Raw genomic sequence first — 288,358 nt, forward strand, 5'->3', positions numbered from 1 at the left:
GGAGAGGCTGAATAAACTAGGCTTGTACTCGTTAGAGTTTAGAAGAATGAGGGGAGATCTCATTGAGATGTATAAGATGATGAATGGGATGGATAGGATAGAGGTGGAGAGGCTCTTCCCGCTCAGAAAGGACAGTAGGACTAGAGGGCACAGCCTCAAGATAAAAGGGGGGCGGTTTAGAACGGAGTTGAGGAGGAACTTCTTCACTCAAAGGGTGGTGAATCTCTGGAATTCTCTGCCCGTTGAAGTGGTGGAGGCTGCCTCACTAAATATATTTAAGACGTGGGTTGATAGGTTTTTGATAGGCAAGGGGATTAAGGGTTATGGGGAGAGGGCGGGAATGTGGAACTGAGACACGACAGATCAGCCATGATCTTATTGAATGGCGGGGCAGACTCAAGGGGCTAGATGGCCTACTCCTGCTCCTATTTCTTATGTTCTTATTAATTAAGGGCACTTGAGTGAAATAACTTGAGGCACCATAGTTCCAGAAAAAGTCAGGCAACATGAAATATAAAACATACTCCAAACACTGTAAAACCTAGAAAACAACAGCCAAAATATTCCATATGTATCTGACCAACTCCCAAGTTAAAACAGTCTTAACATTTTTCTTTGTTTTTTTTAAAACATTACTGAAATCTTGCTGCCGTTCACGCTGATGGGAGTTTATGGTCCCACTGACTGTGCACCCCACCACAGGTTCCCCAGTGCTGAGGGGTGCCTTCAGTTGGAAACCTCACTTACAATGGCAAGACCAGAAGATCCAGCTGCCAGTGAGTGCGCACTGCCTCCTGCCACCTTGAAACATACCGTGGAGGGGGGTCAGTAGAAAGTCCTATCCCAAATGTTCACATTTATACAGAATAACGGATTAACTTTATAATGCGGGGAGGCACAGGTAGATGGAGTACTACGAGAGAAACATTTGATTGTACCGTAGAGTCTGTAAACATAAGGCAGGGCCGACCTTTCTACCACCTGTAAAACGATTCGTGCTGAAGCCTAGCTACATATTTTCTGAGGCTGGGAAATTATTTTTGTCCAAAATTCTTTTTAATGGGAGTGTTGGCTAATCGGCTTTATTTCCCTGCAACAACGACCACACTTCAATCGTACTGCATTGGTTGTGAAGTGCTACAAAGAACAACAGAGAACAACACAGCACGGGAAACAGGCCCTTCGGCTCAACGAGCCCGCGCTGCCATTTTAACAATGTGCTCTGGGATGTGCTGTGTTTGTGAAAAGAGCCTTATAAAATGTGAGTTTGTTCTTTCCCTAAAAGATCCATACTTCCGGTGAACAGCAGCGAGAGGAATTACACAGGTCACCAATACTCTGTGCTATTGTATTATCAGGGTGCGAGTACAAGAGACGAACAATGTGAGATTGTACTTCCCTTTAAGAACAATCATTTCGCACTTACTAACAATAAGTCTGGTCTCTACTTGAAATAGTGTTTTAACAAATTGGAGACTTAAATTCTTTTAAAAACAAAATTCAAGTAAATCAAGTTTATTTTTAAAATATGTAAACATCAAGTGAAGAAATCTCGTTTGAGATGAAAATAAATCTTGGTTTGGTTTGTCTGATTTGGCAACAGCTCTTGCTTGTATAACTAAAAATACAATGAATTGGTGTTATTTATAGCAGTTGATAAATGCTGTGACAAATAGTCCCAGAAATAACCTGGCAAGCAACATCACAAAAGTTATCCCTTCAACTGTACTGTGCTTCCAAAAAAAAAATGCAAAGTTAAGTTTTAAATTTATTTATTAGTGTTACAAGTAGGCTGACATTAATACTGCGATGGAGTTACTGTGAAAATCCCCCAGTCGCCACACTCTGGCACCTGTTTGGCTACACTGAGGGAGAATATAGCATGGACAATGCACCTAACCAGCATGTCTTTGGGAGGAAACTAGAGTATTCGGAGGAAACCCGTGCAGGTATGGAGAGAATGTGCAGACTCCGCACAGACCGTGACCCAAACTTGGAATCGAACTGTGAGGCAGCAATGCTAACCACTGTGCTAATCGTGGCAAACAGATACCAATAGTGAACTGAGGTCAAATTTCGATTGCACATCAGTCCAACAGCTAGTACATCATGAAAGATGGAATGAATCCCACCTCGTACACATACACAGGAGGAGGCCATTCAGTAATGTCATACCCGTGCTAGCTCTCGACAACACCAATTCCTAAATTATCTGATTCCCTTTTGAAAGTCATGATTGAATCTGCCTCCATCACACTCTCAGGCTGTGTATTCTGGAATTACACCAATCTCTTCCCACAGTCAAATAGCCCATTGATGTGGTCACACCATGTACCCAAGGTGAAAAAGAACTCTGCACTCAAAGGCTGACAGCACCATTTCGGAACAGAACGTAGTTTGTTTTTTCTCCTGCAACTCATTGCAGCCCCACCCCACCCCACCCCACCCCACACCATTCCACCGTCAACCTTCAACCCCACCCCTCCCTGGATAAGATACTTACTCAGCTACTTGAAAGAGGCACTCTGCTGAGGTTAGACACTCCTGCCTCCACAATGCAAAGAACTAGCTGAGGACAGAGACATGGGAGAATCCTCCAATTCTGGGTCTGGTAAACCCCCACCTCCACAAGTATTTAGTTTGGGACATTTTGCTATGGTATAGGTATTATATTAGCGCAGGTTATTGTCGGTGATGGCTTAATTCTTTTCCCTACTGACTGATTTCACTTCCACAATTGTTCTTCTCTCAAAAGCTTTAAAAATATGTTGATGTTAATGATCCATGGTTTGATGCTGCTAACTCACTTCAGGCTTCGGGTGAAGATACATCAATAGGCACAAATTCTTGATAGGTTTATAAAATCATGTGGTCATAGATAAGGTGAATAGCCAGGGTCTTTTCCCCAGGGTGTGGGAATCCAAAACTAGGCGGCATAGGTTTAAGGTGAAATTGGGGAAAGATTTAAAAGGGTACTGAGGGGCAACTTTTTCACACAGAATGTGGTGCGTAAATGGGGTGAGCTGCCGGAGAAGGTAGTAGAGGAAGGTACAACTACAACATTTAAAAGACACTTGGGCAGGAACAAGGATAGGAAAAGTATAGAAGGATATGGGCCAAATGTAGGCAAATGGGACTATTTCGGTTTAGGAAACCTGGTTGGCATGGGCAAGTTGGGCCGAAGGGCCTGTTTCTGCCCTCTTTATCTCTATGACGCTCAATGTTGCAGTATCTGATATCTACCTCCCAAAAGCATCCATTAGGTTGCTGCTCCTTATAGTGAATCCAAAGATTTCTACAGTAACATTGATATTGTTCAAAGGCCCACATCAGAAAGGCGAGGCCAAGAGTTCAAATGTGTGAAAGCATCACAGCTTGGTATGGCTCCTGCTTCAGCCAACACCACAGAAAAATACAAAGGGTCATGAACGAAGTCCAGTCCATTACTCAAGCCAGCCTCCCATCCATTGACTCTGTCTACACTTCCCGCTGCCTCGGAAAAGTAGCCAGCATAACCAAGGACCCCCATGCACCCCAGAAATACCCTCTTCCACCTTCTTCTGTTGGGAAAAAGATACAAAAGTCTGAGGACACAAATTAACTGACTCAAGAACAGCTTCTTCCCTGCTGCCATCGGACTTCTGAATGGACCTACCTTGCATTAACTTGATCTTTCTCTACACCCTAGCTATGACACTACATTCTCTCCTTTCCTTCTCTATGTACAGTATGCTTTGTCTGTTTAGCACACAAGAAACAATATTTTTCACTGTATACTTGACAAAACTAAATCAAATTAAAAACCTCAGCCTCTACAAAGGAGTGCATTTTTTTTGAGCTTTAAAACCTTGCAACACATGAAGGAAAATGTTCACATAACCGTCATTTTTGCTGACGCTGTTCTGCTGCCTTGTCTCTCGCAGTGACAGAGGCAGACAGTTAAAAGTGTTATAAGATTCCAGTCAATGTAAGTATTGTCTCAACAAGCAATTAGGAGCTGGAGCGCAGAGTTAGAGCCTAAGTGGTTTGACAGAACAAAAATTCTAATAAGCCGCAAGCTAAACAGAACTATGTCAGGGTGACTGTCTAAGGCACGTATAAATTGAAAATGATTGGATTTCAGCAACATGATTACACCCAGTACATAATTTACGTACAGAGGATTTTTTTTAAAGTTGAGAAGGAGTGAGAGACAAGGCCGAGAGTGCACGTACCAAATTGGAAAGAAGGGAAATAAGATAATTCCTAACTATTTTAGGCACTTAGTAGGAGAAAGGCAAGACACAAGAGATGAAAGTTTATGCATGGGCAAGGTTTAGAGGGACATGGGCCAAACACAGGTAAATGAGACTAGTTCAGTTCAGGAACCTGGTCAGTATGGGTGAGTTCGATCGAAGGGTCTGTTTCCATGTTGTATGTCTCCATGACTGATTTTTCAGCTGCACTCATCCCATAACCGGAAAATCCCTCCCAAAGCCAACGGACCTTTGCACGGTCTGCCCCCTCGCTCGCTACGATTCCCATGGCGGGTGGGATGGGAACATTCCCCCCGTGACTCTAAGTGTTGCACAGTTTTGAGGCTCTAATCAGTTACGACTGAAGGCTAAGCAAGGAGTCTTGATTTTAACAGCATGAAGCAAAATCAGGCCACAATAACTTGGTTTGCAGCCTGGAACGTTAACATTTATTAGTTTAGGCTGCATTTTCTAAATTATAATTTCAAATTCTTCCATGGAGATATAATGGAAAGCAATGTTAAGTTTGGCAGTTAACTTTCCATTTTCATGTTTTAAAGCCATTAAGCCTCAGAACTGGGCTCCACACCATGGGTGGAATTTTTCAGCTCTTCCCACTGGCAACATCTTCTGGTCCTGCTGAAGGCAATCCCTTGAGATGGGGCGGGTGAGCCATACAAAACATTGGAGACTTTGGCAGGATATACAGATATGTACTTCAGAATTATATGAACAGCACAGGATTCAACCCCAATTCTGCCAGATGTAAACTTGGGACCTGCCTCCTTGCCACTGATTCACGACAGTGCAGAAGGAGGCCATTTGGCCCATCGAGTCTGTCAACTCCCTGAATGAGCATCTTACCCTTTGCAACAGTAACCCCCACCCGTAACCTCCACCTGTAACCTCGTACATTTACCATGGCTAATACCGCTGATGAAAGGTCATCTTCACTCAAAACGTTGGCTTTATTCTCTCTCCACAGAGGCTGTCAGACCTGCTGAGATTTTCTAGCATTTTCTGTTTTTGTTTCAGATTTCAGCACCTGCAAAATTTTGCTTTTAACCCCCTAACCGATACACCTTTTGGACACTGAGGGGCAATTTAACATGGCCAATCCAACTAACCTGCAAATCTTTGGACTGTGGCAGGAAACCACAGCATCCGGAGGAAACCTATGCAAACACGGGGAGAACGTGCAGATAGTCACCCAAGGTCAGAATTGAACCCAAGTCTCTGGTGCTGAGAGGCAGCGGTGCTAACCGCTGTGCCACCGTGCTGCCCCATAGCAAAATCATGGTGTAGGCTGTGGTTTGGCGATTCTCAAATAACCCAGGATTCCACCTGAAAGAGGTACAGAGGAGAAAACTCAGGCCAAATCCTACCTTGGGGAAAAAAATACAACTACAAAGGAGACCTGAAGAAATTGAGGCTGTTTTTATTAGAACGATGCATGGTGATGCAACAGTAAGTGTTTCCATTTGCAAGGATGGAGAATAAATGCTGGCACAAACTGGATGGTTTGAATGGCGTTAGTTTGATTGACAAGTCATTTTCCAGTCATTGTAAGAAAAATCAGATGGGGTGTGAAGCAGCCCAGCAGGCCCCAGCGAGAGTTTGTGGGCCTAAGCCTGGTTTTGGGAGGGGGCCTCCTCTGGATGCAGTGTTGCCCAACTGGGAGGAACCGAAGGAAAGCTACCAGTTAAATGGTCTGGGCAATCTCCACCTCTGGTAAAATATCAGCACTGGCATCAGGAGGCCTTTCAGTGGCAACTAATCGATCACTTATGGGCCTCAACTGGCTCAAAATATCAGTGGAGGTGGGTAGATAACCATTCTCCTGCCCTCACTAGCTCATTCTTGGGGTGGCATAAAATTCCACCCCATATCTATAATCCTAACCTGGGCTGTGCTGTTAATAAAAATGTGTTGCCTAGCTTGACAAATCTAAAAACTAATGCCTTCAAACCAGTTACAGAATTAGGTGGAAAGTGGGCTATATTTTTAAAGCATTCCTCTTGGAATTTACTGGCCAGTGCAATGTTCGGTCCTAAACAAAATAGGAGCCATCCACAATTTTTACAGCAACCTTTAAACATAAGAGTCCCTACCCACGCAAGAAGGAGGCCGTTTGACCCATTGGGATTGCACTGACAGCAATTCCATCCAGGCCCTATCCCTGCTTAGTTACCCTGCTAATCCCGCTAATCTATCAGATCCTGGGCCATTAAGGGTTAATTTAGCATGTCCAATCAACCTAACCTGCACATCTTTGGACTGCGACAGGAAACCCACACAAACACAGGGAGAACGCGCAAACTCCACACACACACACACACACACACACACACACACACACACACACACACACACACACACACACACACACACACAGTGACCTGAGGCTGGAATTGAACCTGGGTCCCCGGAGCTGTGAGGCTGCAGTGCTAACCACTGTGCCACCGTGTCGCAATCTATTACTTGGTAGAGTGACTGAACGGGCCACTTTATTTGCAGAATGGAGGTTCCATAAAGCCATTAATTTTGCCCACTGCAGCGCAAGCCCTGTATGCAAACACCTCTTACCAGTTAAACAATCGACGTCTGAAATATATTGCCACCATTATGTTCAACCTTTAGCTTTGTTTTAGCGTTATTCAAATGAATAAGTAGTTTGGACCATTGCCCATTCACAGTCGTTAAAATATTTTTTCCCATTGTGCAGGAAACGATGGCATCACGAGGGAAGAAAAATATTTACGACCCCATAAAATTTAGTCTCTAATGAAAATTTACATCTAATTTTATAATTTCAATAGAATTTATTAATCTAGCATGCACAGAAAGAGAGTGCATGAGAGGAGATGTGAGGTACAATTGACATCCCACCAACACCGTTCATTACTTGTCACTATATTGCTCAAATGTCACCAGTTACAAATCGTTTTATCTTTATTGCCTCTTTCTGTTCCTCCACAGTTAGTCCGATAGCAACTTGCTGCTTCCCATCAAGCCTATTGCCACTGCTTTTCAAAGGGAACGCTCTGCCTCGTGGATCTAGCTGCTTTGATCTAGGGGTGACATGTTGGCACAGTGGTTAGCACTGCTGCCTCACAGTGCCGGGAACGAGGGTTCAATTCCCAGCTTGGGTCACTGTCTGTGGGGAGTTTGCACCTTCTCCCTGTGTCTGTGTAGGTTTCCTCCAGGTGCGCCGATTTCCTTCCACAGTCCGAAAGACGTGCTGGTTGTAGAATCCCTACAGTGCAGAAGGAGGCCATTCGGCCTATCGAGGCTGCGTCCACCCAGGCCGTATTCCCGTAACCCCACATATTTACCCTGCTAATGCCCTTACAGTAGGGTCAATTTAGCATGGCCAGTTCAACCTAATCCACACATCTCTGGACTGCGGGAGGAAACCGGAGCATCTGGAAGAAACCCGGGCAGATACAACCTCCCACAGTCCAAACATGTGCTGGTTAGGGTGCACTGACCATGCTAAATTCTCCCTCCGTGTACTCGAACAGGCGCCAGAGTCTTGGGACTAGGAGAGTTTCACAGTAACTTCGCTGCAGTGTTAACGTAAACGAGACACTCGTGACACTGATAAATAAACTTAAAACTTATTTTTTTTGAGGGGGGTGCGGTTTAGTGTTCACATAAGGAGAAAGAAATTTCTATACATTGTCCAGCTGCTGCGGCATGTGCAAAAACGAAAAGTCTTCCAGCCAATGAGAAAAGTCAATTCCAAAAGAAAATGCTGGAAAATCTCAGCAGGTCTGACAGCATCTGTGGAGAAAGAGGCAACGTTTTGAGCGTCGAAAGAGGGTCATCCAGACTCAAAACTTTGGCTCTATTCTCTCTCCCCAGATACACTGTCAGACCTACTGAGATTTTCCAGCATTTTCTGTTTTTGTTTCGGATTCCAACATTTGCAGTATTTTGATTTTATCCTAAGTCTTAAGCCTGTTTCTGACCTTCTTGCCTTCAGTTGAAATTCGCCATGCCTGGGAATCACTACTGACAGATTGGGAATTTTCCTGTCTCCATCCTCTCTCCTTTCCCCCTCCTCCCTGGGCACACCCGTCCCCAACCAGAATTCAGGGCAGCTGAAAATAACATCCTTCATATTTATCTTTTTTCAAATAAATCTAGAAACAGAAAATTCAACACTGGCTGCGTCCAAGGGAAAAGCCGATAAAGGTCTGAAGGAATTAAAAGCAATGGGGTGTGTTGATCGGATTAGATAATGAGAGCTCTTGACGCTAGTGTTAATCAGATGGGCAGAATGGCCTAGTTTTCACCACTGCATTTATAGTTTAGCTCAGTTGGCTGGACGGCTGGTTAGAGATGTAAAGCAACAGCAACTGCGGGGGTTCAATTCCTGTGCAGGCTGTGAATATTCGGAATATTTAGAACGGAGTTGAGGAGGAACTTCTTCACTCAAAGGGTGGTGAATCTCTGGAATTCTCTGCCCATTGAAGTGATGGAGGCTATCTTGCTGAATATATTTAAGTCACGGGTGGATAGATTTCTGATAGACAAGGGAATTAAGGGTTATGGGGAGAAAGCGGGAAAGTGGAACTGATCCACTTCAGATCAGCCATGATCTTATTGAATGGCGGGGCAGGCTTGAAGGGCTAGATGGCCTACTCCTGCTCCTATTTCTTATGTTCTTATTCATGATGGCCCTACCTTCTCAACCCGAGGCGTGGCGATCCTTAGGTTAAATTACCATGTAATGACTTCAATCAGGCCATTGAGGTGGGCCTATTGGAGTATGAACTCCCTGATTAAGGATCCAATTGATGGGCCAATCAGGGAGTCTTTGCCATGTACTTAACCGGGTGTGTCAGTTCCTCTGGCACCCCCCCCGGAGGTAGATTGCTAACTGCTGGCACTCTGTGTGCTGCTGTTAGAGTTTGTAAATAAAGGAGTTTTGATGAAGGGACTTCTGCCTTCGAAGGTTTATTACACACCACCAGCCAGTTCTCTCCCCTCACAGGGGAGAATGGGTATCTGGGACTATGGAGACGTTGGGTGAGATTCTCCAGCCTCCCAGCTACGTGTTTCCTGCCAGCAGGGGGTGGCGAATTGCTTGCCAGTGGTGGGAGGTGGCACGTTCTTTGCATGGGATTCTCTGGTCCTGCCGCTGTCAATGAGAATTCCCATTGACCTCACCCACCCTGGCGGGAAACCCGGAGAATCCCTTTAAGTGTGAACGGTTGGAGAATTCCGGCCTTTGTCTCTTAAATAATGTGGCAGTTTTGCGGAAGGCAGTTTTAGATTTGGACATATAACAGTTGAAGGATACATGCACGCACACAATTTGAGGTTCTGCGTATGTACTATAATATACTATATATTATATATATATATATATATATATAATGGGTCCTTTCAGGACAGGGTGCAGCTGTTCCCAATAGGTTTCTGATTTCATTCTATATAGTGAGATTTCCTGCTTTGTTACTGATATCACTAACATAGTGAATGTCTTCTCTTTGGTCCTTCAATCATAAAAAAAGACAAAAAGAAAAAAAGTGCCATCTCAACATCTGTCTGAGTGTCCAGCTGTGGACTGTTCTCTCCTCTCTCGGGAGCAGTGTTTGAGGATGAGGAGGATGGGATGCGAAGGTTTGATTCGGCACAATGCTCAGACAGCACAAACAGAACCGTCCACTTGACATGGTTAACGCAAGCTGCATTTTAGTAACAGCTCTATTTCAGACCGTTATATATTAAATTCTGCACAACCCCTTTTTCTCTAAATTCCGCCTGCGCAAATTATAAAATACATCATTTTGCTCTAACTTCGGATTCACGAAAAGATGATCTGCTATTTAAATATAAAATCTTGTAAGACTAAAATCTCAAACTGTGCAAAATTCAAGAGATGGGCGGCCAGTTCTTGGTCACAAAGGAGTCATTTCCGAGGAGCTCTCCTCCAGTGAGTTTGTCAGGAACATGTGGGTTGAGATGTGGGAGGTGCCTGGAAACACTTCCTCAGCACGTTTCACACCCTCCTCCTCAATATTACCTGACACAGATCTTCCACCTTCCACTGTCTGTGTACCATGCTGTGATGGGGAATGGAAAAAACACGTTGTGTCATTTGTAGATGGTGTTGGTGTCCTCCAGTTTAATAAATGTAGATTTGATGGGTCCGCCCCAGAACGAGCATTTAATTGAACTCCATCCTCTGTGTAAGGCAACGCTGTCACTAACTCAGGCCTCTGAAGTTTGTGCAAGTGCGGCTGTGCAATTTGGCTGGGAACAGCTGACGAGCTACCATTTGGAAGAGAGTATTTTGCACCTTCTGCCAACTCCAATGTTGACGAACTGGCTTCTCGCAATTCGGACGCCTGCAGTTTATCTAGTGGTCCGTTCGAGCTTTGGTTTGTGTCCGAGTGGACGCTTTGGCTAGTGCCGGATGAGGATTCATCAACCCCAATGCCAGAGTCCTTGGAAAGAGGCGTCACCAAGTCCGGTTTCGGCGTGGCGGACCAATTGCCCTGGGCGTTCCATTTATTAACACGACTACAAGCCGCAGGACGGAGACTGTCCAGCTGGCGGCCTCGCTGGATCGGAGTGGGGAACAAGGTGCCTTGAAAGATTCGGTACAAGTACCTAGCGAAGATTGTTATCAAATAAAGAGACAAAGAAAAAACAATTTGAGATATTGCAACAGTCTAGGTGAACAACTGAAATCCTTCCTTACCTACAGATGATTAATTCAGCAATAAAGAACATGCATTGTATTCACTGCCAGACAACATTAAGTAAGATACAATTCACACTTGTCCGGCTAAGTACATCATTGCTCCACAGGGCTGCACAGACATAACTGTGCTCTAAGGATGCACAAACTCTTTGCATGCCGGATAAATCAGCTAATTGATTCTCAACACTCATTTTATGAGAATTTCTGTTTGATCCCTTCCTCCTAAATATGGAGTCCTTTCCATCATAGGATATAGGAGCAGAAGTAGGCCGTTCGGCCCTTGGTGTCCGCTCCGTCATTCGATCATGGCTCATATGCTCCCCATCCCCATTTTCCTGCCTTCTCCCCAGAACCCTTCAGCCCGTCGCCAATGAAAAATGTCTGACTCCTCCTTAAATTTACTCACTGTCCCAGCATCCACTGCATTTTGGGGCAACGAATTCCACAGGTTCACAACCCTTTAGGCACAAAGCCTCTGGCTCTGGTGGCCAGCCCCACAGCCTGTTTCTAATGAGCCTTGCATGGGCTGCTTCTGTCACTGGCAAACCTCTGGAGAGCCTGATACATCCCAAATAAGAGCCCCCAATTCAGATTGGCTAATTGCCTCAGTGGAGTGGGCAGCAAATATTCACCCAACCCCCTCTACCGTGGCAGGAACGCACCGGGGAGCCATGCCAATGAAGCTGCCCCTATTTTCCCCAATTGCCCCACCTTATTCCATATCCACAGGACTACCTGGTATGCTCAGCAAGACCTTGCCGGGTTCCTCCCCTAACTGTGCAATTTTATAATCAGATAACCTAATCACAATGCACGTTTCAGTTACCTCGGTAGTAAGGCTGCCACTGGTGTAAGAACACATATCAGATAGAACTTGGGATCAGCCATCAACCTCTGCATAATCCAGTAGGGATTGGATGGAGGGTAGCAGGTGGGACAGGCTGCGTTGTAACTTAGTGCAACAGTGAAGAAGAGGACGATGCTGAAAGTAATGGAGGCAACATGCATCCAAGTCTGAAACACGAAAGAAAACAAGTTGACCTTTCGGAACACTACTGACGTTACCAAATTATTTCAGTCTCAAGAGAAACAGTGAATCCATGCAAAACCAAACATTTTGATATTTGATAGAACACATAAGAACATAAGAACATAAGAAATAGGAGCAGGAGTAGGCCATCTAGCCCTTCGAGCCTGCCCCGCCATTCAATAAGATCATGGCTGATCTGTCGTGGCTCAGTTCCACTTTCCCGCCCTCTCCCCATAACCCTTAATCCCCTCTCTTATCAAGAACCCATCAACCCGCTTCTTAAAAATATTTAGCGAGGCAGCCTCCACCACTTCAACGGGCAGAGAATTCCAGAGATTCACCACCCTTTGAGTGAAGAAGTTCCTCCTCAACTCCGTTCTAAACCGCCTCCCCTTTATCTTGAGGCTGTGCCCCCTAGTCCTACTGTCTTTTTTGAGCGGGAAGAGTCTCTCCACCTCTATCCTATCCATCCCATTCATCACCTTATACGTCTCAATGAGATCTCCCCTCATTCTTCTAAACTCTAACGAGTACAAGCCCAGTTTATTCAGCCTCTCCTCATAGCTCAATCCCCTCAACTAAGGTATCAGCCTAGTAAACCTCCTCTGCACTCCCTCCAGGGCTAAAATATCCTTGCGCAGGTGCGGCGCCCAAAACTGCACACAGTACTCCAGCTGCGGCCTCACCAATGCCCTATACAGCTGCAGCAAGCCCTCCCTACTTTTATATTCAATCCCCCTCGCTATGAAGGCCAGCATCCCATTCGCCTTCCTGACCACCTGCTGCACCTGCAAGCTGGGTTTTTGCGACTCATGCACAAGGACCCCGCACACGGACAAAAGAGTAATTCTAAATACATAGGCTGTATTTTATAAAAGTCCCCTATAAATATCAATTCTCTTTTTAATTCATTTGTGGGAAATGGGTGTCGCTGGCTGGGCGAGTATTTGTCACCCATTTCTAATTGCCCTTGAGCTGAGTGGCTTACTAGATCATTTCTGAGGGCATTTAAGAGTCAACCACATTGCTGCAGCTCTGGAATCACATGTAGGCCAGACCAGCTAAGGACGGCAGATTTCCTTCTCTAAAGGATGCTACTGCACCAAATGAGTTTTCCTGACAATGGTTTCACGGTCATCGGTAGATTCTTAATTCCAGATACTTTTTTTAATTGAATTCAAATTCCACCATCTGCTGTGGCGGGATTTGAACCTAGGTCCCCAGAACATTAGCTGAGTTTCTGGATTAATAGTCTAGCGATAATACCACTAGGCCATCACCTCCCCTATATACTGCACAGCCTGTGAGCCCAAAGACTCCATTTTCAAACTCACCCTGACTTAAGGTTACACGGGACAGGGAAGCCATACAGCTATGCTGAGCCTGAAAGCTTAACTACAAGCCTTTGCATTATATGAACCATTGAATCTCTAATCTAAGTTTGAATATCCATTATGTTTCAGCGTGTACACCATGGGGCCTATTTTACAATTTTGATTCAAAGTGCTGGGTGGACTTGAAACTGGGAGTGTTTGCGATCCGACTCTGAGATCCGTTCTCTGGTGCCCCCATGCACACTCTGCCTGTAAAAATATCAGCAGTCCGAATCGGCCTGCGGGAGGGGCTTATCGTGCCCGAAACCCTGCAGCTCCGATCTGTGCCTCCAACTGCGCGTGCGCAGAGAAAAAAAAATGATAGAATGAGGCTCCCCTGACACATTCCTCCTGGGGCCGGATAATGCCTCCCCCTGGCCCCCATAGACATTGCCCCCCAACATTACTGACCCACTATACCCCTAGCTCACCCACCACCCAGACCAATCGGGCCCCCCCCCCCCCTCCCCCCCCCCCCCCCCCCCCCCAACCAACTGATCACAGGCAGAGTGGCAGCGAACCCCACTTCCCTTCCCACTGATCTCAAGCCGAGAGCTGTCGGATGCCAGGCACTTACCTCCTCAATAACCCTCACTGATTGAGCGCCGAATGGAAATGCATTTAAATGGCCGTCATACCCGGTCCAGATCGCGGCCATTTTCAGGCCTCGGTAAAAGGGGAACCAGCGCAGAGACAAGTCGGATCACGCTACTCGCCTCACGCTCGACTTTAACGAGTTTTCACGTCCAGAAACAGGCGCAACATGATGGTAAAATTGGGCCTCATTTCCGATATGCTTCTCTGATGCTCCATTTCTTTGTAAATGCAGTGGCTGCTCCATTGCTAAACGCTACAAAACTGAAGCTGTCACTTCAGTTCTGTGAAAGCTTGAGCGCTCCAGAATGATGCATTTGGAATTTCCAAACCCACAACCACCTAGCAGCAGATAGCTGGGAACACCACCACCTGCAAGTTCCCCTCCAAGCCACTCACTATCCTGCCTTGGAAATTTATCACTGTTCCTTTCACTGCCACTGAGTCAAAATCCTGAAACTCCCTCTCTAACAGCACCGTGGGTGTCCCTACACCCTAATGAATGCAGTTCACCCCCCACTTTCTCAAGGGCAATGAGGGATGGGCAATAAATGCCAGTCTAGCCAGAGACACCAACATCCCGTAAATTAATTAAAATAAGGTGGGAGGTAGGAAAGATTGTGACAAAGGTGTGTAAATCATGTGACAGAGGAAGTGTTAATGGCAGCGTGACGTGCTATGGGAGGAGCTCGGAGTGACATTAATAGCAGAATGCGTTAATGGGAAAACAAAGGTCAGTGTTCAGTGAAAGCAAACTCAAGAACGTGTATTATTTGAGGGAAAAAAGGGATCCTGTTTATCTTTGGTGAGCAGTGACCCTCATTTTTCCCTAATGCTGAAGAACGTAATTGAGGTGACCAATAATAAAGCACCTTTATTTGGGTGCACCCTTGTGAAACAAACACTAGAAACATTCAGCAGATCATTGGGTGGCATGGTGGTTAGAACTGCAGGCTCATAATACCAGGGACCTGGGTTTGGTTGGGTCACTGTCTATTTGGAATCTGTACATTCTCCCTGGGTCTGCGTGGGTTTCCTCCCACAGTCCAAAAGACATGATGGTTAGTTGCACTGGCCATGCTAAATTTTCCCCCCCCCCGAACAGGTGCCGGAGTGTGGCAACCAGAGGATTTTCACAATAAGTTCATTGCGGTGTACAGTAAGCCTAGTTGTGACACTAATAAATAAACTTTAACTGAGATCAATGTGGAGACATGCTGAGTGTTTTGGCAGCCTTGTTTTAATTCTGCATTTGCAGTTTTTTTTCCCTTATCCTGTAAAATTATTCCGCTGCAAACTCAGGTAAAATCAGTTGGTTAGCAGCTCAAAGATGGCACAGTCCCGAGTGCTGCAATGTTATTTTTTTCTCCTACAATAATCCCTGATATCCGATTTTCTGTGCATGGAGACTCGCACAAGGGCACCACAGACACACATTCTGCAACATTTGCAAGGAACATCAAAGTGTTTAATTTTAAAGTTTTTAATGTTTATTTAATATAGAAGGTAGGAGCAGGAGGAGGCCATTTGGCCCATCAAGCCTGCTCTGCCACTCATCACGATCATGGCTGTCCGTCCAACTCAACAGCCTAATATATCACATGTAGTCAGGTCACCCTGCAATTAACACCTCCTCAAATAAGCCTATTGTCACAAGAAGGCTTACATTAACACTGCAATGAAGTTACTGTGAAAATCCCCTAGCCACCACACTCTGGCACCTGTTCAGGTACACTGAGGGCGAATTTAGCATGGCCAATGCACCTAATCAGTACCTCTTTCAGACTGTGTGAGGACAGCGAAGCACCCGGAAGAAACCCACGGGGAGAGTGTGCAAACTCCACACAGACAGTGACCCAAGCTGGGTATTGAACCCAGGTCTCTGGCGTTGTGAGGCAAAAGTGCTAATCACTGTGCCACCATGCCACCCCAGCAACATGCAGGTCAAGCCTAAAAGAAGGACAAGAGAAAGAAGAAGTCACCCATTACCCAGGTTTTAGTTTCAATGCACAAGTGCATTAAGATAGTGAATAGGGCCAGAGTGGTGATGGGAGTTCCCCAAGTGAAAACATCAACGTCCGAATCTCGGTAAGCCTGCAACAGAGAAACAACAACACATTTCAAAGCCAGTCATCACTTCTGCTCACACAGGAATAAATTCATTTAAATTTACTTCAGCCAGGAAAGAATAAAAAACATACCAAATATGGAAAGAAGAAGCAGACCAGGCTTTGGTAAAGAGCATCAATCATATTCATCCAGAACATGTATGGCTTGTATTCCTAGAAGAGAGAAGTAATTAAAAGGCTACTTTTATGCAGAATTTGCAATTGTTATTAACACAGCCTCAAAAAACACACGGTAATTTAATTCTCTGTATGGCTGCTTGGTCTGCAGAGAAATCTGTTCTTATTCAGTCCAATTCATGTAACTCGTTCTGGCTTTGCATAGTAAAGACAACTTGAACAGTGGCTGAATGGGTTGCCAGAAGATATGCGGGTTAGATGGATTGGCCACACTAAGTTGTGCCTTAGCATCGGGGGGATTAGCAGGGGAATTTCACAGTAATTTCATTGCAGTGTTAATGTAAGCCTTGTTCATGACTAATAAATAAATAAAGTTTAAATACATGGAGTTAGGACCTGGGTGGGATTGTTGTTGGTGCAGGCTCAATGGGCTGAATGGCCTCCTTTTGCACAGTATGGGATTCTACGATATCTAAACTTTAGCACTATGGGCAGTGACATCGTGGTTAGCGTTGCTGCCTCACAGCACCAGGGACCTGGGTTCGATTCCCAGCTGTCTGTTGGAGTCTGCACATTCTCCCCATGTCTGCATGGGTTTCCTCCGGGTGCTCTGGTTTCTGCCCACAGTCTGAAGTGCTGGCTAGGTGCATTGGCCATGCTAAATTCTCCCTCAGTGCACCTGAACAGGGGCTGGAGTGTGGCGACTTGGGGATTTTCATAGTAACTTCGTTACTTGTGACACTAATGAATAAAATATGGTAGGCAATTTAGATTATATATATTTAACATAAATTGTCCCTGATGGCTTCCAAATGCCAAAAACATTTCAAATTCCTTTTCTCGATATAGTTGAAGGTAATTCTCTAATACCTCTACTACCCTTTCCAATAGTGAGTTCCAATCCCCTGGCTACCCTCTGGGTAAAAAGAAAATTTCCTCATATTCCCTCTAATCATAGAATCCCTACATTGCAGAAAGAGGCCATTCAGGCTACCGAACCTATGCCAATTCTCTCTGGCAGAATATCTTAACCCAAGATCTCCCACCCATCTCCCTATCCCCATGCATTTACTTTGGCTAATCCATCTAACCTACACTTGGGACACTACGGGGCAATTTAGCATGGCTAAATCCACTTAAGCTACACATCTTTGGACGGTGGGAGGAAACTGGAGCACTAAGAAGAAACATACACAGGCATGGAGAAACATGCAAACTCCTCCACACAGTCACCTAAGGCTGGAATTGAACCTGGGTGCTGTGAGGCAGCAGTGTTAACCAATCATCTTTTCTCTTGTGACTACTCTGAAACACGGAAACAAGAGTGGACCATTCAGCCCTCGACTGGTGTTCTGTGATTCAATCAGACCTATCTCATCCAGCAGAAAATCCTTAATTGGAGTGGGTTCCACATGAGTATACACACCACACAGTCCTTGTGCTCGAGTCTGGATGGTATGTGTTGGCCACTGGGTCCTCCAATATCAAACAGCCAGTCAAAGCAATCTTATCCAAACAGATGTGCACTGCTCAGGATCAATTACTGAGAGTGATCTGTATCCAGCAGCCCAGCTAGCACTGCCTCACTTGCAGATATTGACACCTCCTGAGAGCCTGGATGAACATCAAGTAACTCAGCATAAATCAGGGATTGACTGCAATGAGAAAAGCATAAAAACCGGTTTAACTCCAGATATTGAAACTACCTGACCACTCTAGTTTAAGTTTATTTATTAACTGAATGTATTCAAGAGGTGGCTGGATATAGCACTTGGGGAAAATGGGATCAAAGGCTATGGGGAGAAAACAGGATTAGGCTATTGAGTTGGATGATCAGCCATGATCGTAATGAATGGTAGAGCGTTCTTTCTGGTTATATCACAGCTTGATACGGCTCCTGCTCTACCCAAATCCGCAAGCGACTACTAAAGGCCATGAATGTAGCCCAATCCATCACACAAACCAGCCTCCCACCCATTGACACTGTCTACACTTCCCACTGCCTTGTCAAAGCAGCCAGCATAATTAAGGACCCCATGGAACCCGCACATTCTCTCTTCCATCGGGGAAAAAGATACAAAAGTCTGAGGTCATGTACCAACCAACTCAAGAACAGCTTCTTTCCTGCTGCCATCAGACTTTTGAATGGACTTACTTTGCATTAAGTTGATTTTTCTCTATACCCGAGCTATGACTGTAACACTTCATTCTGCACTCTCTCATTTCCTTCTCTATGAACAGTATGTTTTGTCTGTAAAGCATGCAAGGAACAATACTTTCCACTGTATTATAATACACGTGACAGTAATAAATCAGATCAAATCAAAGCAGGTACGAAGGGCCAAATGGCCTCCTTCTGCTGCTATCTTCCATGTTTCTATTACAGTCAAACGTAGGTTTAACATTAACACTACAATGAAGTTAATGTGAAAATCCCCTAGTCGCCACACTCTGGTGCTTGTTTGGGTGCACTGAGGGACAATTTAGCATGGCCAATGTACCTAACCAGCATGTCTATGGAAGGAAACCAAACCCGAGGAAACACACACAGACTCTGGGGGGAATGTGCAGATCCCGCACAGATTCTCTATTTGAGAACCTGGAAAACCTTAGTGCTGAGAAGCATCTATCATTTGGGGAATATAACTAGGCTGCTCCAGGACTGCCTCTTGATGGGTTGGTCACTTTTACATTGACGTAAATATCGCGGTCAAGGGAGTGCTGCATTCCAGGAAAATTCCTCCAGGTAGACATTCAGCATTTTGTTCTTGAAAGGAACATTACCTCAGAATGTTGTCCGCCTTTGTAAAGTTGAGGCAAGGCCACCAAGGTTTCTGCTGAAACATCTTTATCAAGGATTCCAGTGATGAGTTGAGGGATCGATGAAAACAGAAGGTTGAAGAAGATAAGGTACCACTGGTCTATCATTGCCGATCCTGAGAATCCACAGAAGAATTGGTACCAGAACAGAAGGGCAACAAACATCTGAAAACAGAAATAAAGCAAGGTTTGTGCTTGCTGAATTGCATAGTAAAATGCTAACACGGTACAAGTAAATCAGCAAAGTTCTGACCTTCGGGATACTAAGTGTTGGCCACAGCTTCTGAAGTACATGCAGAATTAGAGACCATTAGAAAAGAAACATTGAAACTCAAAGCAGGAGTAGGCCATTCAACTCTTTGAACTTGCTCCACCATTCATTTTAATCATGGTTGGTCATTGAATTCAATATCCTGATCCCCCCTTGCCCCCATATTCCTTGATCCCTTTAGCCCCAAGAGTTATATCTAATTTCTTCTTGAAATCAGACAACAGTTTAGTCTCAACTACATTAGGTGGTAATGAATTCCACACATTCACCATCCTCTGGGTGAAGAAATTTCTCCTCAAGCCAGTTCTAAAAGGTTTTTAAATGTTATTTTTATTCATTAGTCTCACAGGTAAGCTTACATTAACACTGCAACGGATTTACTGCGAAAACCCCCTAGATGCCACACTCCGGTGCCTGTTCGGGTACACTGAGTGACAATTTAGCCAAAGCACCTAACCAGCACGTCTTTCGGACTGTGGGAGGAAACTGGAGCACGTGGAAGAAACCCAAACAGACATGGGGAGAATGTGCAGACTCCGCACAGACAGTGATCCAAGCGGGAATCGAACCCAGGTGAAGCAGCAGTGCTAACCATTGTGCCACCGTGCTGCAGGATGACATTCACATTATGGGTTCAATTCCCCTACAATCTGAAGTAGTTCTTTGGGAGGTGGGTGGCTGGGAGTCCACATCCTTGGCTTAGCTCTAAGTGATATCACGGCACAAGCCATGAATAGGAAATCTCAGGTGAACTGCAGCAAGGACAAAAGCTGAGAAACACTCTCCCTGGTCACCCACTGAAGGAACAAGCTACCCAGATCCCGTTAATCATCTCTCACCTCTGGGTTAATGCAAAAGCAAAGATGGGCCAAATGGCCTCTTCCACACTGTCAGGATTCTATGAAAAGCAACTGAGAATGGGGGGCAGCAGCACATACCCTTCCTCCACTATTGTCAAATTCCTTAGCACAGATTTAACTGCAAGAAGAGTGACCTTTGGAATCACCTACAGCTCGGACATACCGAAACAGTAAGGATTCTACCACTGTGACAAGTATAGAGTCATAGAGGTTTACAGCTTGGAAACAGGCCATTTGGCCCAACTTTCCTATGCTGCCCTTTTTTTCAACCACTAAGCTAATCCCAATTGCCCGCGTACGGCCCATATCCCTCTATACGCATTTTACCCATGTAACTGTCTAAATGCTTTTTAAAAGACAAAATTGCACCCAACTCTACTACTAACTCTGGCAGTTTGTTCCAGTCATCATCACCCTCTGTGTGAAAAGATTGCCCCTCTGGATCCTTTTGTATCTCTCCCTTCTCACCTTAAACCCATGCCCTCTAGTTTTAGACCTCTGCCTTGGGAAAAGGTATTGACTATCTAGCTGATCTATGCCCCTCATTATTTTATAGACCTATACCATTACAAGTTAAATAGTTGTGTTAGGTCAGATATGGATACAAATTAAATCATTTAAAAGTAATCTGAAAATGCAAAATACTAAATAATGACAATAACATGCAGCACTAGCGAGACCCCCATTGGGGCTTTATTTTTAATTATGCCTCTGTGAAGTGTCTGGTGACATTTTTCTATATTAAAGCAGCTATATAAGTGTAAGCCAGCCACAGTCCTAGTGTTATTGTGCAGCTTCACTAGCTTACAGGAGGGAAAAAAAACATGTTTGGTAAGAATGAAAGAGGATGCGAAAAGCCCTGACTCCGTGAGCAAGAGAAGAAATGAAGGTTTACTGCAATGCAACTGTCTGTCTCACAAGAATTCCCATGCAGCTGGCTGGTATCAAGTTATACTGTGGAGTGTGAATGTAGGGATCAATGGCAAAAAGTACTTTGTGCATAGGTGGTTGAAGCTTCTGCTGTAGAGTGGCTCTTTCTGAATGTTAACAGTATGAGGGTACGAGCACCAATGTTCCCTGAATGGGGGAAACATCGAAAAGCAATGTGGCTTCATATACAAAGCTGCTTTAAGGATACACTGGCACTGGAGGGGGTGCAGAGGAGATTCCGGAGTCGAGAGGGTTGGTTTATGAGAAGAAACTTAGTAGACTGGGACTACACTCATTGGAATTCAGAAGGATGAAGGGAGATCTTATAGAAACATAAAAGATTATGAAGGAAATAGATAATATAGAAGCAGTGAGGGTTTTTCCACTGGCAAGTGAAACTAGAACTAGGGGCATGGCCTCAAAAGTACGGGGGAGCCGATTTATGACTGAGTTAAGGAGGAACTTCTTCATCCAAAGGATTGTGAATCTGTGGAATTCTCTGCCCAGTGAAGCAGTTGAGGCTACCTCATTGAATGTTTCTAAGGCATGGATAGACAAATTTTTGAACAGTAAAGGAATTAAGGGTTTTGGTGAGCGGGTGGGTAAGTGGAGCTCAGTCCCCAAAATGATCAGCCATGATTGTACTGAATGGCAGAGCAGGCCTGAGGGGCCAGATGGCCTACTCCTGTTCCTAGTTCTTACATTCTTATTTAATCGCACACGGTAAAATTTCACATTCAGCGCGAGGGTGAGAAATCTGGGTCTAAAACTAGAGTCTTAAAGTTTAACGTAGTTGAAGGCATTAAAGGCCAAAATTACCAAGTTGGCTTAAGTGGAATGGGAAAGTAAGTTAAAAGGTAAGACATTTGGAAAGCAATGGTAGGTATTTAAATTGATATTTCCTAACTCTTAAGAGATACATATTCAATTGAGAAAGGTGTACCATCCGTGACAAACTAGAGAAGGTAAGGGTGTCAAATTGAAAGACAAGATGGATAATGTTGTAAAGATTAGTGATAGCTCAGGATAATTGGGACACTTATAGAAACTTGCAAATAATGATTAAAGAAATAAACTTTAAAAAATGTCTCCATGTTTATTTGTTAGTGTCACAAGTAGGCTTACATTAACACTGCAATAAAGTTACTGTGAAAATCCCCTAGAGGCCACACTCAGGCGCCCGTTCAGGTACACTGAGGGAGAATTTAACATGGCCAATACACCTAACCAGCACAAAAGTGCAGACTCCGCACAGACAGTGACTCAAACTGGGAACTGAACCCGGGTCCCTAGCACCGTGAGGCAGCAGTGCTAACCACTGTGCCACCCACTGTGGAATCTGAATAAAAAATGCGACTAGTAGATAAAAAGGAAGAGAGTAGCTGAAATGATCATTGGTCTCTCAGAGGATGAGACTAGGAAATTTATAATTCGAAACAAGTGACTTTCTCACAATCGTAGGCAAGTAGGTGGGGGTTGTGGGAGAGAGGAACTTAAGACAATCACTGGATAAAAAGTCCTGGGTAAACTAGTGAGACTAAAGGCTGACAAGTTTACTTGATGGCTTGTCTGCATCAGAGTTAACGTTTCTGATCTTTTAAAATTCCTGCCGGTGGACTGGGAAACTGCAAGTGTAACACTACTGCTCAAGAAAGGATGGAGGCGGGGTGGGGGGGAGAGACAGAAAACAGGAAACTATAGGTCAGTTAATTTAATATCTGTCATTGGGAGAACACTAGAATCCATTATTAAGGAGCAGAACATTTAGAAAATCCAACCACAATCAGATGTGTGTTAAAAGGTCTCTAATAAATTTGTCAAATGTGATTTCCCTGTCTGTGTGGAGTTTACACATTCTCCTCGTGTCTGCCGTGCTCTGGATTCCTCCCATAGTCCAATGATGTGCAGGTTGGGTGGGTTGGCCATACTAAACTGCCCCTTAGGTGTCTCAAAATCTGTAGATTAGCTGGATTAACCATGGTGGACGCGTGGGGTTATGGAGATATTCCGGAGAGTCGGTGCAGACTGGATGGACTGAATGGCCTCCTTCTGCATTGTAGGGATGCTATGATTCCTTCAACAAGGAGGTCAGAATTGCACACAGTAACCGAGGTGCGGGCTGAGATTCTCCAATCTTGTCCCTTCCCCGTTGCAAGTGAGAACGGAGAATTTGGCGCTCCAGACAGAACTCCAATCACTTTCAGCGACACCGGAGAATCCCAGCCGCCAACGTGGATGGAGGTTTTTGGCAACGGTCTCACCAATCTTAAAGAAAGCACAAGCTGGAAGGTAACTCGAGGAGCTCTTTCTTCACACTGAGGTTGTTGATTCATGGAACATGTTGCCACATAGTCAGTGGAAGGAAACTTGGATGAACCACTCCAACGTGCAAGCTACAGATTCCAGATTCAACAGCGAGATCAGGAATAAGAGTTTGGCACCAAGTCAGAGTGAAAATGAAAACACAGTGCCTTGCTGCTAAAAGACACAGAAAACTGGGAAAGGTTAGGCTGAGAATTATTAGTCTTGCTGCCTCACATATTCCAGCATTTGTCATTAAGAATACTAAAGCATCAACTCTTCATGGAGCTGACAAGGTAGAGGGCAAATACAAAATAAAAATAGAAAATGCACAGGTTAGAATCATACAATAGAATCCCTATCGTGCAGAAGGAGGCCATTCGGCCCATCGAACCTGCGCCGACAACAATTCCACCCAAGCCCTATCCCTGCAATCTTACCCTGGTAAATTACCATGATAGTAAGGGGCAATTTAAGCATGTACAATCACCCCTAACCTGCATATCTTTGGACAGTGGGAGGAAACCAGAGCACCCGGAGGAAACCCTCACAGACACAGGGAGAACATGCAGATTCTGTACAGAGTGCCACCTGAGGCCGGAACTGAACCTGGGTCCCTGGTGCTGTGAACCACTGTGCCACCCGAGTTTAGGGATAGAGCTTTAGGGATTTCACTGATTATGAAAAAGTTCACCTCCGGTCAGTGCTAGCCAGCCTGCTGTGCAATTCTAATATCTTCTGGCATTTCCCTCGTGGACACAATGATATTCGCGCTGGACAGGTCTATCTGGGTTTAGCTCATTCCCATTAACTGCTGTCGACATTTTGCACACAGGTTGACTGATGAAGTGTGAGAGTTAGTGCGTATCTGAAGCAAAGCACCATGTAACTGTTGAAGCTAAAATTCAGTGTACTCCGTTCAATAATAATAGTGTTGTAATCAAACGCGTACAAATTAGATTTATTTTCCTAATGTGCCTCACAATCTCATCTGTCCGGTAGTATCTCTGACCTCCAAGCATACCTCAGGAGATGCTGCATTCAAGCAAGTGGCCAGTCATAGAATCCCTACAGTACAGAAGGAGGCCATTCAGCCCATCGAGGCTGTGCCAACAACAATCCCCACCCGTGCGCTAATCCTTCTTACACCAGCATCTGCAGTATTTTGCCTCTATTCCGCTAACTTTCATCTTCTGGACATTAAGGGGCAATTTTTTTTTAGACCAATCCACCTAACTTGCACATTTTTTGGGAGTGTGGGGGAAACCAGAGCACCCGGAGGAAACCCACACGGGCAGTTTGCAAACTGCATACAAACTGAGATTGAACCCAGGTCCCTGGTGCTGTGAGGCAGTAGTGCTAACCACTATGCCACCCTTATTGTCTGACAGGGATGTGCTTAAAGCTACAGCTTTACTGACTGGCTGTGAAAACTGACACTTGGGAGCACAATGTCGATGGTTAAGCAACATCTTGGAGCATTTTTTTGATGTCTTGCCAACGCAGCATCAGCATCTGCTTAAAGTAGGTGTAGAAAACAAACTTACTGCATTTTTATAGAAGAAATAGAGCACCATGTTGGCAAGTCTGGAGTAACACCAATGGCCGTGGACCAGCAAGAGTTTCTGTAAGTGCCGAAACCGTGCGATGGCAAAGTCACTTGCCATTACCGCCTGAAACAACACAGTAACATAAATAATTATACATAATTATACATGGGTTCATCTTCATTTACTAAACCTGGATAAAATAATTCATACTGGAGCAGAAGCAACAAATAACAGCAACAACTTTGCACATTGCTAATGTGTTTCACAACAGAAGTTATGTCAAAGCCGGAGTTATTAGGAAGAGTGAAGTCAGTGGGCTGGTTTATAACGAGTGTGGTAAAGAAACATGGAGAGGTGGATGGTTTAGTGTCAATTTGGTACTGGAGGAGCTCATTCGGCCCATTGAGTCTCTGCCAGCTCTGTAGAGCAACCCAGTCCCACTCCCCTTCCCACAGTGCTTTCCCTTCAGTATCCATTCAAGTTTCTTTCAAAATCATTGGATGTCGATAAGGAATTCCAAAATGGAGGGCTTAGGGCCTTTAGGTTTGGAGCAGAGGAATGGAGCGAATGCATAAGAGATTGAAAAGAAAGCAAGAGGAAGATTGTGGAAGTGTGAGGGAAGGGTGAGGCCATGACTGGAATTAAGCCTAAGGGGAAAATGTTGACACGCTGGGAGCTTTAGGAGCCAATGTAGCTCTTTGAGGATAGGATTATGGGTGAGCGGAACTTTTGAGGGATCCATTATGGGTAGCAGGAGTTTGGATGAGATGGTATTCATGAAGGATATGGATTGGCTATTAAAGTATTCCAGTAGCTGAGCTAAACAAAAGCAGTTATGAGAACTTCAGTGAGAACTGGGCTGAGACAGGGGGTTGAGATTTTCCAGCCGTGCTCGTGCCAAGGCTGGAAAATCCTGCCCGAGGTCAACAGACCTTTGCATGGTCTGTGTCCCACCCACTATGGTTCCCAGGTGGGATGGGAAAATTCCACCCAGGATCTACATGATGGACAGGTGATGCACCACTTTGGGTTGAATAGAACACTTGAGCTGACAATCTGGTTCAACCTGAGCCAACGGCCGGGGAGGGCGATGTGGACTGGGTGACAAGAGGACCAAGTGTAAGAGGTAGGCCAAAGATGGCGGCTTCTGTCACCATGTTTAATTTTGCGAAACTGCAGCTCCTCTATAACCGGGTGTCAGATAAGCAGCCTGTCAATACTGAGGCAGGGGAGGGGCAGAGGGAGCTGATGCAGAGACTCAGCCGGATGTCCTCAACATAAACAGGTGGCACAGAGGGTTAGCACTGCTGCCTCACAGCTCCAGGGACTCGGGTTCGATTCCCGGCTTGGGTCATTATCTGTGTGGGTTTTGCACATACTCCCCATGTCTGCGTGGGTTTCATGCAGGTGCTCTGGTTTCCTCCCTCAGTCCAAAGATGTGCAGGTTAGGTGCATTGGCCAAGCTAAATTGCTCCTTTGTGTCCCGGGAAGCGTAGGTTAGAGGGATTAGTTGGGTAAATATGTGGGGTTACGGGGATAGGGCCTGGGTGGGATTGTGGTTGGTGCAGACTCAATGGGCCAAATGGCCTCCTTTTTGCACCGTAGGATTCTATGATTCTATCAGCCTGGTTTGTGCAGAGGAAGGCTTCTCACTAAGGGACAATGGATAGGTGATGAAGAGCAGGAATGAATCCTTTGGGGACTTGAGGATTAATACAGTGCAGTGTTGGGAACACTGGCCCTTGCTATCAAAAACTAGGCATGAGAAGCTCAGAAAGCTCACAGAACTGGAAGAGGTTATCTCAATAAATGGGCAAATTGGTATAGCACAGGTGGTGATTATTTGGCCCATCTATTCTGAGTTGGCTCTTTCAAAAAGCACACTGGCACTTCCCACCAGGTATGGGGCAGTGCGAAGGGAGTGGGATCTAATGTGGGTGGGGCCTGATGGGGCTCTAGGGCTTCTTGAGGGCAACTGGTAGGGATGGGGAGGGTATCTTGCTGCCACTAAGCATTTGGGCTGAGTGATAAGAGGAGAGAGACCAATGATCAGGGCTGGCCATTGGGGGTAGGGGAGGTAGGTATCAGCCTGCTGATGGGGAGAGGGGGGCGGTCGGGGGGGCATGACATTGAGGCGGGCTTGGGGGAGGGGGCCGAAGTTACCTGGGCATATTCGGGGCGGGGGGGGGTGTCAACGGTTGGGCCATGGTGAGGTGGGGGTTTCGACGATGCGGGGTCATGGAGCTGGCTAGCAATCGGGAAGCTGGCAGTGAGGGGCTACTGCGCATGCGCTGATCTTGGTGCTGACAGCTTGGTGCATGCCCAGTAGCCCACTCAGTGCTACGCTGCCAGTCTCCTCAAGTGGGAATAGGCCCCACCCACTGATTTTCAATGTGATTCACTCTGAGGCACTCTGCAGTGCACAAAGTTTGGGAGATTCATTTTGAAACTGAACTTACTCCAGTTTTTACATGAATTCAACACTTAGAATTTTTTTTTGAGAATTGCCCCTATTTTCTCTCTAAAAAAAAAACGATCATGTCAAAAAAGCTGGACACTAGATAGATGAAATTCCCGCTTGTAACAAAATGACTGACGTCCTGACACTGTAACCAGTGGGAAAATATCGTGGTATGCAGCCTGACCTCCTCCACTTAATGAAATCATATTTAAATTCTGACATGTTAATTAAACTGTCAATGGGGGGATGAATGAAGAATGCAGGGCTGTACACAACTTACTTTGATTGTTTCTACCAGGCAAGAATTTTTTTTAGTGAATGAAATGCAGAAATGAAGATTGTGCTGATAAACATCATTCGCTGCGGAAAGCAGAGGCACAGTGGTTGGCACAGCTGCCTCTCAGCGGCAAGGACTCGGGTTCGATTCCCAGCTTGGGTCACTGTCTGTGTGGAGTCTGCACGTTCTTCCTGATTCTGCGTGGGTTTCCTCTGGGTGCTCCAGTTTCCTCTCATAATCTCAAAGGCGCCGGCCAGAGTGTGGCGGCTGGGGGGATTTTCACAGTAACGTCATTGCTGTGTTAATCTAAGCCTACTTGCGACACTAATAAATAAACTTAAAAATTTAACCTATCGCTAAAGATTACCTTAACTTTGTCCTGGTGAATGTTTGGTAAATACAGTGTGGTCTTGAACTACACAGACCAAAAAGATCTAGCTGTGGGCTCATGTGGCTTAACTTGATCTGAGCCAGGGTTACAGAAAGCATTTTTGTTTTATTCTTTCATGGGATGTGATGCATCACTGGCTGGGCCAGTATTTGTCGCCCATCCCTAATTGCCCTTGAACTGAATGGCTTACTAGACCACTTCAAAAGGCATTTAAGAGTAACCGCATTGCTGTGGATCTGGAGCTACATGTAGGCCAAACCAGGTGAGGATGGTAGATTTCATTCCCTAAAGGACATTAATGAACGAGATGGGCTTTTCCAACAATTGATAATGGTTTCATGCTCATCAGTAGATTCTTAATTCCAGATATTTTTTATTGAATTCAAATTCTACCATCTGCTGTGGCGGGATTCGAACCCGGGTCCCCAGAGCATGAGCTGAGTTTCTGGATTAATAGTCTAGTGATAATACCACTAGGCCGCCGCCTCCCTCTTCATTATCTCGGGGTCATACAGGAGCTTGGCCAGCAGCTATGAAAATTGTGCTGTGTTTGATTTGATCATCATGTGTCCCATTGCAAAACAGCATAATGATCCTCACCGTCTGGCCTCACACATGCACCACTGTTAGCCATGCCTTCAGCAGTCTAGGCCCTCAGCTCTTTAATACCCTTCTTAAACCTCTCCGTCACCATCCCCGTCTTTAAAATCTACCCTGCCTGAAAGGTTTTAGTCACCTTCTCTAATAGCTCATGTGGCCCAACATCAGATTTTGTCTGATAACACTCCTGTGAAGGTGTTCGGCTGCTTCACCATGTTAATACTGAGATGAGGAGGAATTTCTTTAGCCAGAGGATGTCAGATCTGTGGAACTCATTGCCACAGAGGGCTGTGGAGACCAGGTCATTGAGTGTCTTTATGCCAGAGGTGGATAGACTCTTGATCAATAAGGGGATCAAGGGTTACGGGGAGAAGGCAGGAGAATGGGGATGAGAATCACATCAGCCAGGATTGACTGGCAGAGCAGACTCGATGGGCTGAATCGCCTAATTTTGCTCCTATACCTTATCTTTAAAGGCATTACGTAGGAACATAGGAATTTGGCGCAGACATAAGCAAATTCAACTCTTTGACTGTGGTCTCATCCTGGTTTCAAATCCACCTCCCCACCTGATCCCAATATCCCTTTAACCCATTATGTAATTGCGAGTTGTTACTTGGGCAAAGGAGTAATTGCTGCCAGTGCATCTGGGACAGTATCCCAGGAATGTGGGTCCAGGGACACGGAGGAAGAAAACTACCAAAGCACCAAGTGAAACAGGAGATTTATACCAGGATTGATGGTTACCTTCACAAAATGTTCTCTCCACTCCACAAATTAAACAGTCTTCCATCAACACAAAACATATTTGAGTTATTGGTGTACTTCAGAGGCAGATTTACAGAAACGGCTACAATGAAATGATTTTGACAATTACCTGCATCCCTTCCTGGCCAGAGATTCCCACTCCAACATCAGCAACCTGGATCATGCTCACATCATTAGCCCCATCTCCTACGGTTAATGAGAAACATAACATGATAATGTGTTTAGTTAACCAGTCACAGTTTTTTTAATTCTTTCATGGGATGTTGACTAAGCCAATATTTATTGCCCATCCTTAATTGCCTTGAGAAGGTGGTGGTGAACTTCCTCCTCAAACCGCGGTAGTCCACTTGGTATGGGTACACCCACAGTGCCGTTAGCAAAGGAGTTCCGGGGTTTTGACTGAGTGACTCTGGAGGATGTTAGAATGGTGAGTGGCTTGGAGGGGAACTTGTAGGTAGTGGTGTTCCCATGTGTCTGCTGCCCTCATCTTTCTAGATGGTAGAAGTTGTGGATTTGGAAGGTACTGTTGAAGGAGGTTTGGCGAGTTAGAATCCAGATAATGTAGAAGGAGGCCACTTGGCCCATTGAGTTCACACCGACTACAATCCCACCCAGGTCCCATCCCAGCAACTCCGTGTACCCTGCTACTCCCCCTGACACTAAGGGGCAATTTAGCATGGCCAATCAACCTAACCCGCACATCTTTGGACTGTGGAAGGAAACTGAAGCACCCAGAGAAAACCCACGCAGACGTGGGGAGAATGTGCAGACTCCACACAGGTGACCTGAGCAGGGAATTGAACCCGTGTCCCTGGCGCTGTGAGGCAGCAGTGCTAGTCACTGTGCCACCATACTGTCCTTAACAGTGGGTCTTGTAGATGGCTCACACCGCTGCCACTGTGGATCAGTGGTGGAGGGAGTGAATGTTGAAAGTGGGGGATGGGTGCCAACCAAGCAGGATGATTTGCTCTGGATGGTGTCAAGCAGTTTGAGTGTTGTTGGAGCTGCAGTTGTCCAAGCAAGTGAAGAGTATTCCATCACACCCCTGACTTGTACCTAGTGGACAGATTTTGGGGAGTCAGGAGGTGAGTTACTTGCTTCAGAATTCCCAATCTCTAACCTGCTCTTGTGGCCACGGTTTTTATATAGTGAGTCCAGTTCAGTTTCTGCTCAATAGTAACTCCCAGGTACTTGATAGTACGGGATTCAGCAATGATAATACCAATGACTATCAAGATGGGTGAACCTTCTCCTGTTGGAGGGAGTTATTGCCTGGCACTTATGTGGTATGAATGTAACTTTCTACTTATCAGTCCAAACCAAAGGTTGTCCAGGTCTTGCTGCATTTGGACACAGACTGCTTCAGTATCTGAGGTGTTACAAACAGCGCTGAATGTTGTACAGACATCATGAACACCCCCACTTCTGACCTTATGATGGAAGGAAGATAATTAATGAAGCAGCCTGTATTTGGGGTGAAGACAACACTCTGACAGACTCCTGCAGTACTGATCTGGGACTGAGGTGATTAAGCTCCAATAACCATATTCCTATCCTACACTAATCCATCTCTCCTCATACATCAGTCCCACCATCCCTGGAATCAGCCTGGTAAACCTTCACTGCATTCCCTTGAGAGCAAGAACATCCTTCCACAGAAAAGGAGACCAAAACTGCGCACAATATTTTAGGTGTGGCCTCGCTAAGGCTCTGTATAATTGCAACACATCCCTGTTCCTGTATGCGAAACCTCTCACAATGAAGGCCAACATACCATTTGCCTTCTTTACCGCCTGTTGCACCTGCATGCTTACCTTCAGTGACTGGCGCACAAGGACACCCAGGTCCTGCTGCACATTCCCCTCTCCCAATTTACAACCATTCAGGTAGTAATCTGTCCTCTTGATTTTGCTTCCAAAGTGAATAACCTCACATTTATCCAAATTATACTGCATCTGCCATTGACTTGCCCATTCACCAAATCTGTCCAGATCCAGTATTTTAACTTAACAGTTCTGAATTCCCTGCAGCCAATGGGTTAATGTGCGAGGTTGGGATATGTGACGCAGCAAAGCTTTTGAGAACTTCTGTTGTTTCTTTCGATGCAATTATTTTGGCAGAAAATTCTGGGCCACTGTGAACACTTTACGTCAGAAAGGTTGGTTCCGTCACTCTCTTCAACTCAATTCCCATCAACTACTAGCAGAAAATGCAACAAGGTCTAGGGGGCCTGTACAGTCAATATAAATGTTCCTGAATGTCCTTGCTGACGCTGGAAGATTTTATTCATGATCGTGTCAGGATGATGCTGTGGATGAAAAACTGCTAAATTGCAAGGACAGGCTGAATAGACAAGCCTTGCATTTTTGAGTTTGGAAGATGAAGGGGTATCTAATAAGGCATTTCAGATGATTAAACGCAGAGTGAAGGCTGATAGATAGGCACCTCATCCCCACCTTCTCAAGGGGCAATTAGGATGGGCAACAAATGCTGGCCTAGCCAGCGATGGCCACATCTCTTAAACAAACTTTAAAAATTGTCTCTGGCGGGAGAGCCCAGGGATAAAATTAAAAGGCTTGGAGGTGGGGAAGGATGGAGGAGTAACATCAGGAAACGTTTCTTCACACAACAGGTTCTGGAAATCTGGAACCTTCTCCCTGAAAATGTTGCCGAGATTGAAAGATGTCCAGACTGAGATTAATAAGGTTTTGGTTTGGCACAGGTATCAAAGGATAGGGTGGTATGGAACCACAGCAGGTAAAGGAGTTAAGCTGCAGAGCCGTAAGGAAAGGGACAGATTGATCTGAAATGTTAACTCTTCCCAGATGGAGGCTGGCCTGCCAAGTATTTCCAGCATTTTACTGCTCGTCTGCCTTGTCTGTTTGGATGTTAATCTCTGTACATATTGCAACCAGACTCATTCGGCAGAGAACAGAATTTCATAGAATCCCTACAGTGCAAAAAGAGGTCATTCGGCCCATTCAGCCTGCAATCCCACCACGGTCCTATGCCTGTAGCCCTGTATACTTACCCTGCTAATCCCCCCAAGTTTTTAGCTTATTGCTACCAAAGACTGGAGAAGCTGCCTGGTGAGTTAATATGTAACAGCATGTGGTTGTGGTTAGGGAGCAGGGAGAGAAATATACTTGCCTATTGCCAAGGTCATGACTTTCAGCTTATCCCGGACCAGTTTAACCACCATGCTCTTTTGCAATGGGGTGGAACGGCAGCACAACACCGAGCGGCACCTCTGGGCCAATGCAAGAAACTTGTCCTCCAGCGTCTTCTCCAACGCAAAGCTCAGAGTCTTTCCGTCGATCACCAGGCTGAAATTGGGCCGCAGAGTGGACGAGGTCACCGAGGTCCTGTCTGACGGGGTGAAGTCAACCGTCGGAGTTTCAGCGACACTGCTACGGCTGTCGGGAGGACTCTTGGATTCAATGTAGCTCAAGCACTGCTCCAGTAAGGCAGTGCAGGCCTCCTGTGTGACAAAGGAAAAATAAATGAGGGGGGAGAAGAACGAACAAATATTGCAGAATGATCAGACACAGGTCAAATATAAGATCAATAATGACAATGATACTTCCCACCCCACATCAGCTTCTGCATTATGTTCAGAATTATTTATATGACTTGTCCTATTTAATGTTCCACCTAGGCGTTTTTCACAACCCAATACAAACTAGAGTTTAACAGTTTCTCCTTTCCTTCCTTTATCTCAGTAGCTTCGGAAGGCTGCAGACGGGCAGAATTGATAGGAACCTACAAACAGATAGGGCTCAAAATTGATACCTCCCTGTACATTCAGGGAAAAGCTATTCAACATCTTAAAGATTTGTTTGTCTTGGATTCTTTAGGGTCTGTGTACAAGAAGAACACAGCTCATTTTATCCTCCATTGTTAGGTATGGGTTAACGGACCTTCCAATCAAGTCTGAATTTGATGCTAATTATTCAATAGAAGTCACTGATATACAAAGGGGCCACAGGTGGTGCTGGGTGTTGTTGGAGAATTGTGTGTGGAGTTGGATCAAAGAAATAAAGCTATTTTATGAAGAAGCAGAACTCGAGTCCCCTTTACAGCAATCGAAAGGCTCAAACACCCATCCTCATGTGTTCAAGCTATTTCTGTTTGTTTTCAATGCTTGCTGGCCATCTTTCTGAGCCAGGGAGCAGTCTATCCAGTGAATCCCTACAGCACAGGAGGAGGCCATTCGGCCCATCAAGTCTGCACTGATTCTCAGAAAGAGTATCTCATCCAGGCTCACCCCCACCCTATACCTGTAATTCCACATATTTATCACGTCTAACACACTTAACCTACACATCCTGGGGACACTAAGGGGCAATTTGGTACCGCCAATGCACCTAACCAGCACATCTTTCGGACTGTGGGAGGAAGCCGGAGCACCCAGAGGAAACCCATGCAGACACGGGGAGAATATGCAAATTCCACATGGTCACCCAAGACCGGAATCAAACCCGGGTCCCTGGCACTGTCAGACAGCAGTGCTAACCACTGTGCCACCCCATAATATACAACCTCTACTCGTTACATTTAGACTGGAGACTATCTTGGACTCTAATTGTAAGCAAAAGCTATTGTCACGCGATTTAGCGCAAAGGTCTTTTCAACACCTGCACATTAATGTTTTTTTAATCAAAAAACATGGATGGCCAATTTTATGCTTTTCAACCGAGTACAGATTTTGTGGACCTGCACTGCTCTCTTTAGTTTCCCTGTCTTCAGGCCAACAATAATCATTTCTTTTGCCCGCTTCTGGATTCCTAACATCTAACGTTTTTCTTGGTGAGTATTTTGATGTACGTGCCAATGGTAAAGGGGAAAAAAAAAATCAAATTTGGTCACTAAGTCTTCCACAAGTGGTTTCACGGTGGTTTTTAGCTCAGTGAGAGCTCTACGAAGGAACAGACTGCATTTATTTATCTACCATCAAAGTCTGCGAGGCTTGAGAAATGTTGCTATGAAATGACACTCAAAGTTTGATTTGATTTATTGTCACATGTATTAGTACATAATGAAAAGTATTGTTTCTTATGCGCTATACAGCCAAAGCATACCGTTCATAGAGAAGGAAAGGAGAGGGTGCAGAATGTAGCGTTGCAGTCATTGCTAGGGTGTAGCAAAAATTCAGCTTAACATGAGGTAGGTCTGTTGGCAGCAGGGAACCTGCACTGATGAAGATTTTGTTTGCTGCAACCTATTATTCACTATGTGCTATCTACATTGGCAATCAATGGGAGTTGGCATTTTGGATCAGATTAAATCTATTAATTTTCTTTAAGTGCATGGTGCTATGTTTTTAGCTCTTGATTATTCACAGGCAGATAGGGAAGAAGGGACCCCTTAATCACAAACAGGTGATTGAAGTTCCCCTCAATACAGTTTCAAATTGGATAGTCGTGTTAGACCATAAGATATAGGAGCAGAATTAGGCCATTCAGCCCACTGAGTCTGCTCTGCCTTTCAATCAGGGCTGATACAATTCTCATCCCCATTCTCCTACCTTCTTCCCATAACCCTTGATCCCCTCATTGATCAAGAACCTATCTATCTCTAACTTAAAGACACTCAATGACCCAGACTACACAGTCCCCTGTGGTAATGAGTTCCCACCCTCTGGCTGTTCATTACTTGCAGCACAGATGCACACACATGTAGGGGATTGTCACAGTAATTTCATTGCAGTGTTAATGTAAGCCTACTTGTGACATAAATTTTATCTTCACATCTATTGCCCTTCAAGACTACAACCAAACATCGTGCAAATTTATTTACTAAATTATAAGTTCTGCATGGATTTTTCACTGATGATTTATTCCCTTCAGATACTGATCCAAGTGGCCCCTCCCAAGATAAGATTTTACTTTATCTGTAAAAATATCTTTTACACTTCAGTGGGGCACAGTGGTTCACACTGCTGCCTCACAGCGCCAGGGACTTGGGTTCAATTCCAGCCTTGGGTGACTGTCTGTGTGGAGTTTGCACGTTACTCCCACGTCTGTGTGGGTTGCCTCCAAGTGCTCTGGTTTCCTCCCACAGTCGAAAGCTGTGTGGGTAAGTTGACTAGCGGGGTAAATATGTGGGGTAACGAGGATAGGGTCTGGATAAGTTGCTCTTTCAGAGATCGGTGCAGAGTTGATGGGCAGAACTGCCTGCTGCTGCTGCACTGAAAGGGTTCCTATAATGATTCTTTAATGAACTGTGACCAAACAGGAATTGACAGAAAAACAACGGCAATTGGGAGAGGGAAATGTGTAGTGAGACCTGGGTTTCCTTGCTGAAGGTAAGCATGCCGGTTGCAGCAGGCAAATGGCATGTTAGTCTTCATTATGAGAGGTTTCGAGTACAGGAGCAAGGATGTGTTGTTGCAATTATACAGGGCCTTGGTGAGGCCACACCTAGAATATTGTGTGCAGTTTTGGTCTCCTTTTCTGAGAAAGGATGTTCTTGCTCTCAAGGGAGTGCAGCGAAGGTTTACAAGCTGATTCCGGGGATGCGGGACTGATGAATGAGGAGAGATGAACTAGTATAGGATTGTTATCGCTGGAGTTTAGATGTATGAGGGGGGTATCTCATAGACACTTATAAAATTCTAACACGACTATACAGGGTAGATGCAGGAAGGATGTTCCTGAAGGTGGAGGAGTCCAGAACCAGGAGTCATAGTCTGAGAATTTAGGACAGAGGTGACGAGACATTTCTTCACCCAGAGAAGGATGAGCCTGTGGAATTCATTACCACAGGAAGTAGTTGATGCCAAAACACTGAATGTATTCAAGAAGCGGCTAGATATAGCACTTGGGGCAAATGGGATCAAAGGTTATGGGGAGAAAGCAGGATTAGGCTAGTGAGTTGGATGGTTGTAATGAATGGCAGAGCAAGCTAAAAGGGCTGAATGGCCTCATCTGCTCCTATCTTCTACATTTCTATGACATGTACTGATGTCCGGAAACTTAATCTTCCCGATAGTCAGGCAATCTTCACCGCACGATCTTTACAATACTGACGTCCCATGAACTTTGGGATTGCAAACTCAAATTAAAGGCCCACGGGGAATCAGGTAAGTTTGCTATTTTTCTCACCTCTTGCCCATTACTGTTTTCTCACAGTGCAGTGAAAACACTGCTATTGCTCTCAGCAGAGATAACTGAAAAAGGAACAGCCACTCTGCCAAAGCGATGCATTTATAATAAATACACCAGACACTTGTGTTCATTTTTTGGCACTGATTTTGGTCGGTAGAAATAGCGGTGCTGTTAACGTAAAAGCTTTCTGGAAAATCCGTTTCGGGGTTTTGTGCTCACCTGAGATTCTGCATTCAAGGTGAGGATCTCCTCGTCGTGCCCCAGGAGTTTGCAGGAGTAAGCAATGTTGATCGCTGTCTCCTGTTTGTCCCCAGTCAGAACCCAAATCTGCAACGCAGCCTTCCGTAAATTTGCTATCGTTTCGGGAACCCCATCCTGCAAGCGGTCTTCGATGCCAGTTGCACCTAAACAGATTGGAGGAGGAGAGAAGTGAGAGCAATGAGATGACCTTGGTGGTGAAATGTGATTGACCTGATTCTGGAATGCTCAAAACTGATCCTTAAACACACACAATAGTGGCAGCGCCAGGTAGTCTATTGAGTTCATACTCCTGGGGAATAAGCGCACAGGAAACGGTCACTCTTTTGAAGCTTCCCTCTCTACTATCCTACACCATTGATATGAAGCCCATCGAAGCTTTTTGTTTTCACTTTGTCAGAGTTACAGGGCGGAATTTTACTATTTTTTCCGGACAGTGTGGCAGCAGGCGGCACCTAAGGTGAACTTTTCCGCTGTATTGTCAGGAACGTAGTGCAGCAAAACTTAATTCAATTAATTATTGTCACAGTATACAGTGAAAAGTACTGCTTCCTGCATGCTATAGAGACAAAGTATACCATTCATAGAGTACGCAGGTGAGAAAGAAAGGAAAGAGTGCAGAATGTAGTGTTACAGTCATAGCTAGGGTGTAGGGCAACTATGTCTTTCTTTAGGTAAGAAGACCAAACTATATACAGTACTCGAGGTACGCCTCACAATGATCTGTACAACTGCAGTAAGACTTCTTCACTTGTTTATGTCAAACCCTGTGTAATAAATGGACAAAGATTAACAATTTGCTTTCTTAAGTGCTTGTTATGCCTGCAAGTGACATATTCCTGACAAACAGTGGAGACGTTCACCTTCAGTGCTAACATCCAGATCTCTCTAAATTCCTATATTCCCCATTCCTCTCAAAACAAAAGCCCTGCTTTCATATTCTCCTTCGAAACTGGCTGGTTCATACTTCCCCGCATTAAACTCCATCTGTCACATTATTGCCCACCCACTTAGCCCGACGATATCCCTTTGCAGCCTCATTGTGCCCTCCTCAATTTTCCAGCTAACCTTATACCAATGGCAAACTTGGGTACATTACAATCAGATGCTTTGCCTAAGTCAGTGATATCTATCGTAAAAAACTGAGGTCTAATGCTGATTCTCCCAGTACACAGCTTGTTCCAAATGGCAAATCAGAAAAAGACCTGTTTTCTGTCAATCCTCGACCCCCATTGATATATTACCCCCAAACCTGTGATGCCAATTACATCCTCTAACAAATCAAACAAAGACCATTTCTCTTTCATAAATTGGTGTTGACTCTACTTAATCATACTATTCTTAAAGTACCCTATTACTATGTTCCTTATAACAGAGGGGTAGAAACCACATATGGGCAATAAATAGTGGGTCTAAATAAGGATTAGGAATTGGTGCAAGCTTGGTGGGCTGAAGAATCTGTTCCTATGCTGTATTGTTCTATAATAATTGATACTGGCATTTGCTGCACTACTGATATCAGGCTAATTGGCTTATATCTCCCTGATGTCCTACTGTCCCTTTCATAAGAACATAAGAACATAAGAAATAGGAGCAGGAGTAGGCCATCTAGCCCTTCGAGCCTGCCCCGCCATTCAATAAGATCATGGCTGATCTGTCGTGGCTCAGTTCCACTTTCCCGCCCTCTCCCCATAACCCTTAATCCCCTCTCTTATCAAGAACCCATCAACCCGCTTCTTAAAAATATTTAGCGAGGCAGCCTCCACCACTTCAACGGGCAGAGAATTCCAGAGATTCACCACCCTTTGAGTGAAGAAGTTCCTCCTCAACTACTTCTTGAAAGGGTTACGGTTTCTACCTTGGGATGGCATGGTGGCAAAGTGGTTAGCACTACTGCCTCACAGCACCAGGGATCCTGGTTTGATTGCCAGCTTGGGTCACTGTCTGTGTGGAGTCTGCACATTCTCCCCATGTCTGCATGGGTTTCCTCCGGGTGCTCCGGTTTCCTCCCACAGTCCAAAAAAATGTGCTGCTTAGTTGCACTGGCCATGCTAAGTTCTCTTTCGGTGTAACCAAATAGGTGTCGGAGTGCAGCGACGAGGGGATTTTCACACTCACTGCATTGCAGCGTTAAGGTAAGCCAGCTTGTGACTAATAAGTAAATAAACTTTACAATCCATGTGGAATGTTCTAGAATCTAGGGAAGGCCTATTGAAGAAATTGGGCGTGTTACTGTAAAACCCTGTTTGTGTGCATGAGTACTGGTGAAATGTTAAATACAGCCACCGATCTATGCAAAACACTGGGCAAGATGTACTAAGATATCCTGCACGCATTCAGACTTGACACAAGCTCTGCTTTATATGTAAAAATAACAGGCCACATCTGACGCACAGAGAGCTGTTGTTTTGCCCGGGTTGGCACTTGCAGTCTTACGCAAAAGACCAGCCGACCTACAGTTCTGACGCAGAGGGGTCAGATCAAATTGTGAATCGCAAGGACAAAGCTTTTGAAATCCTCTAAACCCATGGGTGTATTCCTAACCTTCACCACACTCTCATCCATCTTCTGCTCGTTTTGGGAAGTAGCACGTAGCTTTACAAAAGGTTGAATTTTCCTGCAGGAACCGCTAAATTGCATTATCAATGCAAACTTCTCCATATCACTTACCATCTATATTTATCTTACCACATTTATGATGTGACGATATTTTTAAAAAAAGCTGGTTACAACAAAGAAACAAACTGGGGTGTTAAAGAAGAGAAACTTTTCCCTGAAAGTGCAAATAACTTAGGGTAACTGTATAAACATTGCTATTCCCTTGTTTGGGCAACTACCGATTAAGCTTAAATGTACGTCACAAGCATTATTGCAACCATTTCCTGTCTCAAGCAACATAGTGCAGAAAGAGGCCATTCGGTCTTTCGAGTCTGCACTGTTCCACCCTATCCCCATAACCCCAAGCATTTACCCTAGCTAGTGCCCCTGACGTTAAGCATTTAGCATGACTAATCCACCTAACCCGCACAGCTTTGGAATGTGGGAGGAAACTGGAGCATCCAGAGAAAACCCACGCAGGCACGGGAAAAAAATGTGCAAACTCCACACAAACGGTGATCTAAGCCAGGAATCAAACACGGCTCTCTGGCGCTGTGAGGCAGCAGTGCTAACCACTGTGCCACCATGCCATCAAACAGACAGCTCATGCAGAACACCCACGAGTTCTATGGCAAGTTCTTCTTAAAATACTTGACTTTTCAGGAAAAGTCAATTTTTTTTTACTCATTCGTGGGACATGGGTGTCCCACAATGGCCCGAGGGTAGTTGTGAGTTAAGCACATGGCTCTGGAGTCAAACATAGGCCAGGCCAGGTAAGGACAGCAGATTTCCTTCTGCAAAGGACTTTATTTTTATTTATTAGCCACAAGTAAGTTTATATAAACAGTGCAATGAGGTTACCGTGAAAATCCCCAAGCCGCCACCTTCCGACACCTGTCCGGGTACACTTAGAGAGAATTTAACGTGGTCAATGCACCTAACCAGCACATCCTTCTAACTGTGGGAGTAAACTGGAGCATCTGGAGGAAACCAATGCAGACATGGGGAGAAGGTGCTGAAGGTGCATAGACAGTGACCCAAGCCAGGAATCAAATCCGGATCCCTGGCTCTGTGAGGCAACAGTGTTAACCACCGTGCCACCCTTAGTGAACCACATGGGTTTTTCTGACAATCGACAATGATTTCATGGTCATCAGTAGATTATTAACTCCAGTTTGTTCTTATTGAATTCAAATTCCACCAACTGCCGTGGCGGGATCCGAACTCAGGTCCCCCGAACATCAGCTGAGTTTCTGGTTGTGCAAGTTGAGGGATTCTTGACTGAATCCGCAAATGTTTCTACATATTTTACAGTGGGGATGTACTTCACCCAGAGTATCACTCCATCTGTTTACCCTCATTGCACATTAACCTGTACCACACTTCGAGTTGTCAAGGCCCCTGCTGTTTGTAAAAGTGACACACGATGCAAAAAAAGTTTGAAATCTGTTGTTTTGCAGAACCAACCAAAACAAAAAGTTGCATTTGATTTTTTTGGGGTCACAAAGCTCAGTGATTCACTCCAATCCACCGTCCACCCCAGATGTTATTTTTATGTTTAGCTGTCAGATTGATGCTAATAGCTAGCATCGTGTCACAATTCGTGGGCCAAATGGACTCCTCTCTTGTGCTGCACTGACTCCATATTGCGGCGCACAGTTGTTTGTTTTAGAAACAGGAAAAATGTCAGCTCAGTTCAATAATATGAATCATAGAATCCCTACAGTGCAGGAAGAGGCCATTCAGCCCACTAAGTGTACACCAATTCTCTGACAAGGTCCAGCCCTATCTCACACATTTACCCCGCTAATCCCCCAATCTATACATCTTGGGATGATAAGGGACAATTTAGCATGGCCAATTCACCAACAGGCTATCTTAGCCAGGCTCATTCCCCAGTCCTACCCCCGTAACCCCACCAAAACTGCACATCTTGGAACACTAAGGAACAATTTAGCATAGCCAATCCACTTAACTTTTTTTTTATTCATTACTGGAATGTGGGCTAGATTGGCAAGGCCAGCACTTATTGCCCATCCCTAATTGCCCTTGAACTGAGTGGCTTGCTCAGCCATTTCAAAGGGCAGTTGAGAGTCAACCACATTGCTGTGGCTCTGGAGTCACATGTAGGCCAGACCAGGTAAGGATAGCAGATTTCCTTCCCCTAAAGAACATTAGTGAACCTGACGGGTTTTCTGACAATCGACAATGGTTTCATAATCATCGGTAGGTTCTTAATTCACAGATCTCTTTTTATTGAATTCAAATTCCATCATCTGTCTGGAGCACCTGGAGGAAGCTCACACAAACATGGGGAGAATATGCAAACAGACAGACAGTCACCCGAGGCGGGAATCGAACCCAGGTCCGTGGTGCTGTGAGGCAGCAGTGCCAACCACTGTGCCACCAATCAAATTATATTCCTGCTTTTAAATTTAACGGTTCATGAAAATCAGGCCAATGCCAGAGTCAGCATGAACTTAAATGAAAATTCAGTGACAAAAATGTCCTAAATAATTCGATAAAAAAGATGATCATTACAAATCTATAGGGTCGACTCCAACACTGGAGAGACTGAGTTACACCACAGTACACTCACCTTGTCTGTACTGCTGGTCCACTGACAATGCAGTGTTAATGCAGCTGGGTGCAATATGGTCTTAATGCGCCAGTAAGAATGAATTTCTTGCTGTGTGCTGTGCAAACATCTGCTTTTACCTAATTGATGTAGCTTATTATCCAGAGGTTACCCTTTCCTCCGAAGCGCTATTAATGATAGTCAACTTGGTGGAAAAGCTCCATACGTTACAGCTCCGCCAGAGAGTCAACATTTCAACTATAAGCATGTGATAGTTTTTGCCAACTGCTTGATTTTAGGACCCAATGCATCACGGCACAGAAGTGTTTATCTAAGGCCTTTGATACCACCCAAGGGTTAGTCCATACCTAACAACTGAAGGTCAGTCTCCAGCTGCACGGCTGACTGGAACAGCAATTCGTCCCTATTTTCAACAGAAGACTCTGCCTCCAAATGGACTTCCAGCCACCGTGCATATTCCTCCTTGCGCAAGACCTGAAATAATGACATTAAAAAAGTTTATTTATTAGTGTCACAATACATTAACAGTGCAATGAAGTTACTGTGAAAATCCCCTAGTCGCCACACTCTGGCAGCTGTTCGGGAGAATTTAGCACGGCCAATGCATCTAACCAGCATGTCTTTCGGACAGTGGGAGGAAACCGGAGCACCCGGACGAAACCCACGCAGACAACGTGCAGACTCTACACAGACAGTGACCCACGCCGCGAATCAAACCCGGGTCCTTGGTACTGTGAGGCAGCAGCGCTAACCACTGCACCACTGTGCTGCCCGCATTAAATGAAACCTCATGATGATTTACTAATTATTTAAGCTCTTTTCTAAAACAAGGATCACTGGACGCGGCACTCATTAAAGCGGATTATAACTGAGACTTCAAAATAGTACAACTGGCTAGCACATAACAAAACACCAGGAATCAAATATAAAACACATCATTAAAAAAAATCTAAGGGCACTGTTTTTTTGTAGTCCATTTTATGAGATGCGGGCATCGCTGGTAGGCCAGTACTCATTGCCCATCCTTAGCTGCCCCTAATAGTGTGGGAGCAGAGTTTGAAATAATCAGAATGACGTTAAACGCCAACTACACTCCTGCCATTGTGCCACTCCTTAGCCAGGGTGACATACGGGACATCTATGTTTTTTGGCACGTTTTTTGCACAGGTGAGTGCAAATCCCAGTTAAATTGTAATGTCAATGAAACAGAGAAAATAAGAGCAGGAGTAGGCCATTCGGCCCATTTAGCGTGTACTGCACCATTCAGCCCTATGAGCCTGCTCCGCCATTCATTATCACGGCTGATCATCCAACTCAATAGCCTCCGCCCTTTAGCCCCAAGAGCTATATCTAACTCCTTCTTCAAAACATGCAATGTTTTGGCTTCCACTGCTTTTTGTGAAGAGATGGGGAGAGAACAGATTCAACATGGGAACACGGGGAAGTACAGGCCAGAAGCTCAATTCATCCAGTTTTGACCCCAAAAGCTAAGATTGTAGCTGCACTCTGAGAAATAATGATCTAATACTCCCTAAAAATTTCCACATCGTTTGCGTGGACCTCTTTTTTGCCTCGGTTAGAGACGCTTCTGGAAATACACAGGATGCCTTGGGAACTTCACTTAGCAGCGTGTGTGATGTAGAAGGGTAGGACAAGAGTAGTTCTTGGCAATGGACTGACGATATCACAGAATCCCTACAGTGCAGAAGGAGGCCATTCGGCCATCAAGTCTGTATCGGCTATCTAAAATAGCAATTTACCCAGGGTCACCCCCTTGCCCTGTCCCATGCATTTTACCAATGCTAATCTACAACATCTATACATCTTTGGACACTAAGGGGCAATTTAGCATGGCTGATCCTCTAATCTCATAGAATCCTTACAGTACAGAAAGAGGCCATTCAGCCCATCGAGTCCGCACTGATCACAATTCCACCCAGCCCCTATCCTCATAATCCCATGCATTTACCCTAGCTAATCCCCCTGACCCTAAGGGGCAATTTAGCATTGCCAATCTACCTAACCTGCACATCTTGGACTGTGGGAGGAAACCCACGCAAACACAAGGGAGAATGTGCAGACTCCACACAAACAGTGACCCAAGCTGGGAATTGAACCTGGCGCCATGAGACAGCAGTGCTAACCATGCTGCCAGCTTGCCGCCTAGCTTTTCATTCCCGGGGTCATTCCCGTGAACCTTCTCTGGTCTCCTCTCCTGTTCCTCTGTTCCAGCCCCCACCTCGATTCGATCACCTCTTCATGGTCAGGGAGGTGCCTAATCTGTGTAGCTGGAGAATGGCAGTGAACAACTAAGGGGCAATTTAGCATGATCAAGCCACCTAACCTACGCATCTTTTGATGCTAAGGGGCAATTTTGCATGGCTAATCCCCCTAACCTGCACATGTTTGGATTCTTCCCTGATTGAGGGTGGGGGACCTTCACCTCAGCAGCAGAACTCAATCCTTTCAACCATGGTTCAGCTGGTAATGCTCTCTCCTCAAGAGTCAGAAGGCTGTGGTTTCAAGTCCCCCTCTTGGGTCTGGAAGAAAACAATCCTGGCAGACAAGACAATGCCATGTTGAGGGCACGAAGATCCCTTTTTCATATCAAATATCGGCCCTCTCAGTGGGTGTAAAAGATTCCAAGACATCATTGTGAAGAAGAACAGGGAAGGTAACTCTCAATCATCATTAAAAAATCAGATAAGATTGACTGGAATGATGAAGGATGAATTATTAGGAGGGATTACACAAACAAGTTCTGCAAGAAAACAAGAATAACTTGAGGGATGATTTGATCAAAGCTTTTAAAATATTAAGGGGAGTTGACACGGGAGAGATTCAGGAAAAAAATGCCACAGGATGGGGGGTCTAGGATTAGGGGGCATCATCCACAAAGTGGAGCCAGTGGGGGTGATTCACTGGGCCCGTTCACTGCAGATGTAAATCCTGTTACAGCTGCTAACTCTTATAAGAGCTCCATTACGGGATTTGTGCCAGGGAGATCTCAGAATGAGACTGCCCCCCCAACCCCCCACCATTGATGATATCATCGGGGTCAAGCCCAGCAAGGATTTAAGTCGCTTTTGATATGCCTACCCAGCAGAACACCTTACTTTCTGAGCTCGCCGTATGTTCCCCCCCAACACAGTCACATATGTTTTTTGCATGTGCAGACGTCTGCACAGGAAGGTCTAAATCCCATTAAACTGTAACGTTAGTGAATCAGAGAAACTCAGAGCACGAGGCCGTTCAACCCAGTGAGTATGTACCGCACCACTCAGCCCTATGAGCCTGTTCCACCATTTAGTCACATGTATTGAGTCGACGTGATGTTAAGCTTTGGAAATCACTACTGGCTTCCAAAAACGGAAACTAGTCATGATGACCAAGCTGGGGGCGGGGAGTTGAGTATAGCCTCGGGTGGTGAGGGAAAGAACTGGGCACTGCTCCATGGCACCCTGGTAGTGCCAACCTGAACAGTACCAGCCTGGCAGTGCCAGAGTGGGCTTGAATGGACAGCAAAGGCAGGCAATTAAAAATTGGCCATCTCTGCTGTCCATTCAGGTCCACTCTGGCACTCCTTGGCCAGAATTAGAGCATCAGAGATATCTTGGCATCTGTAGATGATTAAATACCATCAGTACATCAGCTTATGTATGCAATTTTCAAAGATGAATTACATAAGAAGATAAGAGCTAGGAGCAGGAGTAGGCCATCTGGCCCCTCGAGCCTGCTCTGCCATTCAATAAGATCATGGTTGATCTCTTCGAAGACTCAGCTCCACTTACCCGCCCACTCACCGTAACCCTTAATTCCTTTACTGTTCAAAAATTTATCTATCCTTGCCTTAAAAACATTCAACGAGGTAGCCTCAATTGCTTCACTGGGCAGGGAATTCCACAGATTCACAACCCTTTGTGTGAAGAAGTTCCTCCTCAACTCAGTTCTAAATCTGTTCAGCCTTATTTTGAGACCGTGCCCCCTAGTTTTAGTTTCACCCGTCAGTGGAAACAACTTCCCTGTTTCTATCTTATCCATTCCCTTCATAACTTTGTTAGGGATATGTGGGTATGATTAGCAAGGCCTGCGTTTGGTGCCTATTCTCGGGGGCCCTCGAGGAGGTGGTGATGGGAAACCTTCTTGATGCGTGGCAGTCTGTGTGGTGAAGGGCCTTGTCTGGTTGGTGGTTCCAAGGGGTCACTTTTTTGGGACATTCCCTTAGGAATCAGTACCTGGGGAAGTGAAGTAACCCATTCATTCTCTGCGGATTGACTCTGGACAGCAGCACGAAACTACACGCAGAAGGAATTTTCCATTACAGAAATCCTCTGGAACCTGAGGCTGTCTTGAGCCAGGTTTCCAAACAAAACATCTTCTTAAAAAATCCTTTCTTCAGTGGCATATTGGGCAGCTCCTTTGAGGGGGGGTGGGTGGTTAGCAAAGGTACTGATTGAAAGGGAAAATGCAATGAATGTATATTCCTTACTCAATTAAAAAAAAAACTACTAATTTAAACTGCTATTTCAGCTCCTTATATTTAATAATTGCATGTCTCCCAATCATTCTTTTCTTTCCCCTTAAATTATGGCTGTCCCCTCAGGCACTTATGAATCTTAATCTCTGCAGTTCCCTCTCTGGTTTTCAGTTGAGCAAAACCAAATGGGAAGAAACAACATATTTTTGAAGTCACTTCACAAGAAACGTTCTTTCTTGTCACCTGGTCACTCCCGGCACCTAAGTCTCCAGGTTTCCGCTAAATTCCCGGCTTCCAATGGGGGTTGCATGCTGGGCACAGAGCTAGGGGTCACCGTGGGAGACCTCGGCCGTGAGTGGGATTATTCGGTGTTGCTGCGGTGAACGGAGCTCTCGCATTAGGGGGCATGGCCTCAAAATAAGGCTGAGCAGATTTAGGACTGAGTTGAGGAGGAACCCCTTCACTCAAAGGGTTGTGAATCTGTGGAATTCCCTGCCCAGTGAAGCAGTTGAGGCTACCTCATTGAATGTTTTTAAGGCAAGGATAGATAAATTTTTGAACAGTAAAGGAATTAAGGGTTATGGTGAGTGGGTGGGTAAGTGGAGCTGATTCCACAAAAAGATCAGCCATGATCTTTCTGAATGGCGGAGCAGGTTCAAGGGGCCAGATGGCTCCTAGTTCTCAAGTTCCTATGTTTTGGCTGAGCCAAATTCTCCGTTCTTACTGGCAGCTGTGGTGCCAAAGCTCCACAGCCATCTGTGGTAGAAAATTCCACAGGCGCAGCCCCCTCTGAGTGAAGACATTTCTCCTCATCTCTATCCTAAATGGCCCACCCCGTATCCAGAGACTGACCCCCACCCCCCACCTTGTTCTAGACTTTCCAACCAGACCAGAGGAAACAACATCCCCATATCCAGTGTCCAGCCCTGGTGGAGTTTTATACATTTCGATAAGATCCCGTCTTCTAAATGCCAATGAATACAGGCCAGCCAACCCAGTCTCTCCTCCTACAACATGACTGGCATGGTGGCACAGTGGTTGGTATTGCTGCCTCACAGCACCAGGGACCTGGTTTCAATTCGGGCCTCAGGCAGGATATTTTGGCCCTGGAGGGAGTGCAGAGGAGGTTTACTAGGCTGATACTGGAGTTGAGGGGGTTGAGCTATGAGGAGAGGCTGAATAAACTAGGCTTGTACTCGTTAGAGTTTAGAAGAATGAGGGGGGATCTCATTGAGACGTATAAGATGATGAATGGGATGGATAGGATAGAGGTGGAAAGACTCTTCCCGCTCAAAAAAGACAGTAGGACTAGGGGGCACAGCCTCAAGATAAAGGGGGGGCGGTTCAGAACGGAGTTGAGGAGGAACTTCTTCACTCAAAGGGTGGTGAATCTCTGGAATTCTCTGCCCGTTGAAGTGGTGGAGGCTGCCTCGCTAAATATTTTTAAGAAGCGGGTTGATGGGTTTTTGATAAGAGAGGGGATTAAGGGTTATGGGGAGAGGGCGGGAAAGTGGAACTGAGCCACGACACATCAGCCATGATCTTATTGAATGGCGGGGCAGGCTCGAAGGGCCAGATGGCCTACTCCTGCTCCTATTTCTTATGTTCTTATGTTCTTATGTCACTGTCTGTGTGGAGTTTGCACATTCTCCCTGTGTCTGTATGGGTTTCCTCCAGATGCTCCAGTTTCCTTTCACAATCCAAAGATGAGAGAGTTAGGTTGATTGGCCGTTCTAAATTGACCCTTATTGTCAGGGGGATTAGCAGGTTAAATATATTGGGTCACGGGGATAGGACCTAAGTGGAATTGTTGTCAGTGCAGACTCGATGGGCTGAATGGCCTCATTGTAGAGATTCTATGACAGTCCCACCATGCCAGGAATCAGTCCAGTGAACCTTTGCTGTGTTCCCACAATGGTAAGAGTATACTTTTTTTTAGCTAAGGAGACCAAAACTGCATCCAAAACTCCAGGTGTGGTCTCACAAAGCCCCTGTACAGCTGGGACAGACAATGGCAAGTCTTTTCTGTGATTCGGCGAATCCCTACAATGCAGAAGAGGCCATTCGAGCCTGCACCGACAACAATCCCACCCAGGCCCTAACCCTGTAACCCCACATATTTACCCTGCTAGTCCCCCGACACTAAAAGGTCAATTTAGCATGGCCAATCCGTCCACCTGACCTGCACATCTTTGGACTGTAGGGGGAAACCTGAGTACCCGGAGGAAACCTACGCAGACACGGGGAGAATGTGCAAACTCCACACAGACAGTGACACGAGCTGGGAGGAGTCCACCGCCTTCAAAGCGACAGCATCAAATGATTCATACCAGAGGGCCAGCGTTTTTGGGGAAGGGAACCCTGCGGTAAAAAACATTTTGTCAGACTCAATAATTCCTTTGCTAAAGATCAGTGGATCAGTAAACGTTTTCTTGGGCGGACAATAGACCAGGGTTGAAGGGTGGAGATGGATACTTCAGGATCAAGTGTGCTCAAGACTGAAAGGGGATCTGATAGAAACTTCTAAAATTCTAACAGGATTAGGCAAGGTAGATTCAGAAAGAATGTTCCCAATGGTGGGGGAGTCCTAAACTAGAGGTCTTCCCACCTGTAGCGGGCAGAACACGGACCATGCAAAGGTCCGTTGATGTTGGATGGGATTTTCTGGTCTTGGGGCGAGCAAAACCGAAATATCATGCCTTACAAGTCATAGTTGGGGGACTGAGGGAAGGAAAAATTACTTCGCCCCAAGAGAGAGGTAAATCTGTGGAATTCATGACCACAGAAAGCAGTTGAGGCCAGAAGAAATTAGATATGGCCCTTGGGACTAAAGGGATCAAGGTATATTGGGGGGGGGGGAAGGAGGGATATTGAGTTTGATGATCAGCCATGATCAAAATGAATGGTGGAGCAGACTCAAAGGGCTGAATGGCCTACTCCTGCTTCTATACCTAGATATCAGACAGTTCATGCACAAGACTTTTTCTCAGCCATTTAAATAGGTGAATAGACTATACATTAGGGAAGACCATACGAAGTTTGTGATGGCTTTATACTTTACATTCTACTGCTTTGTTTAATAGACTGCAAAATTACACAATTAAATTAAATTTCCTGAAAGCAGTGGCAGGTTATGAACATGGGTTAAAGGTAAGTGTGAAAACACCAAGTTGTTGACGCTTCATCGCCGATCTGAACTTGCTGCGAGTACGTCAATTATGAACCTGTCACACAATAAACCAGAACTTTTAAACTAGTGCTCAAGGGTTTTCTAAGTGAATACACACCCGCTTGGCTATACACAGTGTCCGGAGTCCATCTGTGGCGTACTGGTTTAGGTAATTCTGTGTTTTATTCCGGATTTTCCTCGTGCGCTTGCCAGTGGTGTTCTCTTCAGAATTCGAAAAGGGAGGAAAGAGAAAGTTAATTAAGTTTCTGAGCAAAATTACTCTGCACAGTGGCCAAGAAAACATTAGAAAAATGATCCAGTGTTTGGACAGGTCATAGTAGAAGGCTGTTCAACAAAATCATCCCACATGACGGGCTGGCAAGGTGGCACAGTGCTTAGCGCTGCGGCCTCACAGCGCCAGGGACCCAGGTTTGATTCCTGGCTTGGGTCACCGTCTGTGTGGTGTTTGTATGTTCTCCCCGTGTCTGTGTGGGTTTCCTCCAGGTGCTCTGGTTTCTTTCCATACTCCAAAGATGCACAGAATTAATCATTGTAAATTGCCCCTACAGACCCAAGATGTGTAGGTTAGGGGGATTAGTGATGATAATTGCAGAGGGTTATGGGGAGCGAGCCTGGGTAAGATGCTCTTTTGGAGCATTGGTGCAGACTCGATGGGCGGAATGGTCTCCTTCCACACTGTAGGAATTCTATGGCTCTTGACTATCTCACACAATTGAACACATTAAAACACTCAGATAAAGGCAAATTACTGCAGACGCTGGAATCTGAACCAAAAACAGAAAATGCTGGAATATCTCAGCAAGTCCAATAGCTCCTGAGGAGAGGGAATAGAGTAAACAGTCTCCCAATACCAGGTTAAAGTCCAACAGGTTTATTTGGTAGCAAAAGCCACTAGCTTTTAGAGTGCTTGCTGCCCCTTTGCCGGGTGGGCAGTAGTTCCATTCACAAACAGGGCATATAAAGATACGAACACAATTTACAAAATAATGATTGAAATGCGAGTCTTTACAGGTAATCAAGTCTTAAAGGTACAGAAAATCTGAGTAGAGAGAGTGTTAAGCACAGGTTAACGAGGTGTGTATTGTCTCCAGACTGGACAGTTGGTGAGATTTTCTTAGAAAACCTTAGGTCCCACTTAGAAAATCTCATTAACTGTCCTGTCTGGAGACAATACACATCTCTTTAACCTGTGCTTAACACTCTCTCCACTCACATTGTCTGTACCTTTAAGTCTTGATTACCTGTAAAGACTCACATTTCAATCATTATGTTATAAATTGAGTTTGTGTCTTTATATGCTCTGTTTGTGAACAGAACACTCACTCACCTAATGAAGGGGCAGTGCTCCAAAAGTTAGTGGCCTTTGTTACCAAATAAACTTGTTGGACTTTAACCTGGTGCTGTGAGACTTCTCAATGTGTTTACCCCAGTCCAATGCCTGCACCTCCACATCGAGAGAGAATAGAGCCAACGTTTCAAGTCTGGATGAGTATTCACGTTCCTTGCATCCTCTGCATCCTCCAATTGAATTTGGTTCCCTTGCCTCCAGTTTGAGCATTAGTCTAGGGCTTGGGCAATTTCTGACCAACCTCTGCATGTTTGTTCTGCAGAGGTTGCAGTGTGCTTTTAGTGGAGTGTGATCATCTCAGCCACTTTGTCCTCCGATCTCACCTGGGGTCAGTGCTTCACTCCAGCAGCTCTCAATCGAGAAGACAGATCTCACTGAACAAAGAGACGGAATTGCAGTGGGCGTCAAGATGAGAAGCTCACCCCTGCCAGGCCCATGAATTATGGTGCATTCCTATCCATTGTAATTAATGTGGCGGCACCAATACTTCACGCCAGTCCCACATTTGGCATCTCCGACAACACACTGGAGCTTCTTCCCATTTTTCAAACGGCAAATGTTTTCTATTATTTAAAGTGCAGCTGGAAGAGTTGTCGGCACTGACAGGGAGAGAATCCATCAGCCTTTTCAGGAGGAGAACGCAGCCATTTGGAGTGTATCCAATTAGAAGGTAATTTCTCAACTTTTAAGCATTGTCAATATATTTTTCTTTTGAAATTTGGTTTTAATGTTGCTTAGACAGCGTTTGGTTCTGATGTTACAGATATATCTTTACCAGAGGACTTTTATGATCCACTTTATGCTGCACCAGTGCACACTTTTTTGTAACGTTTAAAGTTTATTTATCAGTGTCACAAGTAGGCTTACATTAATACTGCAATGAAGTTACTGTGAAAGCCCCCCCAGTCGCCACACACCAGCGCCTGTTCGGGTAAACTGAGGGAGAATTTAGCATGGCCAATGCACCCAAGTAGCATCAATGCTAAATGTCTTTCAGACTGTGGGAGGAAATCGGAGCATCCAGAGGAAACCCATGCAGACACGGGGAGAATATGCAGGCTCCTCACAGACAGTGACCCAAGCCAGGAATTGAACTCAGCTCCCCGGCGTTGCGAGGCAGCAGTGCTAACCACTGTGCCATCGTGCTGCTCCTTTAATCCGATTACAACAAACAAGCTTGCACTCATGAAGCACCCTTCCCACACTGAAACATCCCAAGCCACTTCACAGGAGGATCATTAAGGTGAAGATGGGCACCTAACCGAGGGAGGAGACAATAGGACTGGTGACTGGGATCTCGCTTAGCGGAATACTAGGAGAGCAATTCATAAGGAGGGTGGCAAAATGAGATTTGGTGGAGATTAGGATGAGGCTTTGGGTCAGAAGAGGTTGATTGGCAGTTATTAACACATCACAGCATTAACAGTACACCTACACCGTTAATACACAGACTTCATTACTAGGGATGGGCACTAAATACTGGCCAATGTCCCCATATTTGAATAAATGAAAAAAACTTTGTGCTTCATTAATGCCAATGCAGTGGCTTCCTGGGAATCACCAGAAAGTGAAGTCTGAGATGATGTTGTGAAGAGTGGTGAAAATCGATCAGCAACTTGTGGGAATTTGCGATTCATGAAATCGGAAGTGCGGGATGAATGTAAAGTTGGTAACAGGGTGGGTTAGGAAACCAGCCGGAGTCCTGCGTCACCTCCATTGGTGATGGCTTGTCACATTCAGTGCCCATCAGGCAGTTACGTGGCCAGCCTTAGGCCACCTTCTTGATGAAGGGCCCTGGGCATGGAGGTCCTGCCCTTTTGAGAGCTGCTGAGCGGTGCAGTACCTGTGTACCACAGACGGGGGAGCTCTGAGCAATACATCGGCGAAGCTTGAAGAACGCAATAGTTCTGATGAAAGATTTTTTGGTAACTGATGTTCTTAGATGGGAGAAGTCAGGAGATCCAAAGGATTTGAGCATTGATTCATTACAGTGGTGTCAGCACAAATGACAATTAGATATTTTTCATGTTATTGTATTGCAAGATGACTAGCCCGCTATCCCCTAGGCTTCTACTCACTTCCATCAACTCTACATAATTACCCTGTTTTATTGCTGACCAGTTCAACTCAGCAGTCTCGCTGAATTCACTCCTTCCTGATTGACTGGCTGCCTGGTAGTCCTTTAGGCACTCATGACCTCTCGCTAATGTGGCCCAACCCAACCACCAAACTGGTTTGAGCTTCTTGCTAATGCAATAAGTACACCACCCACCCAATCACTGCAGAGAACTAAAAAGCACTGCCCTTTTGTTTAAATATCATAAAACCCGACAGCGCAGGAGGAGACCATTCAGCCCATCGAGTTTGCACCAACTCTCCAAAACAGCATCTTATCTAGGCCTGCTTCTCTGCCCTATCCCCATAACCCCACACAGTCACCACAGCTAATCCATCTAACCTGCACATCTTTGGACTGTGGGAGGAAACTGGCGCACCCGGAGGAAACCCACGCAGACACAGAGCACCAGCAGACTCTGCACAGGCAAAATTTGCAGCAAAGGCCAGAATCAAACTTGGATCCCTGGCGCTGCGAGGCAGCAGTGCTAACCACCGTGTGCTCAACGTATGGCTGGGGATTTTCACTTCTGAGTTGGGAACCTTCCCGTCAATTCACTTCCAGGTCTCTTCCTCACACGCCGCGTTCCGAACATGCCCACTCAGATTTTTAAAGGGGCAGTTAAAGGATCAGGGAATTGATGACAGGGAGGGGTTTTCCACTCAATTAAGGACGGTAGAAAGGCTTCCGCGTGCTGGCGGGCCCCTCTGGTGGAGGTGGGAACTGCTGATTCGATTTGTGGTGGAGAAAGAGAAGGTGCCTCAACGTGATAATTGAACCCGCTGGGCAATGCAGTGGGCGAAGTATAAAACATGGGTGAGCGAAGTCACACACTAGAAGGTGCGAACGGTGGGACTTTACTGGACAATACTGCATTCCAACAGCAGGCACACTAAACCTACAACACCACTGGATTGTAGACAGTATGTAATCAAATCTCATGAAGCCATAATCCTGTGGTTAACCACAAATTACTGCACAAAGATGTTGGCCGATCTGTCAAACGACCTGCTCCAGAGCAAAGAATGCACTTGTTACCCAACCCTCTGCAAACATCCACTCTCTCCACCACCAACACTCAGTAGCAGCAGTGTGCACTATCTACAAGATGCACTGCAGCAATTCAGCGAAGATCCTTAGACAGCACCTTCCAAATACACGACCACTTCCATTTCGAAGGACGAGGGCAACAGGCCACATGGGAACGCAAGCTCCCTTCCAAGCCACTCTCCATCCTGACTTGGAAATCTATTGCTGTTCCTTCACAGTCGCTGGGTCAAAATCCTGGAATTCCCTCCCTAACGGCAATATGAGTCAACCCACTCGGACATGGACTGCAGCGCTTCAAGAAGGCAGCTCACCAGCACCTCCTCAAGGGCAACTAGGGGATGGGGCAATAAATGCTGGCCAGCCAGTGATGCCCATGTCCACGAATGAATTGAAAAAATCTTACCCCACCTTTTGGTTCGAGTCTGGCATACTCCTGTCTTCCAACCCCTTGAGAAGACTTAAAACTGGTGCAACACAATCAAATCTAATGCCAATATAATTATTGCACGCAGAGTATGGGTTAGCCACAAAAGAAAAGAAAATTTAGAATGGACTCAGAGGATGTCACGCAATAACCCAATTGAAGTGTTCTGGATGAAGGTGATATGTGAGGTTGAATTAAATGACTGCACATTAGCCCTTCCGTTATTGCTATCATGCCCCACACACTCTCCGTTCCATTGCAAATGAAAGCCATTCGCTATTTAAAAGCCTTATTTATTTTTCACTTTCAGAGCAAATGCCTCGACAGATTTCAAAGAAAGCCTTTAAACAGGTTTGATACTAGGCATTGCAAAAATGTTGTTTCAGTTGGGTAATACACATCTTCAATCGCTGGTGTCAGATACTCCTGCCACAAATGGTTACATTGTTGATATCAACCTCCACCCACCCAGCTCCCCCTCCTGCCCATCGCAGTCAACACTTGGAAAAGGTGGACATCCTTGCACTGGAAGGGACCGGAGTGATTTGTTTTAAATTCATTTTTGTGGGATGTGAACATTGCTGGCTAAACCAGCATTTATTGCCCATGGCTAATTGCCCTTCAGAAGGTGATGGTGACCTGCCTTCTTGAATTTCTGCAGTCCCTGTGGTGTAGGTACACCCACAGCATCTGACAGGCACACCCTGTCAGATAAGTACACCCAAATGGATGGCACAGCGGTTAGCATCACTGCCTCACAGTGCCGGGAATCTGGCTTCGATTCCCAGTTTGGGTCACTGTCTGTGCGGAGTCTGCGCGTTGTCTGCGAGGGTTTCCTCCGGGTGCTCCGTTTTCTTCCCAGAATCTGAAAGACGTGCTGGTTAGGTGCATTGACCATGCTAAATTCTCCCTCAGTGTACCCAAACAGGCAGTGTGGCGACTAGGGGATTTTCAGAGCAACAAAAAGCTGGAAAATCTCAGCAGGTCTGACAGCATCTTTGGCGAGCGAATAGACCCATTGTTTCTTGTCTAGACGACCCTTCCTCAGAGCTCCAGCATCTGCAGTATTTTGCTTTTATATTATGATTGTGACAGTAGCTTCATTTCAGTGTTAATGAAAGCCTGCTTGTGAAACTAATAATAAACTTAAAAAAAAATTTAATGAAGCACAAACAAACAAACCCGTTAATATGTAAATGTAATGCAAATTTAGATGCCTGTTGCTCTAACTGTGGCTTGTATTACGTTACAAATCCTCCGGAGACATCTATTAAAATCCTGAGGGTGTCTTCACGTCGTCACATAAACTGCCGCTCAGCAACCAGGCAACGATCAAATCGCCACTGAGTGCTGCTGTCTGTTTCCCTTCCCCAAGAGGAACATTTGTCATTAAGATTTATACCAGGCAAGGCCGCAAGGTTCTGGAGTCTTACGGCCTCGGCTGAGTTTCTGTAAGGCTGATGTCATGAGTCACACCTACACAGTGCTTTTTACTGTCTGTAAATGCAGGCAAATGGGACTAGTTCAGTTGAGGAAACTTGATCAGCGTGGACGAGTTAACCTGTTTCTGAGCTGTATATCTCCATCACTCGAGGAAGTAGCCTGCACACCAGGGTGTTAATCACTTTGCTAGCCGGGCTCTGGGCCTATATGTCAAATGAATGACTCTTACATTATCGCAGCTAATATACTTCTCGTTTCATGATAACTGTATGGAGCTGCACGATGGCACAGTGGTTAGCACTGTTGCCTCATAGCATCAGGGACCAAGGTTCAATGCCAGCCTCGTGTGGAGTTCACACGTTCTCCCTATGTTTGTGTGGGTTTCCTCCTGGTGCTCCGGTTTCCTCCCACAATCCAAAGGTGTGCGGGTTAGGTTGATTGGACATGCTAAATTGTCCTTTAGCGTCAGGGGATTAACAGGGTAAATACGAGGGGTTGTGGGAATAGGACCTGGGTGGGATTGTGGTCAGGGCAGGCTTAATGGGCCGAATGGTCTCCTTCTGCACTGTAGGATTCAATGAGTCACAGAGGTCAAAGCCAAGGGTCAGGAATTCTTCCCATTGCCACAGAAGAGCAGCTAATGGGCACAATGATCACGAGCAGAATCCTTCGAGCTGGAAAGACGGCGACTTAAGTACTAAGTGAGATAAAAAAGGTCGTGGGACACGCAAGTGAAGTTGAAATTGGACGAGACGTTAAAAAGACCAGTGTAAATTTCCTCTGCTGGTAAGTGATCTGATTAATGGGATTATGTCACATTCCTATGTGCAGCATTTTAACCATTCCGATGACTCGTTTGTTGGGCTAGAACGTAAGGAATGTTGACCATATGGTGAGGAAAACATAGGGAGAGGAACAATCTGATTCAGAATGGAAAAGACTAGCAGGGAAAATGAAGCGCAGTTAGCCAAGTCTGGAGTTATTGAAGTGAATGTACAGACTAGTTGGCCACAGAGAGCCCAAGGGAAAACAAAAGATTTCTGCCACTGCGTTCTTACTTGCTTTGTGTGAGCATAAAGTGTTATTACAGTCAGCTTCTGAAACACAGGTTAAAATCCCCAGGAGTCCCAAGACAGGGTGGGAGTGAGTCCTGGCAGCTTGAATAAAGTGGCAAGACAGCACAAATCTCTCAGCTAAACCAGCAAAGAATCTTCCTGCACGGAGCAGCATCTTTCAAAACCTCCTGGACATGGTGCCGTGACGTGGCACAAGGCTTTGAGGTTTGGCTAAAATTTGGTGTTGCGGGATCAGCTGGTTGGCACTTTGGGTTCCGAAGCCAGGCAACGGTAAGCTCCAGGCAAAATGGCCCCCGCGTTACCAGCGAGCCAAGACCGTTCACAGGGATTAGCCGGTCACAGGCGGCATTGCCCGTCCAGTCAGGGTGCAGGATTTAAAAGTAATGAGTGGTGCCCGGTTCCGGCCTCCGTTCCTGTCACTGACCGTTTTCAGCTGCGCGCGGGACCCTTGGGACGATTTTACCGGTAGCAGCAGCTGATTACAATCCCGCCATCAGAAATGGTGTCCAATTAGAGAGAGCGGCCTACCTCTCAGAGGCCTGGTAAAATTCCAGGTCATGGAATCTAAAATTGTTAACAGTACTCCAAGCACGGTCTAACCAGGGTTTTATCCAAGTTTAACATCCTGCCTTTCTACTTCCCTCCTTCAGAAACTGCCCAACCCGATCTCAAATAGGAATCCCCAATCAGATATCCCATGAGGATCCCCAACTTGATCTCCCATTGGAATCCTCAAATCAGATCATAGAAACATAGATTCATAGAATCTTACAGTTCAGAAGGAGGCCATTTGACCCATCAAGTCTGCACCATCAATGTCAAATCTTTGAGTGAAATACTGTTATAGCAAGCATCTGGAAGAGCAGGGCAGAATGGAGAGAAACATCCACCTTTAACTGCCTACGTGGGTGCTGGAAATCCCTGGCCAATTCACGCTTAAATAAGGGTGAGCACTGATAAACTCTCCATCACTCTCACTGCAAAATCCAGTCTGTACAGTAACAGTCACAGTGATTAGCACTGCTGCCTCACAGTGCCAGGGACACAAGCTCAATTCTCGGCTTGGGTCACTATCTGTGTAGAGTCGGTAGGTTCCCCCCGTGTCTGCATGGGTTTCCTCTGGGTGCTCCAGTTTCCTCCCACAAGTTCGAAAGATGTGCTGGCCATGCTAAATTCTCCCTCAGTGCACCCGATCAGGTGCCAGAGTGTGGCGACTAGGGGAATTTCACAGTAACTTCACTGCAGTGTTAATGTATAGAAAACAGTGCAAGCATGCTGCAAAAAAAAAATTCTGTGCAGCGATTCACCTGAATTCAGTTCCTCGATGCATTATCAATTCCTCTTTTTATTTAAGGTTCTGGCCACTGACGAGCACCATTAACCTTTGCACTTGCAAAAATGCTTGCAATTTCAATTGTAATTGGGAAATTTCACACGGATTAAGGTGACTCGATAACGTGATATTCTAATGTTGTACAACTTAAAGGTACTGAGTGGTTGGAAATATATTCTCTCCTGCCACACGGTGATCTCCTCATAGCAGTTCAGTTAAAATCAGGAGAGGCAAAAATTTATAAGGGCGAGTCTTCTAGTGCTGTATACTGGCAGCCGATTCATAAATTATGTTGACAGAGGCCAATGATCGAGTACCCTAGCTGCCTGCAGAAAGAATGTAGCATTGAGGTGGACGTGGAAGGAGAGGACAGAAGCCTAGTATCATTCCACAAAGGCTCAACAACTATGACCTACATTTATATAGCACCTTTAACATAGAAAAATGCACCAAGGTAACTTGTTAAAGTTATAATCAGGCTGTGATTGGATGGGTTGGATTTCTTTTCTTTGGAATAGGAGAGTTTTAATGGAAGTGTGCGAAGTTACGGGTGGAAGTGCCCAGTTCCCTCAGCAGAGAGATCAGCAATCAGGGAGGGTGGGTTTAAAGTAATTTGCAAAATGATTAGAAGGGAGTCGAGGGTGGCACAATGGATAGCACTGCTGCCTCACAGCTCCAGTGACCCGGGTTCAATTCCGGCCCTGGGTCACTGTCTGTGTGGAGTTTGCACATTCTCGCCGTGTCCGTGTGGGTTTCCTCCGGTACTCTGGTTTCCTCCCACACTCCAAAGATATGCAGGTTAGGTTGATTGGCTGTGCTACATTGCCCCTTAGTGCCAGGAGGATTAACAGGGTAAAAATATGTGGAGTTGTGGAGATGGGGTTTGGGTAGGATTGTCGTTGGTGCAAGCTTGATGGGCCAAATGGCCTCCTTCCGCACATAGGAATTCTATGATTCTATTGTATGAGAGTGGAAATCGTAACAGAAGGGGGCGGGGTGTCTTGAACTCAATCCCTGAAAGCTTGAGTCAAGGCAGAAGCCCTCATCACGTTTACAATGTGCTTGGACCTGCAGCTGAAGTGGGCAGCTCAATGGGACAGTGGTTAGCACTGCTGCCTCACGGTGCCAGGGACCCGGGTTCAATTCCAGCCTTGGGTCACTGTCTGTATGGAGTTTGCACATTCTCTCCGTGTCTGTGTGGGTTTCCTCTAGGTGCTCCTAATTCCTTCCACAGTCCAAAGATGTGCGGGTTAGGTGGATTAATGCGAAATTGTCCCTTAGTGTCCCAAGTTGTGTAGGTAAGGTGGATTAGCGGTTGCAGGGGGGTGCCAGTGGGGCTGAGTAAGGTGCTGAGCCGGTGCAGACCCAATAGGTGGAAGGGCCTCCTTCTGCACTGCAGGGATTCTATGAAGTGCCATAAACTACAGAGGACTGGGCCAAGGGTTCAAACATTGAATTAGGATGGATGGCTCTCTCTTCTTGGCTCCTTTTTTTCTGGCAGGGACACAATGGTCCAAACGGCCTCCTTCTGGACCACGAACACCTCTGATGTTGTGCCAAGCAAATGTCGAGAGAAAGGAAGCAGGTGATAGAAAGGGAGCCCAGAAGCTTGCTCGACAAGATGGATTTTAACAAAGTCTTTGAAGGTGATGAGGGCGGATCACTGAGGAATTTCAGGGCAGGATTCGGGCTGGGGAAAGCAATGCAATATTCAACCAGCTCCTGACCACATCATTCCGAGTGAAGGAAGATTGGGCAGAAGGAATAAATATTCCTCATCTTATCAAAGCCAAATTTTTATCAGCAAACTTTCCACTCAGAAAACAGCAACTTGTAACACTATATTCTGCAATCTCTCCTTTCTTTCTCTCCCATGTACTCTACGAACGGTATGTTTAGTTTTAGTTTATTTATTAATGTCACAAATGGGCTTACATTAACACTGCTATGAAGTTACTGTGAAAATCCCCAGACACTCTGGTGCCTGTTCAAGCATTCTGAGGGAGAATTTAGCATGGCCAATACACCCTAGTGGCTTTTGTTACCAAATAAATCTATTGGATTTTAACCTGGTGTTGTGAGACTTCTTACTGTCTTTACACCCTAACCAGCATGTCTTTCAGACTGTGGGAGAAAACCGGAGTACCCGGAGGAAACACAGGGAGGACGTGCAGACTCTGCCCAGACAGTGACCCAAGCCAGGAATCGAACCCAGGTCCCTGGAGCTGTGAGACAGCAGTGCTAACCATTGTGCCACTATGCCGCCTATATGTTTGGTCTGTATAGTGTGCAAGAAACAATACTTTTTACTGTGTCCCAACCCATGCGACAATAATAAATGAAATCAAATCAATCTGCACAGTAGAAATTGAATAAGGCTTCTGGTCTACAGAGGGTGAGAATTCACTTGTGATTTGGAACAATCTCATCAATTAGTTGGTGATTAGGAATTGAGACAGCTAGCGAGTATCTTGGCAAAAAAAAATAAGAGCTTCAGTCAAAGCTGTTTTTCCCAGCATGAATTCCTTCAGCAAAACTTGTCTCTGCTACATAACAAGGAATGAGTAGGGCAGATGTTACATTGGTCAAATTTCTTTCCTTTAAAAAAAAAGCACCCAACTATTTTCCGCTCAGATACTCTAATTTCCAAAGACCATGCTGAAATTTCTCCTGTCCGGTTTCGGTTATTGTGTGACCTTTATACTCTTCCCACCTCCAGTTCTGAGAAGAGCTTCAGAGATCTTAATCACTGCTCTGTTAAACGTAGTCAGTTATTGCTCAGTCTCTCGCACTCTAGATGCACAGGAATGACTCAACCCATCTCTGAATTTAAGAAACGGTTAGGGCCGAGGTACATCACTGAACATTTCCTGTGGCTGTAACCTCAGTGGTAACGGAGGCCTTTTAATTTTTCAAATCGATGTAATTCCTTTAAGCTAATTGCCTACCAGCACGGTGGCACAGTGGTTAGCACTGCTGCCTCACAGTGCCAGGGTGCCGGGTTCGGTTCCCGGCTGGGGTTATCGTCTCTGTGGAGCTTACACATTCTCTCCGTGTCTCCGTGGATTTCCTCCACCTGCTCTGGTTTCCTCCAAAGATGTGCAGATTAGGTGGATTGCCATGCTGAATTGCCCCTTAGTGTCAGGGGGATTAGCTACGGTAAAGGCATGGGTTATGGGGATCGGGTCTGGGCGGGGTTGTGGTCGGTGCACATACGATGAGCCAACTGGCCTACTTCTGCACTGCAGGGGTTCTATGTGTGATCAGCAGTTGTACCAGCTGGTCTGATGCATCTTCTTTATATTAATGCATTCATTAATTGAGAGACTAAGGGCCAAATTTTCCATCCCGCTTGAATCGGGAATTGTCGCAGACAGGATGGAAAATTTGGCGAACCGTGCAAAGATAATTTGACTTTAGGCAGGAATTTCCAGCTAGCGCAGACAGAAAATCTCATCCTAAATTGGTTAGGATTGAGGGACTAAACTGGTTAGGATTAGACTCACTGGAGTTTAGAAGAGTGAGAGGGGATCTCATAGAAATTTATAAAATTCTAACAGGATTACACAGGGTAGGTTCAGAAAGAATGTTCCTGATGGTGGGGGAGTCCAGAACCAGGGGTCATAGTTTGAGGATAAGGGGTAAACCTTTTAGAGTTGAGGTGAGGAGAAACTTTTTCACGCAGAGGGTGGTGAATGTGTGGAGTTCACAACCAAAGAGACCAAAATGTCTGATTTTAAGAAGAAATTAGATTTAGCTCTTGGGGCTAAAGGGATCAAGGGATATGGGGGGGAAGTGGGGGGGCGGAATCAGGATATTGAGTTTGATAATCAGCCATGATCAAAATGGATGGTGGAGCAGGCTTGAAGGGCTTGTAGTATTGTGTGTGAATGCTTACTACCTGAATTTTGTAAATGAGACATTATGAGAATCATCTTTTTATCCGGTCTGCAGAAAGGGAGAAATTTTTGCATTTATCTAACGCTTTATTTCTTTCTTCAGATGTCTCAATGTCTTGATATGCAAGCAAATAGGGCAACCAATTTACACAAAGACTACTGATACCTGCCATTAGCAGATGAAAACACAGATGATCATATGAACATGTTCCTGGTAGCAGGGAGGAATTAGGTGTAGAACACCAGAAGACCATTCATTGTAGCAATATTAGTTCAGTGGGATCCACAATGGTATGAAAAAGGGGCAACATTGATGCTTAAAATTATGAAGTGTTGTGACAAGATGGACAGAAACAATGGAGAGAGAGAGAGATGCAAAGTTAACATTTCAGGTTGATAAAGCTTTGTCAACACTGGCGAGGGGTCATTGACCTGAAACACTCACACTGTTTCTCTCATCACAGACGCAGCCTGATCTGCTAAACACTTCCTGCGTTCGCTATTTTTAATTTCAAATTTCCTGCATCTGCAGCATTTTGACTTTGTAGGTCGAAAGAGGCGGTTTCCAGTATCCGTGTCCAGAATGAGGGCTGAATGATCAAACGCAAGATGGGCAGAGTTTAAACTTTGTTTGTGTCGCTTCCATTAACACGGCAATGAAGTTACTGTGAAAATCCCCTAGTCACCACACTCAGGTGCCTGTTCGGGTACACTGAGGGAGAGTTTAGCATGGCTTTCTGTGGCAGAGAATTCCACAGGTTCATGACTCCCTTCCTCATCCCAGTCTTACCCCTTATTCTTAGACTGTGACCCTTGGTTCTGGACTTTCCCAACACCAGGAACATTCTTCCTGCACCTAGTCTGTCTAGTTCCATCCGGATTTAATACGTTTCTATAAGATTTCCACTAATTTAAATTCCAGTGAGTACAAGCCCAATCGATCCAGCCTTTCTTCTTATGTCCAGTCCCGCCATTCCGGGAATCAGTCTGGTGAACCTCTGCTCGACTCCCTCAACCGCAAGAACACCCTTCCTCAGACCAGGAGACCAAAAACTGCACACATTCCAGAACTGCACACAACTTGAATCAACCCAATTCTAATTTCCATTCTATTTTGACATCATAACGTATCTTTACTTTAAACATGCGTTGGGCAGCTGTGCTGCCCGGGAACAGCAAGTGCAACACTACAGGCTCGAGGGGCCAAATGGCCTGTTTAGCATTCACACGTACTGCATGGATAGCATTGGCCTTTGCACAAATTGTGATTTTTTTTTCCCTTGGAAGTTACTTGTCATTTGGCATTCCGTAAACCCTTTTTCTAAAGTGCTGATTGTATTTTTAAGAAAACCTCTCTGCTTTTCTGCATTGGACGAGAGAGAGAGGTTTCTGTTCTACTCAGGTCTGTGGAGTTGACTTGGCCAAAAGCTAGATTGCGACAAGTAGTTAGGAGAGTGGTGCATGAAGGGAGGTCACACTCTTGAAATGGGAGCTCAGCACAGGTTAGACGCCTGACGTCCACGCGGTGAGCAAGACCTTCTGCGTTTTGTACTGTGAACGAAGATTCTCAGGAAAGAAAATGTCTGCCTACCTGTGGAGGGTTGGTGAAGGAGGTCCATGATGACAGAATCTGCTCCTTTGGTGTAAACAACAATCTCATCGGTGAACGGGTGCCTCACCACAACAGACATCCGCTTCCTGATGGAATCAAATCCCAAGGTGTGCAAGAGTTCAAAGGTCAACTTTCCCACGTGGGGCAGCTCCACGGTCACTTGCTCTGGCAGTCTCTCGACCAGCGCACAGCTGTAGGCCTTGGCCGCGTAAACAAGCGCGGCCTCGTCCGGACTCTCGGCCTCGTAGCGGAGTTCGCCATCCTTCCCATCGTCGCGTGTCACTCCCGGCTGAAAGAAGCTTTCACTCTTTTCCCTCGGCGGGGACCTGCCAAGCTCTTCCCCCATCTTCAGCAAGGTAACATCGCCTGAAGGAGAGGCTAAGGCACTGGACGAGACTCTGTACAGCGATTTACTTGTGGAAATACTCGATGAGCTGCTGCTGTTGGAGCCCGAAGTCAGGCGGCTGGGGGTAAACCTTTTGATGAAATCTTCCAATGTTTTGACTGGAGACTTCAGCTCAAAGCGGACCCGAACCTTTGGAAAAATAACACAAGTACCGTCAACAGAGAAAACATTGTAACATGTACATGCCAGTCTTTAAAGAGCAGCACGGTGGCACGGTGGTTAGCATTGCTGCCTCACAGTGCTAGGGACCCGGGTTCGATTCCCAGCTTGGGTCACTGTCTGTGTGGAGTAACCATGGGAACGCTTTTTCTCCCTATCATCTGCAAGAAGTTACAAAGAGTTGTGAAACAAACCCAGTCTGCTACACAAACCTGTCCACCGGTAGCATTACTGCCTCACAGTGCCAGGGACCCAGGTTCGATTCCTGACTTGGATCACCATCTATGTGGAGTCTGCATGTTCTCCCCATCCCTGCTTGGGTTTCCTTCAGGTGCTCTGGTTTCCTTCCCTGGTCCGAATGGTGCACCGGGTGCATTAGCCAAGATAACATCTCCCTCAGCGTACCTGAACAGGCGCTGGAGTGTGGCAACTAGGGTACTTTCACACTAACTTCATTGCAATGTGACACTAATAAGAGGGCCTGGGTTGGATGCAGAATGAATGAGTATCACGTACCTTGTGTCGAGGCTGATTTGGAGATGAAACGACCACGGTGTTGCAAACGGTCAGCGCTATAAAGAAGTCAATGATGTCGGATAATTCAGGGGTCAAGTGGCTTAATGGTTGACCATGTTGTCTCAAAACTTCCAGCTGACCAGCACATTCATTCACCTTTTTCAACAGTTGAGGGTCTGGCGTGATGTCTTTTTCCTAGAAATAAGAACATAAGAACGTAAGAAATAGGAGCAGGAGTAGGCCATCTAGCCCTTCGAGCCTGCCCCGCCATTCAATAAGATCATGGCTGATCTGTTGTGGCTCAGTTCCACTTTCCCGCCCTCTCCCCATAACCCTTAATCCCCTCTCTTATCAAGAACCCATCAACCCGCGTCTTAAAAATATTTAGCGAGGCAGCCTCCACCACTTCAACGGGCAGAGAATTCCAGAGATTCACCACCCTTTGAGTGAAGAAGTTCCTCCTCAACTCCGTTCTAAACCGCCTCCCCTTTATCTTGAGGCTGTGCCCCCTAGTCCTACTGTCTTTTTTGAGCGGGAAGAGTCTCTCCACCTCTATCCTATCCATCCCATTCATCATCTTATACGTCTCAATGAGATCTCCCCTCATTCTTCTAAACTCTAACGAGTACAAGCCTAGTTTATTCAGCCTCTCCTCATAGCTCAATCCCCTCAACTCCGGTATCAGCCTAGTAAACCTCCTCTGCACTCCCTCCAGGACCAAAATATCCTTGCGCAGGTGCGGCGCCCAAAACTGCACACAGTACTCCAGCTGCGGCCTCACCAATGCCCTATACAGCTGCAGCAAGACCTCCCTACTTTTATATTCAATCCCCCTCGCTATGAAGGCCAGCATCCCATTCGCCTTCCTGACCACCTGCTGCACCTGCAAGCTGGGTTTTTGCGACTCATGCACAAGGACCCCGAGGTCCCTCTGCACCGTCGCCTGCTGCAGTTTTTCGCCACCTAAGTAATAGTCCTTCCTACTATTCTTCCTACCAAAGTGGACAACTTCACATTTGCCAACATTAAATTCCATTTGCCATTTCCTGGCCCATTCGCCCAGCCTATCTAGATCCTTCTGCAGACTCTCCACACCCTCCGCACAATTTGCCTTTCCCCCAATCTTGGTGTCATCAGCAAATTTCGACACCCTGCACTCGGTTCCCTCCTCCAGATCATCTATATAAATGGTAAATAGCTGAGGCCCCAGCACCGACCCCTGGGGCACCCCACTAGTCACCAACCGCCAATCCGAATAGCACCCATTGACCCCCACTCTCTGCCTCCTATTTGACAACCAATCCTCTATCCACGCTAACACCCTACCCCCAACTCCATGTCCCCTGACCTTCTACAATAACCTCTTGTGAGGTACCTTGTCAAACGCCTTCTGAAAATCCAGAAAGACCACATCCACCGGCTCTCCTCTATCCACTGCCCTAGACACATCCTCATAGAACTCCAGTAAATTTGTCAGACACGACTTCCCTTTAATGAAACCGTGTTGCGTCCGCCCTATCAAGCAATTCCCTTCAAGATGCCTCGCAATTTCCTCCTTAATGACGGATTCTAACATTTTACCTACCACAGACGTTAAACTATCCGGCCTATAATTCCCCGCCTTTTGCCTGGCACCCTTCTTAAACAACGGCGTAACATTAGCCGTTTTCCAATCTTCCGGCACTTCCCCGGAATCCAGCGACGTCTGGAAAATAACCACCAAGGCATCCACTATCACCTCCGCCATTTCTTTCAGAACCCTCGGATGCATTCCATCCGGTCCTGGGGACTTGTCCACAATCAGCCCCTCCAGTCTGTCGAGCACCACCTCTCTAGTAACAGTAATGTCATTAAGACCCTCCATTCCTACCACCTTTCCATCGCTAACACCCGGCAAATTATTCACGTCCTCCTCCGTGAAGACAGAAACAAAAAAGTTATTCAAGACCTTAGCCATATCCCCATCCCCTACCACTAGGTCCCCTTTCTCATCCTCTAAAGGACCAACATTCACCCTAGCCACACTCTGGAAACAAGTTAATATCCGCTCTATACCGATCTTCTCATGGGTTGTATCCCAAAGGCAAGGGAAACAAAGACTGGTGGGTACCTGGCACTGCCAGGGGAGGCGGTGGAAACAGGCACAATAGCATCATTTAAGAGGTATTTGGATGGGTCCATGGACAGGGAGGGAATAGAGGGAAATGGACTGAGTAAGGACAGAAGGTTTTTGTTCTGTTTAGTTATGGCATCACAATCAGCACAGGCTTGGAGGGCCGAAGGGCCTGTTCCTGTGCTGTACCTTTCTCTGTTCTTTCTTTATTAAACTCTCATATCGATCATGCCACACAACTGAAACTGAAAAGGTCAAGTTACCTCACATTTTGCAGCTCATTCAGCCCATCTATGCTTGTATTTGTACTCCATAATGTCAGACTTTTCCCACTGCTCTTCATTTTAATCCTCATCAGCGTATCCTTTTGAAGGATGGTCGTTGGGATGAGGGTTGTGCGACGTGGAGAGGCTGACTGAACTGCACTTATATTCTCTGGGGTTTAGAAGAATGACAGGTGATCCCACTGAAACTCAGGAAATTCTGAGGAGACTCAATAGGGTGGACATCGGTCGGGAGAATGTAAAACATGGGGGACAGGGCTCCAGTTAAGGGGTTGACTATTTGAGATGAGGGGAAAAGGGTTGTGAACGTGTGCAAAACTCTACCACAGAAGGTTGGGAGTGCTTCATCGTTGAATACATTTAACGCTGAGACAGACAGATTGTTTTTTCTGCTGGGAGAATTAAAGGATACGGGACCAGTGGGGGGCGGGGAATGGAATTAAAGTCCCAGACCATCCATGACCATAATGAAGGGTGCAGCAAACTTGACAGACCTATGGGGTGGCACAATAGTTAGCATTGCTGCCTCACAGTGCCAGGGACCTGGGTTCGATTCCCGGCTTGGGTGACTGCCTGTGTGGGGTCTGCACATTCTCTCCGTGGTTGTCCTCCGGGTGCTCTGGTTTCCTCCCATAGTCTGAAAGACATGCTGGTTAGGTGCACTGGCCATGCTAAATTCTCCCTCAGTGTAACCGAACAGGCACCAGAGTGTGGCGACCAGGGAATTTTCACAGTAACTTCATTGCAGTGTTAACGTAAGTCCACGTGTGACATTAATACATGGGACTTAATAGGATTGAGGGTTATAGGTAAGCCTAGTGGGTAGAGATAAGATCAGTGCAACTTGTGGGCCTGTTTCTGCTGTACTTTTTCTGTGATTCTAATTAATAAATGAACTTAAATAGGGTAAATGAGATAAATAATTAGTTGACTTGTTCTGCTGGGGCACTTAAGGGCTAGCTGTTGGAAAGGATACATGGCAAACTCCCTTTAACCTTTTTCAAGTAGTAAGAAGTCTCACAACACCAGGTTAAAGTCCAACAGGTTTATTTGGAATCACGAGCTTTTGGAGCGCTGCTCCTTCATCACGCACCTGATGAAGGGGCAGTGCCCCGAAAGCTCGTGATTCCAAATAAGCCTGTTGGACTTTAACCTGATGTTGTAAGACTTCTTACTGGGCCCACCCCAGTCCAATGCCGGCAACTACACATCATGTTTTTCAAACAGTGCCATGTAGCCACCTGAACAGGCCAACTCGTCCCCAGTTTGTGCAATGCACTGAAAAGATACCACCCCTGACAATGCTGCACTCCCTCAGGGATGGTGCTAAAGATTAACCCGGTTTCTAGGCCAGGTGCTTGACTGTAGCTCGAAGCCACAAGCTGCTGAGTTGGAGGTGTGCTTTAACCTGGAACCCCCCTCCCCTCCAGTGTGGTGTGTGGACTAACCATTGGGCTGCTGAAGGCAGTGTGTTTGGAGAGGATGCTGGCTCTCTTAGCCTCTGCCCGGCTGCCAGTCCTGCGGTGAGATTTGGTGCTTTGCGTGCGGTGAATAATTTTGGCACTCTGGTGACTGGACGTGCTGTCACACCTCGGTATGGTTCCCGATTTGGACGTGCACTCCTCATCTTCTGAATCAGGCTCTTGGTACATCGCCAACCTCTTCGCTGTTCAAGGAATAAACTGTTTGCATTAACTGCGCATAAAACTGTCAAACATATAATCAAACCATTCAACAATGCTGAAGCTAGAATGAAAAATATTTAAAGCTGCCAAATCCCAGTGTGATGCGCTTTCCCTGATCCTCTTTCTGTCCCCCGCTCTCTTCTTTTCCAATGGAAAATACAGTATAGAGCGTATTTCACAACTTCTTTCATCATCATCAGTAACCTGAGCAACACTTTGCAATCTCCACTTGTGACTCAACACTGAAAAAATTGGAAAGAAAATACAAGGCCGCTCCCAGTTGGACACCAACTGCTCCATTAAGGGTCGTTCAGCGAGCCTGTTTGACCCTGGAAATCCACAACCCCATTTGCCTCTCCTCCAGGCCAGCTCCAGGGTCACTGCTGCAGTTCCAGCAGTGGCCACTGCTCCAGGTGGTGCTGCTGGGCCCAAAGAGCCGCTGGCCCTCTCACTGGCTGGCAGCTCTTGGAGGCGGGACATCCTGCAATCAAGAGGGGCAGAGGCCACGCCTGAACAATGGAGTCATGGCTTCCAGGGGAGGCAGAGCTGGACAGAGAGGTGGGCTCACCCCTGACATTCCAGATGGGTGGGTGGGCACCAAATATAGATCGTTCGGCCCATTATGCCTGTACTGTCTCTTTGCTAGGACAATCCTATGAATTCAAAACCCCTGCTTTTTTACCACACTCCTGCAAGTTTATCCTTTTCAAGTGTTTATCCAGTTCCCATTTGAAAGTTAGTACGGAATCATCTTCCACTCTCCTTTCAGGTCATGTCATCCAGATCAGTGCAAATCACTGTCTGAAGAATTCTGATTTCCCCCCTGGACTTTTGTCATTTACTTTAAATCTTTACAACTCTGGTTTGAGACCTTCATGTTGCTCTCAAGGGAGTGCAGCGAAGGTTTACCAGGCTGATCCCGGGGATGGTGGGGCTGATGTACGAAGAGACTCTGACTGGGTTAGGATTGTTTCTGCTGGAGTTCAGACGAATGAGGGGGGAATCTCAGAGATTTGTAAAATTCTAACAGGACTAGACAGGGTAGATGCAGGGAGCGTATTTCTGATGGTGGGGGAGTCCAGAACCAGGGGTCACAATCTCAGGATTTGAGGTAGACCATCTAGGACGGAGATGAGGGGATATTTTTTCACCCTGAGAGTGGTGAACCTGTGGAATTCATTACCACAGGAAGTAGTCGATGCCAAAACATTGAATGTATTCAAGAGACGGTCAGATATAGAACTTGGGGCGAATGGGATTGATGGTTATGGGGAGAAAGCTGGATTAGGCTATTGAGTTGGACAATCAGCCATGATCATGATGAATGGTGGACTAGGCTTGAAGGGCCAAATGGCCTCCTCCTGCTCCAACCTTCTATCTTTCTAAGTACATGGAAACAATTTTTTCCTCATCTACGCCATTAAGACCTCTCATTATTTGGAATACCTCTATGTCATGAACACTTTAGTCATAGGTTAGGGGGGGTCACAGTGGTCAGCACTGCTGCCTCATCACCCCAGGGACCCGGGTTCAATTGCCGGCTTGGGTCACTGTCTGTGCGCAGTTGGCGCGTCCAGTGTCTGCATGAGTTTCCTCCGGGTGCTCCGATTTCCTTCCACAGTCCGAAAGACGTGCTGGTTAGGTGCATCAGCCATGCTAAATCAGGTGCCGGAGTGTGGCAATGAGAGGATTTTCACAGTAACTTCACTGAAGTGTTAATGTAAGCCTCCTTGAGACACTAATAAATAAACTTTAAAACATTAAACTTTAAAGACTATTAGCAGCAGCAAACCTGACTTACCATTCGCATCGTGGGAGTACTCAACCCCAGCCACTGTGCATCTTCGGAACACCATTTTATTTTCCGTCAGCGTGCCTGTTTTGTCAGAGAAAATATACTGGATTTGCCCCAGATCTTCGGTGATGTTTAACGCTCGGCATTGCAGCCGGGAATCCGTCTCTTCGTCATACAGGTCCGTGTCTTGATGGATGAAAAATACTTGGCAAATTTTAATGATCTCAATGGAGACGTAGAGGGAGATTGGAATCAGCACCTGAATTTTAAAAAAAAATTGCAATACAAGAGTAATCATGCTTCCACACAAAGCAATCTCACCGCGAGAATATCGGAAACCCCATTTCCCTATCTCAGCTGTGCTGCTACAGATGGCTGACTGAAGGTTAATTCAAGACAGAGAGCTAAGAACAAAGAACAGTACAGCAGAGGAACAGGCCCTTCGGGCCCTCCAGGCCTGCACCGATCATGATGTCTGCCTAAACTAAAACCGTATGTACTTACAGAGTCCATTTCCTTCCATCCCCATCCCATTCGTGTTTTTATCTAAATGCCCCTTAAAAGCTGCGATCGCACCACCTCCCTGGACAGCGTGTTCCAGGCATTCACCACCCTCTGTATAAAAAACATGCCTCGCACTCTCCTCTAAACTCTTCCCCTACACCCATGGTCCCTAGCACTTGACTTCTCTACCCTAGGAAAGAGCATCTGATTATCTACTCTGTCCATGCCACTCATAATCTTGTAAACCTCCATCAGGTCACCTCTCAATCTCCGTTGTTCCAGTGAGAGCAAACCGAATTTCTCCAAACTCTCCTCGTAGCTAATGCCCTCCAGACCAGGCAACATTCTGGTAAACCTCTTCTGTACCCTTGACAAAGTGACCACTGCCTTCTGGCAGTGTGGCGTCGAGGCAGGTTTGGGGCAGACAGGATAGTTGAGGCTGGCCTGGACAGGCCCGGGAGTTGGGGGTGGGGGGGGTGCAGCGATCCAGCCGTAGGGGTTGCACGGCCAGCAATGCAGGGTTGGCAAGGATGGCCAGTGATCGGGAGGTGACTGCGCACGCGCCGATCACTGCACTGACCGATCGGCACATGCGCAATGGACCACTCAGCGCCACGCTGCCAGCCTCTCCAGCGGGAATGGACCCCGCCCACTGATTTCCCACGTGTATCACATGGAGGCTCTCTGCAGCGCACAGAGTGTGGGAAGTTTATTTTGAAACTTCCACTGAAGAAAACCAATGGGGTTTACTCCAATTTTTACGCGAATTCAACACCTAGAATTGTGTTTCTGAGAATCACTCCCATGAGATTTAAGGAAAACCTTAAAAGGAATATAGCAAACTAGGGAAGTTCAGGGAGAGAAACTCCAGAGCTCTGGGGCCAGACAGCTAAAGGTAAGGTCACCAACGTTGGGCACATTGCAATTCCTATTTGGGTTTGGAAGCTTCATTTTATTAGACAGGATAGCAATTGCCGGTTTCTGAAATAAGGCAAGATACCAGCTCATTAAAATACTCCTCTAGCCATGTCACAGGAACATCCTATATTTTAGCATGTGGAGGTCGCTCACCTGATACCAAATAAACCTGCTGGACTTTAACCTAGTGTTGTGAGACTTCTTACTGTATTTTAACACAAATTGCTGTGCAATTAAAGTGCCCCAGCTGCATTACCTGCAGAACAATGATCATCGTAAAGAATAAATATAATCCTGATAAAGCAGGAGATAAGGAAGTGCCGTCACTGCTGAGGACATCAAATACTGGTCGCTGCTCACCGTACTGAGCAACCCAGAGTCCATGGCCTGCGAAGGGCAACAAGATGGAAAACAATGTTAAGAAAACTGAGGTAAAACAGGTACATTTTCCATTCTGCTCTTTAGGAGTATCAAGTCTGCTCACATTTATAAGTCACCAAGGTTTGTTCCGCAACAGCTTTTCTTAACCCCCAAATTATTCATTTGTGAGATTATAGTTATTAGTAGCCAGGCCAGCATTTTCTGGCCATTCACTGCCGCGAGGATGGAGAATTCAGCGCTCAGTGAAATCTCCGTCCACTGCAGCGGGATTGAAGAATCCCGCCGGCTTGGATGGCTGGAAAATTCTGGCCTTTGTCCATCTCAAACTCTCCTCAACAAGGTGATGATGGAACTTTCTTCTCAAACTGTTGAAGCTTGTCATGTCAAAGCGCGCCCACTACGGTATAATTTGGGGAGGTGCCAAATTTTTGACCCAGTGATGATAAAGAAATGGCAATGCTTTGCCCAAGACACCTCGGTGTATGGCTGGAAGAGGGGTTTTAAGATGATGGTGTTACCATGTGCTTGCTAATCCTGTCCTTTCCTGTGATGGACATTACTGGTTTGAAAAGGGCTTTCGAAGGAACCTTGATGGATTACTGCACTTCGCCCTGGAGGAACAACATCCTGCAGCCAAAGAGATGGTTTGTCATCTTAAGGTACATAAATCCACATGATCTTGAAGACTAAGCACTGCTGCCTCACAGCGCCAAGGACCCGGGTTCGATTCCTGGCTTGGGTCACTGTGTGTGGTGTCTGCATGTTCTTCCCGTATCTGCGTGGGTTTCCTCCGGTTGCTCCAGTTTCCTCCCACAGTCTGAAAGGTATGCTGCTTAGGTGCATTGGCCATGCTTAATTCTCCCTCAGTGTACCCAAACAGGCGCCAGAGTGTGGTGACTAGGGAATTTTCACAGTAGCTTCACTGCAGTGTTAATGTAAGCCTACTCATAACCAATAAATAAACTCTAAATTAAGGAGAATTTGTTAGCCATTTTCTTTGTCAGCCATTTTCTTTGTAAAGGTTTACTCCTGCACATCAAACTTTCAATATCAGTTCTGGCTGGAAATATGATGTAGAAAATGCTCATGTACTAGATACCAAAATTTCTAACTGCATATTTTGTAAGGAATTCCATTGACTAAAAGAGAAACTTCCATCAGCAACTTGTCAGCACTCAGCTTATCAACTGGAGACAATTCCAGTAGTTAATTGGGAGCCAATAAAAACCATAGAATCACTACAGTGCGGAAAGAGGCCATTCGATCCATCAAGTCTACACTGACTCTCCGAAAGAGCATCTTACCCAGGCTCTCCTCTCTGCCCTATCCCCTTAACCCCACGCATTTACCACGGCCAATCCACATAACCTGCACATCTTTGGACTGTGGGAGGAAACCGGAGCGCCCGGAGGAAACCCACGCAGACACGGGGAGAATCCAGTGCTCCGATTCCAACTGTCATTGAAAACTGGGTCTGATACTCGCTGATTTTTCACCCTGGCAATTGTCCATTCCACTCAATCGTTTCCTGATGCTGAAATAAAAGCAAAACACTGAAGATGCTGCAGATCGAAAATAAAAAGGAAGTGGGGAAACCCAGCAGGTCAGCCAACATCTGTGGAGAAAGAAACAGAGCTGACATTTCGGATCTGTATGACTCTTCTCCAGAACATTTCTGAAAAGGGTCAGAGCGGATTTGAAACATTAACTCTATTTCTTTCTCCACAGATACTGCCAGGCCTGCTGGGTTTTTTCCCAGCACTATCTGCTTTCCTGACACTTGGCCGACAAGCTCTTCTCTCCCCTGCAAGTTTCAAACTCTTACTTAATCTGCTTCCCACTTGCTTTGGGACCATCACTTCCTATTCCTTTATCCTGTCTGAATCCTTTCTCCAAGACAGGGGATGTTGCAGTTCCATATTCATCCTTATATTATGGTCTTGACCTCAGTTCCTTACAGGAGGGCCTCTATATCTTAGCTTTACTACAGGAAAGACTAGCTGAAGATGAAGCTGACATTTGTGACAAAGCTTACAATCCCACGTCATTCTGATGCCTTTGATCGCTTGCAATAAATGTTCCGTGGAGCTAGGTGACAACAAGGACACAATCCAACCAATTTCTGGGAAAGGTTCTACATGAGTTGCTCTTATTAATTTGATGGCGGGAACCATATCCAGGAATGGATTGAGAAGGGAGGAGAAGTACAAGTGAGTGAGGAAAGGAGATTCAACCAAGCTTAACAGGTAAGATAGAAGAGGTACACTACAGCCAGAGAGATAGGACAATATCCGAAGAATGGAAAAACGCAAAAGGCCAGAGATTAACTGGGTGCATTATAAAAAAGGGTCTTTTTGCAAAGCCATCGTTGAGCAAGGTTGAGGAGGCAGGGCAGTAGTGCATATAACATGGGTGGCATGGTGGCACAGTGGTTAGCACTCCTGCCTCACTGTGCCAGGGACCTGGGTTCAATTCCCCTCTTGGGTCATTATTTGCGTGGAGCTTGCACATTCTCCTAGCTTCTGTGTCGATTTCCTCCCGATGCTCCAGTTTCCTCCCACACTCCAAAGATGTTATGGTTAGGTTGATTGGCTATGATAAATTGGCCCTTAGTGTCAGGGGGTCGAGCAGGGTAAATACATGGGGCTATGAGGATAGCAGTTGGGTAGAATTGTGGTCGGTGCAGACTCGATGGACTGAATGGCCTCCTCCTGCAGTGTAGTGATTCTATGAACATGGGTTTCAGGAACAACACTTTAGACAGCACCTTCTAAACTCACCATTACTTCCATCTGGAAGGACGAGGGCAGCAGCTACACGGGAACACCACCACCTACAAGTTCCCCTCCAAGCTGCTCACCGTCCTGACTTGGAAATGTATTGCCATGACACAGCAGCTGCTGTGTCAAAGTCTGGAATTTGCTCTCTAATGACATTGTGGGTCAATCCACAGCACATGGACTAGAAGATAGCTCACCACTACCTTCTCAAGGGCAACCAAAGATAGGCAAGAAATACTGGCCTGCCAGCGACACCCATGTCCCATGAATGAATGAAAAACAGACACTTAGTGAACAGTTGTGCACAATTATTCTATAAGTGTGTGTAGTCTTTTTGCTTCTCTTGTCAGGCATGTACGTAAGTCTTTCAACAGCATCCTGGAAGAAAGGCTACAGAGCTTGGTCCGCTAATCAAACTCAAACATGGCAGAACCATCTCATTTGTTAAGAGTCAAAATGGCATCTTATTCCTCCTCCAGTTATTTTCAGTACTGTTCAGCTATGGATCTTTTGGACCCATTCTCGATTCCAACAGGGTTTGACTAATCTGTCAACTCCCTTGCGGTTACCATTGACCAGAAACTCAACTGGACTCACCACATAAACACAGTGGCTAAAAGAGCAGGTCAGAGGCTAAGAATATTGTGGTGAGTAAGTCACCTCCTGATTCCCCAAAGCCTATTCATCATCTACAAGGCACGTGTCGTGAGTGTGATAGAATACTCATCATTACCTGGGTGTAACTCCAACAACACTCAAGAAACTCGACACCATTCAGGACAAAACAGCCCACTTGATTGGCACCACATTTACAAACATCCACTCCCTCCACCACCAATGCTCAATAGCAGTAATTTATACTATCTACAAGATGCACTGTAGCAATTCACAAAGATCCTTAGACATCACCTTCCAAACCCTTGACCACCTCCATCTAGAAGGACAAGGGTAGCAGATACATGGGAACACCACCACCTGCAAGTTCCCCTCCAAGCCACTCACTGTCCTTGACATAGAAATATATCGCCATCCCTTCCCAGTTGCTGTGTCAAAAATCCTGGAATTCCCTCCCTAATCGCTTTGTGGGTTAACCCACAGCACGTAGACTTCAGTGATTCAAGAAGGCAGCTTAACAGCACCTTTTGAAGGGCAGCTAGGGGTGGGCAATAAATATTGGCCAGCCAGCAATGCCCATGTCTCACGAATGAAAAAAAACCCAGTACAACTTATCCAACTTACCGATAGCTGAGAAAAGGCACATTACAAAGAGTATGATCACACACCAGAAGACATCTACATTCATCTGTCTCTCCAGCTTGCTGCGCTTGTAGCGAGGTCCATTATTATTTAACATCGCTTTAGTTTCATGACCTAAAAGGATTGGAGAAACACAGATGAAGTCCAAGAACACTGGACCAGCAGAAGAATCTTGATAGAGAGCACTTGTAATGGAAACAGAGACTGCTGGCATCCACTGACAAATCTATTCCAGAACAGGACAAAGGCTGTCACTATATATCACTAGTAAGCTACTAAAATTGTTCAAACATTTATCATGATGGAAACAGATGCCTTTCAGGTACCTGAGGTCTCAGAATTCAGATATCATCCATAAATGTCATTGCAGTTATCCATCTCAATTAAGGATGTGACTCCTTACAGGGTTTACAAAATATATGCCAAGCATTGATTTCATGGAAAGCTACCTGGCCAGTGCTAAACTTCTTTGGTACAGCGACTGATGTTCATATTCCATTCACAGCCTTCTGTTCGAATGCAACCAATGACAACATTGGATCTGGTGTGGGTGTACCAATGGTAACACACTGCAAGGGTCAGCTGACCCAGTAAACTATGTGACCAATGACAAAATGACATGGTGGTCAGCTGACTCAGTATAAATAAGAAGCTGCTGGGGTTTGTGGGAGTTCGGAATGGCTCAGGGTGAGGCCTCAAGTGTTGGAGTAATGAATTATAAATTAGAGTAAGCTTTGTTTTATTTGTGACAACTGAAGAGTTCTTTCTGGTGGCTGAACATTCTGTACCACCCAGCATTTTCTCCTACCCTCCCCTCACATTGAAGCCCTGGCTTAGTGAAACTCCTGGAGCCTCAAGAAGGGGAACACCCCACTTCTCTTTGCTAGCATGTCCTTCACTGTAAAACCAGAGCTTCGATTTCGCAGCCGACCATTTCTCCATTTACCGCATCTTCTTGACCTCTCTTTAATATCATTTGTGCTAAGACAGTGGATGGGATTTTCTGGCCACGTTCGACCCCACCCCCAAGACTGGAAAATCATGCCCGAGGTCAACAAACCTTTGCATGGTCCTGTTTCCCCGGCTATGATTCCCGTGGTGGGCAAGATGAGAAAATTCCACCACTGTCTTTACGTATATTCATCTCCAGGTTTGCATAACCCTTGCGCACATCAACATCTAAATCTCCTTGGTATTCCGCAGTCTGGAGACCCTTCTGGTTTGAGTTTCACAGCAGGTGACCACAGTAAACACCATTAGCCATCACAATGCCCTCTCTTGTTAGTCTGCCTCTGCCCTTTTAGAACTTGCAACTCCCATTTCCACTATTTACTGTTCCTCCCAAGAATGTTAACAACAAATTTGGATTTGCAGCTTCCTGTTTCTTCACCCCAGTCATTAATCTATTGTAAGATTAATGCTCTGTTGCTTTTGGCTGGCTGTAATGTTTGGATTGGTCCAATTTTAAAACTTATTTATTCGTGTCACAAGCAGGCTCATAATAACACTATAATAAAGTTACTGTGAAAATCCCCTACTCGCTCCAGCGTTTGTTAGGTTACACTGGGGGAAAATTTAGCACGGCCAATGCGCCTAACCATCGTGTCTTTAGAGCTGTGGGAGGAAACTGGGGCACCCAGAGGAAACCCACGCAGACACGAGGAGAATGTGCAAACTCTGCACAGACAGCTGGGAATCGAACTCAGGTCTCTGGTGCTGTGAGGCAGCAGTGCTGACCACTGTACCACCGTGCTGCCGTATAAGAAGTGTGTCTGTTGGTGGGCTTATTGAGTGGCTGGTGCCTGCTGGATACTCAAATGTTACAATAAACTTTTTAAAGATATCAAGTGATCAGCTTGTCATCCCACGTGAGGGCTTAATGATGGGCAGGATTTTCCAGTCCTTCCCACCGTCGGGATTTTTCAGTCTCCCTGGTGCGGTCGGCAAGTAACGCAAATGGCCATTGACTTTGGTGGAACAGAAAGGTCCAGTTTGGAGTATGGGGACTGAATTTACCCTGATGACTTCACACAAAGAAGAAACAGAAGACTAGACTGCACCTTATAGTTTATTTGGGAAGTAATGCTAAAATATTTTGGCCCTTTGCCATCCAAAGTCTGAATTCAGAATAAATACAAGTTTAAAGCTAACTAAATTTAAGTTTAAAAGCAGCAAACCCTGCTGACTTATCAAAGCCAGGATTGTGGCATGAGATGCGACAGTTAAGTTTAAAACACACAAAATCTCTACAGTGCGGAAGGAGGCCATTCGGCCCATCGAGTCAGCACTGATCACAATCCCACCCAGACCCTACTCCCGTATCAGTCCCTGAAATCGGGGAATTCATAGTAAATACACAACCAGGTATGGATATGATCAGCACAACTTGTGGGCTGAAGGGCCTGTTTGTGCTGTAGTGTTCTATGTAACCAGGTTTGGGGCAATTGTGAAAAAGTTAATACCAGTAAATTACAGCAATTTTAACCCATGATGAAACTGGGAGGAGAGGAGGTTGAGAGAGAGAGAGCGAAGGAGAGAAAGGGGCAAAAAAAAAGGGAAGAGGAAAGGAAAAAAGAAAAATGGAATAAAAAAGAGATTATGGGCCAGATTTCCTGGTATTAGAAGCAGCGATGCCCTGAACTTGTGTTGCTGGTATCAGTAATCTCTAAACTGTCTGTGCTTTATATGCTCTGTCTGAGGCCAGAACTCTCCATTCACCTGACGAAGGGACTAACCCGAAAGCTTGTGAGTATATTATCAAATAAATAGGTTGGACTAAAACCTGGTGTTGTCAGACTTTTTGCTGGTATGGGTCAGGGCCCTGAGGAAGGCCTGATGCACCCACGAACCTGCTAACTGCCAATAAGCTTAACCATCTGCTGAGCAGGTCTAAGCTGCTCTGGACTCTTCCTGGTTGTCTGTTATGCTGACTCGGAGACCTGGGCTAGGTATGGGCTACTCACTCAAATGATGTGTTTGAATCAGGGTAGGACACTAACTGAGAAATACCCAAGCTCTTAAGAATATTCTTGTAAAGCCATATAGACACACTCGTACACACACATACCTGCATAGATTACAATTCCCACAACTTCTTCTGTGTTTCTGATCGTACAGCCTCGCAGTAAGAGGTTGTCTTTAGAAAGTCCAGCTCTCTTTTCATTTTTATATACTCTGCAACAAGAGAAAATTCCAATTAGCCAAAGATTTTCTCCCACATGAGCTCTGCCAGTCGCATTAAATACAACTTTAACTGGAGCATTAGAACAATATTTATTCATTCATTCAGGGAACATGGGCATCGCTGGGTGACCAACATTTATTGCCCATCCCTTGGAGGGGCAGTTGAGAGTCAACCATCACTGACTCAGGAGTCACATCTAGGCCAGACCAGGTAAGGATGGCAGATTTCCTTCCCTAAAGGACATGAATGAATCAGATGTGTTTTTCTGACAATCGACAATGGTTTTATGGTCATTAGTAGATTCTTAATTCCAGGTCTTTTATTGTTGAATTCAAATTCCACCATCTGCCATGGCAGGATTCAAAGCCAGGGTCCCCAGAACATTAGCTGAGTTTCTGGATTAATAGACCAGCGATAATACCACTATATCATCGCCTCCCCCTCATTCTGCTATATTACATGGCAGTACATAAGGCATGAATAGTGATTGTGCCATATGACTGCGTGACCGCAAGTTTTTCATTGACACCTATGCATTTGAACCTACCTTTTAAAACCCAATGGAGAATACATTTTGGATTAAGCAGCAGTGGAGAAGGTCCATAAAAGGCAAACAATGTCATTTATATGGCACCTTTAAAACAATACAACTTTCCTCAACACATCACAGGAGCATTATCAACTACTTGGAGAATTGAGAGGTGATCACAGAAATGAAAGTTCACTTGCAACACTTCCAGTCAAAGGTCGAACTGACCACATGCAATCACATGGCAGCAAGTCAATTAAATATGGCCAATCATGTGGTGAAGATGGACAGGGACCTGCCAGCTCCACTGTTAGCTATGAGGAGAGGCTGAATAAACTAGGCTTGTACTCGTTAGAGTTTAGAAGAATGAGGGGAGATCTCATTGAGACGTATAAGATGATGAATGGGATGGATAGGATAGAGGTGGAGAGACTCTTCCCGCTCAAAAAAGACAGTAGGACTAGGGGGCACAGCCTCAAGATAAAGGGGGGGCGGTTTAGAACGGAGTTGAGGAGGAACTTCTTCACTCAAAGGGTGGTGAATCTCTGGAATTCTCTGCCCGTTGAAGTGGTGGAGGCTGCCTCGCTAAATATTTTTAAGAAGCGGGTTGATGGGTTCTTGATAAGAGAGGGGATTAAGGGTTATGGGGAGAGGGCGGGAAAGTGGAACTGAGCCACGACAGATCAGCCATGATCTTATTGAATGGCGGGGCAGGCTCGAAGGGCTAGATGGCCTACTCCTGCTCCTATTTCTTATGTTCTTATGTTCTTATGTTCTCATGGGGTCAAATGTCCAGCCGCCATCTTTGAATGGCACCTGGATAGATATCCACCCCTTGTCACCCAGATGCACCAGGCTGGCTGTTTGTTGGGAGTTCGTAACTCTTGGACTTGCTGGCCATTTATACTGCATCACCTCACAAGAAGATCAAGAGACTTTGCAGCAACTTTAACTGGCTGGAATCTACCATGAAGATTACCAGGACTTCAGGCAGCCTGATCATTTTTCCCAATAGCCAATCACTTCCAGTGTTCAGATGGTGCACTGTTTCAGAGAAAAAAAAATGGATTCTTTAATCTGCCAAAATTGTTCATTGGAATCATCTACAGTGCAGAGAATGAGGGGAGATCTCATTGAGACGTATAAGATGATGAATGGGATGGATAGGATAGAGGTGGAGAGACTCTTCCCGCTCAAAAAAGACAGTAGGACTAGGGGGCACAGCCTCAAGATAAAGGGGAGGCGGTTTAGAACGGAGTTGAGGAGGAACTTCTTCACTCAAAGGGTGGTGAATCTCTGGAATTCTCTGCCCGTTGAAGTGGTGGAGGCTGCCTCGCTAAATATTTTTAAGAAGCGGGTTGATGGGTTTTTGATAAGAGAAGGGATTAAGGGTTATGGGGAGAGGGCGGGAAAGTGGAACTGAGCCACGACAGATCAGCCATGATCTTATTGAATGGCGGGGCAGGCTCGAAGGGCTAGATGGCCTACTCCTGCTCCTATTTCTTATGTTCTTATGTTCTTATTATGTTCATTCGGCCCATGAAGTCTGCACCGACAACAATCCCACCCAGGTCCTATCCCCACAGCATATTTATCCCGCTAATCCTTCTCACTTACGCATCCCAGGACACTAGTGGATAATTTAGCATGGCTAATCAACATGACCTGCACATCTTTCAGACTGTGGGAGGAAACCGGAGCTCCTGGAGGAAACCCATACAGACGCGGGGAGAAAGTGCAAACTCCACACAGACAGCGACCCGGGTCCCTGGAGCTGTGAGGCAGCAGTGCTAACCACTGTGCCACCTGTGTTGTTAGGTTTTGCACTGCAATCAGTGGGTCAGTTTTAGCTACTGTGTCTGAACAAAGATATACAGTACCTTGTCTTGTGTCCGGAGTAACGCAACTCCTCGTTAACTGGCATTTTTGATTAACTGGCACCACCCATTCCCCGAGCATGTTGGATAACAAATATTTTACTGTCCTGTTTCTTTCCCTTCCTGCCAACGTGGACAACTTCACATTTTCCCAATGGCACTCCCCCCACCTGCCAAATGTTTGCTCACTCACTTAACCTATCTAAATTCCTCTGCTGTCTCATTAATTATTGTTGGCACAGTGACCACAAAGCACCAGTGATGGGTTCACTCCCAGTCTTGGGTCACTGTCGAGTTTGCGCATTCTCCCTGCGTATGTGTGGGTTTCCTCCGGGTGCTCCAGTTTCCTCCCACACTCCAAAGATGTGCGGGTTAGGTGGATTAACCATGCCAAATTGCAAGGTAAATATGTGGGGTTATTGGGTGGGATTGCTGTCAGTGCAGGCTTGATGGACTGAATGGTCTCCTTCTGCACTGTAGAGATTCTATGTCCTCTTCACAACTCACTCTCCTACCCATCTTTATGTCACCAACAAATTTAGTTACCATACATTCAGTCACTTTATCCTAACCATTGATTATAGTTTGAAAATAGCTGAAACCCCAGCACTGATTGCTGTTCCACTCCCAATAGCTTCACATTTGCGGGCGGTGGGGTGGGATACAAGGTGTGAAGGTAGCCAGGAGAGGGATGGATGGGTGATTTTGGCAGGAGTCCAAATATTGGTTTCACACCAGTATGAGTTTTTTTCCCCTATCTCTGTACAGACCCCTCAAATCTTCACTTAACCTTCTTCTCTCTGAGAACAGTCCCAACCTCTCCAATCTATCCTCATAACTAAAGTCAACCCGAGAACTATCCTTGTAAATCTCTTCTAAACTCTATCCAATGCGTTCACACCCTTCCTACAATGTGATGCCCAGAAAGGAAGCCTTTACTCCTATAAATTAGATTGAAACCATAAAATATAAATGGTTGAGGAAGTTCATTCCAGTTATAAATTAGACACATACACACACATACAACAAAAAGCGACTGCGAAATCAACTTAACTATTCAAAAACTCTTAATCTTAATCTCTCTTGGAAGAAACGAGGAATGTCACTATATTAACATGGCCAATTACATTGTAAACCAAAATCACACAGGATACATGCTCCAATGAAAACACTGCAATACTTTGCTTTTATATTTCATTGAAGAGTATAATCAAATGCAATTGACGTTATAAAATGTAATTATCCTGGACAAAGTGTCTCTCTCTCTCGATGCAAACGGAAATGATTTCCTGATCGGGAAGTGGTTCGGCTTATCACTGGTATATTATCGAGCTAATAGCAACACTTGGCATTCACACTGACTAAATGACAGAAGGGTTCAGAGAGCTAAGAGCTTTTGACAGAAAGGGTCAAGCTTTACTTCAGTGAATGTCTTGACACTCGACCCTATACTGCAGTAAATAACAGACTGCAGACATAACTATATGGCGCTATATCTCCCACAGTTAGACACATTTGGGTTTTAAAATTTTCATTGGCATGCAGGTTTGAACAAGTTAAGATTTTTTTATTCATTCGGGGGATGTAGGCGTTCCTGGCTAGGTCAGTATTTAGTGCCTAGCTCCGCTACTGACTGAGCTGGCTGGGTCCTAAAGAATAAAGTGGACTGGACTGGTTCTGTGACCGGTGGGGAGGGAAAAACCTACTCGCCTTCATCCTCACCAATCTATCTGATGCAGACTCATCTGTCCTTGACAACATGTGGAAGAATGATCACCATGCAGGTCTATTTGGAGGCAAAGTCCTCTCTTCATCTCCAGAACGTCCTCCATCATGTCATGTGGCACCAGCACTGTGCTAAGTGGAACAGCTTTTGAATAGTTCAAGACAGGGCATCCATGGACAAAACAGCTGAAGTCAGGAGGTGAGAGGAGTGATAGCCCTAATGGCAAGGTAGCATTTGACCAAGTGTGGCATCAAAGAACCCTAGAAAACTGACGTCAATACCCACCACAAAGGAAGATGTTTGTTGGAGCCATTCATCTCAACTCCTGGACATCTCTGCAGGGGGTCCTCAGGATTGCTCTCTGGCTCAATCATTTTCAGCTGATTCATCAATTACAGTTCTTCCCTCATAAAAGGTCAGAAGTGGGGATGTTCGCCAATGATTGCACAATGTTCAGCACCATTCATCACCCCCCAGATACTGAAGCAGTCCACGTTCAAGTGCAACAAGATCTGGACATTATCCAGGTTTGGGCTAACAAGTGGCAAGTATCATTAACGCCACACAAGTGCCGCGCAACAACCATTTTCAAAAGTAGAGAATCCAACCACAATCCCTTCACCGTAAGTGGCATTACCATTATTGAATCCCTCACTGTCAACATCCTGGAGGTTACCAGTGACCAGAGACTGAACTGGTCCTGCCATATAACTACAAGAGCAGGTCAGAGGCTGGGAATTCTGTGGCAAGTAACTCACCTCCTGATTCTCCCCTAAAGCCTATCACCATCTATAAGGAGCAAATCAGGAGTGTGATGGGATACTTGCCTGGATGAGTGTAGCTCCAATAACACACAAGAAGCTCGACACCATCCAGGACAAAGCAGCCCATTTGATGAGCACTCAATCCATCATCTTAAACACCCGGTCCCTCCACCACCCATGCGTAGCAGCTGCAGTGTGCGTATCTACCAGATGCAGTGTGCCAACCCACCAAGGCTCCTTCAGCAGTACCTTCCAAATCCCTACCATCTCAAAGGGCAAAGGCAGCAGATGCAGTGGTACACTACCATCTGCAAGCTCCCCTCTAAGCAACACACCATCCTGACTTGGAAATGGATAGTCATTCCCTCTAACATTCCTCACTGGGTCAGAGTCCTGGAGCTCCTTTCATAACAGCACTGTGAGGGTACCTACAGCAAATGTACCGCAGCAGTTCAAGAAGGCAGCTCACCATCACCTCCTCAAGGGCAATTAGGGATCAGTAATATCACCTAGCCAGTGACACTCACAACCTGATTACGAAGAAGAAAAATTGGTACCGCACTAACTTTCATGGAAATCTTTGTAATGTTCTAAATCAATTAAATGTCATTAAACAATCCGATGGCTTCATAAAATACAATGTTTGATTATCATGAATCTTTAGTTCTCTGTAGTCATTTAATAAAACACTATCACAAAACATTTAAAAGCTGAAGTTTAAACTCCAGATCTACGTTCAATGAGATGAGGATGGAAACCTGACCATTCCCGCACCTCGGCAGACTGTAGACAAAGCAGAATACCGCAATTCACTTAGTGACTGCCAGGAGGCTCCTAAATACTCAAATAGCAAGAAGCACGATTTTTTCACATTACAGTTTGCATTTAACACAAGCAGTGGTCATTCAGAAGCTCCACAGATAAACTAAGTTACAGAGAGTGCACACCAAGTATGTGCATGGATAGGGTGAGAAACAGTTACTCTGTTATCTTTTGATGACTGATCTGTGCTCGACACTTCCAAGAGGAGATTGCCTGAAGATGACAGACACACGTACACACACACTCATGTGCACACATGCACACACACATGCACGTGAACAGACAAACACACATGTATGCACACACACATTAATTTCAGGCCTTAGAGGAACTTCACACCTACACCTAAGTTTTCCTTTTACCATCTGGCATTTTTATCTTAACCCTTCCAACTCATTCTTTACCATAAAGTCCAGGTATCGGATTTGGTACAACCGTAACTCCTTTCCTAGCAGCACTGTGGATGTACCTACACCACGCAGAGGGCAGTGGTTCAAGAAAGCAGCTCACCACCATCTTCCATTCATTCATTAGTTAAAATAAAACTTAAATACGTCTCAATTACCGCAAAATAAAATCACCATTCTCATCTGAGGCAACATTTGGTTTTCGTATTCATGGAATCCCTACGGTGCAGAAAGGCCATTCAGCCCAGGGAGCCTGCACCAACTCTCTGACAGAGTAACTTATTCAGGCCCTCTCCTCCACCCTATCTCCGTAACCCCACGTATTTACCATGGCCAATCCATCTAACCTACTCATCTTTGGACACCAAGGGGCAATTTAGAACGGCCAACGCACCTAACCAGCACATCTTTCGGACTGTGGGAGGAAACTGGAGCACCTGGAGGAAACCCACACAGACAGTGACCCAAGCTGGGAATTGAACCCGGGCTCTTGGCACTGTGAGGCAGCAGTGCTATCCACTGTACCACAGTGCCACCATACCCATTCATGGGTGAGGGGGGTGGGGGGGAGAAAATCAGACTCAGCTCTCAAATCTGATCAGAACCAGACTGGAAGGTGCAGATGACAGATTGGGATGGCTGTGACACCCCACCCTGAAGAATGGCATGGTGGCACAGTGGTTAGCGCTGCTGCCTCAGTGCCTGGGACTCAGATTCAATTCCAGCCTCGGGTCACTGTTTTTGCAGAGTTTGCGCATTTGCCCTGTGTCTGCGTGGGGTTTCCTCTGGTTTCTTCCCACCGTCCAACCATGTGTGGGTTAGGTGAATTGGCCTTGCCAAATTGCCCCTGAGTGTCAGAGGATTAGCAGGGTAAAGATATGGGGCTAACCGGATAGCGGCTGGGTGGGATTGTGGTCGGTGCCAACTCGATGGGCCGAATGGCCTCCTTCTGCACTGAAGGGACTCTATGATTCTATGAATAACGCACCCATCCATCATGACAAACGATCATTCGAATAAGCTGCCAGAAAATACCCAGGGACTGAGGCGCTGTGAGGGAAAGGAGTGAGTCAAAGGGGGAGCGGGGGGGGGGGGGGGTGCGAGTGGGAACCGTGATGTGAACGCAACTGTTCTCAGCAAAACTGCGAGGGAATTAAAAAAAAAACACTTCCTGTCTCAGCCGACGACATTGCCAGACTGGATCACATCAGGTTTTAAAACCCATCTCTGTGAATTCATCAACACCGTGCAGTTAGCCACAAGTTTGAGAGCCAATAAGCAAGGCAAGCAAATCAGATGAAGCAAATATCTGCCTCCACAGGTGAGCAAACATTGCTGAAATTAAGCCAACCATGTATTTACAGTCATTTATTTGCTGTGGTGAATTGCAGACATATTTTAGTGTTTCAAACTGACAGCTTGCCCAGAACTCCTCAACATCAGTGTGTAATATTTCTCTCTCACGTGGAAAACTGACCATCAGAAAAACGAAACTCCTTTGGTGAAAAATACATTTAACTTTTATACTAAATCACAGAACCCCTACAGTGAAGAAGGAGGCTATTCGGCCTATCAAGTCTGTACCGGTCACAATCCCCACCCAGACCCTAACCCTGTATTTACCCTGATACGAACGGCCAACCAACATAACTCGCAGGTCTTTGGAATGTGGGAGTAAACTGGAGCACCCGGAGGGAAACACACGGGGAGAATGTGCAAACACTCCACACAGACCCGAGGTCGGAATTGAACCCGGGTCCTCGGCGCGGTGAGGCAGCAGGGCTAAGCACTGCTAACTGGGGAATGAGTACTCACATTGTTTGACCGTAAAGTCTAGCAATGCTGCAGCTCTTGACGGATTAATATAATTGAGTAATTTAGACAGGATGTAGTCAGGTTTTTACATAAAACAACTGAACTAAATTCAAAACAGCAGAAAGCAAAAAATGGGCAGAAGTCCAAAAATAAGTCCAATGAACATTCTGCACCCGAGGAATTTTTAATGTGCAAATTCTTGAAGTAACGTAATCATTCTGTCAAATGGGCGGGTGAGCGGCAGATGGAATTTAACCCTGAAAAGTGTGAGGTGATGCACTTTGGGAGGAGTAATTTGTAAAATACCATGAAAGGTCTGACACTGGGAAGTTCCAAAGAACAAAGGATATTTGCCATAGATCTCTGAAGGCAGAAAGACAGGCTAAAAGGGCGGTGAAAAAGGCATATGGCACACTCGCCCTTGTCAATCGGGGTAGCAGAGAGGTCAATGATGGAGTTATATAGAACTCTGGTGAGGCTACAGCTGGCAACTGTGTATAGTTCTGGTTGCCACATTATAAGAAGGACATGTGTACGCATTGGAAGGGTTGCAGAGGAGATTCACCTGGATGTTGCCTACGATGGAACATTTAATGCATAAACAGAGGTTGGATAGGCTTGGGTTGTTTTCCCTGGAGCAGAGAAAACTGAGGGGTGACCTGATTGAGGTGTTCAAGATTATGAGGGGCATGAACATGATGGACGGGGAGCAGCTGTTCCCCTTAGTTGAAGGGTCAGTTATGAGGGGACAAGTTAAAAGTGAGGGATGGGAGGTTTACGGGGGATTTGAGGAAAAACATTTTTACCCAGAGGGTGGTGACGGCCTGGAATGCACTGCCTGGGAGGGTGGTGGAGACAGGTTGCCTCACATGCTTTGAAAAGTACCTGGATGAGCATTTGGCACATCATAACATTCAAGGCTATGGGCCAAGTGGGATTAGGTCAGGGCCTTTCATGTGTTGGTGGGGACTCAATGGGCTGAAAGGCCTCTTCTGCACTGTGGTATTCTGTGATTCTGCGATTCTGAGTAGAAAAAGTTAACCCTTTGTTTGGATAGTCCATTAGGTTGTTTTTATTTTTGTTTTAAAGCTGAGTTTTCTAAATGGTGTGCAGCGAACAGTATCACACTTTCTCGGAGTTCTACGAACAATGGTGCACTTTCACGAACGCTTATCCGAATTCTAAAAAGTCACTGTCACTTCCAACGGTGGAAATGATACAACTGGGTGGCTTGCTGAGCTATTTCAGAGGGCAGTTGAGAATCAACCACATTGCTGTGGCTCTGGGGTCACATGTAGGCCGGATCTCCTTCCCGAAAGGACATTAGTCAACCAGATGGGTTTTTCTGACAATCGTGGCGGGATTTTTAATTTTTAATGAGCAAATTCTTGAAGTAACGTAATCATTCTGTCAAATTAATTAAAAAACACATGGGGAGAATGTGCAAACATTCCACACAGACCTGAGGTTGGAATTGAACCCGGGTCCTCGGCATGGTGAGGCAGCAGGGCTAAGCACTGGGGAATGAGTAATCACATTGCGGGATTTGAACCCAGATCCCCAGAACATTAGTTGGGTTTCTGGATTAATAGTCTATTGATAATACCACTAGGCCACTGCCTCTCTGAATTGATTTGGCGACATTAACACCTGCCATCGCCTTCCCACCGATTGGACTTTTAACTTGTTTTTTTCCCCGCAGGCGAGCCTGGCTGGAGACGGCTACGCAAAGACTAAAAAAAGACCTGCAATCTTAACACTCGGCCGAGAGATTCATTCAGGAATAATCAGACTTTGGATTTAAAATTCTGAGGCTTCATCAAATGTACTTTTTTTTGCAGGAGGTCACCTGGCTTGGCAGACTGATCACATGGCACGTGACTACAGTGAATGTGGCACCCTGGAATATACAGGCGCGACTTTTACTGCCCCGCCTGCCATGGGAATCGGAGTGGACAGACCAGGGCAGGATCTTATGGTATCGGGACAAGTGAGGCCATAAAATTCCACCCACATTCTCATGACAATCAGTTGCGAGCTCTTTACAAATAATATAACAATATAAAAATATACAATGTCTGTATAAGAACAGTTTCTTCCCTGCTGCCATCAGACTTTTGAATGGACCTACCTTATACTAAATTGCTCCTTCTCTGCACCCTAGAATGTAACACTACATTCCGCACTCTCCTTCTCTATGTACGGTATGCTTTGTGTAGCGCGCAAGAAACAACACTTTTCACTGTATACTAATATATGAGACAATAATAAATTGAATCAAAACATCAATATAACTTCCAATCTCTAAACTGAGATTAGCCATCAACATTATTATATAAACTGAAACTCTTAAGAGTCTTTTATAGCTTGTTTTACTTTTGTCAAACTATTATTCGCTGTATTGCTTTGGTGATAGGCAAAGCTGTGCTTTTGTCTGGTAGATATGGAGTTCATTGGTGTCAGTGATGGGTTGACACGTTGCACAGGCCACGTTGATCATGTTGTTCCTGGTTTTGGAGGAGTTTGCTTTATGTCACTAATGTGTCACTTGCTAGTGACGTTGCTGTTTCACTGCTGGTTGCTGATGTTGGTAGACTGGTTCGTGATGTTGCTGACACAGTTGATGACCTTTTCTGCTTTTTTCAGCTCTGCTGTAGGGCCCAGAATCACAGAATCTGACAGTGCAGAAGAGGCCCTTCGGCCCATCCAGTACGTACCGACGCACGGAAGGTCCTGACCTCCCCACCTAATCCCACTTGCCAGCGCTTGGCCCACAGCCTTGAATGTTATAGTGTGCCAAGTACTCAGCCAGGTAGTTTTTAAAGGATGTGAGGCACCCCCCCTATCATTCTTTCAGACAGTGCATTCCAGACCATCATCACTCTGAGTAAAAACGTTTTTCCTCAAATCCCCCGTAAAACATAAGAACATAAGAAATAGGAGCAGGAGTAGGCCATCCAGCCCTTCGAGCCTGCCCCGCCATTCAATAAGATCATGGCTGATCTGAAGTGGATCAGTTCCACTTTCCCGCCCTCTCCCCATAACCCTTAATCCCCTCTCTTATCAAAAACCCATCAACCCGCGTCTTAAAAATATTTAGCGAGGCAGCCTCCACCACTTCAACGGGCAGAGAATTCCAGAGATTCACCACCCTTTGAGTGAAGAAGTTCCTCCTCAACTCCGTTCTAAACCGCCCCCCTTTTATCTTGAGGCTGTGCCCCCTAGTCCTACTGTCTTTTTTGAGCGGGAAGAGTCTCTCCACCTCTATCCTATCCATCCCATTCATCATCTTATACGTCTCAATGAGATCTCCCCTCATTCTTCTAAACTCTAACGAGTACAAGCCTAGTTTATTCAGCCGCTCCTCATAGCTCAACCCCCTCAACTCCGGTATCAGCCTAGTAAACCTCCTCTGCACTCCCTCCAAGGCCAAAATATCTTTGCGTAGGTGCGGCGCCCAAAACTGCACACAGTACTCCAGCTGCGGCCTCACCAATGCCCTATACAGCTGCAGCAAGACCTCCCTACTTTTATATTCAATCCCCCTCGCTATAAACCACCCCCCCTCATTTTTTAACTTGTGTCCCCTCGTAACTGACCCTTCAATTAAGGGGAACAACTGCTCCCTATCCATGCCCCTCATAATCTTGAGCAACTCAACCAGGTCGCCCCTCAGTCTTCTCTGCTCCAGGGAAAACAACAAGTCTACCCAACCTCTTTCTTCATAACTTAAATTTCCCATCGCAGGCAACAACCTGGTGAATCTCCTTTGCACCCCGTCCACTGCATTCACGTCCTTCCTATAATGTAGGAACCAGAATAGCACACACTATTCCCGCTGTGGTCTCACCAAAGTTCTACACAATTCCGTCATGACCCCTCTGCTTTTGTAATCTATACCTCGACTGATAAAGACGTGTGCCATATGCCTTTTTCAGCACCCTATTCATGTGCCTTTCAGCCTTCAGAGATCTATGGACAAACACTCCAAGGTCCCCTTGTTCTTTAGAACTTCCCAGTTTCAGACCTTTCATAGTATACTTCCTTGTCAACCTATTCCTTCCAAAGTGCATCACTCACACTTTTCAGGGTTAAATTCCATCTGCCACTTATCCGCCCATTTGACCATCTCGTCTATCGAATACGTACCTTCCTTCTCATTCTCTTCCCAGCTGTGGTCCTAAAGTCTCACCTTCACCCACAACTTTTATTGGGTTCCAGGTTTTTTATGACTGGATTATGTGAAGCGTGTCTCCTTTTCAACAGCTCAGGTAGGGATTTAGCGTGTTTGAGGTGTTGACTTCTTTCTACCTCAGCACCATGTCTCTCGCTCCCTCCACGTGGCCTGGGGAAGTACCCGGCTTGGCAGAATTGCCTGATATGTTCTTCCTTTCCACAGCTCTGCAGGAAATATCATCTCAGCCTCGAGAGGTGTGGATCGGAGTGATAAGACAAGGTTTGGGTCTTCCTTTGCCTCCTAGGGTGCCACATTCATGATCTCACTGCAGTCATGTGCTGAGATATTAATCCAGCAGTGGCGTGGACAGCAGCAAGAAATACACTCAGTGAAGATGCAGCATTTTGAGTATGAGGTGTGGTTTGAAGCATGAACATAGCTAATTTATGGGAACCAGAAGACATTAGAGAATTGCGTGCAACCAATTTAAACCAAACTATTCCAGGAGACAGTAATAATATTATAATCTGACTGCATGCCTCAGATTTAACTGCTATTTAAATTTAGATCTGGGCCTCGGGAAACTCGAATGATTATAAGGAGATAAGGACAGCTATAACACCATAAGAAATAGGAACATGAATAGGCCATTCAGTCTTTCAAGCCTGCTCCATCATTTAATAAGACGATGGCTGATCTGACACTCACTAAGTCTTGCCTGATCTCCGTAACCATTAATTCTCTGACTGATTAAAACCTTTTGATCTCAGCCTGGAAAATGTTCAAGGACTCACCCTCCACGGCTTCCCAGAGTAAAGAATTCCGAACATTTCCCACACTTTGGGAGAAGAAATACTTCCGCAAATCCGTCTTAAATGAGCACCCCCTTATTCTGTTGCTATATCTCTAGTCTGCTACTCCCCCATGAGTGGAAATGTCCTCCCAGTATTTACCTTCTCCAACCGCCTGAAAAACTTTTCTTTCAATCATATCACCTCTCATTCTTCTAAACTCCAAGCAGTCTCCACACCCGGGATCATCCCAGTAAACTTCCTCTGTGCTGTTTCCAATGCTAATATATCTTTCCTTAAATAAGAAGACCATAGAAAGAATTCTTTCTGGTTGTATCACAGCTTGGTTTGGCTCCTACTCTACAAAGGATCATGAACAAAGCCCAATTCATCACGCAAACCAGCCTCCCATCCACTCACACTGTCTACATTTCCCACTGCCTCGGCAAAGCAGCCAACGTAATCAAGAACTCCAAGCACCCTGGACATACTCTCTTCCACCCTTTCCCGTCAGGAAAAAGATACAAAAGTCTGAGGACGCGTATCAACCGACTCAAGAACAGCTTCTTCCCTGCTGCCATCAGACTTTTCAGTGGGCCTACCTCGCATTAAGTTGTTGTTTCTGTACACACCAGCTATGACTGTAACACTACATGCTACACTCTCTCATTTCTTTCTCCATAAACAGCAGGTTTTGGCTGTATAGCACACAAGAAACAAAACTTTTCACTGTATACCAATACATGTGACAATTATAAATCAAATCAAATCTGTACACTGTATTCTAAATGTGATCTCTTTAATATCTTGTACAGTTGCAGCAACACTTCTTTATTTTACACTCCAGCCCCCTTGAAATAAAAGCCAGCATTCTATTTGCCTTCCTGAACACCTTCTGCACCTGTCTGCTACCACGTTTACTTGCTTTACCCTCCCTCGACCCTTCCAGTCTTTTCCCCACCAACTCTTCCAATCTCCTTGTTCCAACATTGCCAGGGTCTCCGATTTCCCCTGCCCCAAAGCGCTCCCCACCCCAGTGCCTCCCTTCTCTCGACTCTACTCCCTGACCATGGCCTAGTGTAGAAGGTCAACTGCCAAGACAGCCAATCTGCCTCTTAAACTAGAGCGAACATTTCGAGTTTAGATGACACTCCGTCAGAGCCCAAGGGTCATCCAGACTCAAAATGTTGGCTCTGTTCTCTCTCCACAAATGCTGTCAGACCTGCTGAGATTTTCCAGCATTTTCTATTTTTGTTTCAGGTCCTAGAATCCGCAGTATTTTGCCTTTACCTCTCAGTCTACCTGGCTGTGTCTGGGAAAAGAAGACTTCAAAAAGAAATACTGTACATTCAACAGGATTTGGACCTCAAGTTAACATCCGGCCCACTGTGTTAGCCAGTCAGACAGTGAATGAACGATCCTTTAGCATCTGGAAGACAGTGTGGAAATGTCTTAAAACGCTGTGTGAGCTGGGTCCTTCTATAATAAGAATCAGAGAATTCCCACAAATGAATAAAAAAAAACATGACCTTGGGGGTGTGGTGACAATATCTCCCTTGTGATCTGAATAGGCCTGTTGCAGGAGGAGGCAATTCGGCCCATCAAGTCAGCACCGACAACAATCCCACCCAGGCCCTATCCTTGTAACGCCATTGTAATCTCCCTGACACTAAGGGGCAATCCCAACCAGACCCGTAATCCCAAGTATTTATCCCACTAATCCCCCTAACCTACACATTTTGGGACACTAAGGGTCAATTTTGCATGGCCGATCTACCTAACCTGCACATTTTTGGACTGTGGGAGGAAACCAGAGAATCCGAAGGAAACGCACACAGACTCCACACAGTGAGTGACCCGAGGCTGGAGTTGAACCCAGGTCCTTGGTGCTGTGAGGCAGCAGCGCTAACCACCGTACCGCTGTGCTGCCCTAGTGTTTGTGTGAGAAATTCCAGAGCTGTTACTGATCAGTTGATCAGAGGAAACAGTAATACTGGAAAATCTAATTGGAAAATTTTTAATTGTACAGCACACGTGAGCTTGAACAGCTATCACTGTTGCCATGGCTAGTTTAATGCTGAAACCTGCCACCTACGGTTGCTAGGGATGGGTGCGGGTGATATGAACTGCAGAGCACATCACGGATGAATTAGCTCATCTGTAAGCAGCCACTTACCTCCAGGCAGCTCTCCTGACTGAATCATTTGAGAATGTCCAAGATTGACATGTTCATGCCCAGGAAGAGGCCAAATCAACCTTTTACCCCTTGTAACTTTCGGTTGACTTTTGAAGCCAATTTCCTTGGATTTTCCATTTGCCGGCGAAGGGGAAAGTGGGACGAAGGTCCACCGATCGGGCTACGTGTTTTTAAAACAGAAGCACAGGCTCGATTGGAAGGGGCTGGGACTGCAATTTCCTGGCACCAGCTGGCATAGTTTGTAACCCATGTCATTTTACAAATGGATGGTAAAGGTGGGTTGGAGACAATCAGTTTCTTCCACAAGCAGCATGAGTACGTTATCTATTGACCACATTTCCCTACAGTTAACTAGACAATAGAGTGCAAAGGGGGCGGGGTAGTGATATTATTGCTAGACTATTAATTGAGAAACTCAGCTAATGGTCTAGGAACCCAGGTTCCAATCCTGGCAGATGATGGGATTAGAATTTAATTTAAAAAGATCTGGAATTAAGAACCTATTGATGACCAGTGAAACCATTGGTGGTTGTCAGAAAAACCCGTCTGGTTCACTAATGTCCTTTAGGAAAGGAGATCTGCCGTCCTCACCTGGCCGACATGTGACTCCAGAGCCAGAGCAACGTGGTTGACTTCCAATTGCCCTCGGGCAACTAGGGATGGGCAATAAATGCTGGCCATTTATTAAAAGCGACGCCCATGTCCCACAAACGAATAAAAAATAAACATGATCTTGGGGGTGTGGTGACAATATCCCCCTTGTGATCTGAACTGGACTTCTCTCACACACGTACTTATTTAACCATTCTGAAGGCAGATCAAACAAAGACACGGTCAGGCTAGGCCTGATAGAAGTTGCTTTATGATACAATGAAAAAGCACATCATTCCAGTTAGTTGCCTTTTAGCAGCGAGCAGGCCAAATGTGCAAGTGCGGCAAGAAGTTTTGTTTCAACTCATTTGGGACGAAAGACAATCAAAATCTCGCATTCTTCCAGTAACCAAACTTTGGTCAAATCCCAAGTCATTGCTTAGCATCCGTGGGGAAAAATAAATAAAGCAGAGATTCGAAACATATTTCATATCGCACACAAGACAAAACTAAAAGCAGCAACAAAAATAATCCGAGGGTTCAAATACCAACAAACTGAAGTGCGTCTGTCCAGCTTTATGGAGCTGCCGCAATTTATTTTTAAAATTATTTCACAATGTGATGCCGCTGGTTAGGTGAGCATTTATTGCCCATCCCTAATTGCCCTGGAGAAGGTGGTATCACCTTCTTGAGCCGCTGCAGTCCCATGTGGTGCAGAATCACTCACAGTGCTGTTAGGGAGGGGCAATGAAGGAATAGGGATATAGTTCCAATTCAGGATGCTGTGGAGCCTGGAGGGATACTTGCAGGTCAGCGGTGGTGTCTGCTGCCCCTGTCCTTCCAGGGGGCAGAGGTCCCAGATTTGGAAGGTGCTGTCGAAGGAACCTCGGTCAGTTGCTGCAATGCTGCTTGTAGATTGGTACACACTGCTGCCACAGTACATAGCTTCCTCCTATTATCTCCTCTGCTGAGTGGAAGTGGCTTTGGAACGTTTGCCCGTGATTACACAGGAACATTTTAAAGTGGGAAAGTAGTGGAAACCTAGGGTATGTAAAACCTACAAACTGGTGAATAATTGTGACTAATTCTGCCCCCAAAAAGGATGCAATAACCAGCAACTGTGAAACTGACATTAATGCAAATAACTAATGGCTATTTGATTTGGTTTATTATTGTCACATGTATTAGTACAAAGTGAAAAGTATTGTTGCTTGCATGCCCTACAGACAAAGCATACCGTTCATAGAGAAGGAAAGGACAGAGTGCAGAACGTAGTGTTACAGTCATAGCTAGGGTGTAGAGAAAGACCAACTTAATGTAAGGTAGGTCCATTCAAAAGTCTGACAGCAGTAGGGAAGAAGCTGTTCTTGAGTCAGTTAGTACGTGACCTCAGACTTTTGTATCTTTTTCCCGATGGCGGAAGGAGGAAGAAAATATATCTGGGATGTGTGGGGTCCTTGATTATGCTGGCTGCTTTTCCAAGGCAGCGGGAAGTGTAGACAGAGTCAATGAATGGGAGGCTGGTTTGCGTGATGGGCTGGCCTTTGTTGACATCCCTTTGTAGTTTCTTACAGGGGTCTTGGTCAGAGAAGGAGCCATACCAGGCTGTGATACATCTGGAAAGGATACTTTCTATGGTGCATCTGTAAAAGTTGGTTATCACTTTGAGCAAGTGACTCTCCATTTTAAAGATGGATGTTTAAGATAGTGAATATTGGAATAACTTCTGGAAGAGTTTTCCTCAATCCCCCGGCTATTTTATGCAGCAAGCACTTCAGCTAAAGCCAACTGTATTGAAACTTGCTTTCTTCTTCATTCACGCTTGCCACAGGAATTCTACTGCCCTGCCCACCACAGAATTGGAGTGGGCAAGGAGGGGTGGATAATGGAAATGTCTGTTGACTTCAAGTGGGATTTTTCAGTCTTGTAAAAGCCCGTAAAATCCCACCCAATCAGTTTTATAGAACCCTGAGGAAGCATTTTCACTGATGCTGACTTCCCCATTCTAACGTTAGCTGGCTACACACATCAGTCATTTTGACCTTAGAATCATAGAATCCACACAGTGCAGAAGGAGGCCATTCAGCCCTTCGAGTCTGCCCTGACTCTCCAACAAGGCATCTTACCCTGGCATCACCACAGCCCTCCCACACCCTATCCCCATACCCCACGCATTTAGAACATAGAAAAACTACAGCACAAACAGGCCCTTCGGCCCACAAGTTGCGCCGATCACATCTATACCTACCAAGCCATAGGACTATCTGTAACTGCCAATGCCATTAGATCCCATATATTCATCCAGAAGTCTTTTAAAAGACCCCAGTGAGTTTGCCTGTACCACCACCGACGGCAGCCAATTCCACTCACTCACCACCCTCTGAGTGAAAACCTTACCCCTAACATCTCCTCTGTACTTGCTTCCCAGCACCTTTAAACCTGTGTCCTCTCGTAGCGACCATTTCAGCCCTGGGAAATAGCCTCCGAGAATCCACCCTATCTATTCCTCTCAACATTTTATAAACCTCTATCAGGTCGCCTCTCAACCTTTGTCTCTCCAGAGAGAAGAGACCTAGCTCCCTCAACCTATCTTCATAAGGCATGCCTCCCAATCCAGGCAACATCCTTGTTAATCTCCTCTGCAACCTCTCAAAAGCTTCCACATCCTTCCTGTAGTGAGGCAACCAGAACTGCACACAGTACTCCAAGTGGGGTCTGACAAGGGTCCTATAAAGTTGCAGCATTACCTCCCGACTCCTAAACTCAATCCCTCAATTAATGAAGGCCAGTACACCATACGCCTTCTTGACCACATCCTCCACCTGCGAGGCCGATTTAAGAGTCCTATGGACCTGGACTCCAAGATCCTTCTGCTCTTCAACCCAGCTAAGACTCCTACCCTTAATCTCCTCTGTACCTACTCCCCAGCACCTTAAACCTGTGTCCTCTTGTAGCAAACATTTCAGCCCTGGGAAAAAGCCACTGAGAATCCACCCAATCTATAACTCTCAACATCATATTTACCTCACTAACCCAACTAACCTACACATCTTTGGACACTAAGGGTCAGTTTAGCATGGCCGATCCACCTAACCTGCACATTCTTGGACTGCGGGAGGAAACCCATGCAGTCACAGGGAGCATGTGCAAACTCATAAGAACTAGGAGCAGGAGTAGGCCATCTAGCCCTTCGAGCCTGCCCCGCCATTCAGTAAGATCATGGCTGATCTGAAGTGGATCAGTTCCACTTTCCCACTTTCTCCCCATAACCCTTAATTCCCCTATCAGAAACCTATCTACCCGTGATTTAATCAGCGAGGCAGCCCCCACCATTTCAACGGGCAGAGAATTCCAGAGACTCACCACCCTTTGAGTGAAAAAGTTCCTCCTCAACTCTGATCTAAACTGCCCCCCGCCCCCTTATTTTGAGGCTGTGCCCACAGATATGTCTCCCAAGGCTGTAATTGAACCCCGGTCTCTGATCCTGTGTTTAAGTTTCAGAATTCTGGGGATTTCTGATTTCCCCCAGTATTATTATTCTATAACATACAAGTGGCAAATTTGGCACACTGGATGTTAAAATGAAACGGGGGCAACATCAATGACTAATATGTTGTCTCATCGACTTATGAACAGGTTTCATTGTAAGATAGTAAGCTGTTGACGCACTCATCACTATTATACAGTACCACTTCAAATGAAAAGAAATATAGAGGCTCTAATGTTAATAAGCAGAGTCCAGAACCCATTAGAAGAGCAATGTTGCACGTACCACAGGCTACACTCTAACGTAACCAGGCTCCAGCAGACAAATAGAGCGAAGGCAGCATCTGTTCTTCCAGTAACTCAAAACACATGTCAGATTAATTTGAGTTAAATCTACTGATATTGGCCTTTTTACAGTCCAAACCTGTCTCTTCTAATGATCTTCCTTTCTAACTGATTGCCTTTACATAACCGACACGTGACTGCTTCTCCATCGCACACGGTTGAGATGAGAATATGTGGTGAGGAACTGCGCAGCAGGTAACTTTCCAAAAATAGGACAGGAAACACACCAACAAAAAAATGCTGTGGATGCTGGGAATCTGAAATAAGTACAGAAAGTGCTGGAAAAACACAGCAGGTCTGGTGGCATCTGCGGAGAGAGAAACAGAGTTAATGTGACCCTTTTTCAGAGCTGTCCTCAGACGCCAGCTCTCTCTCCCCACAGATGGGGGCAGGGGGTGCGTGGCATGGTGGCACAGTGGTCAGCACTGTTGTCTCACAGCATCAGGGACTCGGGTTCAATTCCGGCCTTGGGTGACTGTGCGGAGTTCTCAACGTGTCTACGTGTTTCCTCTGGTTTCCTCCCACTGTCCAAAGATGTGCAGGTTAGGCCGATTGGCCATGCCTAAATTGACCCTTAGTGTCAGGGGGTGTAGCAGAGTAAATAACAGGGCCTGGGTGGGATTATAGTCGATGTAGATTTGATGGGCTGAATGGCCTCTTTCTGCACTGTAGCGATTCTATGATTCTTTGATAGAATCACAGAATCCCCACAGTACAGGAGGCGGCCATTCGGCCCATCGAGTCTGTACCCAACCACAATCCCACCCAGGCCCTATCTCTGTAACCCTTAACTACCTTGCAAATTCTCCGACACTAAGGGGCAATTTAGCATGACCAGTCCACCTAATGTGCACATTTTTGGACTGTGGGGGGAGACTAGAGCGCCTGAAGGAAACCCACACAGACATGGGGAGAATGTGCAAACTCCATACAGACAGTGAACCCAAGGCTGGAATTGAACCCGGGTCCCTGGTGTTGTGAGGCAGCAGTGCTAACCACTGTGCCATCATGCCGCCAGAACTGCTGGGATTTTCCAGCATTTTCTGTTTTTACTTCACCCTCCTTTATTTCCGTAATCTGGCCTCTCTGGGAAGATGACAAGTGCTGCTTTCTTAAGTTTCAAATAGTTTCATTGTTTGCCTCTGCCCCCTGAACCCTGGATCAGTGAATGACTGTGCCATCTATTGTAATGTTGAGCCAGAAGATTGTGGGTTCTGATGGAATGGTCTCAGTCAAACAATTTCAAGCGGTGCCCCAGTTGTAGCATCTACAATGCAGAAGGAGGCCACCCAGCCCATCGAGCCAGCACCAACAACAATCCCACCCAGGCTCCATCCCTGCAAACCCCACACATCTACCCTCCTGGTCCCCCTGACAATAAGGGGCAATTTATCATGGCCAATCAACCTTGCCCTCATATCCTTGGCCTGTGGGAGGAAACTGGAGCACCCAGAGGAAACCCACACAGAGATGGGGAGAATGCGCAGACTCCGCACACGGCGACCAAAGGCCGGATTTGAACCCGGGTCCCTAGCGTTGTGAGGTAGCAGTGCTAACCACTGTGCCACCCAACTGTCATTAACTGTGAACTGGGTGTGAGGAGGGTGGGGGGGAAGAAGGAGTTACTGAAGCAGGGCTCCAGATTCCTTTAAACTCCTTCATAGGATGTAGGTGTTGCTGGCTGGACCAGCATTTATTGTCCGTGCCTAATTGCCCTTGAGAAGGTGTTGGTGGACTCTGAAGGAGTTCCAGGATTTTGCTGTCAGGGCAGTGCTTTTGGGGAGGGATTCCGGGATTTTGACCCAGCGACAGTGAAGGATATTTTTCCAACTCAGGATGGTGAGCAGGTTGCGGGGAGCTTTCAGGTGGTGGTGTTCCCAGGTATCTGCTGCCCTTGTCCTTTTAAGTGCTAGGATGCTGCCGGAACTTGATGGTTTGAATTATAAGGGGAGGCTGGATAGACTGGGACTTTTTTCCCTAGAGCGTAGGAGGCTTAGGTGTGATCTTATAGAGTTCTATAAGATAATGAGGGGCTCGGATCAGCTAGATAGTCAATATTTTTTCCCAAAGGTAGGGGAATCCAAAACTAGAGGGCATAGGTTTCAGGTGCGAGGGGAGGGATACAAATGTGTCCAGAGGGGCAATTTTTTCAGGCAGAGAGTGGCAAGTGTCTGGAACAAGCTGCCAGTTGTAGTAGAGGCAGGTACAATTTTGTCTTTTAAAAAGCATTTCGACAGTTACATGGGTAAGATGGGTATAGAGGGATATGGGCCAAATGCGGGCAATTGGGATTAGCTTTGTGGTTAACAAAAAGGACGGCATGGACAAGTTGGGCTGAAGAGCCTGTTTCCATGCTGTAAACCTCTGTGACTCTATGGTTAATTTCGTGGGTTTGGAAGGTGCTGCCAAAGGAACCTTGGTACCATGGTGCTGCAGTGCACCTTGCAGATGGTGCACTTTGTTGCCAACTAGGGTCAGTGGTGAATGGGGTGCCAATCAAGATGGGCTGCTTTGTTCTGGATGTTGAGCTTTTTGAGCGAGTTTGGAACGGCACTCAGCCAGGTCGGAGAGTTTTCCATCATACTCATGACTTCAACCTTGTAGACTCCGGACAGCCTTTGTGTATAATGTCCAAGGCTAGCTCACCAAGTGCTACTCGCCACTGATCAGGAACAGCACTTCTCAAACTCATTCCGAGAGCAGACCCCATTTTAATGTCCCCATGAGCACAATGAGAAAGGTTGGAGGTATGAGAGATACTGGCGTTCAGCTCTACAGCGGCTGGGGGTGGAATCGGGGTTGCAATTCTTTAAATGCACGTTTCTTTCCAGAAAGACTCTTGCTTTCTCACAGGTTTTTAATGCAGCGAACCTCAGTGTAGTCCGTGCCTTGACCAGCATTCGAAATATAGTAAGAATCTAAAGGGTTCTTGCAGCAGTTCACATCCAATCCGAGCTCTGTGGCAGACATTGCCGTCTCAGAGTTAGCAAATCCCACAGCCCCGAAGGAAAAACAAGTTCAAAACTCAGTAAAAATCAGTAACGCTGGAGTTCCATTTTAAGGTGTACAAAACCAGTACGGACAAGATTTACTGGTACCCTTGATTTGCAAGTTTCACTGTACTTGGAATGTGTGTATGGTGCATGCATGTGGGCATGTGTACGTATGTGTACATGTGCACGTGTGTACGTACGTGTGCACACGAGTACATGTGCATACGTGTACGCGTGTATGCATGTGTACGTGTGTGTGCGTACATGTGCATACCGTGTGTGCATATGTGCATGCGTTTGTGCATACATGCGTACGTGTGCACAACCCACAGTTTGGAAAGTCCTGCTCTTAAATCTTCAATCCCTCACTGCTGGGGCTCACAGCCATAAGGCGGAGTTATATGGGAGTTATTGACACGCCACTGAACTGCAGTCCACCGAGATCAGTGAGGAGGAGGGAAGATGAAAGAAAATTGTACAGCAAAGTACAGGAGAAAAAAGCTTTGATTAAATTAGCAAATGAGCAAACAGATTCTCAGTAATGATTAAATGACACCTTGTTGTTAATCGTAGATCTACACCCCACGATGGTGTTTGTGAAGAGCATATTTGGTAAAAGATTAACCGGAAAGGAATGACCTTTTCATTTCAAACCAAGTGATGGTAAATTATTGTACTGGACCTTCAGAGATCAGGGAGCATTGCAAGGCAGAGATGCATCATGTGATCCATCTGCATGGGATGCAAGCCTGTTAACTGGAGCTAGTTAGAACTATTTCTGTCCATAACAGCCACTCAATGACAGGTCACAGGTAGTCCTGAAATGTGTGGCGTTGTTCATGCAGGGAAGCATCTTTCCGAGATGAGCAAAGTGTCCTGTTGTACAGAACTGTGAAGTACTCACATATATCCTCGAAATCTGTTCAGATCATTGTGTGGCTTTTCGCATTCTATCACACTGTTAAACTTCATGGGGTCAAATTCTGTCTCCTAAACACAAACAATGAAGAAGTTGAGTTAATCACATAGACTTCAGTCTTCACATAACACAAACATATAAATTGACCAAAAGACAAAATAAAAGAATATTCTGCTCACTACATGTCATATCTTGGGCAGGAAGTTAGGTTTTGGGTTGAATCCAGCACGGTGGCACAGTGGTTAGCACTGCTGCCTCACTGTGCCAGTGACCAAGGTTCAATTTTGCACCTTCTGCTTGGATTTCCTCTGGATGCTTCAGTTTCTTCTCACAGTTCGAAGACGTGCAGGTTAGGGGCAGAAAGAGAATCTACAGGGCAACAAAAAAATTATGTGCAAATTTGGAGCATTAGATGTTCTGGCCGGTCAGGATTTGACTGTCGGCAGTGTTTAGTTTAGAAGGGAGTGGACGTCAGACTGAAAGCGGTGTGTGTGTGTGTCTCTCTCTCTCTCTCCCCACTGGTTTTAAGAAATTCTGCGATTTAGCTGAAAGTCCTCCTGCAGCAGAAAACCTGCTGTTGGTGGCTTGACCAGAGATCTCCCTGTTCTGGGAAGCTGCCGTGAGTTCAAACTGTTCTGGGGGGTGTCAAGACAACTACTAGAACTTTCAAGACTGAGGGTTTTCAATTCTCCAACCAAAGGACGTAATTCGAACACTACATGAGCATGAGCCTATATTGTGTTAAGCCTGTTTGAAGGGTCTTGTTAATAGAAAGCTCCTATGTTCATTAAGAGTTATACATTATCGTGGTTGTTTTGGCGTTGTTTGTAATTGATAGAAGTTATTGCCAATATTCTTACTATTAATGTTAACTGTGCTCTTAAATAAACGTTGTTTGATAAAAGCTCCCTAATGGATCATTTGAATCATACTTGAAGTGAAAGCCATCATGCTCATCCTAGCCAAATTCAAGGCGCAAAATGTTATGATCCAAGTGGGCTCCTTTGGAGTTTCTGACCTGAACTATAACAGGATCTTTTAGCAGTGTGGGAAATGGAGGTGGTCACAGATCTGATAGCACCGGAGTTGGGAGCCCCTGGGAGTAGCGGCTTGTAAGATTTGCAAACAGGATGAGTTTTTGAGATTGGTTCCTCGACATGAGCGTACTTATTCTTATGTAGTACCTTTACCTCTCTCCCCTCTCCAGTATGTCTCACCCTCTCAGGGCCTGGTGGGTGGGGAAACTTGAATGAGGGCCGAAGGTGTGACATTAACCACGCTCAGTGCATGGTGATGGATTCAAATTCATGCAAATTGGGTTCATGCCCTTCTTGGGGGCGAACCCGATCGTGCCATCGGAGGGGAAGGGAGGCTGGGAAGATTGCAATCGGAAATCTCACTGGCGTAATTCCCATTTTTGGCCTCTTGTGATATTTAGCGATCATTGCGGAATTTGACCCCACCCCTTAACATGCTTTTGACTCTTTAGAAATGTTGGCAAATATGTTGAAAATGATCAGTTTTGATTTCTGCAAATGACTGTGCTCGAGTTAGTCTGCAGCTAGGGCTTTCAGTTTCAATTATCCAGAACAAAGAATAACAGTACAGGAACAGGCCCTTCAGCCCTCCAAAACTGGACCGATCACATTGTCCTCCCTAGACTAATCATTTATATCACTCTAGTCCCCGTCTGTTCCTGTGCCTATCCAGATAAGTTTTAAATGTCACAAACGTAACTGCCTCAACCACCTCACTTGGCAGTGCATCTGAGGCCCCCACCACCCTCTGTGTAAAAAAAATCTCCACTGAACCTTCCCCCCCTTATCTTGAACTTGTGCCCACTTTGTAATTGTCATTTCTGCCCTGGGAGAAAGCTTCCAACTGTTCACCTTATCCGTACCCCTCATCATTTTATAAGCTTCTATCAGGTTGCCCCTCAGCCTCCGTCTTTCCAGGGAGAACAATCCCAGTTTATTCAATCTCCCCTCATAGCTAATACCCTCCACACAGGGCAACATCCTGATAAACCTTTTCTGTACTTTTTGTACACCTGTCCCAAGATTACATTCAGTTTCTATCTATTGTGAAGGAACAGGAAGTATCAGGTCCAGATTTCAAGATACTGCTTTCAAAGCTCTTGACACTGGAGTTTTTGAACCATGAGCTTTTTTTCCTCAAGAATCTAGACTATTTGCAGCAACGAACACACGTGTGTCTTTCTGCGGTTCACGGAGGCTCATTTTTGTCAAAGCGCATAATTTATCAGATAAAATAAAATCAGCCGAAACCAGAAATGGCTGGAAATACTCAGCTAGTCAGGCAGCAGCGGTGGAGCGAAGCAGGAGTTAACGGGCGGAATTTTCCAGACTTTCCTGTCGGAAGGATCTTCCAGTGCCGCCAAGAACAACCCCTGATGCGGGTTCCCCCATGACTGGTGAGGAATGCAAATAGCCATCAACTTCGGTGGGACTGGAAGATCCCATTGGTGACGAGCTGCCTACACCACAGGATAAACCGCCGCTGCGGCGGGGCTGGAGAATTCCACCCAGGGTTGCTGACGTTTCACCAGATGTTGCTATAAAATGAGATGCTGGGTACATCGGATAACCTATGGCCGAGGATCCCACTCTAGTCAACTGAATTAAGGGAAGGTGGTGGCATAGTGATATTGTCACTGGACTAGTAATCCAGAGACCCAGGATAATGTTCTGCAAACTTGAGGGTTGAATCCTACCATGGCAGATAGATACATTTTTGAACAGTAAAGGAATTAAGGGTTATGGGGAGTGGGCGGGTAAGCGGAGCTGAGTCCACAAAATGATCAGCCATGATCTTATTGAATGGCGGAGCAGGCTCGAGGTGCAGGCCTATTCCTGCTCCTAGATTTTAGATTTTTATGTAGATGGTGCAATTTGAATTCAACAAAAAAAAGGAATCAAAACTCTAATGATGACCATGAAACCGTTGTCAATAGTCATCCTGTCAGGTTCCTTTAGGGAAGGAAATCTGCTGTCCTTATCTGGTCTGGCCTACATGTGACTCCAGATCCACAGCAATGTAGTTGACTCTCAAATGCCCCTCAGTGGCAATTAGGGATGGGCAATAAATGCAGGCCGAGCCAGAGGTGCCCACATCCCCAAAAAACTGAATTCTCAAGTTCAGTAATTGCCTCCAGATAAAATATGCATTTGCAGGCCGATTCTGAATGATAAAGTAGCTCATGCAACATAATGGCACGTACTAGCTCACTGCTCCTACAGCATCTTCCATTGTTCTGACTACAGTGACACGCCACACGGACCACTGCGCTGAGGAATAGTAGGCCTGAATAATAATAGAATGAGAAATCACTTAATAGAAGTGGAATTGAACCAGCCGTATAAATCCTGAGGCTACAAGAGCAGCTCAGAGGCCGGGAATCCTGCGTTGAGTAACTCACCTCCCGACTCCCCAGAGCCGGTCCATCATCTATAACACACGAGTTAGGAGGGTGATGGAATAGTCTTGCCTGGATGAGCACAGCTCCAGCAACACTCAAGATGGTGAACACCATCCAGGGCAATAGCAACCCACCAGATTGGCACTACACCCAGCACCTTAAAAGATTCACCCACTCCACAGCCAATGCAGTGACAGCAGTCTGTAGCTTTTTTAAAAAGATCCACTTTCTTCAACTGCTGCAGTCCATCTAATGAAAGTGCATCCATATATTATTGGGAAGTTCCAAGATTTTGACCCAGCAACAGTGAAGGGATTGCAATATAACTCCAAGTCAGGAGGGAAAATGACAAGTGTTGGTGTTCCCATGCACCTGCTGCCCTTGCCCCTTGAGGTAGTAGAAAAGTTTATTTATTTATTGGCTATAAGTAGGCTTACGTTGATGCAGCAATTCACCAAAGATCCTTGAACACTTTCCAAACTCATGACCTCTTCCATCTAGAAGAACAAGGACAGCAGATAAATGGGAACACCACATCTTTAAGTTCCTCTCCAAGCCACTCACCATCCTGACTTGGAAGTATATCGTGGTTCCTTCACAGTCGCTGGGTCAAAAGCCTGGAATTTCCTCCTTAACAGCATTGAGTCAACACACAAAGTGGACTGCAGCAATTCAAGAAGGCAGCTCACCACCACCTTCTCAAGGAAACTAGCGATGCCCACGTCCCACAAATGAATTAAACAAAAAAAATCAACACTGCAATGAAGTTACTGTGAAAATCCCCTAGTTGCCACACTCCGGCACCTGTTTGGGTACACCGAGGGAGAATTTAGCACGGCCAATGCACCTAACCCTCACATCTTTGGACTGTGGGTGGAAACCAGAGCATCCAGAGGAAACCAATGTAGACACAGGGAGAATGTGCAGACTCTGCACCAACAGTGATCCAAGTCGAGAATCGAACCCAAGTCCCTGGTGCTGTGAGGCAGCAGGGCTAACCACAATGCCACTGTGCCGCCCAGACACTGGGGCTTTAGAAGGCGCTGTCCAAGAATCCTTGGAGGTTCACAGTCGCTGGGTCAAAAATCAGGAAGTCCCTCCCTCACAACATTGTGGGTGTTGTTGGGCACCGCAGAGACGACAGTGGTTCAAAAAGCCAACTCACCATTGCCTTCTCAAGAACAATGAGTAATAGGTACCAAATGCTGAGCTGGTGAGGTGTACTCACCCAATGAACAAAGAGAAAGAAGAACATTGTTATTTTACAGTCTGATTGATTTGCAAAACAAAAAGGATGATTTCATTCTGAGAATTATGAAATGGGACTTAAGGTCATACTGAAGGAACTGAGAAAGTTATTCACGCAGGCACCCACAGAATTCTTCAATCATTCTACTCATTTAGGAAGTGCAGTTATGTGTACACGCACATACTTAATTCCGCTCAATCCTTTGAATAATCTCACTTCCTCAACAAGGTCACCACAGGCACTACTAAAATAAAGCTTAAGTTAGGAAATCAAACAATGTCTTAACAGGATTATTGCAAATATAGAGACAAGTGGAACCCTGGTACACTCATGTTGAAAAACTGTAGAATGCCTATAGCGCGGAAGGAGGCCATTCGGCCCAACTAGTCTGCACCGGCTCTCTGAAAGTGCATCTTACCGAGGCCCACACCAGGCCGATTCCCGCATTCCCACCCATTTACCGTGGCTAATCTACCTAGCTCACACATATTTGGACACTAAGGAGTAACTTAACATGGCCAATCCACCTAACCTACAAATCTTCGAACCAGTGTGCCACTGTGCCAAAGAAAAATCCCTCCATAACATGTGAAAAGCCTAGATCTTTGATTAAGGAGTTGATTTCTAAAACTGACACTTGATGAGAAAACCCCCTCTCTTATAAGAGACCTGAGAAGTTTTAAGTTTATTTATTAGTGTCACAAGTAGGCTTACATTAACACTACAACGCAGTTACTGTGAAAACCCCCTAGTCACCACACTCTGGCATCTGTTTGGATACACTGAGGGAGAATTTAGCCTGGCCAATGCACCTAACCAGCATGTCTTTTGGACTGTGGGAGGAAACCGGAGCACCCGGAGAAAACCCATGCAGACACGGGGAGAATGTGTAGAATCCGCACAGGCAGTGACCCAAGCTGGGAATTGGACTCGGGTCCTTGGCGCTCGAGACAGCCCTCCACAGATGTTATCAGACCTGCTGAGATTTTCCAGCATTTTCTGTTTTTGATTCAGATTCCAGCATCTGCAGTATTTCGCTTTTATCAGAAGTTACGCAACTCTGATTACAATAGTGAAGTGTTGTAGAATGAGAGCACAGGACGGGAATTCATATAATTGTCCTCGTGGGTGCATGAGTTTCCACGAGTGATTTATTCGGTAAACCAATTGCTCACTGAGAAGATTGCATGGGAAATGTCTGAACAGTGACCCAAGGCAGGAATCAAACCTGGGTCCATGGCACTGCCAGGCTGCAGTGCTAACCACTGTGCCACTGTGCTTTTATCCCTGCACGTTTCTAGGACAGTATGATGTTGTTGTTTAGCTGTTGTCCTCAAGGAAGAAGTTAATCAGTGAATAAGCAAAGTTCTGTGATTGCATTTGAACATCTGAGTTGCTGAGTGAACTCAATCCATCACGCCATCCCAACCTGATCAGCTAACTTCTCAAGATCCTGATGTAAGAACATAAGAACATAAGAAATAGGAGCAGGAGTAGGCCATCTGGCCCTTCGAGCCTGCCCCGCCATTCAATAAGATCATGGCTGATCTGTCGTGGCTCAGTTCCACTTTCCGGCCCTCTCCCCATAACCCTTAATCCCCTCTCTTATCAAAAACCCATCAACCCGCTTTTTGAAAATATTTAACGAGGCAGCCTCCACCACTTCAACGGGCAGAGAATTCCAGAGATTCACCACCCTTTGAGTGAAGAAGTTCCTCCTCAACTCCGTTCTAAAACGCCCCCCCTTTATCTTGAGGCTGTGCCCCCTAGTCCTACTGTCTTTTTTGAGCGGGAAGAGTCTCTCTACCTCTATCCTATCCATCCCATTCATCATCTTATACGTCTCAATGAGATCTCCCCTCATTCTTCTAAACTCCAACGAGTACAAGCCTAGTTTATTCAGCCTCTCCTCATAGTTCAACCCCCTCAACTCTGGTATCAGCCTAGTAAACCTCCTCTGCACTCCCTCCAAGGCCAAAATATCTTTGCGCAGGTGCGGCACCCAAAACTGCACACAGTACTCCAGCTGCGGCCTCACCAATGCCCTATACAGCTGCAGCAAGACCTCCCTACTTTTATATTCAATCCCCTTCGCTATGAAGGCCAGCATCCCATTCGCCTTCCTGACCACCTGCTGCACCTGCAAGCTGGGTTTTTGCGACTCATGCACAAGGACCCCGAGGTCCCTCTGCACCGTCGCCTGCTGCAGTTTTTCGCCCCGTAAGTAATAGTCCTTCCTACCATTCTTCCTACCAAAGTGGACCACCTCACACTTGCCAACATTAAATTCCATTGTAAGTGTCCCTACAGTGCAGTAAGTGGCCCATCGAGCCCCGACTTAAATAACTAAACAAGTATTTGCCCGATTCTGCACGTTCTCGCCGTATCTGCTTGGGTTTTCTCCACAGTCTAAAAGATGTGCTGGTTAGGTGCATTGGCCATACTAAATTCTCCCTCAGTGTATCCAAACAGCTGCCAGAATGTGGTGACTAGGGTGTTTTCACAGTAACTTCATTGCAGTGTTAATGTAAGTCTATTTATGACACTAATAAATGTTAAAATGGGAACATCTGCTCATCCAAAGCCACTGTTACCACCTGACTGACTTTCTCGACTTCAAGCTCTGTCGGCATTGAGCAGTAAAGTGTTCAGCTTGAAGATCAGGCTTCTAAAACTCCAGCCCATCTCCCTGACAGATAGCAATATTCTTTGCCTCACTGTAACATGACAGGCTTGAAGCTTGGCTTGGCTCTTACGAACAATGGCCCTTGCATTGCTCAACTGGAGGAGAGGCTCTTGGGTGTCCCTTAGCCTGGTGATTAAAAGGAGGAACTTAATTTCCTACTGCTCCAGCAAATTAGCCGGTTAGGTTTCCTCAAAGGTGTTGTTTAACGTAACGGTGTTCATGTGTTACCACCATCTGCCCCTCTACCACACCTACGTTCGCGGCCAGGCATCCCTAGAGAGGGAGCAGGCGGTATCTACCAGCATTGGCACAGTGGTTAGTGCTGCTGCCTCACAGTGCCAGGGACCCAGGTTCAATTCCAGCCTTGGGTTATTGTCTGTGTGGAGGCGCACACTCTTCCCACGTCTGTGCGGGTTTCTTCTGGGTACCTCGGTTTTCTTCCACAGTCCAAAGTTGTGTGGGTTAGGTTGATTGGCCATGCTAAATCGACACTAGTGTCAGGGAGAGTAATTTTGTGGGGTTATGGAAAAACGGCCTGGGTGAGATTGTGGTCACTGCAGACATGTTGGGCCAAATGGCCTCCTTCTGAACTGTCGGGATTCTACGATTCTCTGTTTGGCGAAGTCTTCCGTGCCCAATGGGCGCTGTGGGGCTTTACTTTCCCCTTTAATCACGTTTCGGTTTAGCGTTTTAAGCTTCATTTGTGATTTGATTTTTGGCTCAGGCAGTACCCCTTAAAGGGACTGCCCCTTTAATTTGTCCCTCAGTTTGTTTGATTTATTTTAATCAAATTAATTTGCCTCAAAATAGGGTAATGGGAATAGTGCATTCCACCACGAGCAAAGTCTCCCAAAAATCCAATGAATTTACAGCACGAATATAAATATAATGTTTTGAGCTGAAATAAAGTTGCTCTTGATGCGTCTATCAACAATTATGTGTCACACATTAAATGGGCGCAGAGATTTTCAAGGCATATTTACTTACGGCTTGGAAAAACTTACCCTCAAGATATTTTCTATTTTTAGTTCTATGCTAAAAATAAGCTGATCTGTTTAAAGAAAAAACTTCCAAGGGTTACCTCATTCCTGTCTGCAGGAACAATCAAAATCGTTCAGGAATAATTCAGGAAGGATAGCAGTCAGCAACTACCTTTCAGGAAACTAAATCAGCTGCAATATTTCCCAAAACAAAACCTCTGAAGCAGCATACTGACACCCTCTCTGAGCTCCGCACAATACAGAAGTTATTGATCTGTATCCAGCTCTGCATCTGCACTCAAATCATCAACCTGCCTTTTCCCCTAAGAGTTGACTAAAGTATTTCAATATTTTCCACTCGTGGAGCAGTTCAAAATGAACGGTTCTGTACTTGTCTGGCTCTCGTTCTTTGGACAATTTCCCACGTTGTGTCAGAAATGGTGCAGTTCTAATATGGGCCTTCAAGTCACTCAGGGAATTATCAAAACCAGCAGAGTTACTGCGCCCAAAGCACAGCATGAGGACTGCAGCGATCCAAGAAGGCAGCTCAACACCACCTTCTCAAGGGCAACTAGAGATGGGCAATAAATGCTGGCCAGCCAGTGACACCCATGTTCCATGAACGAATTAAAAAAATTGAATGTGGGTTGTCAGCATTAACTGGCGATTCACTTGAGTCCCCATAAAAATAGGCAAACTAAAATTGGATTAGGAGGAATATGCTTATGACAAATAACCCTGCAAACAAATATGAAAGCATCTAAAGATCAGTTCCAGTTCTATCCTTAATCAACTGGATTTCCAGAATAGAACATTCTGTGATTTGATTTGATTTATTATTGTCACATGTATTAGCATACAGTGAAAAGTATTGTTTCTTGTGCACTATACAGACAAAGCATACCATTCATGGAGAAGGAAAAAAGAGTGCAGAATGTAGTGTTATACACATAGATAAGGTGTAGAGAAAGATCAACTTAATGCAAGGTAAGTCCATTCAGAAGTCTGATGGCAGCAGGGAAGAAGCTGTTCTTGAGTCAGTTGTTATGTGACCTCAAACTTTTGTTTCTTTTCCCTGGCAGAAGAAGGTGGAAGAGAGTTTGTCCAGGGTGCGTGGGGTCCTTAATTATACTGGCTGCTTTGCAGAGGCAGTGGGAAGCGTAGACAGAGTCAATGGATGGGAGGCTGGTTTGCCTGATGGATTGGGCTACACTCATGACCTTTTGTATTTCTTGTGGTCTTGGGCAGAACAGGAGCCACACCAAACTGTGATAAACCGGAAAGAATGCTTTCTATGGCACATCTGCAAAAGTTGGTGAGAGGCTGACATGCCAAATTTCCTTAGTCTTCTGAGAAAGTAGAGGCATTGGTGGGCTTTCTTAAACCTGCACATCAAACTTGAACAAAAAAAACTTCTTTTGAGCTGTCATTATATATACCTCCCCAGTTCAACCACATCTCCAAATACCATTGTTTCTCTTCCACTACATGAGAGGTTATTGCACTCTCTTTGCTGGTCAGTTTAATCCTTTGTGTACCTCTGTTTCTGAAGGACATGATTCCTCTCATTGAGCCTACAACAGGCCATCTCCTTTATTTCTCAAAGCACATCTCCCTGCCTGCCTTCCCTCCCCTCATCTACATTATATGTACATACACAAGACCCAGAAGCAGACTGGAAACTCCAAACCTCCAACAGCCTCAGGATTCATCTTGTCTCACTTGAATAGGCCACCTTTGGACAAAGGAGGCTAAGGTACAAACTGCAAGGGAACACGGGGAGGAAAGCATGTACCATAAAACTATAGGATTCTTACAGTGCAGAAAGAGGCCATTCGGCCCATCAAGTTTGCACCGACTCTCCAAAAGAGCATACCACAGGCCCACCTCTCTGCCCTGTCTGTAACCCTGCACATTTAGCATGGCTAACTCCCTAATCTACACATCTTTGGACACTAATGGCCAATCCACTTAACCTGCAAATCTTGGGACACTGAGGGGCATTTTAGCATGGCCAATCCACCTAAACTACACATCTTTGGACACTAAGGGGCAATGTATCATGGCAAATCCACCTGGCATACACATACTTGGACTGTAGGAGGAAACCAGAGCACCCAGAGGAAACCTACACAGACACGAGGAGAACATGCAAATTCCACACAGTCATCCAAGGGTGGAACTGAACATGAGTCCCTGGTACAGTGAAGCAGCAGTGCTAACCACTGTGCCACCATTATGCTCACCATCATGCCGCCCCCCCCCCCCCCCCCACCTTATAAATTGGTTACTTTGGAGAAAATATATACTGAGGTCAAAGCTAATCAAAGTAAAGCTTTGTCAGTTGACATTTCAAGCATCCCATACACACTCAGAAGCAAAACTAAATCAATACAGGCTAACGTAGGAATCTGGCCTTCAAAGAGATTTTCTTCTCACGGTCTGAGCTTAGCCTGAGTCACCCATTGATTGCATAATGAATAATACCACGTGATGGATCATATCATCTGGTTAGTTTGGGCCAATTAAAATACCAAACAGAAATGCATTTATAGACACAAAACATAGCGGGCAAGATTTTAGTTTGGAAGATGATGTACAAAAATTAACCTATACAACTGGGAAGCAGTAACAGAAAGAAAACCTGAACAGTTGCCAACAACATTTTTGTCTTAACATTAATCTAACAAATTTCCTTCTGCACCACCATCTATCACCCAAATCTGAAACAGAATCTAAATCAATGGAATGACGTATCCTTGATAAGGAACAAAGAAAATTACTGAACAGGAACAGGTCCTTCAGCCCTCCAAGCCTTCACTGACCATGCCCGACTGAACTAAAACCCTCTTCCCTTCCGGAGACCATATCCCTCTATTCCCATCCTACTCATGTATTTGACAAACAGCCCCGTAATAGTCACCATCATATCTGCTTCCACTATCGCCCTCGACAGTGAGTTCCAGCCACCCACCACCCTCTGTGTAAAAAAACTTGCCTCATACATCTCCTTTAAATCTTGCCCCTCCCACCTTAAATACTATGACCTCTAGTAATTGGCTCTTCCACCCTGGGAAAAAAGCTTCTGACTATCCACTCTGTCCATGCCCCTCAATCTTGTAGACTTCTATCAGGTCGCCCCTCAACCTCCGTCGTTCCAGAGAGAACAAACCAAGTTTCTCCAACCTCTCCGCATAGCTAATGCCCTCCATACCAGTTCATTCCCCTCCATAATAGGTTGGGAAATCTTCTAGACAAAAGCATAGAAGGTTTCTAGATAAGCTACTGCAAACTGGCAGCACTGGCAAGATTCCTTCCATGCTGTGTGTTGTTTCCACCAAAGGAGGTTTCCAAGGATGAGGCTCTGGATGGGAAAAGGGACTAAACGAGAAAGGGAAGGTTTTGAGGACTTCATCTGGAGAGTTGAATCAAGCCTTGAAGTTGCCAATGTTGAAAGCCATTGGGTGGAGTTTTATCGCCTTTGCCGGCCGAGGCTTGTAAGGTTCCACCCGAGGCCAATGGGGAACGCCGTTCTGTGAACCTCACCCACCTTGATTCCGAGACGGGCGTGCCGGTAAAATTCCGGCCATTGATTTCAGGGGTTATTTGGTTTTGATATTTATCCTGTGGCCTGAATTTTCCCACCACCGTTTCCCCCAGTGGTGTCTTTCAGACCCACTGATGCCTACAGTGTTTTGTATGCCCTGTCCGCTCAGCCCCCAGAAGGCAATGGCTTAGTGGTATTATCGCTGCACTGTTAATCCAGAAACTGAGGTAATGTTCTGGGGACAGGGGTTCAAAACCCACCATGGCCGGATGTGGAATTTGAATTCCGTAAAAAAAACCCCAGGAATTAAGTATCTACTGATGACTATGAAACCACAGTCGATTGTCGTTAAGAAGGGTGCCAGGCAAAAGGCGGGGAATTATAGGCCGGTTAGTTTAACGTCTGTGGTAGGTAAAATGTTAGAATCCGTCATTAAGGAGGAAATTGCGAGGCATCTTGAAGGGAATTGCTTGATAGGGCGGACGCAACACGGTTTCATTAAAGGGAAGTCGTGTCTGACAAATTTATTGGAGTTCTATGAGGATGTGTCTAGGGCGGTGGATAGAGGAGAGCCGGTGGATGTGGTCTTTCTGGATTTTCAGAAGGCGTTTGACAAGGTACCTCACAAGAGGTTATTGCAGAAGGTCAGGGGACATGGAGTTGGGGGTAGGGTGTTAGCGTGGATAGAGGATTGGTTGTCAAATAGGAGGCAGAGAGTGGGGGTCAATGGGTGCTATTCGGATTGGCGGTTGGTGACTAGTGGGGTGCCCCAGGGGTCGGTGCTGGGGCCTCAGCTATTTACCATTTATATAGATGATCTGGAGGAGGGAACCGAGTGCAGGGTGTCGAAATTTGCTGATGACACCAAGATTGGGGGAAAGGCAAATTGTGCGGAGGGTGTGGAGAGTCTGCAGAAGGATCTAGATAGGCTGGGCGAATGGGCCAGGAAATGGCAAATGGAATTTAATGTTGGCAAGTGTGAGGTGGTCCACTTTGGTAGGAAGAATGGTAGGAAGGACTATTACTTACGGGGTGAAAAACTGCAGCAGGCAACGGTGCAGAGGGACCTCGGGGTCCTTGTGCATGAGTCGCAAAAACCCAGCTTGCAGGTGCAGCAGGTGGTCAGGAAGGCGAATGGGATGCTGGCCTTCATAGCAAGGGGGATTGAATATAAAAGTAGGGAGGTCTTGCTGCGGCTGTATAGGGCATTGGTGAGGCCGCAGCTGGAGTACTGTGTGCAGTTTTGGGCGCCGCACCTGCGCAAGGATATTTTGGCCCTGGAGGGAGTGCAGAGGAGGTTTACTAGGCTGATACCGGAGTTGAGGGGATTGAGCTATGAGGAGAGGCTGAATAAACTAGGCTTGTACTCGTTAGAGTTTAGAAGAATGAGGGGAGATCTCATTGAGACGTATAAGATGATGAATGGGATGGATAGGATAGAGGTGGAGAGACTCTTCCCGCTCAAAAAAGACAGTAGGACTAGGGGGCACAGCCTCAAGATAAAGGGGGGTGCGGTTTAGAACGGAGTTGAGGAGGAACTTCTTCACTCAAAGGGTGGTGAATCTCTGGAATTCTCTGCCCGTTGAAGTGGTGGAGGCTGCCTCGCTAAATATTTTTAAGAAGCGGGTTGATGGGTTCTTGATAAGAGAGGGGATTAAGGGCTATGGGGAGAGGGCGGGAAAGTGGAACTGAGCCACAACAGATCAGCCATGATCTTACTGAATGGCGGGGCAGGCTCGAAGGGCTAGATGGCCTACTCCTGCTCCTATTTCTTATGTTCTTATGTTCTAAAACCCATTGCTGTGGGTCTGAATTCATATGTAGGCCAGACCAGGTAAGGACGACAGATTTCCTTCCCTGAAGCACAGTGGTGAGCTAGATGTGTTTTTTATGACAATTGACAATGGTTTCATGGTCATTCAGGTTTTTATCCAATTTAAATTTTACCATTGGCTGTGGTGGGATTCGTCCTTTAAGGAAGGAAATCTGCCGTCCTTACCTGATCTGGTCTACATTTGCTGTGACTCCAGACCCACAGCAATATGGTTAACTCTCAACTGCCTGCAGGCAACTAGGAATGGGCAATAGATGCTGGCCAGCCAGTGACGTCCATGTCCCATGAATGAATAAAGAAACCCACCAGGCTGGGGTGGGCTGCCTCCAGCCCATTCACAACAAGGGCTGGAATTCCTAACTCACGTTACCACTCAGTGCGAGAGGCTCTGCCATCTGACTGCAGCAGTTTTGCTAGTGACTGTGCTTTCCGATTTCAGATTCTGCCTCACTGGCTGGGAATCGTCTTGGAATAACAAAATCTGGCATTCATGAGGTTGATCCCAGCTTTCTGACATTCACTTGTGCTTTTTTTTTTAATTAAAAGACACATTGTCACAAGCAGTACATGTCCACTGTCATTATGATGAACCATTTTGAGGAAGTAGGGGGCAATGCTGTGGGAGACGAGCTGGGGGAGTGGGATTGATTGGTGAGGACCTGCAAACAGTCAGCACAGGTATGATGGGCAGAGTGGCCACCCCCACGCCAAGGCGATTCTAGGGCTGTTCAAGCTCTTTGAAAACCACTTACCAGTTCAGTGAAACCCTTGGTGACCTGTCGCTGCTTGAGGTTGGTCTCTCCATCCAGGTTGGCAGTCTCGATGTGGCAAAGTCCATCAGGATCACTGGAGTACAGCAGCAGGATATCAGCTGGAATTATTTCATTGCATCGCAGGCGAACAAAGTCCCCGACTTGAACTTCTTTCCAGTATTTTTCCACATACTTTTTCTCATTCCTTGGAAAAAAAAACGGAATGAATCACAGCAGTCAGTCAACTAAATGCGGTAAGCCTGCATGCATTTTTAGAAGTTCTTAAAATGGTTTATTTTTTTTTTAAATTCATTCATGGGATGCTGGCATCATGATATAGACCAGCATTTCTTGCCCATTCCTAACTGCCCTTGAAAAGGTGGTGGTTGGGCTGCCTTCTTAAGCCATGCAGTGCCTGCAATGTAGGTACACCCATAGTGCTGTTAGTGAGGGATTTCTAGGGACAGTTATATAGAAAAACAGAAACTAGGGACAGGACTAGGCCATTCGGCCCTCCGAGTCTGCTCCGCCATTCAATATGATCATGTTTGACTCTCAATTTCAATGCCATATTCTCGCTTTCTCTCCATAACTTCTGATATCATTAAATCTAAAAAAAAACTTTCTTGAACACATTCAGTAATTTTGCCTCTGCAGCCGTTCTTATGCAGAGAATTCCACAGGTCCACGACCCTTTGAGTGAGGAAATTCTTCCACATCTCAGTCCTAAAAGGTCTGCCCCGTATTGTAGAATCTCTACAGTGCAGGAGGAGGCCATTCAGCCCACTAATCCACCTAGCCTACACATTGTGGGACACTAAGGAGCAATTTAAATAGCCAATCCACCCAACCTGCATATCTTTGGAGTGTGGGAAGAAACTGGAGCACCCGGAGGAAACCCATGTGGACATGGGGAGAATGTGCAAATTCCACACAGACAGTCACCCAAGGCTGGCTGGAATTGAACCCAGGTCCATGGCACTGAGGTCACAGTGATAACCACTGTGCCACCATGATAGGATAGAGGTGGAGAGACTCTTCCCGCTCAAAAAAGACAGTAGGACTAGGGGGCACAGCCTCAAGATAAAAGGGGGGCGGTTTAGAACGGAGTTGAGGAGGAACTTCTTCACTCAAAGGGTGGTGAATCTCTGGAATTCTCTGCCCGTTGAAGTGGTGGAGGCTGCCTCGCTAAATATTTTTAAGACGCGGGTTGATGGGTTTTTGATAAGAGAGGGGATTAAGGGTTATGGGGAGAAAGCGGGAAAGTGGAACTGAGCAGCGACAGATCAGCCATGATCTTATTGAATGGCAGGGCAGGCTCGAAGGGCTAGATGGCCTACTCCTGCTCCAATTTCTTATGTCCTTATGCCCAACCTGTCCACTGGTTCTAAATTCCCCAACCAGAAAAAACATCCTCCCTAAATCTAGTCTGTCCGGCTCTGTTAGAATTTTGTATGTTTCATCCTTCTATACTCTAATGAATACAGGTCCAGTCAAACCAATCCCTTTCCTCATAGGATAGTCCCATCAACCCCAGTTTTGTTGCACTCCCTCTACGGCAATAATATCCCTTCGTAGGTAGGGAGACCAAAACTGCATGCAATACTCCTGCTGTTAGTTACAGTATTATTCCAAGTTGTCTTCTTTGGTTTGAAATAATGTTCTGCAATTTTAAATGCATATTTGAACAAAATTGCCAAAAAGCTCCTTGGTAGCTGGGATTCTCCAGTGCTGCTGAAATTGAATTGAGGTTTGGAGTTTTCTCAAGTTCTCCATCCTCACTTGCAGCAGGGATAAATTCGGAGAATCCTGCCCAATGTGTTAAGAGTTTGGGACTGGAAAACCTGACTGAAAGTCGATGGATGTTTGGCCACTCTCCAAATTTTCCAGTCCCACCTGCCTGCACCGATTCTCACCAGAGGCAGAACCCGGGAAGTGTTTAGAAATAGGGGATCGGGAGATTTCATCTGGCTGGATTTTAAGTTTATTGATTAGTGCCAATATGAAGTCACTGTGAAAATCCCCTAGTCGCCACCCTCCGGCACCTGTTCGGGTACACTGAGGGAGAATTTAGCATGGCCAACGCACCTAACCAGCACATCTTTCGGATTGTGGGAGGAAACCGGAGCACCTGGAGGAATCTCACACACAGACGTGGGAAGAAAGTGCAAAACTCCACACAGAGGGTGACCCAAGCTGGGTCCCTGGCACTGTGAGGCAGCAGTGCTAACCACTGCACCGCCCCACTGAACAGTGTGTCATTAATAATAAAAAATGCAACCTCTCTCTCAATCACAGATGGTATGCTATACATCAGACCTTTCACTCTACAGGAAGGGCTATAATTAATTTTGCTGTTTCATGGGAAGAAGTTATTTGAGGGAAGACAAGTACATGGTTAACCCATCCAGTGGAAAGACCAGTTAACACCCACCAAGTCCCAATTAAAGAGTTTAAACATAATGCAGGGAACACCGAGTGCTTCTGTTTATTTGTCTACGTGAACATCTATGTGACCATGTGAATTAACTCAACTGTAGTTAACCAGTCCAGTTATACCAATTACATCCAGTTTCAAAGTCTGCTGCCACGTCAGTGCTCCCTTGCTGCTGCTAGCAAAACATGTAATATGATGAAAGGCAGCCAGCTACTGCATCTCAGCCAGAACAGCCGCTCCCTCAGCTCAGAGTGTGTGTGTTCCACGGAGAATGATAAGGAGGTGCATTCATGGGGAGCCTGGAAACAAATCGCAGCTCTGTTCGCTCCCGAAAAGGGCAGATGGCAAGAAGCTGTTTCTAGAATCTTTCCCCATTTCATCGCCAGAAAGAGAGCCCAAAATAAACCAGGGAGTGTGGGGAAAGGCAGCGATGCCAGAGAGAGAGAGGGGAAAGGCAGCGGGGCGAGAGAGAGCAGGAAAAGACGGCGGGGCGGTGAGAGGGGAAAGGTGGCCGGGCGAGAGAGAGAAAGGAGAAAGGCAGCGGGGCAAAAGAGTGGGCAGGGAAAGGCGGTGGGACGGGTGAGAGAGAGGGGAAAGGCGGCGGAGTAAGAGAGGGAGAGGGGAAAGGCAGCAGGGTGAGAGAGAGAGAGAGGGAAAGGTGGCTGGGCGAGAGAGGGAGAGGGGAAAGGCAGTGGGGCGAGAGAGAGAGAGAGGAGAGAGAGAGAGGGAAAGGCGGCAGGGTGAGAGAGAGGGTGAGAGAGAGGGTGAGAGAGAGGGTGAGAGAGAGAGAGAGGGGAAAGGCGGCAGAGGGAGGGGGAGACTGGCAGCAGGGGGAGGGGAAAATAGTGATGCACGCCCTCAATGTCCCAGAGCATTCAGAAGCAATTGGTTACTTTAAACGATAGACCCAGCTCTTCAGACCCTGTTTTTCTGAACTGTTGGCCTCACATGCAATCCCGAATGAAACTCAATCCCTCCTGTCCAACCTCAGGAAGAATGAAGCTATTATCTAGATGCTGTTACAAACTCTCCAGTCACCAACTCAGGTTCACAAATTCGCAATCCTATTTGACCCTGAACAAAGTCTCTGAACCCATACCCACTCAGCCAGAGTGAGCGAGTGCCTCTTCTACCTCTGTACCACCCCCGTGCCCAACTCAACCCCCATCTGCTGCCAAAACCTGGATTCATGCTTTAGCCATTTCTAAACTCCACTACTGCAACATTCTTCCAGTCAGCCTCCCTGTGTCCACCATCAAAATTTACAGCATTGCAGGTCATTCAGCCTAACCCCACTCTCTGGCTCTTGGTCCGTTATTTTGTCTGTTGAGGCACTTCAAGTTCATACACAAGTACTTCAGAATTGTTCTGAGGGTTACTGGCTCTGTAAAACATTGATTCATCCAAACATCTGGAGCCTGCCTAGTATTCCATTATGTTATCCTTTCCCATTGTCTGTCAGTTGACCTGCATTTTCTTGCAATCATCAAACATCTCAGCTCAAGAATTCCCATCTTCATCTTTTCAATCCCTTCCTTGTGTGATGTCTTTAAGTAGTATTACAGCCGTCACCATGAATGCCCACTCCCACCCCAGATCAAGGTGGAGCCTCAATTTAACGTCTTCCAAAATACAGCATCGCCAGCGGAGTGGCACTCCCTCAGCCATCTCCAGAAGGGCAGCACTCCCCCAGCCACCTTCAGAAGGGTGGCACTCCCTCAGCCAGCTCCAACAGGATGGCACTCCCTCAATCATCAGTGTACTGAAGTGCTAGTCTAGCTATGAGTTTATGACACTGAAGAGGTGCCTGAATCCATGACCTTTGGACTTACACGGATGTGTGCTACCAGAGTCAAATCTAACACCTAAAAGACAAAGGTCATCGATCTGAAATGCTGGGTGGAATTTTCCGGCCGTCTACACCAGCGGGATTCTCTGGTCCTGCTCTAGCGACGGGAGATTTGGCTGAGCGCCAAATTCTGTGTCCTCACTGGCAGTGGTGGCTGGGCGTGAATGGCCGTTAGCGATGCTTCACCCTCCTCACTTGCTCCCTGAACTGCTGAGTGCCTCCAGCAGTTTCAGTTTTTATTTCAGATGTCCATCATTGATAACATCTTGCCATTGGACAAGTACTGATGGAGTGTAGTTACTGCTGGAATGTAAGAAACATGGCAGCTAATTTGCACACCATGTCCCAGAGAACAGCAAAATAACAATGAGTGGATCACTTTGAGTGGTTTTAGTTGAGGGATACATATTGATTGGAACATCCTTCCTGCACTTCTCTAATAGCACCATATGATTGTTTGCTGAGAGGGAAAAGAGGACTTCATCATCCAAAAGGTAGGTGGGACTCTCTGACCACCCCCCCCCCCATGATGTGCTTTCTAGAAGCAGACACACTCACCTTTGGCCAGCCTGCCAATCTCAGCAGCGTTTTGTGTTCTTCACTTGTCACACTGCTGAGTACCCATCATAGGCTTGGGACAGGGTCACCATCCCACCCAACGGGAAGGGCCAAATGCAGCCAAGTACCTTTTTTTTGTTCATTTATTGGACATGGGTATTGCCGGCTGGGCCAGTATTTATTGCCCATCCCTAGCTGCCCAAGGGCAGTTGAGAGTCAACCACGTTGCTGTGCTTCTGGAGTCACATGTAGGCCAGACCAGGTAAGGACGGCAAATTTCCTTCCCTAGAGCACATCAGTGAACCAGATGGGTTTTACCAACAATTGACAATGGTTTCATGGTCATCAGTAAATTCTTAATTCCAGATATATTTTATTGAATTCAAATTCCACCATCTGCCATGGCGGGATTCAAACGTGGGTAGTCCGATGGCATACTGGTTCGCACTACTGTCTCACAGTGGAGAGACCCGGGTTCAATTCCTGACTTGGGTCACTGTCTGTGTGGAGTCTGCACCTTCTCCCCTTGTCTTTCCTCCGGGTGCTCCGGTTTCCCACGGTCCGAAAGATGCACTGGTTAGGTGCATTGGCCATGCTAAGTTCTCCCTTAGTGTACCCAAACAGGCGCCAGGGTGTGGCAACTAGGGGATTTTCACACTAACTTCATTGCTGTGTTAATGTAAGCTGACTTGTGACACTCATAAATGCATTTTTTTTTTAAAAATTGTTGCACTCCCTCAGGACCAAGCTGCTATCAGTCTTGATTTCTGCACTCAAGTCCTTCGGGGTAGGACTTGAACCCACAACCTTCTGACTCAGAGGTGAAAGTGATACCCACTGAGCCACAGCTAGCACCGCACACGTTATACTCCCTTGGCTTCAATAGGTCCATTACAGCCTGCAGTTAATCGCTGACTTGTGTTTAAAGATTAAAAAGTGATCCCAAGCTCGACTAGCCTTTAAAGATTTGTCAAAGGGATGATAGTCTTTGCGTTTGGCACACACTGTTCTCTAAGCTGAGTAGCGAAGCCAAACTTCTAACACTTTTTATGGCTTCTTGTTTCAACATGGGTTTTAAAGAAAGATGGCGGGATACACATTGTTCATATTAGCAAACCCATCTGGTTCACTGATGGGTTTCAGGGAAGGGAATCTGCTGTCCCTTACCTGGTCTCTGCCCGTTGAAGTGGTGGAGGCTACCTCGCCAAATATACTTAAGTCACGGGTAGATAGGTTTTTGACAGACAAGGGAATTAGGGGTTATGGGGAGAAAGCGGGAAAGTGGAACTGATCCACTTCAGATCAGCCATGATCTTACTGAATGGCGGGGCAGGCTCGAAGGGCTAGATAGCCTACTCCTGCTCCTATTTCTTATGGTCTGGCCTACATGTGACTCCAGAACCACAGCAAAGCGGTAGACTTTCAACTGCCCTCAGACAATTAGGGATGGACAATAAATGGCGCACATGTCCCACAAATGAATAAAAAACAAACACATTAAAGTATGGCTCCACATGTGGTACGATTGAAAGTCCCAATAACTTCTGAAAAATGTCGGGCATTTTCCACCAGAGACAGCTGATATTTATATAGGGCCTTCAACATCATTAAAAGGTCCCGCTCAACAGGGACAGCACAGTGGTTAGCACTGCCCTGCCTCACAGCGCCAGGGAACCGGGTTCGATTTCGGCCTCGGGTCACTGTGTGAAGTTTGCACATTCTCCCCATGTCTGCACGGGTTTCATCTGGGTACTCCAATTTCCTCCCACAGTACAAAGACGTGCAGGTTACGTTGACTGACCATGCTAAATTAGTGTCAGAATAAATTAGCAGGGTAAACGCATGGGATAGGGCATGGGTGGGATTGTTGTCGGTGCAGGCTCAATGGGCTGAATGGCCTCCTTCTGCACTGGGGGTTCTATGAAAATGCCACCGAACCACATAAGGGGGCACTTGGTCAAGTATCTAAGGTTGGTCAAACAGGTAGGTGTTAAGGAGTGTCCCAAAGGAGGAAAGTAGAGAGGCAGAGCGACATAAGAAGGACATTTTAGAGCCTGGTCAACTAAAAGTGTGGCCAATGGTGAAGTAAACTAGGAATTTGATTTGATTTATTATTGTCACATGTATTAACGTATAGTGAAAAGTATAGCTCCTTGTGCTATACAAAGCATACATTCATACAGAAAAAAAGAGATAAGAATGTAGTATTACAGTCAGAATTAGGGTGTAGAGAAAAATCAACTTGGCGCGAGGTAATTCCATTCAAAAGTCTGATGGCAGCAGGGGAAGAAGCTGTTCTTGAGTCAGTTGGTACGTGACCTCAGACTTTTGTATCTTTTTCCTGATGGAAGAAGGTGGAAGAGGGAATGTCCAAAGTGCGTGGGATCCTTAATTATACTGGCTGCTTTGCCAAGGCAGTGGGAAATGTAGGCAGAGTAAATGGATGGGAGGCTGGTTTGTGTGATGGATTGGGCTACATTTATGACCTTTTGTAGTTCCTTGCAGTCTTGGGCAGAGCAGGGGCCATACCAAGCTGTGATACAACCAGGAAGAATGCTTTCTACGGTGCATCAGTAAATCAGTAAAAGTCGTAGCTGACATGTCAAATTTCCTTAGTCTTCTGAGAAAATAGAGGTATTGGTGGGTTTGCTTAACTATAGTGGCGGCAAGGAGGGAAATGTCCCTTCCCCAATATTAGGGAAGACCTGGGAGGGTTGTGGAGCCGGAAGAGCTTACAGAGATCAGAGTGGGCAAGGCATTTGAAAACAAGGATGAGGATCTTAAAATCAAGATGCTGTTTGCCTGGGAGTTAATGGCAGCCAGCAAGCCAAGGGGCAACCAAAATGGAGAAGGTTCATTAGGGAAGGGACCGAACACATCAAGAGGCATCACGTGTTCGCAACTTGTGGGCCGAAGGGTCTGTTTGTGCTGTAGTGTTCTATCATTGGAAGCACACAGGGACAGAGTCGAAGCCTCAGGGCGAACGCGCTGATCTCCAAATACCTCATCAGCTCCACCCTTCAATCACCACCTGCCCTAGATGTGGCACAATCTGCACGGATCACACATTGGATTCCCCAGCCATCTCAAAACCCTCAAACCCGGGGCACTGACTGTCAAAGTGGAGAAGGATCAGGAGGATGTGACTTGCTGCTGGATAAGATATGGGCAGCAGAGTTTTTAACAACCTCAGGTTTACCAGGGTAGAATGGGGGAGAACAGTCAGGAGTACATTAGAATAGTCAAGGATGGGTGAAAATTATGGATTAAAAACATGAACGCCACAAACAAACACTCCATCAAGCAGCAGGGTCCAGACAGAGAAGGAAAGATAAAAATCTTTGTACTTTTAAATCATTTTAATAAACATCACTACATCCTCAATATTAAAATCTTCAAAATTGAAATAAAAAATTTGCTGTGGATAAAAGTAACGTCTGTAAAAATCACAGGTCCCCTTCCTCATTAAGCACTGTGGCCATTAAATCTACAAAACTGTTACAAGACTAAGAGATGTCCTGAAAACCACTGCAGTCTCTGAATGTTAAGACATACAACTACACATTAGCAGTCCTGTGACACTGAATGTATTGAATCGAAACGATTGAGTAAATGGAACACTTTGCCTGTCATGAGGGTGTGCCGTTATTACATTACGCAACTTATGGTGCACTCAGTAACAGTTTTCCACAGCACCACCCTGAGATGGACTGAACACTGCTGTAAAATGAAGCAAGGCAAATCACAGGTTCCCTACAGTGTAGAAAGAGGCCATTCAGCCCACCCAACCTACACTGACAACAACAACGCCAGCCAGGCCTTATCCCCGTAATCCCACACATTACCCTGCTAATCCCCCTGACATGAAGGGGAAATGTAGCACGGCCAATCCACCTAACTCACACATCTACGGATTGTGGGTGGAAACAAGAGCACCCGGAGGAAACCCACGCAAACGCGGGGAGAACATGCAAACTCCACACAGACTCCCTGGCGCTGTGAGAGAGCAGTGCTAAGCACTGTGCTTTCCTGATGTATAGCCCCTTTCTTTACACAGCCGTTCCCTTCTTTTCCCTTCTCCTACTGAATAGTACTGGATTCTGCAGTGAACTGACAACTGTTTTTTTTAAATGTATTTCTATTTGTAGGATTACAAAGTCAATGAGCAGAGTGAACAGGACAAGCCCCTAATCCATTCCTTGCTTATAGAACATAGAACACAGAAAAACTACAGCACAATTCAGGCCCTTCAGCCCACAAAGTTATGCTGAACATGTCTCTACCTTAGAGATTACTAGGCTTACTTACAACCTTCTATCTCACTAAGTCCCATGTACTTATCTAAAAGTCTCTTAAAAGGCCCTATTGAATCCGCCTCCACCACCGTTGCTGGCAGCCCATTCCACGCACCCACCACTCTCTGAGTGAAAAGCTTACCCCTCTCCTCTGTACGAACTCCCCAGCACCTTAAACCTGTGTCCTCCTGTGGCAACCATTTCAGCCCTGGGAAAAAGCCTCTGACTATTCACTCGACCAATATCTCTCAACATCTTATACTCCTCTATCACGTCACCCCTCATCCTTTGTCTCTCCAAGGAGAAAAGGCCAAGCTCCCTCAACCTACCCTCATAAGGCATGCTCCCCAATCCAGGTAACATCCTTGTAAACCTCCTCTGCACACTTTGTATGGCTTCCATATCCTTCCTGTAATGAGGCAACCAGAACTGAGCATAGTATTCCAAGTCGGGTCTGACCAGGATCCTATAGAGCTGCAACATTATCTCTCGGCTCCTAAACTCAATTCCTCGATTGATGAAGGCCAGTAGACCACACACCTTCTTAACCACAGCTTCAACCTGCACAGCTACTTTGAGTGTCCTATGAACTCGGACGCCAAGATCATTCTGATCTTCCACACTGCCAAGAGTCCCCCCATTAATATCATATTCTGCCAGCCTATTTGACCTGCCAAAATGAACCACTTCACACTTATCTGGGTTGAACTCCATTTACCACTTCTCCGCCCAGTCTTGCATCCTATCAATGCCTCGCTGCAACTTCTGACATCCCTCCACACTATCCACAACACCTCCAACTTTTGTGTCATCAGCAAACTTACCAACCTATTCCTCCACTCCCTTATCCAGATCATTTATGAAAATCACAAAGAGAAAGGATCCCAGAACAGATCCCTGGGGCACTCCACTGGTGACCAACCTCCATGCAGAATACGACCCATCTATAACCGCTCTTTGCCTTCTTTGGGCAAGCCAGTTCTGGATCCACAAAGCAATGTCCCCTTGGATCCCATGCCCCCTCACTTTCTCAATAAGCCTTGCATGGGGCACCTTATCAAATGCCTTGATGAAGTCCATATATACTACATCTACTGCTCTTCCTTCATCAATGTGTTTAGTTACATCCTCAAAAAATTCAATTAGGCTCGTAAGGCATGATCTGCCTTTGACAAAGCCATGCTGACTATTGTTGATCACATTATACCTCTCCAAATATTCATAAATCCTGCCTCTCAGGATTTTCTCCATCAACTTATCAACCACTGAGGTTAGACTCTCTGGTCTATAATTTCCAGGGCTATCTCTGCTCCCTTTCTTGAATAAAGGAATAACATCCGTAATCCTCCAACCCTCCAGAACCTCTCCCGTCTCCACTGATGATGCAAACATCATCACCAGAGACTCAGCAATCTCCTCCCTCGTCTTCCACAGTAGCCTGGGGTACATCCCATCCGGTCCCGGTGACTTATCTAACTTGATGCTTTTCAAAAGCTCCTCTTTCTTAATATCTACATGCTCAAGCTTTTCAGTCTGCTGCAAGTCTGCACTACAACCACCAAGATACTTTTCCATAGTGAATACTGTAGTAAAGTATTTATTAAGTACCTCTGCTATTTCTTCCGGTTCCATACAAACTTTCCCACCAAAATGTTCCAAAAACCAAATTCAAACTCAAAATGACTCCAATTCATGGTTCCCACAAAAGGGACAGACTAGATCCAAGCTGACTAGAATTACATTGAATCATAATAGAATCCCTACAGTGCAGAAGAAAGCCATGTGACCCATCCAGCCTGCACTGACAACAATCCCACCCAGGCCCTAACCCCATAACCCCACATATTTACCCTGTTAATCTCCCTGACACAAAGGGGCAACTTAATGTGGCCAATCTATTTACTCTGCATATCTTCAATGTGTCTGAGGAAACCAAATCACCCAGAGGAAACCCATGCAGGCATGGGGAGAATGTGTAAACTCCACAGACAGTTACCCAAGGCTGGACTTGAACCTGTGTCCCTGGCACTGAGAGGCAACAGTGCTCACCAGTGTGCACCCTTCGTCTGATCTTACACCTGATCTCATGCTTGATCTTAGCCAAAAGATTGAGAGCCGAGAGAGACCATGGACCCATAACCCTTTGTTTTTTCAAAAAATTTTTATCCATCCATAAAATTACAAAGCCAGTGCTCAGCGTGGACTGGGCAAACCCAAATCCATTCCTTGATGACTCCAAAAACCAAATTCAAAATCCAATTCACGTTCCCCACAAGGGAGACAAACAAGATCCAAGCTAACTAGATGAGGTATTGCACCCCATCTTGGGCTTTATCCAATCTTGATCCTAGCCATAAGGCCGTGAACCCTCTGTCATCTTGCCCAAGGGATCACTCACCAGGTTGAATGCTAAATATTGAGCACTCCAAGTTGCGTACACTCCACAGACACAGATTTACCTGACAGTGTCCGGGAACTGGATCCCTGGCTGATTGTACCACCCTACATAGGCCACACTACAAGGCCATAATCCCTACTGCCTACACAGACTCAGTGTAAATCTTTATCAGAGACTGCAGGCAAGCTGCCAGAAGTGCACTATAAGTCTATAGTCATTCTGCACCCCTCCACCATCCTTGCATATTTTAATCTGAATTTAAGACGAAACATAACTCATCAGCTGTCAACCATATTTCAAAATGTACTACAGGCGGCCATTTAAAATGAGCCAGTCACAGTACAAGTTGAGTTAGATTTTAAAGAAGGACATTGTACAGGAAGATTAAAGCTCTGGTAAGGAGTGAGCAATGGCACAGACATAACGGCTTCCTGTAGCACTGACATTTCCAAAGTTCCCCATGATTTAAAAGGATATGACAAACAAAATACCTGGATATGCAGATATCAATCTGAACCTCGATAACAACAGGGTCAACAGACTGTCCAAATCAGAATCATAGAATCCCTACTGTTTAGAAGAGGCCATTCAGCCCATTGAGTCTGCACCAACTCTGACAGAACACCTTCCCCAGGCCCTCTCCCCCACCCTAGCCCTGTAACACCACCATTCACCATGGCTAATCTATCTAATCTAATTTAAAATGGCCAATCCAGCTAACCTGCACATCATTGGACTGTGGGAGCAAACTGGAGGAAACCCGCACAGACATGGGGAGAATGTGCAAACTCCACACAGTCACCCAAGGCCAGAATTGAACCGGGATTCCTGGTGTTTTGAGGCAGCAGTGCTAACCATTGTGCCACTGTGCTGTCTGGATACTTCTCCCCACTCCCCTTTCCCAAGGCCAAGTGTTCACTGTGAGATCCAGTAGCTTAAATGTGCATTGTGTCAACTCAAAGCCCAAATAGAGGCCATTCAGTACAATGCACCTATGCCAGCTCCTATGGCAAGGCATGTCACAGCAACAATATATTATCTAACAATGCTGCCTTTCTGACATTGTTGTGTTCACTGAACAAACTTCTTTGGTGCAAAGACATGTTTGAATGTTAATTCATAACAGCCGTGGCTAACGAATAGTAAACCATCAACCATTAATAAGCGTTCTATTTAGCCCCATGACGAGTCATCGTGCATTAATAGGTTTAAAGTTTTATACAATTACGGGTTCAGATAAATTGGTTTACAAACAAACTCGTATTCAACAAATCATTGATTACTTATAACTTAATATGTCCTTTCACTTCCCCACTGTTTCTTTCCCCTAAAAGTCATCTGACAAAGTGGATTGAACATTCTGAAACCATGTGACTCAGACCTTGTGAGTATTCAATTTTAGATTATAATTGAAGCAGTTGAAATGTTTCCGCAATTCTGCAGGAGGAATGTAAGACTGTCTGTGTGGAGTTTCCACATTCTCCTTGTGTCTGCGTGGGTTTCCTCCCACAGTCCAAAGATGTGCAAGTTAGATGGACTGGCCATATTTAATTACCCCTTTGTGTCCAAAGATGTGCGGGTTGGGGGATTAGTGGGGTAAATATGCAGGATAAGGGGGATAGGGCCTGGGTGAGATGCTCTGTCAGACAGTCAGTATAGTCTCAATGGGCCGAAAGGCCTCCTTCTGCACTGTAGGGACTCTATGATTCTAAGTTGTATTGCAGCATGTTTGCAACGGACAATTCATAGAGAAATCTTCAATCACATTCTGAAACCTCCATAAATAACAGAGTTCCAAGTTTCCTCATTTACAGCACAGTTCACATTCTCTCTGCAATCTAGCACCGCTGATCACACCTTCCTGTTGGCAAAGGATTAGCTATGTCAATACAGCACACTGTATTTGCAAGTCATGGAAGTGTGGCTTCTCTGTACAATGTGCATCAGGACAGCACCTACAGACGGACCCTGATAGAATTGATCTGGTGAACAGGCTAAAGAGGCTGAATGACCAACTCTTGTTTCTGATGTTCCTACTTCATTGTACAGCAGCCTTGACTTGAGGCCTTTGTTTGAACAAAGGGCTTCTAACAATTTAAAATGTCACACATTGAAAACATTTCAAGATTAACTGAAAACTAGTATGCCAGCTCTTGGGTTTCTTTCTCAAAGCACTGGATTTCAGAATAATGACTTGCCGATTGACAAAATAAAAGCACATGGGATAGGAGGTCATACACTGGCATGGATTGAGGATTGGCCAACAGGCAGACAGCAGGGTGGAAGAATACTTGGGTTATTCTTGCGGTGATAGGCTGTGGCTGCTGGGACATCAATGGTTTGGATGTGGGGACCAAAATGAAATATTTCCAAGTTTGCAGAAAATATAAAGCTAGGTAGGAGCGTGTGCTATGAAGAAGATGTAAAGTGGCTACTGGAAGATTTGGATAGACTTAATGAGTGGGCAAGAACATGGCTGATGGAATATAATACGGAAAAATGTGAGGTAATCCACTTTGGTAGAAGGAACAGATGTGCAGAGTATTTTTTAAATGATAAGAAATTAGAAAGTGCAAAGGGACCGGAGTGTCCTTGTCCATAAGTCAAAGGAGGCTAACATCTGGCCGGACAAGTCTTTACACCAGGAGGATTTGAGTACAGGAGAAGGGAGTTGGTGAGGGTGGGCGCTTGTTTCAATTGTATAGGAGGCAAGCAGTGTGTGCGGTTTTGGTCCCCTTACCTCAGAAAAAATATTATTGCCACAGAGGCAGTGAAACGAATGTTCACCAGACTTGTACTGCAGATGGTGGGAGTGCCTTATGAAGAGTGATTGGGCAAACTGGGCCTGTATTCTCTAGAGTTCCGAAGAATAGGAGGTGATCTCATTGAAACCAGAAAATACGTAAAAGGAGAAGACAGTGTGGATGCAGGTTGGATGTCTCCCCTGGTTGGGGAGTCTAGAATCAGGGGACACAACTTCAACATCAGGGAACTGCCATTCTAGGACAGTGATGAGGAGAAATTTCTTTGCACAGAGGGCTGTGGAAGGTCAGTGTGTTTAAGGTCGAGGTTGATAGATTTCTGATGAACAATAACGTAAAGGGTTGTAGGGATGGTGTGAGTAAGAGGCATTGAAGAGTTTATCAGCCATGATGGCATTGAACAGTGCAGAAGACATTATTTATTCTTCATTCACTATTTATTTGTAATTATTACCAAAGATTATCATCCAATGGATGGGTGGGGAGTGAGCACCCTTCCATTGCAGGAATAGGAAATGGTGTCAAGAAGCCACTTGGAGGGTTTGGAATCAAGATGGAGTCAAAAATTGCGAGGAAAGCCTAGCATCAAAGAAGCAGCATAGACAGGGACCAGATGAACTTCTTGGATGGTAGTTTAGAAACCAAACTAAAACCCTGGCAGGTGATTTGTTGATGGTGTAACACTAGACGTATTTCATGAGGATTAAGTTTCAAGTTTATTTATTAATGTCACAAGTAGGCTTACATTAACACTGCAATGAAGTTACTGTCAAAGTTCCCTAGTCACCACACACCAGTGCCAGTTCGGGCTCACTGCGGGAGAATTTAGCATGGCCAATGCACCAGCCTGTCTTTCAGACTGCGGGAAGAAACCGGAGCACCCAGAGGAAACCCACGCAGACATGGGGAGAACGTGCAGACTCCACACAGGCAGTGACCGAAGCCGGGAATCAAACCCAGGTCCCTGATGCTGTGAGACAGCAGGGCTAACCACTGTGCCACCCATTAAAGACCATTTTCTCAAGAGCAATATTCATTAATAACTCTTCAGTCAAAACCCCATTGCTAATTATCTTGATGCTGGTAAGCCCAGATCTAAAATAGCTGTCAAAAATATGACCTAGACTGCGAGAGATTTAAATTTGAGTTTTAGAATTTTAAATTTGAGGCATAGGGATTCCATTGGATTCTGAACGAAGGTGGATGCTTTACAGAGAATCGAAATACAACTTCAGGGTGAAGGGGGGAAAGCTAGAAAGCAGTGAAAGTAATCTGGTGTCTGGCCAGATGTTTCCCTCCCCGCCCTGAACCAGCTTCAAGATTTGAAAGCAATAATGTTTTATTATTCAACTCTCCAGGGGTCAATGTCTGCAGGGGAGGCCACAGGGAAATTCCACAAAAAATATACTGGATAGAATCGGACTCCTGTATTTTGAAATAAACTATAAATATCCCACAATCGCGCGTAATGAGTGGTGTTACCGCACTGAGAGGAAAGAGTTGTGCAATTTTGGCCACTTTGGAATGACTAATATCCAAACACAATTCATTTCTAATGTATGTGTTGCAAGATGTCCAGCATTCAAACTCAAGGGTTTCACAGAATCCCTACAAATGCACTGACTCTCCTAGAGATCATCCCATCCAGCATATTTACCCAGCTAATCCCCCTAACCTACACATCTTGGAATACAAAAGGGACAATTTAGCGTGGCCAACCCACTAAACCTGCACTTTTTTGGACTGTGGAGGAAACTGGGGCACCCAGAGGGAACCCATGCAGACACGAGAAGAACACGCAAACTCCACATGGTCACCCAAGGCCGGAATTGAACCTTGGTCCCTGGCGCTGTGAGACAACAGTGCTAACCCACCGTGCCATTGCTCCAAGAATAACTTCAACGGACAAACAAAAAGGGCTCTTGAACTCTATTGTCATCTACCATCATCATGAGTTTGTCTTCCAAAATCCACTGGCACTGAATGAAAATAAAGCAGGTGAAGGACTCCTTTTCATACCTAATACCATCGATTAAAAAAGATCAATTTTAAATACAGTTGACAGGTCCTGACACATCGCAGGAACAAATACTTAAAATACCACTGCAAAACTCCAAATGAATTCCTCATAAAAACTTTCAAAAAATATATTTAATAAAAGTCACTCGTACATGATAGAAATTACAGTGCAGAAGGAAGTCATTCGGCCCATCGAATCTGCACCAACCACAATCCCACATCAGAGGGGGAAATTTTCATGAGCCAGTCTGGTTCAAGTGACAAGGTGTGACAAATACACCCCCATCCCCAGAGGGAGAGAGAGAAGGGGGAAAAATCATTACCCTTGGAAATTAGCCTGTAGGGAGTGACTGCTGACAAAAAAACCCATCTTCTCAGTACCTCGGAGTCTCACAGGATCTCTCAGTGTGGAAGAGGCCCTTCAGCCCATCAAATCTGCACTGACATGTGAGGAACGCCCATCCTACCTAATCCCACTAACCAGCCTTCAATGTTAGGTCGTGCCAAGAGCTCATCCAGGTACATTTTAAAGGATATGAGGCAACCCACCTCTAACACCCTCCCAGGCAGCGCATTCCAGACTGTCACCACCCTCTGGATAAAAACAATTTTCTTCCCTAAAGCTCCCGCCCCTCACTTTGAACCTGTGCCCTCTCATGACTGACCCTTCAATTAAGTGGAACAGCTGCTCCTTATCCTTGTCCATGCATCCCAGGTCACCCCTCAGTTTTCTCTGCTCCAACGAAAACAATCCAAGCCTACCCAACCTGTCTTCATAATTTAAATGTTCCATCCGAGGCAGCATCATGGAAATCTCCTCTGCACCCCCTCCACTGTAATCACATCCTTCCGATAACGAGGTGACCAGAACTGCACACACTACACTAGCTGTGGTCTCACCGAAGTTCCATCTAACTCCAACGTGACTTCCCCATTTTTGCCTCGATTGATAAAGGCAAATGTCCCACATGCCTTTTTCACAACCTCACTAACATGTCCTTCTGCTTTCAGAGATCTGTGAACAAACACATCAAGGTTCCTTTGTTCCTCAGAACTTCCGAGTATCCTACCATTCATTGAATACTTTCTTGTCAAATTCTTCCTTCCAAAGTGTACCACCTGATACTTTTCAGGGTTAAATTCCGTCTGCCATTTATCTGCTCATTTGACCATTCCCTCTATATCGTCTTGTAGCCCAAGGCACTCTGTTTCACTGTTAACCACCTGTCCAATCTTTGTGTCATCCACAAATGTACTAATGCTACCCCCCCATACAGTCATAAATGTCATTTGTATAAATTGATGAATAATAGGGAGCCCAACACAGGTCCCTGCAGCATGCCACTGGACACTGGCTTCCAGTCGCTAAAGCAATCTTCCGTCATCACTCTCTTCCTCGAAAAACTGAGCCAATTTTGAGTCTGCTTTATCAAATTACCCTGTATCCTATGTGCATTTGCCTTCTTTATAAGTCTATCATGTGGTACTTTGTCAAAGGCTTTGCTGAAATCCATATAAGCTACACCAATAAACTACATCAACTGCACTGCCCTCATCTACACACCTGGTCACTTCCTCAAAAGATTCAATCAAATTTGTTAGGCATGACCTCCCTCTGACGAAGTACTATCCCTGATCAAACACTGCCTCTCCAAGTGGAGCTAGATGCTCTTCAGAATTTTCTCCGCTAGTTTCCCTATCACGGACATGAGACTCACTGGTCAATAGTTGTCTGGCTTATCTCTACAACCACATGAAAAAGTGGGTGTTGCCTGAAAGGGACAGAGGTGTAGAGAAGGGCGGTGGTTGGGGAGTGGTTGGTGAGGGTGCACCAACTCCATCCAGTTCTAGCCACATGTTGTACTTCCTAAATCACTGATGTTGGTGAGAGAAATCTCCATGTTTCTGTTACCAAATCAATGGACATTTCCAATTTGTGACTCAAATACAAATCTCTCACAGATATCCTTTAACTGAAACACAACAGATTTTCCTTTTTTCAAAACAGATTAGCAGAACAGCGCAGTTTTTAAAGGGCTTTCTATCTCATGCGCTCAGCAACGATCGTTAAGAAACATATTCTCATTACACCAGGAGGAGTTTGTCTTCAAGAAACAGGACAATAATATTTATTTTGCACATCAGTTTAAAACAACCAGCGAATTTAAACAAAGTACGGCTATGCAGTGGTACTCCAACACTGGCTCTGTACGCACGTCACAAAATGGTGCAGACGGGGACAACTCTAACAGGCACACCTGTCTCAGGATGGCTGACCTTGGTGGTTATTGGGCGTGCGAGGATTTCAGAGGAACTTGACCACATGAACCACAGGCCTGGTTTCAATAAAACTGCCTCGGCGAGTTAATTTCATTTAATTTTTCAAGCACTCACTCTCCATTCACTGTGTTTCCTGACATACTTTGGCAACAGGGCTACCGACCTTCCTTCCCCACTGTTTTATTTTAATTCATTCATGGGATGCGTGCATTGCTGGCTGGATCATTGCCCATCCCCAATTGCCCTTGAAGCGTGTGACTTATTAGGCCATTTCAGAGTCAACCAGATCACCGTGGATCTGGACAGGCAGATTTTCCTCCCTAAACGACTCTTAGCGAACCAGTCGGGTGTCGTGACCGTGGGGTCTGTCTCTTTAAGACAACACGGTCACCTGGCTTGAGGGACCAAGCGCCTCAGAGGGTAGAGTTCTGCCTGGTGCAGATTCATCCAGCAGCCATGTAACCAATATTTAAGAACAAGGGCCCTCATTCAAGGCAACCGAGAGCTGCATTCCCTAGGCTTGATTTTTTTTTAAAATCAATAAATATCTTGAGTTCCTAACAAAGTGTGAAGTGTCTAGATGTTGCCCGAGGGATGCTACGCTGTTACAATTAGGTTTTTATGACAATCATTGGACTTTGAAGTCCAGGTTTTTTTTTAAATTGCATTCAAATTATCATCATCTGCATGGTGGGGTTTGAACCCGGCTCCCCGATCTTGCTCTGGGTCTCTGGATTATTAGTTCAGTGACAATACCACTGCACTGTGATCAAGAAGGCGAATGGTATGCTGGCCTTTATAGCGAAGGGGATAGAATATAAAAGCAGGGAGGTCTTGCTGCAACTGTAAAGGGCGCTGGTGAGGCCGCAGCTGGAGTACTGTGTGCAGTTTTGGTCGCCGCACTTGCGCAAGGATATTTTGGCCTTGGAGGGAGTGCAGAGGAGGTTCACTAGGCTGATACCGGAGATGAGGGGGTTGGACTATGAAGAGAGACTAAATAGACTGGGTCTGTACTCGTTGGAGTTTAGAAGGATGAGGGGGGGATCTTATAGAGATGTATAAGATAATGAAAGGGATGGATTGGGTAGAGGTAGAGAGATTCTTCCCGCTTGGAAAGGACAGCAGGACTAGACGGCACAGCCTCAAGATAAGGGGCGGCAGTTTAGATCGGAGTTGAAGAGGAACTTCTTCACTCCAAGGGTGGTGAATCTCTGGAATTCTCTGCCCGTTGAAGTGGTGGAGGCTGCCTCGCTAAATATATTTAAGTCACGAGTAGATAGGTTTCTGACAGACAAGGGAATTAAGGGTTATGGGGAGAGAGAGCGGGAAAGTGGAACTGATCCACTTCAGACCAGCCATGATCTTATTGAATGGCGGGGCAGGCTCGAAGGGCTAGATGGCCTACTCCTGCTCCTATTTCTCATGTTCTTATGTTCTTACCACTGCCTCCCCAAAACATTAGGTGGAAATGACGGCGTTGGACTGGGGTGGGCACAGTAAGAAGTCCCACAACACCAGGTTAAAGTCCAACAGGTTTATCTGAAATCACCAACTTTCAGAGCTCTGCTCCTTCATTAGGTGAGTCACCTGATGAAGGAATAGTGGTCTGAAAGCTCATGATTCAAAATAAACCTGTTGGACTTTAATCTGGTGCTTTGGGACTTCTTACTGTCCCCAAAACAATGGCAGCAAGGCAGATAAGAATTAGCTCTTTCAGCTCTGACAAAGGGTCAGCTAGACTCAAAAGGTTGGCTCTATTATCTCTCCACAGATGCTGTCAGACCTGCTGAGATTTTCCAGCATTTTCTGTTTTTGTTTCAGATTCCAGCATCCACAGTATTTTGCGTCTATCAAGTAAGGATTAGGATAGATGACCAAAAGAAATGTATTAATAAGAAGAGAAGGAAAGATCTGGGAAGGAGATTCCAAAAACTGGACAGCTAAAAGCACAGTCGTCTGTGCTGGGCTGAAGGAAAGCAAGGGGTACACAAGAGAGACCAAAACTGGAGCAACATCAGGTACTCCAAGGGTTGTAGGATGTTACAGAGAATTTAGAGTAAAAGCACAGAGCAGTTTGAAAACAGGGATGAGCATTTTGAATTTGACATGCTTCTGGAACAGAAGCCAATATAGTAAAGAAAAATAAAATTTATTTATTAGTATCACAAGTAGGCTTACATTAACACTGCAATGAAGTTACAGTGAAATTCCCCAGCCGTCACACTCCGGCACCTGTTCGGGTACACCAAGGGAGAATTTAGCATGGCCAATGCACCTAACCAGCACATCTTTCAGACTGTGGGAGGAAACCCACACAGATATGGGGAGAATGTGCGAAGTCTGCACAGTCAACCAAGCCGGGGATCGAACCCAGGTCCTTGGCACCACGAGGAAGCAGTGCTGACCACTGTGCCGCTCTTCAATATATAGGTCAATGCACAAATGACGAACGCACTGCTTAAGTTAAAACCTGAAGAATCGCAATTGTGTGGGTTAACAAAGGGCTGCTGGTTGGTGCAAACTGTACCTCAGTGCAGGTACTGCTTACAGTGCCTTCAGAGAAATACAAATCAGGATAAATTAAAGCAAAACAGATTTAACAGATAACATTTGTGCACTTAATAATTCACAGGATGTGCTGTAACTGTTCTCCCTCATTCAACAGTGATCAGAAAGTACTCAGGGAAGATCAGAACAGTCAATATAACTATCAATGGGCTATTGTCACAGAACTTGCAGATAAGCTACCAGGAATTCTAAGATAGGATTGCTGTAACACTTGCACCATACATACATATCGTAAGGGTAAACATTAGAAAGGGTAGGGTTGTTTATTTAGTATACACACATATGGTTGTTCTCGTCAATATTATCATTTACCTTCAAGCAACAGCTAAAAACAGTTAGCCATTGCTGACTGTTGGAACTAGCCATGTGCAGATAGGCTGTCACAGCAACAATTAGTTTTGATATAGTGCTTTTAACAGATGGCACGGTGGCACAGTGGTTAGCATTGCTGTCTCAGAGCTCCAGGCACCTGGGTTCGATTCCTGGCTTGGATCACCGTCTGTGCAGAGTTTGCACATTCTCCCCATGTCTGTTTGGGTTTCCCCCGGGTGCTCTGGCTTCTTCCCACAGTCTGAAAGACACGCTGGTTAGGCGCATTGGCCATGCTAAATTCTCCCTCAGTGTACCTGAACAGGTACTGGACTGTGGCAACTAGGGGATTTTCACAGTAACTTAATTGCAGCGTTAATGTAAGCCTACTTGTGACACTAATAAGTAAACTTTCTAATGTAACAAAATACCTCAAAGGCTCCACAGAAATGTTATAGCACAAATGGGATTACAATAGATTGGTTTTTGATGGCCGGCACAGACATGATGGGCCAAAGGGCCTCTTTCCGTGCTGTAAACTCTATGACGCTAAAAACTGGGACCTGAGCTTGACTAGCTGGCCCCAGTGTGTACAGCTTCAAGGGTAACACACACGTGGTAGTGTCATCGTGCATATGCTGCCTTTGGCCTTCTAGTTAGCAGAAGTCACAGCTTTGGAAAATGTTGTAGAAGGAAGTTTAGCGAGTTGCTGCAGTGTGATTGTGGATGGTACACACTGCTGCTACTGATGGAGGAAGTGTATTCCATCACACTCTCGACTTGGCTTTGTAGATGTTATAATATAACCAATGATAACATTGGAATCTGTTGTCATATAACCAATGGTAACATGCTGTGAAGGTCAGCTGACCAGGCAGACAACATAACCAATGACAAAATGATACGGTGGTCAGCTGACCCAATATAAATAGAAATTAGATGGGGATTGTGGAGAGCATTTATGGCCCAGGATGTGGCCCAAGTGGTGGTGTAACAAAGTGTTGTTAATGGACCTTTTCTTTGACTTAATTTGTGAAGTTAGTTCTTATATTACTTGCATATGAAGTGTCCGTATTGCCAGATGAACAGCAGATGATGGACAGGCTTCAGGGAGTCAGGAAGCGAGTTACTTGCAGCAGAATTGCTAGCCTTTGACCTGGTCTGGGAGCCACAGTTAAGCCCCATGTTAAATCTCTAATCAAAGGCATCATCCTGGGCAGGGAATTCAGTCATGGAAAAGCCACAGAACGTTAAGAAGAACTGTTTACATTCTTTCTTATTTGTGCGAGGCACATGTGTTATTTGTCCTAGCCCATGTCGTCATGTCTGGCAGGACAGACGCATGAGTGGTTATGGAGGAGTCTGGGATATTTGCCGCAAGGCATGTTTCCGTGAGTACGACTGTCGTCAGGCTGTTGCTTGACTGATCTGTGTGGAGAACTCTGACAACCTTGGCACAGATTCCCAGATGTTAGTAAGGAAGATTCTTGCAGGATCGACTGGGCAGGGCACGTCTTTGTTCTTTCTGGTATCTCGGATAATGCCAGGTGGTCCATCCAATTTTATCTTTGTACGACCTTTCTGGAATTATTTTGATACAAGCGAGTGGTTCACTGAGCTAATTAAGAAGGCAGTTCAGAATCAATCATGTTACTGTGGCTCTGGAGCCCATGTAGACCTGATCGGGTAAGGATGGCAGATTTCCTTTTTACAACAATTCATTAATTTTATGATCACCCAGACCGAGACCAGCTTTAGTACTTAACAGTATTTAAATCCCATGAATTGCCTTGGTGGGAGCTCAAGTCATGTCCCATAAGTCTCTGGATTGCTGATCCAGTAACATTCTGTTATCATTTTTCTTAGCAAGAGAGAAGAAAAGAGGTCTATTTTGTCTTGGCCATCGCTTCCCTTGCATGCTAAGTGGTATTATTGCAGAAACTCAGGTAATCCAGAAACAAGTCTCACAACACCAGGTTAAAGTCCAACAGGTTTATTTGGTAGCATGAGCTTTTGGAGAGTTGCCCCTTCATCAGGCGAGCCGGGTGTAGTGCTCCAAAAGCTCCTGCTACCAAATAAACCTGTTGGATTTTAACCTGGTGGTCTGATACTTCTTACAGTGCCCACACCAGTCCAACGCCAGCATCTCCACAGCATGAAATCCAGAAACTCAGCTCATGTTCCTGGGTTCAAATCCCACCATGGCAAATGATGGAATTTGAATTCAATTTAAAAAAAAAAATCTGTAAGTAAGAATCTATTGATGACCATAAAACAACTGCCAATTATCGGAAAAATCCATCTGGTTCACTAATGTCCTTGAGGGAAGGAAATCTGCCGTCCCTACCTGGTCTGGCCTACATGTGACTCCAGAGGCACAGCAATGTGGTTGACTCTCAACTGCCCTCTTAAATGGCCTAACAAGCCAATCAGTTTCAAGGGTAACTAGGGACGGGCAATAAATGCCGGCCAGCCAGCGACATCCACGTCCCATGAATAAATTTGAAAAATCTCGGTTGTTTTGTCTTCAAAAATAAAATCTGCCAAATCAAAGGTTCCAGCAGTACAGGAGAGGTTGACACATACACTTCATGTTTCTACTCTGAGGTACAATACAGAGCAATCGTCCGGAACAGAGCGTAGCCAATCATGGTAATGTTTACAACTTGCATACTGTTGAGTTGTGTTGCATTATATACAGCAACGTTGAGCACTGTCGATAGAACCACTCATCGCCTGTTAGCTCTGCCAGCAAGTTACTTTAACCACAAACTATCCTCCTTCTGTCATAATAATAAATGATTATAGTGGATGCATTATTTATTGGAAATGTTCCACCTTCTATAACATTTATCATGCCTAGCAACCTGCTTTTCTTCTTTTTTTTCCTCCTCAAAAAATTAGCATTATTTTCAGAATGGTCATGGCAAAGAGGTGATTGGTAGAATGAGATGTGGTGGAAACAGTACAGCTTATTCTAGAAGCTTTCCCCATGCTGAGCTGTCCGTTATGATGTGGAGATGCCGGCGTTGGACTGGGGTGAGCACAGTCTCACAACAACAGGTTAAAATCCAATAGGTTTATTTGGTAGCGCAAGCCACAAGCTTTCAGAGTGCTACTCCTTCATCAGGCGAGTGTGTTCACAAACAGGGCATGTAAAGACACAAACTCAATTTACAAAATAATGGTTGGGATGCAAGTCTCGTCATGTCATTGATGAAGACGGACATCTCGCCAAGGCCGTCCCCACACCCCCACTTCTTGCCTACAAACAACTGCACAACCTCAAACTGACCACTACCCACAGCAAACTACCCAGCCTTCAGGAGAACAGTGACCACAAACACCACTCAACCCTGCCACAGCAACCTCTGCAAGACATGCCGGATCATTGACATGGATGTCATCATCTCACATGAGAACACCATCCACCAGGTATACACTCTTGAAACTCAGCCAACGTTGTTTACCTCATACATTGCAGGAAAGGATGTCCCGAGGCATGGTACATATTGGGGAGACCATGCAGACGCTATGACAACAGATGAATGAACACCACTCGACAATCACCAGGCAGGAGTGTTCTCCTCTAGATGTGCAGGTTAGGTTGATTGGCCATGCTAAAAATTGCCCCTTAGTGTTCTGAGATGCGTAAATTAGAGGGATTAGATGGTAAACGTGTAGGGGTAGGGCCTGGGTGGGATTGTGGTCGGTGCAAACTCGATTGGCCGAAGGGCCACTTTTTGCACTGCAGGTTTTATGATTCTTCCTGTTGGGGAACACTTCAGCAGTCACGGGCATTCAGCCTCTGATCTTCGAGTAAGCGTTCTCCAAGGCGGCCTTCACGACACACAACGACTCAGAATTGCTGAGCAGAAACTGATAGCCAAGTTCCACACACGAGGAGGGCCTCAGCCAGGATCTTGGGTTCATGTCACACTATCTGTAACCCCCACGACTTGACTGGGCTTGCAAAATCTCACTAACTGTCCTGGCTGGAGACCATACACATCCCTTTAACCTGTGCTTAACCCACTGTCCACTCACATTGTTTGTATCTTTAAGATTTGATTCCCTGTAAAGGCTCACATTCCAACCATTATTTTGTAAATTGAGTTTGCGTCTTTATATGCCTTGTTTGTGAACACGACTCCCACTCACTTAATGAAGGAGCAGCGCTCCGAAAGCTTGTGGCTTGTGCAACCAAACAAACCTGTTGGACTTTAACCCTCTAAGACTTCTTACCGAGTTATCTGTTGTCAGGACCACAAGCAGTACTAAACCTGCCCACAGGTGCGTGGCGACTGTCACCAACCTTTACAGATGTACCACAGAAAGCATTCTTTCTGGTTGTATCACAGCTACGTAAGGCGCCCGCTCTGTCCAAGACTGCAAGAACTACAAAAGGGTCATGAATGAAGCCCAGTCCATCACTCAAACCAGCCTCTTACCCACTGACACTGTCTACATTTCCCACTGCCTCGGAAGAGCAGCTGGCACAATTAAGGACCAAACGCACCCCGGACATTTTCCCTTCAATTTTCTTCAGTTGGGAAAACGATATAGAAGTTTGAGGTCACGTACCAACCGGCTCAAGAACAGTTTCTTCCCTACTGCCATCAGACTTTTTAATGGACCTACCTCACATTAAGTTGATCTTTCTCCACACCCTAACTATGCCTATAACACTGCACCCTCTTGTTTCCTTCTCTATGAACAGTATGCTTTGTCTGTATAGCGTGTAAGAAACAATGCTTTTCACTGTATATTAGTACATGTGACAATAATAAATCAAATCAAATTTGCAGCATGGTGACACAGTAGTTAGTCCTGCTGCCTCACAGTGCCAGGGACCCGCGTTCAATTCTGGCCTCAGGTCACTGTCTGTGTAGAGTCTGCACCTTCTCCCATGTCTGCGTGGATTTCCTCCAGGCGCTCCAGTTTTCTCCCGCAGTCCAAAGATGTGCGGGTTAAGTAGATTGGCCATGATAAACTGTTCCTTATTGTCAGGGGGATTCAGAGGGTAACTATGTAAGGTTACGGGCTTAGGGCCTGGGTGGTATTTTTGTTGGTGCAGATTCAATGGGCCGAATGGCCTCCTTCTGTGCTATGATTCTGTGTAATCAGAAAGGGTCAAGTAAGATGTGGCATGTTCCTTAAGATTCAGATGAAAAAATCTCACGTTGGCTTCTGTATCTTTGGGAATGGGGAATAGACACATTTCCCTGTGACAGGAGGTGAAAGACTGCAGCAAAGCATGTGTGAAATTCTTGCGTGCTACTTTACAGAAAGCTGATCATGTGGAGACGTGGGACCAAATTTCCAGCTCAATTAGAACAGATTTCTGTCTGCAAGCTTGTTACTAGAAAGCATGCATGACTTCTCGTTGCTGGTGCAGAAAGGTATCTGGCCTCAGTGAAATTGTTTGGCCTTGTAGCTTAGAATGAACGGCACAGTGGTTAGCACTGCTGCCTCACAGCGCCGGGGACCTGGGTTCAATTCCAGCCATGGGTCACTGTCTGTGTGGAGTTTGCAAGTTCTCCCCGTGTCTGCGTGGGTTTCCTCCAGGTGTTGCGGTTTCCTCCTACAGTCCAAGATGTACAGGTTAGGGGGAATTGGCCATGCTAAATTATCCCTTGGTGTCCTAAGAATGTGTAGGTTAGATGGTGTGGCCATGGGAAACGCGTGGGATAACAGGGATAGGATGGGGGAGGGGACCTGGGTAAGCTATTCCGTCAGAGAGTCGGTGCAGATTCCATGAGTCAAATGGCCTTTTCTGCACTGTAGGGATTCTATGAATACAAAAAGACTAATTGTGGTACCAATGAGGTGCAAGTTAGGCAGACTGGCCATGCTAAGTTGCCCCTTAATGTAGAACGATGTCTACATCAGGTGGATGAACCATAATAAATGCAATGGGTAAGATGTCCTTTTGGAGAGTTGGTACAGAATCGATGAGCCAAATAGCCGCCTTCTGCACTATCAGGATTCAATGAGGATTAACAAGTGTAAAAGGGAGTATTAATTAAAGTGAAAGTTAATTTATTAGTCACAAGTAAGGCTTACATTAACACTGCAATGAAGTTACTGTGAAATTCCCCTAGTCGCCACAGTCCAGTGCCTGTTTGGGTTAATGCACCTAACCAGCACGTCTTTTGAACTGTGACAGGAAACCAGAGCACCCGGAGGAAACCCATGTGGACATGGGGAGAATGTGCAGACTCCACAGAGAGCGAGACACCCAAGCCAGGAATCGGACCAATGACCCTGGCACTGTGAAGCAGCAGTGCTAACCACTGTGCCACCCAATTGGCCACAGTTCTATGATATATCGTGATATTTTTGCTATCTTTAAGGTAACATCACCGAATTCCAGTTCAACAAGTTTACAGAGGCATGATGCGGGGGTGGGAGAGTTGAAGGGAGTGGAGGGAGGTAGGGGTGGAATGGGTGCAAAAAACAAAAAGCAGGAACCACTCTAGAATTAAGGTTCGGCGATACCCTCCAGCAGGTTGCCATAAGATGAGCAACTGCTTACAAATTCCAGAGTTTCAAACAGCATTCAGCAGAATTGTTAACTGCAGGATTTAACTTTAATACATCATGCATTTAGCCCAAGATAACTTAATGCTAGAAGGGACTAACCAAGGAAGAAAGGTTGGGACGGGGGGGGGGGGTAGTGGAAGGAGGTCGGCGGCAGGGGGAGGGGTGGAAGGAGGTCTGGGGGGGGAAGAGGAAGTGGGTTTGGGGAGGGAGAGGAAGGAGGTCTGGGTGGGTGGGGGGAAGGGGGAAGAGGAAGGAGGTCGGTGGGGGAGGAGGTCCGGGAGGGGGAAAAGAGGAAGGAGGTTGGTGGGGGGGGGGGGGGGGGGGGGGGGGGGGGGTCAGGGTTGGAGGAGGAAGGAGGTCAAGGGAGGGAGAGGAAGGTGGTCTGGGGTCGGGCAGAGGAAGGAAGCCTGGGTGGAGGGGGGGGGGGTGAAGAGGAAGGAGGTCAGGGCTGGGAGGGCTGTCGCGGGGGATGGGGAGGAGGTGTGGGGTGGGCAGATGGTGGATGTGGATGGAAGCAAGGAGATTTTGGTCACTTTGAACAATGAGTAATAGTTATTGAAAACATTTTTTTGTGGCAGCGTTACTAAGTTTGCTGTAAAACATAATTAAAAAACTGTAAAAGTATGTGTACTGGGCAGATGTTGCATTCACCACAAGACCAACATTAGAAAATCAGGATACATTTAAGTAAAGTAGCTCTCAGTTCTGCACACAATTAATAAGATTCCATATTTTTCCTCTTACGAGAGGGAGTGGCCAAATAATTTGCAGCTTTTCATCAGCACAAATGGTGGGAATTTCACATCTGGGGCATTATATTTATGTATTTATCCCAAAACACCAATCAGACACCATGTCAATGGAAACATTTTTGGCATTTTTTCACACTGAAACACGAGATTAAAAAGTCAGGGAAGATAAGGAAAAGCACGATTAAAGAGTTTCAATTTTTAAGAGCATCTTAAGGCATGAAAGGTAGATAGATAAAGACAGAAAAAGGGAATTCTGGTAATTAAAGCCAAGGCGAGTGAAGAAATTGATTTGATTTATTACTGTCATGTATTAGTATCCAGTGAAAAGTATTGCTTCTTGCACACTATACAGACAAAGCATACTGTTCATAGAGAAGGAAACAAGAGAGGGCAGAATGTAATGTTATAGCTAGGGTGTAGAGAAAGATTAACTTAAATGCAAAATAAGTCCATTCAAAAGTCTGACAGCAGCAGGGAAGAAGCTGTTCTTCAGTCGGTTGGCATGTGACCTCAGACTTTTGTATCTTTTTCCTGATGGAAAAAGATGGAAGAGAGAATGTCTGGGGTGCGTGGGGTCCTTAATTATGCTGGCTGCTTTGCCAAGGCAGCAGGAAGTGTAGGCAAAGTCAATGGATGGGAGGCTGGTTTGTGTGATGGACTAGGCCACATTCACAACCTTTTGCAGTTCCTTGTAGCCTTGGGCAGAGCAGGAGCCGTACCAAGCTGTGATATAACCAGAAAGAATGTTTTCTATGGTGTATCTGTAAATGTTAGTGAGTGTCGTAGCTGACATGCCAAATTTTCTTAGCCTTCTGAGAAAGTAGAGACGTTGGTGGACTTTCTTAACTATAGTGTTGGCGTGGAGGGACCAGAACAGGTTGTTGGTAATCTGGATACCTAAAAACTTGAAGCTGTCGACCCTTCCTACTTCGTCCCCATTGATGTAGACAGGAACATGTTCTCCTTTACAATGACAATCTCCTTTACTGACATTGAGGGAGAGATTATTGGCTGTCAGTGATGAATTAATTATGGTCAGTGATGCTCATGAGGTCAGAATCGGAGGAACCTAGAGACCTTGAAGACCTTGTGTGGCACGGTGGCACAGTGGTTAGCACTGCGGCCTCACAGCGCATGGGACTAGGGTTCAATTCCAGCCTTGGGTCACTGTCTGGGTGGAGTCTGAATGTTCTCCCCGTGTCTGCGTGGATTTCTTCTGGGTGTTCTGGCTTCTTCCCACAATCCAAAGATGTGCGGGTTAGGCGCATTGGCCATGTTAAATTGCCCCTCAGTGTCCCGGAATGCATAGGTTAAAGGGTTTAGTGAGGTAAATATGTGGGGTTACAGAGATAGGGTCTAGGTATGATTGTTGTTGATGGGCCAAATGGCCTCCTTTTGCACTGTCAGGTTTCTATGACTTTTAAGGCTGAAGGAAACTGTGCAGACAATGAGGCAATGGAGGAAATATCAAGCTTAGAAGAATGAGACACAACTTGATTGAGACACACTTGATTTTTGCCATTCTGGCCAGCTGGATCTTCTGGTCCCACCAATGGCGACCTGAACAATGGAAAACCCTGGGAAATCCTATCTCAAACCAATGGTGGGCTGCCTCTCCTGCTGCAGAATGTGTCATGGAGGGAGGTGGAGAATCCCGTCCACATAGGATTCTCAGGGGACTCGACAGGGTGGATGCTGAGAGGTTGTTTTCCCTTGTGGGAGAGCCTAGGACCAGACGGCATCATCTCAGAGTAAAGGGTCATGAATCTGTGGAATTCTTTACTGCGGAGGGCTGTAGAGGCTGGGAGAGACTGATTGTTAACCAGTAAGGGAATCAAAGTTTGTGGGAATAGGGCGGGAAAGTGGAGTTGAGGATTATCATATCAACTCAGTCATGATCTCACTGAGTGATGGAGCAGCCTCGATGGACCGAATGGCCTCCTTCTGTTTCTGTGTCTTATGGTCTTAGGAAAGGAAGGACAAGGACATTAAAGTTGAGGGGTTATCAGACAGGAAGCCAGTAAAGCTCAGAACGCAGAGGGGTGAATGAGATTTGGAGCGAGTTAAGGTAGAGCCAGCAGGGATTTGGAGGAGCAGAGGTTAGGAGCGGCATGGTGGCACAGTGGTTAGCATTGCTGCCTCACAGCGACAGGGACCCGGTTCGATTCCCATCTTGGGTCACTGTCTGTGCGGAGTCTGCACATTTTTCCCTTGTCTGTGTGGGTTTCCTCTGGGTGCTCTGGTTTCTTTCCACCGTCCAAAGATGTGCGGGTTAGGAGGATTGGCCATGTTGAATTGCCCCTTACTGTCTAGGGGGACTAGCTAGGGCTATAGGAATAGGATCTGGGTGGAATTGTGATCAGTGCAAACTTGATGGGCCAAATGGCCTCCTTTTGCATTGTAGGGTTCCTATGATTCTAAGTTTAGCAAAGGTGGAAGTCAACAGGGAGAATACTGGAGTGGTCAAGTTGAGAGTTACCAAAGCCTGGGGTGAAGGTTTCAGCAGGGGTGAGCTGGGAGAAGGTCAGACGCGAGCAATGTCACAGAGGTGGAGTTGGTGATGGTGTGGCTAAGTGGCTAGAAATCCAACTCAGGGGCAACATAACACTGAGGCTGCAAACAGTCAAAGTCCAAGGCACTTAGCAAGGCTGAAAATGGTGAAGGACAGAGACTAAAAACAATGGCTTCACTCTTTCCAATATTTATATATCAATAAGGCCTAATATTTACTATAACAGGAGATACGATTGTACACAAACATTTACAGCAAGTGATGATACATGCATAATTAGACCACCAGTCAAATAATCTCATTTCTAATTGGTTTCAGTTATTAGAATATTCAGTTGAATTGAACTTTGACCACAGATTCAATGGAACATTCCACACTGAGTACTCAGTCACTACAGGCTTCTGAAAGCGATGCTCCTAATTTAAGCAAACCTCTCACAAGCTTCTCATTTATTAATTAGAGCATCTTCATTTCGAGAAAACAAATTTCAAAAAGACAAGGCAACAACTGAGAGACTCACGAGGCTTTGGAGGCTTAAATAAATCGTCAGGACAACAAGTGTTGGGCATGTAATTCTGAGATGGAAAGGATGAGTCTTAGTGCTGAGTTAAATGAGGTTAACATTCAATTGGTGCTGTGCTTAGGGTTGTGGAAGGAATAAATTGTCTATGGTAGGATGGGGGAAAGTGATAAGAGAAAAACTCACTTGCAAACAGTGAAAAATGAGAGTGAGAGACAGAGGCTGGAATTTTACCAGCATACTCGCCCAAGGCTCATAATATCGCAACCAAGGCCAACAGAGAAAACTACTCTGTGAGCCTTGCTCACCCCAAAATCTGGGCAAACGTGCCGGTAAAGACAAGGGTGGAAGAGAGCGCGAGAGGGAGGGAAAGAGAGCGCGAGAGGGAGGGAAAGAGAGCGCGAGAGGGAGGGAAAGAGAGCGCGAGAGGGAGGGAAAGAGAGCGCGAGAGGGAGGGAAAGAGAGCGCGAGAGGGAGGGAAAGAGAGCGCGAGAGGGAGGGAAAGAGAGCGCGAGAGGGAGGGAAAGAGAGCGCGAGAGGGAGGGAAAGAGAGCGCGAGAGGGAGGGAAAGAGAGCGCGAGAGGGAGGGAAAGAGAGCGCGAGAGGGAGGGAAAGAGAGCGCGAGAGGGAGGGAAAGAGAGCGCGAGAGGGAGGGAAAGAGAGCGCGAGAGGGAGGGAAAGAGAGCGCGAGAGGGAGGGAAAGAGAGCGCGAGAGGGAGGGAAAGAGAGCGCGAGAGGGAGGGAAAGAGAGCGCGAGAGGGAGGGAAAGAGAGCGCGAGAGGGAGGGAAAGAGAGCGCGAGAGGGAGGGAAAGAGAGCGCGAGAGGGAGGGAAAGAGAGCGCGAGAGGGAGGGAAAGAGAGCGCGAGAGGGAGGGAAAGAGAGCGCGAGAGGGAGGGAAAGAGAGCGCGAGAGGGAGGGAAAGAGAGCGCGAGAGGGAGGGAAAGAGAGCGCGAGAGGGAGGGAAAGAGAGCGCGAGAGGGAGGGAAAGAGAGCGCGAGAGGGAGGGAAAGAGAGCGCGAGAGGGAGGGAAAGAGAGCGCGAGAGGGAGGGAAAGAGAGCGCGAGAGGGAGGGAAAGAGAGCGCGAGAGGGAGGGAAAGAGAGCGCGAGAGGGAAAGAGAAAGAGAGAGTGGGGGGCAGAGAGAGAGAGAGAGAGAGAGAGAGAGAGAGAGAGAGTGTGAGTGGGGGGCAGAGAGAGAGAGAGAGAGAGTGTGAGTGGGGGGCAGAGAGAGAGAGAGAGAGAGTGTGAGTGGGGGGCAGAGAGAGAGAGAGAGAGAGAGAGTGTGAGTGGGGGGCAGAGAGAGAGAGAGAGTGAGTGGGGGGCAGAGAGAGAGAGAGAGTGTGAGTGGGGGGCAGAGAGAGAGAGAGAGTGAGTGGGGGGCAGAGAGAGAGAGAGAGTGTGAGTGGGGGGCAGAGAGAGAGAGAGTGAGTGGGGGGCAGAGAGAGAGAGAGAGAGTGAGTGGGGGGCAGAAAGAGAGATAGTGGGGGACAGAGAGAGAGAGAGAGAGAGAGAGAGAGAGTGAGTGTGTGTGTGAGTGGGGGGCAGAAAGAGAGAGAGAGAGAGAGAGAGAGAGAGAGAGAGAGAGAGAGAGTGGGGGACAGAGAGAGAGAGAGAGAGAGAGAGAGAGAGAGAGAGAGTGTGTGTGAGTGGGGGGCAGAAAGAGAGAGAGAGAGCGAGAGAGAGAGAGAGAGAGAGAGAGAGAGAGAGAGAGTGGGGGACAGAAAGAGAGAGAGAGTGGGGGACAGAGAGAGAGAGAGAGAGAGAGTGGAGGGCAGAGAGAGAGAGAGAGAGAGAGAGAGAGAGAGTGGGGGGCAGAGAGAGAGAGAGAGAGAGAGAGAGTGAGCGGGGGGCAGAAAGATAGAGAGAGAGTGGGGGACAGAGAGAGCGAGAGAGAGACAGAGAGAGTGTGAGTGGGAGAGAGAGTGAGAAAAGAGAAAGAGACAGAGAAAAGGCAGAGGGCAGGATATTACAGGGCACAGCTGTCTCTGGCTAAAATGGTCAGGGAGTACGTGCCCACGAATGATTCTGATGGCTGCACTGCACAGACTTAATTGGTCATAAGTTGACTTGATCCACCCCCCACCACCCCACTCATTAAGAGGAAGTCCTCTCCAGATCTAGTTGCACCACCAGGAACGATAACCACCACCGGTTCATGAGGAGGTATACTGTGGTGGATCTGGGCTACAACATGTGGGGGGAGGATGGTGGGTCTTGATGGGGCTGAGCCAGGACTCAGTGAGGGGGCTGGGGTAGAAAGGCCAGCAGAGGGGAAACTGGGAGGGGGTTACACCCTCGAAGAAGAAAGGGAACATCATGCCCACTTAAGGACCCGAATTAACCCATGGACCTGTTGGCTGCCCAATGCCAGACCACCCCTAACAAATTAGATGGCTGTGGCGTGGGCAGCAAACACCCCATTTAATACGTTCCCCCTCCTTCCCACCTTCAAATCCAGAGCAGGAGTGTTAAATCCTGCCCAAAGTGTGAGCACATGCCTGCACACTGGGAATAGAAGAGAGAGATAAACAGGCAAAGAAAGGAGAGAAGAGAAAGAGAAAGGATAATGAGTTTGTGAATATGTTAGCGACAATTCAAAATTATTACATTTAACTATAAACAAAAATCTTTTGTTCAGGTTTTCAAATAAGCTGCGCGTCACAGAAGGACGACAATGTGGTTTATTTTTATAAATTGCGCTGTAAATGCGCTGTGGAATGTCTTTGAAGCTCTTTGAACGTTTCTGGAATGTAGCTATCTTTTGTGCAGGGTCGCGGTTTTGTCTTGTTTAAATCGCTGTTACAAAAGTCAAAAAAAAAGAAACAAAGGCCAAAAACACACCCATCAGCGCACGGATCTCAGCGTTCAGTTTCCCAGTCGCTGCTACTGGAAAGAGCACAGTTCCAGTAAGGAAACTCAACCCAGGGAAACGTGATTTAGTCCCAAACAATCCCAGGTTGGCAGTCACCTGCAGTTCTCTCACAACCATTCGCCTACCGCCCTCATCAAACAAAGGTTCAAATGCGTAAACGATGCGTGATTTGCTGTCTGACTGGAAGGGCAGATAATTACCACAAATCACAAGTTGACAACTCAATGCTTCTTGGAGTGAATGCAATGATTCTTTGAAACAGCCTCATGAATTCTATTGTAAGATGATTGATTTTTATTTTAAACCACAATCCCCTCACCAATTATTTACAGATACGTTTCTGTCAGTCTGATTGCAAAACTTTACGCGCGATCCCGTCTTCCAGCACTGATGTCCTTTAGGGAAGGAAATCTGCCATCCTTACTTGGTCTGGCCTATATGTGACTCCAGAGCCACAGCAATGTGGTTGACTCTCAACTGTCCTCACAGCTGTCACAAGTAGGCTTAAATTAGGCTACAGGATAGACGTTAGCACTGCTGCCTCGAAGATGTGAACATTCTCTCAACATTAAACATTATCCGGACGGAATTCCCACAGTGCTGGTGATCAGTCCAGTAACGTGGGACACATCACAGAGTTCAATGTGAAGTGCAGCATAAGTCGCTCTGACTATTCCCTCACCTGTTTTACACATACTAGTTTAGGACCAGTGTCCGTAACGCAAATACAGCCAAAATATTTGTAACTGATGTTGTTCGGTAAGATACTTGGGCGGGGAAAAGCAATGGCTTCCCTGTCAGGCAACATACTGAGGGTACAAAGGATACACAGAACCCCAGCGCCAATTCTCTTTCATTTAATGTAGAAAAAGGACGAATGGCAGAGGAAGAGAAAGTATGCTGTGGCATTTAAAAGAATGTCTTACCTCAAAGAGGTTGCAATACAAGTAGCAGCAGATTACAAGGAATGTTACTGGGCCACATTTCAGGATCACACTCGAACAGAACTAATCATAGGATCCCTACAGTGCAGGAGGAGGCCATTTGGCCCATCGCATCTGCGCCGACACAATCCCACCCATGCCCTATCCCCATAACCCATGAATTTACCCTAGCTAGTCCCCCTGACACTACGGGGCAATTTAACACTGCCGCTCCACCTAACCTGCACATCACTGGGCTGTGGGAAGAAACCAGAGCACCTGGAGGAAACCCACGCAGACACAGGGAGAATGTGCAGACTCTGCACAGACACTGAACCGAGCTGGGGATCGAACACAGGTCCCTGGTGCTGTGAGGCAGCAGTGCTAACCACTGTGCCTCCACAGGCGCCTAATCTCTTAAAAGCTATTTATAAAGCATTCTAACATCAAACTACCACTGTCCATTTTAATACAAACATTCATGGTGCTTCTCCCACGCTTTGGGCATTAACTGAATGAACGCCTGAGCCTTAAAAGCTCAGGAAGGGTCCAGTTTCAATCCCTCATCATAGCTGGGTTGTGTCATCTGTCAAGCTGCTGGTTAAGAGGCTGTACAACTGAGCGTGGCTGTGCCACCAGTTCACTGATGATTTGGGAGGATGTTGTCAGCAAGATTAATCTGTTTCTTTTTTCTTGACATAAGGTCATCTGGACTCGAAACATCAGCTCTTTTTCCTACTTTACAGATGTTGCCAGACCTGCTGAGATTTTCCAGCATTTTTTCTCTTTTGGAACCAGATAGTGAAGATGGGGAAAGTGTTGCAAATCTTGCACAACTCACAGACTCATTCCTAACTGCAAGACGCATGCCAACTCTTTTACAATCCCAATTTTAGTTTCTCCACCATTGATGCCTTCAGTTGCCTAGGCCCCGGTTTCTGGAATTCCCTCCCTGCACCCCATCCAACTTTAAGACGCGTCCTAAAACCTAGCTCCGTGACCAAGCTCTTCCTCATTGACTTAAAATTCCTTTATATTGGTGCCATACTTTGTTTCATAATGCACCTGGTGACATTTCACTAAGTAAAAGGTGCTACACAAGTTGTTGTTGAAAACACGGCAGCCATTTTGTAAAGGGCATATAATAATGCGTCCTGGCAGATCAGATTTTCACACCATTAGCTAAAAGATGAATATTGCACAACATACAAGAATTTCTATTCCTCAAAACATGCACTAAGCCTGTCCAACGCACCAGACTTCAGATCAAAGTCTATTCCAAAGGGCAGGAACTTCCTCTGCACAGCACTCGAGTTAAACAAATTACTCAAGGGCAGTTTGCACTATTCTGATTCAAAGGCAAGTGTACTACCAACTCACCAAGCTAACATGTTAAAACACCAATCACTAAACTTGATTAACTTTCAAAACCAATTAAAGCTACTTCTAAGGTCGCAACATGTGATAAAACCCCGGTGTGTGTTGACACTTTTATGCTGTTCATCCTTCAAGGCAAAGATGTGAGTGGCACAGTGGTTAGCATTGCTGCCTCACAGCGTCAGGGACTGGGGTTCGATTCCCGGCTTGTACGGAGCCTGCACATTCTCCCCATGTCTGCGTGGGCTTCCTCTGGGTGCCCCGGTTTTCTCCCACAGTCGGATAGACGTGCTGGTTAGGTGCATTGGGTACACTGAGGGAGAATTTAGCACGGACAAACAGGCGCCAGAGTGTGGCGACTCGGAGATTTTCACAGTAACTTCATTGCAGTGTTAATGTAAACCTACTTGTGACACTAATTAAAAAACATTTTCCTCCTTTCAGTTCTAATGAACAATCTATGGCTCGAAATATTAGCTCCGTCTCTCTCCTGATAGGCCTGCCAAGTTTTTCCAGCTTGCTCAGTTCTCTTTACAGTGTCCTTCCTTTTGACTGCCATTAGAGCACATTCCAGAGTAAAGCTCTCCCGAAAGATGTGCCCAGTGAGTGCCAGGCGTTCTGGCTACATGACCTGCCCAGCCGGTTGAGACTGCCTCAATAGGGTCCTTGGCAGCCAACTCAGGTCAGCATCTCCAAGCCTGGCATTTTCTCCTGCCATCTAATCTTCAGAAGCTTCTGATGGCAGCTCAAGATAAAGCCGGTGGATTGTTTAGCGTTTAGTAGAACAATGACTGAGGCAGCCACTTGCCTAACCACATTCCGAGTTCAATCTCTTTTCACACATTGGACGTCACCTTTGTGTAAGCCTTATTACAATTGAGATCGGACTTCGATTTGCATCACCAAGGCGGAGAAGCCTAGGCACAGCCACACCTAACAAAAATTCCCAGTGCCATCTCTTCAATTTGGTTTAAATGCAATATGGGAGATGCATCAAACTATCGTACCACATCAGTGGGAGCGGCATGCTGGCACAGTGGTTAGCACTGCTGCCTCACTACGCCAGGAACCCAGGTTCGATTCCTGGCTTGGGTCACAGCAGCCTGGAATTTGCACATTCTCCCCGTGTCTGCGTGGGTTTCCTCCAGGTGCTCCGGTTGCCTCCCACACTCCAAAGACGTACAGGTTAGGTGCCAAATTTCCGCTGAGTGTCAGGGGGACTAGCTTGGGTAAATGCATGGAGTTATGGGGATGGTGCCTGGGTGGAATTGTGGTCGGTGCAGACTCGATGAGCCGAATGGCCTCCTTCTGCACTGTAGGAACTCTATGATCAGCCTAAACCATGGAAAAAACAGGCAGTACAGCAAGGCTACATGTTTTGTTTTAAATGTCCATGGACTACGCAAGGAGGAATGGTTGGAGCAATATTGACATTCCCAGGCTTGTTCATAAAAAGAGAGCAAGTAGCATTTGAGGCACTAAATCGGATATTACGGCCCATACACACTGACGTGATGCAGGTAATTAAGTCCAGTGACATGGTGGGCTTAATAGAATCCTAGAATTCCTACAGTGCAGAAGGTGGCCTTTCGGCCCATTGAGTCTGTACTGACCACAATCACACCCAAGTCCTATTCCCGTAACCCCACGTATTGGTCCTGCTAGCCCCCTGACACTAGGGTCCATTTAGCAATCCACCTAACCCGCACATCTTTCGACTGTAGGAGGAAACCCACGCAGACACGGGGAGAACATGCAGACTCCACACAGATAATTCTCCTGAAGCCAAAAGTGAACCAAGGTCCCTGGTGCTGTGAGGCAGCAGTGCTAACCACCGTGCCACCGCGCCGCCTATACGAAGACGGCTGTAGATTTCCACTCAAATGCTGGCCAGTCCGTGGTTTTCCTGACATTCGCTTTCTAAAGCTGGAAAATCCCATCCTGGAACGCGCAGGAGCGGAAAAACCCCACGGCCAATAGCTTTGTAATGGGTGCACCTTTGATGATGCCAACTTAGGAGGCAGATTTCCAGTGCCAATAAAGTTGTTTACTCGGCAAAATTCTTGACTTCATCCACCTGGTGTTAACAAAGTGACAGCCCATAGATTAAAGGGTGCTGACTGCCCTGAAGGCTCGAATCCATCGCAAAGATAATAATCCAGATCTGACAGCTGCTCGCTTGATCCTGACTCCTTTTAAAATTTACACGTTTGCAGGAACCTGAAACTGTTTGTGCAAAAAAAAAGGCATTTTCTTCACCTCTCAATCAAGTGAGTACAATTTCTCAAGGTTCTGTAACTCTTACAGCCACCCTGTAAACTTGTCCTTGTCCCAGAAACACCCTCTAGCCCGGCAGAACAATCTGTTTGAAGGCTGGCCCAACAGAATATCCTGGAGCTCCTTCACATGAACGGCCAACTCAGCCACCATTCGGGTTTCAGATCTCACCTGACCCATTCTCCCCCCTCCAGTGTTCATGCGATCCTACGGACTAAGTAGGCCCAGGGGTAACCGTAGCAACCAAAATCCATGAGCTACATGGGTGCCAAAACTGCGAGGGCAAAACTGGCGACAACGGGAAGGAAAATCGAGCGGGTTGCATAACTTCCGACAGACCCGCCGCCACCAACTGTTCCCCGAGCTCCCACAAAGAGAATTTTATTCCCCAGTAACTGCTGTCGTCAAGTGCCAACTCCTGGCCATGGTGCTTTGTTGTCTCTCTACAGTCCTTGGCCTTTCTCGTGGGTGGGACCTTCCAGCCGCGCCAAAAGCAAACCCCTGCCCCCCTCCCCACCCCGGCCCCCACTGCGGCAGGTTCCCCAGTGGCTTGACCGGCAAGCAATGCAAATGGCCGCCAACTCGTTGGGATCAGAAAAATCCCACCAAGCGCCAATTGCGAGCTGCCTCTGGAAAATCTGCCATGGGGGAGGAGCAGAAATTCCTTTGATCGAGGCGTCAATCACGAGGGGGCATAGTTTTAGGGTAACGGGATTCAGAACGGATTTGATATACAAATCTTTTCCACTCAGGGGGCGATGAGAATCTGGAACGCACTACCTGGGAAGGTAATGGAGGCCGGAACCTCTAAAAAGTCCCTGGGTGAGCAATTCCCAACTTCGTAACATTCACGGATATGGGTCGGACAAGTGCTGGAAAATGGGATTAGTGTGTCTTTAGTGATAGCTGTTGTTAGTGCAGACTAACCGGTCTTTTCTGCAGTATATGGGTGGAATTTTACCTGCACGTACGCCCGAGGTTTGTACGATCCAGCCCGAGGCCAACGGAGAATGCCGTTCTCCGAGTCTCACCCGCTCCCGGAATCGGGGTGGGCACGCCAGTAAAATTCCAACTTATAACCTCGAAGAGAGGCTAAATTGGTTAGGATTACACTCGCTGGAGTTTCGAAGAGTGAGAGGGGATCTCATAGAAACTTATAAGTTTCTAACAGGGTTAGACAAGGGTAGATTCAGAGAGGATGTTCCTGATGTTGGGGGAATCCAGATCTAGGAGTCACAGTTTGAAGATCAGCTGTAGACCTTTTAGAACTGAGGCTGAGGAGAAATTTCTTCACCCAGAGGGTGGTGAATGTGTGGAATTCACTCCCACAGAAAGTAGTTGAGAAAACATTGTGTGGTTTCACGAAGTTAGATATAGCTGTTGGGGATAAAGAGATATGGCAGGAAGTGGGGGGAAATCAGGATATTGAATTAGATGATCAGCCATGATCAAGATGAATGGCGGAGCAGACTCGAAGGGCCAAATGGCCTTCTCCAGCTTCTATTTCTATGACTTTACGATGCTTCAACAAAACCCCATGTGTGTCACTGGATCCTGAGGGGCGTATTACAGCAAAGAACAAAGAGCCACTGCCTGGTAAAAGGTTGGAACTCTGATCACCCAATGACAGGGCCTGTCGTACTGGTTAGGTGCATAGGCCATGCTAAATTCTCCCTCAGTGTACCCGAACAGGCGCTGGAGTGTGGCGACTAGGGGATTTTCATTGTAACTTCATTGCAGTGTTAACGTAAGCCAACTAGTGACACTCATAAATAAACTTAAAGCTGCTGGCAAGTTGACAGGCCACTGTTCTCCCTCAACTCTGCAGAACAACTCACCTGTGTTCATGCTGCACACTGTTGGAAAGCTTCCTCACCCACATCGCTTTACTACTACAAGTCTCTGAGTCTGGCATCTCCCGAACAACTTTCTTGATATCAAATCTTATGACTAAATGGCAAAACAACTTCATTCAATTGCAGTGCACAGAGGAAACCTGAAAGTGAGCAATTGTACACGGGAGCTTTCATGTTGAGGGAAGATATTTCCTGAGTCACCAATTTATTCCCATAGATTTGATACTGTTTGTATGAAAGGAAGTGATGGAAAGGAAATATACTGCCCACAGAGACCATCAGGTTCCTGCTGAGTTACTGATACAGGACGGGAAACAATGACTCCAACTAACTTCAGAATTGCAGACTCACATTTAAAGTCAGAATTATAAAGCTTCAATATTACTGCAAACCCAGAAAGAGGCCATTCGGCCCATCAAATTAGCAGTGACGCTCCAAAGGAGCAACCCACCCAGGCCCATTCCCTGTAATGCTGCGCATTTACCATGGCTAAACCCCCAAATCTACACATCCTTAGACTCAAAGGGGCAATTTAGTACGGCCAATCCATCTTACCTGCATATCTTGGGACACTAAGGGCCTGTTTGGCAACTAACTTGCATATCTTGGGACACTAACAGGCAATTTAGCATGGCCAATCCACCTAACCCCCACATCCTTGGACTGCGGGAGAAAACTGGAACACCTGGAGAAAACCCACACAGATACAGGGAGAACGTGCAGTCTCCATACAGACACAGTCATCCGAGGCCGGAATCGAATCCGGGTCCCCGACGCTCTGAGGCAGCCATGCTAACCACTGTGCCACCCGAGGGGTTAGATGCATCCTGCCAGAGCAAAATGCAAGAAAATGGCCCTTGTACAAAACAACTGTCTGGCCAGCACTGAGATCACATCTGAGGTATGTATGAATGAGTCAATCCGGCACTGGATCCGAATAAATGACAGCAAGGCTAGTGCGGGCTAATGCTCACAATAAATAAAGAAGATAACTTGCATTTATATAGTCCCCGCCACAACCACTGCATGTCCCGCAGTGCCTTATGGCCCATTAAGTGTTGGAATGTAACAAACATGGTGGCCAATTTGTAAACAGCAAACGTGCAGAGACGGCAACATGGACATGTTTTTCTGCGGATTTTACTGAAGAACATAAGAACTAGAAGCAGGAGTCGGTGATCTGGCCCCTCGAGACTGCTGCACCATTCAATAAGATCATGGCTGATCTTAATGGACTCAGCTCCACTTACCCACCCACTCACCATAACCCTTAATTCCTTTAATGCTCAAAAATTTATCTATCCTTGCCTTAAAAACAGTTAGTGAGGCAGCCTCAAATGCTTCATTGGGCAGAGAATTCCACCGACTCACAACCCTTTGTGTGAAGAAGTTCCTCCTCAGCTCATGGTGTGGAGGCGCTGGCGTTGGATTGGGGTAGACACAGTAAGAAGTCTCACAACACAAGGTTAAAGTCCAACAGATTTTATTTGATAGCACAAACTTTTGGAGCGCTGCTCCTTCATTGGGTGAACAACTCACCTGATGGAGCACTACTCCTTCAAAACCTCGTGCTACAATTAAACCTGTTGGACTTTAACCTTGTGTTGTGAGACTTCTTACTGTGTCTACCCCAATCCAACGCCAGCGTCTCCACACCATGAGCTGAGGAGGAACTTCTTCACACAAAGGGTTGTGAGTCGGTGGAATTCTCTGCCCAATGAAGCATTTGAGGCTGCCTCACTAACTGTTTTTAAGGCAAGGATAGATAAATTTTTGAGCATTAAAGGAATTAAGGGTTATGGTGAGTGGGTGGGTAAGTGGAGCTGAGTCCATTAAGATCAGCCATGATCTTATTGAATGGTGCAGCAGTCTCGAGGGGCCAGATCACCGACTCCTGCTTCTAGTTCTTATGTTCTTCAGTAAAATCCGCAGAAAAACATGTCCATGTTGCCGTCTCTGCACGTTTGCTGTTTATAAATTGGCCACCATGTTTGTTACATTCCAACACTTAATGGGCCATAAGGCACTGCAGGACATGCAGTGGTTGTGGTGGGGACTATATAAATGCAAGTTATCTTCTTTATTTATTGTGAGCATTAGCCTGCACTAGCCTTGCTGTCATTTATTCGGATCCAGTGCCGGATTGACTCATTCATACATACCTCAGATGTGATCTCAGTGCTGGCCAGACAGTTGTTTTGTACAAGGGCCATTTTCTTGCATTTTGCTCTGGCAGGATGCATCTAACCCCTCGGGTGGCACAGTGGTTAGCATGGCTGCCTCAGAGCATCGGGGACATGGATTCGATTCCGGCCTCAGTCCTAAAGGACGTGGAGGCTTTGGACAGAGTGCAGGAAAGGTTTACCAGGATGTTGCCTGGTAATGGAGGGTGTTAGCTATGAGGAGAGATTGGGCAAACTGGGGTTGTTCTCCCTGGAAAGACGGAGGATGAGGGGTGACCTAATAGAGGTGTATAAAATTACGAAGGGCATAGATAGGGTAAACAGTGGGGAGCTTTTTCCCAGGTCGGAGGTGACGAACACAAGGGGTCACAAGTTCAATGTGAGGGGGGCAAGGTTCAACACAGATGTCAGGGGGACATATTTTACACAGAGGGTGGTGGGGGCCTGGAATGCACTGCCAAGTAAGGTGGTTGAACTGGGATCGTTTAAGACTTATCTAGATAGCCACATGAACGGACTGGGAATAGAGGGATACAAACGAATGGTCTAGTTGGGCACAGGAGCGGCACAGGCTTGGAGGGCCGAAGGGCCTGCTCCTGTGCAGCACTGTTCTTTGTTCTAAATCTGCTCCCCCTTATTTTGAGGCTATGCTGCCTAGTTCTAGTTTCACCCACCAGTGGAAACAGCCTCCCTACTTCTATCTTATATGTTTCTACAAGATCTCCCCTCATTCTTCTGAACTCCAACAAGTATAGTCCCAGTCTACTCAGTCTCGCCTCGTAAGCCAACCCTCTCTTCTCCAAAATCAACCAAGTGAATCTCCTCTGCACCCCCTCCACTGCAACCATTCTCAAGTAAGAAAACCAAAACCGTACACACTTTAGATTTTGGTTAGGACTCCGGAGAGGATCTTCCTGTTCTCCTTCAAAACATTAGGCCACGGGGCCTCTCGCGACATTCACCAGAACCAACAGACGGGATTTTGGTTTAACTCCTTGTCTGGAAGGCGCCAACTCCGGAGGGTCTGCGCCAACCTGGAACCTTCTCACTCTGAGTGTGGAGTGCTACCACCTGAGCCGCAGCTAACAGATATTACAATGATTTAGGCCCCAGGCTTTTCAGTAATGTGCCAGCCTCAAGAATCTCAATTCATGGCAGCGGCTTGTCAAACAGCAGTCCTAAGGAGAGCTACCCTGAAAGGGTCACAACCTCAATCGCAGCAAAGTTAAAGTCACTTCACACACCAGTCATTTAAATTACATATAGTTTCTGCATTACACCAGACGTATAGTTTAAAATTCGTGAGACAAAAATTAGACCAAATAAACGCATTTTAAGAGTACTTGGAAGAATAATCACTGTTCTGAAACTAGAGGTTACTGAGACGCCAGCCTCGAGGGTACAGCCTAAACACATGGGATCTCAGTTGTAAAATAATCTTGACAATATTAAAAAGGAGAAAGCAGATGACTAAAGTTTGAAGAATCTTACAGCTCGCCCAGGAAGCAGGACCCCTTGCTGAGTTATTTGCAAGCTGTTGTTAACTATATAGTAAGAAGACTCGCAAGACCAGGTTAAAGTCCAACAAGTTTAATTAAGTTAGAAGGCAAAATATGGGGAGGGTGGAGCGCGAGAACAATCTTAAGTTCCTAGAATCCCTACGGTACAGAAGAAGGCCATTCGACCCATCAAGTCTGTACCGACCACAATCCCACCCAGGCCCTATTCCCGCAACTTCATGCACTTACCCTGATAATCCCCTGACAATAGGGTCAATTTAGCATCGTCAATCCACCCAACTGATGCATCTTTGGACTGTGGTAGGAAACCCATGCAGATACGGGGAGAATGTGCAAACACCATGCAGACAATGACCCAAGACTGGAATTGAACTTGGGACCCTAGCGCTGTGAGGTAGCAGTGCAAACCACTGTGCCACCATGCTGCTAGGACACAACTGACCTTCAGAATGATCTGGAGGTCAGTGGTGTCCTGCAGATCTATGGATTCTCGATGATGGGTCAATACCCTCAGCACGACAAACACAGGCAACACCTTTCTTTTGCCCCAAAACCACCTCCCCCACTGTCCCACTGGGCCATCCATCACTCGTTCTGTAGTTTTGCTCTCACACTTTCTTGTCCCATTAACACATTGTATCTTATCTTATGCCACTCTCAACACCTTTTCTAGTCCTTCACACTCATTAACACTTTCACTGTCTCGTGATCTACACATTATTGCTGCAATCTCTTCCAGCTCCCACTATCAACGACCTTCTACTTTGCTCCACCCCCTCACATACAGTATATAATTCATCACATCTCTCCCTCGCTTTAGCTCAGGAGGAAGAGTCATACAGTCGTGAAACATTGACTCTATTTTCCTCCTCCACAGATGCTGCCAGGCCTGCTGAATTTTTCCAGCATTTTCTGATTTTATTCAATACAGACACATTAAAAGGGAATGAACAAGCACCATTTCCTAATATTTCTTAATTGTTTGTGGGAGATGTGCACTGCTGGCTGGCCAGCATTTATTGCCCAGCTCTAGTTGCCCCTGGAGGCAGTAGAGAGTCAACCACATTGCTGTGGCTCTGGAGTCCCATGTAGGCCAGACCAGGTAAGGACGGCAGATTTCCTTCCCTGAAGGACATTAGTGAACCAGATAGGTTTTTTGGACAATCCACAACGATTTCATGGTCATCAGTAGATTCCTAATTCCAGATATTTTTTATTGGGATTCTATGATATTAGACTATCTCTGAATCCTAGCTATGGCTATAACACAACATTCTGTACCCTCTCTCTTTTCCTTCTCCCCTTTCTACTCTATGAACAGTATGCTTTGTCTGTATAACACACAAAAAACAATTCTTTTCATTTTATTCCAATACATGAGAATGATAAATTAAGTCAATACAATAGCAAGGTGTTTCCGATTGCCCTTCTCCTGGTCAAATGCTCAAGATTTTAGGTGTGTAGGAGTTTAACAACACACTCCAGCCCCTCTTCTGTTGGATTTTATTCAAGATAAGAGACTCAAAATAATCCAGCTCAAAAGTATTCCAGGAAAATACATTATCTTTATTTCCATTTATTCAGCTTTCAGCTCCATCAGGATGACTTTTTTTCCTTAAAAAAAAGAGGTTGCCTCTATCTGTGGAAGGAAGCCAATCATTCTGAAACTGTACAGAATGTCCCAAAGCTTAAATTCTGTCTGCAGCTTCGAACAAAGAGCCAAGTCAAGCTCTCACCTGCCAACCTGTGTACTTTGGCAAGGGGCATGAATAAGGTTTCTTAGTGACTTATATTTTTCGCCTGCGCGTCATTCTCAACCCTATTCACATTTCTTCCCCACCTCCGCCCCCAATGAAACTGCATTTTTACCTTTTTCTATTCATAGAAGTGACTTTCTGTGAGGGCCAAAAAAAAAGCTGGAAACTTCTGGGCTGTTTTCTTTTGGAGCAGTTAGACACAGTCTCGAGTAGATCGAATGGCAGGTTTTGGAAACTACTTATAATGGGAGGGTTTGAAGTCATGTGGTGCTCACCTCCGACAGATGGTAGGTGCCACAAGGAACTATCCGAGGCTGGAATGATCTTCAAAGACAGATCCAAACACCGTGTGTGCGTGTGTGTGTGTGTGTGTGTGTGTGTTTGTGTGTTTTTGCCGGGGGGTGGGGGGGCACGGGTGTGCAAGAGGAATCTCTCCCCATCCCTGCATCATCAAACTAACCGAGGTTTGTACTCTTGTTTTCTGGGAGATCTTTTATTTTTAGCCTCGGAATGCAAACATCACGGGCTAGGTCAGCATTTATTGCCCATCCCTAATTGCCGCCTTCTTGAACCACAGCCATCCATGAGGTACAACCACATATCATTTCTGCAGCAATTTAACTCAAATAAGTGGCTGACTCGACCAATTAAAGAGGGCAGACAAGCCACATCATTGTAGGTCTCATGAAGCCTCATGTAGGCCAGGCAAGGTGAGAACAGCAGATTTACTTCCCTGAAGGGAACTAGTGGGTTTTTATGATATGACTGTGAAACCATCAGTGTTATTAATGAGGCTAACATTTAATTCCTGGTTTATTTTTGGGGAAGGGGAAAGTGCGCTTTATTTTTATGACTGGTGGCACGGTGCTTAGCACTGCTGCCTCACGGCACCACGGACCTGGATTTGATTCCAGCCTCGGGTGACAGTCTGTATGGAGTTTGCATGTTCTCTCCATGTCAGTGTGGGCTTCCTCCAGGTGTGCCGGTTTCTTCCCACAGTCCAAAGATGTGCAGGTTAGGTGGACTGGCCATGTTAAATCGTCCCTTGGGGTAGCCGTGGGGGTTGTGGGCTGGGCTTGGGCAAGATGCTCTTTTAGAGTCAGTGCAGACTTGATGGGCCGAATGGCCTCCTTCTGCACTGTAGGAATTGTATTTGCAGAATGTGGGCTTTGCTGGCTTGGCCAGAATTTAATCATCCATCTCTATTGCCCTTGACAAAGTGGTGGTAAGCTGCCTTCTTAAACTGCTGCAGTCCCTGAGGTGTAGGTGCACCACGGTGCTGTTCGGGAGGGAGTTCCAGGATTTTGACTCAGTGACTCTGAAGGAACGGCGATATGCTTTCAAATCATTGTATGATTCAATCATCAAATCTACAATGAAGGAGGAGGCCATTTGGCCCATTGAGCCTGCACCAAACAACTGACAGCCTATCCCTACATATTTACCCTCCTAATCCCCTGACATGAAGGGACAACTAATCATGGCCAATCAACCTAACCAGCACGTATTTGGACCATGGGAGGAAACTGGAGCACCCAGAGTAAACCCATGCAGACACGGGGAGAAGGCACAAACTCCACACAGTCACCCGAGGCCAGAATTGAACCCAGCTCCCTGGAGCTGTGAGGCAGCAATGCTAACCACTGTGCCACCCAAGTCAGTTTGACGAGTGACTTGGAAGGAAATCTCCAGATGATGGTGATCCCAGATATCTGCCATCCTTGACCTTGGTGGTATACAGGGAAGCATACAGTATCACATCTGGATGCAAGCCACCTGTTTGCTCCCCACCCCCACCCCTCCCCAGGGCCAACTTTCAGATATAGCCTTCAATAATAGATTTAGAAAAAAAAAACAAATTAAAAGTTTCAGCAGAGGGAATAAAAACTAAACTGCAAATCAGTCCCCAAAGATTGCAATCTGAGCAAAAGAAACCGTATCATTTTACGCTTCTGTTACAGCTCAATTACTGTCTGATCTTAATTTGAAAATCACTAAATTTAACTTATTAAATATCTCAATTTTTCTACGTGAAAAATGAAGCAATTATCAGGAGTAGACAACACTGCAATTGATGTGTGATCACATCAACATTTAAACTGTGAATAGAAAACAGAGTCTAAATCAACAATTATCTAAACCTCTTGAAAATTATGCAGGATATTCTTCCGACTTCACACAGGCTGTGTGTTGGCTAACCGAATAAACCAAATGAACAAACTGAGGGATAAGTTAAAAGCGAGCCCCTTAAAATGGATACTAAATTGTCAAAGTAGACAGATTCACAAAGGAACCTTAAAATCCATCACGCAAACCAGCCTCACATCCATTCACTCCGTCTTCATTTCCCGCTGTCTCAGCAAAGCAGCCAGCCTAAACAAGGATCGCATGCACTCCGGACATTCTCTTTTCCACTTTCTTCCATCGGGAAAAAGGTACAAAAGTCTGAGATCACGTACCAACTGACTCAACGTATCTGCTGTCAGACTTCTGGATGGATCTACCTAGCCTTAAGCTGATCTTTCTCTACACCCTAGCTATGACTGTAACATTCTGTACCCTCTCCTGACCTTCTCTATGAACAGGATGCTTTGTCTGTATAGCGCACACGAAACAATACTCTAAGAGAGTGCAGCCTAGGACAACTAGTGGTTCATGGGCTCCACAAGACTGCAAAGGCACACAGATTGTCGGAATCATTGAGCCAATACAACCACACGGTAGTATGGGATTGCTGTGTGCACTCAGGAGCCAACAGCAAGGGAACAGAGGACCCCTATACATAGGCTGTGAGTGCAAAACTACTGTCGAAATCCAGGAAGTAACTCCAGTTTTATTGTTTCATATCAAGACTCTTAATCTCACACAGAGTGGCACCATGGCACAGCGGTTAGCACTGCTACCTCACAGTGTCAGGGACCTGGGTTCAATTCTGGCCTGGGGTCACTATCGCTGTAGAACTTGCACACTCTCCCCATGTCTGCATGGGTTTCCTCCTCTGTCCAAAGAGGTGCAGGTTAGGTAGATTAGCTATACTAAGTTGCCCCTTAGTATCAGGGGGACTAGCAGTGTAGATACATAGTGCTAGGGGGATAGGATCTGGGTGGATTGTGGTCAACGCAGACTCAATGGGCCGAATGGCCTCCTTCTGCACTGTAGGGATTCTATGATTCTATAATTGGGCTTTAGACAACATCTGACAGTTCTATGCATAACACATGAATGCATGTATGTAGGGAGCTTTGTTTTTTTTATTACCAGAGGGCAGGATAAAGCCAGCAGTCCAAATCAGTGCCACTGATTCTTACCACTTCAAAACAGCCACGTGAGCTTACAGATGGTGCTTTCTGTCATGTGTTTATATGCCTTTTGCACAGAGAATAAATAGCTTGGGCTTATACATGCTGGAGTTTAGAAGGATGTGAGGAGATCTGATCGAGGTATATAAAATTTTAAAAGGGGTTGATAAATGTGGACCAAATGTTTCCCCCATGTGGGGCAATCCCGAACAAGAGGTCACAGGTATAGGTTGAGAGGCAGTAGATTTCATAGAATCCCTACAGTACAGAAAGAGGCCATTCGGCCCATCAAGTCTACACCAACAACAATTCCACCCAGGCTCTTATCCTTCAACCCCACGTAATTTCCCTGATACAATCCCACCCAGACCTGTTCCCTGTAATCCCAAGTATTCAGCCCACTAATCCCCCTAACATCTTGGGGTACTAAGGTGCAATTTAGCATGGCCAATCCACCTAACCTGCACATCTTTGGACTGTGGGAGGAAACCGGAGCACGTGGAGGAAGCACGACAAGGGAAGAACGTGCAAACTCCACACGGACAGTCACCCGAGGCCAGAATTGATGCCGGGTCCCTGGCACTGTGAGGCAGTAGTGCTAACCACTGTGCCATCTAAAGCTGAGATGAGAAGGAGCTACTTCTCGCAGACGGTGGTGAATTTGTATAATCTGCTACCCCATAGCGCGGTGGTGTCTGAATCATTAGATAGTTTCACGAAGGAAATAGATATATTTCTAATTTAAAAAAGGGATATGGGGAACAAGTAGGAAGGTGAATTTGAGACCGAGGAGAGATCAGCCATGATCTGATTGAATGGTGGTTCCCCATCCCTAATTGCCCCAAAACCGAATGGCTTGATGGGCCCTTTCAGAGGGCATCTGATGTTAACCGCATTGGTTGAGGGGTAAATAAAAGGCACTGGCGCCAACATCCCTGGACTTCTTCAAAAGAGTGGCAGAGGACCCGAGCTGGCAAATGGGGCCTTAGTTTGACGTTTCATTCTAAAGACAGCGCCTCCAACAGTGTAGAGCTCCCACAGTAGTGCACTGGAGTGCCAACATGGGTTTGGGTAAATCAAGTGGGATTTGAACCCCGGAACTCGTAGCTCTGAGATGAGCTACTGAACCACGTCCAACAGCAAGAAGATACAGAGGAGCAGGCCTCGGGCTGAATCGCACATACCATCCCAATTTGGAACCATCTTGTTGTTTCTCCCTGTCACTGTGTCAGAGTTCTAGAACTCCCTCCTTCCCTCGCAGCATTTTGGATGGCAGCCATACCGCACGGATTGCGATGGTTTAAGAATCCAGCTCACCACCACTGCCTTCCCTAGAGGCACTGGGGACGGGCAATAGTAGAGGTTTACAGCAAGGAAACAGGCCCTTCAGCCCAACTTGTCCACGCTGCCCTTTTTTTTAAGCCGCTAAGCTAGTCCCAATTGCCCTCATTTGGCCCATATCCCTCTATACCCACCTTACCCATGTAACTGTCTAATCACTTTTTAAATGACAAAATTGCACCCGCATCTACTACTATCTCTGGCAGCTTGTTCCAGACACTCACCACCCTCTGTGTGTAAAAATTGCCCCTCTGGACACTTTTGTATCTCTCCCCTCTCACCTTAAACCTATGCCCTCTAGTTTTAGACTCCTCTATCTTTGGGAAAGATATTGACTATCTACCTTGCCTATGCCCCTCATTATTTTCCAGACCTCTGTACGATCACCCCTAAGTCTCCCACCCTCCAGGGAAAAATATCCCAGTCTATCCAACCTCTCGTTATAATCCAAACCATCAAGTTCCGGTACCACCCTAGTAAATCTTTTCTGCACTCTTTCTAATTTCATAATATTCTTCCTATAATAGGGTTATCAGAGCTGGACACAGCATTCCAAGTGTGGTCTTACTAATGTCTTGTACAACTTCAACAAGATGTCCCAACTCCTGTATTCTGACCAATGAAACCAAGCATACCGAATGCCTTCTTCAATACTCTAAAATGTTTGTCTTACTATCAACCACCATATCCCAGGAACGAATAAATAAAAGCTTCTGCATAGCAAATACACGTCACAATGAACCTGCACTTCAGAGTCTCTCTCAAGCAATAACCATACATTTCCAAAGACAAGGTTTATTTTGGTAAATTTGGGAAGGTTTACAGTCACAGTAATAGTCTACAGAAAGGGACAAATGTAGCTCAAGGCTAATTTTCAGTAAGCCCCCAGCATGAAGAAATATCAATTTAAAAGTCCAGCGAGCCAGAATGAATGACATTGGAACTTTGGTACAGGCAATTATTATTTTTTTTCCATGAAACCTAAAGCAGGCTGGTTAATGACATCATGTCGCACTATCTGTAACCCCCGTGATTTGCCTGGGTTTGCAAAACCTCACTTACTGTACTGTCTGGAGACAATACACATCTCTTTAACCTGTGATCAGTGCTCTTTCCACTCACATTGTCAGCCACTTCAGGTCTTGAACAGCAGGTTAGGTGTAAGGATTCGCATTCTAATCAGTAATAGAACATAGAACATAGAACACTACAGCGCAGAACAGGCCCTTTGGCCCACGATGTTGCGCCGACCAGTTAAAAAACAATGACCCACTAATCTAAACCAATCCCTTTTCGTCCATAAACCTATCCACGGATCTCTTAAACGCCCCCAAACTAGGCGCATTTACAACTGCAGCAGGCAGGGCATTCCAATCCCTCACCACCCTCTGGGTAAAGAACCTACCTCTGACATCCGTCTTATAACTACCCCCTCTTAATTTAAAGCCATGCCCCTTCGTGCTAGCTTTCTCCATCTGAGGAAAAAGGCTATCACTATCCACCCTATCTAAACCTCTAATCATCTTATATGTTTCAATAAGATCCCCTCTTAGCCGCCTTCTTTCTAGCGAAAACAACCCCAAATCCCTCAGTCTCTCCTCATAGGACTTCCCCTCCATAAGAACATAAGAAATAGGAGCAGGAGTAGGCCATCTAGCCCTTCGAGCCTGCCCCGCCATTCAATAAGATCATGGCTGATCTGTTGTGGCTCAGTTCCACTTTCCCGCCCTCTCCCCATAACCCTTAATCCCCTCTCTTATCAAGAACCCATCAACCCGCTTCTTAAAAATATTTAGCGAGGCCATACCAAGCAACATCCTGGTAAACCTCCTTTGCACCCTCTCCAAAGCCTCCACATCCTTCCTGTAATGTGGGGACCAGAACTGCACACAGTACTCCAAGTGCGGCCGCACCAGAGTTGTGTACAGTTGCAACATGACGCTGCGACTCCTAAATTCAATCCCCCTACCAATAAACGCCAAGACACCGTATGCCTTCTTAACCGTATGCCTCTAAACTGTCTGTGCTTTATATGCTCTGTCTGAGGCCAGAACTCTCCTTTCATCTGACGAAGGGGCTAACCCCAAAAGCTTGTGAGTCTATTATCAAATAAATCGGTTGGACTAAAACCTGGTGTTGTCAGACTTTTTACTGTAATGACATCCACCCATGGCCAAACATTGGACCAAATCTATGTTAAAGCCCCAAAAGATACAACCAATTCCACGCTATAGCGTACACTGTGCCCCATTGTGGAGCTGGTCAGGGGTCACTGGCTGCTTGGAACGGAGGCAGTCTGACCAAACTGTGCAGTGCGGCAAAATAGTCAACCAAATAAAGAAGAGGGCAAGGCAGCGTAAGGTTCTAACAGTAGAGTGGTATCAATAAGCAGGGAGCCAGAAGAGAGCTGTGGGGTCCAGACATTTTGGTACAAGCTAGGCCCAATCAATTTTACTTTCTTGGTTTCACTTAATGTCTGAAATCAGTCTCCTGACAAAAGTAACAAGATGTGTGGGAGTCCCCCCAGCATGGGGGAGCCATAGGTACCCAGTGTGAGGCAAGGGCATAAGATCGAGCAGCCGGAGTAGGACACATGGCCCCCCACAGCCTACTCCAACATGATGAAGGCTGGTTTGACCTTGTCTCAACTCCACTTTGCTGCCTCGCCCCCATGACCCTTGACTTCCCGGCCCTTCAAAGATCTGTAGGAAACATTTCAACTTAATTTGTGCGCAGCAGTATTGAGATCACCACCAGACAATCTGTTTTCACCATGTTGGTCAGGACACAAGAACATTAGAACTAGGAGCAGGAGAAGGCCATTTGGCCCCTCAAGCCTGCTCCGCCACGCAGTAAAGTCATGGCTAATCTTTTTGTGGATTCAGCTCCACTTACCATAGCCCTTAATTCTTCTACTGTTCAAAAATTTATCTATCCTTGCCTTAAAAACATTCAATGAGGTAGCCTCAACTGCTTCACTGGGCAGGGAATTCCACAGATTCACAATCCTTTGGGTGAAGAAGTTTCTCCCGGAATAACTCTCCTCTTCTTCAAATTGGAGCCAAGGAATCATTCACATTCTCCCTGGTGGGGAGAGGGGGTTGGCTTTTACCTGCTCATCCAAAGGCAAACACCCCTGATAGTGCAGCACTCCCTCAGTACCGCATTGGGGTGCCAGCCCTGATTTGGTGCTCAGGTCTCGAGAAGTTTTGTTCCTTATTCTTTCAAGGATGTGGGTGTCGCTGGCCAGGTCACCATTTATTGCCCATCCCGAATTGCCCTTCAGAGGGTGGCAGCCTTCTTGAACCGCTGCGGGCCCCAAGGTGTCGGTACACCCCTCATGCTGCTGGGAGGGTGTTCCAGGATTTTGATCTTGCGACAGAGAAGGGACGTGGGGCTTGAACCCACAAGCTTCGGACTCAACTGAGAAAGTGACACCAGTTGAGCCATAGCTAGTGCCAAACTTTGTTGTGCTGGACACGGCATCACATCGCTTGTTTACAGATGTTTCTCGTGCACGGTGCTCCAGTAACTGAGGTAACGGGAATGAGGGATGAGGGGGAGTGGGCAGACTCGAGACTCTGGTCATCTCAATATGTTTTTGCTGGGTCTATAATATTGTTGCCAGGATGAGAGAGTCAGTCGCAGTGCTGTAAGCAGAGGGAGTCAGTCTCTCAAAAGGCAAATAACAGAAATACCAATGCGGGGCAGTGATATTGTCACCGGACTAGTAATCCAGAGACCCAGAGTGACATACTGGGGACAAGGGTTCGAATCCCACCGTGGCAGATGTTGGAAGTTGAACTGGAATTAAAAGTCCAATGATGACTATGAACCCATCCGGTTCACTAATACCCCTTCGTGCAAGGAAATCTGCCGTCCGTACCACCCTTTCTCCCCAGAGTGGGAGAGTCAATGATGAAGAGGCACAGGTTTGAGTTGCGAGGGACAAAGTAGCTGTCTGAGGCAAGTTTTCTTTTTACACAGAGGGTGGTGGGTGTCTGGAACTCACTGCCAGGGGAGGTAGTGGAAGCAGATACGATAGTGACTTTTAAGGGGCGTCTTGACAAATATATATGAATAGGGTTTGAATGGAAGGATATGGCCCCCGGGAGGGTAGGAGGTGTTAGTTCAGTTGGGCAGCATGGTTGGTGCAGTTCTGGAGGGCTGAAGGGCCTGGTCCCATGCTGTAATTTTCTTTGTCTCTCCTACGTGCGACTCCAGACTCGCACGCTTGACTCTTAACCACCCTCTGAAATGGCCTAACAAGCCACCTGGTTCAGGGCCATCATTGATGAGGGAACTAATGCTGACTTTGCCCTGAATGAATGAAAACACACTCAAAAATTAGCAGCGGGCCAACTGTTGATGTTTACACACAGAAAGCAGAGTTAAAAACACCTACGTTCCAGGCAGCGGCGAGTGCTAGCAAGAGTAAATGAGTAGAGCTTTACTGCGTTTCCAGGTTAGACACGACCGGGAAAATGTATTTGCTCAAGTGAAAAATGCATCCCAGTTCAAGAAGTAATTCACTGTGTGGCACGCTTTAAGGAGAAGCTTTGGCGCAAAGGGCGAGGGTGTCTTGTCATCACTCCCAGCCGAGCAGAAATAATCTCCTCTCCACCGTGCTCTCTGAAGTCCAGTCAAGACAGTGCCGACAGCCAAACAAGCTACTAATGCAAGCCTTCTGGTCTCCAGCACTGGCAGAGAGCCAGCTGTGGGATAAGGGCACAGCTGGCTTCCCAATCCCAGACACAGACAAAAAAAAGAGAGCAAAAAAAAAATCGAAAAGATGCAACCCTTTCATTCCTGCGCATCCTAGCAACAGAAATTCATCGAACTGTCCTCATTAAAACCCTTTCGACAAAAGAGAGAGTCATCAGGTAGTTAGTTAGCACCTTATTTTGGCAAAAAAAACACATTATAGCTTTCCTTCGGCGTGGAAAATAAAACCTCCTGTGCCAATAAAATGAACGGAACTGGCTCTAACCAAGAAGATGTTGACTACACTGTTGACAATTCTGACTCATTCTCACCAATTATAAGAGATGCCAAGAGGAGGAACGAAAATAAAAACTTACTTTTCTTTTCACTGTGTCAATTTTACCCAACCTGTTCAATAGAAACAGCTGAGGTGGGGCTGGGGGCAGGGACAGACCAGATTCTGTCTGGAAACCATTTTACCCGTTCTCTGCACTTAGGTTCCTCAGGTGCCCACTGAGAAACAGTAATCTCCACTATTAAATCGAATTCGAATCCGGAGATCTCTCTGTCAGTTACACTCTTCCCAACATGCCTTCCAAACCTGTCAACAAACCTTCCTTTGATCCGGATGGCAGGTCCAACCTCTTTGATCCGGATGGCAGGGTGAGAGCTCCCCACCCACCAGCCAACCCTGTCTTCTCACTATGTTTCTCCAACAGGCAGCTAACCAGCACATTGGTGATCAGTTACAAGTTTTGTTTCTATTAGGAGGCTTACATTAACACTGCAATGAAGTTACTGTGAAAATCCCCTAGTTGCCACATTCTGATGCCTGTTCAGGCACACTGAGGGAGAATTAAGCATAGGCAATGCACTTAACCAGCATGTCTTTTGGACTGCGGCAGGAAACCAGAGCACCCGGAGGAAACCCTCGCAGATACAGGGAGAGCGTGCAGGATCTACACTTCATCACCAATCTGTCCTGGTCTCCCCATGCTGACACTATAGTTAAGGAAGCCTACAAATGCCTCAACTTTCTCAGAAGAAAGGAAATTTGGCATGTCCACTATAACTCTCACCAACTTTTACAGATACACAAAGAAAGCATTCTTTCCAGTGGGAAGTGTAGACAGTGACAATGGATGGGAGGCTGGTTTATTCATGACCTTTTGCAGTTCCTTATGGTCTTGGGCAGAGCAGCAGTCATACCAAGCTGTGATACAACCAGAAAGAATGCTTTCTATGGTGCATCTGTAAAAGTTGGTGAGTGTTGTGGCAGACATGCCAAATTTCCTTTGCCTTCTGAGAAAGTGGAGGTGTTTGTGGGCTTCCTTAATGTGACATGACATAGCAAGATACAAGAGAAAAAGGTGCTTTCTGTGACGGAAGAGCAGAGGGGAAATCAGAACCACACAGAAAGAGAACTACAGCAGCTTACTGCTAATACAGCATCTTTCACGTAATAAAACAGCCCAGTATGACACAAACCACGCACGAGATACCAAAAGCTCAACCAAAGAATTAGCTTTGAAGGAACGTCCTGAAGAAGCGAGGTAAGGTGGAGAGTTACAAGGGAGACACCCTTGGGGTGAGGCAACTGAAGACATGGCCACCAATGGTGAAATGATTAATAATCGTGAATGTCAAGAATAGCATAGGTATCTCAGGTGACGGGATGGGAGGAGATTCAAGAGACAAGGAGGAGCAAAGCCATTTTCTTAATCATTAATCCACCTCCTTCCTTCAGAAGCAGATTTGCTTTTTACAACTCACGGTCTCACTGAAAAGGAGGGCAATTAGACGTTGGGTATGTGAGAGAGAGGAACTGGTCATAAGCCACACCTCGCAGTGCCGGGCACCTACGGCACCGCCACCTCACAGCACCAGGGACCTACAACACTGTCAGAAACTGACCAAAAAAATCTCTGCTGTGGAGACATGACAAAAATGGAAAGGGGGGAAAAAGCAGAACCTTGGCCCAAGAAATCCCTTCCCCACCCTTTTCTTCAGGGCACCTCTCTGCTTACGGACCTGGGGCTCCAGGATTAGCTTGGTGATTCACCCGAGGACACAAAAATCATGAAACTCGGCTGAAGCATCCTCATTTTGTGGGACTGAGGGCGACTCCTCTATGTTTAAGTAAACCCCTGCGAGAGTGTGATGGGTAAATGCAGGATTAGAATAGATGAACCAAAAAACATGGAACAGTACAGCACAGGAAAAGGCTTTGGCCCACCAAGCCTCTATCGACACATGATTCCTTTCATAACTAAAGACCAATTTCCCTCTACACAGTCCGCATCCCTGCCTATTCCTCTATCTGGTAAGATGCCTCTTAAACGTTACTATTGTATCTGCTTCTATCGCCTCCTCTGGCAGTGCATTCTAGGCACTTACCATCCTTTGTGTAAAAAACATGCTGCTCACATCTCCTTTAAACTTTCTCCCTTTTACCTTAAACCTACGTCCCTTAGTAATTGTAACTCACCTGATGAAGGAGCAGCACTCCGAAAGCTCGTGATACCAAATCAACCTGTTGGACTTTAACCTGGTGTTGTGAGACTTCTTACTGCCCCTAGTAATTGACATTTGGACCTTGGAGAAAGGATTCAGGTGATCCCAGGCCCCTCACAATTTTGTAAACTTCTATAAGGTCGCCCCCTCAGTGAAAACAAACAAGGTTTTTCCAATCTCTCCTCACAGCTAAAACCCCCCAAACCAGGCAACATCATGATAACTTATTCCCGTACTCTCTCCAAAGCCTCCACATCCTTTTAGATGGTGATAACTCCTGTAGTCTTTCATTTCAACTGACAAAATGGCTATATACACTCCAGAGCAACTTTTGGTTCCTTGCTAAGTAACCTCTATTTCAGTTACAGAAGGTAAGCAGTCAAACCAAAATCCCTGTGGCAGATGCAGGGCTACCTTGAGGAAGTGGTTTATCCACCACTGAAGCTTCACAGCAGTTGCAATGTAACCCCTCAACCACATTTGAATATCTGGTATTTTCTCGGTTCTGAATTTAGAAATTGAAGGCTGATATTTTCAGTCATTAAAGTGATGTGAAGAGTGTCGGGCTTTGCAAAAGTCAGTGGTGATGGGCTGGAAACATGTTTTGCCATCTACTCAACGTGCTGTCAAAATTGTAGCAATGGAATGAACAAAAGCACTCCGGTTGTTCACAATCTTGAGAGGGGATGGTTCTGTTTTTAATTCCTAACTAAACTGTACTATTAACAGCGGTTTAGGCGCTCGATTCACAAAACAAGTCCTACACTATCCGTCAGCTAAAACATAACAGATTGACTTCAATTCCATCCTCATGACTCACTCCTGTTTCTGGGAAAAGGGAGCATTTTATTTCACAGGAGTGGAGACCAAAGACTGAGGAAAACATTTCATTTCCTACTTGTAAACCATTTGTTATTTCAAAATGAAGGGTTTGAACTTAAGTTGTTAAAAAGGGAACAATCGGAAATCAAAGTGTAAAACAGATGAATCAGTCATAGTTTCGGCGGGTAAGAGCAGCTTGGACTAGTTTAAGTTTAACTCAGTCCCAGTTTACTAAAGGGTTAGGGTGCTGTGGCAATGCCGTCTGCACAGGCAAAAAAAAAACAGTTCTAGCTTCATCCTGTTACAGTAATAATAAAGCTGAGAAAACATCTGTCCAGACTCCGATTCAACACACTTAACAGAATTAGTAACCAGGCAAATAGCCACTTCGGAACCCTCACCAAATTGGAACTAAATTCCAAACGCAAAGCTAGGAACATTCCCGGAAATGCCCGTGTCAGTACGCTACCATGCGACCCTCTCATTTATAAATGAAAGCACATTCTTTACAATGCAATGCACACAAGTGAATTAGGCAGCACGGTGGCACAGTAGTTAACACTGCTGCCTCTCAGCGCCTGGGACCCGGGTTCAATTCCAGCTTCAGGTGACTGTGTAGAATTTGCGTATTCTTCCCGTGTCTGCGTGTCTTCCCACACTCCCTCCAAAGATGTGTGGGTTAGGTGGATTGGCCATGCTATATTAGTGTCAGGAGGATTAGCAGGGTAAACATGTGGGGTTACAGGGATAGGGCCGGGGTGGGATTGCGGTCAGTGTAGTCTCGATGGCCCAAACGGCCTCCTTCTACACTGCAGGGATTTTATGAATGAAAAAGCACCAGCTTGAATAGAACTAAAAAAAAAACAACTTGTGATCTGAGTTAGCTTTTGCTGCAAGAGATCCTGGGAAAATCAACTGGGCCATAGGTCAAAGAATGGTTTATCTGCCTGTTGCAATAAATCTAAGGACTGCAACCCATCAACAATAGCAATACAAGGATATATTTTCTTGTAAATGTGTTGTGGGGGTGATTGTCCAGCCACGTTGTGCTCTATACAGATCATATCAGGGCCGGAGAATCATGGGGGAGGGCCCCAGAGTGTTTAGTGATGGCAAGAACTCCCTTTGCGGTTCTCCCACAGCTCCCCCGCCCGGGCGTAATGTGCTTCCCGCACATCTAAACACGCTTTGTGGGTTTCAAGATTCTCCCTGCTCCAGGGATTCTCCGACCCTCAGGCACAGCGAGAACTGCTACTGGATCTCCTTAGGCAGAGACCAGGCACAGTGGCCTCGTCGAGGTGCTCGGAGGCTATTGAGGCCCCTTGGATGATCAAGGACGTGACTGGGCCATGCAATCCTGGCTGTGCCCACATGGCAGTGCCCCAGGTAGGGGCAGGGAGTGGTGTTCCATTGCTCCGAGGGTGACAATCTGTATTCGGGGTGGGGGGGTAGGTGGTGGTTGAGGGCAGAAACATACATCCAATGAGGAGGGGGGAGCGTGATGTTCGATGCAGGGGAGCGGAGGGTTCTTTAATTTCACTTTGAGGTCAGGACACTCGTATTCTGTGAAGCTGGGCTTGTTGGCCGGTTTAGGCCCCGACCCTCCCAGAGTGCGGGAAGGTGGCAATGCAATTTGCGTTGATCTTTCCTGGCCCAGAATAATATTTTTGACAAAATTCCACCCAAATGCCAATTGAAAGAGATTTAGGATATGCCTTGGTGTTTAAAAGTACCAGTAATATAATGGTGTAAGACACATTGATAAGAATCTCCTTCAAGGAGATTCTTTAGGGAACTTCAGACTTTGAACACAATTTTTTTTCAATATTAACAGAAAACAGCCACTCCTTCCCAATATTAAAATGTAATAAAAACAGAAAGAAACAGAATTAATGATGGCATTCTTCCATCAGGGGATTATGTCCTGACGGGGACCAAAGGTGTTTCCCACAAAGGAGGCTCGCAGGAAAACACTGCGTGTCTTCCAGCCCCAAACTCATCGATTATACGACTGGGCACTATCTTCTGTGGTGGGGCAAGGCTCATAGCCACTATCCGGTTGCCATATTGGAAAGGCACTCAACATGACTGACCACCCATTATTGGAGAAAGAGGATAGACCTCCTGGGAATCAAGATGGATCTCTGGGAGCGCTGTCATATTGGAAGATGGATCTCCTCAGAGTGAAGATGATTCCCCAGGAACATTCTGAGCTGGAAGGTGGGCATTATTGGTGACCATTACGGTGACAAGCACCGCCAGCTTGCTGTGTCAGGTACCTGGGCTTGATTCCCAGCTTGGGTCACTGTCTGTGATGAGTCTGCACATTCTCCCCGTGTCTGCATGGGTTTCCTCCGGGTGCTCCGGTTTCCCCCCACAGCCTGAAAGACGCGCTGGTTAGGTGCATTGACCATGCTAAATTCTCCCTCAATGTACCCGAACAGGTGCCGGAGTATAGCAACTTGGGGATTTTCACAGTAACTTCATTGCAGTGTTAATGTAAGCCTAGAATCACAGGATCCCTACAACGCAGAAGCAGGCCATTTGGCTCGAGTCTGCACCCACCGCAATATCACCCACACTGTACTCCTGTAACCCCACATGTTTACCCTTGCTAATCCCCTGACACTGGGGTCAATTTATCATGGCAAATCCTCTGAACCCACACATCTTTGGAGTGTGGGACCAAATTGGTGCACCCGGAGGAAACCCACACAGACACGAAGAGAACATATAAACTCCACACAGATTGTGACCTGAGGATAGAATTGAATCTGGGTCCCTGGCGCTGTAAGGCAGCAGTGCTAACCACTGTCACCGTGCTGTCTACTTGTGACACTAATAAATAAACTTTAAAAAAAGACTTTAATCAACGTGTCTGGTAGATGCATTTGCCATGATGCTCCCTCCCCCTGTCCACCCCCCAAACATCCAGGAGTTTCTAAGCAGCTGTCTATGCTTTTGGAACAAACCTTTAAAATTAAATCTCAGCGTACACTTGTACCAGTAGATCAGACCTTCCAAAAGCTCACCTTGAGTAGAAATCACACCCTTGAATTAGGGTAAAAAAAACCGTGACAACAGATGTCCCACCAATTACTGCTCAAAACAGAACCTGGCCCATGTATTTGATCTGCTTTTCAAAGCACAGCGTATCCCAAGGTGATCCTTAAGGTAAACTTTGTGGGGATGATTTATATGGAGAAAGCTATCTGTAAAGCACCCTGGCAGTAAATCAAACCATTAAGAATGATTAAAGTCTGCTTGGGTCCAAATCCTGTACTACAGCTGCGTACAGGAAAAAAAAGCATCCAGTGTTGCGATGTGAAGATTGTTAATGTTCCAACTTACAATTAACTGCAGAGACAACCTGAAATAGGGAGTTAGCCTATCACCTGTTACATATCCAAGAATGTGCCAGTTAGCACAATTTGGCCAGGCTAAATTGTCCCGAGCTGTTTATTTATTAGTCTCACAAGTAGACTTACATTAACACTGCAATGAAGTTACTGTGAAAATCCGCCAGTCGCCATACCTGTTTGGCCACACTGAGGGAGAATTTAACATGGCCGTTCCACTTAACCGGCACGTCTTTCAGACTGTGGGTGGAAACTGGAGCACCCGGAGGAAACCCACGCAGGCACGGGGAGAATGTGTAGACTCTACACCAACAGCGACCCAAACTGGGAATGGAACTCGAGTCTCTGGCGTTGTAGTCGGGGGTGGGGGGGGGGGGGGGTCATGGGATGGGGACTGGTAATGGTGTGCTGTCAGAGAGTCAGTGCAGACTTGATGGGCTGAATGGCCTCACACTGCACTGTAAGGGATTCTACATGCAGATCTTAGGCTGAGTTTGATGGCACACATATCAATTTGAAAGACATATATATTTTAAATGGCAGAGTTGTGAGGCTTGCTGAGAACGTTCCACTATAAAACTTCAGGAACCTTGGAGCATCTAGATACCAACAGAAAGCTTTTTTTTGGCACTTAAATGGCAAACTAGTACCAGTGTAAACCAAGATGGTTGAAAATCCATAATGGAGAAATGCACCCTATACATAGGGTGTGGCGCAGTTGGTAGCAACCCTGCCTCCAAGCCAGAAGCCCCAGGTTCAGGTCCCACTCTGGGACTTGTTGGGAAGGTCTGTTCATAATGCTATCAAACAGGTTGAGTGTCTACCTGTAAATACTTCCAACTGACACCAATGTCAGCCAGTAACAATTGGAGAGATGGGAAGAACATTGGAGCCCCTACAATCACCATCCACAGATCCAGACTATAGCACACATGTAAAAAGTGTGTGTTGCCACAGCATCGCAGAATTTCTGAGTGAATCATAAGAGACCTGCACCAAATCTGAGGCAACTGAAAACTCGCACTGGAGAATAATGCACCAGATACATGTGATAAAATAATGCTTCTTCAAAGAACTGATTTTAAAGTATATGCTTTAAAATTGTGGAAGTTTTTCATTTTTAAAAAGAGCGTGGGCAAGATTTTCCAGCCATTTCCATCAGTGGGAGCTTCTGGTCCCTCCCATCGTGACCCCTTGCTATGGGCTTTCCAGCAGCAGAGGGTCTGAACAATAGGAAAGCCCATTAACAACTATGGGACTGGAAAACACACAAAATACAGTGCAGGGGGAATGGAAAATCCCGCCCTGGGCATCAATGTTGTAAATACCTGGATTCCACAGAAATAAAGTACTAATGTTGTAAACACCAACATACTAAAAAAAAATGTGAATGCTGTAAACATCTGCATTCTAGGAAAATAAAGTATTGACGTTGTAAACACCTGCCTACCTTAAAAATAAAACATTAATGTTGAAAATACCTGCATCCTATAAAAGTAGAGCGTTAACGCTTCAAAAAGGGGGAGGCAGTGGTGTAGTGGTATTGTCGCTGCATGGGTCCAGAGACCCAGTGCAAGATCTGGCAGAATACAGATGTTACAATGTGATGTCGACACAACCAAGGTAGAAACAGGAGCAGCGAACCATATATGAGTTTTTACAAGAAACTCGGGGAGGTGATGGCCTAGTGGTATTATCGCTAGACTATTAATCCAGCAACTCAGCTAATGTTCTGGGGACCAGGGTTTGAATCCCACCACAGCAGATGGTGAAATTTGAATTCATTTTTTAAAAATTCTGAAATTAAGAATGCACTGATGACCATGAAACCACTGTCGATTTTCAGAAAAACACATCTGGTTCACTAATGCCCGTAGGGAAGGGAATCTGCCGTCCTTACTTGGTTTGGCCCATATGTGACTCCAGAGCCACAGCAATGTGGTTGGCTCTTAAATGCCCTCAGAAATGGCCAAGCAAGCCACTCAGTTCAGGGGCAATTAGCAATGGGCAATAAATGCTGGCCCAGCCAGTGATACCCACATCCCACAGATGAATTGAAAAAAACCCTACATTCTATAAAATTAAAGTATTATTGCCACAAATACCTTAATTCTATAAAATTTAGGTATTAGTGCCACGAGTTTATTTATTAATCATAAGTAAGGCTTACATTAACACTGCAATGAAGTTACTGTGAAATTTCCCTAGGTGCCACAGTCCAGCACCTGTTCGGATCAATGCACCGAACCAGCACGTCTTTCAGAACTACCTTCACTCTATTACAGTATTAATGCTGCAAGTACCTGCAGTAGACCAGGCAGTCCATGTGGTTGATCTCCTGGTCAGACCTGTATCTCCTGTAATCCTCCCACAGATCCTTCAGTGCGGTGACAGCCAGGATGAAGACGACAGGGGCCAGTGCCAGCTCGGGCTGGAAGGCACCGACGATGGGCACGAAGTTCAACAGGGCAATGAAGACAAAGTAAACATTGGCAAAGCGGTGGAACTGCTCAAAGAGGTTCTTAGGCAGGAAGGACAGCAGCGTGTACTTGGTGGTCTTGAGGCGGTTGCTGGCGTGCAGCCTCCCCGGCTGATCGGTGCCCTTGGCTCCACTGGAGAGCAGGTTGGAGCGGACGCTGCGGCTCTTGCCCTCCCTCCTGCCCTTGGACCTGGACCTGGACCTGGGCAGCTTGCGACTTTTGGCGGGGGGTGTCTCCTGAGCCATGCTGACCCCCTCCTCCCATGCACGTCGACCACCACCCTGCCTTGCTGGCTACCCCAGTTTGACCACCAACCCTCCTTCAGCACCATATAAGTTCATGCACAGAGACAGCATGGGACTGTCTGTCTGATGTCTGTCCCCTTTGCTCCTGTCCTACACAGAGCGGCAGGCACAAAATTTTCCAACAAACTCCCGTCCACATCCAATGTTCTCTCTTCTCTCCATAGTCACTGGGGGTGTGTTTTGTTCAGATCACCTCCTCTCCCCCTCCTGACAACAAACTCACTCTCTCTTCAAATGTATCTCCTTGATGTTGTCAATATCCCGCAGAGTGAAACTTTTCCAGTACTTCATCACTTGTGTCTGCAGACAGGGGCTGAGAAATGTCACGCTGAAACTCACACACACACCAACCTCTCTCCCTCTCTGGGTTTATAGGGGCGTCACTCCTGACGATAAACTTCGACATTTCCGTTAAGAAAAAAAAAAGTTTTGGACAAAAGTTAACATTCAGTTCCAGCGGCAAAGCCGAACGAGAAGCCTGCCACCACTAAGTTTCTTTTTCCTCTCGACTCGGAGCTAGCTCGACACCACACCCACAGAACACAAGACAGAACCAATCCCCAACTCAGCTGCTGATTCCTCTCCGCTCTCATTTTTTATTGTAACACACCCACTTTCTGCCTCACTTTCCCCCTCTTGGTTACAGTCGATCCATTAGCTCCCTAAAGTCCCCTCCCCAGTAGCCAGCCAAGTTCAGTGCCTTTTCTTCATCTGGTAGCCAGAGTTTGAATTGGAAATAACATAGGCGATTGTTTCCTGTCTGTAGCCATGGTATCGTCAAACGTGATAACACAAAAACATGTAGACACACAGACACTTGACAGGAAAGACTCAAAGGTTGTAGATACTTGGAACAAGTCTGGATGATGTGTGCACTTTTGTAATTCCTTAAATCAAGATTGTTCTTTCAGTAACAACACAAAAGTTTTATTTCCATTCATTCGTGGGACAGGAGGCATCGCTAACTGGCCAGTGTTTATTGCACATCCCTAGTTGTCCTTGGAGGGCAGTTGAGAGTCAACCACATTGCTGTGGCTTTGGAGTCACATGCAAGCCAGACGAGGTGAGGAGAGCAGATCTCCTTCCCTGAAGGATGTTAGTGAACCAGATGGGTTTTCCCAACAATCTTCCCTGCTGCCATCAAACTTTTGAATGGACCTAACTCACATTAAGTTGATCTTTCTCTACACCCTTGCTATGACTGTAACACAACATTCTGCACTCTCTTTCCTACTCTATGAACGATATGCTTTGTATGTATAACGCGCAAGAAACAATACTTTCTACTGTATGCTAATACATGTGACAATAATAAATCAAATGTTTCATGATCATCAATAGATTCCAGATATTTTTTATTGAATTCAAATTTCACCATCTACTGTGGTGGGATTTGAACCCAGGTCTCAAGAACAGGTGAGTTTCTGGATTATTAGGCTAGCGGTAATACAACCAGACCATTACTCCCACTACCTCTTAATAGGACCAGAGGGCTGCAAAATCAAAGATAATCTATGATTAGAGCTGGCACAGTGGTTAGTATTGCTGCCACACAGAGCCAAGGACCCGGGTTTGATTCCATAAGAGAAATTCTCAGCAGTCTGGCAGCATCTGTAAGGAGAGAAAAAAGCTGATATTTCGAGCCCAGATGTTCCTTTGTCAAAGCTTGCTTTTATCCGGGTTTGATCCCGAGCTTGGGTCACCGTCTGTGTGGAGTCTGCATGTTCTCCCTGTGTTTGTGTGGGTTTCCTCCTGGTGCTCCGGTTTCCTCCTGCAGTCCGAAAGATGTGCTGGTTAGGTGCATTGGCCGCACTAAGTTCTCTCTCAGAGTAGCCAAACAGGCACCGGAGTGTGGCGATGAGGAGGTTTTCACAGTAACTTCATTGTGGTGATAATGTAAGTCTACTTGTAACACTAATAAATAAACTTTACTAATCTTTAATTTTTTTACTGGAGGTATTTTTAAAGTAACTTTAGTATTTATATATTTGATGCTTTTCGTGGTACATGGACAAGGCCAGCAACATTTGGCGATAGAGCAGAGGAATGGGACTGACTGTAATAGCTCTGCAGCAATCCAGCACAGAGCCGATGAGTTAAACCAACCTTCCTCTGGGCTGTAATGAGTCTACGACTGTAAGACTTGCTCAACTGCTTGGTTTAGTAAATAGCACCAAGTACAGAGTCTGAAGTATTTTCTGATATTCCCCATAACATTCGATAGTATGGGCCAAGTGCTGGCAAGTGGGATTAGGTGGGCAGGTTAGGATCTTTCATGTGTCAGTGCAGATTCAATGGGCTGAAGGGCCTCTTCTGCACTGAAGTACTCTTGGTTCTGTGATAATTAGGCCTTCTTAATCGGAAACAAGATGGTGAAGATGAACATTGTTCACTCTTCAAGCAACATGTGTTGATTATTTGATTTTCAGCAAACTCACACAAATGGTACCAGGGCTTGACAGTTACAGCTAAGAGGAAGTAATTGGATAGGTTAGAGTGCTTTTCTTCAGAGCTGAGGGGGCTAAGGGGTAAAATAATTGAGGTATAGAAAATCATGAAGGGCCAAGTCAGGACAGACAGGAAAGACTTGTTTCCCATTGCTGAGAGGTCAATTACTCAGGGGTGGCATAGATTTAAGGTAGATTGGAAGGGTCGAAGCAGACTCGATGGGCTAAATGGTCTAATTCTTCTCTTATAACTTCCAGTCTTATGGACATGATAAAAATTTTTTCACCCACAAGGTGAAAGCCATATGGAATCAAAATGTGAACTGTTTCTCTCTCCACAGGTGCTGCCACCTGCTGAGTTTATCCAGCATTTTCTGTCTCTATGATGAAGAGGGTTTTCCCATCGGCTATTTTCTCAATGAAAAAAAGGCTTTGGAAATCTGAGGCACAAAAGAACTTGGGAGTCCTGATTCAGGACTCTCTTAAGGTTAACTTGCAAGTTCAGTCAGCAGCTAGGAAGGTAAATTCAATGTTAGCATTCATTTCTAGATGGCTGGAATACAAGAGGAGGGGTGTACCTCTGAGGATGTATAAGGCTCTGGACAGACCCCATTTGGAATATTGTAAGCAGTTTTGGGCCCCATACCTAAGGAAGGAGGGGGTCCAGAGGAGGTTCACAAGAATGATACCAGGACTGAAAGGTTTGTTGAGGACTCTGGGTCTGCACTCGATGGAGTTTAGAAGGATGAGGAGCAATCTAATTGAAAGTTACAGAATACTAAGAGGCCTGGATAGAGTGGACATGGAGAGGTTGTTTCTGCTAGCGGCAGAGATTAGAGCTCGAGGGCACAAGAGTGAAGGGATGTTCCTTTAAAACTAAGATGAGGAGGAATTTCTTCAGCCAGAGGGTGGTGAACCTGCGGAACTCATTGCCATGGAGAGCTGTGGAGGCCAGGTCATTGAGTGTCTTTAAGACAGAGGTAAATAGGTTCTTGGTCAATAAGGGGATCAACGGTTACTGGGAGAAGGAAAGAGAATGGGGATGAGAATCATACCAGCCATGGTTGAATGATGGGCCAGATTTGATGGGCCGAATAGCCTAATTCTGCTCCTATATTTTATGGTCTTATGGTTTCAGCGGCCATCTTGATTTTGAGCTCAATTGAATGTGCGCTTACAAACAAAATTTAATAACAACAAGCAAATATAAAAAATAAAATTCACAATCCATATTTTAAAGTAAGATATTAGCTATGGCTCAATGGGTTGTACTTTTTTCCTCTGAAAGAAAGAATGACTTTTCAATGCCCGCTGGCATTGGAGTACTTTCCAGACAATGAAGACATTTCTGAAATGTAATCAAAGTTTTAAGGTTTACCTTTCATGTCACGAGTAGTCTTACATTAACACTGCAATGAAGCTACTGGGAAAATCCCCTAGTCGCCACACTCCGGCCCCTGTTTGGGTACACTAAGGGAGAATTTAGCATGGCCAATGCACCTAACCAGCACATCTTTCGGACTGTGGGAGGAAACTGGAGCTCCTGAGTCACTGTTTCCATGTGGGAATTTCTGCAGCTAATCTATACTTAGGAAACTGTCACAAATCACAATGTGGTAATGACCAATTAATCGGTGAAATTCACGCAATTTCTTGTTGGCGTGTCCGATGAGGTGTGTAGGGGGAGAATGTGGCGGGAGGCCTGGACATCCGTTTCAAGCCAGAATGAATTTACAGCGGGATCATCCCCTGATGCCTGCTGTGGCTGGCAGAAAAGCTGCTGGAGGCCGCTGTGCACCTCACTTACATCCTGTCAATGGGATGCAGATGAAGGCCCAATTCCCAATTCCCTGCAACAGATTCTCCATGGCGCCTGTGGAAAAAACACACCAGCGTGAAACCCTTTTGGAACAACATGATGTGCAGGCATCGGCAGGGAGAATTCATCTGAACAATGCCTGAAGTTGCTTCTAGAGTTTAGGATGGAGGCTGCCCGCAACGCTCAACCCCAGAACACCACAGCAGTGGGTGGAGAGAGCATCTGCAGGTGATCTTCCATATTTGGTGTCTTGGAGGGGGGCCATCTTTCAGCCTCAGAATGTTCACAGAGATCCATTGTTATTTTCAGTGGGTCCATCTTCTTTCTTCAATAGTGATATTGGACACCTTTTCAATATGGCATCCAGACAAGATGGTGGACAACAGGCCATCCAGGCTTGTCCCATCACTGAGTACAGCGTAAACACCTTGCTGCATAATTAATGAATTTTGGCCAGATGATTCCCTACACAATGGGAGACTCTCCATGTTCCCGTGGAACTTCACCTAAAAATAGGAAAATCCTATCTTCTTATGCGTTTTATTTGCGATATCGATTGAGGAACAAACATTGGCTCAGGCGCCAAAGATAACTCCCACCAGAGATGACCACTTCAGGTGGGGAAAGTAAGTTTCTCTCAAACACTTGTGAGACTTTGGGGCTCTCTTCCTCAAAAGCAGATTGACCCAGAGTTTATAAGTACCTTTACAACAGAAATGGATAGCTTCTTGATAAGCAAGGTGGGAAGTGGGGGGGGTGAAAGGTCATCAGGGATAAGCAGGATCGGAAGGTTGATGTTAAAACAAGATCAGTCATTGTCTTATTGAATGGCAGAACAGGCTTGGGGAACAAAGTGCCCTTCCCCTGCTCCTAATTCATATGCATTCATGTAACTGGGTTGCCTGGTGGCACTGTGGTTAGTCCTGTTGCCTCACAGCACCAGGGACCTGGGTTCAATTCCCAGCTTGGGTCACTGTCTGTGTGGAGTTTGCACATTCCCTCTGTGTCTGCATGAGTTTCCTCCCACAGTCCAAAGATGTCCAGGTTAGGTTGATTGGCTATGTTAAACTGCCCCTTGGGGTTCTGGGATGCGTATGTGTACGGAGGGATTAGCAGGGTAAACATGTGGGGTTTTGGAGATGGGGCCTAGGTGGGGCTGTTGTTGGTGCAGACTCGATGGGCTGAATTGCCTCCATTTGCACTGCAGGGTTTCCATGGTAACGCCCTGGGATCTTTTATATCTGCCTCAGAGGATTGCTGTTCAACATCTCATCCAGAAGATCTCACCTTCAGCAGTGTGAAGCTCCCTCAGTTCCACACTGGAGTGTCAATATTCAGTTTTGTGTTCAAACCCTGGAGTGGGGTAGAACTATATAATTCAGAGTCATAGGTTGGAAATTTACCAGAATCGGGGAAGCTCACAGACTGTAATTCTCTGTTCGCCTTGGGGTTTCATGAGAGTTACCTGACCGAGGTTATAAAATGTCAGCCATTGAGTCATAGGGGTTTACAGCATGGAAACAGACCCTTGGACCCAACATGTAGCCCTTTTTCTTAACCACTAAGCTAGTCCCAATTGCCCACATTTGGCCTATATCTCTCTATAGTCATCTTACCTACATAATTGTCTAAATGCTTTTTACAAGCCAAAATTGTACCCGCCTAATACTACCCCTGGCAGCTTGTTCCATACACTCGCCACCCTCTGTATGAAAAAATTGCCCCTCTCGACCCTTTTGTATCTCTCCCCTCTCACCTTAAACCCAGCCCTCTAGTTTAGAGACTTCCTCTATCTTTGGGGAAAGATATTGACTATCTCGCTGAACAATGCTCCTCATTATTTTATAGACCTCAATAAGATCACCCCTCAGCCTGCTATGCTCCAGGGTAAAAAGGCCCAATCTATCCAGCCTCTCCTTATAACCCAAACCATCAAGTCCCGATAGCATCAGAGTAAATCAGAGACAAGTTCTGCACCAACTGAGCCACAGCTCAGAGTTGAAAGGCTGGGGCAGGGGGAGAGGGAGTCAGGGATGAGGGTAGGAGGTGTTCAAGTGCAGCAGCAGAGATTTGAGCACTGAAATTTGGTGAGGTTCTTCCAGGCAAATTTCGACTTCTCCCACAGCTAGATTTTTGTCAGAACTTTGGCCCTTACGCCCTTGTGAGTGGTAGAAGTGGAATGTTTCTGATATTCTTAGGGCTCTGAATCTCCTGTTTGTGCCTGATTTGAACGCCCTGGCACTGCTTTCAGAGCAATTAGCACGAGGGTGACTCAACCAGGTGACAATATTGAACCTTGTCCCTTCAGTTTTTGGATAGGGTATCTCACAGTCATTGAGGGAGTGTGACTCTCAATGACTGAGTCAAAATGAAGGCAAAATGTCTTTCACAAATCCATGCTAAAATAGGCCCCAGGTTCACACAACCCTTACTGCCGTGTGAACCCGGGGCCTATTTTAGCATGGATTTGTAAAAGACATTTTGCCTTCATTTTTATTTATATTTTTTATTTATCTACTTCTCACCCCAATTGCGACCCCAGTAGAGATCCCTCATTCCAACCCCAATTGCCACCTGGCAGTATGCACCGTTCCCTTCCTTTTACGCCAGTGAAGTTCCCCTTTCCTCCACCCCACTCTCCCCACTCCCAATATAGCTTCAGTACCATAGGCTCCACTCCTACTCAGGCCCCACCCCCTTGGCATGCCCTGGCACAGTTATGTGCCCAGTGGGCAACACCAAAGTGCCTAGTGGGCAGTGCCAGGGTGCCAGATGGGCACTGCCAGACTAGCACTGCCCCATGGGCACTGCCTGGCCTTGCCTCCAACCACCCAATGGGCTTTAATGGTTTCTGCTTCCCCCTGGCAAGGTGGTATAGGTAAGTGAGCCTGGACGATAGTATCTGGTACTTGTTAATAGCGTGCTAAGCATTTCATTAATATTTAAATTGGCTTTGCGACCTTTCTGGGTGCAATATTTTGTTGGCAAAACAGAGCTGGTACTATTGGGGGAGGAGAGAAAACAGGCACGAACTTGATTTTTATAACTCTCATCCATTCGTAAGACCTTATCTTGCCAAAAGTCAGGTAGGACGAGGTGATAAGGTTACGCATGTGGGCTGGTATGTTACGACCTTGATCGGGCAAGGCTCGTAAAATCCTGCCTGAGGCCAATGGAGAATTCCATTTGGCGAGCTGCGCCCGCTCTGTTTCTGAGGGGGGGGTGTGCCGGTAAAATTCCGGTAATGGTCTTGCATGGAGCTGTTCAGTGCAGGCTTACTGCTTATTGCATTCTGCCTGCAACTGTTCTCTGACCACACAACAACATACATCACTCTGTTGGGCGGTGCCACTCCGCAGTCCCATGTTGACCCTTGCTCTGCTAACATTACACGGGCAGCACGGTGGCACAGTGATTAGCATTGCGGCCTCACAGCAACAGGGACCTGGGTTTGATTCCAGCTTTGGGTCACTGGCTGTGCAGCATCTGCACATTCTCTGTGTGTGTGCATGGGTTTTCTGCATGTGCGCACCGATGAGAGTGGGGGTCAACGGGTGCTATTCGGATTGGCGGATGGTGACTAGTGGAGTGCCCCAGGGGTCGGTGCTGGGGCCTCAGCTTTTTACCATTTATATAGATGATCTGGAGGAGGGAACCGAGTGTGTGCTGTCGAAATTTGCGGATGACACCAAGATTGGGGGAACGGCAAATTGTGCGGAGGGTGTGGAGAGTCTGCAGAAGGATCTAGATAGGCTGGGCGAATGGGCCAGGAAATGGCAAATGGAATTTAATGTTGGCAAGTGTGAGGTGGTCCACTTTGGTAGGAAGAATGGTAGGAAGGACTATTACTTACGGGGCAAAAAACTGCAGCAGGCGACGGTGCAGAGAGACCTCGGGGTCCTTGTGCATGAGTCGCAAAAACCCAGCTTGCAGGTGCAGCAGGTGGTCAGGAAGGCGAATGGGATGCTGGCCTTCATAGCGAAGGGGATTGAATATAAAAGTAGGGAGGTCTTGCTGCAGCTGTATAGGGCATTGGTGAGGCCGCAGCTGGAGTACTGTGCGCAGTTTTGGGCGCCGCACCTGCGCAAGGATATTTTGGCCTTGGAGGGAGTGCAGAGGAGGTTTACTAGGCTGATGCCGGAGTTGAGGGGGTTGAACTATGAGGAGAGGCTGAATAAACTAGGCTTGTACTCGTTGGAGTTTAGAAGAATGAGGGGAGATCTCATTGAGACGTATAAGATGATGAATGGGATGGATAGGATAGAGGTGGAGAGACTCTTCCCACTGAAAAAAGACAGTAGGACTAGGGGGCACAGCCTCAAGATAAAGGGGGGGCGTTTTAGAACGGAGTTGAGGAGGAACTTCTTCACTCAAAGGGTGGTGAATCTCTGGAATTCTCTACCCATTGAAGTGGTGGAGGCTGCCTCGCTAAATATTTTCAAGAAGCGGGTTGATGGGTTTTTGATAAGAGAGGGGATTAAGGGTTATGGGGAGAGGGCCGGAAAGTGGAACTGAGCCACGACAGATCAGCCATGATCTTATTGAATGGCGGGGCAGGCTTGAAGGGCCAGATGGCCTACTCCTGCTCCTATTTCTTATGTTCTTATGTTCTTATTTCGGCCTTGGCCCTTTGGCCTTGCTAAATTTCCCCTTAGTGTCCAAAGATGTGTAGGTTAGGGATTAGCCATGGTAAATCATAGAATCATAGACTCCTACAGTGCAGAAGCAAGCATTCAGCCCATCAAATCTCACTGGTCACGATCCCATCCAGGCCCTCTCCCCACATCCCCATGCATTTACCCTAGCTAGCCCCCTGACACCGATGTGCAATTTATCATGGCCAATCCACCTAACCCTCACATTTTTCGATGGTGGGAGGAAATCGGAGCACCCGGAGAAACCCACGCAGACATGGGGAGGATGTGCAAACTTTACACAGTCCCAATCCAATAATTGAACCCCAGGTCCCTGGTGCTGAGAGACAGCACTGCTCACCACTGTGCCACCGGGTTAAGGCGATAGGGCGGAGGGGAGGGTGGGATGCGCATTCGGAGAGTCGGCACACACTCGATGGGCCGAATGACCATTTTCTGCACTGTCAGGATTCTATGGTTCAGCATCTTTTTTCTCCGTAACAACCTCATATTGTTTGGCAGGAACATCAGGCTTACATTCCATTTTACTTCCTGCTTTCGCTTGAGGGGTCTGTCACGTAGTACATCTTTTACTGTAAGTTGGATGTAAACATGATGTCCTGATTATTTACTTAGCAGTAACTACTTGTGTCTATGATATTAGCACTTTTAATGCAGAAAAACATCCCAAGGCACTTCACTAAAGTTTAATCTGACTGAAGTGGACATTGAGCCAGGGATGGAAGGTAGTGAAGGACTGAATTAAACATTAACATTCACTGGCAGCTGGCAGCTGGCAACATTTGAGAAATGACATTTACATTTTAATTTACTTTGAAAATGCACCTCCTTAACTGAAAAGAGTCTAAGTGTTATCTTTCAGCTAAAATAAATAGTGCTGGCCATCTCCATGAAATCTGGTTGGGTTATTCATTATCTTTCTGCTGATGGTCAGATCCTGTTTCACAAATGATTTAAGTAGGAGGTAATTCATGTACACTTTCACGGTGTGCTGACTGGCTATCATCAAATCCAGCCAGGCTTCCAAAAATCATAGCGTCCCTACACTGCAGAAGGAGGCCATTCAGCCCATCGAGTCTGCACTGACCACAATCCCACCCAGGTCCTTTGCCCATAACCCCACACATTTACTCTGCTAATCCCCTGACCCTAAGGGGCAATTTCGCATAACCTGCACTGTGGGAGGAAACCGGCGTGCCCGGAGGAAACCTACGCAGACACGGGGAAAATGTGCAAACTTCACACAGAGAGTGACCTGAGGCCGGAATTGAACCCGGGTCCCTGGTGTTGTGAGGCAGCAGCGCTAACCACTGTGCCACCAATACTACCAAGAGTTAACTTTAAAAAATTGCACTGGACATTTTTTACACTGTTAATTACACGTTCAAATTTCTCCACATGCAGTGATTAGAGTCACTGGGAGTCCTGTCTCAGACATTTGAAAGATGAGATAAAAGGATTGGCTCCTTTGAAATTTTGATCAGAACTCTGCTTAATTTTAAGGGAAACAGAGAGATCTGAGGGGAAGTGTATCACAGTGAGGAGAGACTACATTATAACTGTATCCACAATTACACTGGTATGAAGGTTTAACCACTGTTGGTGACTCGCACCGAGACAAAACCCACAAACTGCTCATAAACACACAGCGGACAGATCTCCCTCTCCAGTTAAAAGAAAGGAAAGGCCTGCATTTATGTGGCAACCTTCAACACTGGGCGCGGAATTCTCCCCTCCCGCCCATTGTGGGAGTCGTAACGGGCAGGACAGAAAACTCGATGGACGATGCAAAGGTCTATTGACCTTGAGGGGGCATTTCTGGTCTTAGGATGAACACAGCCGGAAAATCCCGCCCTGGACATTTCAAAGTGTTTTATAGCCAATGTTGCTCTCCAATGAAGAAAATGTAGCAGGCAATGCACCATAGAAAGCATTCTTTCTGGTTGTATCACAGCTTGGTATGGCTCCTGCTCTGCCCAAGAGCACAGGAAACTACAAAAGGTTGTGAATGTAGCCCAATCCAATAAGGGAGCCAGCCTCCCATCCATTGACTCTGTCTACACTTCCCACTGCCTTGCCAAAGCAACCAGCATAATCAAGGACCCCACGCACCCTGGACATTCTCTCTTCCACCTTCTTCCATTGAGGAAGTCTGAGGTCATGTATCAACCGACTCAAGAGCAGTTTCTTCCCTGCTGCAATCAGACTTTTGAATGGACTTACCTTGCATTAAGTTGATCTTTCTCTACACCCTAGCTATGACTTTAACACTACATTCTGCACTCTCTCCTTTCTTTCTCTGTGAAATATGTTCTGTTTGTACAGCATGCAAGAAACAATATTTTCACTTTATATTAATACATGTGACAATAATAAATCAAATCGAACTTGCATACTGCAAACTCTCGCAAACTGCCATGTGATGCCCACCGATAATTGTTTTTTTAATAACTTGTTCGTCCTTGGAATGTGAGCATGACTGGCAGAAACAATGGGTTTAGGACATGGTGCTATTTTGCCTGCTGAGGCCACATAATTCCTAAGCTAATGCCCATCCTGATGCCACCTGAAAGCCCTGGCAGAGGCTGAACTCTTCTGGCCTCAATCTGGCCACTGCCAAGCCTGACCTCTTTGAGATCACCCACTAAAGCATCTCATTGCTGCCTGTTGCAGCAATCTGAAGCATTGGGATAGGTCAAATGAATGCTTCAGATTGCCACTGGGAGGTCATGGCCAGGTGAGGAAATGTGTTTTAGCCCTTCTACGATTACAATATGTGCCCCTCTAATAACTGATGATTTTGCTTCACTTGAAAATTAAGTTTGGGATTTGGGCAAATGCTATATTTTTTAAAGAGAAAGGTGTTGTGAATGCTGGACATTCCAAAAAAAAGGTGTGTTTTAAAATGTCTCCTTTAACTTAAGGTAACATTGAGAATTCCAGAAGCAGGCTAGCTCAGTGACAAGCCTATATCCACAGTGACTCACACTAAATGGACATTTTAGGCTGGCACAGTGGCACAGTGATTAATACTGTTGCCTCATAGTGCCAGGGACCCAGTTTCAATTCCGGCCTTGGATTGCTCTATATGTGGAGTTTGCATGTTCTCCCCATGTCTGCGTGGTTTTCCTCTTGGTTCTTCGGTTTCCTCCTGCACTCCAAAGATGCATAGGTTAGGTGGATTGGCTGTGTTAAATTGACCTTCAGTGTCCATGGAAGGTAGTTAGATGGATTAGCCATGGTAAATGTGCGAAGTTACGGGGATAGGGTGGAGGAAGCGGCCCTGGTAAAATGCTCTGTCAAAGAGTGAGTGCAGACTCGATGGGCCAAATGGCCTCTTCTGCACTGTTTGAATCCTATGATTTGCTTTTGTGAGCCAAAAACAGGGAGAGAGAGATAGATAGAAACTGCTGTGGAGAAACAGGATGCCTGTAAGGCTTTGGTTTCTATTTGAAAGGAAAGGGATTTGTAGAGATTTAAGTAACAAGGAGTCATCCAGGTGGGCCTTGCTGGTGATGCTGAGAGGCTCAGGCTGAGTGGAGCAACTTTCAAAGGGCACTGGAAGTTGCAACCTAGCGCAGCGTGGAGAAGTGAGGCTGGAAGCTGGGAATAACATTGGACTTATTATAATGCTACACTTTGCCAAGAAAACAGTGCAGAAGACATATCTCAATTACACGTGTAGTTTTTCATGTGGCATGGTGGCACAGTGGTTAGCGTCGCTACTTCATACCTCCAGGTACCTGGGTTCGATTCCCGACTTGGGTGACTGCTTGTTTGGAATTTGCACATTCTTCCCGTGTTTGCGTTAGTTTCTTCTGGGTGCTCTGGTTTCCTCCCACAGTCCAAAGATGTGTGGGTTAGGTTGACTAGACATGCTAAATTAACCCTTAGTGCCCCAGGATATGATGGGTTAAAGGGATTAGCAGGATAACTAAGTGGGGATAGGGCCTGGGTGGGATTGTTGTCAGTGCAAACTTGATGGGCTGAATAGCCTCCTTCTGCACTGTACGGTTTCTATGTTAGATAATGTGAAAGTACATCTTCTTTAGTTTAATGTATCAGTTGCTTAATGTTTGATCAATGCTGATTTTAGCTTGTAGGTTATAGTAAAAGTCTTAAACTTGAAACTTTGTCCTTCAGTTATTCCTAGTGGTATTTTGGGAAACATGTCACATTTAAAAGTTATTGACTTCCATGGGGAATGTAACAAATAAAAAAGAGAAGTGCTTTGGCTTGGCAGTTTACGTGGCGGGCTACAGACTGTTTAACTCAGAAGCTTTTCAATGAACTAGACAAATACAGCATGGATGGCAACTAAGCTTTGGAGCCCCCTGGACTGCTCTTCATGCTAAAAAAGTCCTTTTGCTTCTCATGCTAAATCGCCTTCACTGGGTGTGTTGTCCGTATTTATAAAAATGCTATGGGCACGCCTTTCTGAGGTTACTGCCAGAGGTTCCTTCAAGTCCGTTAAGGTCAAAAAGCTATAAGTCAGTGCAAGAACAATGGTCTGAAACGTTCTATAAGGCTTGACCTCAGAACAGCTCAGAATCCCGGTAAATGTCTTTTGAAATTGCTGCCTCAGACTGGTACTGCATATAGTTAGTGTGTGGCATCAGTGTGGCGATAAACTTGGGAGATGGCATTCACATGGCAATGATGCCACTTAACCCTGGTTTGAGATCAGTAACTGGCAGCTCTGGCCACCAGGATTAATGAGTCCCATGAAATGTGAATAGCTGTAAAGTCAGTTTTCAGCGAGCGGAAAGAACTGGTGCTTTATTTTCAGCATGCTACCATCCCTTTTCCTGAGTACAAACAGAGCAGTGAGAAATTGAATATCGAACCCCACATACCCATGGTAAGAAAAAGAGACAACTTTATAACTGTGGAATGATTTTTAGCAGTTGATTCTCCCTGATGACCCGATCAGGCCTAATTTGGAAACCATGGGCAGGATATTTCCCGTCCCACGGGGGTAAGCTTCAAGGTGGGACCAGGAGTTGTTTCAGGAAAATATACATCAGGTCAATGTCATTCCTACCTTCAGGCAATCCTTCCAGAGGTGGATTATCGCCCTCAGTGGCTGTCTGCCAGACAGTGCCCTGTAATTAATTTGCAATGGGCTAATTGGAGATGATGCCAGGGTCTCTCACTGAGGCACCAAGCCAAACAAGTGCCAAGAGGTGCTTTGTTGACCATTGACCCGGGCACAGGGCCCTCCAACACTAATACCCCCAGTGGGGCCATGGCTATCAGTAGGCTACAGTTGCTGTCTCCGGCTATCTCAAGGACCCTCTTTCTACAGTGGCTGCTCTGCCGCTGAGATGACTGTCATACCTCAGCTGCAGGCCCTCAGTTTGGGCCTGCAACTTCAGGGACCTGTAATGGGACGGCCCTTGATTAGTCTTCTCTGGAAAAACCTCTTAGAGAGCCCACCAGTTTTCAAAGCACTGCAATTCCAAACTTTCCAAGTGAGGCCCTTAAACCTGGCCCTGTACGATTCTCCAAACACTAGCTGGAGTGAACACTTGTGCGCTGGGCAGATTGTGGACCCTTTTCCATCATAAATCCATGTAATAACAGAGTCAAATTTCCACCGGAGAAGTGAAGTTATTTACAATGGAAAGCTACATGTTGGCAAGAACTTCATAATTGATTGTCGGACTGAGTGGCTACAATTGAAAATGGCTGGCTTAGCCTGTCCTGGTGACAGGTAATGACTTATATTTTCCTTGGTCTACTGTGCTGTCATTGAATGTGCCAGCTCTGCACCTGGTCAGGATCTTTATGGAGAACAGTTTGTGTTGGAAATATAAAGTACAGCATCAAGAGCCTTTCAAACTGCGGGGTGAGAACTCCTTGCAGAATGGGAACAACTCTGGATTGAACAGTCTGCAAATGAGTGATTACTCCCTGCTTTCTGCTTATGGGCAGCATGGTTAGCACTGCTGTTTCACAGTGCCAGGGACCCGGGTTCAATTCTGGCCTTGGGTGACTGTCTGTGTGGAGTTTGCACATTCTCCCCATGTCTGTGTGGGTTTCCTTCAGGTGCTCCGGTTTCCTCCCACACTCCAAAGATATGTAGGTTAGACGGATTGGCCATGCTAAACTGTGCCTTAGTGTCCCAAGATGTGTAGGTTAGTTGGATTGGCCATGCTAAATTGACCCTTATTGTCTCAAGATGTGTATGTTAGATCGATTGGCCATGCTGAATTACCCATTAGTGTCCCAAGATGTGTAGGTTAGGTGGATTGGCCATGCTAAATGTGTGGGGTTATGGGGTTGGGCGTTGGGCCTAAGTAAGATATTCTGTCTAAGAGTCAGTGTAGATTTGATGGGCCGAATGGCCTCCTTCTGCCCTGTGGGAATTCTATGGGGGTATATTCTCAGGCCTCCAGCGGCGTGTTTCTAGGCGGTGGGAGGTGGTGTGCTATTTGCTGGTGCCGGGTCTTTGGTCCCATCACTGTCAATGAGGTTTTCCACTGATGTCACTACCATGCTGTCACAAAACCAGTGAGAGGGGGTGCGCTGCGAGTTGGCCTGGAGAATCCCACCAGCATGAATGGCCAGAGAACTTCCTCCCATGATTCTATAGCAGGTTGTGCATCATGGGAACAAGAGTAGACCATTCAGCAACCCAAAGCTGCCTAGCCTTCCAGTTCAATTCTGGCTGATCTGTACCTCAACTTCATTTTTTCTCTATCATTATCCAATATTTCATGGCTGATGTGCTCAAGGCTGAGAGATACAGAATTTTAATCAGTAAAGGAATCAAAGGTTATGGGGATAAGGTGGGAAAGTGGAGTTGAGAATTATCACATCAGATCAGTCATTATCTCATTGAGTGGCGGCAGGGTGGAACAGTGATTAGCATTGCTGCTTCATAGCACCAGGGACCTGGGTTCAATTCCCGGCTTGGGTCACTGTCTGTGCGGAGTCTGCATGTTCTCCCCATGTCTGTGTAGGTTTCCTCCGGGTGCTCCGGTTTCCTCCCACAATCCGAAAGACGTGCTGGTTAGGTACATTGGCCAGGCTAAATTCTCCCTCAGTGTACCCAAACAGGTGCCGGAGTGTGGCGACGAGGGGATTTTCACAATAACTTCATTGCAGTCTTAATGTAAGCCTCCTTGTGAACTAATAAATAAATAAACTTTAGACTCAATGAGTTGAATGGTCTACTTCTGCTCCTATGTTTTATGATGTTAAAATCATTTCTGATAGTGTCAGCACTCCCTCAGAACTTAAATCCTGCAGCCATGTCCGTTCACCTTTTGTGAACTTCCTTTTTGCAAAACAACAGACAGGATAGATTCAGAACATAGAACATAGAACATAGAACACTACAGCACAAACAGGCCCTTCGGCCCACGAGTTGCACCTATCACATCAACACCTACCAACCTACAGACCTATCTATAACCCTCAATCTCATTAAACCCCATATACTCATCCAGAAGTCTTTTAAAAGACCCCAGCGAGTTCGCCTCCACCACCACTGACGGCAGCCGATTCCATTCACTCACCACCCTCTGAGTGAAAAACTTACCCCTAACATCACTTCTGAACTTCCCTCCTTGCACCTTAAATCTGTGTCCTCTCGTAGCAACCATTTCAACCCGGGGAAATAGCCTCTGAGAGTCCACCCTATCTATTCCTCTCAACATTTTGTAAACCTCTATCAGGTCGCCTCTCAACCTTCGTCTCTCCAGGGAAAAGAGTCCCAGCTCCCTCAACCTAACTTCATAAGGCATGCCTCCCAGTCCAGGCAACATCCTGTAAATCTCCTCTGTACCCTCTCAATAGCTTCTACATCTTTCCTATAGTGAGGCGACCAGAACTGCGCACAATACTCTAAATGAGGCCTGACAAGGGTCTTATAAAGAATGTTTTTGATGGTGGAAGAGTCCAGGCTCGAGGTCATAGTTTGAGGTTAAGGGGTAAACCTTTTAGAACTGAGGTGAGAAGAAATTTCTTCATCCAGAGGTTGGGGAATATGTGGAATTCACTACCACAGAAAGTAGTTCAGGCTAAAACATGTGATTTCAAGAATAAATTAGATGTTGCTCTTGGGCTGAAAGGGATCAACGGATATGGGGGAAGAAGGGGGGGATCAGAATATTGAATTCGATGATCAGCCATGATCATAATGAATGGTGGAGCAGGCTAGAAAGGCCTACTCCTGCTTCAGGTTTCTATGGCCCTCCCGAGTGCTGGTACAATATTATGATATCTCAAACCATATAAGAATAACTTCCTGAATTACACCCAAGACTTTAGGTTATGTTGACTACAGCCTTTGTTAAGTTTTCCTGAGATTCTGTACAACTCATAAAGGGTTTGGATTCATAAAATTCTATGCCGTGGCAAATGTACAGATTTACTCTTTGCTATTAAGGTTCTGTCCTGGCCACAGCAGCCTCAATGAAAGGATACAATTCTTAACGCACGAGAGGACAAAGAAAAAGTAGTTCAATACCCACTCTGAGCACACACGGGGCAGAGATCATTTATCTGTGACACTTGCATTCAGTCAGTGGTAACTGCAATTGTGCCACAGTGCTGGTTTTTAATTTAAAAAGCAAGAAATGGAAAGGATTGATTATGCGGTGCAGTGCTGCACTAAACTAGCGTGATATTTAGATTCTGGTGTGTGTGTGTGTGTTCATACTCTGTCCTGTCTAATTGGCCTTTTGAGACTGGCCTTTGCGAAGAATGACTGCAGTGAGCTGCTGGGAATGCACAAGAGTTCGTTTCTCTGGACTTTCGCTATTTTTCCTTGAGGAAGGAGGCACATGAAGTTAAAATAGCACAAACACGTTTTCAAAGCGATTTGCAGCATAGATCTAAACCATAATTTTACCAGTCCGCATCAAATTACCCAAGGGCTGGTTAGTTCGGTTAGCTTGGATGGCTTGCGTAAGATTAAGAATAAAGGCAGCAGCATGGGTTCAATCCCTCTTCTGGCTGAGATAGACTTGCAACCTGTCTGCTTGCCTTGGCGCTGACAGTGGAAGGCAATGGTTAGCCACCATCAAGAGAAGGGATACCAAGGATAAACAAATAAGCCAACGAGTGGCCTTCAGACTGGAATGGAATAAAATTACCGATATTATGAAGGTATTTTCACATTGTGGATTACTCCTGCCAAGTGCAAGAAACAAGCCTGTTCCCCTCATCCCTACAAGCTGCCCACATCTTCCACTCAAACCTCCTCCCATCTTTCTTCATCTAAATCTATCATCGTAGCTCTCTGTTCCCTTCTCCCTCAGATGATTGTTCAGTTTCGCCTTCAATGCATCCAGCCTCTTGAATCAAAAGGCCATAGAATCCCTGGGGTGCAGAAAGAGGCCATTCAGCCCATTGAGCCTGAACCAATAGCAATCCCATCCAGGCCCTATCCCCGTAACCCCATGTCTTTACCCTGTTAATCCCCCTATGTGGCAATTTAGCATGGCCAATCAACCTAATCCACAGATCTTTTGAACGTAGGAGGAAACCGGAGCACCCGGAGGAAACCCATTCACCAGCTACTGTGTCTGAAAGATGTGCTGATTAGGTGCATTGGCCATGCTAAATTCTCCGTCAGTGTACGCAAACAGGCGCTGGGGTATGGCGAATAGGGGATTTTTTATCGCAGTGTTAATGTAAACCTGCTTATGACACTAATAAATGAAATTTATTTTTAACTATTCACCCCCTTATCACTCAATAATTTAACTCGCGACTCCCAACACCTGATGAAATAATTTCTTCCTCATCTATATCTTCAATGAGCGGCTGCCATAGGCCTTATTTTCCGTACCCCCTGCTGCGTGTTTTGTGGCTGTGGATTGCCATTGGCTGGCAGCAAGGTCTTCCAGTCCCATTGCTGTCTACAGGGTTTCCTGTTCTTTGCACCCTCAACTGCTGGGGTATCTGTGGTGGGGTGATTCCACTGGTTCCCCTTTATCACAGCGTCTGTGACTCCTTCAAAGAACTCCAATACGCCTTTTTTAAAATTCATTCATTGGACATGGGTGTTGCTAGCTGGGCCAGCATTTGTTGCCCATCCCTACTCACCCTTGAACTGAGTGGCTTACTAGGCCATTCCAGAGGACAAGTCGGAGCCAACCACATTGCTGTGGCTCTGGGGTCAGATGTAGACCAGACCGGGTAAGGACAGCAGATTTCCCTCCCTCAAGGACGTTCGTGAGCCAGATGGGTTTTTCCGACAATCAACAATGGTTTCATGGTCACCAGTAGATTCTTAATTCCAGATTTTTTAATTGAATTCAAATTCCACCATCTGCTGTGGTGGGATTTGAACCTGGGCCCCCAGAACAATTGGACCGGAAGTTTCTGGACTAATAATCCAGCAATAATATCACTAGGCCATCCCCTCACATTGGATACTTTATTGTGCTGCACCTCCTTGTTCTTTCTAGAATGAGATTAGGTGTAGTGGCCTCCATTGGAAAAACTTATAGCATTTCAGTTGTAGAACATAGAACATTACAGCGCAGTACAGGCCCTTCAGCCCTCGATGTTGCACCGACCAGTGGAACCAATCTAATGACTCTCTAACCTAAACTATTCCAATATTATCCATATGCCTATCCAATGACCATTTGAATGGCCTTAAAGTTGTAACCCTCCGTCTCCCAGCTACTCACTGTGCAGCTGCCAAATGTTTCATGATTTCTCCCCTCCCCCTCTAGTGTTTACCAGTCTGCCTGCACTGGAGTATTACTGACATTCCACCTGACATTTCTGGCACTGGGACAAACTATAGCGAGAGGTAGTTCCTTGCCATCACAGCAACAGGCCCTACTCCCATTATTTCACAAACACCCTGGGAAATCTCTATGGACCCCAGTTCAAGAATTATTGCTATATAACAACGCAACACTGCACTCCAAATTACGAAAACAAGGCAACATAAATTGACAACATTTTATTTCTGAAATATGTCCCGGTGTGCGGCATGTCAACAAGCATCACCAGTGTGCAATCCGCTGGAATGGTTTAGCTTTACCACTTGGGTTAGCACAGTTTCTGAAGCCTGTCTCCGTTTATAGCTTTCATTTTCCAAGTGTGTGACTGCATTCCCTCTATAAATGCAGCATCCACCATACAAAGATATTAAACGTCTCCCATTGTAATTTCCAAAAAGATTTTTTTTGTACAATAAAAACCGGTTGCTATGGTAATCCAGCAGTCTCATTCTGAAGAACTGTGTGCGTGCCAACCTTGGCTCTGTAAGTGAATTTTCAAAGCTCTTGCCCAGGCCTTTACCGAATGCTTAGTCATAATGATGCACTCTATGTAGGGGAAAGGAAAACTAACTAATAGATCCTGCACAAGAGGACAGCTTCCCTGATTATCCAACCACACTGTTAGTGCTATAGCAAAGAACATCTGGATATATTGTGTAGACAATGAAAGGAAAATTATTTTGACTAGTTATCAAGGACAAGCTAAGTCTTGTATATGTTTAGCGTGTGGTCAAAAATATGGCCAGAATTCCCCCGCTTAATGGGCTAAATGGCCTCTTTCTGCACTGTAGGGATAATAAAAGATATAGGGCAGAATTCTCTGGCCGCACTCATGCGAAAACTGGAGATTCCCGCCAGATTTCAATGGACCTTTCCATGGTCCATCCGTCCACCCGCCACGGGAATTCGAACAGTGGGGGAATGGACCATGTAAAGGTCCATTAAAGTAGGGCAGGAATCTCCAGTTTCCAGGCAGTGCAGCCAGGGAATCCTGTCCTATATCTCTAGCCTTAACCATAACTTTTTTTTATTATACTTAGCATGCAGAAAGATGCCATTTGGTTCAATAAACCTGCACCAACAACAATCCTACCCATAATCTCATGTATTTACCTTGCTAATCTCCCTAACATAAAGAGGCAATTTAACATGACCAATCCACCTAATTTGCACATCTTTGTAGTGTGGTAGGAAACCAGAGCACCTGGGGGAAACCCATGCAGACATGAGGAGAACGTGCAAACTGCATACAGACCGAAGGCCAGAATCAAACCTGGGTCCCTGACGCTGTGAGGCAACAGTGCTAACCACTGAGCCACGATTCTGCTCTAAACATTGTGTTGTGTGCTACCAGCTGGAGGTGTTACAGGGAGTGCAACAGAAAATTCTGCTTCATTTAGATAAAGTCAAGTTCCAAACTGCAAAATTCAGTCAGTGCAAAGACTGAGCTCATGTTAGGTACTATCTGTACTCTATGGGATAGGGCTTGGGTGGGATTGTGGTTGATGCAGACTTGATGGGCCGAATGGCCTCCTTCTGCACTGTAGGACTCTATGAGAGAATTTAACATTAAGAGTCAGTGAGAAATGAGTGGGAGACAGGAATCAGTGCGATGTGAGTGGTTAGTCAGGCCCTGGGACTAGTTCCTCCATGGTAGAATACCAACAGGAAAATATCTGTGTACCATCAAAAGTGTGCAGTGTGCTCTCAATGGATTCCAATACAGCTTTGTAAGGCAAGTCCCATCTTTATAAACTGCACCCATTGCTCAGTGAGAACACAGGAGAAGGAGTGGCCCACCTATATCTTGAGATTTCCACCCAAAAGATGGTCAATAGTCTTCAGGAAAATTCTGACAGTGTTACAGTTGGACAGCACACATGCAACATCAAAGCTGAGGAGGTGGAACTAAAGGGACAGAAGCTCTTCACAACCTCATGAGCCTTGCAGAAACTGATGTCTACGCAGCTAAATCATTGCAAAAGCTATGAGGTCATCTCCCTCTAGTGGGGAAACCCAGGATCACAAGGCGGCCACCAGATGCAGCAAGAAATGGGATGGTCGGGAGGGAAATCCTACTGCAGCCTGGGCTTCACTCCTTGCGTCAAGTCCAGTCAAGGGTAGGAAAGGATAGTCTCAGCTGGGCCTGGAAGGTTCATTCAACTGAATCCCACCTGATTCTGGACAACCTTGTGGAGGAAAATCCCAGCACACTAGTGTGTAAAATGCAAGCAGAAGATCTGAGGGTGAATTTTACCCTGCCTACTCCCCAGTATCTCTGAATGTAGGAGAGCTTGTACGGACAATGAATTAGGGACAAGAGTAGGACATTAGGCCCCTCAAATCTGCTCCAGCATTCAATTAGATCATAGCTTGATTGTGGTATCAAATAAAACAGGTAGCCTGTCCATCAGGTTCCCACCCGCCCCCACCTTGTCGCTCCTATGAGTGGGCAAGGCCTGAGGCAGCCCACCTTGGGCCTCTTGAGGGGCTGAAGTGGATAATTAATGGCTATTTAAGGGGCTTCGTTTTGCACTACCACGACAATACCTGCAGTGGGGGGAAGTTGGAAGTAATGCAGGCAGACCCTCTCAGCCTTCACAGAACAGGGCGCTGTCAGGCAGGAAATGGGAGTACCACCTTCATGAGGGTGAGGGAGGGTCCCCTGTTCCACTGTGCTCATCAGAAAGACCAACTCCACAAGATGGCTTTCCCACCCCAAAATGGGACCTATTAGGCAGGTACGTCCAAAATCTCTGCACTCACCCGAAAACCAGAATCATGACATTCCCACTCCAGGAACTGCTTGTAGTTCCAGTAGTGGCCATTGCTCGCTCGTGACAGGGTGGCACAGTGGTTAGCACTGCTGCCTTACAGCGCCAGGAGCCCAGGTTCAATTCCCAGCATGGGTCACTGTTTGTATGGAATCTGCACATTCTCCCTATGTCTGCGTGGGTTTCCTCTGGGTGCTCCTGTTTCCTCCCACAGTCCAAAAGATGTGCTGGTTAGGTGCATTGGCCGTGTTAACTTCTCTCTGAGTGTACCCAAATGTGGTAACTAGTGGATTTTCATCGCAGCTTTACTGGAGTGTTAATGTAAGCCTACTTGTGACTAATAAATGAACTTTACTTTCAGATTGGTTGTCCCAACTGTAACCTAATTAAGACTTCCTCCAGTGTAATTTTGCTGCAGGGGTTGTGGGGGGGGGGGGGGTGGTGGTAGTGCCTGCTTTGCCAACTGATGTTTGGTGGGCTGGGGGGGTGGTTTAATTGTACCCCCATAAAATCTACCTCTGGGAGTCAGAGAGATGCTAGTGAGAGGTCCTGAGTCAAAGAGGCAGGCATATTGGTGAGAAATAGGCAATTGGGAACAATAAGAACAGCTTGTATTGATACAGCACGTACAACGTAATAAAACTCCTCACAAAAGTACCATCAAGAAACGCTTGATACCAAGTCACATAAGAAGATATGCTTTTAAAGAATGTCTTAAAGGAGCAGGGATGCAAGAAAGAGGTAGAGAGGTATGGGGTAGGAACTCCAGGGCATAGAACCTCAGCAGTTGAATATGTGGCCGCTAATGGTGCAACAATTAGAATTGGTCACTTGGTGATGCAGAGCTTGAGCACTGCTGAAAAGTCGGATATATTGAAGCTTCTCGCCTTCCACTCATCAGGACACTTCCCAGTGATATTGATACAAGGGGGAAACAACAATTTATACTGTCTGAGAAGAGAATGTTGATTGGGGGTGGCAGGTGACAATGCTTGGTGATTAACTGTCAGTCACCATCAACTGGTGCATTCTCCATGGCAATGTCTCTACCAATCAAGATCCTCTTGTCAACTAATCAACATATTCTTCTTACACAAAATTTGTATTTTTACAAAGTGTGCTGATGACTGCAAGAGAAAAAGCTTCAAAACGTGTCTTTTCAGCAGTACTCAATTCGGAATTGGGAATACACAACAGGCTAAAATTGGAGGATTACAGGTGTATCTGAGAAATTCATAGAATCGTAGAATCGCTACAGTGCAGAAAGAGGCCACTTGGCACAAAAGGTCTATACTGGCTCTCTGAGTATCTTTCCCAGGCCCACCATCCATCCTATCTCCGTGCAAATCCCCCTGACCTACAGATTTTGTACACTAAGGGGCAATGTAGCATGGCCAATCCACTGAACCAGCAGATCTTTGGAGTGTGGGGGGGCAACCAGAGCACCTGGAGGAAACCCATTCAGACATGGGGAGAACATGCAAGCTCTGCACAGACAGCCAGCTGAGGCCAGAATCAAACCTGGATCTCTGGTGCTGTGAGGCAGCAGTGCTAACCACTGTGCCACCATGCTGCCACTGCACGGAATTGGAAGTGTTTACACAAATAATGAGGTTCAGAATCAAGAAATCTGGGGATGGTTCACCAGTAGCCAAGCGGAATGATGGATGAATGGAACTTGTTATGATCTAGGACACAGTTAGTAGAGTTTTTGATGACCGCTCATGTTTAGGGAGGGCAGTCAATAGGAGGCTGGCCATGTATGCTTTGGAATAGACAAGTCTTGAATTGACACAGGCTTTGGATGAGAGTTTCAGCCTCAGATTTATTTTGTTTATTATTGTCACAAGTAGGCTTACATTAACACTGCAATGAAGTTACTGTGAAATTCCCATAACCACCACATTCAGTTTGGGTACATTGAGGGAGAATATAGCACGGCCAATGCAGCAGAGTGAATGGCAGGCACTGAAGAGCAAGGCATGAACTGACCTTCTCCCAGAGTATAAACTCATACAGACTGGGGATCAGCAACGGGAATTTCCTGGTGTGTGTGATTCAGTGGACCAAGATGCTGAACCATCAGGGGGATCGGAATTATTATTTTCAGGTAATTAATTCTGCTGAGAAAGCAGAATGCATGACAATGTCAGCAGAAAGATGTGTACTGTACGCTGCAGATTGTTACAGTACATTTCTAATGATGACCTCCAGAAATAATGGTTCCTCAGTTAAAATTAGCAATTATGGTGAAAAGCTCCCTACTTATTATACTTTTACAAAGTCATGAGTTCAATAATAAATGAATACTATTTCCCCCAAAAAGCAGCTCTGCAAATTTAAATGCCCCCCAGAAATTGGAAACAGTTTCTAATGAGGATGAATGTGACTCATCCGAAAAGGAATTATTTGTCCACATTTAATTTAGTAATGACGTCCACTGTCCTATTTTATTTCCAAACTCCAATAGTTACCTGGGATTATATGTTTTAAAATATCTGTCTTTAAGGTTACCCTTGAAGAGATGTAGCATGATGGCTCAGTGGTTAGCACTGCTGCCTCACAACGCCACAGATCTGAGTTGAATTCTGGGCTTGGATGACAGTGCAGAGTCTGCATATTCTCCTGGTGTCTGTATGGGTTTCCTCTGGGTGCTCTGGATTCCTCCCAGAGTCCAAAAGACATGCTGGTTGGATGAGTTGGCCATTCTAAATTTTCCCTCAGTGTATCCAAACAGGCTCAGGAGTGTGGTGACTAGGGGATTTTCACGGTAACTTCATTGTAGTGTTAATTTAAGCTTACTTGTGACACTGTAATAAATAAACTTAAATTTAGAAAAGGTTAACAAGAACGGTTCCAGAGATAGGGAATTTTAAAGTTTATTTATTAGTCACAGGTAGGCTTACATTAACGCTGTAATGAAGTTACTGTGAAAATCCCCCAGTCACCACGCTCCGGCATCTGTTCGGGTACACTGAGGGAGAATTTAGCATGGCCAATGCACTTAACCAGCACGTTTTGGACCGAGGGAAGAACCCAGAGAAGAAACCGTAGCAGACGTGGGGAGAATGTGCAGACTCTGCACAGGCAGTGACCCAAGCTGGGAATCGAACTCACATCTCTGGCGCTGTGATACAGCAGTGCTAACCACTCTGCCACCGTGCCCCCCCTTATCCCCATGTCGATCATAGAACATGGGCTGCAGTGCAGATGAGGCTCCAAGAGCACAAGTCTGCACTCAGTTTCCAGGGTTGAAACACCTATTGATGCTACTGAACACACAAAAATAATGTCACACAACTCACAGCAGGCAAACTGCTGAAGACAAACACTGAGGCTAAACTGCACCTTTTAAACCCATCCTGGACTGCAAGTATGGAAAGGAACAAGCTTCCTTCCTGCCATTTTCCCACACTCAGAACGTACTATTGCAGTCGATGGGACTGCTAATGATTGCAGATACCCATTAATTGGCAATTTGGGCTGGCACCTAATTCCTAGGACTATCCCCACTCCCCCATCAAATTACTGATTTCTGACATGGTGGCGTCAAGAACGTTGATCCAAATTCAATGCACTGGACAAGGTGTCGCAGTGGGCACAGAGCATTCCTGTTTAAGAACATAAGAAATAGGAGCAGGAGTAGGCCATCTAGCCCTTCGAGCCTGCCTCGCCATTCAATAAGATCATGGCTGATCTGAAGTGGATCAGTTCCACTTTCCCGCTTTCTCCCCATAACCCTTAATTCCCTTAAATATATTTAGCGAGGTAGCCTCCACCACTTCAATGGGCAGAGAATTCCAGAGATTCACCACCCTTTGAGTGAAGAAGTTCCTCCTCAACTCTGATCTAAACTGCCCCCCCCACTTATCTTGAGGCTGTGCCCTCTAGTCCTGCCATCCTTTCTAAGCGAGAAGAATCTCTCTACCTCTACCCTATCCATCCCTTTCATTATCTTATGCGTCTCTATAAGATCCCCCTTCATCTTTCTAAACTCCAACGAGTACAGACCCAGTCTATTTAGTCTCTCTTCATAGTCCAACCCCCTCATCTCTGGTATCAGCCTAATGAACATCCACTGCACTCCCTCCAAGGCCAATATATCCTTGCGCAAGTGTGGCGACCAAAACTGTTTTACTCAGCCCACCGCCTCTCTCAGCTGAGGATGGACAAAGAATATTGTTAATGAGCCGAACATGCGCGTGAGCACTGCACCACACCAAAGCAGGCCAGAAATGATAATAAAATATCTCAGCAGCCATTTATCCAGATATCCACCAAAAAGAGCACAAATCGTTTCAAAATTCAGTCAGTTTTATTCTTTTAAAGGCCACTTACTCCAGCATGGCTGTAATGAGATCAATCCTGAATCCACCGCTCTTCAGAACCACTGTCCCATCTCCAACCTCCTATTTCTTTCCAAAGTCCTTAAGCTTATCATTGGGTCCCAAGTCCATGTCCATCCTTTGCACCACACAAACACAAGGCAAGAACGGTCTCCAACAAGAGTGAATCTAACCATCGCCTCTTGATATTCAATGGCACTTTCATTACTGAATCTCCCATTATCAACATCCTGGGCTTACCATTGATCAGTAGCTGCATTAGATGAGCCCCAGAAGTATGGTGGTAATAGGAGGAGGTGAGAATCTGGGAGTTCTCTAATGAATAACTCACCGCCTGACTCCCCTAAGCTTATCCACCATCTACAAGGCACAAGTCAGGAGTGTGATGGGATACTCACCACTTGCCTGGATGAGTGCAGCTCAAACAATACCCAAGAAGCTCGACCCAAGAAGCAGTATGTAACTAGCCCGACTAGGGGAGGGGCTATACTTGATTTAGTGTTGGGTAATGAGCCAGGGCAGGTGGGTGAGGTAGAGGTAGGCGAACATGTGACTAACAGTGACCACAAGACTGTCTACTTTAGGATAAAAATGGAAAGGGACGAGTGCCGGCCGAACGGGACTGTGCTGAACTGGGGAAAGGCGAGCTATAGCAGGGTTAGGAGGGAGCTGCAGGACACTGATTGGGAGGGACTGTTAGCTGGAAAGTCCACGGTTGGCAAGTGGGAAGCTTTTAAGGGCAAAATGAAATGGTTGCAGGGGAGGTATGTTCCGGTTAAGCGGAAGGATGGGAAAGGTAGGATTAGAGAGCCGTGGATTACAGGGGGTATTGAAGACTTGGTCAGGAAGAAGAGGGAGGCGTATGTTAGGTCGAAACAACTGGGTACGGAGAGTGCGTTGGAGGAATATAGAGAGAGTAGGAGGGAGCTAAAAAGGGGAATTAGAAGGGCGAAGAGAGGACATGAAATGGCTTTGGCTGGTAGGATTAAGGAAAATCCAAAGGCATTTTATTCCTATATTAGAGGCAAGAGAGTAGTTAGAGGGAAAATTGGTCCTCTTAGGGACAAGAGTGGAGAGTTATGTATTGAGTCGGAGGGAATGGGGGAGCTCCTGAATGAATAATTTGCGTCGGTATTCACAAAGGAGAGGGGTTCGGAATTGTGCCGTCTCTTGGAGGGAGCTGAGGATCAGTTGCAGGAGATATCTATTACGAGGGAGGAAGTGCTAGGGCTTTTAGGTAGCGTAAGGACGGATAAAGCTCCGGGGCCTGATGGTATTTATCCCAGGCTGCTTAGGGAGGTGAAAGATGAAATTGCTGGGCCTCTGGCACAAATCTTTGTCTCTTCTTTGGACACAGGTGAGGTCCCAGAGGACTGGAGGGTAGCAAATGTGGTACCGCTGTTCAAAAAAGGTAGTAGGGATAACCCTGGAAATTATAGACCGGTGAGTTTGACATCGGTGGTAGGGAAATTAATGGAAAAAGTACTTAGGGGTAGGATGTATGAGCATTTGGAGCGTTGCGGTCTGATTAGGGATACGCAACGTGGCTTTGTTAGAGGGAGGTCTTGCCTTACGAATCTGGTGGAATTCTTTGAGGAGGTGACAAAAACGGTTGACGATGGGAGAGCCGTTGATGTCATCTATATGGATTTCAGTAAGGCGTTTGACAAAGTCCCTCATGGTAGGCTGGTAGAAAAGGTTAAGGCGCATGGGATACGAGGTCAGGTAGCTAGGTGGATTGAGAACTGGCTGGGTAATAGGAGACAGAGGATAGTTGTGGAGGGGACCTTGTCGGGCTGGAGGCCAGTGACCAGTGGTGTGCCGCAGGGCTCAGTACTGGGACCTCTCCTCTTTGTAATATACATAAATGACTTGGAAGAGAGTGTAGGTGGTGTGATCAGCAAGTTTGCTGATGACACCAAGATGGAAGGGTTGGCGGGTACTGAACTGGATTGTCAGGTGATACAACAGGATATAGATAGGTTGGTGCATTGGGCAGATAGGTGGCAGATGGAATTTAATCCTGACAAATGCGAGGTGATGCATTTTGGAAGGAATAATGCAGAGAGGAGCTATGTGATAAAAGGTAGACAGATTAGGAGTATAGACATACAGAGGGACCTGGGAGTGCAGGTTCACAAATCCATGAAGGTTGCGTCACAAGTGGAGAAGGTTGTTAGGAAGGCGTATGGAATGTTAGCCTTTATAGGAAGGGGTATAGAGTATAAAAGCTGCAGTCTAATGCTTCAGTTGTACAGAACATTGGTTAGACCGCATTTGGAGTACTGCGTCCAGTTCTGGTCACCTTACTACCGGAAGGACGTGGAGGCTCTGGAAAGGGTGCAGAGGAGGTTTACCAGGATGTTGCCTGGCATGGAGGGACTGGGTTACGGGGAAAGGTTGGAGAAACTGGGACTTTTCTCCTTGGAAAGACGGAGATTGAGGGGGGACATGATAGAGGTATATAAGATGCTGAAGGGAATAGATAGAGTTAATAGTGAGAGACTGCTCCCTAGACTGGGTACAAACATGAGAGGTCATGATTTAAGGGTGAGGGGGGAGAGGTATAATTTGGAAGTGAGAGGAAGGTTCTTTACGCAGAGAGTTGTGGGGGTATGGAACGCGCTACCGAGTAGGGTGGTGGAGGCAGGAACGTTGGACTCGTTTAAGGTTCAGTTAGATAGACACATGAGTGAAACGAGGATGGAGGGTTATGGTAGGGGCTATTAAATAAGGTTAGAACCTCGGGAGACACCAGAAAAGCAGGCTTGTAAGATTAATGTTTTTGTCTTTTTATTCCGCAGGTGGAGGTCCATCTCGTGTCAAACGAGGGGCATGCACACGGTGGGTCGTGCGTGGGCTACTCTTGGAAGTTCCGGGAGTGGCCTAGTACTTCGTGTCGGTGTGTGTGCTTGATCCTGGACCGGTAGACAGGCGCCGCAACAGCTCGGTGACTAGCGCTGCTAGCTGTGCAGATACATGGATTTGGGCCTGTGTCTGTGGGAGTTTGCGCATTCTCCCTGTGGTTGCGTGGGTTTCCTCCGGGCGCTCCGGTTTCCTCCCACACCCCAAAGATGTGCTCTTAGGCTGATTGGTTTTACCAAATTGACACTATTCTCCCCTGAATCTGGCTAAGTTAGGGGTTCCATTCGTAGACATGCAGGGTAGAATAGGTGCAGGGTGATGCGGTGGCGCGGGCTCGTTGGGCCGAAGGGCCTGTTTCCTGTGCTGGGTTGTTCTTTGTTCTTTGTTGACACCATTCAGGGCAAAGCAGGCCACTTGATCGACAGCACATTCAACATTCACACGCACCACCACTGACAGTGATAGTAGTGTGCAACATCTACAAGAAGCACTGCAGGAATTGACCAAGGCTCCTTTGACAAGACCTTTCAAATCTGTGACCTTTGCAATGTGGATGTACAAGGGCAACAGAAACCTGGGAACATCACCATCTACATGCTCCTCTCCGATTTACTCACCAACCCAAGTTGGAAATATATTGCCATTCGTTCACTGTTGCTGAGTCAAAATCCTGGAACTCCCTCCCTAACAGCACAATGGGTGTACCTCCACCACGTGGACTGCAGCAGTTAAAGAAGGTGGCTGACTGCATTCTTTGAAAGTACAATGCAAAGTAAACAGGCTTTTTAATAAACCAAAGCAGAAGCTTTCACACAGCTGCCAATTGTTTATGAAAGTTAAAGACACAGTTTGCACCAGCAATTTCAGTAACGCAGATTATGAATAACATATTTTGTGCACTTCAGTATGTGTTTTTGAGTTAATTTTAAAATCATACCAAGTGCTGCCTACGTCTATTCTGAGGAATGAATGGATCCTCCACAACAAAAGCGTTGTGAAACATTAATGCTCCTGTGAAGCTCATGGGGCTGTTGCATTATACTAAAAGCACTATATACAAAGAAAATTTTACTGTAATATTGTCAGATAAATGGCTTGGTGGCACATAGTTAGCACTGCTGCCTCACACCAGGGACTCAGGTTCAATTCCAGCCTCGGATCACTGTCTGTGTGGAGTTTGCAGGTTCCTCCCGTGACTGTGTGAATTTCCTCTGGGTTTCCTCCCACAATCCAAAGATGTGTGGGTTAGGTGGATTGGTCATGTTAAATTGCTCCTTAATGTCAGGGGGTAAATATGTATGATTGCAGGGATAGGACTTGGATGCTTCACACAGTGGGTGATGAGTGTCTGAAACAAGCTGCCAGAGGTAGTAGTGGAGATGGGTATAATTTTGTCTTTTAAAAATCATTTAGACACTTACATGGGTAGGATGAGTAGAGGGATATGGGCCAAATGCGGGAAGTTGGGACTAGTTTAGGGATTTTAGAAAAAGGGTGGCATGGACAAGTTGGGCCAAAGGGTCTGTTCACGTGCTGAAAATCTTTGTGACTCTATGACTGTATGTGATTGTTGCCGGAGCAGGATCAATGGGCCAAATGGCCTCCTTCTGCACTATAGTTATTCTATGATGATATTTTTTCTGATGAAAAATAGTTGTATTGGTATACTGAATTTGTTATTCAATCATTGACATGTCCTTGTAAATGCTCCCTGTTTTTTAACAGCATTATTGGCACACAAGCACTGTCATAACTGTAGCAAAATACCTGTCCAAAACATCTGTTGGTAGATGGTTCAGTGCTCTGTCAAATCTGTATCGCCGATAGTCTTCAATAGCATCTTTAATTGCAACCAATGCCAGAACTATAACTAATGGGATCATAGTGAGATCCTTTCTGAATGCTTCAACAACAGGGATCCAATTCAAAACAGCCAAAAATAAGAAGTAGACATTGGCACACCTGTGAGCAGAAGAATAAAGAAAGAAATAAATGAAATGTTTGGAACGCTTAAGACATGGTCAAAACAGTGAAGAACCTGGTTATAAACAGGGAGATTTGACCAAATTTACAGCAATTATTACAATTGAATGCTGGTCTGCTAACCTCCAGGAATCTCATTCTCTTCCCATTAGCCCAGTGTGTGTCTTGGGGAGTATGTGATCATCTTGGTATATATTTATTTGCAGAATCTCAAATTCCATTACAGCCTGTCACTGATTAGCTCCATCTTGCAGCTACGCCTCCTCAACTACTTCTCTAAGATTCACTTTAAAAACAGCCTTTGAAATCACAAAGTGGAAAATTAGTGTAGGCTCGGTATGGCTCCTGCCCTGCTCGAGACCGCAAGAAACTACAAAGGGTTTGTAAATGTAGCCCAATCCATCAAGCAAACCAACCTCCCATACATTGGCTTAGTCTTCCCACTGCCACGGAAAAGCAGCATAATTAAGGAACCCACGCACCCCGGGCATTCTCTCTCCCACCTTCTTCCATCGGGAAAAAGATATAAAAGTCTGAGGTCATGTATGAACTGACTCAAGAACAGCTTCTTCCCTGCTGCTGTCAGACTTTTGAATGGACTTACCTTGCATTAAGTTGATCTTTCTCTACACTCTAGCTATGACTGTAATGCTACATTCTGAACCCTCTCCTTTCCTTCTCGCCTATGTACGCTATATACAGTATGCCTAGTCTGTATAGTGCCCAAGAAACAATACATTTTACAGTGTACCAATACATGTGACAATAATAAATCCAATCAAATGGTTACATTTTTATTTGGCACAGCTCATAGCGTTTCTACTGTGTTCTCTAAGACTCGAATGTATATTCTAGCCGAACACCTCAGCATTGTGCTGAGGGAACACTGCATTGTCAGCAGTAAGGATTTTGGATAAGCAATTGAGCCAACAGCTAGTCTACACAGTCAGGTGGATCCTAGGATAAACTTGTAAGTTTATTTGTTAGTGTCACAATTAGGCTTACTTTAGCACTGCAACAAAGTTACTGTGAAAATCTCCAAGTTGCCACACTTGGGTGTCTGTTCGAGTACACTGTTGGAGCGTTTAGCGTGGCCAATGCACCTAACCAGCAGGCATTTTAGACTGTGGGAGGAAATCAGAGCACCCAGAGAAATGAGACACAGGGAGAAGTTGCAGACTCCACATAGTCACCCAAATTGAACCTGGATCCCTGGCTCTGTGAGGCAGCAGTGCTAAACACTGTGCCACAGTGCTGACTCAAGATGAGGAAGAGCAGGAAGATCTCCTGGTGTCCTGATCAATATTTTACCACAACCTGCAGTGTCAAAATAGAATAACTTATCATTTGTCCCACTTACTGTGCACGGAATCTTGTTGCATGCAAATTGATTGCTAAGTTTGTCCACAACATTACCGTGACTGCACATCAAAAGTAATTCATTTGCCTGTGAAATGTTTACGACATGAAAGACACCATGGGCCAGATTTTATTGAGAAAGAAGAAAGCACATTATTATTAATGTGCAAATCAGCCTGCAACCTGTAATAAGGAAAAATTAGCTTTGTGCGAATGCTGCTTAACCCTCATGTGCATTTCACAAGGAGTTTAGTCTAGTTTATTTATTAGCATTACAGGTAGGCTTACATTAACGCTGCAATGATGTTACTGTGAAAATCCCCTAGTCTCCACATTCTGGCACCTGTTCACTGAGGGAGAATTTAGCATTGCCAATGCACCTAACCAGTACGTCTTTCAGACTGTGGGAGGAAATCAGAGCACCCGGAGGAAACCCAGGCAGACACGGAAAGAATGTGCAAACTCCAGACAGAAAGTGACCCAAGCAGGGAATCGAATCCCTGCCCTTGGCGCTGTGAGGCAGCAGTGCTGACTTCTCTGCCACCATACCACCCATGCTCTAGTTGCTAAATAACTGCCCCTAAACTCACCGGAGTACATTACCCTGGTTACTATTAGCACCAATACCTATTAGAATATGATATTCGTCAACAACTGCCAATTTTTCTCCTTCCCAGTAGGAAAACAGTATAGTATGAAGTCCTCCTTCAAGTTGCAAATTGTTTTAGGACATTTATAATATGCCAAATTTTATATTTTGAACGTTAGCTATTTTCCTTACTGTCTCTTTTTCTCTCACTCTTAATCCAATCTTCTTTTCCTCTCTCTTTCCGCATCTTCCTGTCCCTGATTGAATTCACCCATTCCTTAGGGAAAGCAGTGGTATTGTTCGAATCCCAGCATAGCAGATAGTGAAATTTAAATCCAATGCAAATCTGAAATTGTAAAAACCCATCAGGTTCACCAATGTCCTTTTAGGGAGGAAAGCTGCCATGGTTACATGGTGTGGCCTGTAAAAGATTCCAGATGCACTGCAGTGTGGTTGGTTCTTAAATGGGCCCTCAGTACAAGGGGGATTAGGGATAAATGCTGGCCCAGCCAATGATGCCCACATCCCGTGAATGAATAAAAATTCAAATTTGCCTCTTTTTACAGTCTCCCTTTGTTTCTCAATCTTTTAATCTCATCGGCTAATGGGATATGAAGTTGTTTACCCTGTTCAACAGGTTCACAAACAGCCTGTTGTCTTCTCTATGTCTCTATCAGCCCACATTCCCAGCAAACTTTGTGGTCAAAATTCTGTTATAAACCTAAATATTCAAGTTTAAGATAGGGGAAGACGCAAAGTGCCCACTCCAGCAATATCTGATCCATGATATAAATGTAAGTCCATCCTTTACCAAGCATGAGGATAGGCAAAAATCCTGAGGAGATACCAGCCTCCCACCCATTGACTCTGCCTATACTTCCTGCTGCCTTGGAAAAGCAGCCAGCATAATTAAAGACCCCATGCGCCCTGGGCATACTTTCTTCCACCTTCTTCTGTAGGTAAAAGATACAAAAGTCTGAGAACACATACCAACCGACTCAGGAACAACTTCTTCCTTGCTGCCATCAGACTTTTGAATGGACCTACCTCGGATTAAACTGATCTTTCTCCACACCCTAGCTATGCCTGTCACACTACACTCTGCATTCTCTTCTTTCTTTCTCTTTGAATCGTATGCTTTGTGTGTCCAGCGCACGAGAAACAATATTTTTGACTATACTAATACATGTGACAATAATAAATCAAATCAAATGAAAAAAAATCAAATCAGTGTTTTTGTTACACGGAGAGCTATTATGATATGGAATGTATGACTGAAAAGGTGGCATAAGCTTGCAGATTCAGTTTTTATGGAATTATTTCGTGGGATGTGGGTGTGGCTGGCAAGGCCAGTGTAATGTTTCACATTCAGGGAGTTCATTAGTGGAACAAAAAGAGACTTATTTGCAAGTTATCCACAGGTGCCACGTGTTTGCAGCGAATTCCAAAATATAGATAAGCCCATGAGGAATAGAAGGATATGGACCAAGGGCAGACAGAACGGGTTACATAGAAATATATTAACGTAGAAACTAGAAGCGGAAATAGGTCATTTGGCCCTTTGAACCTGCTCCGCCATTCATTTTGATCATGGCTGATCATTGAATTCAATGATTCCCCACCTCCCCCGATATCCCTTGATCCCTTTAGCCCCAAGAGCTACATCTAATTTCTTCTTGAAATCAGACAATGTTTTGGCCTCAACTACTTTCCGTGTAGTGAATTCCACACAGTCACCACCCTTTGGGGGATGAAATTTCTCCTCACCTCAGTTCTAAAAGGTTTACCCCACATTATCAAACTCTGACCCCGAGTTCTGGATTCCCCCACCATTGGGAACCTTCTTTCTGAATCTGCCCTGTCTAAACCTGTTAGAATTTTATAAGTTTCTATGAGATCCCCCCTCACTCTTCTAAGCTCCAGTGAATATAATCCTAACCAATTTAGTCTCTCCTCATATGCCATTCCAGGAATCAACCTGATGAACCATCACTGTGCTCCCTCTATGGCAAGGACATCCTTCCTCAGATAAGGGCACCAAAACTGCACACAATACTCCAGGTGCGCCCTCACCAATGTCCTATACAATTGCAGGAAAACATCCCTATTCCTGTACTCAAATCCTCTCGCTATGAAGGCCAATATTTCATTTGCCTTCTTTACTGTCTGCTGCATCTGTACACTTACTTTCAGAGACTGATGCACGAGAACTCCAAGGTCTCGTTGAGTATCCACCTCTCTCAATTTACACCTATTATTATTGCTTCTTATTATTGTTACCAAAGTGGATAATCTCACATTTATCCACATTATACTGCATCTGCCATGCAGGTGTCCACACACTCAGCCTGTCCAAATCATGCTGAAGCATCTCTGTATCTTCCTCACCCTCCTTTTATCATCTGCAAATTTGGAGATAATACAAATGGAGATTAGTTTAATTTGGCATCATGTTTGGCACAACTTTGTTCTACTGCTATGTGAGGAGAACTCTTCCTGCCCCCACCCCTGCCTCCAGCCCCAGTATAATTTCCCCACTCTGAGTCCTAATTGGTCACCCAATTCCCTAATTATCCTTGAACTGAATGTCTTCCAGGTCCATTTCAGAGGGCAGTCAAGAGATTACGACTGTAATGTTCAAAAAAGCACTGGATAATTAGTGGCACAATGGTTAGCGCTGCTGCCTTATAGTGCCAGGAACCCAGGTTTGATTCCCAGCTTGGATCGCTGTCTGTGTGGAATCTGTACGTTTTCCCCATGTCTGCAAGTGTTTCCTCCGGGTGCTCCAGTTTCCTCCCGCAGTCTGAAAGATGTGCTGGTTAGGCACATTAGCCATGCACAATTTTTCCTCAGTGTCCCTGAACAGGCGCTGAAGTGTGACGACTAGGGGATTTTCACAGTAACTTCATTGAAGAGTTAATATAAGCCTGCTTGTGACACTAATAAATAAACTTAAATTATGTGAAGAGGTAAAGGTGTAAAGCTGTGGAAACAAAAGATACAGGAATGGGGTTAATTGGACCACTCTACAAAAGATTTGGCACAGTGGGCCAAACATACGATTCTAAGGTAAGTTCTGATGGCTCATTATAGTACCATAGAATCCTACAGTGCAGAAGGAGACCAGTTAGCCCATCGCGTCTGCACTGATCACAATCCCACCCAGGCCCTATCCCCATAACCCCATACATTTATCCTAGCTACTCCCCCGAACAGTAAGGGGCAATTTAGCATGGCCAGTCCAGCTAACCCGCGCATCTTTGGACTGTGGGAGGAAACCCAGAGCACCCGGAGAAAACCCATGCAGGCACAAGCAGAATGTGCGAACTCCACACAGGCAGTGACCCAAGGCCAGAATTGGTGCCACCCTTGCCATCCCTGCGTGTGACTGCTTGCTGGTGACTCAGATGTTGCAAAGTGTACCCAAATGAACCCTTCTGAAATTCTTTCTTGCCCTGTATTCACTGGGGCCTGTTAACCGGCTTATTTCAAATAGGCTAATGGCTCTGCAGAAATAGAAGACAGAGAGAGATAGAGAACGACCTCAAACAAATGCACAAAGCGTTTGCTTGCCATTATCTCACTGCACAATTTTAAGCTTCAAATGTTTTAACTGATTCCTGGTGGCAGGTAGAGTTGATTATCCCATGGTTTATTGATCATATGATATTGGGTACGCAATGCTTATTGACACCCAACCAGCCTCAGAACCTCACTGCAGGAACAACGTTAAGACTGGTGCGATGGAACGAGATTCACATAGCCCACAGAATTAGCCGTGGCAGGAACAACATTTTAGAGACCTCTAGTGGATGTGGCGGCAAGCTTGCAGCCTTGGCAACTTCTAATCCACATTGTGGGTGTCGATAAAATATAATGCGGCATATTTTCTGCTGTTGGGCAGGATGAGCGCAGGAAAGAATCTTCCACTTCATACTCAAGCTGACCTTTTCAGTAATATTCGCAAATGGAAGATATGTACGAGGATGTCAGCTGCTGGGAAGTGTTACGCATTGAAAATGTCAGAACAAATACATCTACAATGTTAGACTAATGGTCAAATGAAATTGTGTATCCTTATGTCTTATACCAATGATAGATGGTTTCTAATACTCCTGGTGTTGTACTGCTTTTGCTGGTTATAAAGCAAGACTATAATATTTATGTTTATTCTACTCTGCTATAATTCCTTTTTATAAGGATGCTCGTCCCACTCCTCTGCTTTCTCCCTCACATGATTTCTTCCTGCCACTTAAAGCTACCCCATGGCATGGAATCCATCTCTTTAAATAGTATTTCAGAAATTATCACTTCACTTTCCTCTCCTCTTAAAAGGATTTGCCAACTGAAGCTAATGCAGCAACAGTTTACAATCAGTGTACACTTCTTCCTTTGACGGTGTATAAGAATTTCAATTTTTAAGACACCGCAGCCCCTGGGCCCAAGAAAGCTCTTCCTAAAATTTCTTTGGCTTTTTCTTCAATGGCTATTAGTGATTCCTTTACAGACTGCTGATCGAGCCTCACAATACATTACCCATCTCTGTCTGAAAATTACAAGGCTTCAACAGGCGATCTGATGGCACAATGGTTAGCACTGCTGGCTCACAGTGCCAGGGGCCCGCGTTCGATTCTCAGCTTGGGTTACTGTCTGTGTGGAGTCTGCATGTCTTCCCCGTGCCTGCGTGGGTTTCCTCCGGGTGCTCCGGTTTCCTCCCACGGTCTGAAAGACGTGCTGGTTAGATGCATTAGCCATGCTAAATTCGCCCTTGGTGTACCCGAACAGGCACCGGAGTGCGGCCTTGGCAGCGATGCCCATATTCCATGAATGAATCAAAATTGCCATTAATCAGGAGTAAGAATGGTCAGTTTTGTGAAGGGTAGTGAAAATGATTCCTGTATAATTTGGGCTAGTCATGTTGGTCTTTTCAATTAAAATCATTAGCATTGGTTGTAATGCTCTGCAAAGGGAAGTGAGCTGCAGAAAGAAAGAGATAAAGGATCAAAGCATGGCGGCATAATGATTAGCACTGCTGTCTCATGGTGCCAGAGATCTGGGTTCAATCCCCGGCTTGGGTTGCTGTGTGTGTGGAGTTTGCACATTCTCCCCGTATCTGCGTGGCCTTCCTCCGGGTGCTCCAGTTTCCTCCCACAGTCCAAAGATGTGCAGATTAGGTGGATTGGCCATGTTAAATTGCCCCTTAGTGTCAGGGACACTAGCTAGGATAAATGCATGGGGATATGGGGATAGGGCCTGGGTGGGATTGTGGTCGGTGCTGACTCGATGGACTGAATGGTCTCCTTCTATGATTCTATGAGAGGACAGATTCTGGGAACGTTAACTGAAAACTAGCGAAAACAAGAACCCACCTGTGAAACTGCTCGTACAGATTCTTGGGGATAAAGTTCAGCAGGGTGTATTTAGTGGTGCAGATTTTATTCCCAAGGTATTGTCTGGGGGACCCAAAATGGCTGCCTTTGTGACTTGGGATCACAGTCCTGTGTTCGTGCACTTCATTCTTGAGCACCGTATAGCCTCGTGTGTTGAAGGGGTTTCTCCAGACTCTGAAACAGATATTTCTCACAGTAGAAATTCTGGTGTAATTGGGCCGTTCATGTCTGGTTGCCATGGCGATGGTTTCAAGAAGGAATAATCATATGCTCTCAGTGGCGACAAAAGCAGTTCTGGAGGAAAAAAAACGGAATAATAAAGATGACATTTAATTTTCTCTTCTAAAAATAGCTTCCATTACCACAGCGTATTTGAAAAAAATCTTTTCACAAAGATAAGTAGGGATGCGTTAATCCAATTAGTCCCATTTTAATTCTTCCATGCAGAACAGCTATTCAATTTCACCCTCCCCTATTATAAAAATGCCCAATAAAATGATCCCAGGCATTAGTCCCCACTATCTGGGAGAATCCTTGACATTTTCACTATATTTTGTTATTGATTCATGGAACATGTCGCTGGCTGGCCAGCATTATTGCCCATCCCTAGTTGCCCAAGGGCAGTTGAGAGTCAACCACATTGCCATGGCTCTGGAGCCACATGTAGGCCAGACCAGGGGAAAGCAGCAGATTTCCTTCCCTAAAGGACATTAGTGAACCAAATGGGCTTTTACGACAATGGTATCATGGCCAGCAGTTGATTCTTAATTCCAGATATATTTTATTGAATTCAAATTCTATCGTCTGCCATGGTGGGATTCGAAGCCGGTTCCCCAGGACATCAACTGAGTTTCTGGATTGATAGTTTGCTGATTGTACCACTTAGGGAAGGAGCTCTGCTCTCCTTACCTGGTCTGACCTACCTGGTCTGTGACTCCGGAGCTACAGCAATGTGTTTGACTCTCAGGCAAATTGGGACGGGCAATCAATTCTGGCCAGCCAGCGACGCCCATATCGCAAGAATGAATAAAAAAGAACTAGGCCACTGCCTATATTGAAGGTGCGATAGAAATGCAAGTTGTTGTTGGTGTCGTTGGACCTTTTGATTGCCGTGCAGTCTAGCTGCTGGATTCATCCTCCACTTACTTTTCCCTCATCTGAATCCTGTCCTTGCTCTGCTCTCCTTCTAACCGTGGGGATTCTCAAAACTTAAAATCCTGAGCATGGTATAACGGAAGCAATCTTCTACTCATTTTACTGCCTATTTTTGGGGATTCGTAGAGTCTGCGTGCATCAGGGACATTTACCTAGAGCTCACTGGAAGGAACAAAATATCAGGGAGAGTACTCTTTTACAGGCAGCTTTTGCAGTACACCACGGAACGTGGGTTCATCCTGTGGTGTCGCAGGCCGGTGCTCTTCCTTCCAAGATCTTTCACTAGGGCAAGTCATTTTAGTGAAGGACTTCACCCAATAAATCACCAAATTTCCTAGATATCTTTGCTACTCCTCATTTCTTCTTTTCATCTCATTTATCCATTTTTATCACTTTCCATTCTTATTTCTATTTTTCCATTTTGAAATCTCGCTCTCTGTCTTGTCTCCAATGGGCGGCACGGTGGCACACTGGTTAGCACTGCTGCCTCTCAGTGCCAAAGACCCAGGTTCGATTCCCGGCCTTTGGAGTGTGGAGATTGAATGTTCTCCCTGTGTCTGCGTGGGTTTCCTCCGGGTGTTCCGGTTTCCTCCCACAGTCCGAAAGACGTGCTGGTTAGGTGCATTGGCCACGCTGAATTCTCCCTCGATGTACCCAAACAGGCACCGGAGTGTGGCGACTAGAGATTTTCACAGTAACTTCATTACAGTGTTAACGTAAGCCCACTTGTGACTAATAAATAAAAATTTAAAAAAGCCCCATCCCTCACTTCAGAGCTAACTGCCACATTTGTCAGGAAGCCCCTTAACAATCTGTACCCTCTGTTCTGCCAGTCACACATTCCCATCACTTAATGGACATTTTTAGCTCCTTTCTCAGCTCTCATCGTCAATATTTACATTTCATTTTGCCCAATCACAGCCACCCTCATAGTATAAATCTTGTCTGATTTTCTTTGCTTTCAGCGTAAGTTCATAAGATATATGAGCAGAATGAGGCCATTCGGTCCATCGAGTCTGCCCACCCATTCGACCATGGCTCCTCATCCCCATTTCCTGCCTTCTCCCCATAACCTTCAACCCATTACCGATTAAAAATCTGTCAAACTCCTCCTTAAATTTACTCATTGTCCCAGCATCCACCGCACTTTGGTTCTATTCTCTCTCCACAGGGGCCGTCAGACCTGCTGCGTTTCTCCAGCATTTCTGTTTCTCTTGTCCCAGTCATACAATGTGGTGCTCGACCCGTGGCCTGAACGCCTGGGTCTTGCAAGGCCACCGGTTTGCTGCACTTAAGCAAGCGGGTCAAAGGCAAATGCGCAGCAGTGAGAATCATCGGGTTGTAAGCAATGAATCTCTTGACCTGCCCGGCAGCAAACGCTGAGCATAATCCGGCCCACCTCCTCGCCTTCGTCTTCAAGTGGTTAGTCGATAGCGTGCCAAATAAAATCAGATTAAAAAATTGATGTGAGGGGTCAATTTCCTTCAAGGGGCGAGTCTGCTGTGATTGAAGTTTAAAGATTTGGTCGGGGATTTCTCAGTGCCAGCCTGCTTTCGTTTCTCCAATCAGGCCTCTGGGCAAAGTTTTGCTGCTATAAGTTAGAGATGCTCACCAGCAAACATTCTGATCAGATCTCCTCGGATTTGCGCAGATGCAGCCCTGCCGTTGTAGCAGCATAAATCTGCATTTCATAGTAATGCAGTGTAGCTTCACGTTTGCCACAATGCCACACTGGATTTAAATTGCACTATTATTGCGATGGATTAGATACTCACAGAGGGTTTCTCTTTTGAACCAGAAGGTAATGTTTTAAAATACAGGCTCCGTTAAACGCTGCAAAATGTTGGCTGGGAATAAATCAGATTAAAAAAATATAGTATTCATTCAGTGTGAATGTATTATTTTGTCTTGGGCATGCAGCTTGCAGGAGGTTTGTTTCCTGCAGGTGTCAGCCTTTCTACTGCAAAATCCCTCTCTCTCTAATACAGTGAACATGTATTTTACCCAATCTCTGACTCCATAAGACCAGAAGATATAGAAGCAGATTTAGACCTTTTGGACATGTGGAGTTTGCACGTTCTCCCTGTGTCTGTGTGGGTTTCCTCTGAGCACTCCAGTTTCCTCCCACAGTCCAAAAATGTGCGAGTTAGGTAGATTGGTCATGTTAACTTTCTCTTTAGTGTCTAACGATGCACAGATTAGATGGATTAGCCATGGGAAAGGCATGGGGTTATGGGGATAGGGTGGGGAAAGGGCCTGAGTAAGATACTCTGTCAGGGGGTCAGTGCAGACTCGATGGGCTGAATGGCCTCCTTTTGCACTGTCGGGATTCTATTGGGGGAGGGAGCTGCGAGCCATGCAAATCGCCTTCAATGGGACTGGAAGATCCAGCTTGTAGCCAATAGCTCACCACCTCCGTTGCAGGGAACCTCCCCTCCCACAACCCTACCCCGTGGAAGGCGTGGCACAATGAGGACCTAGAGAGGGAATTTTGGAGCTCAGGACCAAGGCAGGTAAAGGCATTTCACAGCAATTCACATTTGGTCCACGCTCAGACAAGAATTGAAGGAGCAAAGCTATCTCACAGGGCTGATGGACTGGAAGACGTTGCATAGATGGAGAGAGTCAAAGCCATGGAAGGAATCAAAAAGAAGGATGAGATTGGGGAGGTGGTATTGACGCTAGACTATTAATCCCAAAACTCAACGAATGTTCTGGGGGACCGGGTTCAAAACCCACCACAGCAGATGGTGGAATTTGAATTCAATAAAAGATATCTGGAATTAAGAATCTAATGATGACAATGAAACCTTTGTCCATTGTTGTAAAAACCCATCTGGCTCACTAATGTCCTTAGGAAATATGCTGTTCTTATCTGGTTTGGCCTATATGTGACTCCAGAGCCACAAGAAACTTCAAAAGGTCGTGAATGTAGCCCAATCCATCCATTGACTCTGTCTACACTTCCTGCTGCCTCGGAAAAGCAGCCAGCATAATCAAGGCCCCCATGCGCCCCAACATACTCTCTTCCACCTTCTTACGTCAAGAAATAGACACGAAAGTCTGAGGTCACATACCAATCAACTCAAGAGCAGCTTATTCCCTGCTCGCACTACGTTGATCTTTCTCTACATCTTAGCTATGACTGTAACATTACATTCTGCACTCTCTCCTTCTCTATGAATGGTAATGCTTTGTCTGTATAGCGCACATGAAACAATACTTTTCACTGTATATCAATACGTGTGACAATAATAAATCAAATCAAACCGCAATGTACTTGACTCGCAACAGCCCTCCAAGGGCAACTAGGGATGGGCAATAAATGCTGGCCAGCCAGCGATGCCCATGTCCCACGAATGAATGAAAAAAAAAGGAAGTGTTGCTTAACCGAGAGCATGTGCCGTTTAGTGAGCACAGAGGTGATGGGTGAATGGTACTTGGTGTGAGCTAGGATACGGGTGGCAGAGTTTTAAAATGAGCTTAAGTTTATATTCCCAAAGCAGTGCTCAAAATAGCTCCACGTACACTGAGCAATCTATTAAACAAATTAAACTAGACAGCCTCCGCTGGGTTGCAAACCGCCCACCTTTGCCGAGGTTTCCATCCAACCGGTTTACGCATCCTTTATTCTTGAGTCGTTTTCCTCCCCAGTGCAAGGACATTTTTTGCTGATTGTTACGTTTTTTAAAAAAAATTTTCATCCGATATTGCTACAACGATCCCTCTTTTATCTGGCAACCTGGTTGCTTATGAATGGATTTAGCAATCCATTCTGCAGGAATTCCCCATCTGCTTTCTCCTAACCGCATTTCCTTTTGCAGAGCTCCTTTGTCCTTTGCTGGATTTAATTTACTTTGATTTATTTCGGTGCCTCAACCCTTCTTTGCTATTCGTCCGCGCTGCCGTGATTTCCGGAGGGATTCCGACGGAGGCCACACGGAATGCAAAATTGAAAAGAGAGCGCATCCTTGTGTAGCCACCATGTTAGGACATAATTACACTGTTACACACTCTCAGCCGATCACAGAGCTGGAAGTGTAAACCAGCCTCAAGGCGTATCAAAATGTAATGTTTTGTGAGCTGCGGGTCTGTGAGAACAGGAAAAGATTTTGGAATGTACACATTCAGGTGGTAATCCTGGTTCTCTCCGTTGGAATACTTAGTCAAGTGAGACGGCTAAACTACAAATGAGAAAAGATCTGCATTCCTGTCACACCCAGTCATGGATTTAGTGGATGAAATAAACAACCAACAGCGGCAAGACGCTCCACAGATTTCCCCATCCTCAACACTGAGGGAGGCAAGCTCATCAGAAGACATTTGTAACCATCGCCAGCCAGCAATGACAAGTGGATGATCCACCCGGTGTCCTGGGGTGGGATTAGAGTCATAGAATCATAGAGGTTTACAGCATGGAAACAGGCCCTTCGGCCCAACTTGTCCATGTTGCCCTCTTTTTTAAAACCCCTAACCTAATCCCAATTGCCCGTATTTGACCCATATCCCTCGATATCCACCTTACCCATGTAACTGTCTAAATGTTTTTTAAAAGGCAAAATTGTGCCCTACTATCTCTGGCAGCTTGTTCCAGACACTCGTCACCGTCTGTGTGAAAAATTGCCCTCTTGACCCTTTTGTATTTTTCCCATCTCACCTTAAACTTATGCCCTCTAGTTTTAGACTCCCCTACCTTTGGGAAAAAATATTGACCATCTAGCTGATCTATGCCACTCATTATTTTATAGACCTCTAGAAGATCACCCCTCAGCCTTCTACGCTCCAGAGAAAAAAGTTCCAGTCTATTCAGCCGTTCCTTCTAACTCAAACCATCAAGTCTCAGTAACATCCTAGTAAAATCTCTGGTCGCGCATTGGTGACACTGTAAAATCCTGCCCAGACGGTCACGCAAAGCCAGAATCGAACCAAGGTCTCTTGAGGCAACAGTGCTAACCACTGTGTCAGTGTCCCGCCTTGGAATTTGATTCACTCCACATGATATCAAGAAACGGCTGTGGGCACTGGATACTACGCTGACAGCATGCTGACAACAGCATAACAGTGTGGTCCCATAAAATGACCATTGGCTGACAGGTGGTAGTTTAACCAGAGGATCCTCCCACAGTCCAAAGATGTACAGGTTAGGTGCATTGGTAAATTACACCTTAGTGTCTCAGGATGCGCTGGTTAGGGGGATTGGTGGGCTAAATATGTGGGGTTATGGGGATAGGGACTGGGTGGGATTATTGTCAGTGCAGACTGTGAAAATCCCCTAGTTGTCACACTCCAGTGCCTGTTCGGGTACGCTGAGGGAGAATTTAGCATGGCCAACGCACCTATGCAAAACATCTTTCAGACTGTGGGAGGAAACCGGAGCACCTGAAGAAAACCCACGCAGACACAGGGAGTACATGCAATCTCCACACAGGCAGTGACCCACGCCAGGAATCGAACTCCGGTCCCTGGCACTGTGAGGTAGCAGTGCTAACCACTGAGCCACCATGCCACCCTCTGTGCCACCATACTAGAGTATGTGATTGATGGGAAGGCACTTTGGGACATTTTATCAGTGCAAATGGCAATGAAAATGCCAGTCTTTATTTTATTGTCTCCCAAGTTATTTGGCGAGATTTTCTCACCTGACCACATTGAACTTTGTCTTCTTTCCAGAATTTCTGGTCACACCTGAGCCGATTCACACCACTGACAGGATTGGAAAATCCCAGCCATTGTCTAAAAAAGAAGTTGTAAAAATACGTGACACACTTATCACAGTTTACTGATAATCATAGATACCATAGAAACACTACGGTGCAGAAGGAGGCCATTCAGCCCATCAAGTCTGTGATAAGTGTGTCACGTATTTTTACAACTTCTTTTTTAGACAATGGCTGGGATTTTCCAATCCTGTCAGTGGTGTGAATCGGCTCAGGTGTGACCGGAAATTCTGGAAAGAAGACAAAGTTCAATGTGGTCAGGTAAGAAAATCTCGCCAAATAACTTGGGAGACAATAAAATAAAGACTGGCATTTTCATTGCCATTTGCACTGATAAAATGTCCCAAAGTGCCTTCCCATCAATCACATACCCTAGTATGGTGGCACAGAGGGTGGCATGGTGGCTCAGTGGTTAGCACTGCTACCTCACAGTGCCAGGGACCCGGGTTCGATTCCCAGCTTGGGTTGCTGCCTGTGCGGAGATTGCATGTACTCCCTGTGTCTGCGTGGGTTTTCTTCAGGTGCTCCGGTTTCCTCCCACAGTCTGAAAGATGTTGGCCATACTAAATTCTCCCTCAGTGTACCCGAACAGGCACTGGAGTGTGGCAACTAGGGGATTTTCACAGTCACTTTGTTGCAGTATTAATGTAAGTCTACTTGTGACTAATAAATAAACTTTTTTAACTTTAAGTCCCAACTGCAATGCAGAACGTGAGGCAGCCAATTTGTACACAGCAACTCCCAAAAACAGCAATGTAATAAGGACCAGATCAAGGGTAACTAGGGATGGGCAATAAATGCTGGCCTAGCCAGTGATATCCACAGCCCATTAGAATGAATTTAAGAAAAACTCTTTTAGCGATATAAGTTAATGAGTGAATATAAACCATATGAGAGCTCAATAGAAAATAAACTGAGTGTTGACCTAATCTTGTCCATTTCCTGGCAAGTATATCTAAGACAGGGATAGAGAGTTTCTTGATTAGTAAGGGGATCAAAGCCGTTTGGAAAAGGTGGGAGAATGGGGTTAGGAAACTTAACAGCCATGATTGAATGGCGGAGCAGAATCGATGGGCCGAATGGCCTAATCCTGCTCCAATATTTTATGGTCTTATTCATTTATGGGACCTGGGCATTGCTGACTGGGCCAGCATTTATTGCCCATACTTAGTTGCCCTCGGAGGGAAGTTGAGACTCAACCACATTGCTGTGGCTCTGGAGTCACATGTAGGCCAGACCAGGTAAAGATGGCAGATTTCCTGCCCTGAAGGACATTAGTGAACCAGATGCGTTTTTGCGACAATCGACAATGGTTTCATGGTCATCAGTAGATTCTTAATTCCATATATTTTGTTTTTATTGAATTCAAATCCCACCATCTGCTGTGGCGGGTTTCAAACCTAGGTCCTCAGAACATTAGCTGAGTTTCTGGATTAATAGTCTGGTGATAATAGCACTAGGCCATTACTCTTATGGTCTAAATTGGGGGTGGTGGTGTGGAAGGCAAGATGAAAATGCTCCAATTGTATTTTGAGTGCTATGGATATAGATATGAAAGGGTTACTGAGCCTGATGTTGCGGAACCTGTTACTAATGCAGTTCAGCACCTGTAACAGCTTGTTAAAATAATATTTCCATCGATATCAATGGGGGGCTCCAAGCTGACAAAAACAATTGGAAAATTTTACTAATTGCCTATAAGCCTAATGATGAAAAGAAAATAAACTGAATAAAGTTCCTTTAAAGAGTTAGCTTCCTATCAGAAAATTCACTGATGTATGACCACAGACAACTTCAGTAGAATATTAATAAAGCCAACAGACAAATCCTTCAGTCTATCACAAGTCTCATTGTGTGTGTCCCAGGGACAGTCAAACCTACTTCTACAGCCTTACCATCACTGAACCCCTTACCTTCAAAATCCTGGGGGTTACCACTCACTGACCCGAAACTAAACTGGACCAGCCACTCAAATACCATGGCTCAAGGCTGGGAATTCTGAGTTGAGTAACTCCCTTTCTCTCTCTTGAATAGAAGTTCACGGTAAGCAAATCTCACAAATCTCTCTGGCCTTGTCCTTGGTGGGACCCGCTGCAAGCAAGAAAGGGAAATGTGGCGTTCCAGCTAAAATTCTATTCACTTCCAGCGACACTGGAAAATCCCAGCCGCCAATGAGGACGGAAGATTTCAGCGAATATATTTTTGAAAAGCTGCACGCTGGAACATACTGTGCTGCACGGTACAGTTTCAGGCATTTATCCTGGCCCTGTAGAAGCATAAAATCAAAAAGCAAAGCAAAATACGCGGCTGCTAGAAATCTGTTCCGAAGAAGAGTTATCTGGACTTGAAACGTTGGCTGGAATTCTCCGACCTCGCCCGCGGCTGGGATTCTCCAGTCCCGCTGCAGTGAATAGAGAGTTGGCTGAGCGCCACATTCCCCGTTCTCTCTGGCAGTGGCAGCAGGCATTCGATATCAGAAAATTCTGGCTGTTAATTCTGTCTTTCTCTCCACAGATGCTGCAGGACTGGTCGAGTTTATCTGGCATTTTCTGTAAAATCAAGAACGATTTGTAGGCTTTAAGCAACTTATTTATGTGCCCTATCCTCCTTCTGAGATCATTTTGCAGTTCTCTTATATTGCTCTTGTGAAGTATTTTCTCATTAACATTTTGCCCGCAGGCATTTTAAACTCAGATGTTACTTGGAAGTGGCAACTCTGCGGTTCAGGGGAGCAGTCTGCACTGAGCCTCTTCCCTTTTAGAAAATCCCTTGCTCTGCACAGTGCACTGTAACAATACTGGGTGCGATGCAATGCTACATTCTGTCACTCTGTGGTGCGACACACCTGCAGCCCAATATGCTGCATCATCAAGCATTCCTGAAGGACTCAGTGGTGGAAATGTCAAAAGCTGGCATGAAGGATGCTAGCCATGATGTGGAGACGCCGGCATCTCCACATCATGGCTACCATTGACACGGCAAACTGCCGGCTTCAAGTGGAGAGGATCTCCAAGAAGATCGCGCATATCGACACAGACTTGAAGGATACTGACAGGTATAATGATCATTTTATGGTGCCCATTATCATACCACACATAGGTTGTTGGTGAAGAGGCATCTCCATAAGATCTTGGAGGGTCGGTATTTTATGGCCATGTTCGAGTGAGACTGGAAATTCCCATCTGAGGTCAAAGGACATTTCCGATGTCTGACCCTTGCCAGGTCTGATTCCATGGCAGGCGGGGTGGTAGGATTCTGCTCATATCCCTGGACAGAATAGTTTTCCCCAGTCCAAAGCTGTGTAGGTTCGGTGGATTGGCCATGCTAAATTTCCCCTTAGTGTCCCAAAATGTGCGGGTTTGGTGGATTGGCCATGCTAAAATTGCCCCTTAGTATCCAAAGAGCTGCAGATTAGGTGGATTGGCCATGCTAAAATTGCCCCATAGTGTCCAAAGATGTGCAGGTTTGGAGGATTGGCCATGTTAAATTACCCCTTAGTGTCCCAAGATGTGCAGGTTAGATGATTGGCCATGCTAAATTTCCCCGTAGTGGCAAAGCGTGCAGGTTAGGTGGATTGACTATGCTAAATTTACTCATAATGTCCAAAGATGTGCAGGTTAGGTGGATTGGCTATGCTAAATGCGTGAGTTACAGGGATAGGGTGGGTGGGGTGGGGGTGGTGGACTTGGGTATGATGCTCTTTCAGAGAGTCAGTGCAGAGTGGCTCCTTCTGCATAGTAGGGACTCTGTGGTTCTGTGTTACAAATGAACATGCTTAATACAGCCAGCAGAAATGCTATTGTGGATTTATTTCTCACATGAGATGATTGACAAATTGTTGGCCATGGAATTGAAACATTAATGAGTCTTAGATTCCTAATATAAAAGCCATGCCTTTTTTAAGTGCCACTATAGCCGTCTATTTATTTCATTGCCAATTCCATATTAAAGAATACAACCTACTTTCGAGCTGTATGAAGTTCTGAAATAAGAGATTTTGCTTTTGGGAAGCACTAAGGTTTGATTGGATTGCGTTGTCGCAAAGACTATATATCAACATGAATAAATTAAGTTCCTTTCAGAGCAACAGGCTAACATTATTAAAATTGGCTGGCACATTACCGACAAAACTACAACGTCAAAACTGACCAGTTGGCATGCTCATTGGCATTTGTCCTCCATGTGTGATACTGGCTGTAATTCTCTGATCTTATTCACCCCACCAATGCTGCCACTGAGACTGGAGAATTTGGCACTCAGCCAAAACTCCACTCACTGCTGACATGGTTGGAGAATCCCAGTCAGTAGCCTTTAATCACACTTGTCCAACTGTTCCCCATCCTACATGAAAATGAAGTACTGCAGATGTTGGAAACTTGAAATAAAAAGTAACAAGTGCTGGAAAAATGCAGCAAATCTGGCAACATCAATGAAGAAACAGTTTTTTTTATTCATTGATGGGATGTGGACATCATTGGGTGGACCACCATTTATTGCCCATCTGTGAGAGATATAGGACAGGTGTCAGAGGTAGGTTCTTTACTGAGAAAGTAGTAAGAATACGGACTGCCCTGCCTGCAACAGTAGTGGACTCACCAACGTTAAAGGCATTTAAATTGTCATTAGATAAACATATTGATGATATTGGAATAGTATGGGTTAGATGGGCTTTAGATTGGTTTCACAGGTCAACGCAACATTGAGGCTCGAAGGGTCTGTATTGCACTGTAATGTTCTATGTTCTATCCCTGTGGGCAGTTGAAAGTCAACCACATTGCTGTGGCTCTGGAGTCACAAGTAGGCCACAGCAGGTGAGGACAGCAGATTTCCTTCCATAAAGGACATTTGTGAATCAGATGGGTTTTTGCGACAAAGGCTTCATGGCCAGCATTAGACTTTTAATTCCAGATTTATACTGTATTCAAATTTCACCATCTGCTATGGTAGGATTCAAATCCAGGTCTGCAGAGCGTAAACCTGGCTCTCTGAATGACTAGTCTAGTGACAATACTGCCTCCTGTTAACATTTCAAGTCCAGTATGACTTTTCTTTGGAATGCAGAGCTCTTCCAAAGAGGAATCACATTGGACTCAAAACGTTAACTCAATTTCTCTCTCCTCAGATGCAGCCAGACCTGCTGCATTTTCCCAACACTTTCTGCTTTTTATTTCTGTTTTCCTATCTCTCCATCTTCCTTTTATCCTTCGTTCATCTATCCAATCTAACATTGAATATTCATATAACTTTCACTTCAAGCTCTAACATTTCTTACGTTTCATATTGTATTTACAGCCTCTTGCCCTTTTGACTCGTATGAAAATGGCCCATTATTGGTGCTTCCTGAAATCTGTGAATATCTCATTCCTCCATCTTGTCAATATCTGTTTGAAACTTTCTTTGGTCTTCCAAATAACAATATTTTTCAAACCCATCTGCGAACTTGGAGCCTACTCCCTCCAGGTCAATGTTGGAACCACGGACACACATAGTGAACAGACGTCGCCTCCTATGGGAGACCATCACCCATTCCTAATCACCCTAACAATCCACCCTTGATTCCAACCCCATTTTCTCATTTTTAACCACTTTATTGCTGTTGGCAATTCTCCCTCTAATCTTACCCCTTTCTTTTTCTCTCTAGCACTCTCCCATTTACAAAGGCTTTCTCAGTGTCTTGTCTGTCACCTTATCAAGTAATTATCTAAGGTGTTACGGACAGGTTGTCCCTTTTGAATTCCCTGCTAGCTCCCTCATAACATGGTCCTTTCATTGAGGCATGCGATCATTCAGTTTCTGCTGTGGTGAGGGTATGGCTTGATTCAGTGCCACATTAAAACACCATTAAAAATAAGAAATGTTGGTCCATTATCCTCCTCTCAGATATGATAGAAATATAGAGGACAGTGCATTTAGAATTACTACAGAATAGGCAAAAGATTCTTCAACGCAATGTGATCTTTCAGCAAATCACGTGAGGAAAGAGAAAAAGAGTCCAGATGGGCAATTTTTTTCCACTCAGGGTGGTGAATGTTTGGATCAAGCTGCCAGAAGTGGTAGTAGAGGTGGGTACAGTAAACAGTTACATGGATAAGACGGGTATAGAGGGATATGGGCCAAATGTGGGCAATTGGGATGAGCTTAGTGGTTAAAAAAAGGGCGACATTTGTGTTGTTGATTGAGGGATTGGGCAGCACGATGGCAGAAGTTGGGCCAAATGGTCTATTTCCATTCTGTAAACCTCTATGACTCTAGATGTGCATTTATATAGCACCTTTCATGCCTGCAGGACAGCACAAATCATTTCACAGGTAATTTAAGGGGCGGTACGGTAGCACAGTTGTTAGTGCTACTGCTTCACAGCGTTCACTTCCTGGCTTGGGTCACCATCTGTGTGGAGTTTGCACATTCTCCCCTTGTCTGCATGGGTTTCCTCCCACATACTGAAAGATGTGCTGGTTAGAGGCATTGACCTGAACAGGTGCCGGACTGTGGCGACTAGGGGAATTTCACAGTAACTTCATTGCAGTGTTATTGTAAGCCTTACTTGTGACTAATAAATAAACCCTACTTTTTAAATGCTTCTGTAGCACGCTTACTATTGTTATGTAGGTAGTGTGGCAATTTGCATATGGGCCGGAATTTCTCAACACCCCCCCACCCACCCACCCCCAACCCCACCACCCGCCCGCCCACCCCAGCTGGTTCTCCCATTGGGAAGGCAGCTTGCCATTGGCCACTGGCGTGTTCTTTCTTCCAGTCCTGCTGAAGTCAGTGGCAATTTGCATAGTTTGCCTGACCCACTGTCAGGGAACCCGAGGCAGGGGTCACCTTCAGCGGGGTCAAAAGATCAGGAAGGATCGGAAAGGCCCACCTATGGTAAACTCCCACAAATAGCAACGTAATAATGACCCGATGATCTGTCTTTGCGATGTTGATTGAGGGATTGCGCACTGCTGCCTCTTGGTGCCAGGGACCCAGGCTCGGTTCCAGCCTTGGGTAATTGTGTGGAATCTGCATGTCCTCGGCAGTCATTGGACGAGTAACCAAAGACCTGGGCAACCTAGGCTGGATGCATGTGTTCAAATCCCATCATGGCTGCTAATGGAATTTAAAGTCAATTAAAAATAAAATCTGGAATTGACCTTGAAACTATGAGCACAGAATCCCTACAGTGCAGAGAGGCCATTCAGCCCATCGAGTCTACACTGCTTCTCTGACAGAATATCTTACCCAGTCCCTCTCTCCTGCCCTATCTCCAGGACCCCACATGGCTATTACCATTTACCATGGCTAATCCATCTAACCTTCACATCTTTGAATATTAAGGGGCAATTTAGCAAGACTAATCCGCCTAGCCCACACATCTTTGTTCTGTGGGAGCGAACCGGAGCACCCACAGGATATCCGTGCAGACACAGGGAGAACATGCAGACTCCAACACAGACTCCAAGGCCAGAATCAAATCCCGATTCCTAGGGCAGTGAGGCTGCAGTGCTAACCACTGTACCACCGTGCCATCGATTATCACAAAAACTCATCTAGTTCATGAATGTCCTTTAAGGGAATGAAATCTGCCATCCTGATCTGGTCTGGTCTATAGGTGATCTCCTGACCCACAGCTATGCGGGTGACTATTAACTGCCTTCTGAAATGATCTGGCTAATTATGACTGGGAATATAATGCTGGTCTTGCCAGTAACATCCACATTCCATGAAAGAATAAGTTGTTAAAGGAATGTCAGCTCATTAAATACCAAAGTAGTGCAATTTATGAAGAACAATAAGAAAGTGAGAGACTTAGTTATTGATTGACAATTTTTAAAGAGAAAGAAGGAGATAATAGAGAAGCAGTGTATGAAAATCTAAAGTAGGTAATTGAAAGGGATTTAGATCAGGGTTGGACTGCTAGAATGTGATTGTGGCCTGAGTAAGAAGTCTCACAGGTTAAAGTCCAACAGGTTTATTTGATATAACAAGCTTTCTGAGCGTTGCTCCTCCATCAGGTGATATTACATCGGGGCCTGAGACTGGGTCCCAGATTGAATTGGAAGGGGAAAAGAGAGGTCTGGGTTTAGGGGTCAGGAGAAGAAACTGGTTATGTGAGGGAGAGATTGGAGTTTGAGAGCAGCAGTGATGTGAAGGATTTTAAGCAGGGCTGCATGAGTGTTCACATACAGTGAGGTTACCTGCCTTCTTTGTTGCAAGTGTCACCATGAGTTGATTCCCCTGCGGTGGCACTGACTGCCCCAGGAGAAACCAAACTTGGGGTGCAGCCCTCAGAGGGGTGTTCAGCCAATTACTGGCATTCACAAACGGCCTAACGCCTTTGCCAGGCCTGGGTAAAAAGCAGTTCTGGTTTGTTCTTCCCCAGTATAGTAGAGGTGAACTTCCAGCTGAAAGTGAGTGCACACTTCCTGTGTACTATATAGCTAGTCCCAATTGTTGTGAGAAAAATAGGCACATGCCAATGATTAAACAGTATTTTGTAATGATAATATGCTGGGCTTATGCTGCAGTATATCAAAGTAGAAAGGATTGTGAACAAAGCCCAGTCCATTATCCAGTCTCCCATCCATTGAATCTGTCTACATTTCCCACGGATTTGGAAAAGCAGCCAGTGTAATTAAGAACTCTATGCACCCTGGACTTATTCTCTGCCACCTTCTTCCATCAGGAAAATGATACAAAAGTCTGAGATCACGCACCAACTGACTCAAAAACAGCTTCTTCCCTGCTGCCATCAGAGTTTCGAATGGACCTACCATATATTAAGCTTATCTGTCTCTTTTCACCCTAGCTATGGCTGCAACACTACATTTTGAGTCATATAGTCATATACGTTTACAGCGCGGAAACAGGCACTTCAGCCCAACTTGTCCATGCCGCTCCTTTTTTTAACCTCTAAGCTAATCCCAATTGCCCGCGTTTGGCCCATTTCCCTCAATACCCATCTTACCCATGTAACTATCTAAACGCTTTTTCAAAGATAAAATTGTACCCGCCTCAATCACCACCTCTGGCAGCTTGTTCCAGACACTCATCACCCTCTGTGTGAAAAAATTGCCACTCTGGACACTTTTGCATCTCTCCCCTCTCACCTTAAACCTATGCCGTCTAGCTTTAGACTCCCCTACCTTTGGAAAAAGATATTAACTATCTAGCTGATCAATGCCCCTCATTAAGTCCCGGTAGCATCCTAGTAAATCTTTTCTGCAGTCTTTCTAGTGTAATAATATCCTTTCTATAATAGGATGACCAGAATTGTACACAGTTCTGGTCATGATGCAGCAGTGGTTAGCATTGCTGCCTCACAGCTCCAGAGACCCAGGTTCAATTTCAGCCTCGGGTCACTGTCTGTGCGGAGTTTGTACATTCCCCTCGTGTCTGCGTGAGTTTCCTCTGAGTGCTCCAGTTTCTTTCCACAGTCCAAAGATTTGCAGATTAGGTTGATTGGCCATGCTAAATTGCCCCTTAGTATTAGGGGGATTAGGGTGGAGTTATGGGGAAAGGGCCTGGGTGGGATTATTGCCAGTGCAGGTTGATGGATTACATTCAGCATCCTCTCTTTTCCTTCTCTCCAATGTGGTCTATGAACAGTATGGTTTGTCTGTATAGTGCGCAAGAAACAATACTTTTCACTGTATCCCAGAACATGTGACAATAATAAATCAATTTGAATCTAATCAAAATGACGTGAGGGGATCCGAATTCTCCTCTCCTTTGTGTCCTGAGGTCAGTTTGCCAGTTTTTGTCTGGGACAGGGAAGGAGAAATAAAATCCGGAATGTTCCACTGCTGTAGGCGAGGATGGAGAATCTGTCGCTCGGTCGATCCTCCGTTCACTGCAGCGGGACCGGAGAATCCCAGCTGACGTGAACAGCCGGAAAATTCCGGCCAAAAGAAACCAGACCACGATGGAGCTGTGCTTGCCAGAGTCTCCTGAACAGATAGCTGAGAGGCACCGCTCATGATTCCCATTGAGATGTTTGTTAGATTCACTGACATCCCTTTTTCTACAACAGGTAGCACAGATTATTAATAAGCAAAACTCTGGCTTTTTTGCAAAAGGTACAGTTGTCAATGTTTGAGACAAGCAGCAGCCTTGATCCGAGCTGAGATATTTAAGAAAAAGTTTAATTTGTTTACACACTTCCCGCCAATGAGTAAATTCATTGCCTTTTACAAAAAAATTGATATTGAATGTTTATAATCATGTTTCTGTCAAATTATGAAACATATTCCCTTTGATTGAAATACGATGGATATAGTCATTCAATATTAATATGATAATCTGATACAGCAGCTCCAGGAGAGACTGTCTCCATCATCCATCAAAGCGGTTTTAATAAAATAGAAAAAAACCTCAGGTCAACTAGAATAATTTTTGAGCACATTATAAAGCGACGTAACATAATTGTTTTCTTAACTGTGAACGGCATCGGAGTTACAAGGTCATCACTGATGGGTAATGGAAAAGGTAAATGTGCATAATACTAATATCCACACAAGAGGCTGAATATTACGTGCCCAAGATGTGTTCGCTTACCGCCAGAGTGCACTCAAATTAGGGTGGGCACCCATCCCGTCACCTTCCCGCCCACTCCTGAGCTCACACCCCTCATAATCATCAGCCTGCCTGCCACATATAAGTCAATAATTAAAGGAGAATTCCATTTACACTTCCCGTTGCCTTGGAAAAGCAGCAAGCATAGTCAAGGATTACATGAACTATGCTGGTATTTTACTGCCTCACCTGCCTTAGAATTGGGGTGGGCGACACTCGCAGAACGCAATTCTCCATTGGCTTTGGACGGCATTTTAAGAGCCTTGCCTGAGCAAGGTCGTAAAATTCCAGCCATTCCCTCTCCCACCTTCTTTCTGATGGAAAAAAAATACAGAAGGCTGAAAAAAGGTACCAACCGTCTCAAGCACAGCTTCTTCCCTGCTGCCATCAGACTTTTGAATGGATATTAAGCTGAACTTTCCCTACACCCTATCTGTGACTGCAACACTAAACTCTGCACTTCTCCTTTCCTTCTGCCCTATGTAGTCTGTCTGTATAGCTTGCAAGAAACAATACTTCTCACTGTATACTAATACATGTGACAATAATTTAATCAATGTTATCAAGTTAATTGACTCTGATAATACACAGTTCACGCTATGAAACGTTTGGTGCGGGAAATTGGGGTGGGAGCAGGAAGGCCTATTTGTTAACTTAAATGTTTAAAGAGCGGGAAGGAAAGTTGGGGAAGGGACAGGTCACTCTTTGGGGGTACCAATTAAACCTGCCCCCCCCTCCCCCACCCTTGCCCATCTGCCTAACTGACACACAACACTCACAGTGTAAGATCCCAAAATGACCAACTCTGGGGATCCATGGGCCTTGGCTTTCTTCTTCTGCAATCCCAGCAGCCACCTCTAACACCTGCCCTGTGCTGCCAGGACTGATGGAGCTGCCGGTCACTGAGGTCTGGAAGTCCCATGTCAGCTCCACACCGGCCTTGTTTCCAGGTGGAACGTTGCATGCTATCCTGACACCCTATCCCCCTTATTATTCAGCCAAAAACATACCATGAAAGGAGGGAAAGAAAAAAGTTCTGTATAAATAACCAGTCATGACAAGCTCTGTGGGAAATAATTTTACATTCCATTTTCCCTCATTTTTCCCCTCCTCACACTGAAGGCTTGCCTCATGCTGAGCTTGGTTCCCTGGGTCCCGCCCAGGGCCCAGTCTCAGTAATCCCCTTCAAACCCCATAACCTTTTCAGATATCTGCACTCCTCTAATGCTGGCCTCCTATACCTTCCCTATTATAATCACTCTACTATTGGTGGTGGCCTTCAGTTGCCTAGGCCCTAAGCTCTGGAATTCTCTCTCTATGTCTCGCTGCCTCTCTGTCTTACTTTAAGACCCTCCTTAAAATCTACTTCTTTGACCAAACATTTGGCCATCTGATTACATATCTCCTTATGTGCTTTGTCGTTGTTTTTGTTGATCAAAGCAACACATTTTGTGTTTAATGAACTTCCAGGAAGGTATTCCTTTATCAGGATATTCTAGCTGAGCCTGGTGTTTGTCCATATGCATGTTCCTCCCAGCAGTAGCGAGATCCTTATTAACTTTTACTTCCTTTAGCCAGCATTGTGTGGTAGCATATTGCCTTGGTTAGTTGTGGTCTCAAGCCCATTAGGGCCTAATTCAGGATGATACTTAGTACTGCAGTATCACCCGGTCTCAGTAATCTCCCAGAGGAGATGGTCCATTAAACCAATCTTCCCTCTCAAGTCCAGACAAAAGATTTCGCAATGCTCTTTGGAGAAAACCAAGGGCACTTTTCTGGTGTCTTGGACAGCATGAATTCCTCAGCTAACATCACTAAAAGAGACTATTTATTGATTGCTCTGTGTGTGACCCAGCTGCGCTCAGTTTGATTGCTGACTAGGGAAGGCAATGGCCTCGTGGTATTATCGCTAGACTATCAATGCAGAAAATCAGCTAATGGTCTGAGGACACAGGTTCGAATCCCACTACTGCAGTTGATGGCAATTGAATTCAATAAAATATATCTGGAAATAAGGATTTATTGATGACCTTGAAACCATTGTCAATTGTTGGAAAAATCCACCTTGTTTACTAATGCCCTTTAGGGAAGGAAATCTGCCGTCCTTACTTGGTCTGGTTTGCATGTGACTCCAGAGTCACAATAATGTGGTTGACTCTCAGGCAACTAGGGAATAGGCAATAAATGCTGGCCAGCCAGCAATGCCCATGTCCCATGAATGAATAAAAAACAGATTCCTCACAGAACAACGGTCATTACAATGCAAAAGTGTTTTCTTAGCATAATGGTGCTTTAGGATATGAAGCTGTCAAGGCTTTTCTAGAGAGACTGAGGTTAAACTTAGTATGGGGAGGGTTACTGCTATCATGGTAAAGCCAGAGGTCTAGGCTGATGCTTTTGAGACATGGGTTCAAATCCCTCCATGGCAGCTGCTGAAATTTAAAATTCAATAGATAATAAAGCCGTAGAATTAAAAAAATCTCAATTATCACCCTGATTGAGATCAGCTGATCAACTGTGGTCAAGGACCAAGCTTACACTTTTCTGTTTGTGTAATTCAGTAATACACTGAAACATGTGATTAAAACCTTAGTCATCAAGAAAGTATTTGACTTTCCAGAATTAATAACTCTGTTTAAAATACTCCGACCTAGCAAGCAACCAGTGATGGGCAATAAATCTCAACCTTGCCCGTGATGCTGACATCTTGAGAGTACTTTTATAAGATTTTGCAACAATTCACTTTGTTTGTAATCAAAATCCCAACTTGTCATGAGTATATGATCATCACTCAGCTTCCCTTGTTTGAAAGCTCACTGTGCTTGAAGTTGGTTTGCACTGATCAGTTTATCAAAAGCAAAAAGGGCACCTAAGCTTCCAATCTCGTGAACAGCAAAAGAAGAAAGGATACGTCAGTGTTGATCTCACTTAGTGTTTTGTACAGCTCTTCAGAGCAAGAGAAGAAGTGAGGGTTGCAATGGTGTGTGTGTGTGAGTAGGTGGTGAGGGTGATAGGATAAAGCGTGGCGCAGCGATTGGAGGAGAGTGAAGGATAATTGTGGAGAGAAGTGTTGTTCTTAACAAGTCTGCAGGTGGTGTAGGTGCTAGCAGAGAGTCATTGACCTGAGATCCAGTATTCTTATCTTGACAATCCTAATGAGATCATTAAACGTTTTTGAACATGGCAGTCAGGCCCTGGGAGTTAAGCTCCCCCCCATTAACCTCATCCTGCTGTCTCTACGGATTGTGTCAAGAGGTCTTTCTGCCTCTGGAGGTAGAATCAGTTCCTCCCTACTCCTGTTGATTCTCTATTTTGGGATCTTGAGACCAGGAAGAGAGAGTGTGAGTGTCCTTCTCTGCACTCCTTTAAATTTAAGTTTAGGCTATTTAATAGTGTCACAAGTTGGCTTACATTGACACTGCAACAAAGTTACTGTGAAAATCCCCCAGTGGCCACACTCCAGAGCCTGTTCGGGTACACTGAGGGAGGATTTAGCACAGCCAATGCATCTAACCAGCATGCCTTTTGGACTGTGGAAGGAAGCCGGAGCAGCTGGAGGAAACCCACGCAGACATGGGAAAAATGCGCAAACTCCACACAGACTGTGACCCAAGCAAGGAATCAAACCCAGGTCCCTGGTGCTGTGAGGCAGCAGTGCTGCTGCCAGGTCCACCAATTTTAGCATTTCCTCCTACCTGTAGCTTCCCTTTAACTAGCGCTGGCAATGCTCCCCTTTCCCATCTCTCGCAAACAGACACACAACCAACTAACGGCACAGAAAGCACTAGCGGCAAGCCTGCCAAAGCACAATGAGGTCCCAGCATCAATTTAGGGTGCTCCTTGTGACACATGAACAGATATTTACACTTTGCCTCATTCTGCCCCTAATAAAAACAGAAAATGCTGGAAAAACTCAGCAGGTCTGGCAGCATCTGCAGAAAGAGGTTAACATTTCAAGTCCGTTTGAAGGCTAATAATTATGAGAAAACAAGCAGCTCTTTGGAACTTTAGCGGAGGTGATGGCCTAGTGGTATTATCAATAGAATATTAACCCAGAAACTCAACTAATGTTCTGGGGACCTGGGTTTGAATCCTGTCGTGGCAATTGGTGGAATTTGAATTCAATAAAAAATATCTGGAATTAAGAATTTACTGATGACAATGAAACCATTGTCGATTGTCGGAAAATCCCATTTAGTTCAATAACACCCTTTAGGGAAGGAAATCTGCTCTCCTTACTGGTCTGAATTCCATGTGAGCAACAGCAATGTGTCTGACTCTCAACTGCCCCTGAAATGGTCTAGTAAACCACTCAGTTGTCACCACTACCTTCTCAAGGGCAACTAGGGATGGGCATGAATGTTGGCCAGCAGCGAGATCCATGTCCCATGAACGAATAAGAAAGAAACTTCTTGAGATGTTAAGATGTGATGCATATGATGTTTGTGCACCAGGTTGGGCAATACAATTAGCGTACTAAGGGAGAAAATGAATCTGCGGGCATTTACCATCTGCATCTAAAGACAGTGAAGTGGGATTTTACATTCCTGGCCACTGCTGGAATTGTCCAGTCCCGCTGAAAGTCATCAGAAATTTGACTGGGCTGTCAAATCTCTCCTGGTAAATCCTGCCATGATGGAGCTGGAAAATCCCAGCCGTTAGCCTTTCACCTTGACATATTAGAGGACTGGCTAAAACCAGACCATTCAAGATGAAACAAGGGTCTTTGTTAAAAAAAAAATTAATATCTCTGTAATTTCTAATTTCAAACAATAGTGCGACTGCATTGCAATGCAATGGGCAGGAAAAAAAATTGTCGCAACCCGAGGCAGAACCATATCAGAATTATTTGTGGACATCCTTCAATCTGTCATTAGATTATAGAGGTTGTATTGAGAATGGGATGATGCCAATTAATGTGTCAGATTGTTACGCTGCTGCTTTGATGACAAAACCTGATTCTGTAGGCAATAGTTACAACATGTATTACAATGTTCGTCATCGGTTAAGTAAATAATTTGTCAATGCATGGCATTTTTACATGCTAGATAAATTAGTTTTGCTCAGTTGTATTTATGTATCACACCATGTCTTCAGCCTCCAGAGTGAGAGCAGGGTTAATTGGTAATTTCTAACTCTGCTGCTGTGTAATTCCAATAACCAATGGCAATCAGCTTCTTTGAGTAATTTTTATGTAGGGGTGACTCAACGCCAAAATTGCAATTCCACCATGAAATAATTAACTTGGAGCACAAATACGGGATTGATCTTTCCAACACATATATCCCACAGAAATGAATAAGAGCGTGTCCGCACGCAGTGTATTCATTCCTGACCGTTGATCAGTGATGAAGCCAAAATATAGACAAACTTAATGACGTCAATCTGCAATAGGTAAGCGCGAGAGCCGCCATTGTCCCAAACGATCACAGGCCCCTGGAAGATGAGAGCTAACGGATGGTGAATTAACCTGAGGATCACCGCACCTCAGGTGAGGAGCGAGGTTGAGAAGGTGGGGCCGTCATGAATAACTGGTTAAAGGCAAATTACTGCGGATGCTGGAATCTGAAATCAAAAGAGAAAAACGCAGGAAAATCTCAGCAGGCCTGGCAACACCTGTAAGCTGAGATTTTCCAGCATATTCTCTTTTGCCTTCATGAATAGCCTCAGCTGGGTACAGGAATTGAACCCACACTGTTGAGGTTGCTCTGTATCACAAACCAGTTGGACAGCTGACTAAGCTAAACGGACCTGTACTTACTTGGTCGCCGTACTTACGCAAGGATATTTTGGCCTTGGAGGGAGTGCAGAGGAGGTTTACTGGGCTGATACTGGAGTTGAGGGGGTTGAGCTATGAGGAGAGGCTGAATAAACTAGGCTTGTACTCGTTAGAGTTTAGAAGAATGAGGGGAGATCTCATTGAGACGTATAAGATGATGAATGGGATGGATAGGATAGAGGTGGAGAGACTCTTCCCGCTCAGAAAGGACAGTAGGACTAGAGGGCACAGCCTCAAGATAAAGGGGGGGCGGTTTAGAACGGAGTTGAGGAGGAACTTCTTCACTCAAAGGGTGGTGAATCTCTGGAATTCTCTGCCCGTTGAGGTGGTGGAGGCTGCCTCGCTAAATATATTTAAGACGCGGGTTGATGGGTTTTTGATAAGCGAGGGGATTAAGGGTTATGGGGAGAGGGCGGGAATGTGGAACTGAGCCACGACAGATCAGCCATGATCTTATTGAATGGCGGGGTAGGCTCGAAGGGCTAGATGGCCTACTCCTGCTCCTATTTTTTATGTTCTTATGTTCTTATGACCCTGAAGAAAAGCTTTTGTACTCAAAGAGTGGACTGGAATGCACTGCCTGGGAGGGTGGTGGAGGTGGGATGCGTCACATCCTTTATAAAGTACCTGGATGAGCACTGGCACGCCATAACATTCAAGGCCATGGGCCGATCGCTGGCAAGTGGGATTGAATGGGTAGGTCAGGGCCTTTCATGCGTCGGTGCAGACTGGATGGGCTGAAGGGCCTCTTCTGCACTGTAGTATTCTGTGATTCTGTGACCCCATAATTGAGCTCTTCTTGGTGCAGGATTCTATAGGTTACCATAGTCAGAGCAAAAACTGGGGAGGGAATCTTTGACCCACACAGAATCACAACAGAAGTCAAATGGCTTCTGCCTTTAGTCATTCTCAGCATAGGCCTCCATGACAAGCCTGATTATGTATCAACCCTCTATAGTGCCCTGTTTGGTACGGCAGAGTGATTTCCCAGGACTCTTCAGATGGAGAAGGAGATTTCAGAAGTGGAAAAATAAAAATAAGAATGAAAAGTGATAAAAATGGATAATGAGATTAAAAGAAGAAACAAAACAAAATAAATGGAAATAGAGGGGAAAATTCATGCTTCTGAAGTTAGAATCATAGAATCCCTACAATGCAGAAGGAGGCCATTTGGCCCATTGAGTTTGCACCGACCACAATCCCACCCAGGTCCTATCCCTATTATCCTATACATTTACCCTGGCTAGTTCTCCTGACACTAAGGGACAATTTAGCATAGCCAATCAGCCAAACCCGCATGACTTTGGAGTGTAGGGGGAAACTGGAGCACCTGGAGGAAATCCACGCAGACACGGGAAAATGTGCAAACTCTATAGAAACAGTGATCCAAGGCAGGGTTCGAACCTGTCCCTGGTGCTGTGAGGCAGCAGTGCGAACAACTGTGCCACTGTGCCACAAGTTGTTGAATTAAGGCTGTAAATAGTGCCCAGTTGGAAGATGAGGCGCTGTTCCTCCTGCTTTTATTGGGCTTCACTTGAACGTTGCAAAAGGCCAAGGATGGACATGTGGACAGGACAGTGGGGTGGTGCATTGAGTTGCAGGCGAGAGGGAAGAATTTGGCAAGACACCCAAAAAAATCATTTTTAGGCCAGCATGCATTTCCCATGGGTCTTCTGCTGATGCATGATAGATTGGGAAAGTTATTGGACACTGTTGCAAAACTGATTTACATCCCACTAATGTAATGCAGTTGAAGACCCGAACGGAATCTTTGCCCCATGCCTGATTCTCCGTGACCTCAGCGGGAAAACATGGTAAAACAGAACACACCATGAGTGACATGATAGGTAGAAGTCAGAACTTACTCAGAGAATGCCTGGGGCTGCCTTTGGAGTTCAAGATTTGACTTGATTTGATTTATTATTGTCACATGTATTAACGTACAGTGAAAAGCATTGTTTCTTGCATGCTATAGAGACAAAGCATACAGTTCATAGAGTACAGAGGCGAGAAGGAAGGGCAAGGGCGCAGAAAGCAGTGTTATAGTTACAGGTAGGATGTAGAGAAAGATCAAATTAATATAAAGTAGGTCCATTCAAAGCTCGGGTGGAGAACAGGCTGAGATTCATTGAGTCAAGTGGTATGTGGTTCTGTAACCAATAGTTCTGTGATTCTATACACAATGTATTAAATTTCTTAATCTTCCTTTTACCTTAAATAAAACTGCCTTCCAGGAATGCCTCACAGGTGTAAATTTGGTTAGCTGAATGGTCAGAGGACTCAAAGTGCAAATTCCTCTTACCTGCACTTTTCTCCTATGGATTTTCAGCGACAACTCTTTGAAAAAAGAATTTATCTTTGATGCAGAGGGGAATTTATAGAAGCTACTCCGATTTGAAACATACACAGATTATTCAATTCTTTTCATATGGGAGATAAATTGAAAAATGGGTTGCCATTCCATCCCTTTGATTTTTTTATCATCTAGCTTTAAAAACTGAGAAATGATGCCTTGTGATATATATAAACATTATGGTCACTTAGCTATATCTTATTAAAGTATTAATCTTCCAGTTTACAAATTCTTATACGCTGTCGATCTTTATATCACATTTTTGTGTCACCTCTTCAAAAATTATTATTAATCTGTCCACATTTATAATGAAAGCCACTCATTAAACTTTTCACCATTTAATTCCACAACCATCAACTTATTGTCGATTCATTGACATTTACAGCGCAGAGCGAGGCCATTTGGCCCATTGTGTTCATACTACATTAATCCTATCCTCCAGTGCTTGGCCCATAGCCCTGGAGACTGCGGCAGTGCAAGTGAATGTCTAAATGCTTCATAAGTACTACCAGATTTTCTGACTCTACCAGTCTTTCAAGCAGTGACTTCTAAATTCCCGCCACTTTCTGGGTGAAAAATTTTCTCCTCAACTCCCCTCTTTAGCCTTCTATCTCTTACCTTCAGTCTATGCCTCCTGGTTATTGATCCTTCTATTAATGGAATAATTGCCTTCCTAACCACCTTATTTATGCCCTTCGTAACCTTAAACACCTCTATCAGGTCATCTCTCAACCTCCGCTTCTCCAAGGAAAACAGCCTCGGCCTATCCAACCTTTCCTCAAAACTCAGACCCCACAGGCCAAGCAGCATCCTAGTAAATCTCCTCTGCACCTCTCCAATGCTATCACATCTTTCCTATAATGTGGTGACCAGAACTGCACGCAGTATTCCAGTAGTGGCCTAACGAGCATTTTATACAGTTCCAGCATGACCTCCCTGCTTGTGTATTCTGTAATAAAAAGTCTGACAACACCAGGTTTTACTTTTTACTGTGTTTACGCCAGTCCAACGCCGGCATACCCACATCATGTGTATTCTATGCCTTGGCTAATAAAGGCAAGTATCCCATCTGTCTTTTAACCACATTATCTACCACCCCTGTCAACTTCAGGAATATGTGCACTCCAGGATCCCTCCGACCACCCCCCTCCAACTTTCCTTCCTACTCTTTAAACATTTAATTTAAAAAACATCAGTCTTCTCTTCTCCCCTGACTTCCCACGCCAAGTATTTAATGTGAGCAACGTATTCAGGACTTTCCAGGGTCCTACCATTCATAAGGTAATCCTTTGCCCTGTTAGCCCTCCCCAAGTGGGCAGCATGGTGGCACAGTGGTTAGCATTGCTGTCTCACAGCGCCAGAGACCTGGATTCAATTCCCGCTTGGGACACTGTCTGTGTGGAGGTTGCATGATCTCCCCATGTCTGTTTCCTCTGGCTACACTGGTTTCCTCCCACTGTCCAAAGGTGTGCAGGTTAGGTGGACTGGCCAGGCTAAATTGCTTCTTAGTGTCAGTGAGACTAGCTAGGGTAAACGTATGGGGTTATGGGGATAGGGATTGGGAGGGATTGTGGTCGGTGCAGACTTGATGGATTGAATGGCCTCCTTCTGCACTATAGGGATTCTATGATTCTAAGTGCATTATCTCACACATTTCTGATTTGAACTCTATTTGCCACTGTTCTGGCTACCCGACCAGTTCATTGTTATCCTTCTGAAGTCGATGGCTATTCTCTTCACTATTTACCACCAGGCTCATTTTCATGTCATCTGCAAATTTCCTGACCATGCCCCCCGCCTCTCCCTGTGTGTTTAAGTCTAAATCATTAATGCACACCACAAATAGCCAGGGCCCCAGCACTGAGCTCTGTAGAAGAACCCCACTGGTAGCTGGCTTCCAGTCACAGAAACATCCCTCTGGCGTAACCCTCTGACCATTAGGTCAGATGTTTCCTAAGTCAGTTCAGACTTGATGGGCCAAAGGGCCTCTTCTGCACTGTATAATTTTATGAATCTATCTTAAAAGGAAGGGGCAGAGGTGATGTGTGTGTGTGTGTGTGTGTGTGTGTGTGTGTGTGTGTGTGTGTGTGTGTGTGTGTGTGTGTGTGTGTGTGTGTGTGTGTGTGTGTGTGTGTGTGTGTGTGTGTGTGACGTAGAGAACAAGTGAGAGAGAAACTTACAGACAGTGGGAGAATGAAACAGAGAGTGAGAGAGTTGGACAGAGTGATAGAGAGAGTGAGTGAGAGAGAGGCTTAGAGAAAGTGAGGGAATAAGACAGAGAGAGCGAGAGTGTGAGAGAGTCAGAGAAAAGGATAATGAGAGAGAGAGAGACAGATTGATAGGGTGAGAAACTTAGAGAGAGTGAGGGAAAGCACGAGAGAGAGAGAGAATGAGGGAGAGAGTGAGAGAGAGAGTGAGGGAGGGAATTCCAGAGCGAAAGAAAAGCTGTCCATGGTGGAATGATTAGATCAGAATGTGCCAGGGGCTGGAATTGGCAGAGATATCTGAGCTGGGGGTGGATACAGTGGTTGGAAAAGGCAACACCATGGAAGTATTTGGAAACAAGCACAATGATTTTAAGACGGATGCAGTGCTGGATCGGGGGCCAATGTGGGTTAGCAAGAAGTTGATGGCAGATGACATTGCTTCATAACAGAGAACAATAAAATACCACAGTCTGTTCTTTTATGAGGTTTTAAATTTCAGTTGCCCTAGTGAACTATTTGCTTTGTAAACAATGTTGGAACTATGAACTCATTGCAGGAATTGCACCGTGAGGAGTGAAGCAGAATTATTGGGCTGAAAGTTGTGGGACACTGTGGTCCCCGCTTCCCCTATCCCCTGCTAGTCACGGGGAGGCCACCACCAATACCAATGACTACCCCGCAGCAATTTAACACCAGAAACTGCACTTGTTGCTTTTAAAGCAAGACGTCTCTCCCTACCTTGGCAGGAACTCTCACCTTAGAAACCCATCAGCCAATCAGATCGGCTGGCAGCCTTGTAGACCTACCAGCACTAAGACAGACCCACCATGGTGAGGAGGATTTTAGGTAAGTCTACGATTGTGGGGGAAGTTACAGACAGAGGGGGTGAGGGAGATGGGGAGCTAGATTCAAGAGACTAGAAGGCCCCCATTTTGCTGGGAGGACCCCCACACCTTACCCCACCACTACCTTGTCTCTCGCCAGTTACACAGCCAAATCTTCTGGGCTTCTTGCATGATATGGGTCCAACGCCACAGGTAAATACTAACAGTGGTCGGTCGGATCAGGTCCTGAAGTGACTATTAAGGAAGGCAATAGTCTAGTGGTATTATGACTAGATTTAATCCAGAAACTAATGCTCTGGGGACCGAGGTTCGAATCCCGCCATGGCAGGTGGAATTCAAATTCAATTTAAGCAAGTATCTGGAATTAAGAATCTATTGATGTCCGTAAAACCATTGTTAATTTTCAGAAAAATCCATTTGGTTCACTAATGTCCTTTAGGAAAGGAGATTGCCATCCTTATCTGGTCTGGCCTATATGTGACTCCAGAGCCACAGCAATGTGGTTGACTCTCAACTGCTCTCCAAGGGCAACTAGGGATGGGCAATAAATACTGGCCAATCAGAGATGCCTATGCCCCATGAATGAAAACAAAATGGCAACTTAATGACCTCCATAGGCTCAAGGACAGGACTAACACCTCCCCAACTTGCAGTAACATTTCAGACGGGCCAGTGACAAGTGGGTCGGCAGTGGGGAGACCAACTGCTGTATTTTATGGGATACCTCCCACACCTCCACAAGCACCCTTCCCCTCTTCACCCCCCGCCACAACAACTTTCAAAACCTGCCAGCAGATAGACAGGGATAGGATGTAAAATCCAGCCAAATAGTTCAGATCAATAATCTTCTGTCAGAACATACTGAGCATTTCCAACTTGCTATTTTTATTTCAGATTTCCAACACTATTTAATTTTTTGTGCTCAGGATGTTTCTGGTTGTTAAAACCGGAATTCTCTAACATGTGGAATATACAAATGTACATTAAGAAGTCTCACAATGCCAGGTTAAAGCCCAGCAGGTCTATTTGGCAACACGAGCTTTCAGAGCGCTGCTCCTTCATCAGGTGGCTCATGCTACCAAATAAACCTGTTGGACTTTAACTTAGTGTCGTGAGACTTCTTACTGTGCCTGCCCCAGTCCAACACTGGCATCTCCACATCTTGTGGAATGTAGTAATATTGGGAAGCACAAGTGACAAATATATAGATATATATTAAAAAGCTGTAGGTTTATTTACAGCACCTAAAAGAAAGCACAAATCCTTGAGTGAAAACTGCTCACTCAATAGGATTAAAATGGAAATTGCATTTGGGGGAACACTATATGCTATGGTTCTAATCCTTTGCATTTCCAGTAATTGCTAAGATCACTGGATAAATGCAATGTGAATTTGAACATCACAGAGCCTCACTTGAATGATTTTTCAATGGAATACACAAAAAAGAAAGGTTAATTTTGGGAATACAAATCCATGGTTAGAACTTTCTGAAGGAAAACTTGTAAACCTTGTTTGTCTGTTTGGCAAACTGGCAGTGTAGATCACCCATCCTTGATTTTATTGATTGCATTATGCAGCACAATCTCAATTAACCTCTCCTATATTTGAGCACAACGTGGATACAAAGGTTGGAATCTTCTATTTTGCAATCTGTGGTGGGTATGGAACAATAAGCTCCCACTAGGGGATGGGAGGGGTGGGACAAAGAGCAGCTCACCGATTCTCGAGGTAGGGAAAGGCAGGAAGTCTCCGTCCCTGCCAGTTATCTCAAGGGGTTAAAGGTCTTGCTCCAATCTTCCTAGTTGACTCTTCCTCCCTTCCATAATCACACTCTGTAGTTGGGCATAACCCAGGGAGTGTGAGCTACACAAGGAGAGGAATGTATGGAAAAGGCGAAGCAGACAGCCTGTAGTATCCATACTCATGGCAGACAGACAGGGCAAAATACAAATAACTATATGGCAGATGGCACTAAAATAGCCACATTTTGAGTGGTATCCCTCCAAGGTTACAACAACCATATGAGGATTGAGATCAATTTATCAAGGCTTCAAAAGGTCTAGAGGAATTATTGTGCTTCTGAAAACTTAATCAAGTATCTAGGAGATGGGCCAATTAACACCCCATCGGGCAGCAGTGTAGCACAGTGGTTAGCACTGCTGCTTCACAGCTCCAGGGACCTGAGTTCGAATCCTGGCTCGGATCACTGTCTGTGTGAAGTTTGCACATTCTCCCTGTGTCTGCATGGGTTTCCTCTGGGTGCTCTGGATTTCTTCCACAGTCCAAAGATGTGCAGGCTAGGTTGATCGGCCATTCAAAATTACCCCTTAGTGTCCCGGAATGCATAGGTTAGAGGGATTAATGGGTAAATATGTAGGGATATGGGGATAGGGCCTGAATGGGATTGGGGTTGGTGTAGACTCGATGGGCTGAATGGCCTCTTCCTGCACTGTAGGATTCTATGATTCTATGATCAGTTTGATAAACACAACACTTTGATATTGCAAACAGGTAGACAGGAGGTGTCCAGAAAATGATTAAAAACTAAAGCACACAAGACAATGGAACTGTATAATGTAATCAAAAACAGAACTGTAACCAATTCAAAGTGACAATGTGATGACTTGATGTAAAAGTAATGCTTTGTAATGTAGAGAAAGGGACATAAGAGTCTGTAAGTGCCAATGCTCAGTACAGTAGCTTGGAAGCAAGCTGTAGTTACAGCCATGAGTTCTGCTCTCCCTCATGCATGTTGAATAAAGCCATTTTTGTTGAAGTTCTACATTCAAAACTCTTCACATATACTAGCCAACTCAAGAACAGCTTCTTCCCTGCTGCCATCAGACTTTTGAATGGATCTAACTTTATATTAAATTAATCTTACTCTTCATCTTAGCTATGAATGTAACATTACATTCTGCAGCCTCTCCTTTTCTTCTCCTCTATCTACTCTATGGATAGTATGCTTTGTTTGCATAGCACTGTATCCCAATACATGAAACAATAATAAATCAAATCAAATCAAATAAAAAGCAGCAGCTTTAAGCGAGCATTTATTCTCTAACTTTAGGTCCTCAACGGGGTCCTTAGTTCTGCCCCTCCACCAAACACACCATGAAGGAGGGGAGGAGATCTAGGCATGTGAATCATTTTGATAGAGTGCATACATCATTCCACTTGTGAGGAAGAGCAAAACTAAAATCAACATACGCTAGACACCAAGAAATCACATAGTGAACTCAGAAGAAACACTTTTACACTGAGAATAGTGAGATTTTAGAATCTACCACCGCAGGGCTTGGTTAAAGCGAATAGCGTAAATTCAGTTATGGAAGGCATACTGAGGGTCATGATAGACTTAAATGTGGAAAGACGGGAAGGAGTTTGAGTGGACGTTAAATCCTGGGATGGACTAGTCAGGCCACCTTCTATGCTATTTATCCTCCTGAATGCAATCTTATGTACTGTTGTCGTAAGGTAGGCTCGAGAGTTAAACATTTGGAGTTAAGGAGGAAAAAGGAATCAGAGGAAAAGATGTTACATTGTCCCTCAAGATTAAAGTCACATGTCTCGCATTCCCAACCAATGCAGAGAACAAGGGTTGGAGAATCATCACGAGAGCTGTACCTCTGACTTATGCTCTTTCTGAGTGTAGCTCCCCACTGGGAAGACAAGCTGTTTGACCTTCTGCATTGATTTTGACATGTTGAGTAACAACAAAAGTATGTAGGGATAGCAAAGTGTATCTGCAGAGCCAACATGGTCTTTTTCAACTCTAGATATGTTTGCCTACCCTTTCACCACCTCTCAAGACTTGAACACCATCATTAAGTGATCAGCAAGGATTGGTTTGATCCATTACTTAAATGGTATAAATGTACCTGGGTCTTTGCAAATTCTGGAGCTGGGAAATCTTTGCTCTCACTGTCTTTGACTCTCTAGTTTGTTAATTGTAAAGAATACGTGAGGAATATTTAGATACGTAATGACCGTGGATGCATTTTAAATTTGATTTGATTTATTATTGCCATATGCAATGGGATACAGTGGAAAGTATTTTTCTTGCATGCTATAGAAACAAAACATCCTGTTCATAGACTACATAAGGGAGAAGGATAGGGCAGGGTGCAGAACATAGAGTTGCATTTACAGTAGGGTGAAGAGAAAGATCAGCTTAATGTGTGGTAGGACCATTCAGAAGCCGGATGGCAGCAGGGAAGAAGCTGTCCTTGAGTTGAATTCTAGAAAGGTGGGTGACTGAGTTGATTTTGGTTCGAGATGCCTGTGACAAATGAAGAAAGAGCCGGAAGTCAGTAAGCCTCTGAGAGAAAATAGAGAATAATGAGGGCTCATCTGAAATGAATATTTAAGTACACAGATGCACACTGAATCCAACTGCAAAATAAGTGCAGCTCTCCTCACAGACATGCAAAGAACAGGAAGAAGCATTTTGTACAAGATGTATAGGCAAAACTGCGTGGATGTGCCACATGGCGAGGTTTGCCATCCTGATATTCTGGAGCGTGAGGCAAACCAATTTTGCAAAACTACCCTGAATACAACTGAATTTTAAAAATGCATTATAAATGTGAGGTCATGCTTTGGTGGCAATGTTTAAATTAATATTTCATATTTCATACATATTCCAAGTTTGCTGTTAACAATAGTTTATACTGTGGTGACTAGAAGGAAGCAATTACTTCATGCTGTGCATATACTGAATTACTGCTGCTCAGAAGAGGCAATTTGTTCTGAATAGTTCAACATTTATTAAACTCAGCTGAATAGAAGTAATTAATGCACTGCATTCATTTCTCCGCAAACCCTTGTGAATACATTTCCTGTGCGCTCTGCAAACTGCAAAGGAGGCAACAAATTCAAGGTGAAAAGTTATTGACACACTCAACTGCAACTCCAGTTGTTCAGTTTACTTGAGTTCATTGAAATGAAAAAGGAAAGGGTTTGCAATGGTATAACACAAAAGACTTGTGCAAAAATGACTTAACAAACCAAATACTTTGGAGGGGGGGGTGGGTGGTGGGGCAGCATGGTGGCACAGTGGTTAGCAGTGCTGTCTCACCGTGCCAGGGATCCAGGTACGATTCCCACCTCAGGTCACTGCCTGTGTGGAGTTTGCACTTTCTCCCCGTGTCCACGTGGATTTCTCCCAGGTCCTCCTGCTTCCTCCCAAAGTTCAAAGATTTATAGGTTAGGTTGACTGGCCATGCTAAATTGACCCTAATGTCAGGGGGATTAACACGGGGTAAATGACAGTTACGGGAATAGGGCCTGGATGGGATTGTGGTTGGTACAGACTCAATGGGCCAAATGGCCTCCTTTTGTACTGTAGCGATTCTATCAACAGATATGCAATAAAAACCTTTATGAATATGGTGCGCTGAGAACTGAAATGAGGTAACAAAGTCGTATATACAAAGTAACCCACTGAAGTTTCCAAGACCCAAAGCACTTTATAACCAATAATTACCTTTGAAGCAAAGTCACCGCTATGAGAAATACACTAGTCAGTTTGCAATGATACACTAACATCAATGAGATATTCATCCTGCCCTGAAGCAAGAGCTAAGCTGAGTGCTACACATACATTTATTTTTATAATATGAGCATAACTGATGAACTGATATTAATTACTGAAAGAAGTTAGTCTGAAATTGTAACCGTTGATGGTGCCAAAGCTAGGTGAATCTTCCAGGCTCATTTAAATCCTCACAAACTTGGTGTCTTCAATCCAAGCTCGGGCTGCCACTCATGTTGTGCATTTTGAATAATAGAGACGGCTATCTCTATCCCTTTGTTCTCTCATCCTCTCGGATTCTTGCAGAATCTGTAATGTTCAGGGGTTTCAGAGATTTCTAAAGAATACTGTGAAAGCCATTACTACAATGATTTTCTGTCGACTCTTCCTCCTCAAGCTCATCTCCAATATGAACCACATGGGCCTTGTTCCCAGGCAGAAATTTTAATTGGCTATCCTTTAGACTTCAATTCCATTTTATCTTGAAATTGAATGGACAGTTTAAAGCATACCCATTTACAAACCTGGCTTCCTTACATTTCCAAGTGTGGCTTGGAGGTTAACAATCTAAGCAAAGTCATCACAGATGCCCTTGCCATTGTCCACAGGTCTGAGTAGCTTGTACCTTCTTCCCAACAAATCAATGTGGGACTCCCTGTTTCCATAACAGTCAGGCTACCCAACCTTGTTGTCAAACGAAGTTCACATGATTCAGCAGGTCACAAAACCACCTTCACTATGGACAATATAACCAGTCTGACGAATTGTGAGGGCTCAATTCCAATACATGCTTTCCACGAGAAAGCCAATGGCTATCTCTGTTCTGATGGCACATTTAGCTGGGAATGTACTTTGGTGCGGATTCCTCCTTCTTCCAATCCCACACTAGTCTTCCACAGACACCAAATTCCCTTAGTGTAGTGCAGCTGTTTGACATGTGGGCAGATGTTTAGTCTTTTAGCTTGAAAGCAGCTTTGCACACCATTTGTTTTGCTGGAGGATCCACTTCTCTCTGTCACCCCCAATGCCTTGGGGACACCGCTTTGTGTGAGTGCACCTTAAACCCGTATGCATCTTCTTTACAACACAGCCCATATCACTCACTTGACTCTGTGTGCCAACTTACAAGGTGGGTAGAAAATGCATTTCTGGGGTGAGGCTGGCTCTCTTGCTCTGTCATTCTCTCAGATTCTTTCAGAACTGAGGCCAATGATGAATGTGAGTGTAGCATTTCGTAGCTGCCAAAGGTGGGTTGACTTATACACTGAGTATATGCAAATACGTAACTTTTTGGCAGCAGAAGAAATGGGGTTGTCTTCTATGCTGGGTTGACTTACGCACTGTGATCTGTGGTTTGCTGTAAATTCATAGGCACTTTAGAAATAATTTTTACCTAACTCAACTCAACTCATCTATTCTCCCCAGTTGTGACCTATAGGCCCATTGAAGCTTCAATTGTATTCCCTTCTGCGCAACGTCACCATTGGTGGCATGAAGTACTGCCACAGAATGCATTTAAAAAGGGATTAATAGTCAGTCCACAGAGGTGGCTGTCCCAACTGATGAGAAGTCTAATTTCTATGAACCTTGAAGTTCAGGATACCAGGATCCTATTGATATTACGAGTCACCCTGCACACTGTAATTTAGTTTTTATGTAACTGGGCCTCAGATTTTAGCTGAGGCAAGATTTATGCACCTACGTGCTTGCAAAGTGATGAAAAATAGTGGCTATTATTATTTTGCTCCCTGGTACGGACAGGTAGGGCACTCTGAGTCAATGTAACACCCGTTTCTGGCCCATGTTTGATTTCTTTTTATATTGACTATTTGAAGGATCAATCATTTACACTTTCTGCAATGCAAACATATTTAGCACAAGGCAGCATCGTGGTACAGTTATTAGCACTGCTGCTTCACAGCACCAAGGACCCCGGGTTCAATTCTTGGCTTGGATCACTGTCTGTGTGGGGTTTGCATGTTTTCCCCGTGTCTGCATGGGTTTCCTCCGGGTGCTCCGGTTTCCTCCCACAGTCCTAAAGACATGCTGGTCATGTGCATTGGCCATGCTAAACTCTCCCTCAGTGTACCCACCCAGGCGCTGGAGCGTGGCGACTAGGGGATTTTCACTGTAACTTCATTGCAGTGTTAATGTGCTACATGTGACACTAATAAATAAACTTCAACTGCACAGAAGTGTGATAATTGAAACTGTACCAAAGAAGGGAGCATCTGAACAGGTGATCAAAAAGACTGCCTTGATAGCTTTTATTAGTATCACAAGTAGGCTTACCTTAGCACTCCAATGCAGTAACTGTAAAAATCCCCAAGTCGCCACATTCCGCCGCCTGTTCGAGTACACTGAGGGAGAATTTAGCATGGCCAATGCACTTAACCAGCACGTCTTTTGGACTGTGGGAGGAAACGGAAGCACGCGGAGGAAACCCACGCAGACATGGGGAGAACGTGCAGACTCCACACAGACAGTGACCCAAGCTGGGAATTGAACCTGGCTGCCTGGTGCTATGAGGCAGCAATGCTAACTACTGTGCCACCATGTTTATTAGAGATGTATTATTGAGAGATTTGGCTTAATTTGATTTATTATTGTCACATAGAAACCATAGAAACCCTACAGTGCAGATAAAGGCCATTTGACCCATCGAGTCTGCACCAAAACAATCCCACCTAGACCTATCCCCGCAACCTCGCATATTTATCCCTGTAATCCCTCTGATGTATGTGTCCCGGGAAAGTAAGGGGCAATTTAGCATGGCCAATGCACCTAACCCACACATCTTTGAATATGTATTGGGATACAGTGAAAAGTGCTGTGAGGCAGCAGCTCGAACCACAGTGCCACATTGCCACCAGGTGTGAACACATTTCACTGTGTTTTCATCTGTATCTGTTGATTTTGATATTGTTGTGGGCATATCAGATTGCAAAGCAGTGCCAGGGTCACAGGTTCAAATCCCGGCTTGGGCCACTGTCTGTGCGGAGTTGCACGTTCTCCCTGTGTCTTTGTGGGTTTCCTCTCGGTGCTCCGGTTTCTTCCCGCAGTCCAAAGATGGGCTGGTTTGGTGAATTGGCCACACTAAATTCTCCCTCAGTGCACCCGAACAGGCGCTGGAGTGTGGCGAATAGGGGATTTTCACAGTTACTTCATTGCAGTGTTAATGTGACACTAATAAATAAGCAAAGAAGTACAATCATAGGAGGATGGGGGACCCTCCTTGGCTGTTACAGAGCACTGTAGGTGGGTTCCTGGGATTCGACTCATTGGGATTTTGCTGTATGTAACAACACCAATTTGCACTCAGAGTCCCTCAAAGTGGGGAGGATGCTTGCCACAGATTACAATCAATGTGTAAGAGCTTGTATATGGCATTATTTTAAATGGCGAGGCTGATGTTATGCTTCATCTACCATGGTGGCCATCTTCCAGGATTCTACAGACTCTGGAACAGTCCCTGCAAATTGGAGGGTAGCTAATGTCACTCCAAGGGAGGTCGAGAGGAAACGGAATTATAGACCAGTAAGCTTAGCATCGGTAGTGGGGAAAATTCTCGAATCCATTATCGGTGCTGGGATCCTAGCTATTCACAATATATATTAATGATTTGGATGAGGGGACAAAATGTAACATCTCAAAAGTTTGCAGATGATACCAGGTTGGATGAGAGAGTGAACTGTGGCGATGATGCAGAAATTCTTCAGAATGATCTGGACAGGTTAGATGAGTGGGCTAATCAATGGCAGACGCAGTATAATTTGGAAAAGTGTAAGATTATTCACTTTGGAAGCAAAAACAAGAAGGCAGATTACTACTTGAATGAATGTAAATTGGGTGAGGGGAGTGTGCAGCGGGACCTGGGTGTCCTTGTGCAATATCGCTGAAGGTAAGCATGCAGGTGCAGCAGGCAGTAAAGAAGGCAAATGGCATGTCTGACTTCATTGCAAGAGGTTTCGCGTACAGGAGCAGGGATGTGTTGTTGCAATTATACAGGGCCTTGGTGAGGCCACACCTAGAGCAGTTTTGGTGTCCTTTTCTGAGGAAGGATGTCCTTGCTCTTGAGGGAGTGCAGTGAAGGTTTACCAGGCTGATTCCAGGGATGGTGGGACTGATGTACGAGAAGAAATTGACTAGATTAGGATTGTTTTCACTTGAATTCAGATGATTGAGGGAAGATCTCATAAAGACTTATAAAATTCTAACAGGACTAGACAGGGTAAATATAGGGAGGATGTTGCTGATGGTGGGGGAGTCCAGAACCAGGTGTCACGGTCTGAGGATTCAGGGTAGACCATTTAGGACAGAGGTGAGGAGACATTTTTTCACCCAAAGAGTGGTGAGCCTGTGGAATTCATTACCGCAGGAAGTAGTTGAGGCCAAAAGATTGAATGTGTTCAAGAGGCGGCTGGATATAGTACTTGAGGTGAATGGGATCAAAGGTTATAGGGAGAAAGCAGGATTAGTTGGATGATCAGCCATGATTGTGATGAATGGTGGAGCAGGCTCAAAAGGCCAAATGGCCTCCTCCTATCTTCTGTATTTCTATATGCTTCACGTTGATCAAGAAACTCTATCACTCTTTCCAGCTGCCATAAGTGTGTGAGGTGGGTTTGCAGGTTGACCATCAACTTGCTTTGGCCGCGCCTTTTGTGATCAGCAGGCCCTGGAGCGGGACTCGAACTGGAGCTTCTGGCTCAGAGGCGGGGATGCTACCCCACTCTGTCACAAAGCCACCTGCTTGCATGCCTTCAGCAGAATGTTCACGTGTTTCACAGAAGCATAACTAGGTGATATTCGAGCAGAGGAGCTGCTGGAATGATCAAGAAACTTAGTCGATGAGGAAGGTGTGAAGGAGCGTCCTAATGGAGGAGAGGCTTAGCGAGGGAATTCAGGAACTTAGCATTGAGGTTGTAAAAGGTACCTTTACTTCCATGTTGGATTTAGAGAATGACAGCAAACTGGGCTCTGCATGATGTTGTAGGATCATAGAGTCATAGGGTGGGATTTTCCAGCCATATTCATCCCAAGACCAGAAAATCCCGCCTGAGATCAACAGGCCATTGCACGATCTGCATGCAATGATTCCCATGACGAGCGGGATGGGAAAATTCCACGCATAGAGATTTTCAGCTTAGGGGCAGCACTGTGGCACAGTGGTTAGTACTGCCGGCTCACAGTGTCAGGGAACCGGGTTCGATTCCTGGCTTAGGTCACTGTGTAGAGTTTGTACGTTTTCCTTGTGTCTGCGTGAGTTTCCTCCCTCAGTCCAAAGAGGTGTGGGTTAGTTGGTTGGCCATGCTAAATTGCCCCTTAGTGTCAGGAAGACTAGCAGGGCAAATATGCGGGACTATAGGAGTAGGGGCTGGGTGGGATTATGGTTGGTGCAGACTCGATGGGCCGAATGGCCTCCTTCTGCACTGTAGGGATTCTATTCTATAACAGAAAGAGACCATCCAGCCCATCAAACCCGCACAGGCCATCACGTACCTGTATTTGTTATATTCCAGCATTTATAACAAGGCAATCGGAAGTTAGATTGATGCTGTTAAATAGTGTCCTCTGTAATATCTGGCGCATATTACCAGATCCACCAATGGCACATTGGAAGGAGACCTTTGTTTGCACTTAGCTGTACCATAGATCCTCATGGCAGGTTGCCAACATGGACCAGCTTTTAATTTGCAACACTCAAAGGAAATTGCACAATTAAAAGGTATTGACATTGAGCCGATCAAAAGATTTATTTTTTTCAGTCACTGCTGAAGCATTCTGTGGTCAGACAGTTGATGGGAAGAGAGGAAATATTCTGGAGATTGGCTTTGGGATCCAGGCCTGTTAATTATACACCTTCCCCCACATGCTAAAGTGCAAAATCAAAACAGAGAACAAGGTAGACTATCTAAAAAGGCTGTGAAATACTGTAATACCGTAAGAGCAAGTCTGTCGATTTTATAAATCCTCTTTGGCTTTGATTTTATTATTTAACACACTTCACAACTCCTTTGCTATCTTGAAACATACTCCCAAGCTGTTGCGCAATGCGTAACACACACGATGCTGTTTCATGGTGTAAAGCTATAGATATATTCGACATTAATGTTTCACAAACCCTCTCTTTACACTTAAAATGGGTCCGAACTGCATCTTCACACCGATGTCTTTTGGTGATTAGCAGCTCACTTGTTACGAGTCTCATTTGCTCAGCTGTCAACGTTCATCATGCATAACTTCAGCGCGACACTCAGGTTCCCTTTGAACACACTGGGCCAAGAAAAGAAATTTAATGGATGACTGCTCCCTTGTGCGAGCAAATCATAGCAGCTCAAAAACTCATTTTATCACCATCCTATTGATAACTGAACAGCACCGTGAGTGCAATGTTTTGCACCATAGTCTTCAATTAACACATTCAAAGATTGTCACGGAGCTTATTCCATCACCTTTGCTCCTGGACGTGTGAAATCTGATTCTTAGTAAGTAAGCTTGCTTGAAATCCACTTTTCAAAACCAGCATTGTCTAATAGATCGAAAATGGCAATGACAGTTAGCCCATTCATAGAATCATCATAGAATCTCTACAGTGCAAAAGAGGCCATTCGGCCCATTGAGTCTGCACCGAGCACAATCCCACCCAGGCCCTATTCCCGTAACACCACACATTTACCCCACTAATCCCCCAGGCACTAGGGCCAATTTAGCATGCCCAATCAACCTAACCTGCACATCTTTGGACTGTGGGAGGAAGCCGGAGCACCCAGAGAAAACACACGCAGACACGGGGAGAACGTGCAAACTCCACACAAGGCCCGAGGCTGGAGTTGAACCCTAACTGCTGTGCCACCTTGCTACCCGATTAACTATGAGTTAATATTGGCTGGGATTTTCCCAGACAAGTAATCTTCCTTTCCCAATACATCACAATTTGTTACAGCTCCTGCTTTGACCAAGATTGCAAGGAACTACCAAGGGTCATAGTCTAGTCCATCACGCAGACCAGCCTCCCATCCATTGATCCCGTTTACACTTCCCACTGCTTTGGGAAAAGCAGCCAGCATAATCAATGACCCCACGCACCCCAGACATACTCTCTTCCACCTTCTTCCATCGGGAAAAAGGTACAAAAGTCTGAGGTCACATACCAACTGGCTCAAGAATAGTTTCTTCCCTGCTGCCATCAGACTTTTGAATGGACCTATCTCATATTAAGCTGATCTTTCTCTACACCCTAGCAATGACTGTAACACTACATTCTGCACCTGCATCTTTCCTTCTTCCCCATGTACTCTATGAACAGTGTACTTTGTATAGTGCACAAGAAACAATATCTTTCACTGTATCCCAATACATGTGACAATAATAAATTCAAGTCCTGATATATCTGTGTGGGAGAGCAACCGGACCATTCTCCCGGTGGCAGCCTCCTACTTAGCCATTGCTGGGCTCACTGTCCAATGAGAAACAGTGGGCTGGCTCTCCACCCTGCCAAGCCTATCAAAGGGCCAGCAGCTGTGCCGCCTTGGCACCATCACCTAGGGAATGACTGTTACCTACACCACAGAGCAAATGAAAGAACATAAGAACATAAGAAATAGGAGCAGGAGTAGGCCATCTAGCCCCTCAAGCCTGCCCCGCCATTCAATAAGACCATGGCTGATCTGAAATGGCTCAGTTTCACTTTCCCTGCATTCTGAAGCTTCCTCCATTCCTCCATGAAAGACTCCCTCCATTCTGAAGCTTCCTCGCAGGGGAGTTAGAATTTTTCTTTTCTCTGCCAAGGCCAGGCAGGCTGGCCTGATAATTGGTGGGCTGACCCTCTCCAGTGATGGCGCCAGTGGTGACCTTTGCTAGACACCCGTTTTCAGGCAGTGGAACTTGCGGATGCATGGATTCTCCCCAGAAATCCCAATGGCTGTGTTAAAATCATTTTTTTCTGTATCCATGTATGTTGCATAATCTGTGGAGATTGCAACTTCTAAGCTATAGGATTTTCCATTGTTTGCTACATTAGTTCCTGCACCGTAACATGAGCAGTACCCTCTTGGACTGTTTCGATAGATCACCAGGTTAGTTCAAGAGTCAAATCAGTTTTGGGTAATGTTCAGAGTTGGTCAGTAGCAGTTGGAAAAGTAAGTGGCTTGCTCCACACGGCTAAAGTGCTGTTGTTAACTCTGAGGAACTGAGTTGGCAGGTTCCAGGGAAGAGAGGGCTCTGGAGAAGCCCTGGAGAGCTGTAATTACACCAGTAATTAAAGGCTGAAATATAGGCTTGGGAATCCAGGTGAATGTAGTCGCAGGAGATGAGATTGAAACCCTGGGAGATGAGCAGTCATGGAGGAAATCTGAGTTGAGGCAGCTTTGAGGGAGTTCTGAGGCTACATTTTGAAAGTGCAGAATTGGAATCCCTTTTGAAGGATTTAATGAGATTCAGTTTTAATGAGTCTTGGTGATTCACAGCATCCCTGATGCCTTGGTGGGTGTTCAACTACAGTTTTTCTGTTAACTCATATGAATATCATGTTAATATGGAGGGGTTGTGGTGCAGTGGACAGCGTCCCTATCTTTGAACCTGAAACTCTGGTTTCAAGTCCAATCCTAGATGACAAAGGAAGTTGTGTTCATAATGCAGTCAAACAGGTTGAGTGTCAACCTGCAAAATCCCTCCAACATGCCAATGGCACATTGTAAGAGAGGGCAAGACTCCTGGGTGGTCACGTTTGATGCAGAGTGGCGCTCCCTCAAGTTATAAGCTTCTGGTGATAGGTTATTGATATGTTCCAGGATAAATCTGCTATGGAAATAGTGCAATGCATCATGTAGATAGTACACATGACTGCCACTATGTATTAGCAGAGGAGGGAGTGAATGTTGGTAAATTGGATGCCAATCAAGCAGGCTAGTTTGCCCTGGATGGTGTTGAGCATATTGACTGCTGTTGAGACAGCACCCATCCAGGCAAGTGGAGATATTCCATCACACTCCTTCTAGATGGTGAACCGGCTTTAAGGAGTCAGGAGGTAAGTTACTTGCCGCAGGGTTTCTATCTTCCTACCTGCCCTGCATTCAAATAGCTATTCAAGTCGATTTTCTGGTCAGTTGTAATGCTCAGGATATTAATAATGGGGTATTCAGTAGTGGTAATGCCATTGAACATCAAGGGAAAAAGGTTGGATTCTCTCTTGCTGGAGATGATTGCTTGACATTTGTGTGACAAATGTTATTTGCCATTTGTCAGCCCAAGCTGTTGTGGGTTGTTTGATTTGTTGATTGTTTCAGAATGTTAGGGATTGTCTCAGCTATTGTAGTGTAACATAGACAGAGTTTTCAGAGCAGGTTATTAGACATGGATTGGCTTGAAGCCTCCTTTTTGTGATGGCAACTTGTTTTCAACTTTGTAGTTACAGGGTATCAACTAGGTAGGGAACGGCCTCAAGGAAGAGTTGCGTAATTGCAATAATATTGAATTACGCAGCATGGTACTGTACTAAATCCTCTCTTGTTAAAGATTGTTTTGAACATTTAATTCACTGGGGTTAATTTTGATCCTGAGCATGTTTGGGAAAGGCAGTTGAATAAGAAATGCACTCTCTGGTCAAAGTTTCAGGCCTGAGGTATTTCAGCTTCTGGAAAATTGGGAGGCCAGGAAATATCAAGGTCATCACCAAGTGGAGTTGAGGTGCGTCTATGATCATGATGAGTGGTGGAGAAGGTTCAGAACAAAGAAAGAGCAAAGAACAAACAAAGGTACAGGTCATCCAAGCCAGTGCCGATCATGATGCCCAAACTAAACTAAAAACATCTTTTGCCTTTACTGGGACCATGTCCCTCTACCCCCTCCCTGTTCATGTACCCATCCAGATGCTTCTTAAACGTTGCTAATATGGCTCACTTTTGCATGCTAGAATTTCCAAATATTCACACACAGGGTCCTGTCTTTGCAAACAGAAAGACCATATCGATGCATTGCACCTTCTGACAGATGGGGACTGGGAAAATGTTATACTGACCCAGTACACTGTGTCCTCCCAAGATTAGGGCTTAATGGAGAGATATAACCATTTGACGTGTTCAAGTGAAGATGGAAAAAGCAAGTACAATTAATTAATTTGCTTCTGATATGTTCACACTCCACCCCATCTTCTCCACCAGATTGGAACTGTACAGGATGAGCTGGAACTATTTGACCTGCAGTGCGTTCAGTCCAGAACCAAGATCACCCCAACCTCTATCATTGAGCTGTGGTGCGTTGACAGCACTTACATTCGACACACTCAGAAGCCGAACTCTGAACTATCGTTAGAATTTTATAGTCTTCATGAGACCCCCCTCGTTCGTCTGAACTCCAGCAAAAACAATCCTAACTTAGTCAATCCTATCGTAGTCAAATCTGCCGTCCTTATCTGGTCTGGTCTACATGTGACTCCAGACCCGCAGTGATATGGTTGACTCTGAAATGGGCCGAACAAGCCATTCAGTGCACGGGCAAGTAGGAATGGGCAACAAGTGCTGGCCCGGCCAATGACACCCACATCCCATGGAAATAATAAAGAATGAAATATTTCCATTGAATTGTTAGCCAGAACACTTTTTGTACACCACATTTTTGTCCATTATTCAGCAAAATGAGGAGTTTATTCAAGGGTTTACAAAGCTACTTTTAGAAACAGAACAGTGATGGACAACTATATCCAGCTTCCTTATTCCAGAAAATCTACTCCATTATTTCAAAGTCAATCAATGCCTGTTGTTTGCCAGGGCCAGTATTCTGTTCAATCAATCTCATTTTTAATTACTTTTGTCCAGCTATTGCTTAGATTGCTCTTTTTTTTTAACTGCACTGGTTTGGATAACTTCTCCAGCTTCAGGACTTCAAGTATCTGAATTCTTTTATTTCAGATCACAGATCCATTAGAGCATGGAAGGAGGCCATTCAGCTGGTCGAGTCAATGCTAGCTGTCTGTATAGCAATCAAGTCAGTCCCACTCCCCAGTTCTATCCCCTTGGCCTTGCAAGCTTACCTTGCCCATTAGTTACCTTCTCAAAATCATTGCTGGTTTCCACTTCCACCACTTTCGTAGGCAATGAGTTTTAGTTTGGTACCACTTGTTGTGTAATAACAAAAGTTAATTCCTCCAAACTCTCAGGCCAAAACCATTAAGTCTGCCCTGCGTCCTTGTACTAGCAGTGAATAACAATTGTCCAACTTAGTTAAACCTGATATAATCTTTTTCAACATGGTGGCACAGTGGTTAGCACAGCTCCCCTGTGGGGATTCTATGGTTCTAACTCATTCAGATCTCCTCTCAATCACCTTCTCCAACCCAATCTTGTCGTCAAAATCCTTCATCCCTGGAATCTTTCTGGCAAATCTGCCCTGCACCCTTTCCAGGACATTCACAACCGTGAATGCTGACAGGTGCGGTGACCAGAAATGGATGCAATACTCCTCAGAGCTTTATAAACATAATATTCCCATTTACATAACCAATAACTCTGTCCTGATTTCTCCGGCCACTCCTGCCCTGCCACTGCTTCCAATGAGAATGGAGAATTTGACACTTTCCATTCACACAAGATTCCATACACTTTGCCAACTACTGTCTCAATATATCTGTAGAGGTCTATATACATGAGCCCCCAGGTCTCTCTCTCTGTCCCTGCACAATTTTTAGAAGCCTGCCATTTAGAGTCTGTATTGCCTCTTCAGCTGCATCCTGACAAAAGGCATCACCTCGCACTTTCCTGTATTTAATTCCGCGGGGCGGAATTTTCCGGATGCGCTCGCCCCAAAGACAGAAAATCCCTCCCGAGGTCAACTGATCCTTCCATGGTGCAGTCCCCCGCCCATGATGATTCCCGTGGCGGGTGGAATGGGAAAAGTCCCCTCCTGTATCTCTCTTGTCTGCCCACTCCACCAGCCTGTTCTGTGCCCTGTTGCAGTCAAACAGCAGCACCCTCACTATCAGCCAACACCTCCAAGATTGGGGTGATTGGTAAATTTTGAAACTTTGCTCTGTATAGATTGCTGAAAAAAGACACGTACTGTCAAAGTTTTTCATCTTGCACTCATCAAACGGTGACACAGATATTGTTGCATGAGGCAGGGGTGCTATTTGTTTGGTTGCAGTCAACCTTGATTGATCAAAATTTTGCCATGGGGAGGCGATGGCCTCGTGGTGTTATTACTAGACTATTCGTTCAGAAACTTGGCTATCATTCTGCACACCTGGGTTTGAATCCCGCAGATAGTGAAATTTGAATTCAATCAAAAAAAATCTAGAATTAAGAATCTACTGATGACCATGAAACCATTGTCAACTGTCGGAAAAACCCATCTGGTTCACAAATGTCCTTTAGGGAAGGAAATCTGCTGTCCTTACCTGACCTGGCCTATATGTGACTCCAGAGCCACAGCAATGTGGTTGATTCTCAACTGCCCTCCAAGGGCAACTAGGGATGGGCAATAAATGCTGGCCAGCCAGTGAGGCCCATGTTCAATGAAAGAATAATGAAGAAAGAATAAACTAGGATGCATTTATCAGACAAAAGCTTTTATTTCATCCAAAGCAGTTACAAAGCTTTGGTCTCTTTCTTTTGCCTGCCGAGGACAGATCACTGTGTATGAATATGTGTAGCTTCTAGCAAGTGAATGTGAGCCACATTGTGAGCCTGACTGATAATCTTAAATGGGTTGTTAGGTGTAATTCTCAGCACATTCAGGATTCTTCAGCAAGTGCTGCCCAATTGCAAAATCACACTTAATGTTAGACATCATGGGTGGCATTTTCCTGCTGCATGCATCACAAGACCGATGATTTCTGCCTGAGCTCAACGGACCTTTAAACGATCTGCCAAATTTTTTGTCTCACTCACTATGATTCCATTTGCCATCAAGCCCCTTAAAAATTCTATGGATGGGACTTTATGGCATCGCTCATCCCAAAACCATTAAATCCCACTCATGGTCAATGGATCTTCCGATTGCCCACCTTCTCTGATTCCCGTGGTGGGCGGGGCAGTAAAATCCCAGCTGATATGTTTCAATGCGACCATCTCTCATTCTTCTAAATTCCAATGCATGGAGTTCCAACCTGTTACACCTTTCGTCATAAGGGAATCCCTCCATACCAGAGATCATCCTAGTGAACCTTATCTTAACTGCGTACGGTGAAATAATACCTTTCCTTAAATAAGAGAACCAAAATTGCTCACAGTACTCCAGATGTGGTCTCACCAGTACCTTGTAACGTTCCTGATTCTTATACTTATGAAGATGTCCGTATAACCTTACACTCAACGAATGGGATTTACGAGCCCCACCATGGTGGAACTCGCTTTGGGTGACGCGACGGCCAAACCAAAAGTCCATCGACTTTCGGCCAGACCAGACAATCCTGGCTGAGGGAAAATCTCACCTAATGCCAGCCTTCCATCTCATAATGTGATGGTTGGCACTGTGGTGGTCAGTGTGAAGATAAACATGACCCTGATGTAGCTCAGGAACCACATTGTGGCCTTGCAGTCTCTGTCACATTTGGTCTACGTGGTAAGAAGTCTCACAACACCAGGTTAAAGTGCAACAGGCTTATTTGTAGCGAACGCCACTAGCTTTCGGAACTTGCTATTCCTTCGTCAGATAGGCCACCTTCACCTTCACTTTCACAAGAGGTGTTACTTTCAGCATCGTGTGACAGATTGTTGACGAGTGTAGAATCTAGCTATGTAAATTATCAACAACCTCCAGTAGCACTGTTCTGATAGATAATGATGACAGGGTCACCAACACTAGAGGAAAAGAAATGAAGGATACTTTACCATGTGGGTTGTTGACAAGACCGTGGGAGTTGTTGGGGGATGGGGGGTGGCAATAGTGGTAATTAGTGGGATTGTGGGAGTGAGGTAGGGTCCAAACCCGATGAGCAGACCTGAGACTGCTGCTGCCTCTTGGCTCCACTATAGACGCTAATAGTCGGCCATGAGATTGCCGCTGTCATGCCCTTGACGCACTCCCCACCCTTCCTGATGGAAACCACTCACCAACTGAAGCCAAACAACTCTTGGAGGAACAGAATGCCAGCCAGTGCTAATAAGAACATAAGAACGTAAGAAATAGGAGCAGGAGTAGGCCATCTAGCCTTTCGAGCCTGCCCCGCCATTCAATAAGATCATGGCTGATCTGAAGTGGATCAGTTCCACTTTCCCGCTTTCTCCCCATAATCCTTCATTCCTCTGTCTATCAAAAACCTATCTACCCGTGACTTAAATATATTGAGCGAGGTAGCCTCCACCACAACGGGCAGAGAATTCCAGAGATTCACCCCTCTTTGAGTGAAGAAGTTCCCCCTCAACTCTGATCTAAGCTGCACCCTCCCCCCCTTATCTTGAGGTTGTGTCCTCTAGTCCTGCTATCCTTTCTAAGCAGGAAGAATCTCTCTACCTCTACCCTATCCATCCCCTTCATTATCTTATACATCTCTATAAGATCCTCCGTCATCCTTCTAAACTCCAACGAGTACAGACCCAGTCTATTTAGTCTCTCTTCATAGTCCAACCCCCTCATCTCCGGTATCAGCCTATTGAACCTCCTCTGCACTTCCTCCAGGGCCCAAATATCCTTGCGCAAGTGCGGCGACCAAAACTGCACACAGTACTCCAGCTGCGGCCTTACCAGTGCCCTGTACAGTTGCAGCAACACCTCCCTGCTTTTATATTCAATCCCCCTTGCTATAAAGGCCAGCATCCCATTCGCCTTCTTGATCACCTGCTGCACCTGCAGACTAGGTTTTTGCGACTCATGCACAAGGACCCCCAGGTCCTTCTGCACCGTAGCATGCTGCAGCTTTTCGCCTTTTAAATAATAATCCCTCCTACTATTATTTCTGCCAAAGTGGATAACCTCTGCTCTCTAGTGCTCCCTCTGCTCTCTAGTAGCTGTGTGGGACTTGGACTGCAGCAATACATTGCGCTGACCAAGGGATGCAAGCACATAAGAATTCTGGGGAAAATAGCATCACGGGAAAGACAGAGCTGGTCTAGAGGACGGAAAATCAAATGCTGCAATAATCCTGGGAAATTTGAGATAGTTGGGCAGCACAGTGGTCAGCGCCAGGGACCCGGGTTCAATTCCGGCCTCAGGGCACTGGCAGTGTGGAGTTTGCACATTCTCTCCATGTGTGAGTGGGTTTCCTCCAGGCTCCGGTTTCCTCCCACAGTCCAGAAGATGTGCTGGTTAGGTGGATTGGCCATGATAAATTGCCTGTAGTATCAGGGGATTAGCAGGGTAAATACGTGGGTTTATGAGATAGGGCCTGGTTGGGATTGTGGTCGGTGCAGACTGGATGGGCCAAATAGCCTCCTTATAGACTGTAGGGATTCTACGAATTCTATTCTGTGAGTAAAGATACACACAAAGCAGCAATATTCCTGGAAACTCCAATGCTTCCATGCAAATGCTGAGCGGATGTAAGGGAGAGAAAACTTGTCACCTTTCTTTCAGAGATATAAAAACCACAAGCTCTCTCCGCTTGACCCAATTCTGATGGAAGGTTCTTGTTTTAAAGTTAATTTATTTATTCCCACGGCCAATCCACCTAACCCGCAGAGAAAAGCACCTGGGAAAGTCCCCACACAGGCAACGTGCAAACTGCACACAGACAGTAGCCCAAGGCCGGGAATTGAACCCAGCTCTGTAGCACTAACGAGGCAGCAGCGCTAACCACTGTGCCACCATGCCACCCCAAAGAAAACTCGTGTTTCTTTTTCTTTCTAAAATAAAGCACCACCTGCAGCGGCATCACTTAACCACAGACAGCTTTCTCAGCAGAAGATGGTTTTCAGCAACAAAGCACAAGCAGATTAAAATAAGGAAGGAAATCATTGTAAAGTATTCATCAAGTGAGCGAGAAGGTGGAAGTGAGTGGTTATGTGAGCACTGACAATTGAAACATCTGTGTGCTCGAAAGATCGCTTCAGCTATTAAAGTGTACATTTCCAATTATACAGTCATTTCCTGTGTTTAACGATTACCATCGCACGGCATCAGGGAAGCTTCGGAGAAACGTGCTTGTGTTTGGTTTTGCTGCTGAAGTGATACTGGAAGGCCCAGAGGTTCAGCTCAGTTGAGCACTAATTTATACATTCTTGATATGACGCGCAATAATTTCAGGTCAGCTGCAAAGAGTCGAACTGCTAAAGATCTGCGTATAAATTCTGCATAATGAGATTTGGCAGGAAATCAAGCAAAACTAGGCCTTTGAAAATTGTTGCAATATGTCGTCAAATATAAAGCCAGGATTAGGCATCCATAGCCCGTGTGGGTTTGTGCACCATGCTCAGATATGCCAGTAATGCATGTGGCGATGTGCGCAATGTGTGGGTGTTTGTGTTCCTTCACAGGATATGCAAATCCAGCATTTATTTTTAGCTGCCCTTGGTGGTGAGTTGCCTTTCCAAACCATTACAGTCCTTGTTCTGTTGGTCCACCCACAGTACTGTTAGGAGCAAGTTCCAGGATATGGATCCAGTTACGATAGAGGAAGAGTGATACATTTCCAAGTCAGGATGGCGAATATTTTAGAGAGGAACTTGGAGGTGGTAGAGTACCCATATGCCTGCTTTCCTTGTCCTTCTAGGTGGCAATGTTTCCACATTTTGGAGAGGCTATTGAAGGAGGCTTTGCAAATTGCTCCGGTGCATCTTATATGTGGTATGTGGTAGGCCAGTGGTGGACGGAGTGAATGTTTAAGGTGGGAATGGCTTGCAACAGCTCCTGCCTTTTGTAGGATGATGTTGCCACTGGGATGCTGAAGAGATGGTTAAAGGGCCACCAACCTTCTGCCATCTGATTCTGGGTCTACCTCTTCCAGGTAGCACCTCCCCCCAAGAAGGACATACGCTCCTGAGGCTTCATCATCCTTTGAAGGATCAAGACAATGTGAACCTGATGTGTAACTATTCACTCAGATATTGACATGTATGGGTCAAATGAGAGGATCAGCAATGTTGGTTCTCATGTTAGTCCATGATAGAGGCCACTTGTCTAAGAGGGTACACATCACACCCATTGCCTCATTTGGCTGTGCTATGGCCTCTTCCTCTGAAGTCTCAGTTCCCTCAAACTCATCACCCTCATGCCCTCCAATGTCCTCGTCACTGGAGGAGATGTGATGCTCCTCCATCTTGTCATAGAATCCATAGAATTCCTATAGTGCAGAAGGAGGCCATTCTGCCCATCGAGCCTGCACCAGCAATGATCCCACCAAGGCCTTATCCCTGTAACCCAATATATTTATCCTACTAACCCCCTGACATTAATGGACATTTTAGCATGGCCAATCCACCTAACTCTTTGACCATGGGAGGAAGCTGGACCACCCAGACAATGTGCAAATTCCACATAGACAAAGACCCAAGCTGGGAATTGAACCTGGGTTCCTGGCGCTGTGAGGCAGCAGTGTTAACCACTTGTGCTACTGGGTTGCCCATCTGGCAAGTTTTCTTCTCTTTGCAGCATCAGGTTGTGTGTGCGTAGTAAGCCGCGATGATTCAGGGCACCCGCAGGGGACGGTGCTGGACTGCTCTGCTAGATCTGTCCAAGCATTAAAATCACACATTAAAAATGCTGATAGTCTCCTCCACCAATTCTCAGCTAGTGGCAGAAACCCCATCCTTTCTTCTCACTGCAAGAGTCTAAGGTTGCTACTCAGATATCATCGGTCACGTCCTTTGCGTTTGCCCTTTGTCACCAAGGGGCCGATCCTGATCCTGTATGGTCCCTTGAAGATGTCCAGGATCCACAATCGACTCAGGATTTATGAGTTGTGGATGCTACCTGGGTATCTGACAGTAACTTGCATGAACAGTTTCTTGTAGTCACAGACCAGTTGTACATTGAGTGAGTGGTAGTCTTTCCAGCTTATGTACCATAGAACCATAGAACCCCACTGTGCAGAAAGAGGCCCTTCAGCCCATCGGGTCTGCACCAAACACAATCCCACCCAGACCCTATCCCCATATTATGCCCATTAATCCCTCTAACCTACGCATTCCCAGACACTAAGGGGCAATTTCTTAGCACGGCCAATCAACCTAACCCGTACATCTTTGGACTGTGGGAGGAAACCGGAGTACCCGGAGGAAACCCGTGCAGACATGAGGAGAACGTGCAAACTCCACAAGCCGGGAATCGAATGCAGGACCCTGGAGCTGTGAAGCAGCAGTGCTAACCACTGTGCTACCGTGTCGCCCTGTGTTGCATTACCTGTTGCCATGGAGCTTAAACAACCACAAGGATGTGATCAATGGGTCCCTGTACCTGTTGGAATCTGGTAATCTTAGCTCTGGCTTGCTTGATCTCTGTTGGAGTTGACATAATTGCAGCCTTAGCAAAAAAGGACATCTGTGTCCTCATGAATACATGGATGCTTGAGAGATCCCACAGAGGTCCCCAGTGGAAAGATTATTATTTTATAGACCAGCCATTACTTACACAGCCGCAGGCAATGGATGCCCTGCCATTCCCCATGACGTCAATGCTTGGAGAATATGGCAAATGTGAGTCCAGTGAGTCTACTTCTCCCAACCAGTCTTAAAGACACCCATTCAAATCCCTACTTTTGTCTACCCAATGCTGATTTGCATGTAGCTCAGGTAATAACCCAGAGATTATTATTACCTTTGAGGCTTTTGCTTTTGTATGTAGTGCCTAATTTCTCATACCTTCCATGCAGACCCTTGATCCTCATCTTACCTTGGGGCGGCATGGTAGCACCGTGGATATCACTGCTACTTCACAGCTCCAGGGCCTGGGTTCGATTCCCGGCTCGGGTCACCGTCTGTGTGGAGTTTGCACATTCTCCTCGTGTCTGTGTGGGTTTCCTCTGGGTACTCCGGTTTCCTCCCCCAATCCAAAGATGTGCAGGTTAGGTTGATTGGCCATGCTAAGAAATTGCCCCTTAGTGTCCAGGGATGTGTAGGTTAGAGGAATTAGTGGGTGTGATATGGGGGTAGGGCCTGGGTGGGATTGTGTTCGGCGCAGACCCGATGGGCTGAAGGACCTCTTTCTGCACTGTAGGGTTCTATGATTGAATATCTACCTATGTCATTGATACCACCTGGACACGATCAATAGTAAGTTCATCTCCAGTCCAGAGATGTTCTGAACCCTGGCATCAGGCAGGCAACAGAGCTGCCTGGATCCCTGCCCTTGACTGCAGAGAAAAGTACCTATCCTCCGACTCTGTTGTCTCCTATCACTGCCAAATGGCTTTTTGATTCCCCCCACTTGAGTGGCATGTTTTGCTATGGTGCCATGGTCAGTCCCTTCTTTTTTATTATTTATTCATTTATGGGCATTGCCGGATGGCCAGCATTTATTGCCCATCTCTAGCTGCCTGACGGCAATTGAGAGTCAACCACGTTGCTGTGGCTCTGGAGTCACATATAGGCCAGACCAGGTGAGGATGACAAATTTCCTTCCCTAAAGGACATGAATGAACCAGATGGGATTTTCCGACAATCGACAATAGTTTCATGGTGATCAGGCGATTCTTAATTCTGGAAAGTATTTTTATTGAATTCAAATTCCACCATCTGCTATGATGGGATTTGAACCTGGGTCCCCAGAACAGTAGCTGACTTTCTGAACTAATAGTCTAGTGATAATACCACAAGGCTATCACCTCCCCAACCAAGGCTTCCATCCGCCTTGCAATCCGTTTGTACCTGTTGGATAAATACAGGGGCTGAGGCTCCTCCATCACTACGCGATGGTTCCCCTTACCTGCCCGATTCTCTGCCACACATCCTGTTCCCTGACCATTGACCAACTCTAACGTTCTGTCTAACCTAAGAGGAGTGACTTCGTCCAAATGACTTTCCCAATCGCTGATGCCCCACGATGTCTGCAACTCAGACTCCAACTCAGCAACTGGGGGTTGAAGTTGCCTAAGCTGCAGACAAGGATTGCAATGCATTCTATAGATTTCTACACATTGCAGTCTTAGCACACCTGCAGCACTGTCATTTCTGTCCAACCCTATTTACTTAATTAGTCAACTAGTTAATAAGTTACACAGGTAAAGTAATAGACAGTTGTTTGGCTGTCCTTTGCCCATGCCTTTATCAGATTCTGCTGTGAAAAAAGGGGTTGGAAGTGTTCCAGCCTTGTTTTTAGTCCCCTTGCTTTGAACTGATGGTTGTTGGGCTGCCTTCTGGTCCATTTACCATTACTGTCATTACCCTGTCCACCCTGACCATCACAATCCCATATTACCTGAAATATATTTGTTAACACTGTCAACTAACTATGTGATGCCTTGCAATAATCCAGCTTCCTTTTGGCCCATTCTCGTTGTGAAAGTCTCATACAAGGGTAAAGTGCTCCCAAAAGTGTCAAGTGTTGGGAGTGAGACCTGGTAATCAAAGTATATCAAAGGTCATAAACCGCAAGGTATACTTTTTGTGTGTGTTTTTCTCTAGCTAATATTCTGTCTTGAAAATATTAGCTAGGAAATATTCCCCTGCCTTGCCCTGCAGGCAGTTTTTTTTTCAGAATCAGTTTTTGTGTGTTGGAGCACCTTCGATATCTCGTACTGGTGGCTCTGACTATTGTCAAGCTCAGCTCAGAGGTTGCATTCCTGGTTCAGAATCAGAAAGTAGGAAGTTCAAGCCCTGCTCTAGAGACTTGAGCAAATGATGCTCCCCAAAGCTTTCCCCCTTTTAATGCCTCAGAGTTTGTGTGTCAGAGTGGACATTGTCGGGGGCAGGTGGGGGAACATTGCTACCATTGGTGCTCGTGACCCCAAAGTCTGGAGGGGAGGGGATCCCACTGTTTGGGAAACCTTAATCTGGGGTGACACAGTGGCAAGCACTGCTGCCTTACAGCGCCAAGGACCCAGGTTCGATTCCAGCCTTGGGTCACTGTGTGTGTGGAGTTTGCACATTCTCTCCGTGTCTGTGTGGGTTTTCTCTGGATGCTCTGGTTTCCTTTCACCCTCTAAAGATGTGTGGGTTAAGTTGATTGGCCTTGATAAATTGCCCCTTAGTGTCAGAGTGACAAGGAGGATAAATATGTAGGGTTAAGGAGATTGAGCCTGGGTGGGATTGTTGTCAATGGGCCAAATGGCCTTCTTCTGCATTGCAGATTCTATGATTCAGGACTGAGGGAGTGCTGCACCCTTGGAGGCTTCGACTTTTGAGGAGATGTTATAGGAAGGGACTGTCTGCCCTCACAGGTGGCACTATTCAAAGAGGAACAGGGCAGTTCTCAGATGCCTGGCGAAGAACTACCCCTCAATCATCATTTAAAAGCCATCCATCTATTTCATTGTTGTTTGTGAGATGTTGCTGTACATTAAAAGAGTGACCAACCGTCCAAATCATTTTATTAGCTATAAAACACTTTGGGATGAATTGAGGTTGTGAAAGCCACTATGTCATTGAATCCCTATAGTGCAGAAGGAGGCCATTCAGTCTATCAACCAACCACAATTCCATTCAAGCCCTATCCCCTTAACCCACCTTTCGTCCTGACACTAAGGATGAATTTAGTATAGCCAATCAACCTAACCTGCACATCTATGGACTGTGGGGGCAACCAGAGCACCCAGAGGAAACCCACGCAGACACAGGGAGAATGTACAAACTCCACACAGACCCGAGGCTGGAATTGAACCTGGGACCCTGGCGTTGTGAAGCAGCAGCGCTAACCACTGTGCCACCGCACCACTATATGAGTGTATTGCTTAATTATAAGTGCAAGGTGATTCATTTTGGTAGGACAAACTTGAATGCAGATTACAGGGTCAACGGCAGGATCAACTGGAGGAACAGAAAGATCTTGGGGTTCATATCCACAGATCTCTGAAGGTTGCCACTCAAGTGGATAGAGCCATGAAGAAGGCTTATTGTGTGTTAGAATTTATTAATAGGGAGTTTGGGTTTAAGAGCCGTGGGGTTATGCTGCAACTTTACCGGACGTTGGTGAGACCACATTTGGAATATTGTGTTCAGTTCTGGTCACCTCACTATAAGAAGGATGTGGAAGCATTGGAGAGAGTGCAGAGGAGATTTACCAGTACGCTGCCTGGTTTGGAGGGTAGGTCTTATGAGGAAAGGTTGAGAGAGCTGGGGCTTTCCTCTTCAGAGTGAAGGAGGATGAGAGGCGGCTTAATAGAGGTTTATAAGATGATGAGGGAGATACAGTGGACGTGCAGAGGCTATTTCCTCGGGTGGATGTACCTGTTACTAAGGGGCATAACTATAAGGTTCATGGTAGGAGATATAGAAGGGATGTCCGAGGTAGATTCTTTACTCAGAGAGTGGTTGGGGTGTGGAAAGGACTGTCTGCTGTGATAATGGAGTCGGACACTTTAGGAACTTTCAAGCGGTTATTGGATAGGCACATGGAGCACACCAGAATGATAGGGAGTGGGATGGCTTGATCTCAGGTTTGGACATAGCTCGGCTCAACATTGAGGGCCAAAGGGCCTGTACTGTGCTGTACTGTTCTATGTTCTGTGACCTGATTGCGGCCTTAACCCCACTTTCCTGCCAGCACCCCATAATCTTCAACTCCCAGTAGATCAAAAATCTGTCTAGCTAAGGTTGAATTTATTCAATGATCCAGCCCCCACTGTTCTCTGGGAGAGCAAATTACAAAATGAACGCCCTCTGAGGGAAGCAATTCCTCCTCATCTGTCTTCAATGCAGGAACCTCTTATCTTGAAATAATTTCCTTTAGTTCTGGCTCCCACAGGCTGGCATGGTGGCACAGTCGTTAGCACTGCTGCCTCACAACTCCAGGAACCTGGTTTTAATTCCGACCTTGTGTCGCTGAGTGTGTGAGTCTGCGCGTTCTCCTCGTGTCTGTGTGGGTTTCCTCCGGGTGTTCCAGTATCCTTCCATAGTCCATAGCTTTGCAGGTTAGATGGATTGAACATAGCAAATGCATGGAGTTATGGGATAAAAATGTGAATCTTGGTAAGATGCTCTGTTGGAGAGTTGGTGCAGGCTCGACGGATCAAATAACTTCCTTCTGCACTGTAGGGATTCAATGATTTCCCCAGGAGGGGCAACATACTCTCGGCATTTACCCTGTCAAGTCCTTCAGAATCTTGTACGATTCAACAAGATCACCTCTCATTATTCTTGATGTGGGGATATTGGCATTGGACTGGTGTGGGCACAATAAGAAGTTTCACTACTCCATGTTAAAATCCAACAGGTTTATTTAGAATCACGAGCTTTCAGAGTGCTGCTCCCTCACCTGATGAAGGCGCAGTGCTCTGAGAGCTCATGAATCCAAATAAACCTGCTGGACGTTAACCTGTTGTTGTGAATCTTCTTACTCATTCTAACCTCCAAACAGCATCAATATAGAATACCTACAGTGCAGAATGAGGCCATTCGGCCCATCGAGTCTGCCCCAACAACAACCCCACCGAGGCCCATTCCTCTTAACCCCACATATTTACCCCATTAATCCCTCTAACCTATGCATCCTGGCGCACTACGGGGCAATTTAGCAAGGCCAATGCACATATTTGGACTGTGGGAGGAAACTGGTGCACCCGGAGGAAACCCACGCAGACACGAGGAGAATGTGCAAACTCCACACAGACAGTGACCCAAGTCGGGAATCGAACCCAGGTCCCTGGCGCTGTGAGGCAGCAATGCTAACCACTGTGCCACCGTGCTGCCCTAGGACCAAGTTGCTTAATCTTTTCTTCATTAGACAAACTTACACCCCCTCCTCTCTCCCTATGAAGTTACAGGACAATAAAATGAACGACTACAGATATGTAGGTCTGTTGATGAATCCCTGCAACTCTACAAGAAGGGCTTCAGAGACTAAGTTACAAAGGCATTATTTCGGCATACATTGCAGATTGCCGTGTTCAACATAAATGTCAGTTGGGCAAATAACCTGAAGCTATGGAAGAAAGCCGTCGCTGGGGCTGTTGTGTTTTTCTGCTGCAGTGATGGGAGCACCTGAACCATTGTTATTATTGCTGACACAACACTTCCACTGTGTGTGACAGAGTTTCACTAATCAATTCATAGCACAGACATGCTGAATGAGGCAGAGTCCAACTCACCCAGTGCCAAGTATTCAGTAAACTGCATCGTCAGTCTCAAAACGTGAATGGCAGTGTCAAAACTGGGTGAGGGGTTGGGGCGGAGGTGGGGAGGGGGGACAGGGGGTGGTGGGGGGAGGGCTGTCATTTGCAAGTAAGTTTGAAAAGCTGACTCGAACGTAAGGGGTCTGACAAAGCTTTCAGATCCAAGCCTCCAAGCTGGAAGTTAGCCCAGGCAAAGTTAATGAAATTCTTTGCTTATTGATGACTGCTAATAAATTCAGTTTTACTCTTAATCCCATTTGGGCTGAGTTTGCAATCTCAAACACTTCAAAGCAACGAATACTGTTTCAACTAGGGGGAATGGCTGAACAGGTAGTAACAAGGCAATGGGCCGCTTAAGATGATTTCAGGAATAAAATAAGTCATGTTTTATTTTGGTCAGGGTTTCCTGTGGTTACTTGTGTGAAGGACCCTGGTGTCATTGGCTATTTGGTAAACAGCCCTAACGTCATTGGCCATTTGGTAAAGAGCCCTGGTCTCATTGGATACTTGGTAAAGAGCCCTGGTGTAATTGGCCACCTGGCAAAGAGCTTAGTCTCATTGGTCACCTGGTAAATAGCCCACGTGTAATTGGCCACCTGGTAAAGAGCCATGTTCTCATTGGCCACCTAGTAAAGAGCCCTGGTGTCATTGGCCACCTGGTGAAGAGTCCTGGTCTCACTGCCTATGTGGTAAAGGGCTGTGGTCATGGAATCATCATCGAATCCCGACAGTGTAGAATGAGGCCATTTGGCCCATCGAGCCTGCATCGACAACAATCCCACATATCCCCCAATCCCCCATTCAACCCCATGTATTTATGCTGCCAGTGCCCTGACACTAAAGAGCAATTTAGCATGGCCAATCAACCCAAACCACACATCTTTGGACTGTGGGAGGAAACTGGAGCACCCGGAGGAAACCCATGTAGACACAAGGAGAATGTGCAAACTCCACACAGAGGCAAAAATTGAACTTGGGTCCCTGGTGCTGTAAGGCAGCAGTGCTAACCAACGTGCCACCATACGACTCCAATTAGTTGGTCACCATGGTTCTCAGTATAAAGGGCCATGGTCTCCATCACACCATGTATAGTTTGCTCACTTTACAAAGTTAGGTGCAAACGTAAGCACTGAGGATGGCACAGAGAAGCTATAAGAATATATCTCCAGGGTTAAGTTAATGGGCAACAAGATGGCAGATATGCATAATGCGGGGAAGTGTGAAATTATTCACTCTGGTCGTAAGAATTATTGGGTGGCACGGTGGCACAGTGGTTAGCACTATTGCCTCACATTGCTAGGGATTCGGGTTTGATTCCCGGCCTGGGTCACTCTCTGTGTGGAGTTTGCATGTTCTCCCCGTGTCTCCATGGGTTTCCTCCGGGTGCTCCGGTTTCCTCCCACACTCCAAAGATATGCGGGTTAGGTCGATTGGCCGTGCTAAATTGATCTTAGTGTCAGGCGGATTAGCAGGGTAAATGTGTGGGTTTATGGGAATAGGGCCTGGGTGGAGTTTGGCAAGACTCGATGGCCTGAATGGCCTCCTTCTGTAGTGTGGGGATTCTATGATTCAAGTGCCATGCATCAGTGAGCACAGAAGTAAAAGGTTGAGTTGATGCACGTGTGGCTGGAGAGATGGTATTGGAGGGAGGGATTCGGGTTCCTGGGGCTTTGGAGTTCTGGGGGAGGTAGGACATGTACAAGCTGGGCAGTTTGTACCTCAATGGGACCAAAACCAATATTCTTGCTGGAAGGTTTGCTATTGCTGTTACGGAGGGTTTCAATTAGAAAATATTTCACTGAGGATTTTAAGCCTTTGCAACTCTCCTCCTCAAAAGGCAGTGGAAGCAGAATCTTTGAATATTTTTAAGGTAGAAATAGATAGATTAGAATCATAGAATCCTACAATGAAAAAGGAGGCCATGCAGCCCATCAAGTCTGCACCGACAATCCCACCCAGGCCCGAGCCCCATAACCCCATGTATTTGCCCTAGCTAGCTCCCCTGACACTAAGGGGCAATTTAGCATAGTTAATCCAGCAAACCCGCACATCTTTGGACTCTGAGAGGAAATCGGAGAATTGGGAGGAAACCCACACAGACACAGGGGGAACGCGCAGGCTCCACACAGACAGTGACCCAAGCCGGGATTCTTGAAAAGTAAGGGGCTGGATGGTGAATTGAGGGAAGTCCAGAATGTAGAGTTGAGGTTACTACCATGATCTTATTGAATAGCGTAGTGACCCACTCCTACCCCTAGTTTGTATGTTTGGTAGGGGTGTGAGTATCTGAGGGTGGAATCTGATGAGGTAAAATCAGAAATGGTAAGAGAAGGCAGACAATCAGTGAGTGACTCTCAAAGGCGGAGGAAACAAAAGGTAGAAAATGAGAGAAAGATAATAAAAAGCAAAATACTGCAGTTGCTGGAAATCTGATATACAAACAGAAAGTGCTGGATAAGTGCAGCAGGTCTGGCAACATCAATGGAGAGAGAGAAACGGAATTAACGTTTTGAGGCCATATGACTATTTCAGGTCTGGAGGGGGGCAGAGGGGTGACAGATTATATAGTTGGAGAAGAGAGTGGAGAAGGTGTGACGGAATAGGTCAGGGATAGGTGGGAGCTCGGAGAGATTGACAAAGATGTCATGGACACAAGACAAAGGGAGTGTTATTGATAGTATTAATGATTAAAGAAGGTGCTGACAGAGGCATTAAGGTAAGATAATAGCTTTCTTCTCCACCGCAGGGATTCTATGATTCTATGATAAGAGAGTGTGTTAATAGGAGAACAAAGGTCAGTGCTCAGAGAAAGCAGAACAGAAGAACGAGTGACAAATGGCCCTGGGACGTAGGTGGGGTTTTGTGTTGCGACAAATAAAAAGCTTTCAAGGTGAAGGAAAAAGTTCACAGTCTAAAAGTTGTTGAACTCAGTGTTGAGTCCAGAAATTGTAATGTGCCTGATCAGAAAATGAGGTGTTAGAATAGAATAGAATACCTACAGTGCAGAAGGAGGCCATTCAGCCCATTGAGCCTGCATTGACCACAATTCCACCCAGGCCCTATCCTCATACATTTGCCCTAGCTAGTCCCCCTTACACTAAGGAGTAATTTAGCATGGACAATTCACCTAATCTGCACATCTTTGGAGTGTGGGAGGAAACTGGAGCACCTGGAGGAAACCCATGCAGACACAGGGAGAATATGCAATCTCCACACAGACAATGACCCAAGCTGTGAATGGAACCCTGGTCCCTGGCGCTTTCACAGCAAGAAGTCTCACAACTCCAGATTAAAGTCCAACAGGTTTGTAGCAAACACCACTAGTTTTCGGAACTGGCTGTTCCTTCGTCAGGTGGGTGGGTGTTCTCTGGCACTTTGAGGCAGCAGTGCTACATTGTGCCACTGTGCCGCCCATCTATAACATGATCTCTTATGTACGGACTATATTAAACAAATATAACAGAGAAATTACAACTTAGCTGAATTCAATTTGTATCACATTTTTAATGCAAGGAGAGAAAGACATTGAAATTTCCTCTCTGAACCCTGAAGGAGTAGACAATCTAAAAAGGGATGCAAAGGGGATAAACGAATGGACCAAAAATAGGTAAATGGACATAAAGTGGGACAGTGTTTAGAACTGCTGCCTCACAGCGCCAGGGACCCAGGTTCGACTCCTGGCTTGGATCACTGTCGGTGCGGAGTTTGTATGTTCTCCCTGTGTCTGCGTGGGTTTCCTTTGAGCGTTCTGCTTTCCTCCCACAAATGTACTGGTTAGGTGCACTGACCCAAACAGATGCCAGAGTGTGGTGACTAGTGGATTTTCACAGTAACTTCATTGCAGTGTTAATATAAGCCAACCTGTGACTAATAAACAAACTTTAACTTTAATATGGAAAACTTTGAACTTATCAACTTTGACACGAAGAGTAGGAAAACAGTACAGTATTTTACATGGAGAGAGGGACTGCAGAACTCAGTGAAACAGTGAGATCTGGTGTCCTGGTGCATGAATCACAAAACGTTACTCTGAAGGTATAGCAAATGATTAGGAAATAATTTGGAACTTTGTCAGTTTTTGCAAGGGGAATGGAATGTAAAAGTAGGGAAGTTTAGACATTGGTGAGATCATACCTGGAATATGTACAGTTTTGGTCTCCTTATTCCAAAGCTCTAATTGTGTTAGAAGCAGTCCAGAGGCTGTTCAGAGAATGACTAACAGAGAATGGAAACAGGCCCTTCGGCCCAACTCGTCCATGCCGCCAAGTTTTTATTATTAAGCTATTGCCAATTGACCGAGTTTAACCAATATCCCTCTATATCAATCTTACCCATGTAACTGTCTAAATGCTTTTAAAAAGACAAAATTGTACCCACCTCTACTATTACCTCTGGCAGCTTGTTCCAGACACTCACCACTCTCTGTGTGAAAAAACTACCTCTCTGGAATCTTTTGTATCTCTCTCCTCTCACCTTAAACCTATGCCCTCTAGTTTTAGACTCCTCTACCTTTGGGAAAAGGTATTAACCTTATCTATGCCCCTCATAGAAACATAGAAGATAGGAGCAGGAGGAAGCCATTTGGCCCTTTTAATCTGCTCCGCCGCTCATAATGATCATGGCTGATCATCCAACTCAGTAGCCTAATCCTGCTTTCTCTCCATAATCTATGATCCCATTCGCCCCAACTGCTATATCCAGCTGTCTCTTGAATACATTCAATGTTTTGGTGTCAACTCCTTCCTGTGGTAATGAATTCCACAGGCGCAGCACTTTTGGCTGATGAAATGTCTCCTCACCTCCATCCTAAATGGTCTACCCTGAATCTTCAGACTGTGACTGTGGTTCCGGACTCCATCATCATTGCAAATATCCTCCCTGCATCTATCCTGTCTAGTCATGTTAGAATTTTATTAGTCTCCATGAGACCTCCTTTTCATTCATCTGAACTCTAGCAAAAACATTCCTAACCCAGTCAATCTCTTGTCATGCATCAGTCCTACCATCCCCAGAATCAGCCTGGTAAACCTTCGCTGCACTCCCTTGAGAGCAAAGTCTATAATTTTATAGACCTCTATAAGATCACCCCTAAGCCTCCTACAGTCCAGGGAAAAAAGTCCCAGTCTACCCAGCCTCTCCTCATAACTCAAACTATTAAGTCGAGTAGCATGGTGCACAGTGGTTAGCACTGCTGCCTCCCAGGGACCTGGGTTCAATTCCAGCCTCGGGTCATTGTCTCTGTGGAGTTTGCACATTGTCCCTGTCTTTGTGTGGGTTTCCTCTGGGTGCTCTGGTTTCCTCCCACAGTGCAAAGATGTTTGGGTTAGGTTGATTGGCCATGGTAAATTGGCCCTCGTGTCAGGGGGATTGGCAGGGTAAATATCTGGAGTTATGGAAGTAGGGCCTGGGTGGGATTATGGTTGGCAGAATGGCCTCCTTCTACACCGTATTGTTTTATGATTCTATGTCCTGGTAGTATCCTAGTAAATCTTTTCTTTACTCTTTCTAGTTTAATAATATCCTTTGTATAATAGAGTGACCAGAACTGCATACAGTATTCCAAGAGTGGCCTTACCAATGTCTTGTACAACTTCAACAAAATGTCCCAACTTCTTATTTAATGTTCTGACCAATGAAACCAAGCACACTGAATGCCTTTTTCACCACTCTGTCCACCTGCGACTCCACTTTCAAGGAGCTATGAAACTGTATCCTATATGTCTTTGGTCTGTAACTCTCCCCAGTGCCCTACCATTAACTGAATAAGTCATGGCTTGATTTACCAAAATACATCACCTTACATTTATCTAAATTAAACTCCATCTGCTATTCATCAGCCCACTGGCCCAATTGATCAAGATCCCATTGCAATCCGAGATAACCTCCTTCACTGTCCACTATGCCACCAATTTTGCTGTCATCTGCAAACTTATTAACCATTCTCTTAAATTCTTTTCCAAAACATTGATACAAATGACAAGTAACGGTGGACCAAGCACAGATCCCTGAGGCACACCTCTGGTCTCAGGCCTCCAGTTAGGAAAACAACTCTCTACAACCACCCTTTTTCTCCTGTCATCAAATTAATTTTGTATCAAATTGGTTACCTCACCCTGGATCCTGAGAGAATTAACCTTATGCAACAAACTACCATGCAGTACCCTATGAAAGGTCTTGCTAAAGTCCATGTAGACAACATCAACTGCATTGCCGTCATTTATCTTCTTGGTTACTCCTTCAAAAAACTCAATCAAATTCATGAGACATGATTTTCTACTCACAAAGCCATGCTGACTGTCCCTAATCAGTCCTTGCCTCTCTAAATGCCTGTAGATCCTATCTGTCAGAATACCTTCTAACAATTGATCCACTACAGAAGTTAGGCTCACTGGCCTGTAGTTCCCAGGCTTTTCCTTGCAGCCCTTCTTAAACAAAGGCACGGTATTTGCCACCCTCGATTTTTCAAGGATCTCACCTGTGGTTGTCGATGCAAATATCTTTGCTAGGGGACCCGTAATTTCCTCCCCAGCCTCCCACAATGTCCTGGGATACACTTCATCAGGTCCCAAGGATTTATCTACCGTGATGTGCACTAGGACTTCCAGCACTCCCTTCTCTGTAACATGTACACTCCTCAAGACATCACTAATTATTTCCCCAAGTTCCCTAACATCCATGCCTTTCTGAACAGTAAATATCGATGAGAAATATACATTTAGGATTTCACCCACTTCTTGTCACTCCGCAAATAGATGGTCTTGCTAATCCTTAAGAGACCTTACTCTCTCCCTAGTTACTCTTTTGCTGAGTTTTCCTGCATTTTCTATTTTTTATTTCCGATTTCCAGCATCCACAGTATTTTACTTTTGTTATACCAGGAATAACTCACTTGTTACTCTTCGAAGAAGGAGTGTTGGGATGGGGGATGGCGGGGGGGGGGTGTGGTTCTGGAGGGGGATGGAGGGAATCTTTTACATCCAAAAGCCAGGAGTGCAGCACTCCCTCAGTACTGTGCTCCAGTGCTAGCCTTTTTTGTGCTTAAGTCATCGAGAGAGAAGTTGAGAGATCTTATATGGGCTAACTACCAGTTGACTAAATTATAGAACTCAGAAGGCATGCTGGGTTAGCTGAAAATGACCGCATTCTTGAAGAGTACCCAACAAGTAAAACAAGCTTTGATAACAACAGCTGCAAAACCTGTTTTCTCTGGACAGAGACAGACTGCAAGAACACTCACAGTGAGATAAGAATTCACTTAAAGTTTGGAACTGTGTGTTCAGCTGGTAGTTTGTTTTGGAGTTCAATGAGTCTCAGTACAGGGGCTGGCAGTAAAAGCCAGTCCCAAATTCGCTTCGCTTTTTCTTTTTGCTTTTGTCATGATTTAATTTTCTTTAAGTTCTGTTCAATAAAAGAAATTCATTTCAAATTTTGTACCAGCACTGTTTTCATCTATTCAAAGGAATGAATGGAACCTTGTGACAAAGTACCCTCTGAGTCATAGCTTGCACACAGGGTGGCTTATTTCAGTCTGACCAGCAGAGGGCATTGTCTTAGGCAGGATAGAGATCTTTGAAGGGCAGCCAGTTTTGCCCACTCTTTGAATTCTCCCATCTTGCTCCCGCTGGCAGGATTAGAAAATCCAGGATAGGTGACCAGAAGCTTGTTCCAAGTGTTAAGTTTTAAGCATTTTTAAAAGAGGAATGAGAGATTGAGAGGTTGTAAAGGGTGAATTCCAGAGCTTAGGGCTTGACAGATGAAGGCATGGCTATCAATGGTGGAACAAGAGAAAACAAAGATTCCAGGAGGTGGATTTTCCAGTCCCAC

General features: G+C 45.6%; 1 protein-coding gene across 1 annotated transcript; it reads right to left on the reverse strand.

Moving 5' to 3' along the window:
• Positions 1-6,625: 6,625 nt before the first annotated feature.
• Positions 6,626-184,563, reverse strand: atp10a (ATPase phospholipid transporting 10A). The gene is made up of 21 exons (XM_080197601.1): positions 182,781-184,563; positions 117,869-118,073; positions 103,367-103,452; positions 79,826-79,932; positions 76,741-76,872; positions 72,597-72,727; positions 70,925-71,177; positions 68,887-69,104; positions 65,042-65,236; positions 63,940-64,495; positions 49,757-49,860; positions 42,340-42,466; positions 36,757-36,941; positions 32,579-32,909; positions 29,538-29,614; positions 24,929-25,054; positions 18,984-19,184; positions 16,155-16,235; positions 15,943-16,047; positions 11,783-11,970; positions 6,626-10,862 (listed from the first exon to the last, which is right to left on the reverse strand). Exons 1-21 carry the CDS (start codon positions 183,200-183,202, stop codon positions 10,148-10,150), a joined length of 4,545 nt encoding a protein of 1,514 aa, XP_080053727.1. The 5' UTR covers positions 183,203-184,563; the 3' UTR covers positions 6,626-10,147.
• Positions 184,564-288,358: the final 103,795 nt, after the last annotated feature.

The sequence above is a fragment of the Carcharhinus amblyrhynchos genome, chromosome 10 (genome assembly GCF_965287045.1).
Source record: "Carcharhinus amblyrhynchos chromosome 10, sCarAmb.v2.hapA, whole genome shotgun sequence".
In the NCBI taxonomy this organism is placed as follows: domain Eukaryota; kingdom Metazoa; phylum Chordata; class Chondrichthyes; order Carcharhiniformes; family Carcharhinidae; genus Carcharhinus; species Carcharhinus amblyrhynchos.

Excerpts from the sequence above, each read along its gene's own strand:
- atp10a (XM_080197601.1), bottom strand. The coding sequence starts at position 183,202 with ATGGCTCAGGAGACACCCCCCGCCAAAAGTCGCAAGCTGCCCAGGTCC. Across the intron at positions 49,861-63,939 it reads CCTTCACCAACCCTCCACAG|AGAACACCACTGGCAAGCGC; the intron begins GTAGGCAGACAT and ends CGAATTCTGAAG. Across the intron at positions 19,185-24,928 it reads ATTTCTTCTATAAAAATGCA|ATGTTTGTTGCCCTTCTGTT; the intron begins GTAAGTTTGTTT and ends TTCTGTTTTCAG.